Consider the following 288,358-nt stretch of genomic DNA (forward strand, 5'->3'; position numbering starts at 1 on the left):
ATAAACTTAAAAGCTACCCATTGCCCAGCATGTAAAACATAAAGTCTGACTTCCGTCAAGCAGTCATCTTATATATGGAATCATAACATCATGCATTCTGAATAATGCATTATCATTGTCTGGGTAAACACATATGGCTGCATCATGCCTTTCAACCTCTTAGAGCAAAACATCTGGACAAAGCCATAAATAATGGGTGGTCAAAGGCCCAAATATTGTTCCTATAAACTTAGAAAGTTGATAGAATAACAGGTTTTGCATTAGCATGAATTTTCTGAAGAATATAAAGTCTGAAACTCAGATGTATGTCATTATTTTCTGACTTCGGTTTTTAATAAATTGACAAAGATTTGCCAGAAAACCACAATTTTATGAAAAATGGACCAAGAATATGAGGCAAAAATCTGGACATTCTGCAAAAATATGTACGCCTACAAGAGTATGTTTATTACCAGTTCCCTCCATTTACAAAGCACTAACTCCCTGGCAGTATAATCCAAAAAGTGAACAATAAAATCCTCATGTACATTAATACACCTGTTTCGGCATTAATTCTATGAACCCTTTCCATAGTCAAAAGGGCAGTCATCTTTAATAGGTGCTTGAGTGCAGCTTCAATAAAGCACACTGGATTGTTGTATTTCTTCTAATCTGGCAGTCCAATTAAATGTAAATTACTTTATCTGCTTATGTTTTCTAAAGCATCTATTTACAACTGCATGTTTTGTAACTGTGGGTCACCAATCTACAGAATGTAACAGAGCAAGTTATTTTTGTGTGCCTAGTTTCACTTGCTGTTGTTCCATTAATGCTGAGATTTTGAAGTCATTGCCTATCAACACAGCCTGAACTAGGAAGGCTAGAGTTTGGATCCCTGAATGCAAATCCCTGTGGTTGTTCTGTTGAGGGAAAACAAGCATTGCCATATATAATGCTTCCTGCCATAAATGTAAGTGCAGGCTGTACACACAGACAAAAGGACAGCAAGTAGGCACCAGTAGAAAGCTGATTTAATATAGGAAGGATTGTAATAACTTACCATGCTTTATTAAGCTAAAAGAAAAACATGCTCATAATAAAAGTGCCTAAATTGCTATTCTTAACCCAAAGAGGGCCAGAGCTTCACTTATGCAGTTGCCATCTCTGCATGAACCCTTGAGTGCTTTTAAAACAGTTCCTAGACTTGATAGGATCTACCTGATCATAAAAATGCAAATTAATTTAAAATATATAAATAATCTGTTACGACTTGAAAATTATATGCAAGATGAAATCTCCATCAAGAAGTACAGAAAATATGCTGATCAAACATTTTTAAATCAAATCCTAAAAAATTAAGTAGAATGCCTTCTTTAGGATCCAGATTTCATTTAATCACAGATGTAGCAATCACAATGTGTAGCACCCATTGCATAGCACACAGGATGATTTCTGGTCAAACACCTATCCAAGGTATTTGAACTTGCCAATGGTTATGGTAATTTGCAGAAGTGTAGCATTTTATATCAGACATACATGAATATAAATTTAAGCAGAACTGCAAGTAGGTCATCTGCTGCTCAGTGCAGCAGCCAAAACATAAAGTTGTTAAGATGAAAAGTAAAGCAAAAACATTTCTCTAGCTCTGAAACTGTAACAAGCTGCTTCCTATAAATGTAACAAGCAGCTTGCTAAACTTTAATCACTACACAGTGAGTGCTTTATCATTTCAGATGTGAGCGCAAATGCAGTATCAACATTCACAAAACAAAAGTGAAAAACGGTCAAATACAGCAAGACACGGACTGTTTATTGTACTACAATAAATGTTAGCACTTTCGGAAGAGTTATTACATTCATTTATGTACAGTATCCCTACACCATTGACAATTGCTGATCATGCAGCCTAACAGTTTGCACCCGGGGAAGCCACCGCCTTTGCCCCACCCTAATGGGGGCTATGATGATAAGTACAAGGGTTGTTACCAGGGCCAATTATGATATGAAAGGTTAATTGAAATGTGATAACACTAGGATGCCTGTCTTGTCACTTTGCAGTCTCTGAAGAGTTCAAAAAGTGTTTGAAGCATCTGTCACCATAATAGAATATTCTGTCCAGGAATATCAATTCCAGTGTTACACTACTACTACATGTCGGTGTCATATGAGTTACTTTTGAATTTATGAATGCAGCAATATTGGATTACACAGTGATGGAAAGAGTACACCATACCCTTGAATATTGGCAGCTGAGATTATAGATTGCAGTATACAATGGTAGGACCCTTAACATTCACTTCTTGATGGTCTTGATGTTGTGTCTGATGATGCCGACTTCCAAATTTATTGCCCTGATATTGTGTTCTGCAATACTACTGCATTCAGGAGTATAAGTGTAAAATGATATTCTAATGGATAATCTGAAAAAAAAATGCTTTAAAATACATATTAACTGCAGCTGTCTGCTTCAATGCTGATACCTGGACATTTCGCCGTCTAAAACATTTTATACAATAAAATGCACCTACAGAAATAGTTTCCTTCTGTATGATTGATTGTAAGTCTTCTGAAATGAGTTTTCCCTTTATATTCAGAATATCCCATAAAATCATAAATCTTGCAACATCAGTTTCTGCTTTTTCTGTGTGTGAAATTTGCCCCCTATACCTGCTGATCATCAAGCCAACCCCCCAACTAGACATGGTCCATTCATTGCCTTACCTGGTAATTTTATACAGGGTAAGAACAAGAATTGTGCAGGAGACACTACCATTCAGGTAGCCATGAGGGTGCTTTATGCCTCACCAGCCTCCCAGCAATGAGAGCATTTGTATAGGTAGGACATTTGGTCCTCATTAACATGGAAACCCACAATGCTTTTTTCCATGTTAGTGCACATATCTGCATCACCACATGAGGTCTACCACCTGGTGGTGTCTTGTTGAGCCTAATGCCTGCCTTCCCCCAGGGCCATACATTTGTATTGCTAAGCCCTCCTTTGAATGACTGTGGCACTGCAAGGCCAGCTCCATCACACCCCTATCCCCAGGATCGACAAGTCCATCATCGCCAGCACCATCAGTTGACAGAGCCACTACAGGAACTCAGGTCACATGGACCAGCTTCAGGACTTAGCCATCTGTGCTAGCAAAGCTGATTAATCCTTAATGCTAGTGTCAAGTATGTGGTAAACATGTCTTTAATGCTGGTAAGACTATCAGCTATGAGTTCTCTTCCCACACTTAGGTGCTTGGATTCATCTTCCACTGTTGACACTATGCAATATAACCAGTCATGTGCTCACAGGTTGATGTAAAAGATCTCTTGAGACATAATAAAAATCAGTATAAGAATTCCCTTTGCATCTTGGCTAAATTATCCTTATCAGTATGAATACCACCTCAGTTAACCACTGAAACTAGAGCATACGTATAGCAAAAATAACTCGGTAAGAATATTAAAATAAATAAATCCTGAATTTACTCATTATAGACATGGGCTGGAGGTAGACTGGTGAGATCAAAACTGACTGTCACACGAAAGGTAACATTTGCATTCTCTCAGGAACCTAGGACACAATACGTTCAAATTTCATGTTCTTGAACATATCCCTAAATCCCTACTAGGCGGGGACCACAACTCGCTGCTTGAGAAGAGGGAACTCGAGTGGTAAATACGTTTGCAGGCAAGGAAAAGACCAGGCCTTAACTATGCGGAATCTTTGACCCCAGTCTTGTATCGCAGAAAGATACAACACAGTATACCACAACCTCTGCGCCTGGACCTCTAGCAGATTTACCGATGAAATGTTACCTTTCGTGCGACAGCCAGTTTTGATCTCACCAGTCTACCTCCAGCCCATGGTCTGATACTTCCCCTGGCAAATTCGGACTCATTTGTTTTTGGTCAATGGTTCATCTATATATATATGTTTTTGTCTTTCATGTTTTCTACAATGGTTCAGTATTACTTTTTTTCGTGTCTTTCTAGCTTTTCAGGTTACATATCAGTGCCTTTTTAAGATTGTTTTTTTAATTAATAGCCCTCATTCAGTTCCATATCTTAATACATTAGTTTCTATCGATATCCATTATTTAAGAAATTTTCACTATTTTGTTTCTCTTTTTAGTTTCTGTATCTTATTTTTTGGATATCTAGCCTGGTTCTTATTTTTTGGTTTTCTAGCCTGTTTCTTATTTTACATACATGTTATTTTACATACATGTTGTTGCTATTTCTCTAGTACGCTCGGCTTTGCTTATTATGCTCTTTTAGGTCGTCCACCATCCTGACGAAGATTTTGAAAAGTGTAGCCTAACAATGTATTTTACCAGCAAGACTATTTTTAGTTAACTACATTTTTTTAGCTAATTTCAGCTAATCTCCGAACTTCACTATTGTAGGTTTAGAGTGATTCTACTAACCACGTATGAGCTGGCTCAGGGTATCTAACCTATCAGATTGTAAGGTATGATGTCAAGTTGGCGTGCCCAATCACAATAAAGGTTTTTTCACCCACACTTGATTGGCTCTCACTGACACACCCCCAGGTACTCTTATAAAAGGAAATCTTCAGGATCACTCTTTCCATTAAGGAACTACACTTTGATGGTGATTGTACTTCTGGTACTTTTTACTTCAATTAAGTAGGACCTTCTAGAATCTGAACTTCGACTACGTTGATTTTTTGCCACCACGGTGAGCAGAGCTCCTTAGCCGAACCACATTTACATTGTTTTGCCTGTTTTTTCCTGTGTGTTTCATCTTTGATTTCTAGCGGTCACACTAGCGGTTCCTATCAGCAAGCGACCTGACCAGCCAGAACTATGACCTGTATACAAAGCCTTTCTAAAGGCTTCACTCAGCCTTTAACCACAAGCGCTCGGGTACGCACAGCCTTTCTCAAGGCTTTACCGGTAGCCCAGTTTCTTCACCGACATACCACCATACCTTTATTAAGGCAGTCTACCTGGTCATCCATTTATTCTTGGCTTCCCTAGGGTATTTTATTCGTGGACATTATTCCTCCTCTGCATAGGAGCTTGAATACCCAGGTCCCACAGACAATCATTTTCCTGAAGGAGTGTTGTTATGCATATATGTAGCCTGGGAGCAGATGTAAAGATTACCAACCCTCTGATGGGTGGTTTACTTCATAGCGATTGTGTGGGACTATGTTGCTATGTCAGGATACACTGTGGGCCTCTGTCATGATATAGATCATTCACACTCTCACCCAAAGGCGTGGAATTAGCTTATACAAATGCTCTGATTGATAGGAAGCTGGAGAGACCACAAAGCAGACCAATGGATGCCTGAAAATACCCCCCCCCCCCCAGACAGCTTGTGCCTCAGCTCCAGCTGAAATCTCCAGAGCTGAGAATGAATGTGTTATGTATGATGGGGGGAGGGATTATAGCCACCAGACATGGGAGCAAAAGTCACCTAGAAAAAAATGTACTGACAGTCAGGCGACCCCCCCTTGAGCAACCTACTAAACACTGCATTTCTTTGAGGAGCTATAACCCTGGAATTGTTATATTAAGCTGAGCAGTAATGTATCACTCAAGCCATTCTATCAGGGAGTACAGCTTATGAGTGTAGGTTGGAATCTGATAGTCAAAGAGTTAGCAAACTGGAGTTTAATATACAGCAGTTCCCAGTGCACCAAAGGAAGCCATAACTATTCATAGCAGAGCACAGAAGCCTACTGTAATGTTGAACACATCGCTGCATGTGGTACATCATGTGACTGTGCCATCCTCAGCACTTACTGCTGCATAAGGAAACACAGACTTCTGTGGCTCTTCCTTTAATAATAGCAATATAAAGTGTGCCTTAATTCAACTCTGCTTTTGTATGAAATGAGAAGAAGTTTCAGAAAACTTTCATTTTCAAGAAAAGTAACATGAAACTGCCGAAGGGCAATGATACCAGTAATGTATTGCCTGTCTGATTCAGTACAAGAAAAGTCTTCAAGAAAACAGACAAAAAGCTTTAAAAACATAGCATAACTCACTCTTTGTTGAATTTGACTATGCTATTGCAATAGATGGTGGCTGTTTTTCCATGGATGGGTCGACTCTAGTTTGACCCCTCATAAGGAAACTCACCCTCCTTATAGATCAGCATGAAGATTCCATAGCACCAGCACAACCAGCAGATGGTTCACCACAGTGATGCGGCATCCACTTTGGATCATTGCAACAATTCATTAACACCATCTTTCTTGGATACTTGGCTCTACAACAGCAAACAAGCATTTACCACAGAACGGGGTACTGTAAGTACTGTAGCTCAATCATTAGTCAAATATGAAAAGAATCTGTTAGCTTTTGAAAAATTACAAATTGAAAATGTGTATTTCCTTGAATCTATTAAAGCTAACCAAGTTCCCAAGGGGCTTCAATCTTGGAAGTTTCCGACCAGATTAAGGCCTCAGTCAGCTTTGCATCAAGAATTGTTGAGATTATTTGACAAACAGGGATGCAAATGAATGGAACTGTTAATTAAACGTAATCAGTTATCCATGGGACAACTCATGGCTGAAATTTCATCTTTGGACAAGGCAATTACAAATGATTTGTTAGTCATTACATATACCACTCAATACATGGGCATTTTTTAAAAAGTAGATAATGTATGTGAGGTTATCAAAAAAAGGAAAGGCAAAAAATTAGAACAGGATGGAAGTGATTATACTAACCACAAAGCATATCCTTGTCCACCATCATCACAAGTATCCAATGCAGTTTATATGGAAGAGGAGGCAGAATCAACCATAAGTAATAGTGACAAACATATGGTGGACCTGAGCATTTAGAATATCCCCCACTGAGACAATTGGAATATCTGAAAGGGAAGAACAACCATGGTGGCCCAGACCCAGCAGCACAACATCAGAAGAACACCAACAATCTCTCACATACCAAACAATGGTCATTGGTGGACAACTATAATCGACGGAGAAACAGGAAATGTTGAATGAATTGGAAGTGAACAAAACAAATGAATGCTGGGACATTTTACCTAAAGTCATTCCTAATTGTGTGAACGTTTTTTTTTTTTATAATTACAGTTCATCTGAGATTACAACAATGCATGTAGAATTGTTTAGCAGAGGTTACACCTTTGTTCCTACAAAACATTCTAGTGTTGTCAATACTATAATGGATTTAAAATTATTTGTAGAGAAATTAAATTTGAAATTATTTTTCAAAGATTCTGGCAGTTCGGAGGGAATTAGCCAGTTAAGATTTTAGCAATCACTTTCAATCTCCCCTTCCATCCAGCGTTAAGCATTTCTGAACAAGTGTGTGAACTGAATTTAAGACAGTAGAGTTAACATCACAGTAATAGCACATGAACTGAATTTAAGACAGTAGAGTTACCATCACAGTAATAGTACATGAACTGAATTTAAGACAGTAGAGTTACCATCACAGTAATAGTACATGAACTGAATTTAAGACAGTAGAGTTACCATCACAGTAATAGTACATGAACTGAATTTAAGACAGTAGAGTTACCATCACAGTAATAGTACATGAACTGAATTTAAGACAGTAGAGTTACCATCACAGTAATAGTACATGAACTGAATTTAAGACAGTAGAGTTACCATCACAGTAATAGTACATGAACTGAATTTAAGACAGTAGAGTTACCATCACAGTAATAGTATATGAACTGAATTTAAGACAGTAGAGTTACCATCACAGTAATAGTACATGAACTGAATTTAAGACAGTAGAGTTACCATCACAGTAATAGTACATGAACTGAATTTAAGACAGTAGAGTTACCATCACAGTAATAGCACATGAACTGAATTTAAGACAGTAGAGTTACCATCACAGTAATAGTACATGAACTGAATTTAAGACAGTAGAGTTACCATCACAGTAATAGTACATGAACTGAATTTAAGACAGTAGAGTTACCATCACAGTAATAGCACATGAACTGAATTTAAGACAGTAGAGTTACCATCACAGTAATAGCACATGAACTGAATTTAAGACAGTAGAGTTACCATCACAGTAATAGTACATGAACTGAATTTAAGACAGTAGAGTTACCATCACAGTAATAGTACATGAACTGAATTTAAGACAGTAGAGTTACCATCACAGTAATAGCACATGAACTGAATTTAAGACAGTAGAGTTACCATCACAGTAATAGTACATGAACTGAATTTAAGACAGTAGAGTTACCATCACAGTAATAGTACATGAACTGAATTTAAGACAGTAGAGTTACCATCACAGTAATAGCACATGAACTGAATTTAAGACAGTAGAGTTACCATCACAGTAATAGCACATGAACTGAATTTAAGACAGTAGAGTTACCATCACAGTAATAGTACATGAACTGAATTTAAGACAGTAGAGTTACCATCACAGTAATAGCACATGAACTGAATTTAAGACAGTAGTTACCATCACAGTAATAGCACATGAACTGAATTTAAGACAGTAGAGTTACCATCACAGTAATAGCACATGGACTGAATTTAAGACAGTAGAGTTACCATCACAGTAATAGTACATGAACTGAATTTAAGACAGTAGAGTTACCATCACAGTAATAGTACATGGACTGAATTTAAGACAGTAGAGTTACCATCACAGTAATAGTACATGAACTGAATTTAAGACAGTAGAGTTACCATCACAGTAATAGCACATGAACTGAATTTAAGACAGTAGAGTTACCATCACAGTAATAGTACATGAACTGAATTTAAGACAGTAGAGTTACCATCACAGTAATAGTACATGAACTGAATTTAAGACAGTAGAGTTACCATCACAGTAATAGTACATGAACTGAATTTAAGACAGTAGAGTTACCATCACAGTAAAAGCACATGAACTGAATTTAAGACAGTAGAGTTACCATCACAGTAATAGCACATGGACTGAATTTAAGACAGTAGAGTTACCATCACAGTAATAGTACATGAACTGAATTTAAGACAGTAGAGTTACCATCACAGTAATAGTACATGAACTGAATTTAAGACAGTAGAGTTACCATCACAGTAATACTACATGAACTGAATTTAAGACAGTAGAGTTACCATCACAGTAATAGCACATGAACTGAATTTAAGACAGTAGAGTTACCATCACAGTAATAGTACATGAACTGAATTTAAGACAGTAGAGTTACCATCACAGTAATAGTACATGAACTGAATTTAAGACAGTAGAGTTACCATCACAGTAATAGTACACGAACTGAATTTAAGACAGTAGAGTTACCATCACAGTAATAGTACATGAACTGAATTTAAGACAGTAGAGTTACCATCACAGTAATAGCACATGAACTGAATTTAAGACAGTAGAGTTACCATCACAGTAATAGCACATGAACTGAATTTAAGACAGTAGAGTTACCATCACAGTAATAGTACATGAACTGAATTTAAGACAGTAGAGTTACCATCACAGTAATAGCACATGAACTGAATTTAAGACAGTAGTTACCATCACAGTAATAGCACATGAACTGAATTTAAGACAGTAGAGTTACCATCACAGTAATAGTACATGAATTGAATTTAAGACAGTAGAGTTACCATCACAGTAATAGTACATGAACTGAATTTAAGACAGTAGAGTTACCATCACAGTAATAGTACATGAACTGAATTTAAGACAGTAGAGTTACCATCACAGTAATAGCACATGGACTGAATTTAAGACAGTAGAGTTACCATCACAGTAATAGTACATGAACTGAATTTAAGACAGTAGAGTTACCATCACAGTAATAGCACATGAACTGAATTTAAGACAGTAGAGTTACCATCACAGTAATAGTACATGAACTGAATTTAAGACAGTAGAGTTACCATCACAGTAATAGTACATGAACTGAATTTAAGACAGTAGAGTTACCATCACAGTAATAGTACATGAACTGACTTTAAGACAGTAGAGTTACCATCACAGTAATAGTACGTGAACTGAATTTAAGACAGTAGAGTTACCATCACAGTAATAGCACATGAACTGAATTTAAGACAGTAGAGTTACCATCACAGTAATAGTACATGAACTGAAATTAAGACAGTAGAGTTACCATCACAGTAATAGCACATGAACTGAATTTAAGACAGTAGAGTTACCATCACAGTAATAGTACATGAACTGAATTTAAGACAGTAGAGTTACCATCACAGTAATAGTACATGAACTGAATTTAAGACAGTAGAGTTACCATCACAGTAATAGTACATGAACTGACTTTAAGACAGTAGAGTTACCATCACAGTAATGGTACATGAACTGAATTTAAGACAGTAGAGTTACCATCACAGTAATAGTACATGAACTGAATTTAAGACAGTAGAGTTACCATCACAGTAATAGCACATGAACTGAATTTAAGACAGTAGAGTTACCATCACAGTAATAGTACATGAACTGAATTTAAGACAGTAGAGTTACCATCACAGTAATAGTACATGAACTGAATTTAAGACAGTAGAGTTACCATCACAGTAATAGCACATGGACTGAATTTAAGACAGTAGAGTTACCATCACAGTAATAGCACATGAACTGAATTTAAGACAGTAGAGTTACCATCACAGTAATAGTACATGAACTGAATTTAAGACAGTAGAGTTACCATCACAGTAATAGTACATGAACTGAATTTAAGACAGTAGAGTTACCATCACAGTAATAGTACATGAACTGAATTTAAGACAGTAGAGTTACCATCACAGTAATAGTACATGAACTGAATTTAAGACAGTAGAGTTACCATCACAGTAATAGCACATGAACTGAATTTAAGACAGTAGAGTTACCATCACAGTAATAGCACATGAACTGAATTTAAGACAGTAGAGTTACCATCACAGTAATAGCACATGAACTGAATTTAAGACAGTAGAGTTACCATCACAGTAATAGTACACGAACTGAATTTAAGACAGTAGAGTTACCATCACAGTAATAGTACATGAACTGAATTTAAGACAGTAGAGTTACCATCACAGTAATAGTACATGAACTGAATTTAAGACAGTAGAGTTACCATCACAGTAATAGTACATGAACTGAATTTAAGACAGTAGAGTTACCATCACAGTAATAGCACATGAACTGAATTTAAGACAGTAGAGGTACCATCACAGTAATAGCACATGAACTGAATTTAAGACAGTAGAGTTACCATCACAGTAATAGTACATGGACTGAATTTAAGACAGTAGAGTTACCATCACAGTAATAGTACATGAACTGAATTTAAGACAGTAGAGTTACCATCACAGTAATAGTACATGAACTGAATTTAAGACAGTAGAGTTACCATCACAGTAATAGTACATGAACTGAATTTAAGACAGTAGAGTTACCATCACAGTAATAGTACATGAACTGAATTTAAGACAGTAGAGTTACCATCACAGTAATAGTACATGAACTGAATTTAAGACAGTAGAGTTACCATCACAGTAATAGTACATGAACTGAATTTAAGACAGTAGAGTTACCATCACAGTAATAGCACATGAACTGAATTTAAGACAGTAGAGTTACCATCACAGTAATAGTACATGAACTGAATTTAAGACAGTAGAGTTACCATCACAGTAATAGTACATGAACTGAATTTAAGACAGTAGAGTTACCATCACAGTAATAGTACATGAACTGAATTTAAGACAGTAGAGTTACCATCACAGTAATAGCACATGAACTGAATTTAAGACAGTAGAGTTACCATCACAGTAATAGTACATGAACTGAATTTAAGACAGTAGAGTTACCATCACAGTAATAGCACATGAACTGAATTTAAGACAGTAGAGTTACCATCACAGTAATAGTACATGAACTGAATTTAAGACAGTAGAGTTACCATCACAGTAATAGCACATGAACTGAATTTAAGACAGTAGAGTTACCATCACAGTAATAGCACATGAACTGAATTTAAGACAGTAGAGTTACCATCACAGTAATAGTACATGAACTGAATTTAAGACAGTAGAGTTACCATCACAGTAATAGTACATGAACTGAATTTAAGACAGTAGAGTTACCATCACAGTAATAATACATGAACTGAATTTAAGACAGTAGAGTTACCATCACAGTAATAGTACATGAACTGAATTTAAGACAGTAGAGTTACCATCACAGTAATAGTACATGGACTGAATTTAAGACAGTAGAGTTACCATCACAGTAATAGTACATGAACTGAATTTAAGACAGTAGAGTTACCATCACAGTAATAGCACATGAACTGAATTTAAGACAGTAGAGTTACCATCACAGTAATAGTACATGAACTGAATTTAAGACAGTAGAGTTACCATCACAGTAATAGTACATGAACTGAATTTAAGACAGTAGAGTTACCATCACAGTAATAGTACATGAACTGAATTTAAGACAGTAGAGTTACCATCACAGTAATAGTACATGAACTGAATTTAAGACAGTAGAGTTACCATCACAGTAATAGCACATGAACTGAATTTAAGACAGTAGAGTTACCATCACAGTAATAGCACATGAACTGAATTTAAGACAGTAGAGTTACCATCACAGTAATAGCACATGAACTGAATTTAAGACAGTAGAGTTACCATCACAGTAATAGTACATGAACTGAATTTAAGACAGTAGAGTTACCATCACAGTAATAGTACATGAACTGAATTTAAGACAGTAGAGTTACCATCACAGTAATAGTACATGAACTGAATTTAAGACAGTAGAGTTACCATCACAGTAATAGCACATGAACTGAATTTAAGACAGTAGAGTTACCATCACAGTAATAGCACATGAACTGAATTTAAGACAGTAGAGTTACCATCACAGTAATAGTACATGAACTGAATTTAAGACAGTAGAGTTACCATCACAGTAATAGTACATGAACTGAATTTAAGACAGTAGAGTTACCATCACAGTAATAGTACATGAACTGAATTTAAGACAGTAGAGTTACCATCACAGTAATAGTACATGAACTGAATTTAAGACAGTAGAGTTACCATCACAGTAATAGTACATGAACTGAATTTAAGACAGTAGAGTTACCATCACAGTAATAGTACATGAACTGAATTTAAGACAGTAGAGTTACCATCACAGTAATAGTACATGAACTGAATTTAAGACAGTAGAGTTACCATCACAGTAATAGCACATGAACTGAATTTAAGACAGTAGAGTTACCATCACAGTAATAGCACATGAACTGAATTTAAGACAGTAGAGTTACCATCACAGTAATAGCACATGAACTGAATTTAAGACAGTAGAGTTACCATCACAGTAATAGCACATGAACTGAATTTAAGACAGTAGAGTTACCATCACAGTAATAGCACATGAACTGAATTTAAGACAGTAGAGTTACCATCACAGTAATAGCACATGAACTGAATTTAAGACAGTAGAGTTACCATCACAGTAATAGCACATGGAACATCTTTAGGGAAGAAAAACTGTAACTGGTCAGATCAGGTCATGTATACGTGTAAAAATCATGAAACCTGATAAGGGAAGAGGGATGGTGGTGATGAATAAAAGTGATTACAGTCAGAGAATAAATAATGTATCATTTGACAAAGCATATGAGGTAGCTTCATTAAATGAAGTCAGTATAGCATATAAAAGAACAAATACGGTATTATATGACATGCTCATGCAAGGGGACATTAATTTTGACCAATACAAATATTTGGATGTAACATAACCACTCATTCCTGCAGTATTTGGTGTCCCAAAAATCAATAAAATCCTCTGTGACCCCTCCTTTAGATTGTCATTGTTAGCACCTACAAAACCAACTCTATAGTGAAAATGCTTGATAACAATTTAAAACCAGGACTTTTCTGCATAAATTACTTATGCAGGGATTCCTGGGATTTTCTCGACAAATGGAACCAGTAATGCATTACCTGTCTGATTTAGTACAAGAAAAGTCTTCAAGAAATTACAAAAACAGACATAAAGCTTTAAAAACATAGCATAACTCAGTCTTTCTTGAATTTGACTATGCTATTGCATAAATTAAAATCACCTTGTAGGTAATTTTATCTATTGATAATTTATTATTTTTTATTACAATAAATGTGAAAAACCTGTAGGGCTGTAATGGCTTGCAGAATTTCTTTATGATAATATGAAACTTTCACAATCTAGAATGAATACATATGTTGCTCTGATGGAACTAGTGCTTAAGAATAATTTTATTTACTTTAATGGCCATTATTTTAGACAGACTACAGGTGTCGTCATGGGGGCAGCATGCGAACCTTTATTTACTGATAGCGTGATGATAGAATGGGAGAAAAGAATCATATTTAATAGTCCATTTGCTCCCTCGTGGATTTTATATGCCAGATTCCGAGATAACATATGTATTTTTTGGAAAGATGATTATGACAAAATAGGTCCATTTATTGAATACATTAATCACACCACTGAGTGTTTTGTCCTTTACACAAACTGTTACTGAACATAAGTTCTTTTATTTGAATGTAAAAATTAGAAATAATTATGAATTAAGGGCATTTACACAATATATTCACCATAAACCTACTTATTCTAATTCATTTTTATACTTTATGAGCTCCCATCCTATCCATTAGAAAAAAAGCTGTTGTCAAGGGGCAGATGGTTAGGGCAGCTCGTATGGTTTGTGAATTTGATGCATTTATCGAAGAATGTAACAAATTGTCAGATATGTTCCTGAAAAGATGGTACCCTAGTAAATTCATCCACAGTATAATGAAATGTGAAGTGGTTACTATGACATCCCTGCTGTCGGCCAGTAATCAAGGAGCCTGAATCCTTATCACTGACACCAGTGAGGGACATTCACTTGGAACAAAAATAGATACACACAGTATTCCCAGATGCAGTTCTCTGCATCAAACACAATTTCCCTTAAGAGCACACAGGGAACACACTCAGTCAAGGGGCTGGGTTTCCCTGTCTCTCTCCAGGAACTCAATAAGTCTCCCCACTGACACAGCTGTAGAGTTGAGTCCTCAGCCGAGTGTTCCAAAGCAAGTCCTCTACCACCATCTCTGCGAAACCAGTGCTCTGTGTCCCTGCTCCAAGTAGCTCACATACACACTCTCTGAGATTTGATTTACCCACACACACACACACACACACACACACACACACACACACACCTAGGAATGGATAACACAGATTTACTAGCTCTGCTTCCTTTGCTCAGACTAAAAGGTAGTTACACTGCCACCAGACACCTACTCTAAGGCTCTTAAAAGGGTACCCGATTATACGGAGTAAAACTAATACTAATACAAACAGTAGCGATTGACCATGCAGCAAGGCTTTCAGGAGTGGCCACAGTGTCACCAAATAAATCTAAATACTCTCAAAGGTTAGAACCTTCTCTAAAAGACCAGCCACAATGAAAAGTTTAAATATATTTAGTAATAAATAACAAAAGAACATGAAACTATTAAATATCTGTTTATAATAAACACCAAAGTTTCAATCACAGGAAATAATAACACAGATGGAAAGATTCACACAGATACAGAAAAACAATACTTAACTAATCTCACTGTATTTTCCTGACTGATCTAAAGAATTACTATTCCCTGTTTACTTACTAAAGCAAGGCAAGAGGAAGTGGGTGAGTGGTCTTCCTTCTCCGTTTCTTTGTTTTCAAAAACAGTCTGCCCTGAGACATCTATCTTATCTAATATTAAAACATAATTTCAGTGATGACATCACACACACATCTGGTCATCTGAGTTGTGGTTCCCACACTACCCCTTTAATAGAAACTGAACCAGAATCTAACACATATGTGTCACCATACAGACAGATAGAGCTTTGCTAAGATGTGTTATAGCATCTGAAAGCTACATAACCATTTCAACAACTTACACCTTTCCAGGGTAGAAATTAGTTCACCCCCAAGGACAATACAGTAGGATTCTTAGTCCTGGTTTTGACAGACATTTTGTTTCTGGCTGCAATCAGAACTGTAAGGTACAACATTTATGGCCTAAACCAGACATTTTAACTTCTGAGTATTTTTCAGAGTTAGCTGGACTGAGATTAACCTCTTCTCTTCTCTTCCAGTAGCCTTTGTTACAATATATTCATTTCAACAATTACAATACAGTCTGACATACAGCTGTCCAGCAGGACCCACTGTTACTACACTTTTAACACAAGCAGCTTTGCAAATACATTTTCAACACAAGCACCTGTACAAATCAGTTTGATATACAAATGACATATAATTCTTCATAAAACTCTATCTAGCTATCCTGGCATATGTCACACATCTACTGCCCTACTTTTCCTGGCATAGCTGGCACCAAGTCACATCATCACAGTTACCGAGAGAAAAATGTAATTTATGTCCTTTTGCTACACAAGAGGGCACCTTTGAATTCAACTATGAATTCTACATCATCTCCCATTATGACTATAAGGGGGAACGTAATTATGGTTCATAAGGAAAGTCAGAGGCGAGGAAAGGATTTTAGTTCTGCCTTCATTACCTCATATTCTAGCGATAACAAAGTTATTTAAGATATTTTAGTAAATAATTGAGCCATATTAACACTACATTCAGACATATTAGGTGGAAAACCAAAAATTATTTACAAGAAAAGATTGAATTTCAAGACTCTGTTTGAGAATTTATCTAACGGTATGACTAACATTAATAATAAAATATCAAGTTGTGGATGCTGCAATTACTGCAAGTACATGTTCCCTGGAGACATTATTTCAATACAGAATACGAATATTAGTATCAAAGACAAACTCAGCTGTTACACCTCAGCAGTAGTTTACCTGACTGTTTGCCAACAATGTTCCACTTTTTATGTTGGCAAAACGGAGAGGAAATTGAAGGAACAGATTTGTGAATATCTGTATGACATCAAAAATAAGAAGCACACTAACACTTTGCATAAACATATTGAACAGTATTCTAGTCATAGTTTTAAATGTCATGTTGAACAAATTTTATGATGTCCTAGGTGAGGGCCTTGGGTCTGTTGCTAGAAAAGAAGGAACTTTGGTGGCAATTGTATTTGAATGCAACTTCAACACCGGGCTTGAATGAAATGGCATCCATTTCTTGTCTACTAAAATTAAAATCACCTTGTAGGTACATTTAGAGTGATGGTACCATAGCCCCATTCATTTACTTACCTTGTTCATTTTGTTATGCATCATCAGCTGTTTTTATATACAAGCATATAGATGGATTTTACCAGATGCAATTACACGTCCATCAATTAAGCATGCATCAGTTGTAGGGAGAGCATTGGCATATTAGTCTATACATATTTTTAAAGTTAATACAAATTATGAAGCGCTGATTAGTTTTTTTGATGCCTTAATTAGGTATTTATAGCACATGACTTGTTTGGCTTATTTGTAGTAGTATGTTTTTAATAGAGCTCATTCTGATAAAGTCCTGTGAAACTAAGGGACGAAAGCACTCAATAGATTCATATTTGAATTACCAGTTGGATCTTTGCGACTGTTTTTTCTTCCATCATAAATCACTCTTACTTTCTTATAGACAGGCATTTAGAAAGCACGTTAGAGTATCCTGTCACACAATAGACTTCCTTCAGTAAAGGTTCTTCAAAGAATTTTGACCAAAACCTGGAAGCAGAAGATGCAAACATGACTTTACAGCACTGCTTCAGCTTTATATGAAGAGATGAAGATGTTAAAGTTGACACATTTCTTCATCTAACAGGTCTTGTTGCAATTGGGCATTCAATATTTTTAAGCTAGCTAAAGAACAACAATTTGATTTGATGCTGTAAAGCTCTAGTTTCAATAGTGTGATCCTAATAAGAACTTGTCATATACTACATATGTGTTTTCTACTTGAACTCAGAGTGCAGAACAGCCTATTGGTGGATATTGATTGACTTAAAACAAAATACAGTGAGCTTAATGATTCTCATTCTGATGATTTGCATGCCTCACTTCTGAGAGACAGAACTATGTGTACCAAGGTAAAATTAGGTACGGTATTAGAGAAGATAAAGTGTCAAGCAAACTGGTGTCTAAAACAGATTTATCACTAAAAAATTATATGGAATTCTGCACACCAGCAGCATTAACAGGAGCTCAAGTGAAACAGTTTGATAATAATTTGGATGTCTGCAAAATTAAACTGAAGCAGAAGTATGTTGATAAGAGATGAAAAGTTACTATAATATCATATTTTTTTAAATGTAATTAAGTTTACAGCAGCAAAGAAAGCTTCAGTAATGCAAGAGATTGATGATTTAGTTAAAAATGAAAGTGGGGTTGGTTTGCTCAGCAGCAGACATTTTGTTCTATGTGTAGCTCTTAACATAGCAAAGATCCAAATCCAGCATTTTACAGACAGTGTTGCAAGTGTGGTCAAGACAATCATTTTTCTAAAGCATGCAAGTTTAAAGAAGTGAGACAAAAAGCTGTTCTGCAACTAGATGAAGTTGAGATAGTGGAAACACAATCAACACTGAGACCAGAACCCAAAGTAAACATCGATTTGTTCATGAGTACTATTGATATTGTGAACTGAGACTGTGAATAAAATTTCTATACTGAGCCCAGAAATGCAAAATTTTGACTCCGTAAAAACAATTGGATTAGACAACTGTACATGAATGACAAATTCATCTCTTCTAAACTACATACTGGTGCAGAGTATACTATTTACACTGAGGGTTCATTTAGTGCATTCAATCAGCTGTATATGATTAGCTGTCCATCTTTACCTAAAATATCATTATTGACATAGTCTGGGCATAAATCCAAGATGATAGGCTAAATTAAGAGTATAATCTGATGTTTCAAATCATGTCAGTTCAACAACCCAAATTTAAAAGTGTTCAGAAACAGAACTTTCTGGAAAAGTTCACCCATAAAACCCTACAATAAAAGAAGAAAAATCTTACAGCCCTACATAATAAAATAAAAACTTTGTTATAATAGGTTCATAGGTTCATAGGTTTGTACTAGGCTATCTGCCCTAGGGCATTTATAAGCCTAGCCAGAGTGTGTGTGGCTTTCACCACCCCTTAGGATGAGAATACTATGCCCATTTAGGGTTTAGTATACTGTGCCTCTGTCTAGTAGTGACACAGAGATGACCCCCGGGGTAAACATACGATCTCCCATCTACTCGTCAAGACTTCTCTTGAATAGAGTTAGTGAGGGGCTCTGCCTAACATGGATTGTGATTCTGTTCCAGAGTGTAGGGAGCCTCTGGGTTATGAATCTGTCCCTCCAGCATGTCCTATTTATTTCTGTGTTGAGGTTTAAGTCTCTTGCTCTCATGGCTCTGATGGATTTGGATTTTTTGAGGTGGAGAATGTCCATTAATTCCGGATTGGACATGGCCTTGTACGTTAGGCACAGGTCACCCCTGAGTAGGCAGTATGCGACTGAATAGAGCTGGAGTTTTTTCAGTCGGGCAGCATATGACATATGTTTAAGACCCTTTATCCTCTTGGTGAGGAACTTTTGGGGTCTTTCCAACTGCTGCAGGTGTCGGGTAAGATACATCACAAATGGGGCATTGTACTCAATCATTGGCCTAATAAGAGATGAGTACAGGGGCACAATGACCTCTCTTGATCTAGATGTGAAACCCTTCATGATAAGGTGGGCAATATAGAAGGTCTTCCTAACCACTTTGGCAATGTGAGTGTCAAATGAGAGGTTACTGTCAACCTGGGTCCCTAGGTCCCTGATTACCTCTTCCGTACTTAATGGATTACCACCTATGTGGTAATTTGTGGGTACCTTGTTTTTCCCAAAGGGTATGACTATACATTTTTTGGTGTTAAGCTTAAGGCCATGGCTCTGGCACCAATTATCCATTTCTATGAGTCCTCTCTGAAGGATGTTTGTGTCCGCTGAAGTATCAATTATGGTGCCCAGTTTGCAGTCATCTGCAAACTTTGTCAGCCACAATCCTCCTATGTTTGCCTGTACCTCGGAAAAATAAATGCTGAATAAGAGAGGTCCCAGGACTGAGCCCTGTGGGACACCGCTTTGACTGGCTTAGAGTCTGACATAGCTCCAGCAACTCTGACCCTGTGGGTTCTGTCCTTGAGCCAGTTTGCAACCCATCTCGTGACATATGGGTTTACATTTAAGCTGGTGAGTTTGTCTATGATGCCCAAGTGTGGTATTGTGCCAAAGGCTTTTGCAAGGTCAAGGTAGGCTGTGTGAACTGCCTTACCCTCATTAATGGCCTTAGTGACGGTTTCAAAAAAGTCGACCAAGTTCAAAAGGCAGGATCTGCCCTTGACAAAGCCAAATTGGGTAAAATCCAATGTCTGTAGGTCCCCAATGTCTTTGTTTATGAGTTCCATAATGATCCTCTCCATAGCTTTGCAGACCAGGCTCGTCAAGCTTATGGGGCAGTAATTTCCAGGGTCCGTAGAAGCACCGCCTTTGTGAAGTGGGACCACTGTTGCCGTACGCCACTCTTTGGGTACGTATCCTGTAGTAAGGCTAAGATTAAACAGCAGCCTTATGTTTGGGTTTAGTTCCTCTTGGAGTTCATGTATCACACAGCCCGGGACACCGTCCGGTCCCATTGATGCTGTGTTTTTAGCTTTAGAGAGGGCAGCTCTCACCTGGGCATCTGAGATGTTAGGGAGGCTACACTCTGCTGGGATAGTTATTTCTCCTTTTGGGGGGGGGGAGGAGAAATTTGCACTGAACCTGTCTGCCAGAATGTTGGCAATGTCAGTGGGTTCAGTGTATTTATTGTCATTTTGGACTAACTCTGAGCATATCTGGGAGTTTCCACCCAGGTTTCTAACATAGCTAAAGAAGGCCTTGTGATTGTCTTTTGTGTCTTTTGCGATTTTTCTCTCAAAGTTGGCCTTGGATGATTTTATGAGTGATCGTAGTTTTTTGCTAGTACTGATCAGAGATGCCTTCACATTTAGGGATTTTGCTCTGTCATGTAGTAGCTTCCTCCTTCTGTTGTAAAGTTTGTTTATGGCTGGGGTCCACCAGACCGGGCGCCTGCCTTTGGGGGAATGGGTCTTGGTTTTATTTGGGATTGCATGATCCATGCATTCTTGAAGGTTCCCGTAGAAGGCATTTGCAAAGGATTCAGCAGTGTGGGTTGTGGTTTCCACTGGCCCAGGGACCTTGAAGGATACCACTTCAGTCTTAAGAAATGTGAAGTTGGCTTTTGAGAAGTTCTTCACTGTGGTATTTTGTGCAGGGGGTGGGGGCGGGATGTGGATTTCCAGTGAGATTAATTTATGGTCTGATCTTACCAATGAGGGATATCCTTCCGGTGTGGAGCATTTTGTCCCCATGTTTGTGATGATCAGGTCTAGTATATTGTCTCCTCTTGTGGGGATGGTGACTAGTTGTTCCATCACATTTGAGTTTATGAATTCTAGGAACCTTTGGGCTAGGGTGTTTGGGCTTGAGTAATGTTCCCAGTCTATGTTTGGGTAGTTGAAGTCTCCCAATATGATGGTATTTGGAGAGACATTCATACTCTCCAGTGTCTTCAGGAAGGCTGTGTGGGTTTCCTGAGTTTGAGAGGGTGATCTGTAGCATGCTACAAATTGTAAGGCAGTTTTGCCTATGGTTAGTTGCACCTGGATAGTCTCCGATGCTTCGTGCATTGCCACTAACCTGGAGGTGTGGGTATCTTTGATGAATATGGATACTCCCCCTCCTTTTGTGGTTTGGTGTAAGTTTTGGGGCCGGAAAGCATGATATGAGGTAAAACCTGATAGTGCTGGGGTGCTCTCAGGAGCCTTGAACCAGGTTTCAGTCACTGCACAGACATCGATGTTCTCCATACTGAGGAGGGCTTTGAGGGCGTGCATCTTGAGGTTTAGACTTCTGGCATTGAGCAGCATTACCCTTATTTTTTTTCCACTTGTGTTTTCTAGGGAGGTAGGTTTGTCATTTGAGCCTTGCCTAAAAAAGGCACTATGGGGGTGGCAAGAACCTTGGCCAATATCCGGAAGCCCAGGGGTGACAGGTGCAAGCCATCCCTTGCGAAGCAGCGTGGCTTGTCGAGCATGTCATCCCAAGCAGACAGACATTGGATCCCCTTTGAATGACACCAGTAATTAAGCCAATTGTTAAAACTGATCATTTTGTCTTTGTACTGTGGCATCATTCTTGTTGAGGGTAAGATGCTGCTCAGGGTCAGGGTCATACCGACCTGGGATACATAATTAGAGAGCTCCTCTATGTCTCTTTTCATGTAGTCCAGGGAGGTACATCTCAGGTCATTCACACCGGCATGTACAATGACTGAGTCATATTTGTACTTGCTGTGGAGTGACCTGAGTGCTTGTGTTATGTGGCAGATTCTAGCTCCCGACAGGCAGCTTACTGTGACCTTTTCCTTGTTCAGTCTGGTGAGCGGGACGTCAGTGTGTCTGACTATGGAGTCACCTATTACAAGTGTGTCTGGCATGTTGTTTGGCCTTAAGGGCTGTGACTGTTTAGCACACTGACTTTGTGAACTATGTGTTGCATGTGCTATGTCTTGAGGTGGCGGTTGCTTGGGTGTCTGCTTTGGAGGCCTCTGTTGTTTTGGTAGATTTTTAATCAGCGCCTCCGAGTATGTTTTTGTGTGTTTATGTGTTTGGTTTGCAGTTGTTATAGTTGTATGTGAGACTGGGTTTGTAGTGTGCGTGGTTACCTTCTCCTCCTGCCTGGTCTTGCCAGTACTGAATTGAGAGAGCTCAGCCTCCAGTTTGGCTATATAGTTGCATCTCTCGCATATATTTGTATTTTTGGGAGGAGGAGAGGGTTGTCTGTGTACATGAGGCAATTGTAACATTGCCTCAAGATTCCCAGATTCACCAGCTGAACAGGAGAGGATGCCAGCAACTGACCCTTCGACATGCTAGAATAGTGAAAAGATTGCTGTGTAACTGAGTCAGAAAGGATCTATAGGGAAATGGGTACTCAAGGGAATTTAGGTGAAAGAAGTACTTTCTTTTGTTTAAGAGTGCTTTACCTGTATAAAAAATGCTTTAGGAGCAAGTGCTGAGCTTTTCAGTTAGAGAATAGGCTGTTTAGATTGCAAGTAGAGCAGTTCTAAGGGAAAAATTGAAGAGTAGACTTTACGGAGCCAGAAATAGTTTAAACTTGGTTAACCGGCGCTGCCCTATGCTGCTCTATGAGCAACTTCGCTCTAATTCGCGCTAAAGCGCACAAAAACAGGCTTTATAGCAGGGGGTTGAAAAGAGCCAGGAATTGACCCAAAATGGCCAATAAACTACAAGTTGCTGGGCTGGAACCAATCCTCTAGGGACAAATAGGTTGCTCAGTGCTCCCCACTCCCACTGGTGAACAAAGAAGCTTCCTCTTATCCAAATAAGGATATGGATAGCACAGGAACTAAGACAAAGCCCAGAGATTAGCAAAATCTGAAGACTGGACTATTCTAGTTAAGAAAAGCGGGAAAACAAGGATATTTTTTTGTTTTTTTTTCTTTTTTTTACAGGGAAAGGAGAAAAAGATACAGTAGCAAACAGTAAATGCTATAAAACGGCTAGCGCACTTGAGTGTGTTAGCCTAACAATTAAATTAAACAAAAATAACTTTTTAAAGTGCTAACAGTTTAAAATCAACACAAGTACAGTAAAAACAATATGCAGAGCTGTTTTTTAGGCAAAATGCAGTCGAGATGCAATAATTAAAGCGAAAGCCAGAAAAAAATACTTATAAATCCAGGAAAGTCACTCTTTCACTCTCTGCTGCTTGTAGAACTCTGCAGGACACCACGAGGAGCTGTGCTGAGTCTTTTACAAGTGAAAAAGTGCGCAAAATGGGCTTTATAGCAGGGGGTTGAAAAGAGCCAGGAATTGACCCCAAATGGCCAATAAACTACAAGTTGCTGGGCTGGAACCAATCCTCTAGGAACAAATAGGTTGCTCAGTGCTCCCCACTCCCACTGGTGAGCAAAAAAGCTTCCTCTTATCCAAATAAGGATATGGATAGCACAGGAACTAAGACAAAGCCCAGAGATCAGCAAAATCTGAAGACCGGACTATTCTAGTTAAGAAAAGTGGGAAAACAAGGATATTTTTTTGTTTTTTTTCTTTTTTATACAGGGAAAGGAGAAAAAGATACAGTAGCAAACAGTAAATGCTATAAAATGGCTAGCGCACTTGAGTGTGTTAGCCTAACAATTAAATTAAACAAAAATAACTTTTTAAAGTGCTAACAGTTTAAAATCAACACAAGTACAGTAAAAACAATATGCAGAGCTGTTTTTTAGGCGAAATGCAGTCGGGATGCAGTAATTAAAGCGAAAGCCAGAAAAAAATACTTATAAATCCAGGAAAGTCACTCTTTCACTCTCTGCTGCTTGTAGAACTCTGCAGGACTATAAAGATGATAGAGTGGTCTGTTCATAGATTAGTCCTAAGCTAACTGCCCTTGTGAGCCATTTTAAGCCTAGCCAATAATCCCTTGTGAGACTCAAACACTGCACCTTGTGGTTGAAAGGCAAACACCTTAACCATTAGGCCACCCTCCCAACAAACAAATAACTCAGGAAAAAGACTGAATCTTTCTGAGCTAATTATGAATTAAAACTGCTATGTCAGCAAATAATAACCATGAAGCATTCTCTAATTATGTAAGAAACTCAGAAATATGCCCATCATTGCATCTCTAATGGTTCCCTTACTCAAGCTCTTAAGATACAGCTCACATCCTTGCAGATAAATTCAGCTCTATTTTATCCCTTCTATTACCTTCAAATATTTCAGTACAATGCATCTAGTCTATACTTATCCTGTTATCACCTCTGTATATAATTTATAAGTGCTTTTCATGAATATAAAGCACTAGTTCTATCACTACAGATAATATACTAAGATGTTTCTTGGTAGTCTGAAATACCCCTGATTAGACCTCCTCTTTAAACTTTTCAAACACAGCACCTCCACTGGATGCATAGCAGAAGCTTGAAGACCACCCCTAGTGCTTCCTATCCACAATGCTCCACCCCCAATGGACCCTAACATCTATAGACTTATTAGCTTCACTGGCATCATTTGAAAGGTGATGGAATATTCCATCATGGCCCTCAGAAGCAAGGACATAGGAATCCTATAATGCTTAGAACCTAATCAATTTTGTTTTGTAAAAGGTAGATAACAGCTATAATACCAAGATGACTTCTTCAGAAGAGTCATAAAGGGGTAATTTCATACACTAAGCTTACTCTCACTTAGATAAAGTATCTCACACCATATCCCACTCTGGCAATATTAACAAACTGGTTAAAATCAATATAAATTTCTATGTTACTCATTGGATTGCCAATTGTCTCAGTGATACACGCCATTCTATTACAGTCAATAACATACTATTCTCCAAGAGACTTGCTGACAGCAGTTTATACCAGTGCTCTGTTTTGAGATTACTTCTATTTGGCATATACTTCTCTGATATCAAAACTGGTATTTAAGGTCAAAGGCAGACTAGTTTCACATATGAATGCAAGCTTGAAATCATCATCAACTCATCTGAAGACTCTTGGATCCTACATGAGGACCTTTTGGGGATTCAATGACTGCAGTCATCTGCAAACTTGGTCAGCCACAACCCCTTAGTTTTGACATGAACTTCTTAGAAGTATATACCAAACACTATAAAGGGACTAGTGACAGTCCCATTTAAGGTAACAGATAGGAGTATTTGCTGAGTCAAACCCAGGACTTACTGTCCTTGTTAGGGAAATAAATATGAAAATTAACCGAGGCCATCAGAGCTCTTAGAGCCCGAATAAGAACTGAAGTGAATTTGAAATGCTTTCTCAAAGGAGAGTTTGTAACAGATTTGCCTGATTGATTTTGACTGTTGCAAAGTTTGAATATGACATTATAAAATGTAAAATTACCAGAGTGATTCTTTATCCAGCAAAATAAAAAAAGGTATAAAAGACTTATGTCTTAGAGTAAATGGTGCATGGTCCCATTGTAGCACAGATTGGAAGCAGGATATCTCTGGTAAGGACAGAGTGGGTCTTTTTTACTTGCATGATGGCACAAGCAGGGTTTTCTTTAAAAACATTGAATTTTTGTAACCAAGAAGAAATCATTTTTAGTGATCTGATTGCCTGTGAATCTTGTAAATCTGTGATAGGCTTAAACTGTAATAAATATTTTAGACATTTGCAGGTTGGAAGATAGAAGGGACATAATGGAGGATGACAAGGGGGAAGTTGTGAGCTCTTACAATATGATCCACTAAGATGAATTAACTCTTAACCCAAATAATGTAAAATTTCATTCCAAAAGGATCAAGAATCAGTTGCCTAAACCACAGAAATGCACACAACAAATTTCATATCCCCCAATGTGTAGGAGTTTGCTGCCACAATGTCTTTATTTCATTATAGTTACTCGATAGCTGCACATCAGTAAGAAAAAGAGAAGCAGCTTGCATGGATAAATGCAGCCGTCTCACAAACTATGTTCCTGCAGTCAAGTCACCTCATAAGAAACATGACCAGGAAATGTAACTTCAAGGAAATGGGAGGGAAGATAATCGCTGACCGGTCAGATGTTGACCACATCTAAGATAACTCCTGAAATATGGGTATTGTCAATGAGGAAGGGTTTGATTTTTACATGATGAATCAAAGTTCTGCTTGATACAAAGGACGTTATGAATAGTATCTGTATGAGACCTACGTAAATTGGAACATCAACAAGAGAGGCATGGAAGATCAGGTATGTGAAGCATTATTTTTAAATCAAATTTGGAGGAGAGAGTTGGGGTGTGTGTGTGTGTGGAGTTAGATGCCATAAACACCTTTGTTTTGGTGTGTGTGTGTGTGGAGTTAGATGCCATAAACACCTTTGTTTTGGTTTTGTTGGTGTTTAGGAAGAGACCGGGGGTTCAAGCTAAGCTTTGTGGCTGTTGTAGATGAGGTATACCTCTAACCGTACCGAATTCCTCAGTATTTACTGGTTTTGAGGGCAAAATAATGGGGTCCCATGAATTTTCAATTGGCCCCTTCAATTTCCAATTTAGCACCTTGCATAACACAACTGTTTTTCATTTTATCCTTACGGCAGAAGCATCTCAATGTTTCCTCCACTATAAAAGAATTGTTCAGTATTTCATCACTGTGCCACTTAACTGTGTTAAATTGTCTCAGACAGTAAGCATTCATTTTGTGCACTTTAACTGTTTGTATATGATCTTTTTCAAGTAGGGTTACTCAGCTTGGTTTTCCTTTCAGTTTGCAGCTGAATGCCATTGCTGTATCTTTTCTGCCATTTAAGAAGTTTTTTTTTTTTTACTTTAAATATCTGTGGCAGTTCAAATCTTTTTCAAGTATGGTTACCAAGCTTGGTTTTCTTTTCAGTTTGCAGCTGAATGCCGTTGGTGTATCTTTTGCACCTTATAAGAAGTTTTTTTTTACTTTAAATGTTTGTTGGAGTTCAAAGTCTGAGCTAAACTATACTAGTTACTAGTTATCAGAATCTCTTCCACATAAGTCACAGATCCAGTTATACTAGAGTAACTGAGGCTGGTCTGGCCTGCTATATTACAGTAGTTGTGAATGAGATTAGGAAACATGACACAATGAATTATCTGCTTTGTTTATGTGTGTGTGTGTGTGTGTGTGTGTGTGTGTGTGTGTGTGTGTGTGTGTGTGTGTGTGTGTGTGTGTGTGTGTGTGTGTGTGTGTGTGTGTGTGTGTGTGGTGGGAGTGCCCTTTTTTGTCACCTCTTTCCAAATATTATTTTGTTTTCAGATGTCTGGGCCATACCTCTCAATCTCTCAGAGCAAGAAATCTGGACAAAGCGAAAAATAACGGTGGTACAAAAGCCCAAAAATAGGGATGGATTTTATTGCCCCTGTGAACTCAGTTGCTACAATAACAGGTTTTGCATTATTATGTATTTTCTGAGAGATATGAAATCGGAAATTTAAATGTCTGTCACTATTTATTATTATTTAGTGACTTCAATCTTCATGTTTGTATCCCACAATTGCATTGTGCTGGGTTACATGATTATGTATGCAAATCTTATTAGTGTCTTGATTTTTGTCCAGTTGTACCTACTTTTCATCGGCCTTTGTCCAGATTTTTTATGTTTCCAGGTTGAGAGGTATACGGAGATGGATCTGCAAGACTACAGTAGTGTGGAGTCATCAGTGTGCCATATCAAGTACTCATGTCACATGAAGGAAAACAGAAATGAGAAAATCAGAAATGCCAAACATAAAAGCTGGAAATTAGCAAATTAAATGTTGTTGTCTTTCGGCTTTTCCTAGTTAGGGGTCGCCACAGCGGAACTCCGGTCCGCTAATGATTGGCAGTAGATTTTTACGAATGCCGAGGTGCCAGCTAGACAGTCAACCTTCCACGAAGGCACGCCCATTTACGCATGCCTTTCGAACGCCCACCCAACCATGGGGAAGACATGCAGACTCCACAAAGAAGGCACTCCCCGCACTCCAGCCAAGAATCGAACGGGAGAACCTCTTGCTGTGAGGCAACAACTCTACCTCTGCACCACCGAGGCTGATGAAATTAGCAAATTAAGTAAAAAAAAAAAAAATACAGCGTGTAAAAAGCCATCACCATCAGTGTCAGCAGTATTTATTTTCTCTTGGCTATATTCTACAAGGTCAAGAAGAGCAGTCTGAACCTGCAGAACCACACAGAAACCACACTGGGAATTTGTTAGGTGGTTGTTGGAAGTTAGAAGGTGTAGCATTTGCCTAAGGATACAGACAGTCATTTCCCTGGGATGCCCCTGAAAATGGGAACTTCTCTCAAATGTTTATTTATTTATTTTACATTTTGGTTATCGGGGTAGAACTTACCTAGGTAATAAACAAGCAAACAAATAAATATACCTTTCAAATATTTTAGAGGAACAGAAGATAAGTTACTGAAATTGTTCTTTTATAAATGGAGTAATACTACAAGTCTTTTGTTGGGAACATAAGATTCTGCTATGAAAGTTTATTAGATGTAGTAATGCGGCACTATATGAATGCAGCAACTCTCTCATCATGAAGAAAATACAGTAAAAGATGTTGGTTGCTTTTAGAAAAGCAACCACATTTAATGCAGGAGACCCATGCTTTCATTATTCAGTGATACAACACTGTTAACTTTTCAGTGAATAGTGAAAACAGTCAGCTGTTGGCATGAGCTCTATGCCCATTTATCATCCTTATTTGGGAGTCACATGCTGCCTATCCTTCAAAATGCAGCTCTGTTTTTCCCCTTTGTCAATGATTGTGCTATGTGGGGACACTACTAGGACTTTTGGAAGTGTTTACCTATTTCCAGAATATAGAATCCTGCCACAAATGTAGACCCCCCCCAATATCCCCCAAATTATCCCAGCAACATTTGTTTCTGGACAAGTGGACAGATTACGTTTTTCAATAATTAGAAGAAAATAACTTTTTTTTAACAGGAAAACAACTAAATATTGATAGTAGTGTGTGGAGTTTCTCCTCTGTCTCCTAAAAAATGTGCTGACTGACTAGACTGCAATAAGCTATGTGTATTGCATTTGGCCTGCGATATAGCTGAAATAATCCGAAGAAAAACAGTTTAGTTACTTAGCTAATAATTAAATAAATAATATCATAGCTGCAAATGGTTTGTTACTCCTTCAGTGCTATTGTAAAAGCATTCTTAAGTTGGAACAAATTGTCTTCTTTACCAGTACTGCAAGTATAATCAATTTGGTTACAGCAAAAGTCTTTATATTACATTTGTTTGCTAATAATGGTACGCTTGTTTACTGAGATGTTATCAAGAAGAGTAAAGGGGAAATGCATTCTTCCCCAGGGCTAACAGAAACAGCTGCAGAACTCAGGCATTACTGCTTCAGTTTGTTTTTATTAGTCTGCAGTGTTTTAAGCAGTGTATATATGTCAACAAGTTTGATACTAAACACATTGTTGTACACTACAATAATGAGGTTGAATATTTTTTTTCTGTCTGAGAACATGTGAGTTAGTTCTATGACTGATGACAGAATTTACACAATATTCGGTTATGTTAAACAGTCAGCTTGTGATATGGTGAGATTAGGCTTCAGAGTGTAAGGTTAAACACTTAAATGTTCTAAGTTGTCTTTTGCCTCCAAACACGGTACTGAGGTATTTATCTAACAGTACATATTCTGTTCAGTTAATCCTATGTATCTTTATTTCTAACTATATCTATATCTATATTTTCTATCAATCTATCTATCTATCTATCTATCTATCTATCTATCTATCTATCTATCTATCTATCTATCTATCTATGTTTGTCTGTCAGTTTGTCGAACTATGTAGCATATGAGATGGTCTTGTATATACTAAATTAATTACTTTACACTCTTGATTTAGAAAAGGAGTTTTATGATGGGTGTGCACTATTTTGCTATGTTTACTATGGGTGTGTTTAATATTTTATACCAGTTTTGCATTGCACTTCCAAGGCAGTAGATGACCAGCACAAACTAAGGTAACCAAACTGATGTCACCTTGAAGCGATGCCAGTGCAGATGTAAATCTGCAAGAATCATTTCCTAAGACATGTAGAAAATACTTTTATTAGTTAAGTGCTTTCATCCAGTAAAACATATCCAGACTTCTTCCAAACATAATTCACATTTTGCTTCCCTCTATTTCAGGATAACAGCTGGACAGGGTGGGCATACCTCTTAACCTCTTAGAGCAAGAAAGCTGGATAAAGCCATACATAATGGGGAACAAAGGTCCCAAAATAGGGACAAATTTTAACTATTGCTCTTACAAACTTAGAAATAGTTTTTATATTAACATGGATTTTCTGAAGGGTATGAAGTTTGAAACTAAAATGTCTATCATTAATTTCTGACTTCAATCTTCAATGATTTCCCAAAAAAAAAAAAAAAAATTATGAGGAATACACCAAAAAATATGAGGCAAAAATCTGGACATTCTGTGAAAATCTGGACAGTTGAGAGGTATGAGGTTGAGTTTGGAGAACAGCCTTTACTGTACCTTGTTTGTATCAGGTTGAAAAACTACCCTGTTCACCTTGAAAAAGCAAAATGAATAATGCATTCTTAAGAAGTGGCGTTTGTACTGACTTCAGGTCTTGGTGATATCAATATGGTTACTTTAATTTTGCATCGCACCTAGTCTGTGTTTAAAATCAGTATCCTAGATAAAAAAAAACATATGTATGTGGATTTCTGTGCACATAACATAAAAGAAGGGGACATATAGCAGTATTAATTTGAGGGAGTGCAACTGCCCCAGCAACTCAATTTTGTCTGGTAGCAATAACTCTCCCAACATTGATCTAGAATAGAATATGGAATTCAAAATCTCCAACCAAAGAAAATATTAAGCTAGAAATAGGGTAGTGTATACAGGTTCCATAAGGTTCTGGAAGAGTGTGTAACATATTTCAAGGAAAATACATCTGTGTAAGTAAATGATTACTGTTGCTGTAGCCTTAGCTATATGAGATATATATCCTGCCAAGGACACAAAAGCCATCCAGCTTCCAAAGCTTCAGGGTAGATTCTATGTGCCCAAACTGGCAGGCAGGTTAAGTAGAGCTGATTAAAAGACAAGTTTAGATACCAAGCTCTTCAGAGCTTTCCTGCCAACAGACAGAAGGAGGCAGAGCCTTGAAAGGACAATTCTAGGAAGAACAAAAAAAAAAACTAACAACCAGACCCAGGCATAAACAATATAAAAAAACACAAACAAGGGTGTAGCAAGCAAATTCCATTTTGTACTCAAAAGCTCTTAGTGCTACCCCCCTGAAAACACTTATTACTCAAAAATGGGCTTATCTCTCAAAATGCTGCCACCCAAGCACTTAATAAATGTAAGCAACATATTCAGCTGCTCCCCCCTAAAACTATAAAAATATTGTTTTTAGATTAGCAATATCGTACCTGTTGTTAAAGGCATTCATTTAGAAAGTTGTAGACATAATATGACCTAATAAAAGCCATGCTGATGTGATGCTCAGAAAAATATGTACTCCGAGTACAAAGTGTATGCCTGGCTACACCCCTGAGGAGAGAGTGGCTACTGCAGTAATAATCATTCAAACATCCACTGTTATGGTAAGTTTACTTACACAACTGTACTATGTTCATCATATTGATCATTGCTGCAGTAGTCCTAGCTACTTGGATAAAATACTGTTGCTTACTACATTTAGGAGATGGAAGGAGAAGAGTCCAGAAGTCCATGCAGAATGGTACTTGCAAAGCTTGATTTAGAACTAGAGAAGGAAAAAAGCTTATAGTGCTTTGTATAAATATGCACAGAGGACCAAGTTGTAGCTTCTAGAATACTTCTAGAATCCACCCCTTTCCAAAATGCTATAGGTGAAGCCAAAGCCCTGGTAGAGTGGGCCTTGACCCTGCCTGGGATAGTTTTCCTTTGGTGAGAATAACAAAAGATAATAGCCTTAGACAACAATTTATAAATAGTCTGTTTTGACAGTTAGTCCCTTCTTACCTTCAAAAGAAACAAACAATTGATGCAGATCTGATTTAGTTCTGTCAACATAGTACCTGGTATGATGACTCTTCACCTCTGAGCCAGTAATCAAGGAGCCTCAATCTTCACCACTGGCACCAGTGAGAGATGTTCACTGGGAGGATAACAGGAACACACCCAGTATATCCAGATGCAACTCTCTGCATCAAGAACAATTTCCCTTAAGAGCACATGGTGAAGACAGTCAGTCCAGGTCTGGTTTCTCCCTCTTTCTCCAGATCTTCAATAAGACTCCCCACTGGCACAGCTATAGAGTTGAGATCTCAGCTGACTCTCCAAGCCAAGACCTCCAGCACCTTCTCTGTCCAACCAGTGCTCCATGTCTCTGCCCAAGTAGCTGACACACACACTCTTGGAGAGTTGATTTACACACACAAATGCACATGGGAAAGGCTGGCACAAATTTACTAGCTATGCCCCCTTCTCCTCAGACTATAAGGTAGTTACTACTGCCACCAGACACTCCTGCCAGCTACCTTAAGGCCATTACAAGAGTGAAATTAATATTAATACAAATGCAGTTTGACCAACAGCAAGGCTATTAGGAGTGGCCCACACAGTGTCAACAAATAGACATGCAAAAACTCTCAGAACTTAAATATCTCTACAATGATCAGCCATAATAAAAAGTTTAAATATATTTAATAATAAATAATAAAAGAACAAGAAAATAATAAATATATATTCACAGTGACATCAGAGTTCAAATCATAGGACATATTTAAAATAGCATTGAAGGACAAGCTCAGACAAATAAAGAAAAACAATATCTAAACTAAGCTTCACTATATTCCTGACTGAATCTAAGAGAATTATACTATTCCTTACTTACTTACTTAACAGAGCAAGGCAGATAATGTGGTGAATAGTCCTTCTTGTTGTCAGACCCAAGACAGAATACAGAATGCTCTGTCTCACCAAGAGATTTCTTAAAACAATATCTACAATATTACTTCTGATCACCTGACTTCTAGTTCCCATGCAAACCCTCATTGCTGGAAGGTGGCAGGATTTAACACCTAACTGTAAAAATACATATACAAGGGATTTTGCTTAGATCTGTGGCAGGTGCTGGAAATCATAAAACAATTGCATACCTCCACGCTTCCAAAGTAGTAAAGTTCACCCCAAAGACAATACAGAAATCTTCCTACTACAGACCTTGCGTCCCTGCCTACATTGAAACCTGTGATATAGCATATGTATGGCCTAGCCTGTAAAGTGATTTAATTTCAGATATATTTTAAAGTTTGCTGGACCGAGGTTAACCTTCCAGTTTCCTCTGTTAAAACGTATACATTTAAACAGTTACAGTAGTGCAAGTACATTTCCTGTTCTCTCCAGTAGGGCACACTGTGGATACATTTCAAACACAAGCACTTTGTAAATACTTTTTCAGCACAAACATCTGTACAAATCAGTTGGATATAGACATGACATCCAGTTCTAATACATTTGTAACACAAGCATCTTGTATAAATCAATTTGATATTCACAAATGACATATAATTATTTACAAAATTCCAGCTAGCTGTGCTGACAATGCCTCCTATCGTCATACCTGGGTTGTCTGTGGACATACAAGGTATTGAGAATCCTTTCTCCCTCATTTTTAGGTTTAAGAAAAAAATAGGGAGATGGATAGTTAAGCTTAAAGTAGGCTCAGGTGTTACTTTAGGAATCAAAAGTATTAGTTCTCAAATAAACCTTATCCATGTGGAAAAATGAGGTAGATTTGTCTCACCATAAGAGCCTGCAACTCAGACACTCTACTTGCAGAGGTCAGAGCAATCACTAAAACTGTTTTCTAAGTTAAGAACATCAAGTCAGCTAGGTTAGCTGGTTTAAATGGAGCAAGTGTTAGCTTCTCTAACACAAAATTAAGATGCCAAGGAGGGGCACCAGGTTTTCTTGGAGGCCTCTTATGCAAAACCCCCTTCAAAATCTTTTTTGATATAAGGCTGCATTGAAAGAGAAGGACCCATGGGCAGACAAGCTGAGATGGCCAATAAATGCACCTTGATAGAGGAGTAAGAAAGGCCATTGGATGACAACTCATACAAATGTGTAAAAAACAGGTAACAATGAGCCCTGAATGGGTAATGATTATGCTGTTGGCACCAACTAGAAACATTTTCCATTTTCTAATATATAATTTTCTAGTAGTAGGTGTTCTTACCTCCATTAGTACCTGCTGCACATCCTCCTAAAAGGAATTAATACCCTATCTTCCAGGCAATTGAAGTTGATTGGTGCTTGTTGGGGTGTATCACACATCCTTGTTCTTGAGTGAGTAGAAAAATCTGTGAGGACGCTTGTGGTAGTTGCGCAGGCCATTTACAAAAGAAGGGAGAACCATGATTGCCTGGGCCAGAAAGGAGTCACTGTAGTGATCTTGGGGGATTCCTTCTGAATCTTCATAAGTACCCTGGAAATTATTGGAAAGGGTGGAAAGACATACTGGAACATTTGTATCCAAGGAAATGAAAAGGCATCTGTCTTCCAGACCTTCTTGTATGGAGTCCTGGAGTAGAATCTTGCCAGATGATTATTCAGAGAGGAGGCAAAGAGGTCTATGTGAGGAACTCCACACAGATAGATCAAATCTTTGGAAGACCGCCAGATCTAGTTTCCATTCATGACAGTCTGCTCTGGTCCTGTTCAGCTGCATGCAGTTACAGTCTGATGGAGTATGGATGCCTGAAGAGTGAGCTTGTGCTCTAATGCTATATTCCAAACTAACATGGCCAGCCTGCAACCGAGTTGCAACCTGCTTCCCCTTGCTTGTTTATGTAGCATATGACAGTAGTGCACTATGTAACAGTTTGAAGATGTTCTGAGACCAAATATGATTCAGAGAGTTGAAAGCCTTAATCAGGGCAAGCATTCCTTTTACATTTATGTGCTTGCATCTGTCCTTGATGCTACACACACTTTCCTGAAACTGCTCCCCAAGTAAAGTCCAAGGGTCTATATCACGTTCTCAAAAGTTTATTTAATCGAATCAATAAAGGTCGAACTTTATTGATCGATTAAGTAAAACATCGAATAACATAAAAAAAAAAAAAAAAAAAAAACTAAGTGATGTAGGCAGGGGGGCAAGCCCCCCTGCACCCCCACACACCCCCTATTTAAATATGCCAACTCTGAGACCACACTACATTGAGTTAAATGGAAATCTCCCCTTATGGAGCTTTCTGTTTACTTGCACGATGTTCTTCACTTTTGATATTGTCATGCTGACAATATCAGACTCGATATTGTCAGCTTACGACAACGTGAAGTAGACCCAAGTCCAAGGCATCTGTAGTGACTAACTGCTTTGAGACATGGAGGGGGAAGTGGAGACCTGGATTTCGGGATATCTATTGTCTTCACCAAAAGATTTCTGTTCTGATAAACCCCAGCACTAGGATTTTAAAAGCCAAACATGTTAGTGCTGGGATCAAAGAGACTCCAAATACCATAGTATCTTTCTCATGTGATTTTTTTGCCAAGGGTATCATGAGAATTATAGAAGTCATGAAAGCCAAAATCCTGACATATTCCCTCACAGTGACTTAAGTCCAAGTTGAAAACCCTAAAAATAGATCTAGATATACATTTATTTTTTTTTCCTGTGGAAGAAAAGCCCTTTGAACTGCTGCATGTAGTTGATATCCCCAAAATGCAATCCTGTGAGAAAGAGCCAAGAAAGACGACTTTTGAATGTTCTCTTGGAATTCTAGATTGGGTAAGAGATCTCTCACCCAAGGCAGAAATTCCCGAGACTTTGAAAAAGATTTTGTAAATTTAAGCAAGTCATCTACATATAGAAAAATATGGATACTCTGTAGCCTGCAATAAGCTATAACTGGAGCTGGATACTTTGACAACGTTTTTAGTGCATTGGATAGTTGAAAGGGTAAGGCACAGAACTGATAATGTGATACACATGCACACAAAACCTTATGAAACACCTGAAATCTCTATGAATAGGGACGTGATGATAAGCATCTTTTTAATCTAGTGTTACGAGGAAACGTGAATGAGGTAACAGCTTGTTCATTTTGAATCTGAACACTATCGCAAACAGGTGTAGGAAAGAAATATCCAGAACTGGTCTGTTTGCATTTTCTTTCTTTGGTGGTAGAAACATCCTTGAATAAAACTTCTTTCCCACCTGGGAAGGAGGAACTGGTTCTGTCACTCCCTGGAACAGCATGTAATGAAGAAAAGGTGGAAATAGAATCTGGTTTGGAGAATTCCCTCCCTTTGCTATATGTAACCTTTATGACTGATCTTGAGAGCCCATTTGTCTGAAACTATCTGTTGCCAAAGAGAAAAGTGGAGATTCAAACTTTCTGGAAGACAAAAGGGGGTGACAAGGTGGAGGGGGGACAAAGTCTCTTAAATAGTCATTCTGACTTATTGGGGCTGTCCTTGATTTTGGGAGTTTCCAGAATTCTTCTTGGAACCCTCTTGCCGTATCTTCTTAAATGTCTGTTTACCTGCATTTTGTTGAGTCTCTTTATTTTGTTTCTTACAAAATTGGATGAGAAGTCAGTACCCTTTTCATCGCACTTTTTTGATCACCTCTTAAGCAGAAGGGCCAAGAATTAAATCTCTATACAAAGGAGAATTCATCATCTCATTTTAACATAATCTTGGAGATTCTGAGAACACAACCATGCAAACCTCCTCAGAACAGTACCAGTGGCCATAGCCCTTGAAGAAGTGTGAACAGAGTCATACACACACAGTGTACAATGAGAAGTGACTTGAACAATAGAAGAAATTGCATTATTTAAAGCAGATTTTTCAACACAATGAAAAACTGCTGACAAAACATTCCTCATACTTTCACAATTAGTCAGGACAAGCCTTAACATATGAATCTGACAATTCAAAATTCTGAAAATCAAAGTTGCAGAAACATACATTTTTCCTATATTTATCAATAATCTTCTCATCCTTATCAGAAAGAGTAGAATTGGAATTAACTAAGTGTTTAGCAACAAAAGGATTAACTAAAGCTATAGCTGCTAGATCAGGTTTGGGAAGAGTGTGTAAAAACTTAAGATTGTGGATTTTTATACAACTATCTGCCTTTTTAGGAGCAGCTGGCTGAGTGACTGATAGGAAAATTTCAGGCATTAGCACACACATCCTGCAAAGCAGACAAAACTGGAGGGATCGAGGGTTGGCATAATAGATAAGACCTTCCCCTCCAGATGCGCAATATAGGGCTTGATTCTGACCTCAGGTTATCGGTTCAGCATGTAATATTCTGTGTTAAGTGGTTCATAGGTTCATAGGTTAGTACTAGGGTAACTGCCTTTGTGGACCATTTTAAGCCTAGCCATTTATCCCATCTGTGGTGGTACAAAAGTCTAATATCCTCTGTGGGAGACAGGAGGGTACAGGATTAGAATTCACTTTAGTGCCTTTATGGCATAAAACTTGTTGAGGGGTGGTATAATGGTTACGGTGCTTGCCTCTCAAGTGCAAGGTAGAGGGTTTGATTCTCACCTTTGAAAGGTAAATTGGTTAAGCTTAAAATGGCCACAAGAGCAGCTAGCCTAGTATTTACCTATAAATTAAGACATTGGTTGTTAGTGTAATGGTTAAGGTGTTTACCTGAGAAACACAAAGTACAGGGTTTGATTCTCATTTTTGAAGGAGAAATTAGCAAAGCTTAAAATAGCCCACAATTTACTTGTTAACCAAAGATTCTGGAAATTCCTTCTTTAATAGCTCATAGTAGTTTCTGAGTAACCAAGAAACCTCAGTATTCTCCTGCTGAAAACACAAACTCATTCCAGAAATAATCTTAGAGAAAGCGAAACTCCCACAGGAAGAATCAGAAACTGATCTCTCCTCTTGAGTATGAATCAGAAATCTGAGAAGAAAACTATGTATTGGCCCCTTCATCCTCGTGTCCAGATGTGGAATGTAGAATTCCTCGAGGGAAGGGAGTATTCTTCTTTCTTTTACCAGAAAATACCTGACATGGAGGATCAATAGCCTGAATTAAACCATGAGCCAGACCCAGTAAACTACTCCTATCTAAGGGAATTTGATGAGGAGTAGATATATATTTAATTTTCTGATTCTTTTTGACAGAAAAAGTGGGGGACACCGTATTATTATTGTCAGCAGCAGCTTTCCTGGGGATGGGCACAAAAGTGACAAAACAGGGAAGCTTTCCCTGTTCTGTCTCCCAGGATCAATAAGAGTGGATTTCCTTTTTCCACTGAAGAGCTACCTACAGCCACAGTGAACATGGCTAACCACCTGTCCATAGTAATAGCTAAAGTGAACATGGCTAACCACCAGTCCATAGTAACAGCCACAGTGAACATGGCTAACCACCAGTCCATAGTAGCGACAGTGAACATGGCTAACCACTTGTCCATAGTAACAGCCACAGAGAACATGGCTAACCACCAGTCCATAGTAATAGCCACAATGAGCATGGCTAACCACCAGTCCATAGTAGCCACAGTGAGCATGGCTAACCACCAGTCCATAATAACAGCCACAGTGAACATGGCTAATGACCAGTCCACAGTAACAGCCACAGTGAACATTGCTTACCACCAGTCCATAGTAACAGCCACAGTAAACATGGCTAACCACCAGTCCATAGTAACAGCCACAGTGAGCATGGCTAACCACCAGTCCATAATAATAGCCACAGTGGACATGGCTAACCACCAGTCCATAGTAACAGCCACAGAGAACATGGTTAGCTACCAGTCCATAGTAACAGCCACAGTGAACATGGCTAACCGCCAGTCCATAGTAACAGCCACAATGAACATGGTTAGCCACCAGTCCATAACAACAGCCACAGTGAACATGGCTAACAACCAGTCCATAATAGCCACAGTGAACATGGTTAACCACCAGTCCATAGTAACAGCTACAGTGAACATGGCTAACCACCAGTCCATAGTAACAGCCACAGTGAACATGGCTAACCACCAGTCCATAGTAACAGCCACAGTGAACATGGTGAACCACCAGTCCATAGTAGCCACAGTGAACATGGCTAACCACCAGTCCATATTAGCCACAGTGAACATGGCTAACCACCAGTCCATAGTAACAGCCATGGTGAATATGGTTAACCACCAGTCCATAGTACTACAGTGAACATGGCTAACCACCAGTCCATAGTAACAGCCGCAGTGAACATAGCTAACCACTAGTCCATAGTAACAGCCACAGGGAACATGGCAAACCACCACTCCATAGTAGCCACAGTGAACATGGCTAACCACCAGTCCATAGTAACAGCCACAGTGAACATGGCTAACCACCAGTCCATAGTAACAGCCACAGTGAACATGGCTAACCACCAGTCCATAGTAGCCACAGTGAACATGGCTAACCTCCAGTCCGTAGTAACAGCCACAGTGAACATGGCTAACCACCAGTCCATAGTAACAGCCACAGTGAGCATGGCTAACCACCAGTCCATAGTAACAGCCACAGTGAACATGGCTAACCACCAGTCCATAGTAACAGCCACGGTGAACATGGCTAACCACCAGTCCATAGTAGCCACAGTGAACATGGCTAACCACCAGTCCGTAGTAACAGCCACAGTGAACATGGCTAACCACCAGTCCGTAGTAACAGCCACAGTGAACATGGCTAACCACCAGTCCATAGCAACAGCCACAGTGAACATGGCTAACAACCAGTCCATAGTAGACAAAGTGAACATGGTTAACCACCAGTCCATAGTAACAGCCACAGTGAACATGGCTAACCACCAGTCCATAGTAACAGCCACAGTGAATATGGCTAACCACCAGTCCATAGTAACAGCCACAGTGAACATTGCTAACCACCAGTCCATAGTAACAGCCAAAGTAAACATGGCTAACCACCAGTCCATAGTAACAGCCACAGTGAACATGGCTAAACACCAGTCCATAATAACAGCCACAGTGAACATGGCTAACCACCAGTCCATAGTAACAGCCACAGTGAACATGGTTAGCTACCAGTCCATAGTAACAGCCACAGTGAACATGGCTAACCACCAGTCCATAGTAAGCCACAGTGAACATGGCTAACCACCAGTCCATAGTAATAGCCACAGTGGACATGGCTAACCACCAGTCCCTAGTAATAGCCACAGTGAACATGGCTAACCACCAGTCCATAGTAGCCACAGTGAACATGGCTAACCACCAGTCCATAGTAGCCACAGTGAGCATGGTTAACCACCAATCCATAGTAGCCATAGTGAACATGGCTAACCACCAGTCCATAGTAACAGCCACAGTGAACATAGCTAACCACTAGTCCATAGTAACAGCCACAGTGAACATGGCTAACCACCAGTCCATAGTAGCCACAGTGAACATGCCTAACCACCAGTCCATAGTAATAGCCACAGTGAACATGGCTTACCACCAGTCCATAGTAACAGCCACAGTGAACATGGCTAACCACCAGTCCATAGTAGCCACAGTGAACATGGATAACCACTAGTCCATAGTAACAGCCACAGAGAACATGGCTGACCACCAGTCCATAGTAACAGCCACAGTGAGCATGGCTAACCACCAGTCCATAGTAGCCACAGTGAGCATGGCTAACCACCAGTCCATAGTAACAGCCACAGTGAACATGGCTAACCACCAGTCCATAGTAACAGCTACAGTGAACATGGCTAACCACCAGTCCATAGTAACAGCCACAGTGAACATGGTTAGCTACCAGTCCATAGTAACAGCCACAGTGAACATGGCTAACCACCAGTCCATAGTAACAACCACAGTGAACATGGATAACAACCAATCCATAGTAACAGCCACAGTGAACATGGCTAACCACCTGTCCATAGTAACAGCCACAGTGAACATGGTTAGCCACCAGTCCATAACAACAGCCACAGTGAACATGGCTAACAACCAGTCCATAGTGGCCACAGTGAACATGGTTAACCACCAGTCCATAGTAACAGCCACAGTGAACATGGCTAACCACCAGTCCATAGTAACAGCCACAGTGAACATGGCTAACCACCAGTCCATAGTAGCCACAGTGAACATGGCTAACCACCAGTCCATAGTAGCCACAGTGAACATGGCTAACCAGCAGTCCATAGTAACAGCCACGGTGAACATGGTTAACCACCAGTCCATAGTAGCCACAGTGAACATGGCTAACCACCAGTCCATAGTAACAGCCACAGTGAACATAGCTAACCACCAGTCCATAGTAACAGCCACAGTGAACATGGCTAACCACCAGTCCATAGTAGCCACAATGAACATGGCTAACCACCAGTCCATAGTAACAGCCACAGTGAACATGGCTAACCACCAGTCCATAGTAACAGTCACAGTAAACATGGCTAACCACCAGTTCATAGTAACAGCCACAGTGAACATGGCTAACCACCAGTCCATAATAACAGCCACAGTGAACATGGATAACCACCAGTCCATAGTGACAGCCACAGTGAACATGGTCAGCTACCAGTCCATAGTAACAGCCACAGTGAACATGGCTAACCACCAGTCCATAGTAACAGCCACAGTGAACATGGTTAGCCACCTGTCCATAGCAACAGCCACAGTGAACATGGCTAACAACCAGTCCATAGTAGCCAAAGTGAACATGGTTAACCACCAGTCCATAGTAACAGCCACAGTGAACATGGCTAACCACCAGTCCATAGTAACAGCCACAGTGAACATGGCTAACCACCAGTCCATAGTAACAGCCACAGTGAACATGGCTGACCACCAGTCCATAGTAGCCACAGTGAACATGGCTAACCACCAGTCCATAGTAACAGCCACAGTGAATATGGCTATCCACCAGTCCATATTAACAGCCACAGTAAGCATGGCTAACCACCAGTCCATAGTAGCCACAGTGAGCATGGCTAACCACCAGTCGATAGTAACAGCCACAGTGAACATGGCTAACCACCAGTCCATAGTAACAGCCACAGTGAACATGGCTAACCACCATTCCATATAACAGCCACAGTGAACATGTCTAACCACCAGTTCATAGTAACAGCCACAGTGAACATGGCTAACCACCAGTCCATAGTAACAGCCACAGTGAACATGGCTAGCCACCAGTCCATAGTAACAGCCACAGAGAACATGGCTTACCACCAATCCATAGTAAGAGCCACAGTGAACATGGCTAATCCCCAGTCCATAGTAACAGTCACAGTGAACATGGCTAACCACCAGTCCGTAGTAACAGCCACAGTGAACATGGCTAACCACCAGTCCATAGTAACAGCCACAGTGAACATGGCTAACCACCAGTCCATAGTAACAGCCACAGTGAACATGGCTAACCACCAGTCCATAGTAGCCACAGTGAACATGGCTAACCTCAAGTCCATAATATCAGCTACAGTGAACATGGTTAACCACCAGTCCATAGCAACTGCCACAGTGAACATGGCTAACCACCAGTCTATAGTAACAACCACAGTGAACATGGCTAACCACCAGTCCATAGTAACAACCACAGTGAACATGGATAACAACCAATCCATAGTAACAGCCACAGTGAACATGGCTAACCACCAGTCCATAGTAACAGCCACAGTGAGCATGACTAACCACCAGTCCATAGTAGCCACAGTGAGCATGGCTAACTACCAGTCCATAGTGGCTGTAGATACAAGATGAAAGGGATTCTGAATAAAAGATGAGTAGGCTGAGGTGCAACAAATACATTTGTTCTATGGTCAAGCAGAAAATGATGCCTCTTTCCTAGGTAAAACAAACAGCAAATGCTGGTAACAATAAAAAAGTGTTTAAGAAGTCACATCTCCCCCAGACAAATAACGTAAAAATCACTTTAACACACTATGTCAGCCCTACAAAGTAAAATAAAGACAACTTCTTCACAGAGAAAAATAATTTTAGTTACTTTAAACAACTTTTAAACTGACAGGAAAAAAAACAGTGATTCTGTTTCAAAGTACAGTATAGTCTAGTGACAGTCTGCTTAAACACAAACTCTTAACCTTAAAATAACTTTCCCAAAGAGGAAAATATAAATAATAAGCAAAATTATTAAATGGAAGTTTTTTTTTCTCCAAAGGGAGCGTATCTACCCAGAAAAGGAACCCACAAGCAGACCATCAATCCCTGAAAGTCTCAGGGGAGCATACGCTTTTAATGGCAGAAAAGTTGTGAAAGGCTTGCCACCCAAGCTTGTATTTTAGTCATCTTTGCTTGGTTTGGGTGCATGGAAGGTGCCCTGAAGCTTTGGAAGCTGGCCAGCTGTTATATCCTTGGCAGGATATAATCCATATAGCTAAGGCTACTGTGGCAGTGATCAATACAATAAACCTCAACATCTGATGCAGAAAGATTCAAGACTGATAAGAAATATGAAAAGTAATTTTTAAATATCAAAATAGGACAAACTATATATAAAAAAGAAAAAAATATCAGCAGGTAGAAAAAGGTTAAGAACAGGAGGCTATGTAGACAGAAAAGAGTTAGATGGGGCATAGAAAAGCTTTATTTTGCCGAAAAGGTAAGGTGCCATATATTCTAATCACTACTTTAATGAAAGAAGAAAAATAGTTTTTGTTAGTATGCCAGGGGCAACATTAAGGAATTAATTATTAATTAATACATTATTATTATTATTATTATTATTATTATTATTATTATTATTATTATTATTATTATTATTATTATTATTATTATATTATTAATAAGCAAGCAAGAATGGGTTTAAGGAATATGCCTAATCTAGGTATTAGTTCCTAGTATTTTATTTATTTATTAATCATGTATGTGTACTTGGTCCTTCTCTGTCACTTCTCAGCCAGGACATGATCCATAAAGGGGAAGGGCACGTTTGTGTTAGTAAATTACAGTAGCCAAACAACCAGCATGTTTTTGGAGGACACAAGAATATTTGGAGAAAACTTACCCAGATAACAAGAGAACATGCAAATCTTCACATAGTCTGTGGCTGGAAATTAGAGATGAATCCTATAACCTAGATCTGTAAGGCAGACAGTTTACAACTAAGCCACTCTGCTGACCGTAAAGGGTTCTAGAATATAATAAAGTATGTTGCATGGATTAAAGGTCAGATTTCCCACATTGCTGAGAACTCTAGTCTATCCTTTGGCTACAATTGCTTTTACCAAATAAAATCCATCTGCCTGCTTTAACCTACCTTACAATTCTGACAGAGATATACAGACAGACATATATATGTGTGTATGTATACATGTATATCTATCTATTTATATGCCCTTATCCCATTTTTATGTGATCCATGAGTCAATAGATATAATTATCAGGGTATATGGGCTTGTACACTGCAAAAAGCAATGTTTCATAGTGTTTTTTTTTTAAATATGGTTTTGCATGCAACACAGCTATTCATTGGCCCATGCATATTAAAATGTTGACATTGGTGTTTTTGCCCTTAAGGTCGATGTTTTCACAGTCGACATTATGTATTTTTGATTATATGTTGTACACACATATCTATATACCTATGTATCTCTTTATATCTATATACATCTATATACAGATATAGATAAATATATATAGATAGATATGAGTATAGTACATTATATCTATAACACATATCTTCAAAAAAGTGTCGCAACTGATCTAAGACACATTTTATCTAATTTCATCTAAAACACAAATCACAGAAATTCATTTGATAGAAGAAAGTATAAGACTATAGAAAATGACTGCCAGTGTATTTTTGATCATAGAAACTACTATGAAAATGAGTGCTGATCAGTCTTTGTGCCTTTCCGATGCCCACTGTTACATTGTATCTCTAGCTATAGAAGTTTGTGCAGCTGCAGTGATTCATTTTGGGAGGAGTTATGCCCACTGTTACATTGTATCTTTATTTATAGAAGTTTGTGCAGCTACAGTGATTCACTTTGGGAGGAGTTATGCCCACTGTTGCATTGCATCTCTAGCTGTAGAAGTTTGTGCAGCTGCAGTGATTCACTTTGGGAGGAGTTTTCTCTTTACTCAGTTGTTGTGCAATTGTAGAGTTAGAATATTAAATTGTGTCTGCAAAAAAAAAGAAGATTTGCAGAAATATTTGCTGTATATAAAGTTTTAGATGTTACATGATTTGACTGTGTGTGTTTTAGATTAAATATATACTGGTTGAATTTTTTGGATGATTTGTGATTACGTGAAAAGTGTCATAGATAAATAATAATGAACTCACATATATAAAATCTATTAGCAGCCACCTGCCTTAAGAGTATGTTCTGTCTCTCAGCCAAATTCTGTAAAGTTTCCAATATTTTATCCAATCAATGACCTTACAAATGGAAAACACTAAAAATATCCAACATACCTCTCCCCAGTATGGCAAACAACCAAAATATTTACATTTCTGATTTGTAACTGGGAAAATAATACATCCCCAAAATAGGCAGCTTATTTAAAATTATAATGAGCCAGATTTAGAGCAAGGCTCTGAAATAATGCACTGTTGTGTACATAAGGAGAGGCTGCTGGGTTGGTTTTAAATTAATATGATACAGAAAGATACAAAATTTACCTGTCTCACTATATCCTGTCTCAGACATTTTGGCCTCTCATGTAGTGCCACGCAGCATATAAGAATGAAAGTTCTATATCTAGTTCATTATAGGAATGTTGCAAATGCCTCATTGGAAACTTACCAGCACAGTGTGGGTCTATGAAGACAGTGTACCAGTATCCCCCCTCTCTGCGTGTGGCTGCTGAGCGATCCCTGGCGTCTACATTCTGTATACCAATCTGCTCAAAGATTTTATACTCACCTTTTCCACTTCTGGTTGTGCCCTACTGGACTCCAAAGACCAGCTAAATCCACCTACCTAAACCTGCTTGGGTATTTCCTTACCTGGGTAATCTAAAAGCCACAGCAACTAATATTCTGCTCAAAGATTTTATACTCACCTTTTCCACTTCTGGTTGTGCCCTACTGGACTCCAAAGACCAGCTAAATCCACCCACCTAAACCTGCTTGGGTATTTCCTTACCTGGGTAATCTAAAAGCCACAGCAACTAATATTCTGCTCAAAGATTTTATACTCACCTTATCCACTTCTGGTTGTGCCCTACTGGACTCCAAAGACCAGCTAAATCCACCTACCTAAACCTGCTTGGGTATTTCCTTACCTGGGTAATCTAAAAGCCACAGCAACTAATATTGTATGTTACAAACTAAATTAATTTTTGTTTTTCTGTTACGCACTTTATGTATATACTAGACCACTATACCTCCTAGGTGTACTAGTTAAACTGCCATATCTGCCAGCAGCCATACCCCCCCTGTTTTTTTTTTTACTATTGTTGCTCTCCACTTTCTGTCTCTATGATACTGCAGCCCACAATCTGTATTGTAGTACCCCTCTAAACTCTCCCTTCTCCATTACTTTTCTTTTTATTTTTATCCAACTACTGCAATCTCTTTACAAGGCACTTACAGGCTTTGGCCACTAGATGGCAGTCTATACCTACCTCTAATCCCACTTTATTTCTCTTCCTTCCTCCTACATTAACTCTTTCACGCTTGTTGCACTCTTCTCCTTTACCATCTTCTTCCATAATCCTTTATACCTTGCACCTATCTCCTTCCATAGTCCTTATAAACCCTTTACCTAACCCTCCTCTCCACCTCTACTACTCCTAGGTTAACCCTTACTCTCCCAGGTTTCCCCTCTATTCTACTTCCCCCTTCCTCAGACTCTCAACTTCTGCCTTTTGACTTACTGCCTCCTGTTCTTACCTTCCACCATACTGATTGTTTCTTCTCACTGCTTTCACCTTACCTGGGTCTGCCCCTCTTCGTTCGCCCTACGGGCTCACTCCGCTCCCCTACCCTACCCCCAATTCCCACCCACCCCCAGTGGTCCTAGCCATATACCTCACTTAAACACTCCCCTTTTTTCTTAACCAATCACACAGCTCCACATCACTAAGCCACTCCCCTATCTCTTTCTTATCCAATTAGTTCACATTACCACTCAGATGAACTACTCCTATCTTACCTATCCTTACCATCCTCTATACTAACTACCTCCCATTCCACCTCCTTTTCAACCTCCATTAATTTATTTCTTGTATATTATAAACCTCCCTCATTCTCCTAAAAACAACCTTATCTTTTTTTCAACCTCACCAACTCACACAAGCTAAACTCACCTACATCTACTCACCACCATGGCCCCAACTCTCACAACTAATTTCACACAGATGTTACTTTTAACTACCACAATAGCCTCACTGACCATACCTTATTCTCTCACCTTCTTTGAAAATCTTACTCTACTTGAACAAAATCAACATTTCCAACAAACTTTATCATCTTCTTTCATCTTCACCCTTAACCACAGTAACATCACCTCTACCTCAAATTATATACTACCAAAATATCACAGAACAACTCATGTGACGTACTTCTCTATCAAAAAAATTCTTAACAATTCCCACAAAATCTTTAAATTCCCACATTATCTCCAATATCTCCTCTACTTACACGGGGATATTCATCCAAACCCTGGTCCCAACAATGACAATAACAATAGCCTTGACAATGTAACTTTACCTAAACATTCTATACCAGCTAAAGCACCTAATTCCCTTCTGATAGCCCACCTTAATATTAGAAGTATCAACAATAAAATTTCCCACCTGCATGCACTCCTGGACTTACACTCATTTGATATTCTATGTCTTACAGAAACCTGGCTAAGACCTGCTACCCTAGACCAGGAAATTACCCCTCCAGGTTATAGTATCCTTAGATGTGACCGCAAAACAAAAAAAGGTGGAGGCATAGCCATTCTCTATAAATCTAATCTCCAGGTTTCCCTCTTTAATGAACTACCATCATTAGATGCCAAATCTGAAATGTTGTCTACCAAACTCCAAATAAACAACTCCAAATCTATCTACCTAATTTGTATGTATCTTCCCCCTGGTAAAAATACTACTATTCTCGAAAACTTACTTAATTACCTCTCTACCCAACTACCACATGAGACCATTGTACTGGGTGACTTCAACATAGACTGGCTTACCCGCAATTCCCTGAACCCTACTAACCACTTAAATCTCTTTGGATTCACTCAACTTATAACCACTCCTACTAGAATCCACAAACCTAACAGGAAAGAATCTACTCTTGACTGGATCCTTATTAATAACCACCCTAGCAATTATACTCCAGGAACCCTTCCCGACAATATCAGTGACCATATGCTCACTTACATAATCAGACAAAAACCTCATATCCCAACTACTCATAATCTCAAAACTTCCCACTCAAAAAAATTCTTTAACCCAGATAGTTTCTTTAACGAATTGCAAGCATGTGACTGGTCTCCACTGACCCATCTTGAACTTGATGAGGCTGTGACCTACTTCAACACTAACTTTCTTCAAATACTAGACTACCATGCACCTTACCACTCCACTAGAATAAAAAACAAATCTGCCCCATGGCTTACTAAACAAACTAAGCAAAAAATGCTCCTTAGAAACAAAATATGGGCTAAATGGAGGGCTACCAAATGCCCATCTGATCACCTCCTCTTTAAACAATTAAGAAATGCCACCAAGAAGGACACTCTTAGAGACAAAAAAGACTTCTACCTTCACCTCCAACAATCCACTCAACAAACTCCACAAAAATTTTGGTCAGGGTTAAACAAACTTCTTCAGCCAGGTCACTCTACTACTCCTGCCCCATTAGGTTTCAACCACAATAATTCCAACCTGATCCCTGATGCCTTTAATAACTACTTTACAGAAGCCATTCAATCCCTAGCCAATTCTCTTCCTCCACCTACTGCCTTCCCACCTAATACCTCCAAGACTTCACCTCCGACCTTTCATATACACCCTGTTCCTACATCTCTTATCTACAAGCTACTTAAAAAACTGAAACCTTGCAACCCTTCTGCCGACCATCTCCCATCTGAATACCTAAAAATTGCTGCAAAAGCTATAGACTACCCCATATCTATCCTTATTAACAAAACTATCTCTGAAGGCAAAATCCCTACCATATGGAAGGTATCCCACATCATCCCTCTACATAAAGGTGGATCTTCTATAGAGCTTTCTAACTATAGACCTATTGCCTTACTCTCCCCATTAGCCAAGATAATGGAAAAATGTATTCACAAACAACTGCTCAACCACTTACTACAAAATAATCTACTAGCCAACTGCCAACATGGCTTTAAACCATTCCACAGCACAACAACTGCCCTTCTATCCTTCACTGACTCTATAAATAAAAATCGTAACATTAACTCCTTTTCCTCTGCGCTATTTATAGACCTGTCAAAAGCCTTTGATATGGTTAACCATAACTTACTTCTACATAAACTAAAGCATCATTCTCTTGATCCACTAGCATTACAATGGTTTAGTTGTTATCTTCTAAACAGACAGCAAGCAGTACTTTGGGACAACAAACTGTCTTCATTACTTCCAGTAAATATTGGAGTCCCACAAGGCTCTATCTTAGGTCCCCTTCTTTTTCCATATTTATCAACGACCTCCATATGAACATACCTCTAGCCACCTGCATCCAATATGCAGATGACTCAACCTTAATCTGTACTGCTAAGAACATAGCCTCCCTCCAGTCCCTAACCCAAACTGTTTTCCAAAATGTAGAAAACTGGTTTATGCAACATTGCCTCCTGCTTAATCCCAAAAAAACAAAACTACTGCTTTTTACTCCATCTCATAAATCACCCACTCCATTCTTCTCTATTACCTCTAACAATGCTACAAACATAACCCCTGATACTACCACCCGCCTGCTAGGTGTTACAATTGATAACCGTCTTAACTATGATGACCATATTAATTCCACCATAAAGACTGTTAACAAAAAACTTGGAACCCTCTATAGAATTAAACCCTTCCTTATCCCCACAGCCAGGAAAACTATTGCCCAAACCCACCTCATTTCTACCCTTTTCTATGCCTCAGCTATTTATACAAACCTATCTAAAAATAATATCTCTAAACTTTCTACCTGTTATAATACCATAGCTAGATTTATCACAAGCTCTCTATTTCAAACTCACCATTGCCTTAACCTTAAACAACTAGGATGGCTAGAATTGCAGAACCATATACTCTGTCAACAGTTACTTATCACTCAAAAGATCCTACACCACCCCAATAACACCCCTATCCTCACTAATCTGATTTCACCATATAAAAACCTACCTACACTACGTTCTGCAAATAAACTCCTTGTCTCCTTGATTAAATCTAACAACAAAGCTGGTGACTCACTTTTCTCAAACACTACAGGTAAAAACTGGAATCAGCTCCCTCCTGAACTTTCTACTCTAGCCTCTACTTCTCTATTCAAAAAGCATATTAAAGAACATCTTAAAACTCAGTGGCTTTGTCCTTGTGCTAACCCAGACTGAAACTTTTCCCCTCCTGCTCATACCCCTTCCCCTCTCCCCTAACCTATACCTCCAAATCTACTGATTTCTCTTTTTTCTCATAGTAATAGGATAAATGTAACGACCTGACTCTGTTTGCCCATACCCAGCTTGTGCTTAGTGTACTTGTTATTTTTTACTTAGTTTAATCTTTTAACATAATGTCTTTAGTCAATTGTCCCTCTGTACTGTTATTATACATGTCTTTGTTATATATTGTTAACTTTGTTAGTGTTCATGCTTGGAGCTTTTCTCCCCGGGCCTCTACTGAAAATGGACATTTATCCAGTTAGACTAGCCCGGTCAACAAATGTAAAATAAAAAAAAAATAAAATAAATAAATAAATCTGTCCACCAGTTCATAAACATTTTCTTCAAAGGATAACATGGAGCATGATGGAAATCGGTGATGTGCAAATGCACACTTACAGCGGCCTTACATCATGGTTCCTTCTTTAAACAAGTCTGTGTACTACCCTGGCCATGCATACTGCATTTATTTTGGAGACACATTTGCATGATCTATGCTTCTAGAATAGCTTGTTTACATAGTCTTTACAAAGAACAGCTAAATTGCTTTGCTTAAGATCCTTTGGAAATCACAACAGTCTTGCAGGACCTGTAACCTGTGATGCATGCTCTTGGGCACTTTGCAAACTTCTGGTGAAGTCTGCGAATGAATAAGTGATGGAGGGAAAACTTCACACACAGTAACACTTGACTAGATTTTACTTTTCCAGCAATGTTTTATTAATCAAGAACAAACTTTTTTTTATGCAATTACTTCTTCAGCAAGAAGAATGGAGGCCCTTGGCAATAAGTGTAAGTTGTTCAAGGTGACAAAGTTTGTAAGCCTTAGTGTCAATACTTTAGTAGAACAAAATGTGGTGGCACCTTCTGGCGCTTTAACAATTCATAAGTGCCTACAAATTAGACATAATGGAGTAAAACAAATAAAGCAGCAAAACCATAACAAAATTGTTCATTCAGAGCAGTATATAAAGGGATACATTGCAAGAGTGAGGTACAGTAGAGGTAAAACATCTGTGTCACCCCAAAATATGTCAATACAGTTAATATTCAGAGAAAGCTATAAGCAGAATACATTATGTCAAGCAAAAAGTAGTAAACAGCACCAAGTTCTCTGAAAAGGGAAAAACAATAACAGAGTGAGTGTTAAAAGGCCATAAATAGATGAGAAACAGAAGATAGATAAAAACTTAATTTAAACCATACATATGACAGATAAGAAAGATGGGGGTACTGAATGGCTAATAAGTAAATGCATGAAAATGCTGTAAAAGAGGAACTTGATGTGGGTGGAGAGCATGTCTGAAAAATGTTGCATTGCACAGAAAGGCTAACACCCATGGAAAAGGCTGAGTCAAAATGCCTGATGTAAATGAAGAGAAAAGCATCTTACACATTTGCATGTATTTCTATACATAATACGATGCCTGCGGCAAGGTGAACTCTAGTCTGTCAGTTACATATTGGATGAGGCAGTAATTTCCACTGTTAAGAAGAAACAGCTGGAGCTCACAAACAACTACAGTTACTAGAGGGCTGTGAAGCATATGACTAAGTTTCGGTGGTGATGACTTGCTCAAAGAATGAGGGGTCATGTTCTGCTGATAAGTTACAAAAGTAGTTAATAATTATAAGAGAAAATCATAAGGAAGCAGATTTTTGCAAGAGTAGCACAAGAGCTCAGAACCAGTCATTTTCTAAAGATTAAAAAGGAGAGCTTCTGAGGGTGGAAAGTACGTTGATCTCTAGATAGAGTGCTTCTCTGGTACAAGGGGTGCACTATAAGGAATGCATTACAAGGGGTGCATTACAAGGAGTACATTACAAAGGGTGCATTGGGTTCTTAGGTTTCTACTAAGTAAATGGCCAAAGGAAACCATCAAGAAGCTCAGCCACATCACTTAGTACTGGTGGGAAACTAGTACTGTCCCCATTAAGCAAATTTTCTCCAGATATTCCTGGTGAAAATTTGCAAACACCCATCCGGTCATCCAAAATGGTTTTAAAGTTTGCTAGGAAAGTACTGCACTTGACAGATAAGGGCAGCCTACTCCAGAAACTGGATATACATCAGGTTAAGTATCTATCACTCCATCTGATGTTGTTGATCTGATAGTTGGGGTTTAGGTTACTAGAATGGGTCTTTCCTTTACCACTTGCTCTATTTAGGTAGCAGACTTCAAATTGTTCATAGCATGGATAGCTACGCAGGGTTCACCTCTTTAGAAAGCCATTGTTAGATTAACTAGCATAAGACCTCAAGGATTCAAAGACAGCTAAATAAGAGACATATCACTGAATGCATCTCCATGGAGACCATGTGGATGACTTTGGTTTGGCTTAATGCCAGAATGATTGAAAGTTCAGGTGGCTGAATATCTTTCTGTTATATGTGCATAATCCATGCTAGGATTAGGGGATAGATGTCTCAAATTACAGCCAAAAACTAGCTGCATCAATATACTAGACTATTCTGCTGTTATAAACTACACAATATACTCAAGACACAATATTCAGAATTCAGGCAGATATTTATGATATAACACAAACCAAACTTACACTATGTTGCATTGTATACCTACAAGAGTTTAATATATCATAATGGTATAAATGTCTTCTACTCATGAAAATTCTTTAAGCTCTTACTATAGTGTCCTGTTTTTGTATAACATGAACAATGCTACTTTTATGTAAGGTTCTTTACGCTTATACTATACTGTGTTTCTTTTGAATAACCTGAGCTATGTAACATGTATGCAACTGGCATGTAATTTTGTGTAATTTGCACGAAGTTCATAGATAAAAAGGATCCAAGTGCCAGTTCTTCTACCGTTTATCAAAACCAAATAAAAGTTTTTTTTTTATTTTAATATTGTATATGTATTTATTTTTAAAACTAACAAAATAAAAAAAGTATTGATTAGGGTTTGATTTGCAATTAGGATGCATGAGGTTTTGTGTCCCGCTTTAAAGGTATGTTCTGTGTTTTTTTTCATTTAATGTGTCCTTTAACAAGCTTGTCCTTGATATTTATGTTTTTGTCTCAGTTTAATCTCGCCAAGTATTTTGGGTTTCCAATATCATGGTGGGAATAGACCTCATTCCTATGTCAGGGTACAATTAAAGGTCATGAAATTAGCACTGTTTTGATCTTTGATGTTAATCAAAAGTGCACTTTGCAGCACCTGTATTTCTGTTTACTGCAAAAGAAAAAATGAATACTACTTGAATGTTGTACAGAAATACTTTTGATTTTCTCTTAAACCAGTGTAGGAATTTTGATAAAATGTTATTTACAAATAATTTTATATATATATATATATATATATATATATATATATATATATACATAGATATACATATATATATATATATATATATATATATATATATATATATATATATACATACATATATGTATATATATATGGGTCCCCTTCAGAATGCTGAAATTCAAAACTTCTAAACCCATATGATCGCAGACCATATGTTCGAAATTTTGAAATACCGTCATTCTGAACGGGAAATCACATACAGCGTGGACTGGGAGATTTCCTTTGTCCTCGCTGTAGTGCAGACTCGAAGTTGATATATTTAAGTAGGGGGTGGAGGAGCATGGGGAGAATGCCCCCCTGCTATACACAGTTTAATGTGTGTTTTTTTTATTTTTATGGGTCTAGTTCACATTTTCGAACATTCAAATGTTCGATCATATGGTCTCGGCCATATGAATTTCGAACATTTGAGCATTCGGTTATGTGAAGTAGACCTATATATATATATATATATATATATATATATATATATATATATATATATATATCTCCTTCTTTCGGCTTTTCCCGGTTAGGGGTCACCACAGTGGATCACCTGTTCACTCATGATTGGCAGTAGAGTTTTACGGTGTCTAGTTGCCAGCCCGGCGCCCAACCTTCCACAGAAGGCACACACGCACTTATGCCTAGGGCCAATTTAGAGTGTCCAATTCACCTACAGCATGTCTTTGGGATTTGGGAGGAAACCCATGCGACCACAGGGAGGACATGCAGACTCTCTCTCTCTATGTATCTGTATATATATATATATATATATATATATATATATATATATATATATATATATATATATATATATATATATATATATATATATATATATATATATATATGTATATATATATATATATATATATATATATATATAGCGAGACAGAAATAAAATGCCCTTTAAATATCACAAACACCCCTTCGAATCTGAAGACAGCAGACAGAATAGAAGTCCATTCAAAAGTAAAATACTTGAAGAGTCCAATAACAATAGTAAAAACGATCTATTTATTAAATAAAAATGTGAGCACTTTCACAGCTACAACACTCAGCTTCATCAGACATTACAAATAAATATTAAATTCACTCAATATATATACAACTGGCAGAGTTCATTATTCAATTAACATTAATTAACTCTGGTGCAGCTAATTATAAAAGTTTATACACATACACATCCTATGACTAAAATCAATAATACTACCATCTAATACAATAAAATTAATAAAAAAAACATAAAGTCAGGGGCAGTGCATTATTTAAGTTTTCCCTTTTTAAGTATAGGTTTTAAAGATACACTTTCATTTAGACCTCTCCCCCTATGTGCACCCAATCTGAGAATCCACTGCCCCTGACTTTATGTTTTTTTTATTAATTTTATTGTATTAGATGGTAGTATTATTGATTTTAGTCATAGGATGTGTATGTGTATAAACTTTTATAATTAGCTGCACCGGAGTTAATTAATGTTAATTGAATAATGAACTCTGCCAGTTGTGTATATATATTGAGTGAATTTAACATTTATTTGTAATGTCTGATGAAGCGGAGTGTTTTATCCGTGAAAGCGCTCACATTTTTATTTAATAAATTTGTCGTTTTTACTATTGTTATTGGACTCTTCAAGTATTTTACTTTTGAATGGACTTCTAGTCTGTCTGCTGTCTCCAGATTCGAAGGGGTGTTTGTGATTGATATATATATATATATATATATATATATATATATATATATATATATATATTTTTTTTTTTTTTTTTAAGAAGAAATGAAGGTTTTAGTTGTTTTTAACACATGTCTTATTGAATGTATTGTATTTTATAATGGTCCTTTTAAGTGTTTTATTAAATGGCAATTAAATTATTGGGTAATTTAGTATGCTAATGAAAGATATTTAAGGGTCTTTGAGAAAAACAGTCCACATCTGGTGAAGGCTGAAATGAAAAGGTACTTTTCAAAGAGAGTGTTTATGTGTTGTTTTTATTTTGGCTGAATAAAGTTGTTGATTTGATTTATCAGTTTCTGACTAGGTTTCTTGGGTGCCTTGTCCTTAAAATTCTATTACACATTTATAAAATAAACACCTGTCCCACGTTTTAAACCCAAGACCATCACACCTGCAGACCAGTGCATTAACCTGCCATGCCACACAACTCTTACTTAAAACAGGTGTTTTAAAACAAATATAGTAATTGCCAGTTACACTCATTAATTGCATTTCAGCATAGCTAAGTGGCACACCGCACAGTGCAAACTTGAATAAAACTTAATTGAAAACATGGGAGTGTGCCTGCGACTCTGGCGCAATAGTACACCACTACAAGGCCAAAGACATAATAATGGATGTAAGTGAGGCCTCTGATAGCAAGTACATGTGTCCTTATATCAGCAACATGTAGAAAGACACCTGCTAAGGTATTAATGGTAAAATACATGTGCAACTGGGACCCTGGTGCAGAAATACATTCATATAAAGCCTTGCACGTATTGATGGATGTAGAGCATGATTGTCACAGCCTGTAGATGTGCACATATATCTTGCAACTACACTTACTGCAACAGTGACTCAATAGCTCAGTCTGTTAAATGCCTCGTTTTTTGCCACACACAGCCCTGGGTTCAAATCCAGTGGTGTATAGCATTACATTTTCAGTATTGTGAAGCCAGCAATTAATGATAGTTATGCACTCTTTATCCACACAATGCATGCCAAATACTGATGGAAGTCACAGGCCTGCAGTTAGGCACACACTTCATGTATCCCTGTAGCAAATGTATATGTGCATAAATTGTCACATCATGCAGTAATATCCATTCACAGAGACTGTCAACTCAGGTACTGCGAATGAGGGCCGCTAATATCAGAGTGCATCACACACTCCTGTCAGAGTCACAGTGCAGATTACTGCAGCTGAACAATGCAGATACACATTTGAAGCTCCTGCTTGTACAATGACTGCCCTCATGCATGCTGCAAATTAGTACCAGACTGTAATAGATGGCCTGGCAGATGACCAAATGGTGGACATATTCTCTCACACACACACACACACACACACACACACACACACACACACACACACACACACACACACACACACACACACACCATCTTGCTCAAGGACACACCAAACATGTTGCCTAGTACTCTGTTGTTGATACCATTGCCTAACAGACTTACCTTAAACATATGCCTTCATTAGAGTGTAAAGAGTACCCTCACTCTGGCTCTGCCTCTACAACAAGGCTGACACAGCTCACACAGTTACTCCTACAGCTTCTTGTCCTCCAAAGTCTTCACACTCTCTGCCTATGTCTATTACCTACAGCAGCAGCTGTAACCTGTAGCACACCCATCAGTTACCTATCAAAACATCTACTTCTCATAACATCTAAACTCAAAATATCAAGACCATAACATCTAAACTTCAAAACATCTAAAAGTCATAACATCAAATCTCAAAACATTGAAAACTACAAAGTAACTATAAATAACATCCCACACACTGTTTACTACATTTCTGCAGGGGGGCAAGCCACCCTGCACCCCCCAAATGGGGGCCTCCACCCCCCACACCCACCGAAAATTAAATATACCAACTTCAAGATTGCACTAGTGGGGGAAAAAGTTAATTTCCTAACCCCACTATAGTGCAATCTCAGAGTTGGTATAATTAATTTATGGGGGTCTGGGGGGTGCAGGGGGCTTGCCCCCTGCAGAAACATAGTAAATAGTATGTGGGATGTTATTTATAGTTGCTTTGTAGTTTTCAATGTTTTGAGATTCAATGTTATGACTTTTAGATGTTTTGAAGTTTAGATGTTATGGTCTTGATGTTTTGAGTTTAGATGTTATGACCATTCGATGTTTTGATAGGTAACCCACCTCATACCTCTCAACCTCTTAAAGCAAGAATTCTGGACAAAGCCTTAAATAATGGGGAGACAAAGGCCCAAAAATAGGGACACTTTTTAAATATTGCACTTACAAACTTAGAAAGTTGATAGAATAATAGGTATTGCATTCGCCTGAATTTTCTAAAGGGTATGAAGTCTGAAACTCAAATGTCTGTCTTTATTTTCAGACTTAAACCCCCAATAATTTGTCAATGATTTTCCAGAAAACCACAATTTTATGAAAAACAGACCAAAAATATGAGGCAGAAATCTGGACATTCTACGAAAACCTGTACAGTTGAGAGGTGTGACACCCATCTCTATGTAAAGGTGTCTACTACAGACCTACCATCTCCAACAATGTAGTCTCCTCACCCCAGTAATGTCCAGCACAACATGTCAGAAAGGGGCCCTAATCTACATGAAGGCTTATATATATTTTACAGTGATTGCATGTCATTAGCTGATGATAGTACAAATCAGGTGTTTTGGATGCAATTAGCATTTCAGAACCACAGATTGGTTTATAGATAATTACCTGCTGGTAAGCATGTTTAAAGGGCAAGAAGCTGGCTATGGGGAACTATACTATTAACACACATCAACAGAGGAGTACTACACTCCATCAGGTATGTAAATGTTTTTGTGTACAACAGGTTGCAGATGGGTGAATAGACTTATGGATAATAGTGATTACAGCATTAAGCCTGTCTTAGACCTGTGATAATGACATGTCAGTGACCTCCTTCTGTCTTACACTTACACAGGATGTACAAAACATCAAGGGTGCATTGTCTTTTTTCAATGTGGTAAACTGGTTTTGTTGGACTGTCCCTTTATTGTGGTTGTAATAGTACACTGCTATTCATGTGGCATTGTTCGTATGACATACTATCAAGGGGTTGCCCATAGGTGACACACCACAGTAGTCCTGAGTGTTGGGTACATGATAATACATCACTAGCTGTCATGGCACACATGGGAATACCTGACTATTGCTACTATCTGAGTTGTATCCCCGCACTTTGTTTACACACTATGGAGTATGACATGTGTGAGCAAGCAGTGGTTAGTGCCAGCCATGTTGGCCTTGCTGTATCTGTACATAGTGTACGTCTCCATATGTGATCCTGTAATGTGTTCCCCTTTTGTTGTCTTTTAGTAATTATGTACCATAGATGCCATGCACCCTTCTCGGATGAGGACAATGAAATTATACTGCAAGCACTAAGGCAACATCATCACATCCTACTATCCAGGGGGAGACAAAGCAGGGAATAGCAGGCTGCATTGTGAGCAGACCTTGTCCATGATGTGAATGGCATGGGCCAGCAGGGCAAGACATATGAGCAGGTTCGACACTGGGCAAGCAACATGATAAATGTTGCCTGACAAAGGGCAGCAGATGTAGCCAGGGATTGTGTTGTCACCGGTGTAAGGCCTGCAGTGGAACAACCACTCTCAACCACTGAGGAATTCCTGGCATACCTAGCCACACACAATGGCTCCCAGGCATCCATCACACCATACATCGTGGAAGTGGGTGCCACAGTTTCCACAGCTGAGGAGTGTGCAGGAAAGTTTACTGTGATCAGCATTGCAACACTGTTGCAGTCATTGTATCAGGCTATAGATACTTTTATGTGGGTGTCAGGTCTTTGTTTTTGGGGGGAGTTAACCTCAGTTATACACTCATACTCAGATTGTGACCAGTACAGCAAGTAACACAGTAGCTACTGTAAACGTGAGATATATCATTATATTATAGATATATATTATTATATTATCGATATATCATTATATTATAGATATATATTATTATATTATCGATATATATTATTATATTATCGATATATATTATTATATTATAGATATATATTATTATATTATCGATATATATTATTATATTATAGATATATATCATTATATTATCGATATATATTATTATATTATCGATATATATTATTATATTATTGATATATATTATTATATTATAGATATATATCATTATATTATAGATATATATAATTATATTATAGATATATATTATTATATTATCGATATATATTATTATATTATAGATATATATCATTATATTATAGATATATATCATTATATTATCGATATATATTATTATATTATAGATATATATTATTATATTATCGATATATATTATTATATTATCGATATATATCATTATATTATAGATATATATTATTATATTATCGATATATATTATTATATTATCGATATATATCATTATATTATAGATATATATTATTATATTATCGATATATATTATTATATTATCGATATATATCATTATATTATAGATATATATTATTATATTATCGATATATATTATTATATTATAGATATATATTATTATATTATCAATATATATTATTATTTTATCGATATATATCATTATATTATAGATATATATTATTATATTATCGATATATATTATTATATTATCGATATATATTATTATATTATCGATATATATTTTTTCAAACTGGTTTCTTCCTTGCTGCTGACTCCTTACCTGTGTTCCCTCAGCTTGCTCTCTATTAGTCAAGTTTGTCTTTTTCCTCTCCATACTGACAGCGTACTGTTAAAAGTCCTGCATGCTGCATTAAACCGTTGCAATGAAACTCGCTCATTACACAGCTCTGTTCTCTTACCTTGCAGTGTCTCTTTATTTGCAAACTATCAGCCAAGTTTGTCTTTTTCCTCTCCATACTGACAGCGTACTGTAAAAAGTCCTGCATGCTGCATTAAATGGTTGCAATGAAACTCGCTCATCACACCACTCTGTTCTCTTATCTTGTAGTGTCTCTTTAGCTGCAAAGTATGTTGGCTTAGTTTTTACATTTTACAAGATCCTTATTTAAGGCATTATCTACTGTACTCCCCCCATTTCTTAATAGACTGACTGTTAGTTTCAACAAACGTATGTCTATTACATTCTGGACTCATTAGCCTGTGTTAAGATATTTCTTACCTGATAGTACTACACATTAAAACCTCTTTTTCTTACTATGAACAATACATAGCCTTATTCTGTTAGTTTTTAGTTATTGTTTCTGGATTGTGCTTGAGTCTGGGCTTGACTCTGAGCTTGGCTCAACCCACTCGGTTAGCCCTCTCTTCGCTCGGGCTCACTTCGCTCCTCTCCCACCCCCATTCGCACCCACCCCCCATATCATTTCCTTTATAGCTAACTACTTTGCACCTCCCACAACATACACCCACCCCCTCCTGTCTTTCACGCTATAATAGACTATACCTCAACCCTCTTGCTGCTACAATAAAATATTCTAACTTCACCCCCCCCCCCCTTATTGGTACTAGCTGGTATACACTATTATCCACTATCTAATAGACCAAAAACTCTACTCCTGTGCATTTTATTAACTAAAAACACCCTACAATATGTACTTCTCCAAGAGTAAAATCTATGCATTTCTGACTACCTCCATCCTATTACAGCCTCTCCTACTCCTCCTCCTTAAACTCACATCACTTAACATCCACTTACACCCCAAACCTATCTACCCTACAAACCCAAACTGCTGTAGTCATATAAATAATCACCAAACCTTTGCCATTTTACATCTATCTTTTCATTAAATACTCCCTTACCAAAAATACACTTACCTAACACCCAACTCACCCCTACCAAACACAAAACCAAATACTACACCCCCACTGCTAATATGCTCAAACTCATCTACCGCCACAAAAACATTGTCTTAGCTGGAGACATTCATCACAACCCTGGTCCAACACACTCCACTGCTAGCCCTCCTAACCCCAAAGTCAATAATCTCCCAAACAAACATCTTTCCTTCTATTCAATAAACACTAGGAGTATTCTGAACAAAGTAAGTGAACTACATGCTTGGATCTCCCACCATACTCCCGATATCCTTGTTCTGGACTGAAACATGGTTAAAATCCCAACATCAAGACATAGAGATCTTACCCTCTGGCTATAGCATACACCATCTAGATCAACCAAAAAGGACATCCCAAGCCTTCTTCCTAGCCGAAATTATATCTGTAAACCTAAATATTAATAGCCATTCTACTATCACAATTGCAGCAATTTACATTCCACCAGGTGATAATATCCCCCTACTGGAAAATATGCTTGCTCATATCTCCCAACACATCCTAAATGAAACTATCATTCCTGGGGATGTCAACATTGACTGGCTATCTCTCTCCTCTCAAAACTCCTCACAACACCTTAATCTCTACGCTTTACTCAACTCATCTCTGATCCCACTTATTTCAATAACTCCCATACAGCCTCATCTCTCCTTGACTGGATTCTTGTTTCTCACCCTTCCAAATACCATAACCCTGAAATGCTACCAAATTCCCTAAGTGATCACTGCCCAGTAAAAATACTAAGATACACATCCCATCATGCTAAACCTCAAAGGTTTATCAAACACAGACAACTAACAAACTTTAATCCCAAAACTCTCAAATCTTTACTATCAAAAGTGAACAGGAATCCCTTAAAACTACTCCCCGTGGATGAAGCTGTCAACTTTTTTAACTCCACTTTCCTTAGTATTTTAAATTCTCATCCGCATAAAGTCTATCCCCATGGCTGACCGTAAACACACGTGCACTACTAAAAAAAAACGACAGCGCATGGAAAATTTGGACTAAAACTGAACATCAACCAGACCTCCAGAAATATAAAGAACTTAGAAATATTGCAAAAGTCACATAAATAAAGATAAGAAAAACTTCTATAATAATCCATCTTCTAACTTTAAATCCAACCCTAAAACGTTCTGGCAGTCTGTAAATCAAATACTACACCTAGGTGCACTAGTCTCCCCTAACCCTCATCCTGACAAAACACATGAGGAAACTGCCTCCATATTTAACAACTACTTTATAGACTCAATAACCAAATTACTAAACCAAGACACAAACCATCCCACCAACAATAACAGACCTAATAGCTCAAACTCTTCCATCAGTAGTAACCCTACCACTACCTTCTCCCTCAAACCTGTCTCCACTAACTATATTAAAACTCTAGTATCTAAATTAAAACCTTGCTCCACATCCATAGACAACATTTCCTCTGCATTCCTTCAGGCTGCTGCTGATGTTCTTGCTTTCCCAGTTTCTATTCTAATAAACCGCTGTATTATGGTAGCCACAGTCCCTTCCATCTGGAAGCAATTTTACACCCTTCCAATACACAAAGGAGGAAACTCCACAGATATAACAAATTTTAGATCCATAGCCATACTCTCACCACTCTCCAAAATCCCGGTAGAATGTATACACGATCAAGTCTTACACTACCTTCTGCAAGAAAATCTACTCACACCTACCCAGCATGGCTTCCATCCCATGCACAGCACTACTACAGCTCTCTTGTCTTTTCTAAACTCTGTATCACTAGCTAGAGACAGTAACAAACTTAGTTCCTGTCTCTTCACTGACCTCTCTAAAGCATTTGATACAGTCTCTCATAAACTTCTTCTCCTTAAACTAGCAAACTTACACTTCTCTCCATCCACCATATCTTGGTTTAATAGCCTAGCGTCCAAATTTTCAATGCGCTAGCCTGTGTTACATATTTATTGCATTTTCCTGCTGTTTGTTGCAAAAAAAAAAAAAGATCCTTGTTTCCCATCTTTCCTGACCTAGAGTAGTCCAAATACAGGCTTTGCTGTATTCTGGACTTTTGGAAAGTTCCTGTGTTACCCATTTCCTTTCTTGGATAAAGGGTGGCTTCTTTGTTCACCAGTGGCAGTGGGGAGCTTGGAGCAGCCTATCTATCCCTGGAAGAGTGTTCCCAGCACAAGAATCTGGTAGTCTATTGGCCATTTTGGGCCAATTTCTAGCTCTTTCAAGTCCCCCTGTATAAAACCTGCTTTAGCGTGGCTTTGCGCAATTTTGTGCATAGCGCAGCATCGGGCAGCGCCGCTTAATTGGGATTAAACCATTCTCGGCTCCACAAAGTCTACTCTTCACTTTTTCCCTTAGAACTGATCTAGTTCTCATAATAAACACACTATTCCCACTCTAAAGCCTGGCACTTGCTCAATAAAGCAATTATATAAGTCAGCACTAAAAAATTTAAAGCACTACACCCTCACTAACTCCCCTTGAGTACTTTGTTCCCCATTGGCCCTTTTTTTCAATTATAAAGGAATTCCCAATACTATTCTAGCATGTCCAAAGGTCAGTTGTCAATCTCCTCTCCGGTCCAGCTGGTGAATCTGGGAATCTTGAGGCAATGTTACAACTGCCTCATGTACACAGACAACCCTCTCCTCCTCCCAACAAATTCCAACACATGTGAGAGATGCAACCATATAGCCAAACTGAAGGCTAAGCTCTCTCAACTCAGTACTGGCGTAACCAGTCAGGAGGAGAAGGAAACCACACTCACTATAATTCCAGTCTCACATAGACCTACCAGGACAGCAAACCAAACACATAAACACACAAAAACATACTCGGAGGCTCTAAATAAAAATCTGCCTAAGCAGCAGAGACCTCCAAAGCAGACACCCAAGCAACCGCTACCCCAAAACAAAACACGTGCAACACATAGCTCACAAAGCCAGTGTGCTGAACAGTCACAGCCCTTAAGGCTAAACAACACACCTGATACACTTGTAATAGGTGACTCTATCATCAGGCACACTGACGTCCCGCTCACCAGGCTGAACAAGGAGAAGGTCACGGTGAGCTGCCTGTCGGGCGCTAGGATCCGCCACATAACACAAGCACTCAGGTCACTCCAAGGCAAGTACAAATATGACTCAGTCATTGTCCATGCTGCTGTGAATGACCTGAGACGTACCTCCCTAGACTACATGAAAAGAGACATAGAGGAGCTCTCTGAGCATGTAGCCCAGGCCGGTATGACCCTGACCTTGAGTAGCATCTTACCCTCACCAAGAATGATGCCACAATATGAAGACAAGATGATGAATTTCAACAACTGGCTTAAGTATTGGTGTCATTCAAAGGGGATCCAATGCCTGTCGGCTTGGGATGACATGCTCGACAAGCCACGATGCTTTGCTAGGGACGGCTTGCACCTGTCACCCCTGGGCTTTTGGATATCGGCAAAGGCTCTTGCCATCCCCATAGTGCCTTTTTTAGGCAAGGCTCAAAAGACAAACCCACCTCCATAGGTATCACCAGGGATAAGAAACTAAGAGTAATGCTACTCAACGCCAGAAGTCTAAACCTCAAGATGCACACACTCGAAACTCTCCTTAGCATGGAGAACATCGATATCTGTGCAGTAACAGAAACCTGGTTCAAGGCTCCCGAGAGCACCCCAGCACTACCAGGTTATACCTCATACCATGTTTTTCGGCCACAAAACTTGGACCGAACCACAAAAGGAGGGGGAGTATCAATATTCGTCAAAGATACCCACACCTCCAGGTTGGTGGCACAGCACGAAGCATCAGAGACTATCCATGTGAAACTAACAGTGGGTAAAACTGCCTTCCAGTTTATAGCCTGCTACAGACCACCCTCCCAAACCCAGGAACCCCACTCGGCCTTCCTGAGAACACTGGAAAATATGAAGGTCTCTCCAAACACCATTATATTGGGTGACTTGAAGAAAGCAACCAGGTTCTCTCACCACGAAACTGTGTGAAATAGCGATGTATCCGGTACGGACTGAAGCTCACAAAAAGTGTAGCGGCAATGCAATAAAAACAGAAGCAACAGCTTCGCTGGTTCAGTATGCAGTAAGCTTCAATATGCAATAAACCATAGAGTACAACATAAAGTCATTAGATCAGGAACCATAAATTCACTTTGTTGAATGACAGAAAATCCAGTATACGAAGACCAAAACGTTTATTGTAAGCGCTTTCGCGTGGTCACCACCACGCTTCATCAGACAATACAATTAAAATTCAAACCATCTATTTATACTAGTAAATCTAAAAAAGGCGCTAAATTAAAACAAACAACTCAAGCAATTTTCCAATTAAGAGATTAATGCAAACTTAATTGAAGAAGTTTTTTGAATGCTGCATTCCATTTATAAAAACCTGGATACTTCAGGAACACTTTACTGTGTTTACTAAAATGTTCGTACACCATACTGTAGCTACTAGTCAATACATTTTTAGACCCTGTGAATTGATGCTAGCGACGAGTGTTTTCATAAACATTAAAAGTTTTCATAAACATTAAAAGTTGGGTTACACTAGATTAGAATAAGCCACCTGATATAAAAAGGATTGGCACATTTTAAACATTTAAAACACATGCAAATTCAGAACATATTATATTGCAGTAACATAAATATAAAGCTTATTGTATTGTATTATATTACAGGTTGTTCTATTGCAATGTGGTGTATGAGTGAATAAATAAATAAGTTAAATAAATAAATAGATTAAATAAACAGTTGAATAAATAATTAATTAATTAAATGAATAGGTAAATAAATAAATAAATAGGTGTCTATTTCTTCAAATATAGATCCATTAATCATAACAAAGAAACATATTTAACAAATTCATTCAAGGTTATATTAGTATATTCAACTATTGATCAAAATCATAAATTGTAATTGATTATAATTTCTTGTACTCTAAAATCAAATGAATGAACAAATGAATGAAGGGATGAATAGATAAATAGGGAAATAAATATCTATTTGCTGGAGCGTAAATCCCCTATTTCTAGCTCCAGTAATTTATGTGTCTGTTATTTAATAAATATTTAATTTTATTACTGTTTTTATTTATAAATACAATTATTGATCAGGATCAATGGTCGGAATTTAAATTATTGATCAAGATCATTAGTTAGAATTGTTTAGGTTTGTTTAAATTTGATGATACTGAATGAGTAAATGTTGAAAAATCAATAAACTTTAAATTTTAGAGGACTAAATATTAAATGTTGAATATTAAGTGTATAAATATATATATTAGATATAAAAATATAAAAGTATGTTTTGAAATATATATACATAATTACACTGTACATTTATAGAATATATAGATATAAAAAATGTATAAAAATATATGTATATAAATATGTGAGTATATAAATAAGTGAAAACCAGCTGTCATAAATAAAATGAATAAGTGATGATTAAAAATGAATATCGTATGTGTAATACTAAAAGGTAACAAGTAGAATAGACATGCTGCAACTTATGTTGTTGGATAGATGCATACATGGATGAATACAACCAGTGAGATATTCTGCGTAGAAAAACCTTTGTAAGTGGAAAATATTTTTAATAGTTTAGTTTAACAGAGAACAATATACACAGCTGAAGTATAAACATGGAGTGATATATTTATGTAGAAGTATAAAATTGAGAACTAAAAAGTGAGAACTAAGCAATTTTTTGACAGTCAATGTAAGCCAGGGTTACACTCCATTCATAAACATTCATGTGCAGAGTTCTATCTAGATTCCAAAACTGGTTTAATGGAAACTTGGTTATTAATACCAGGAGGTATGTGTGCAGCCAATCTTAATATCCATTTTAACTCCTTATTGTTGAGAAGTAATGAACTGTCCCCACCTCTTTTATTAGGCGTAACTATCTCCAATACCTTAAATTCAAAGCTGTGGTGGGGCTGTTCCAAAATGTGCTTAGCTAAGGCGTTTAGTTCATTTTTCTTCTGAATGTCATAAAGATGACCATAAATTCTGTCTTTCAAACATCTTTTAGTGAGGCCAATGTAAAACGATGTACAGTTTTTACACGTGGCCAAATAAATAAGATTCTTAGTACAGCAGTTAGCATAGAATCTGGGATGGAAACTATAGTTCAAAGTAGGATGTTTGAAGTCTATTTCTTTTGAAATATATCTGCACCTCCTGCAGTTGAAACAGGGGAAGGTACCTTTCTTATTAGTAAATGGTAAGCTTAATTCATCACTAGTGACCTTGTCATTACATAATAGCTGTTTTAAATTCGGGCTATTCTTAAACATGAAATGTGGTTTGTTCCCTATTAATTGTTTAACAAAAGGATCTGTCATGAGTAATTTCCAATTATTATAGAAAACCTTCTTGATGTCATTGATGATACTGGTAAAATTCAAAATTATAGGTACATAGTCTTTGCATCTTGTGGAATATCTATTGTTCATGGTGGTTGTCTCTTGGTTACTTAATAATGTGGTCCTAATTACATTATTCCTGGTATTTGTAACTAGCTCTGAATCATAGCCTCTCTCTCTAAATAATGATTCTAAACGATCCGCTTCAAATTGTAGCAAGTGTGGATCTTTACAGAGTCTTTTTAATCTGATGAATTGGCTCTTAATAATGCCAGGAAAAACATACCTAGGGTGCATACTGTCAAAAGATAAGAGTGTATTCCTCCATGTTGGTTTTCTATAAATGGTCGAAGTTATGGTACCATCATCATTAATATTTAGTGTAACATCCAAAAAGTTAATGGATTTGTTAGAGCATTCCATAGTGAACCGTAGAAAGGTGGAGGTACTCTCAAGATAATTCAAAAATTTTACAAAGTCAGACTCAGTGCCTTTCCATACAATAAAAATATCATCCACAAAACGTTTGTAAATTACTACCTGAGTAAACAGGGGGTGGGTGAATAAGTAAGAGCGTTCCCAGGCCAACACAACCAAGTTGGAATAGGTGTTTGCACACGGGGTGCCCATCGCCACCCCCCATTTCTGTAGATAATACTCATTTATGAACATGAATACATTGTTATTTAATATCACATCCAATAGTTGGCATATAAGTAACTGCTTATCATTAGAAAAAGATTTATCCACCATTAATATGTCTCTTATGGCCTCAATACCCAAATCGTTGGGAATTGAAGTGAAGAGGTTCTTCACATCCAAAGTAATCAAAATGTAATCATGGTGTTGGATATCTAGTTGTATCTCTGACAGACATGCTAATAAGTGATAAGTATCTTTTAAAATAGTATCAAAGGAATCGACCACTGGTCTGAGTAAAAACTCTACAAAGCAAGAAGCATTAGCAGTGACCCAGTGATCGCCTGATACTATAGGTCGTAGTGGGATGGGGTAGGTGTTCTTGTGGATTTTCGGGAGTCCTTTGATAATAGGTATAGTAGGGTTGTCCACCAAAAGATAGCTATACATATCTTCATTAATCTGTCTGCAGATAAGCAGATCATACAACATGTCATGTACATTCTTAATGATGGTGTTCACTCTACTCAATTCTAATTTTATATATGTCGTTTCATCATTAAGCATTAAGCACATGTTGGTGTTATATTCAGCCCTGTTCAAAACCACTATTCCTCCTCCCTTGTCGGCGGGTTTGACAGAGATTTTGTCATATTGTTTTAAGTGTTTCAAAGAGTTAAATTCATCTAAATTTAAATTAAAAAAGCCAGGTTTCACTTTAGTGGAAAATAATTCATAAAAATCTTGCTCACAAATATGTAAAAAACATTCTATACAATGGGGTAATGGGGGCATAAAAGTGCTTCTCCTTTTAAAAACAGTGGGTGTAGCATTTTTGTTTGAATCAGGTTTCTCTTTAAAGAAAACTTTTAAGGCTACCCGTCTACAGAACAGTCTTAAATTAATTAAAACATCAGTTAGTGTGTCAGAGCAGGCTGGAATAAAATTCAAGCCACGATTTAAAAGAGAAATGTCTGCATCAGAAAAACTGTAGTCAGAATAGTTATACAATAAACCAGTCACTTTTTTGTTCGTCCTGTGGATTGGAAGCTTTCCGCAGATAGCTTCCTTTTCCTTGGGCCTCGACTCGTAGACCGTCCTCTGTTCTGAAATCTTTGTTTCACTGGGTTTGGTAGGAAGTTTTTTGACGAGGAACCCAAAGGAGCTACAATGTTAGAGTCTTTTGGTCTAGCTCCTGGATTAGTAGCAGCTTTTAATAACGCTAGTTGGTTCGGAGGGGGCGTGTCAGTCATATTGGAAACCGAAGAACTATTGTTAGCCCCCTCTAAACTGGCAATAGACAAGGTAACATTGGTCGGCAATATAGTATCATTAGCATTATTGGCAACAGAAGTACCTTCTACAGAAGTAGAACGTTGTATGTTCTTCAAATTGTCATTTGAGCTACCATTCTCATTGTGTATTAAGTTATTGCCTCTTGGCCAAACAAATACCTGTCTTAATTTGAAGTCTTGGAAGTCCCTTTGTAGCTTACGCATTTTTGTTGCCTTCAGTCTTTCGCTGAATGCATTTACTTGTAAACATATATTACGTAATCTGCGAGTACAATAATCCGCTTTAAAGCGGTTGCTAAGGTCTTTAAAATTAGCATCAACCTTATCTCTCAGTTCAGTTTCTAAAGGAGAAAAATAATCAAGGAGAAGCCTGATGTACCTGTGTCCGAGGTCAATGTTCAAATCCTGCCATTTTTTGAGGAGTTCTGGATGTGCCTCACCGTAGGACGGCATGCACATGACCCGCATCCCTCTCGGTACAATGGAATAATGAAGACAAGCCTCTAGGTGTTGCCTTTGCCAGGCATATCTTTGCAATTTGTACATGTCATCCTCTAATGCTTTGGATACGAGGTTAAAGTCAGAAATATTAAAGCCTTCTGTGTTCACGGGAGTGACATGCTCGGTTTGCGAGAAGTCCAGAGTCAATAAAGGGTTAGCCTGTACATGTAACAAATCTTCTAGGTGCACTACTGCTTCCCTCGTCCCTGGAGTGTAGTCAAGTTCAATATCAGCGATATCCATCGTGTGCTGGCGGTGAAAATAAAGTGTAGAGAAAGTAATGTTCAAAAAAGACTCTTCACCGGCAGCTGAAGAGAGAATGCCTGTAACTGGAGGCAAAAATGAAGAAAGCAACCAGGTTCTCTCACCACGAAACTGTGTGAAATAGCGATGTATCCGGTACGGACTGAAGCTCACAAAAAGTGTAGCGGCAATGCAATAAAAACAGAAGCAACAGCTTCGCTGGTTCAGTATGCAGTAAGCTTCAATATGCAATAAACCATAGAGTACAACATAAAGTCATTAGATCAGGAACCATAAATTCACTTTGTTGAATAACAGAAAATCCAGTATACGAAGACCAAAACGTTTATTGTAAGCGCTTTCGCGTGGTCACCACCATGCTTCATCAGACAATACAATTAAAATTCAAACCATCTATTTATACTAGTAAATCTAAAAAAGGCGCCAAATTAAAACAAACAACTCAAGCAATTTTCCAATTAAGAGATTAATGCAAACTTAATTGAAGAAGTTTTTTGAATGCTGCATTCCATTTATAAAAACCTGGATACTTCAGGAACACTTTACTGTGTTTACTAAAATGTTCGTACACCATACTGTAGCTACTAGTCAATACATTTTTAGACCCTGTGAATTGATGCTAGCGACGAGTGTTTTCATAAACATTAAAAGTTTTCATAAACATTAAAAGTTGGGTTACACTAGATTAGAATAAGCCACCTGATATAAAAAGGATTGGCACATTTTAAACATTTAAAACACATGCAAATTCAGAACATATTATATTGCAGTAACATAAATATAAAGCTTATTGTATTGTATTATATTACAGGTTGTTCTATTGCATTCTATTCCAAACACCATTATATTGGGTGACTTCAACTACCCTAACATAGACTGGGAGCATTACTCTAGCTCCAACACCCTAGCCCAAAGGTTCCTAGAATTTATAAACTCAAATGCTATGGAACAACTTGTTGCCACTCCCACAAGAGGAGAAAACATACTGGACCCGATCATCACCAACATGGGGACTCTATGCTCCTGACCAGAAGTGTATCCCTTACTGGTAAGATCAGACCATAAACTAATCTCACTAGATATTCACATCCCGACCCCAGCCCCTGCCCAGAAAACCACAGGGAAAAACTCCTCTCAAGCAAATTTCACACTCCTCAAAACAGAGGTGGAATCCTTCAAAGCCCCCCGGGCCTGTGGAAAATACGGTCCAGACCGCAGAATCCTTTATAAACGCATTCTATGAACACCTTCAGGAATGCATGGATCATGCAATCTCAAATAAACCAAGACCCAATCCTCCAAAGTTAGGCATCCTGTATGGTGGACCCCAGCCATAAACAAACTATACAATAGAAGGAGGAAGCTACTACATGATAGAGCAAAATCCCAAAAAGGGAAGGCATCTCTGATCAGTATTAGCAAAAAACTATGGGCACTCATAAAATCGTCTAAGGCCAGCTTAGAGAGAAAAATTGCACAGGACACTAAGGATAATCACAATGCTTTCTTTAGTTATGTTAGGAACCTGGGTAGGAATTCCCAGATATGCTCAGAATTAGTACAAAATGACAAAAAATACACCGAACCCACAGACATTGCCAACATCCTAGCTGACAGGTTCAGTGCAAACTTCTCCCCCCCTTCCTCACCAAAACGGCAAATATCTATCCCAGCAGAGTGCTGCCCCCCTGACATCTCAGATGCTCAGGTAAGAGCTGCCCTCTCCAAAGCAAAAAGCACAGCATCAATGGGACCAGACGGTGTCCCGGGCTGCGTCCTACATGAACTCCAAGAAGAACTAAACCCAAACATAAAACTACTGTTCAATCTCAGCCTTACTACAGGATATGTACCCAAAGAGTGGCGTACAGCAACAGTGGTCCCTCTCCACAAAGGTGGTGCCTCAACGGATTCTGGAAACTATCACCCCATAAGCTTGACTAGCTTGGTCTGCAAAGCTATGGAAAGGATCATCATGGACCTCATAAATAAAGATATTGGGGACCTACAGACACCGGATCCTACCCAGTTCGGCTTTGTTAAGGACAGATCCTGCCTCTTAAACCTGGTCGATTTCTTTGAAACAGTCACTAAGGCCATTGATGAGGGGAAGGTGGTCCACACAGCCTACCTGGACCTTGCAAAAGCCTTCGATACAATACCCCACTCAGGAATTATAGATAAGCTCACCAGCTTAAATATAACCCCCTATATCAATAGATGGGTTGCAAACTGGCTCAAGGACAGAACCCACATGGTTAGAATTGCTGGAGCCATGTCAGACTCCAAACCAGTTACAAGTGGCATCCCACAAGGCTCAGTCCTGGGACCTCTCTTGTTCGGTATATATTTCTCGGAGGTACAGGCTAACATGGAAGGACTGTGGCTGACCAAGTCCGCAGATGACTGCAAACTGGGCGCCATAATCGTCTCTCCAGCTGACACAAGCATCCTCCAAAAGGGCCTCATAGAAACAGACAACTGGTGCCAGAGCCATGGCCTCAAGCTAAATGCCAAAAAGTGTATAGTCATCCCCTTTGGCAAAAACAAAGTGCCCACAAATTACCACATAGGTGGTAATCCATTAAGTACGGAAGAAGTAATTAGGGACCTGGGGACCCAAGTTGATAGCAATCTCTCATTTGACAACCACATGGCCAAAGTGGTTAGAAAAACATTTTATATAGCCCACCTAATCATGAAGGGATTCACATCTAGATCAGGGGAGGTCATCTTGCCTCTTTACTCCTCCCTCATCAGGCCGATAATTGAGTACAATGCCCCTTTTGGGATGTACCTTACCAGACACCTGCAGCAACTAGAAAGACCCCAAAAGTACCTCACCAAGAGGATCAAAGGGCTCAAACAGATGCCATATGCTGCCCAGTTAAAGAAACTCCAGCTCTACTCAGTGGCATACCGCCTGCTCAGAGGCGATCTGTGCCTGACGTATAAAACCATGTCCAACCCGGAATTAATGGACATGCTGCACCTCAGAAAATCCAAATCCCATCGAGCTACGCGCTCGAGAGACTTGAACCTCAGCACTGAAATAAATAAGACATGCTGGAGGGACAGATTCCTAACCCAGAGGCTCCCTTCACTCTAGAATAAAATCCCAGTCCAGGTTAGGCAGAGTCCCTCATTGACTCTCTTCAAGAGGAATCTTGATGAGTGGATGGGAGATCGTAGGTTTACCCCGGGTATCACTTCTGTGTCACTGTTAGACAGAGGCACAGTATACTAACCTCGAAAAAGGGCATAGCAAAATTCATTTAAAATGGGTGGCGAAAGCCAAACACACTCTGGCTAGGCTTATAAATGCCCTAGGGCAGATAGCCTAGTATGAACCTATGAATAGCTATCTCTGTGATAGAGTTCAATCAGTACAATGGCTCTCACCTTTCTCCCCTCTTCTTCCTGTTAAACAGATGTTCCATAAGGCTTCATCCTTGGGCCACTTCTTTTTAACATCTTTACCAACCTTCTCTACTCTTCCGGTCCTGGATCCTTACCGATACAATACACAGATGATTCTACACTTATCACTGTTGACGAATCACCAACTCAACTAAAATCAGACACACAGTCCTCTTTTAACTCTGTAGAAAACTGGCTATCTGAAAACCAACTTATCCTCAATTCAAAGAAAACCATATTACTACTGTTTCTCCCTAAAAACCTTAACCACATAAAGTCTTCCTTCTCCATGCTGTCACAAAATAATACTCAAATACAGGTGGACACCAGTTCAAAACTCTTAGGTGTTACTATTGATGATAGACTAACCTTTGATTTACACGTCAGTAATTGTATCCGAAAAACACATCTCAAGCTAGGTCTCCTCTATAGAAACAAAAAATATCTTACCAAAACAGCAAAACTAACCCTTTCAAATGCCTACCTCTTACCCACTTTACTTTATAGCTCCCAAATTCTCACCAGCCTCAACACTGGACTATTAAACAAGCTAGAAACAACTTATAACAGGATTGCCAGATTTGCTGCCCAAAATTCTTACAAGTCCCATTACTGTCTCCCACTAAAAGAACTAAATTGGCTAGAATTACCTAACCTGCTTCGATATAAACAGTTTCTGATAATTCATTCCATTCTCTACAGACCCTCTTTCTGTCCAACTATCTCATCTCTAATCTCTCATTACCTACCCACTAGATTATTCTGCAGTTCTGAACAAGGCCTACTAAAAATCTACAAACCAAGGACCAGAATGGGTCACCTAGTCTATAGCTTTAACCCTTCCAAGGCCTGGAATAGCCTACCACTAGATATAAGATCCCTTGAACATCCCGATCAATTCAAAACCACTACAAAAAAATGCCTTCATGAAAAATGGACCTGCCAATGTAATTATCCCCCGTAAACACTCCCCTATAGCCTTCTACTTCTCTTCTCTCTTCCTTCCCTTCAATAAACAAACTTACTACTTTATCTTCTCCTCTTGGTACATCACTGCACAAACATAGCTAGTAAAATATTTCAGCTATGTAACCATTGCACTATTATGTATATAATATGTAATTATGAATGTATCCCTCTGATATATGCATTTCACTTGCCACAGTTTAATGTATGGCACTGTAATGCAATAATATGTGATACTGATGAATCTAATGTGTGACACTGTAATGCCGTAATCTGTGGTACTGATGAAAGTATTTCTATATGTATTCAATATGTACAATTTCTATTTTCTGTTGGAGCTTTTCTCCTCGGGCCTCCGCTGAAAATGGGCATTTGTAGCCCAGTCAGACAAACCTGGTCAACAAATATAAAATAAATAAATATATGAATGTATTACCTTGTTGTGAGGGAGGCCACGGTGGTGCAGCTGTTAGCATTGTCACCTCATAGCAAGAGGTTCTCCGGTTCGAACGTTGACTGGGGTGTCTTCTGTGCGGAGTCTGCATGTCCTCCCTGTGGTCGTGCGGGTTTCCTCCGGTTTCCTCCCACATCCCAAAGACATGCTGTAGGTGGACTGGACACTCTAAATTGGCCCTAGGTGTGAATGCGTGTATGTGTGTGCCTTCTGTGGACAGTTGGGCGCTGGGCTGGTAACTCGACACCGTAAAACTCCACTGCCAATTATGAGCAGACAGGTGATCCACTGTGGCGACCCCTAACTGGGAAAAGCCAGAGGAAGAAGATTACCTTGTTGTGCTGCAACATCCGGTGGTACTGACATTACCCCACCCTTAACTTTTCACAGGTCCATCAGGTATTGCCTAAGGCCACGGTCCTGCTCCTGGTAAGCATGACACTTGTTTTGTTAAGGAACAATTATATTCTAGTATGGTTAAGGCCAGATGAATGCCCTATGTAAACATAACAATGTTTCTAAACAGCGTAGGATGTTTTAAATTCCAGTCTGGAACAGGTACCTAAGGTTCCTAGAAGGGGTAGTCATAGGAGTGTAGTTCAACAAACAGGTACACTTTGACAGTTACATTAAGAGCAGATAAGGCACCTGGTTTAAATGAGGCAAGGAATCTAAAATGTCTTTTAAAATACAACAGGTTGAAGGTAAATACATTAAGCAGTGAAATGTGTATTTCCATATATATTTTTAGAGAGTTGTACTGGGTGTTTATGTGTTGCTTTTTCAAGTATAGTTTCATATTGATTAATTAAAAGGTAAATATTACTGTCATGTTTTACTTGATTTACTTCAAGTGATTGTTATAAAGGTCCTGAGTTGAAGTTGTATTTTGTTCTGAGGAAGTGTTTTGTGGATGAAAGCGGAGAAGAAAGTTGTTTTACTGTTAATCCAGTTGTGAGTCTTCATTGTTATGAGTCATGGAGGCTTTTCATACACAATAGTGCAGGCATTAATGTACTGCTTTTTTCTTTGTTATTGCAGGTGACCGTAGGGGTTGGTGTTTGTCCCTTACACAACCTGATGTCAGTGTCTCTTTGGACTCTGTTGATGATGGAGGCCACAGTGAGGCACAGGTGGGGGTGTTGGGGGCTAAATCTGTCCCAGATGTAGACATCCCTCTTCTGCCCCTATTATTGGCTCAAACAGTCTATATGCCCACACATACCCAGTCCCCAGAGGCCACAGATATTGGACAGTCAGAGGGTGGGGACATTGAACAGGAAAGTGTGGCAACTATGGCTCCAGTGAGTGTAGTCACTGGCCATAGCCAAAGAGCTGGTGAGGTTCCCATACAGGTGGATTGACAGGGGTGCTTGTAGGAGGCCTGCTGTCCATCCACCACCTGTTGCAGGTGTCACATCACGGGTCACTTGGCGCATGTTTTAGGCTGTCATGGAAGCACAGACACATTCAGACGTATGCTTAGGGTGATGGATGCAGCACAGTCTGACATCTGTGACTGGCTCCACCACATTGGGGACACCCTGGATCAGTTCACTGATGCAGTGGACAGACGGTGAGCTGAGACAGTGTCTGTCTTAGACCACACATTGTCTGTGCTGGAATGTGTGGATTGAGTTGAGCACTGGACCCCTGGACATAGGTCAGCAACCCCATCTGCTGAGAGTCCATGTGGCCATGCACACTCAAGCTTGCATAGTGGCAATACATCCAGCACTACAGAGGGGAATGTACTGTCCACACATTGACATGGCAGACCATGGGCTCATGGTTCTGGTTGTTCCCATGGGGGACACGGTCCCAGCAGATAGTAGTCACAATTAGGTACTAGTACTGCTTCTGACCTTGGGCATGGAGATGCCAGTGCAACTCCTGGCAGAGCCAGTTCCCATGTTCAGGGTCGGAGATGGTGAACTGTCAACTCTACCATATATAGTCCAAAGCTGTCCAACATACACACATGTAGGGCAAGCATTAAGCTTGACTGTGTACCTGCACACACTCACACATCACTGTCAAATGCAGGTCACCTACAGACACACACGACACCTCTCCATGGTCCATCTTACACGATCCCCTCCTGACTCATACACGTTGTCTACCATTTGGGCCAGCCAAGGCCTCCTGCACACCTACACAACACCCTGTGCAAGTGATGGTACCTGTGCCACATCCCTGTCATCCTCACCATCAATGCAGGGAAACGATGCTATATGTCTGATCCACAGGGTGACTATATTAGTTAACGTGTACTTGTGTAATGCAGCGTTGGTTCACCAAGCCACTTGTTGTGGTTACTGACAGATACTATATGCTGACATTTGTCATGAGTACACCACATTCATTTGTGTACTATATGTTGTATGATGTTGTATTGGCTGTATAGCATAGCAAATGGATGACTAAATGTAAGGAAATTAACCTAGTATGTGATGTTACATGCTTGTGGGAGAGATTTGTCTAGCAGACTGAAACACACCCTTGGAACAGAACCCTGACTAATGGCACACAGAGCACCTCAATGCACCTCAGCACATGTCATCAGTCTGACTGGCTGGGTGACCTTCATCTCAGCACAGGGTGTCTACCTGTGTCCCTCTTGGACTGGGGCAATTTGGGCTGATCTTGTAACTACAGGTATGATGATGTCTATGAATGTGAGGGCTATATAGCCATTATCATAGTTAAGTTCAAACATTCTATGGTTCCATAACATGATGTACAATGATTTAACAGGCTCATGCACAAACAAAGCTACATTGAAGCTAGCACCACTTCCAATCACTGCGTACAAGACACAACAAGACACACGTGTATTGCAAGTTGGCTGCATGTAGATGGGAACACTTACCTGTGTAATTTTACATTCTTACAGATCACAGTACATGTTGCAAGCAACCCACCTCATGTCTGCTAGTGCTATCAGTTTAGGACATATTATGCTTGATTACATAAGCAGGTCCTGTGGTCAGTCCTTTGGGGCCCACGTCACCCACTACAAATAAAACATGGTAAAACCCAACCTATGTCTAGGATACCAAAGATATGCTATAAGGATATATACACATGCATCAAGTGGGCTGGAGTGAGATTAGAACCCCTACCTATCTAGTCTAATACAGAATAGATCACAGTATTTATCACATGCACCATGGCTTACATCTGATACTACACTGTCAGCTGGTAGTCTTATGGTGGCTGATATCAACAGGCCTTGTAGAAGAGGACAGTTTGAAAGCCAGCAGCAAGTTGCAGACCCAAAAAGTGCATAATCCTTGAAGGTGGATAGCCCACGAGAGCATGTCCATTGCTTTGCAGGGTAATACACACACACACACACACACACACACACACACACACACACACACACACACACACACACACACACACACACACACACACGCATGCACACACACACACACACACACACACACACACAAACACACACACACACACATGCACCATGTGGGCTGGAGTGAGATTAAAACCCCTAACTATCTTGTGTTATACACTACAGATCACAGTACTTATTGCACGTGCCACAGATTAAGTCTGTTGTATTTGTGTTTGTAGGCACAGTACTTGTGCATTACACAAACTAGGCTTGTGTTGAACAGCATTGATGGCCTGCAGAGTGATATTGTGTCATACTGTTATCTGCATCTATTATCCTAGCATTGAGATAACAGTTTTTATCCTAACTATAGGTGTGCAGTTACCAGTATGGCCATATGTGGCTGCTTGCAGTTACATAGGTGAACCTGTGGGCAGGGACAATGTGCCCTGTCCATATTTGTGTTGACAGCATTATACATTGCACCACCTGGTCACCTGTGTCTCTCTACGTGATGACATCCAGCAGGCACAAAGGTCTGCAGGAAAGTGGATTATGTACTGTTGCACCCTTAGTTTGAATCCTTTGAGCAACAGTATGACTGTGTGATAGTGTAGATTTACTCACCATTATTAGGGTATGTAGGACAATACAAACATCCACACACATATTTCTGTATATAACAGGGATGTATATATAAATGTAGCTGTGTGTGTATGTATGCTATGTATATGTGTTATATAGATATATAAGGGTGTATGTATCATTGTAATATATATAGCTATATATATCGGTATATAGCTATTTGACACTACATAGTGATAGATATACTATGCATGTTAGGGAGGGATAGTGACAGACGAATATGTATACGTATATGTCTGTATGCATAGCCATTTATACATAACATGTCATTTTGACAAATGGGCAACAGAACTGCGCTTGTTTTAACTAAGTGTCTGCACACGCTCAGTGGGACTGTGAGTACTGATAAAGTGACTCCAAGCCATACATACCTGTACTCCAGTCTGGCATTTTGTATGTTACAGACATTAACATCCTCCCCTGTTTCTGCAGTACTGCACTTCAGTCAAAATGTCCACAGCAGTCCCCAGCTGTGTGCTGTACTTAATATGTGACTGAGGTTGGTAATGTTACACCACCAACAGACTGACAGTCTGCATACCTCTCAAATGTCCTGATTTTCATAGAATGTCCAGAGTTTTGCCTCATATGTTTGGTCTGTTCCTCATACATTTGTGGCCTCCTGGTGAATTATTGAATATTGACATCACTACATTGTACTAAATACAGACAGACATTTGTGTTTCAGACTTTATATCTTTCAGAAAATATGCAATAATGCAACACCTTTAATTCCAGCAATTTTCTAGGTTTATGGGAACAATATTTAAAATCTGTCCCAATGTTTGGGTCTTTGTACCCCCAATCTTTCTGGCTTTGTGCATATTGCTTGCACTAAGAGGTGGAGTGATATGACAGTCTGTGAAAACACCAACATAATGCTACTTCACATGCAAAAGATGTCAGTAATTCCAGATTAGAACCATTAACACCATCAACCATCTTAGCTTCCCTAGTCCAATGAACCACACAGGTTGCCAGACAGAGAGGAGTCATTCATCACACAATCAACAGCATACATATGTACATTGTTATCCTGCATGAGGAGAGACATACAATGTGTGAGTGATATCTGTGTTACAGCCCTGAGATTGCCTGGTCCACTGATATACCATAGCTGATTTTCTGTTAAAGAAGTTATATGGGTACACTGCTGTGTTGGGGATGGGGGAACAACAGCACATGATCAGCTTGGGTAGACAGTAGTCCAAATATCATTTGTGGCCACTGTTTAACATCTCACTTGCCTGATGTAGTGAATATTCCAACTATGAGGCCTAGTGAATATTAAGAAACACATACTGCTGGAGTGGGTGCCTGTAGTCCCATGTGGATGTTACACCTGTCCAAATAGCTCACTATATTTCCTTACGTAACAGCAGCAGATCCATACATATGATACAGTAGTATAGTAATCCTTGCAATTAGTGTGAAGGTTTGAGACTTAACTTGTGAATGCAGCAGTTGACAGACTTATAATTCAGGACTGACTGTGTGTGATGCAAGCAGTACACAGCCAATACATGGATAGGTACAGGTTGTGTGGGTTGTCTTGCATCAGCTATATTAATATATGTATGTGAGTAGGAGTAAGGTGTCAGCCCCTAGGGCCCTAGGTTGTCAGTGAATGTGCTATACGTTGTCTCTTAGCAGGGCGTACTGGTCATGCCTACATCTGCCTACAGGGACATCATCAGGGAGGCTCCTCTTCTGAGTCCTCCTGTGAGTATGGCTGTGGTGACTTAGGCACTGGTGGGGGGCTGTGTATCCCTTCACTTTGCTTATCCTGATGCAGCTGTTTCCACAGGGTCATATTGTGTAGCATGGCACATACTGTGAACATGTGTCCACATGTGGCTGAAGAGTACGGCAGGGCTCCACAAGATATATCATAGCACTGGAACCGTGACTTCAGCAGCCCAAACACACACTCTATCATGTTCCTAGTTTGTGCGTGTGCTTCATTATGGCTTTCATCATTGGATGGGTGTGCATTTCTGATGGGTGTCATTATCCACGGTTCCAGTGCATAGCCAGCATCCCCCAGTAAATGGCCATGTGGGATGTCCCCCCTAGCAAATATATGTTATATCTGTGATGCATTGGAGGTATGGGAGACATGGTAACTGCCAGGGCTGCCAGCACATACATTCATGATAATGCCATGGGCATTGCACATAACCAGGCAGTTGATGGAGTGATACCCCTTGCGGTTGACATAGATTCTACCCTTCTCCCCGGGTGGTGCCTTGATGTGTACATGAATGCATTCTTTGGCACCCAGTACCACAGGGTAGTGTACTACACAAAAGAAGTGTTGCATATTGCTGGCCCTTGCCTCAGGGGTATGGGGAAAATAAATGTGGTAGCATGGCATCCAGGAACTGGTGGAGTACCCTTGATGCTGATGCCTGTGAAGACTCCAATCATGTCCCCAGTTGGTCTTTGGATGGTACCTGTGGCTATTATCCCAAGGACTACACATACCTTTGTTTCCACTGAGATGGGTTCCCCTCTGTTTGCTCTGGGGTCTGGGTTGAGGGCAGCAGAGCTCAGGGAGTTCTTGTAGTATGTCCCTGTCCACCCTATAGCACTTTACAATCTCCAGCTCATAGGATCATAGGAGGTTACTAGGCTATTGGCCCTGAGGCCCTTATAAGCCTAGCAAAGAGTTTAGCCCATGTTTAGACAAATCAGCACCTGATGCCCCTGTCCAGCAGGGACACGGGTGGAATCCCAGGGATGTATTTTCTATTCCCCATCCAGTTATCCAGGTTGTGCTTAAAATGGGGTAAAGAGGTACTCTCTTGATGTGGAGAGGCAGTCTATTCCATAAATGGGGGAGTCTCTGGGACACAAATCTGTCCTGCCAACAAGTCTTGTTGATGTAACAGACCAGGTTGAGGCCAAGCTTGCAGGTTACTCGAATGGAACTTGACTTGCAGATATGCAGCAGCCCCATCAAGGTGGGGTCCATGATTGCCTTGTATGCCAGACAGAGGTCACCTCTGAGGAGTCTGTATAAAACTGAGTAGAAGGATAGGGCTTTTAGCCTATCTGTGTATGGTAGATATTTGAGTCCCTGGATTCTACTGGTGAGGAACCTCTGTGGTGTCTCCAGCTGCTGCATGTGCTTTGCAAGGTACATGCCTAAAGGTGCATTGTACTCAATAATGGGCCTTATAAGGGAAGAATACAGGGATGTTATGACCTCCTTATCCCTGGATGAGATATCTTTACCTATGAGGTGGGGCATGTAGAAGGCTTTCCGTACAACAGAAGCAACATGGTAGTCAAAAGTCAGGTTGCTATCAACCTGGGAGCACAAATTCCTCACGCCTGATTGCATGCTTAGGACATAGTTATTAATGTGATAATTTGTGGGGACATCAATCTCCCCAAAGAATGCATTTTTTGGCATTCAACTTGAGGCCATGTCTCTGGCACCAATCATTTGTCTGAGTGAGACCCTCTAGGGGAATTGATGACAGCACCCAGCTTGCAGTCATCTGCAAATTTGGTCAGCCATAGCCCACTGGTTTTGGCCTGCACCTCAGGAAAGTATATCCCAAATAACAGAGGCCCCAAGACTAAACCCTGGGTTATGCCGCTTGTTATTGGTCTACTGCTTGAGGTGGCTTCCCCTATTTTGACCACGTGAGTCCTATTAGTGAGACAGCTTGCTACCCATCTGGTAACATATGGATTGATGCCTAGTTGAGAGAGTTTATCTACTCTACCTGAGTGAGGAATAGTGTCAGAGGTTTTGGCCAGGTCATGGTAGGCAGTGTGCACTGCCTTCCCCATGTCCATGGCTTTAGTGACTGTCTCAAAAAAGTCGACCAAATTTAGCAGACATTACCTCCCCTTAACAAAGGCAAACTGTGTGGGATCAAGTGTTTGGAGGTTGCCAAAGTCCTTGTTAATGAGGTCCATGATAATCTGTTCCATGGCCTTGCAGATCAGGCTAGTTAGGCTGACGGGTCCATAATTTCCCAGATCGGTGAATGCTCCACATTTGTGTAAAGAGATGACAGTGGATGTCCTCCACTCAGCTGTGATGAAGCCAGTACACAGGCTTTGGTTGCATAAGGTGCCTAATGTTGCTGCAATTTCCTGCCAGAATTCACTTAGGATGCAGCCTGGGATGTTATTGGGTCCCATGGAGGCTGTATCTTTTGCCTTTGAGAGTTCAATGATGACCTGTTCCCTAGATATAAGAAGCTCCAGAAGGTTACCCTAGACCTTAATACTCTTCTCCTTCTCAAGTCTAGGGCTATTGTCAGCAGCAGCAGCATTGCCTTCAGCATCAGGCACATACAGATGTAGCAGAACTGCAGCAGCCCCTAGCATTCTTTCAGTTAAAATTCCCAAGTCTGTACTCCAGTGGTGCAGAGTATGGGGAAAAATCAGATTGTAGGGTGTATGCATACATTATAGTGCTCTACTGTAGGTGCAGCCTGCATGATTGGCTACCTGTGATGCATTGCACCTGCCTAGTATATCATTAACATCATTTAATGGCCCTAGTGTAAGTTAAACAAGGGTCAAAACTAATTAACACATCATTATCTTTTAGATACTCTCAGCAATGTGGCACGCTACTCAAGCACGTGCCCCTTAGGTAAACAAAGCTTAACAGTCAGTGGACACACCATCTAGACTTCCACGCTCAGCACAGTGGTGTGTCATGCAAACTCACGGAAACAGGAGCCCCATAGGTAAACAAAGCTTAGAAGTCAGTGCACACACCCCCCTTCCCCAGACTTCCACACTCAGCATGGAGGTGCATTGGGCAAACAAGCTCAGCTAAGCTCCAATAAGCTTAGTAGTTATTGGGCACACAGCTAACTCCTGTGTGTACATCGACATAGTTCTCTGCATACTCAGAGGGAATAATAGACATTATTACCCCATTATGCTATTCAGTAAGTATACCTCATTTGCATAGGGATCCGTGCTCACAGCCTGGAAACTACACACTTCCAAGGCCTATCACATTAGCAACAGCACCAATGCACCATTGGAGATCTCCATGCAGGGTCCTGTAATACATTTCTGTCTCATAATATTAATTTTGTTATTTCCACTTTTTTTAAAGGCCTGTTTGCACAATGTGGGTCAGTGCGCAAACAGGCCCAGATTATTTAAAAAAAAATTACTTTAACATATTCTCTATAACTTTTGTGATTCACAGAGGATAGTTTTGTTCATATATGTGTGTGGTAGGCCATTTCTGTACACCTATTTACATTTTTACAGCCCCTTTTATCTGTCTACATTCCTGAATACAGAATTTGTATGTGTATACTATGGGCACTGACACAGTCTGCAGGGCTGCCTATTTGCTTGCTAGATCACTGTACCTGCCTCATTTGCATGAGATTTACCTGCTTATAAGGTGATTTGCATGCCATGGAACTTCCTGTGTTGGTGCGTGAATGCGCGCCACCCAGCAGTGCTTACTGGATCACAAACCCGCTTACTTTCATGTAAGCAGGGCAGCATGATGCCTACATGGTAAAAAAGACTGTGTAGGCTTTATTAAATTCCCCATGTCTAATTTGACATAATTAGTTAAACTGCAGCTATTTTTTGTATTATTTTTAAAATTTGGAAAATTATTGTTCCTAAAATGTTTTGCAAAACTTTGGAGCTTTTCTCTCAAGGCCTCCACTGAAAATGTGTTCCTATCTAGTTGGACTTTCACAGCAATGAATGTCAATAAATAAATGAAATAAATACTGTGTCTCTGCCTCCCAAATTCAGTTTCTCATGTTCCCTCTCAGGTCTGACAAGCCCCCCTCCCCAGCACTGTGTTTAGGAAAAGGCAAACGATAAAACATGACCCCCTAAATCATTGCCGTACAACATCACTACCACATGGCTCCAATCGTAGTCACAACCAAAATACAGGTCAAAAAACAGAAACAACCAAAATACACTTTTTTGTTCTTGGTGTTTACTTTTAGTTGGAGGCTGTTCTTAGTACTGAATTTGCAGTTTCCCATCCATTCATCCAAATTACATTTGAATAGAGTAAGAGAAGCACTTTATGTGGAGTGGAAGACGGCACTACAGAAGAGATGTTCTCTCTGATACATACCTATCACTCCAACATGTTCTATTTATGCTAAAAAAAGATTGAGAGATCCCTTGAGTGGGTGTTGACACTACCTTTGGACTTGAGAATGTGTATTACATCTGACAGGAGAGGATTTGCTGACCTTCTACATGTGAGGCAGAGGTCACCTCTTAGAAACATGTATGATACTGAGAAGAAGAAAAAGGTTTTGAGATGGTCTGTATATTTTTTTATGATTTAGTCCCTTGATTTTTTTTTTTAGCAAAAAAACATTGTGATCATTCCAGTTGTGATGTCCCATCTATAGGCCAGTAATCAAGAAGCCTGAATCCTCATCACCGACACTGGTGTACTCTGTTGGGGGAAGTAGTGGCTTCTGCTGTTACTGGTGGACTCTTTTGGGGTGGTTTAGGCAACCCACCATAGGTTCCCTTATATCCATGTGCAGTACTGGCTATCCCCTTCCTGTGCAGTGATGCCCTGCTTGCTAAGTAGAGATCCACTTTTTCACCTGCTCATCTGCAGTTACATTCCCTGTCTGCCAAACAGATTCTTAAGTCTTCAGGCAAAGTGCTAAGGGCTTGTTCCCGCTCCCAAATGTCTGCCAGCCCTTCAAAAATGGTGACCTGACACCCACTCACCCAGCTATGAAAATAAGTGCCTAACTCAGCAACATAATCATGCACACTTTCATTTGCCTTCCGTCTATGCTCACAAAAGTTTTTTTCTGTAAGTTTTAGGTGTTAACTTAAAACATTCTAGCAAGCAATGTTTGATTTTATCATAATTTAAACAATCAATATCAGACAATTTAGAAACAGCAGTTACAGCTTTACCATGGAGTAAGGGGGTCAGGAACCATACCCAGAGCCCTTGGTCAACATTATACTGTTTACATACTCTTTCAAATATATGAATAAAACTATTAAATTTATCACCCTGTGTAAACTGTGGAAAAAATTTACTGACCTTTTTTGCTTCTGGGGTTCAGTTATTCCCTTCCCCGTTACTTCCATGACCCTGGCAAAGAGTCACCATCTCCCTCTTATGTTGACACCGCTTTTCATTTCTTCACCCTTCAAATGCTGCAGTCTCTCTCCTGATTCTAATTTCAAATGTCTGGCCTCCAGTTCAAATCTCTTTAACTCCAGACAGGTTTTTAAGTCTTCTGAGGAAAAGGTGAACTGTCCTGTTTCTGAGGGATGTACATTCCCATCACCAGACTGTTTATCCTCCTGGTTGCTGATCTAAGCTGTGACTAAGGCTGAAATCATTTCCTCTTGATTCGGGTTGGCATGCAGCAGTCCTTTGGCTTCACATACCTTGGCCAACTGGTTCTTTGTCAACTTGCCATAATCCTCTACTGGCATCTTTGCCTGCTTTCCCTGACGAAACTAAACTAAGAAAAAATAAATAAAATTATTGTGATAATGAAACTGAATGTTTACCTTGTGACTGCTGAGAATACACACCTTCAGTGACAACTGCCTACAGGCTACAAAAGTTCAATCTATATCCCACCACTGCCACCAAGATGTGACGTCCCCCCTCTAGGCCAGTAATCAAGGAGCCTGAATCCTCATCACTGACACTAGAGAGGGACTTTTACTTGGAACAAAAATAGATACACATAGCATTTCCAGATGCAGCTCTCTACATCAAGCACAGGAAGAGAAGAGCACATAGGGAACACACTCAGTCTGGGATCTGGATTTCTCCCTTTCTCCATCACTTCAAGTTCCCAGTAAGACTCCCCACTGACACTGCTATAGAGTTGAGCCCTCAGCTGAATGTCCAAGCCAAGTCCTCCTGCACCCTCTCTGTTAAACCAGTGCTTTGTGTTCCTGTCCAAAACAGTAGGCACACACACATTTTGAGATTTGATTTACACATGTGCACACACACACACACACACACACACACACACACACACACACACACACACACACACGGGAAAGGCTGGCACAGATTTACTAGCTATACCCCCTTCTATCCAGACTGTAAGGTATACTGCCACCAGACACTGCAAAGCTAGCTACTCTAAGGCTCTTACAAGGGTACCCAATTATACTCAGTAAAATTAATATTAGTACAAATGGTAGTGTTTTGACCAATGCAGTAAGGCTTTCAGGAATGGCCACAGAGTTGCCAAATAGATATGAGTACTGTCAAAGGTTAAAATATTCTCTAAAGGACCAGCCACAATAAAAAAGTTTAAATATATTTAATAAATAACAAAAGAACATGAAAATATGGAATATTATTTAAAATAAACACCTGAGTTTGACTCACAGGAAATATTAAAATAACTCAGTTGAATGGCATCACACAGATACAGAAAGACAGTACTTAATTAATCTCATTATATTTTCTTGACTGATCTAAAGAATTACTATTCCCTGGTCACTTATTAGAGCAAGACAAGATGAAGTAGGTAAGGGGTCCTTCTTTGTCAGGTTCCAAAAGCAGAGTGCTGTGAGCCTTACGTCTCACCTAGTATTAAAATATAATTTTTAGTGATGGATTACAGAATGACATCACATACATCTGGTCATCTGACTTCTGGTTCCCATGCTACCCTTTGGCTAGAAGCTGTCAGGATTTAGCCCATATGTGTCAATAATACACACACATAGAGTTTGCTAAAATTTATTGCAGATTCTGGAAGTCATAAAAACATTTCAAACCTCCACCCTTCCAGAGTTGCAATTAGTTCAGCCCAAAGACAATATAGAAATATTCCTAGTATAGACTTTTTGTCTTTGGCTGCAGTGAGAACTGTAAGATACAATCTTTATAGCCTAAGCCAGGTAATTTAATTTCAGAACATTTTTCAAAATTAACTGCAGCTGGACTGTGATTAACCTCTTCTCTTCCTGTATCCTCTGTTACAATATAGTCATTTCAACAGTTACAATGCATACATTTAAACAGTTACTGCATGGATATATTTTTTCTTTATCTGTCCAGCAGGACACACTGTTGATACATTTTTAACACAATCAACTTTACAAATACATTTTCAACACAAGCATCTGTACAAATCAGTTTTCTATACAAATGATATGTAATTCTTTACAAAATTCCAGCTAGCTGTGCTGGCATATGTTACACTTTAACTGCCCTACTTCTCCTGACATAGCTGGCAAAACCTCATATTGTCACACCAATTGTGACAAGTGTTTGGACATGTACATGTAAAATGGGGCATTATATGTAATGATCAACCTGATGAGAGGCTAGTGCAGTGGAGCGATTACATTCCTAGATGCCATACCTTTAGATATAAACTTTGCCTTTAAAAAGGACTTCCTTACAATTGTGGATACATGGTGACCAAAGGATAGTTCATTGATGACATAGGTTCCCAGATCCCTAATATTGGGATCAGCTTATGATGTGCTGTCATTGTGATAGCTACAAGGAAATTCATGGTTGCTGAAAGATACAGATATACATTTCTTGGTATGTAGATTTAGTCCATGGTTTTGGCACCAGCTGTTGCTTTGGGAAAGACCACATTGGAAGATTTTATTGTCCTCTGATGAGTTTGTGATGGCACCAAGTTTACAGTTGTGTATAAACTTGGTCAGACATTAACTTAACATTTACTTTGACCACTGAGATGTAAATGGTAAAGAAGAGTGTCCCAAGGACTAGACCTTGGGGTGCATTGATAGTAGCAGGTCTTTTGAAGGAGGTAGAACCACCCTCCCTAATTTCTCAGGTTCTATTTGTGAGCTAATATGGTACCCAATGCATTACAGAAGGATTCATATTTAACTGGAAGAGTTTTATCTATTATCCATAAGTGTGGGATGGTTCTAAATGCCTTTACAAGGTCTACGTATGTTTTGTGTACTGATTTGCCCTTTTCTTCAGTCTCCCCCAGAATCCATCTCCTCAATCCCTTTATCAATTTACTTTCCCATTTCAGCATCTCTGTCCTCTAGTAAAAAAACTGCCTCCTACATCTTGCATTTCAAAGCTACCTGCATTTTCACCTCTCCTACAGCTGACTGTACCTCCAACCCAATTACCCATACTGCCCAACTACCTCTCTCACTCCTTCCATAAACTACGTCTTATTTTTCTCTCACCCTCTCCCATAAGTGGTGTATCTGTATACAATACCAACACATATGCACATTACTTGCTTCTCTTTCTCCACACGTTAAGCAAGTAGCTTCTTACTACCATCCTTCCAGACTAATTTTCCATGATGATTTATAGTACCTATGCAGAATATACCAGGACAAACCCTACACCAGACATCCCCTTCATAAATGTTTGCAGTGACCCATAATTATTCCCAAAGCACATCTTCCTTCCAGTCCTTACTCCTTATACTCCAAAATTTCCTGAGGCTATTTGTTGTCTGTGCTGGTACTCTCAGCCCAAGGTCCTATATATCAGGGCAATACTCCTTCCTTCTGCTAAGACCCATTTCTCACTAGATGTCTCCATCTTGCCATCCCACCACCTATCTTCCCTCTACTCCTGCTAATTTCATCATCTTAGACACGCTGCATCATGATAGAATAGCCAGTTTCCTTCCTTTAATATAACTTTCTCCTGTAACAAAATCAAATAGCTCACTATGCTCTCCATTCATAAATAAGTTGTGTCACTTACTGAACTGCAGACTTTGCTGTGCATTCAACAATTCCATCATCTTCTCCATATCTGCTTTGGCCATAACATAAATAACCTCAAATCTATTAACATTTCTATCCTAATCCTCCCTCTAGTCATTTCAACTCCCTTTCTTTGGGCTTTTTTATTTTCTATAGCACCAAATCACCAAACAGACCATAACCAATATTCTGGATTTCCCAGTCAAACTACAACAAACTGTAAGCTATTATGCCCCTCAGACAGTAATAGGAAGTGGGCATAATAACAATATACTGACTAAACTTTGGCATTTGCCACTTTCCAAATGTCTCTGTACTTAACCTATTCTTATCTACCCTGCTTTTCCTACCCTACAAGCCCCCCAAACCCTTATCCCCTTTGCACATTACAATTTGCTTATGCTGTGGACTACTGCTAGTTTGCATAGCTAAAGAAACCACAACTGGCAAAACTGCCATCTTTATCATCTGTATTCTTACCATCAGTGTGTTTAATCTCCCCACCCTTCTATCCTACTTAACAACTATCATCTTAAGTATCTATCCCAATTTATTCTCATGGTATCACTCATAATACATTAGACTCACAAACCAAGCTATTTGGCTCTTCCTGTAGAGTATGGCAATCCAAACTATTCTTGTCTCCCTTTTCCTACAGTCAAACTGACATAGATTTCTTTAGTTGCAGATATGATGTAGGCTATCCTGTAAACTTCCTAAACAAGTCTAAGCTCTAGTAATTGTTCTACCACATGCTCCAAAAGCAGCACACAGGCATTCACAAAAATGAACAAAGTGAGCAGACTGCCCACTCTGTGACTCTTCTCTTACTCATTCAAATGCTACCGTAGTCCTGATCCAATTACTCTTAACACAAGGGAGAATAAATAAGGGAAGAAGTAACATGCTGAAGGAAAATTATCGGGTCTGTAGGGTAAATGAAATACACTGTATCCTTCAAAAGTTCAATCGTTTATTTCAAAAATACATGAATACTTTTGTCTTAAAATTAAAGACTTCATCAGATAAAATACATGAAATAAGTTCCTCTTTAAAAGTACTGCTTTGTCCAATAGAATTCAGGAAATTTCATGTGACAACATCACATGACTACCAAGCCTACTTGATAGTAACCTTTCATTCATAAAACCCTTAAAACAAGCATTTAAATTAGACTAACAAATATGCTAAGTTTTAAAACAAAAATTAATTTAAGAACTAAATATGTAAGTAAAAATGGTAAGGTAATATTTTATGTTTTACACTGTGTGTTGTTTATAAAATTTGGCATTAAATGTTAAGATGAAAACAAGTTCCCCTGGATTCAGTAATCTTCCGTGCAGGACTAAGTTAGTCCTGCATGGAAGCGCCCATGTAGGAGCAGGATGGCAGTGCACTATGCATAATGAAGGTGCACTGCCCGAGCTCCTAGGCTTACATGGAGCATGTACAAGTGCAGGGGGCGTGTCTGAGAGCAGAGCTCTCAGAATAAGCATGCCCCTGCAATGTAGAACAGCAGAAGCTGTTAAAAAATGAGCGGGATCGCTCATAGGTGTCCTCATATCCCCACCAACAGTCCCCCATGTATACAACAGCAACAGGACATATAAATTAAACGAAGAAACCCTTTAACTTTTAAAAAAAAAACAATGAAAGCTGACCATAGGTGAGCAGGTTTGCCCATCGCTTAGCTACGGTTAATGCAGCATAAATGGCTGAAAAGAATAACAGGGAAGATATATGCAAATGAAGCAGTATAGCAATAGTGTAGTGGGCAGAGTACTCACCTTACGAGCAGGCATTCGCAGTTTGAGTCCCACTGCAGCACATTCCATTTTCCATGTGAAATCTGTATATGAACATTTTTTCCCTTATAACCTACGAAATAACATTTAACTGTGAACTGGAGTACTGCATTAAATGCACATGTGAAGTGTCAGTGTCATAATGAATAAGGCACTAGTAAGCATGTGTAAGCACAAATAAGCAGTAGTAAGAATATATAAACACTAGTAAGCATGTTTAAGTGCGTTTACATGGGGGTAAGCATTGCCTACACAGATTAAGCAAAGTAGAAGCTAACTGAATGTAAGAAACTGTAACCGGAAGTAAGTACTGCTTAGTTCCGCGCAAACCCGCTTACAACTGTTTTAAAGTGCCTTAACCACTCTGTATCCAATGGCCTGTGTTCTTCCCAGCAACAAAATAAACAACCTCTGCAAGTCCTGAACTCAAGACCCTGTACACTAGGGTCACAGCAGTTAACCACTAAGCCATCATAACAATACATAAGATTGAGGTGTCAACAAACAAATCCTCACCACAGGAAATAAAACTGAACATGGGAAAGGAATCTATGTACAGTGTGATGTTGTATAACCTGCTACATAATATAAATATGTGAACTGGAGTACTGCAGTAAGGCCAGATGTGAGGTGTTATTGTAATAAAGTGTTGAAGTCCACAGGATCCCATACAGTATATGTACACATGCATCATGGATACCAGACACATATATAACATGTAACAAATAATAAATCAATGCCAAAGGGAAAATATAATGCAAATTAAATATTAAGCAATGCTAAGCATTGCACAGCTCAGCTTAGTTGGGGTAAGCAATGTGTAGGCCAGCTAACTCAATCTGCCCAGTGGTGTGCCCCTTTAAACAATGCCAACATTAGGTAAGCAGGTGTGCCCATAGCTTAGCCTTTTCAAAATCATCCAATCACAGGACAGTGTGGGAAATCTGGAGTATTTAAAACCCACAGTCACCAATAATTCCCATAACTGGTTGCAGCTCCCTACTGTAGGCAGAATGGCTGGCATTGGGGAAAGCACTCGCTTTAGAGCACAGTGCTGGGGCACAAGGGAGTACAGATTCATGGTATGGCTCCTGGTAAAATACCATGAAGAGAGACTACTGCAGGGCCAGTACCAGGGCTCTCAGTATAAAGTGGAGGCCTAGGACAGTCTTGCCCGTAAACTCACCAGTGCCACTGGTATCCCCCCAACTGGTGAGCAGGTCAGGCATCACCATGGTGACCTGAAGTGGTGGAGGAGTGATCTCTTGGACCAGTGAATCCAAGAAGCCAGGCAGATGGCCGATGTCCCAGCACTAAGTACTCATTCTACTATGTAAATAATGATTGCCTAGCTTGTGTATACTATAGATTGGTAATGGCTAAAAATCACTGTATTCCTCTGACAGCTGTAGATGAGTGGGCTGCGTACCAGCAAGCCCATGCTGCTAGGCTGTGAGGCGAGGCAGGTTAGTAATATTCCTGCATGTACTGTTATAACAAATAAATATAACAGTTCTGGAAAGTGCTGTACCAGTAAAGAAGTGTATTGTGTATGGGATGTACTGAATAAACCAGACAATATGGCAGGAAGACTGTCATATAAGTTGCGTGGAAATAAAGGTGTAATATATTGTGAATAAAAGTATAACCCCTGAAGTGCTTGTGTACATCTTGCTTTCATATTTGCATTCTATAAATAGTACTGTTGTATTAAGCAGTGTTCCCACACTATTGAACGAAGTTAAAATGTGCAGGAATTTCAGTATAAAAATGTTGGAATTCCCAAGAGGTCAGTCATATAGAACAACTGAGGGAGACTTAGACAGAAACCACTGGAATGCTTTACACCAATTTCTTGATAGCACAGTGTACTGTGATGTCACCTGTAATATTTTTACCACACACAGCAGGAGTTCGAATCCCAGGTGTGGTAGCAAGTTGTATGCCTAATCATACCCCACAACTGTACAGATTTTGCGAGAATATTCAGATAGACAGCTGTATGCATAATTAGACCCAACAACTGTACAGACTTTGCTAGAATGTTTAGATAGTATGCTGTAAGCATAATCATAACCATCAATTGTACAGACTGTGGCAGAATGTTCAGGTAGTAAGCTGTATGCATAGTCATACCCCTCAATTATTCTGATCTGTCCAGCATGTCCAGATAAACGGCCCAAATCTGCTGCCCAGTAACCTGTTCCCCCAAAAAATCAGTGTGCTGATCCAAGAAATGTAGGCAGCTTATACTGACATATAATGGATTGTCAGACCTGAACATAAAAAGAGAATGTATATGGAAACAACACCTTGTGCAAGTGATGGTACCTGTGCCACATCCCTGTCATCCTCACCATCAATGCAGGGAAACGATGCTATATGTCTGATACACAGGGGGACTATATTAGTTAACGTGTACTAGTGTAATGCAGTGTTGGTTCACCATGCCACTTGTTGTGGTTACTGACAGATACTATATGCTGACATTTGTCATGAGTACACCACATTCATTTGTGTACTGTATGTTGTATGATGTTGTATTGGCTGTATAGCATAGCAAATGGATGACTAAATGTAAGGAAATTAACCTAGTATGTGATGTTACATGCTTGTGGGAGAGATTTGTCTAGCAGACTGAAACACACCCTTGGAACAGAACCCTGACTAATGACACACAGAGCACCTCAATGCACCTCAGCACATGTCATCAGTCTGACTGGCTGGGTGACCTTCATCTCAGCACAGGGTGTCTACCTGTGTCCCTCTTGGACTGGGGCAATTTGTGCTGACCTTGTAACTACAGGTATGATGATGTCTATGAATGTGAGGGCTGTATAGCCATTATTCTAGTTAAGTTCAAACATTCTATGGTTCCATAACATGATGTACAATGATTTAACAGGCTCATGCACAAACATAGCTACATTGAAGCTAGCACCACTTCCAGTCACTGTGTACAAGACACAACAAGGCACACATGTATTGCAAGTTGGCTGTATGTAGATGGGAACACTTACCTGTGTAATAGTACATTCTTACAGATCACAGTACATGTTGCAAGCAACCCACCTCATGTCTGCTAGTGCAATCAGTTTAGGACATATTATGCTTGATTACATAAGCAGGTCTTGTGGTCAGTCCTTTGGGGGCCCACATCACCCACTACAAATAAAACATGGTAAAACCCAACCTATGTCTAGGATACCAAGGATATGCCATAAGGATATATACACATGCACCAAGTGGGCTGGAGTGAGATTAGAATCCCTACCTATCTAGTCTAATACAGAATAGATCACAGTATTTATCACATGCACCATGGCTTACATCTGATACTACACTGTCAGCTGGTAGTCTTATGGTGGCTGATATCAACAGGCCTTGTAGAAGAGGACAGTTTGAAAGCCAGCAGCAAGTTGCAGACCCAAAAAGTGCATAATCCTTGAAGGTGGATAGCCCATGAGAGCATGTCCGTTGCTTTGCAGGGGAATACACACACACACACACACACACACACACACACACACACACACACATATGCATGCACACACACACACACACACACACACACACACACACACACACACACACACACACACACACACACACACACACACACACACACACACACACACACACACACACACACACACACACACAAACACACACACACACATGCACCACGTGGGTTGGATTGAGATTAAAACCCCTAGCTATCTTGTGTTATACACTACAGATCACAGTACTTATTGCACATGCCACAGATTAAGTCTGTTGTATATGTGATTGTAGGCACAGTACTTGTGCATTACACAAACTAGGCTTGTGTTCAACAGCATCTATGGCCTGCAGAGTGATATTGTGTCATATTGTTATCTGCATCTATTATCCTAGCATTGAGATAACAGTTTTTATCCTAACTATAGGTGTGCAGTTACCAGTATGGCCATATGTGGCTGCTTGCAGTTACATAGGTGAACCTGTGGGCAGGGACAATGTGCCCTGTCCATATTTGTGTTGACAGCATTATACATTGCACCACCTGGTCACCTGTGTCTCTCTACGTGATGACATCCAGCAGGCACAGGGGTCTGCAGGAAAGTGGATTATGTACTGTTGTACCCTTAGTTTGAATCCTTTGAGGAACAGTATGACTGTGTGATAGCGCAGGTTTACTCACCATTATTAGGATATGTAGGACAATACAGACATCCACACACATATTTCTGTATATAACAGGGATGTATATATAAATGTAGCTGTGTGTGTATGTATGCTATGTATATGTGTTATATAGATATATGGGGGGTGTATGTATCATTGTAATATATATAGCTATATATATATATATATATATATATATATATATATATATATATATATATATATCGGTATATAGCTATTTGACACTACATAGTGATAGATATACTATGCATGTTCGGGAGGGATAGTGACAGACGAATATGTATACGTATATGTCTGGGTCTACTTCTAATGCCCGAACTTCCGATTCACCGACAGGGAAATGACCGACGCCAGAAACCCGACAACGCAGTTGACCGACACGCCCGGATCCCGACAGACGGAAGACCGACAAGGGAATGTGTAAACAAGAACTGGTAAGTATGCGATAGTGAGGGATGTAGGAGTAGGGAGCGGACAGGTAAGTGTTGAATACTCAGGGATGTAGGGTTAGGGTGTGTGATAGGTGAGTGTGCGGTAGTGTCGGAGCTTGGGGTTTGGGGTGTGTAAGTGAGTTAGGTTAGGTGCAGGTAGGGAGTGTGTGCGGTAGTGTCGGAGCTTGGGGTTTGGGGTGTGTAAGTGAGTTAGGGTTAGGGTGCAGGTAGGAGTGTGTGCGGTAGTGTCGGAGCTTGGGGTTTGGGGTGTGTAAGTGAGTTAGGGTTAGGGTGCAGGTAGGGAGTGTGTGCGGTGTCGGAGCTTGGGGTTTGGGGTGTGTAAGTGAGTTAGGGTTAGGGTGCAGGTAGGGAGTGTGTGCGGTAGTGTCGGACCTTAGGGTTAGGGTTTGGGTTAGGGCTAGTGGATATGTGTTGTAGTGTACTGTGTTGTTGACGTGTAGTGTGTCGGTGTTATGGTGTTCGGTGTTTCGCGTTGTCGGGTTTGTGTGTTGTCGGGTTTCTGGCGTCGGTCATTTCCCTGTCGGTGAATCGGAAGTTCGGGCATTAGAAGTAGACCCATATGTCTGTATGCATAGCCATTTATACATAACATGTCATTTTGACGAATGGGCAACAGAACTGCGCTTATTTTAACTAAGTGTCTGTACATGCTCAGTGGGACTGTGAGTACTGATAAAGTGACTCCAAGCCACACATACCTGTACTCCAGTCTGGCATTTTGTATGTTACAGACATTAACATCCTCCCCTGTTTCTGCAGTACTGCACTTCAGTCAAAATGTCCACAGCAGTCCCCAGCTGTGTGCTGTACTTAATATGTGACTAAGGTTGGTAATGTTACACCACCAACAGACTGACAGTCTGCATACCTCTCAAATGTCCTGGTTTTCATAGAATGTCCAGAGTTTTGCCTCATATGTCTGGTCTGTTCCTCATACATTTGTGGCCTTCTGGTGAATTATTGAATATTGACATCGCTACGTTGTACTAAATACAGACAAACATTTGTGTTTCAGACTTTATATCTTTCAGAAAATATGCAATAATGCAAAACCTTTAATTCCAGCAATTTTCTAGGTTTATGGGAACAATATTTAAAATCTGTCCCAATGTTTGGGTCTTTGTACCCCTAATCTTTCTGGCTTTGTGCATATTGCTTGCACTAAGAGGTGGAGTGATATGACAGTCTGTGAAAACACCAACATAATGCTACTTCACATGCAAAAGATGTCAATAATTCCAGATAAGAACCATTAACACCATCAACCATCTTAGCTTCCCTAGTCCAATGAACCACACAGGTTGCCAGACAGAGAGGAGTCATTCATCACACAATCAGCAGCATACATATGTACATTGTTATCCTGCATGAGGAGAGACATACAATGTGTGAGTGATATCTGTGTTACAGCCCTGAGATTGCCTGGTCCACTGATATACCATAGCTGATTTTCTGTTAAAGAAGTTATATGGGTACACTGCTGTGTTGGGGATGGGGGAACAACAGCACATGATCAGCTTGGGTAGACAGTAGTCCAAATATCGTTTGTGGCCACTGTTTAACATCTCACTTGCCTGATGTAATGAATTTTCCAACTATGAGGCCTAGTGAATATTAAGAAACACATACTGCTGGACTGGGTGCCTGTAGTCCCATGTGGATGTTACATCTGTCCAAATAGCCCACTATATTTCCTTACGTAACAGCAGCAGATCCATACATATGATACAGTAGTATAGTAATCCTTGCAATTAGTGTGAAAGTTCGAGACATAACTTGTGAATGCAGCAGTTGACAGACTTATAGTTCAGGACTGACTGTGTGTGATGCAAGCAGTACACAGCCAATACATGGATAGGTACAGGTTGTGTGGGTTGCCTTGCATCAGCTATATTAATATATGTATGTGAGTAGGAGTAAGGTGTCAGCCCCTAGGGCCCTAGGTTGTCAGTGAATGTGCTATACGTTGTCTCTTAGCAGGGCGTACCGGTCATGCCTACATCTGCCTACAGGGACATCATCAGGGAGGCTCCTCTTCTGAGTCCTCCTGTGAGTATGGCTGTGGTGACTTAGGCACTGGTGGGGGGCTGTGTATCCCTTCACTTTGCTTATCCTGATGCAGCTGTTTCCACAGGATCATATTGTGTAGCATGGCACATACTGTGAACATGTGTCCACATGTGGCTGAAGAGTACGGCAGGGCTCCACAAGATATATCGTAGCACTGAAACCGTGACTTCAGCAGCCCAAACACACACTCTATCATGTTCCTAGTTTGTGCGTGTGCTTTATTATGACTTTCATCATTGGATGGGTGTGCATTTCTGATGGGTGTCATTATCCACGGTTCCAGTGCATAGCCAGCATCCCCCAGTAAATGGCCATGTGGGATGTCCCCCCTAGCAAATATATGTTATAGCTGTGATGCATTGGAGGTATGGGAGACATGGTAACTGCCAGGGCTGCCAGCACATACATTCATGATAATGCCATGGGCATTGCACATAACCAGGCAGTTGATGGAGTGATACCCCTTGCGGTTGACATAGATTCTACCCTTCTCCCTGGGTGGTGCCTTGATGTGTACATGAATGCAGTCTATGGCACCCAATAACACAGGGTAGTGTACTACACAAAAGAAGTGTTGCATATTGCTTGCCCTTGCCTCAGGGGTATGGGGAAAATAAATGTGGTAGCATGGCATCCAGGAACTGGTGGAGTACCCTTGATGCTGATGCCTGTGAAGACTCCCATCATGTCCCCAGTTGGTCTTTGGATGGTACCTGTGGCTATTATCCCAAGGACTACACATACCTTTGTTTCCACTGAGATGGGTTCCCCTCTGTTTGCTCTGGGGTCTGGGTTGAGGGCAGCAGAGCTCAGGGAGTTCTTGTAGTATGTCCCTGTAGCACTTTACAATCTCCAGCTCATAGTATCATAGGAGGTTACTAGGCTATTGGCCCTGAGGCCCTTATAAGCCTAGCAAAGAATTTATCCCATGTTTAGACAAATCAAAACCTGATGCCCCTGTCCAGCAGGGACATGGGTAGAATCCCAGGGGTATATTTTCTGTTGCCCATCCAGTCATCCAGGTTGTGCTTAAAATGGGGTAAAGAGGTGCTCTCTTGATGTGGAGAGGCAGTCTATTCCATAAATGGGGGAGTCTCTGGGACACAAATCTGTCCTGCCAACAAGTCTTGTTGATGTAACAGACCAGGTTGAGGCCAAGCTTGCAGGTTACTCGAATGGAACTTGACTTGCAGATATGCAGCAGCCCCATCAAGGTGGGGTCCATGATTGCCTTGTATGCCAGAGATAGGTCACCTCTGAGGAGTCTGTATAAAACTGAGTAGAAGGATAGGGCTTTTAGCCTATCTGTGTGGTAGATATTTGAGTCCCTGGATTCTACTGGTGAGGAACCTCTGTGGTGTCTCCAGCTGCTGCATGTGCTTTGCAAGGTACATGCCTAAAGGTGCATTGTACTCAATAATGGGCCTTATAAGGGAAGAATACAGGGATGTTATGACCTCCTTATCCCTGGATGAGATATCTTTACCTATGAGGTGGGGCATGTAGAAGGCTTTCCATACAACAGAAGCAACATGGTAGTCAAAAGTCAGGTTGCTATCAACCTGGGAGCACAAATTCCTCACGCCTGATTGCATGCTTAGGACATAGTTATTAATGTGATAATTTGTGGGGACATCAATCTCCCCAAAGAATGCATTTTTTGGCATTCAACTTGAGGCCATGTATCTGGCACCATTCATTTGTCTGAGTGAGACCCTCTAGGGGAATTGATGACAGCACCCAGCTTGCAGTCATCTGCAAATTTGGTCAGCCATAGCCCACTGGTTTTGGCCTGCACCTCAGGAAAGTATATCCCAAATAACAGAGGCCCCAAGACTAAACCCTGGGTTATGCCGCTTGTTATTGGTCTACTGCTTGAGGTGACTTCCCCTATTTTGACCACGTGAGTCCTATTAGTGAGACAACTTGCTACCCATCTGGTAACATATGGATTGATACCTAGTTGAGAGAGTTTATCTACTCTGCCTGAGTGAGGAATAGTGTCAGAGGTTTTGGCCAGGTCATGGTAGGCAGTGTGCACTGTCTTCCCCTTGTCCATGACTTTAGTGACTGTCTCAAAAAAGTCGACCAAATTTAGCAGACATTACCTCCCCTTAACAAAGGCAAACTGTGTGGGATCAAGTATTTGGAGGTTGCCAAAGTCCTTGTTAATGAGGTCCATGATAATCTGTTCCATGGCCTTGCAGATCAGGCTAGTCAGGCTGACGGGTCCGTAATTTCCCAGATCGGTGAATGCTCCACATTTGTGTAAAGAGATGACAGTGGATGTCCTCCACTCAGCTGTGATGAAGCCAGTACTCAGGCTTTGGTTGCATAAGGTGCCTAATGTTGCTGCAATTTCCTGCCAGAATTCACTTAGGATGCAGCCTGGGATGTTATTGGGTCCCATGGAGGCTGTATCTTTTGCCTTTGAGAGTTCAATGATGACCTGTTCCCTAGATATAAGAAGCTCCAGAAGGTTACCCTAGACCTTAATACTCTTCTCCTTCTCAAGTCTAGGGCTATTGTCAGCAGCAGCAGCATTGCCTTCAGCATCAGGCACATACAGATGTAGCAGAACTGCAGCAGCCCCTAGCATTCTTTCAGTTAAAATTCCCAAGTCTGTACTCCAGTGGTGCAGAGTATGGGGAAAAATCAGATTGTAGGGTGTATGCATACATTATAGTGCTCTACTGTAGGTGCAGCCTGCATGATTGGCTACCTGTGATGCATTGCACCTGCCTAGTATATCATTAACATCATTTAATGGCCCTAGTGTAAGTTAAACAAGGGTCAAAACTAATTAACACATCATTATCTTTTAGATACTCTCAGCAATGTGGCATGCTACTCAAGCACATGCCCCTTAGGTAAACAAAGCTTAACAGTCAGTGGACACACCATCTAGACTTCCACGCTCAGCACAGTGGTGTGTCATGCAAACTCACGGAAACAGGAGCCCCATAGGTAAACAAAGCTTAGAAGTCAGTGCACACACCCCCCTTCCCCAGACTTTCACACTCAGCATGGAGGTGCATTGGGCAAACAAGCTCAGCTAAGCTCCAATAAGCTTAGTAGTTATTGGGCACACAGCTAACTCCTGTGTGTACACCGACATAGTTCTCTGCATACTCAGAGGGAATAATAGACATTATTACCCTATTATGCTATTCAGTAAGTATACCTCATTTGCATAGGGATCCGTGCTCACAGCCTGGAAACTACACACTTCCAAGACCTATCACATTAGCAACAGCACCAATGCACCATTGGAGATCTCCATGCAGGGTCCTGTAATACATTTCTGTCTCATAATATTAATTTTGTTATTTCCACTTTTTTTAAAGGCCTGTTTGCACAATGTGGGTCAGTGCGCAAACAGGCCCAGATTATTTAAAAAAAATTACTTTAACATATTCTCTACAACTTTTGTGATTCACAGAGGATAGTTTTGTTCATATATGTGTGTGGTAGGCCATTTCTGTACATCTATTTACATTTTTACAGCCCCTTTTATCTGTCTACATTCCTGAATACAGAATTTGTATGTCTATACTATGGGCACTGACACAGTCTGCAGGGCTGCCTATTTGCTTGCTGGATCACTGTACCTGCCTCATTTGCATGAGATTTACCTGCTTATGAGGTGATTTGCATGCCATGGAACTTCCTGTGTTGGTGCGTGAATGTGCGCCACCCAGCAGTGCTTACTGGATCACAAACCCGCTTACTTTCATGTAAGCAGGGCAGCATGATGCCTACATGATAAAAAAGACTGTGTAGGCTTTATTAAATTCCCCGTGTCTAATTTGACATAATTAGTTAAACTGCAGCTATTTTTTGTATTATTTTTAAAATTTGGAAAATTATTGTTCCTAAAATGTTTTGCAAAACTTTGGAGCTTTTCTCTCAAGGCCTCCACTGAAAATGTGTTCCTATCTAGTTGGACTTTCACAGCAATGAATGTCAATAAATAAATGAAATAAATACTGTATCTCTGCCTCCCAAATTCAGTTTCTCATGTTCCCTCTCAGGTCTGCCAAGCCCCCCTTCCCAGCACTGTGTTTAGGAAAAGGCAAAGGATAAAACATGACCCCCTAAATCATTGCCGTACCACATCACTACCACATGGCTCCAATCATAGTCACAACCAAAATACAGGTCCAAAAAACAGGAACAACCAAAATACACTTTTTGTTCTTGGTGTTTACTTTTAGTTGGTGGCTGTTCTTAGTACTGAATTTGCAGTTTCCCATCCATTCATCCAAATTACATTTGAATAGAGTAAGAGAAGCACTTTATGTGGAGTGGAAGACGGCACTACAGAAGAGATGTTCTCTCTGATACATACCTATCACTCCAACATGTTCTATTTATGCTAAAAAAAGATTGAGAGATCCCTTGAGTGGGTGTTGACACTACCTTTGGACTTGAGAATGTGTATTACATCTGACAAGAGAGGATTTGCTGACCTTCTACATGTGAGACAGAGGTCACCTCTTAGAAACATGTATGATACTGAGAAGAAGAAAAAGGTTTTGAGATGGTCTGTATAGTTTTTATGATTTAGTCCCTTGATTTTTTTTTTAGCAAAAAAAATTGTGATCTTTCCAGTTGTGATGTCCCATCTATAGGCCAGTAATCAAGAAGCCTGAATCCTCATCACCGACACTGTTGTACTCTGTTGGGGGAAGTAGTGGCTTCTGCTGTTACTGGTGGACTCTTTTGGGGTGGTTTAGGCTACCCACCATAGGTTCCCTTATATCCATGTGCAGTACTGGGTATCCCCTTCCTGTGCAGTGATGCCCTGCTTGCTAAGTAGAGATCCACTTTTTCACCTGCTCATCTGCAGTTACATTCCCTGTCTGCCAAACAGATTCTTAAGTCTTAAGGCAAAGTGCTAAGGGCTTGTTCCTGCTCTCTAATGTCTGCCAGCCCTTCAAAAATGGTGACCTGACACCCACTCACCCAGCTATGAAAATAAGTGCCTAACTCAGCAACATAATCATGCACACTTTCATTTGCCTTCCGTCTATGCTCACAAAAGTTTTTTTCTGTAAGTTTTAGGTGTTAACTTAAAACATTCTAGCAAGCAATGTTTGATTTTATCATAATTTAAACAATCAATATCAGAGAATTTAGAAACAGCAGTTACAGCTTTACCATGGAGTAAGGGGGTCAGGAACCATACCCAGAGCCCTTGGTCAACATTATACTGTTTACATACTCTTTCAAATATATGAATAAAACTATTAAAATTATCACCCTGTGTAAACTGTGGAAAAAATTTACTGACCTTTTTTGCTTCTGGGGTTCAGTTATTCCCTTCCCCGTTACTTCCATGACCCTGGCAAAGAGTCACCATCTCCCTCTTATGTTGACACCACTTTTCATTTTCTTCACCCTTCAAATGCTGCAGTCTCTCTCCTGATTCTAATTTCAAATGTCTGGCCTCCAGTTCAAATCTCTTTAACTCCAGACAGGTTTTTAAGTCTTCTGAGGAAAAGGTGAACTGTCCTGTTTCTGAGGGATGTACATTCCCATCACCAGACTGTTTATCCTCCTGGTTGCTGATCTAAGCTGTGACTAAGGCTGAAATAATTTCCTCTTTAGTCGGGTTGGCATGCAGCAGTCCTTTGGCTTCACATACCTTGGCCAACTGGTTCTTTGTCAGCTTTCCATAATCCCCTACTTACATCTTTGTCTGCTTTCCTTGACGAAACTAAACTAAGAAAAAATAAATAAAATTCTTGTGATAATGAAACGGAATGTTTACCTTGTGACTGCTGAGAATACACACCTTCAGTGACAACTGCCTACAGGCTACAGAAGTTCAATCTATATCCCACCACTGCCACCAAGATGTGACGTCCCCTCTCTCGGCCAGTAATCAAGGAGCCTGAATCCTCATCACCGACACTAGAGAGGGACTTTTACTTGGAACAAAAATAGATACACACAGTATTTCCAGATGCAGCTCTCTACATCAAGCACAATTTCCCTTAAGAGAACATAGGGAACACACTCAGTATGGGATCTGGATTTCTCCCTTTCTGCATCACTTCAAGTTCCCAGTAAGACTCCCCACTGACACAGCTATAGAGTTGAGTCCTTAGCTGAGTGTCCAAGCCATGTCCTCCTGCACCCTCTCTGCTAAACCAGTGCTTTGTGTTCCTGTCCAAAACAGTTGGCACACACATTTTGAGATTTGATTTACACATGTACACACACACACACACACACACACACACACACACACACACACACACACACACACACACACACACACACACACACACACACACACCTAGGAAAGGCTGGCACAGATTTACTAGCTATACCCCCTTCTTTCCAGACTGTAAGGTATACTGCCACCAGACCCTGCAAAGCCAGCTACTCTAAGGCTCTTACAAGGGTACCCAATTATACTCAGTAAAATTAATATTAGTACAAATGGTAGTGTTTTGACCAATTCAGTAAGGCTTTCAGGACTGGCCACAGAGTCACCAAATAAATATGAGTACTGTCAAAGGTTAAAATATTCACTAAAGGCCCAGCCACAATAAAAAGTTTAAATATATTTAATAAATAATAAAAGAACACGAAAATATGGAATATTATTTAAAATAAACACCTGAGTTTGACTCACAGGAAATATTAAAATAACACAGATGAATGGCATCACACAGATACAGAAAGACAGTACTTAATTAATCTCATTATATTTTCTTGACTGATCTAAAGAATTACTATTCCCTGGTCACTTATTAGAGCAAGACAAGATGAAGTAGGTAAGGGGTCCTTCTTTGTCAGGTTCCAAAAGCAGAGTGCTGTGAGCCTTATGTCTCACCTAGTATTAAAATATATTTTTTAGTGATGGATTACAGAATGACATCACATACATCTGGGCATCTGACTTCTGGTTCCCATGCTACCCTTTGGCTAGAAGCTGTCGGGATTTAGCCCATATGTGTCAATAATACGCACACATAGAGTTTGCTAAAATTTATTGCAGATTCTGGAAGTCATAAAAACATTTCAAACCTCCACCCTTCCAGAGTTGCAATTAGTTCAGCCCAAAGACAATACAGAAATATTCCTAGTATAGATTTTTTGTCTTTGGCTGCACTGAGAACTGTAAGATACAATCTTTATAGCCTAAGCCAGGTAATTTAATTTCAGAACATTTTTCAAAATGAACTGCAGCTGGACTGTGATTAACCTCTTCTCTTCCTGTATCCTCTGTTACAATATAGTCATTTCAACAGTTACAATGCATACATTTAAACAGTTACTGCATGCATATATTTTTTCTTTCTCTGTCCAGCAGGACACACTGTTGATAGATTTTTAACACAATCAACTTTACAAATACATTTTCAACACAAGCATCTGTACAAATCAGTTTTCTATACAAATGACATGTAAATCTTTACAAAATTCCAGCTTGCTGTGCTGGCATATGTTACACTTTAACTGCCCTACTTCTCCTGACATAGCTGGCAAAACCTCATATTGTCACACCAATTGTGACAAGTGTTTGGACATGTACATGTAAAATGGGGCATTATATGTAATGATCAACCTGATGCGAGGCTAGTGCAGTGGAGTGATTACATTCCTAGATGTCATACCTTTAGATACAAACTTTGCCTTTAAAAAGGACTTCCTTACAGTTGTGGATATATGGTGACCAAAGGATAGTTCATTGATGACATAGGTTCCCAGATCCCTAATATTGGGATCAGCTTATGATGTGTTGTCATTGTGATAGCTACAAGGAACGTCATGGTTGCTGAAAGATACAGATATACATTTCTTGGTATTTAGATTTAGTCCATGGTTTTGGCACCAGCTGTTGCTTTGGGAAAGACTACATTGGAAGATTTTATTGTCCTCTGGTGAGTTTGTGATGGCACCAAGTTTACAGTTGTGTATAAACTTGGTCAGACATTAACTTAACATTTGCTTTGACCACTGAGATGTAAATGGTAAAGAAGAGTGTCCCAAGGACTAGACCTTGGGGTGCATTGATAGTAGCAGGTCTTTTGAAGGAGGTAGAGCCACCCTCCCTAATTTCTCAGGTTCTATTTGTGAGCTAATATGGTACCCAATACATTACAGAAGGATTCATATTTAACTGGAAGAGTTTTATCTATTATCCATAAGTGTGGGATGGTTCTAAATGCCTTTACAAGGTCTACGTATGTTTTGTGTACTGATTTGCCCTTTTCTTCAGTCTCCCCCAGAATCCATCTCCTCAATCCCTTTATCAATTTACTTTCCCATTTCAGCATCTCTGTCCTCTAGTAAAAAAACTGCCTCCTACATCTTGCATTTCAAAGCTACCTGCATTTTCACCTATCCTACAGCTGACTGTACCTCCAACCCAATTACCCATACTGCCCAACTACCTCTCTCACTCCTTCCATAAACTACGTCTTATTTTTCTCTCACCCTCTCCCATAAGTGGTGTATCTGTATACAATACCAACACATATGCACATTATTTGCTTCTCTTTCTCCACACGTTAAGCAAGCAGCTTCTTACTACCATCCTTCCAGACTAATTTTCCATGATGATTTATAGTACCTATGCAAAATATACCAGGACAAACCCTACACCAGACATCCCCTTCATGAATGTTTGCAGTGACCCATAATTATTCCCAAAGCACATCTTCCTTCCAGTCCTTATTCCTTATATTCCAAAATTTCCTGAGGCTATTTGTTGTCTGTGCTAGTACTCTCTGCCCAAGGTCCTATATATCAGGGCAATACTCCTTCCTTCTGCTAATACCCATTTCTCACTAGATGTCTCCTTCTTGCCATCCCACCACCTATCTTCCCTCTACTCCTGCTAATTTCATCATCTTGGACACGCTGCATCATGATAGAATAGCCAGTTTCCTTCCTTTAATATAACTTTCTCCTGTAACAAAATCAAATAGCTCACTATGCTCTCCATTCATAAATAAGCTGTGTCACTTACTGAAATTGTGAATTCAACAATTCCATCATCTTCTCCATATCTGCTTTGGCCATAACATAAATAACCTCAAATCTATTAACATTTCTATCCTAATCCTCCCTCTAACCATTTCAACTCCCTCTCTTTGGGCTTTTTTATTTTCTCTAGCACCAAATCACCAAACAGACCATAACCAATATTCTGGTTTTCCCAGTCAAACTACAACAAACTGTAAGCTATTATGCCCCTCAGACAGTAATAGGAATTGGGCATAATAACAATATACTGACTAAACTTTGGCATTGTCCACTTTCCAAATGTCTCTGTACTTAACCTATTCTTATCTACCCTGCTTTTCCTACCCTACAAGCCCTCCAAACCCTTATCCCCTTTGCACATTACAATTTGCTTATGCTGTGGACTACTGCTAGTTTGCATAGCTAAAGAAACCACAACTGGCAAAACTGCCATCTTTATCATCTGTATTCTTACCATCAGTGTGTTTAATCTCCCCACCCATCTATCCTACTTAACAACTATCATCTTAAGTATCTATCCCAATTTCTTCTCATGGTATGACTCATAATAAATTAGACTCACAAACCAAGCTATTTGGCTCTTCCTGTAGAGTATGGCAATCCAAACTATTCATGTCTCCCTTTTCCTACAGTCAAACTGGCATAGATTTCTTTAGTTGCAGATATGATGTAGGCTATCCTGTAAACTTCCTAAACAAGTCTAAGCTCTAGTAATTGTTCTACCACATGCTCCAAAAGCAGCACACAGGCATTCACAAAAATGATCAAAGTGAACAGACTGCCCACTCTGTGACTCTTCTCTTACTCATTCAAATGCTACCGGAGTCCTGATCCAAGTACTCTTAACACCAGGGAGAATAAATAAGGTAAGAAGTAACATGCTGAAAGAAAATTATCTGGTCTGTAGGGTAAATGAAATACACTGTAGCCTTCAAAAGTTCAATCGTTTATTTCAAAAATACATGAATACTTTTGTCTTAAAATTAAAGACTTCATCAGATAAAATACATGAAATAACTTCCTCTTTAAAAGTACTACTTTGTCCAAGAGAATTCAGGAAATTTCATGTGACAACATCACGTGACTACCAAGCCTACTTAATAGTAACCTTTCATTCATAATACGCTTAAAACAAGCATTTAAATTAGACTAACAAATATTTATTTATTTTATTTATTTTACATTTGTTTACCGGGCTAGTCTAGCTGGATACATGTCCATTTTCAGTAGAGGCCCGGGGAGAAAAGCTCCAAGAAGAAGGTACAGATAACATAATAGATGCTAAGACAATAAAAATTACTATAGGCTTTACATATATTTGAAATAGAGATAAAAATAAAACAATTGGCTATACATGTAGTTGAAATAGAGAATAAAAATACAACAATTGGCTTTACACACTATATAAAACAGGCACAGAACTTAAGTAAATAATCTCACATGCTTCAATTGCAATTGTCGTCCTAGAGGGAAGTGGTGGAATTCTGGGGTGGTACAGGCCTGGACTTTGTTAGTCAGGTTTGGTACAGGGGCACAGCCAGTGTGACTTGAGGAATTCTTTGAGGTGTTTTGAATTGGTTGAGTGAAGTAATAATTCTTAGGCTGGTTGGGAGGGAGTTCCAAAGCCTACCAATGGAGTTGGTGTAGAGAGCATCACCTCCAGAGTTATTAGATTTGACGGTTTGTACCCAGACAGTTTTAGAAGATCTGAGGCAGGTTAGGTTGGAGTAGGGGTAAGTATTTTATTAAGTGAGGGGTGTTGTCTGGTTGGTTAATTATCTTAAATGCCTCAGTGAGTTGGTTGATTTTGAGAATATTGGGCAGTTCTAACCATTCAAGTGCCTTTAGATTTAGGCAGTGGTGGGTTCGATAAAGGCGTCCCTGTTATGAATCTGGCTATATGGTTATAAGCTGTAGAAAGTTTATTTAGCTCAGTCTTGTTGAGGAATGAAAATATTGGGGAGGCATAAAGGAGGGTTGAAAGGAGATAGGTGCGAGCTATAGTTAGTTTGGTGTGTGGGGTTAGGAAGTTATTTATTCTGTACATGGAGCCTAGTTTCTTATTGACAGAGTTAATGGTTAAGCTGATGTGTATGTCAAATTTTAGCTTATGGTCGATGGTCACACCAAGTAGTTTGGTGTGGGAGACAGGCTCTATGATGGTTCCATTGGTAGAGATCACGTGGAAAGTAGGGTTGTTGGCGTTTGGAGGTTCTTTACCTTGGCCGATGGATGCAGAGGGAAAAAATAGCAGTAACTTGGTTTTAGTAGGATTTAGTAAGAGTTTTAAATCTGAGAACTATTTTTCAACTATAGTAAAGCACTGCTGGGTTGAAACTTGGAGTTTGGTGAGGGAGATGTCTGAGCAGATCAGGGTGGAGTCATCTGCATATTGAATACAAGAGGTTCTAGGGATGACTGAGTGAAGATCATTTATAAAGACAGAGAAGAGAAGGGGACCAAGTATAGAGCCTTGGGGAACACCGATGTTATTTGGGAGTAGATCGGATAGCTTGTTTTGCCATTGGACGGCTTGTTTTCTACCAGTGAGGTAAGCATTGAACCAGCTGATAGCGAGGTTACTAAGGCGTAGTGTTTTCAAGGTGTGGAGCAGGAGTTGGTGATTGACCATATCGAAGGCTTTTGACAAGTCAAGAAAGAGAGCGGAGGATATTAATTTGTTGTTACGGTTGCTGTTGAGTGAGTCCACGAAAGAGAGAAGGGCAGTGGTTGTGCTATGATGGGGGCGAAAACCATGCTGGGTGTGGGACAATAGACTATTTAGGGTGAGGTAGTTTATGAGCTGGTTATGAACACACCGTTCCATAATTTTGGCTAGTGGAGACAGTATAGCAATGGGTCTGTAGTTAGATGTGTCTGTAGAGGTCCCACCTTTGTGAAGAGGGATGATATAGGAAATTTTCCAAATAGAGGGAATGGTAGCTTCAGCTATGGTTCTGTTAATCAAGATTGATATGGGGTATGCTATGGCATCTGATGCGATTTGTAAGTAGTCTGCTGGGAGTTGGTCCGCCAGGGTGGTTGGTTTGAGCTTTTCAGAAGGGTAATGATATAGGAGGTGGATATTGGGTGTAAGTGAAAGGAGGGGTGGTCTTGGTCATTAGTTAGGGTTGCTGGTGGGGGGGTAGAGGAAAGTTGACTGGCTAGTGATTGAATAGTCTCGGTAAAAAAGAGTTAAAGGTGTTGGCTATTACTTCTGGATGTTTCCCAATGAGTTTCTCAGGGTGGGAGTGGTGGATTTGCCAGGATGGAGGAAATTATTGAATCCAGCCCAAAATTTCTTTGGGTTATGCTGATGTTTATCCTGGAGGTGACAGAAATAGTGTTTTTATCTGTAGTAATGGCAGTTTTAGTTGAGTTCCTAAGCTGTTGAAACTTAATGCGATCTAGGGAGATTTGGTAGCTCTCCATTTGTTCCAGGCTTGGTCGAAGTTTAATTTTAGTTTTGGTGTCTCCTGTTAACCAAGGTGCAATTCGTACCTTGGTTCTGATAAGTCGCTTTGGAAGTGGGAGTCAAGTATCTTAAGGAAAGTGTCGTTAAAATAAGAGCGCTCTCTTCTAGCGATAAAGTTTTAGGATGGACCAATTACAAGATTTGAGTTCTGCAAGAAATTGGTTAGGGACAAATTTCTTGTTGTTTCTAATTAGTCTGGTTGGGGGGAGGTTAGTAGGTGGGCATTTGAGTTTTCTGATATAAGTAATAAGGTGGTCACTAAGGTCGTTGGGAAGGGTCCCGGTGGTATAGTTGTTTTTACCCTTGTTGGTAAGAATCCAGTCAATAATACTCTCTTTTTGTTGAGTGTTTCCTATTCTAGTGGGAGATAGAATATTTTGGGAGAACCCATATAGGTTGATAGGGTGGGGATTTATATGTTTGGAGTAGAGGGACCAGTCAATGTTGAAGTCTCCTAGTATTATGGTTTCTTGAGGGAAATTAGTGGCTAACCAGCTGAGGGTTTGCTCTAGGTTTTCTAAGTTCTTTCCTGGTGGTACATAGATTACTACAAGGTTAATGCTTTTTTGACTGTTTAAGCATAGTTTTAGGGCAATCAGTTCTAGGTTGGAGACCTTAGGGGGTTGGAGTGGATTCCTTATGACGTTCAGTGAATTTTTAAATATAACAGCTGAGCCCGCACCCTTTTTAGTTAACCGGTCAGCCCTAAGAATATTATACCGGGTGGGATAATTTCTTCATCCTTGGTGCTTGGTTTAAGCCATGTTTCCGATAGGCACATAATGTCAGGGAGTGGGTAGCTAGCAGCATGTAAGTTGTGAACTTTGTTATTAATGCTTCTTATATTGAGGTGAAATATAAGGAGAGAGCCAGCAGAACTTCCGGTAGTTAGAGGGTATAGAGCTTGGTGGTGCTAGGGCCTGGGTTGGGGTGGATATCGCCATCTTTAGTGATACAAACTTTCAGGTGGTCTAGTAGTCTTTGGAGCTTAAATAGTAATTTTAGATTGGTTTTAGTTGTGGTTTTCTTGGGGTGGTAGAGGGTGGGATGGACTATCTTTGAGCCTAGGGTATTGGTAGAGTAAAGTGAGGGAGAGATAAGATTGGAGGGATAGTTTGAATGAGAGGAGGTTTGTCTTTTGGGGAGGGGAATACCTGAGAGTGTGTGAGTTTCATATTTAGTTAAAAGATAAGGAATAAGAAGGAGTGGTACTATAAAGGGGATGCTAGAGTATGTATTTTTGGCCATGATATAGTGATAGGACAAGAAGAAATATGTTTAATAGTATAGAGAGTCAGAAATGTGGGAGGGGAAAGTGACAAAGTGGAAGACAGTTGTGGTTGGTGGAATGGAATATGGGATGGGCTAGATGACCTAATAAAAGTAGAGGTAGTGGGGGTGGGTGGGATAAGGGGGCAGGGTGGGGAGCAGAGCGAGCCTGAGCAAAGCGAGCTGAGGCGAGCGGGATTACACCACAAGAACTCAGCAGGGTCCTAAAGGTATCTGGTTTTAGGTGCAGTAGTCAATTTTTAAAAGTAAATGCTTGCCTTTTTCCCTGGATTTACTGTTTGGGAATAAATTTACAGAGGCTGATTTTATGTGAGGTACTGTCTGATTCCATGCCAGCAGAGCACGTCCTGACTAGGAAGTGTGGCTCAAAAATTGTTATTTACCCTAAAACTCTTTGGGTGTTTTACATCTATTATCAGTTAATTTATAGTAGTTGGTAGGTGCATTCGCACTTGGAGGAGTCCGTAAGATCAGCGTGGTAGTCTAGGTGCCCAGGTGAGCAGTTAGCTTGGGGGGCTAACTAGGATCTAAATAGGGGAGAGAGACAGTGATTTAATTTAGTAGTAAGTGACTTTACAAGGCTAATAAGACTCATGCATTTACCAAAGTTGTTGCCTTTTAAAATAATATTCAGCAAGTGAGTATGACAAAAGCCAAGCACCCTTAAACAACAGATAACAACACAGAAATACGTTTTATAAGTACCAGAGTGTCCTATAAGTAGTCAAAGGCATCAACCAGTATTGTTCAGCAAACATTAGTAGCGGTAACAACGACGCCAACAAAGTATTCAAGTCTGCCACATTTCCATAGGAGTCTAATAGTTACATTAATTAAACTCTATATGTTTTACAAAGGAGAAACAGTGAATGTAGTTCTATATTACAAACACTTTGACTCTAGTTCTTTGACACTATGCAGCGTGAACAGTAAATGCAGACCCTGAGGTATTTCTATGAATGCCTAGTAGCCAGTCGCACTGAACAAAGCTCAAAAACAAAACAATTTATGAAATGGCAGTAGCTCAGTTATTTCTTTGTAATAGATTAGTAAAAAACAGAGCAGTAAACGCTGTTATACTGTATGAAGAACAATTTAACTAAGGTTCAAAGGCTATGCAGCCAGCCATACATTTAGACCTTGAATCATTTCTGTGAAAGTTTTGTAGTCAGTCACGCTGAGCACAATTCAAAAAACTACAATAGCATAAGTTAACAATAAGACAGTTGTTTTCTCTGAAAGAGATAAACATTTACCTAGTGGCAGGGAGATGCAGCGGGCAGGAAGCCAAGACAGTACCTGATGCAGTCAGTTGTGGAGGACAAGAAATAAAATGGCGGAAACTGCTGGGGTGTAATTATAACTTTGCTGACATCATTACACCACAAGAACTCAGCAGGGTCCTAAAGGTATCTGGTTTTAGGTGCAGTAGTCAATTTTTAAAAGTAAATGCTTGCCTTTTTCCTGGATTTACTGTTTGGGAATAAATTTACAGAGGCTGATTTTATGTGAGGTACTGTCTGATTCCCGCCAATGTGAACCGCTGACTAGGAAGTGTGGCTCAAAAATTGTTATTTACCCTAAAACTCTTTGGGTGTTTTACATCTATTATCAGTTAATTTATAGTAGTTGGTAGGTGCATTCACACTTGGGAGTCCGTAAGATCAGCGTAGGTAGTCTAGGTGCCACGCGGTGAGCAGTTAGCTTGGGGGGCTAACTAGGATCCTAAAACTCTTTGGGTGTTTTACATCTATTATCAGTTAATTTATAGTAGTTGGTAGGTGCATTCGCACTTGGAGAGTCCGTAAGATCAGCAGCGGTGGTAGTCTAGGTGCCACGCGGTGAGCAGTTAGCTTGGGGGGCTAACTAGGATCCTAAAACTCTTTGGGTGTTTTACATCTATTATCAGTTAATTTATAGTAGTTGGTAGGTGCATTCGCACTTGGAGAGTCCGTAAGATCAGCGTAGGTAGTCTAGGTGCCACGTGGTGAGCAGTTAGCTTGGGGGGCTAACTAGGATCCTAAAACTCTTTGGGTGTTTTACATCTATTATCAGTTAATTTATAGTAGTTGGTAGGTGCATTCGCACTTGGAGGGAGTCCATAAGATCAGCGTAGGTAGTCTAGGTGCCACGCGGTGAGCAGTTAGCTTGGGGGGCTAACTAGGATCCTAAAACTCTTTGGGTGTTTTACATCTATTATCAGTTAATTTATAGTAGTTGGTAGGTGCATTCGCACTTGGAGGGAGTCCGTAAGATCAGCGTAGGTAGTCTAGGTGCCACGCGGTGAGCAGTTAGCTTGGGGGGCTAACTAGGATCCTAAAACTCTTTGGGTGTTTTACATCTATTATCAGTTAATTTATAGTAGTTGGTAGGTGCATTCGCACTTGGAGGGAGTCCGTAAGATCAGCGTAGGTAGTCTAGGTGCCACGCGGTGAGCAGTTAGCTTGGGGGGCTAACTAGGATCTAGTAGCAGGGAGATGCAGCCGGGCAGGAAGCCAAGACAGTACCTGATGTAGTCAGTTGTGGAGGACAAGAAATAAAATAAAGTTTTAAAACAAAAATGAATTTAAGAGTTAAATATGTAAGTAAAAATGGTAAGGTAATATTTTATGTTTTACACTGTGTGTTGTTTATAAAATTTGGCATTAAATGTTAAGATGAAAACAAGTTCCCCTGGATTCAGTAATCTTCCATGCAGGACTAACTTAGTCCTGCACGGAAACACCCATGTAGGAGCAGGATGGCAGCGCACTATGCATAATGAAGGCGCACTGCCCGAGCTCCTAGGCTTACATGGAGCATGTACAAGTGCAGGGGGTGTGTCTGAGAGCAGAGCTCTCAGAATAAGCATGCCCCTGCAATGTAGAACAGCAGAAGCTGTTAAGAAATGAGCGGGATCACTCATAGGTGTCCTCATATCCCCACCAACAGCCCCCATGTATACAACAGCAACAGGACATATAAATTAAAAGAAGAAACCCTTTAATTTTTTAAAAAAACCCAATGAAAGCTGACCGTAGGTGAGCGGGTTTGCCCATCGCTTAGCTATGGTTAATGCAGCATAAATGGCTGAAAAGGATAACAGGGAAGATATATGCAAATGAAGCAGTATAGCAATAGTGTAGTGGGCAGAGTACTCACCTTATGAGCAGGCATTTGCAGTTTGAGTCCCACTGCAGCACATTCCATTTTCCATGTGAAATCTGTATATGAACATTTTTTGCCATATAACCTATGAAATAACATTTAACTGTGAACTGGAGTACTGCATTAAATGCACATGTGAAGTGTCAGTGTCATACTGAATAAGGCACTAGTAAGCATGTGTAAGCACAAATAAGCAGTAGTAAGAATATATAAACACTAGTAATCATGTTTAAGTGCGTTTACATTGGGGTAAGCATTGCCTACACAGATTAAGCAAAGTAGAAGCTAACTGAGTATAAGAAACTGTAACCGGAAGTAAGTACTGCTTAGTTCCGCGCAAACCCGCGCAAACCCGCTTACAACTGCTTTAAAGTGCCTTAACCACTCTGTATCCAATGGCCTGTGTTCTGCCCAGCAACAAAATAAACAACCTCTGCAAGTCTTGAACTCAAGACCCTGTACACTAGGGTCACAGTAGTTAACCACTAAGCCATCATAACAATACATAAGATTGAGGTGTCAACAAACAAATCCTCACCATAGGAAATAAAACTGAACATGTGAAAGGAATCTATGTACAGTGTGATGTTGTATAACCTGCTACATAACATAAATATGTGAACTGGAGTACTGCAGTAAGGCCAGATGTGAGGTGTTATTGTAATAAAGTGTTGAAGTCCCCAGGATCCCATACAGTATATGTACACATGAATCATGGATACCAGACACATATATAACATGTAACAAATAATAAATCAATGCCAAAAGGAAAATATAATGCAAATTAAATATTAAGCAATGCTAAGCATTGCACAGCTCAGCTTAGTTGGGGTAAGCAATGTGTAGGCCAGCTAACTCAATCTGCCCAGTGGTATGGCCCTTTAAACAATGCCAGCATTAGGTAAGCAGGTGTGCCCATAGCTTAGCCTTTTCAAAATCATCCAATCACAGGACAGTGCGGGAAATCTGAAGTATTTAAACCCCACAGTCGCCAATAATTCCCATCACTGGTTCCAGCTCCCTACTGTAGGCAGAATGCCTAGCATTGGGGAAAGCACTCGCTTTCGAGCACAGCGCTGGGGCACACAGGAGTCCAGATTCATGGTATGGCTCCTGGTAAAATACCATGAGGAAAGACTACTGCAGGGCCAGTACCAGGACTCTCAATATAAAGTGGAGGCCTGGGACAGTCTTGCCCGTAACCTCACCAGTGCCACTGGTATCTCCCCAACTGTTGAGCAGGTCAGGCATTACCCTGCTGACCTGAAGTGGTGGAGGAGTGATCTCTTGGACCAGTGAATCCAAGAAGCAAGGCAGATGGCTGATGCCTCAGCACTAAGTACCCATTCTACTACGTAGATAATGTTTGCCTAGTTTGTGTATACTATGGATAGGTAATAGCTAAAAATCACTGTATTCCTCTGACAGCTGCAGATGAGTGGGCTGCGAACCAGCAAGCCCATGCTGCTAGGCTGTGAGGTGAGGCAGGTTAGTAATATTCCTGCATGTACTGCTATAACAAATAAATATAACAGTTCTGGAAAGTGTTGTACCAGTAAAGCAGTGTATTGTGTATGGGATGTACTGAATAAATCAAGCAATATGGCAGGAAGACTGTCATATAAGTTGCGTGGAAAGAAAGGTGTAATATATTGTGAATAAAAGTATAACGCCTGAAGTGCTTGTGTACATCTTGCTTTCATATTTGCATTCTATAAATAGTACTGTTGTATTAAGCAGTGTTCCCACACTGTTGAATACAGTTAAAATGTGTAGGAATTTCAGTATAACAATATTGGAATTCCCAAGAGGTCAGTCATATAGAACAACTGAGGGAGACTTAGACAGAAACCACTGGAATGCTTTACACCAATTTCTTGATAGCACAGTGTACTGTGATGTCACCTGTAATATTTTTACCACACACAGCAGGAGTTCGAATCCCAGGTGTGGTAGTAAGTTGTATGGATAATCATACCCCACAACTGTACAGATTTTGTGAGAATGTTCAGATAGACAGCTGTATGCATAATTAGACCCAACAACTGTACAGACTTTGCTAGAATGTTTAGATAGTACGCTGTAAGCATAATCATAACCATCAATTGTACAGACTGTGGCAGAATGTTCAGGTAGTAAGCTGTATGCGTAGTCAGACCCCTCAACTGTTCTGATCTGTCCAACATGTCCAGATAAATGGTCCAAATCTGCTGCCCAGTAACCTGTTCCCCCGAAAAAATCAGTGTGCTGATCCAAGAAATGTAGGCAGCTTATACTGACATATAATGGATTGTCAGACCTGAACATAAAAAAGAGAATGTATATGGAAACAAACCTGTCATTGTAGCATCTCACCCAATGTGTATGACAGCTATTCCAAAATATTTCACATTAACCCCTGCATCCTGTCAAGCCTTGACCATAGTGTGTGCAACAATGGATTGTTAGGTATGTGTATAACATCAACATGGAATCTTGGAGTATGTGTAGTATTTGTCAGGTAGTGTTAACAAAGATTTTCTCCACAGCTATAACAGGTAAGAGGTGTAGACTGTAGGTACAACACAGGTCATGTATACTTGTCCACAAGCATGGAATCTGGGAGTATGTGTAGAAATTGTCAGGTAGTGTTAATGATTTTCTCAACAGGTATAACAGGTAAGAGGTGTAGAATATACGTAAGACACAGTCCACGCATATACTAATCTACAAACATACCATTCTACAAAGTAAGGACATTGGGTAGTGTAATAATACATGTAAGGGACAGGTCACTGCAGTGACTAAGAAATTTGTGAAAACTACAGGTATATATTAGTTGTTAATTGACCTCTCTCTCTCTCAAACCCTCCATATGTGCAACAATAACCTTATTACACACCTCAGTGGGTACATGTACACTCCAAACTATTGTTGGGACATATGTCCTATTGGTTTATAAATATTCACATTTGGTTCTATGCATATGCCATGTTAAAATACTCCCATATTGGTGGTCTGTTGCCATCAATGAAACTTGCATGCTGTTGTAATGGCCACTGTTGTCCCATATATGCATGTGTTCTGCTTGATCTGCAGCTGTTGTAAACTGGTGTCTTGAGTTAATGGGAATACCTCTGCATGCTGTTATAACTAATCCTGAATGCTGTTGACTATAAATAACTGATATCTTTCTTAAAACTGCAACACCATAGCTTGTATGGGAAAGCTGGTCCCAGCGGATCCAACTGTCCCACCTCGGCTGGCCATGGCACCGGGCACCAGCATATCTGGGGCACAGCCTGGGACCTCCTCCTCCTCCTCTATTGGCCCTGTGCCACCTTCAGATGAAACTGCCACAGGGATGGGGCTCGCCCCCCGGGAGCAGGGGCAGAGAAGTACCTGTCACCCGCTGTCAGGTCCTGGCCATTGTGCATAGGGAGCTCAACAAGGAGATTCGAGACCAGCTATGTCAGCTTGAGGGCCACGTGGTGCAATTAGAAGGTGAGCCTGCCCCCAGCGCAGCCAGACAGTGAGCTGATCGAAGGAAGCACACTCAGCAAACTCGGAGCTACAATATATAACATTAAGTATCCTGTTTTTTGTTTATTTTGTTCTTTATTTCTTTGTTGTTTATAGCACTTTGTGTACTGTGTATTTTTTCTAGCTAGTTTCACTGTGTGTGAGGTATTAACTGGAAATTGTCCACTCTTATTAAGCATCTGTTGGGTTGTTTGTTTATGATAACTTGTTGCAGTTAAACTCTTTTTTCTAGTGGCTCCTTTAGCTGTTTAAAACTTTCATTTAAAGGCTCACTGCTGCTTTTCAGCTGTGAGTAACATTTCTGCACTTTGTTCTAAGTAGTGGGGATATTTGTAGCATTTCCATATTCAGGCTTGTATTTGGGCCTAGTGTTTGTGGAGGCTGTGTGTCTGAGCACATAATTCAGGGACATCCTGTTTTAGCCAAAGCCATCAGGCATTTCAGTGAGAGAGAATTGTTTGAGGTCATTGGCTGACTGAGGTCTCCTGGACTACAGCTTAGACTAAGCACCTCATTGGTTCTTTTGAGATTTCTTTCTTAAAAGCTGTCTCAGGTTTCAACTTTCTGTTACCTAAGAAGCTCAGTTGTGAGTGTTCAGCCATTTTACAGTGAGCTGATCGAAGAAAGGACACTCAGCAAACTCGAGCTACAATATATAACATTAAGTATCCTGTTCTTTGTTTATTTTGTTCTTTATTTCTTTGTTGTTTATAGCACTTTGTGTACTGTGTATTTTTTCTAGCTAGTTTCACTGTGTGTGAGGTATTAACTGGAAATTGTCCACTCTTATTAAGCATCTGTTGGGCTGTTTGTTTATGATAACTTGTTGCAGTTAAACTCTTTTTTGTAGTGGCTCCTTTAGCTGTTTAAAACTTTCATTTAAAGGCTCACTGCTGCTTTTCAGCTGTGAGTAACATTTCTGCTGTTTGTTTCCCACCCTCCCTCCCTGTTGGTATAGTGTTTTTATAGTTGGTGGCTTTGCAGTTGCCCGCCCCTAGTGTAAATTTGATCTGGGACCCTCCTCCCAGTCTAGTGTCATTACCTCATTCTACCCAATACAGGGAGAGCATTTGAGAAGGCCAATCAGCTTAGTTTCTGCTACTCCTTTCTCTCTTTCCTTTCTCTCTTTCCAAAAAAAAAAAAAATTATCTGCTTTTACTGTATTTGTGTTTTTTCCTACTTTATTTTGCTTTTGCGTCATCTTAAAAGTACTCAATTGTATTTATTACTGCTTGGTGTAACTCATTGTAAGCCTTTTAGTTTAAGCACCTGGGCTTCAGACCAGTTTTACATTAGGAAGGTTTGTGGTCTGCACTGTAGTGGCAGAACAGGTAGCTTACATCCTTCTAAGTTGGGAACTGCTGATTGAGGGCTCAGTGTCTGTTATTCTAAAAGTGTATTAATTCTGGTTTAAGCACTTGGGCTTGAGGCCAGTTATTTTACATTAAGAGGGTTCGTGTTCTGCACTCTTGTGGGAGGAGAGGCTGGACTCTGTCCTTCTGAGTTGGGAATTTCTGGTTAAAGCTTATAGTGCCTGCATATTTGAACTGCTTCTTACTGAAATTGGTGCACCTCGTTTGCTGTAGCATAGACTAGATCCAGGCCTGCTGAATCTAGCTTTGTTTGTATAACTTGAGTACTAATCCAGGCATTCTTTAAAGTATTCAGTTGTATTTATTACTGCTGGTAGTAACTTGATTAAAGTGTAGCTATCATTTCTAAGTCTTTTGGATTAAGCACTTGGGCTTCAGACCAGTTGTTTTACATTAGGAAGGTTTGTGGCCTGCACTGTGGTGGCAGGACAGGTAGCTTACATCCTTCTAAGTTGGGAACTGCTGATTGAGAGCTCAGTGTCTGTTATTCTAAAAGTGTATTAGTTCTGGTTTAAGCACTTGGGCTTCAGGCCAGTTATTTTACGTTAAGAAGGATTGCGGTCTGCACTCTTGTGGGAGGAGAGGCTGGACTCTGCCCTTCTGAGCAGGGAATTTCTGGTTAGAGGCTTATAGTGCCTGCATATTCTAACTGTTTCTTACTGAAATTGGTACACCTTGTTTGCTGTAGCATAGACTAGATCCAGGCCTGCTGAATCTAGCTTTATTTGTATGCTGTTTGTTTGTTTATTTCCCTGAAACGCTAATTCCACCTAAAACGCGGCCTTTTAGCACTTCTGTGGATCCCTAGTGATATCTGCATTGCTTACTGTACTTATTTCCTTATTTCACTTGAAAGAAAGTTACTGTTTGTCGTTTTTGCATTTAAGTTACCTGTAACACATTGCATTTAAGTTACCTGGCACTTGCTCACTAAAGCAATTATATAAGTCAGTTCTAAAAAATTAAAAGCACTACACCTTCACAAACTCCCCTTGAGTACCTTGTTCCCCATTGGCCCTTTTTTTCAATTATAAAGGAATTCCCAATACTATTCTAGCATGACCAAAGGTCAGTTGTCAATCTCCTCTCCGGTCCAGCTGGTGAATCTGGGAATCTTGAGGCAATGTTACAACTGCCTCATGTACACAGACAACCCTCTCCTCCTCCCAACAAATTCCAACACATGTGAGAGATGCAACCATATAGCCAAACTGGAAGCTAAGCTCTCTCAACTCAGTACTGGCGTAACCAGTCAGGAGGAGAAGGAAACCACACTCACTACAATTCCAGTCTCACATAGACCTACCACGACAACAAACCAAACACATAAACACACAAAAACATACTGAGGCTCTAAATAAAAATCTGCCTAAGCAGCAGAGACCTCCAAAGCAGACACCCAAGCAACCGCTACCCCAAAACAAAACACATGCAACACATAGCTCACAAAGCCAGTGTGCCGAACAGTCACAGCCCTTAAGGCTAAACAACACACCTGATACACTTGTAATAGGTGACTCTATCATCGGGCACACTGTTGTCCCGCTCACCAGGCTGAACAAGGAGAAGGTCACGGTGAGCTGCCTGTCAGGCGCTAGGATCCGCCACATAACACAAGCACTCAGGTCACTCCAAGGCAAGTACAAATATGACTCAGTCATTGTCCATGCTGGTGTGAATGACCTGAGACGTACCTCCCTGGACTACATGAAAAGAGACATAGAGGAGCTCTCTGAGCATGTAGCACAGGCGGGTATGACCCTGACCTTGAGTAGCATCTTACCCTCACCAAGAATGATGCCACAATATGAAGACAAGATGATCAATTTCAACAATTGGCTTAAGTGTTGGTGTCATTCAAAGGGGATCAATGCCTGTCAGCCTGGGATGACATGCTCGACAAGCCACGATGCTTAGCTAGGGACGGCTTGCACCTGTCACCCTGGGCTTTCGGATATTGGCAAAGGCTCTTGCTACCCCATAGTGCCTTTTTAGGCAAGGCTCAAAAGACAAACCCACCTCCATAGGTATCACAAGGGATAAGAAACTAAGAGTAATGCTACTCAACGCCAGAAGTCTAAACCTCAAGATGCACTTTTCGAAACTCTCCTTAGCATGGAGAACATTGATATCTGTGCAGTAACAGAAACCTGTTTCAAGGCTCCCGAGAGCACCCCAGCACTACCAGGTTATACCTCATACCATGCTTTTCGGCCCCAAAACTTGGACCGAACCACAAAAGGAGAGGGAGTATCAAAATTCGTCAAAGATACCCACACCTCCAGGTTGGTGGCACAGCACGAAGCATCAGAGACTATCCATGTGCAACTAACTGTGGGTAAAACTGCCTTCCAATTTATAGCCTGCTACAGACCACTCTCCCAAACACAGGAACCCCACTTGGCCTTCCTGAGAATACTGAAAAATATGAAGGTCTCTCCAAACACCATTATATTGGGTGACTTCAACTACCCAAACATAGACTGGGAGCATTACTCTAGCTCCAACACCCTAGCCCAAAGGTTCCTAGAATTTATAAACTCAAATGCTATGGAACAACTTGTTACCACTCCCACAAGAGGGGAAAACATACTGGACCTGATCATCACCAACATGGGGACACTATGCTCCAGACCAGAAGTGTATCCCTCACTGGTAAGATCAGACCATAAACTAATCTCACTGGATATTCACATCCCGACCCCACCCCCTGCCCAGAAAACCACAGTGAAAAACTTCTCTAAAGCAAGTTTCACATGCCTCAAAACCAAGGCGAAATCCTTCAAAGCCCCCAGGCCGGTGGAAAATACGGCCCAGACCGCAGAATCCTTTATAAACGCATTCTATGAACACCTTCAGGAATGCATGGATCATGCAATCCCAAATAAAACCAAGACCTAATCCTCCAAAGGCAGACGTCCTGTCTGGTGGACCCCAGCTATAAACAAACTATACAATAGAAGGAGGAAGCTACTACATGATAGAGCAAAATCCCAAAAAGGGAAGGCATCTCTGATCAGTATTAGCAAAAACTACGGGCACTCATAAAATCGTCTAAGGCCAGCTTTGACCGAAAAATTGCACAGGACACTAACGATAATCACAAGGCTTTCTTTAGTTATGTTAGGAACCTGGGTGGGAATTCCCAGATATGCTCAGAATTAGTCCAAAATGACAAAAAATACACCGAGCCCACAGACATTGCCAACATCCTAGCTGACAGGTTCAGTGCAAACTTCTCCCCTCTCCCCACCAAAGGGCAAATATCTATCCCAACAGAGTGCTGCCCCATGACATCTCAGATGCTCAGGTAAGAGCCGCCTCTCCAAAGCAAAAACACAGCATCAATGGGACCAGATGGTGTCGGGCGCTGCGTCCTACATGAACTCCAAGAAGAGCTAAACCCAAACATAAAACTACTGTTCAGTCTTAGCCTTACTACAGGATATGTACCCAAAGAGTGGCGTACAGCAACAGTGGTCCCTCTCCACAAAGGTGGTGCCTCAACGGATCCTGGAAACTATCGCCCCATAAGCCTGACTAGCTTGGTCTGCAAAGCTATGGAAAGGATCATCATGGACCTCATAAATAAAGATATTGGGGACCTACAGACACTGGATCCTACCCAGTTTGGCTTTGTTAAGGGCAGATCCTGCCTCTTAAACCTGGTTGATTTCTTTGAAACAGTCACCAAGGCCATTGACGAGGAGAAGGTGGTCCACACAGTCTACCTGGACCTCGCAAAAGCCTTCGATACAATACCCCACTCGGGCATTATAGATAAGCTCACCAGCTTAAATATAAACCCCTATGTCACTAGATGGGTTGCAAACTGGCTCAATGACAGAACCCACATGGTTAGAATTGCTGGAGCCATGTCAGACTCCAAACCAGTTACAAGTGGCGTCCCACAAGGCTCAGTCCTGGGACCTCTCTTGTTCGGTATATATTTCTCGGCGGTACAGGCCAACACGGAAGGACTGTGGCTGACCAAGTTTGCAGATGACTGCAAACTGGGCGCCATAATCGACTCTCCAGCTGACACAAGCATCCTCCAAAAGGGCCTCATAGAAACAGACAACTGGTGCCAGAGCCATGGCCTCAAGCTAAACGCCAAAAGTGTATAGTCATTCCCTTTGGCAAAAACAAAGTGCCCACAAATTACCACATAGGTGGTAATCCATTAAGTACAGAAGAAGTCATTAGGGACCTGGGGACCCAAGTTGATAGCAATCTCTCATTTGACAACCACGTGGCCAAAGTGGTTAGAAAAACATTTTATATAGCCCACCTAATCATGAAGGGATTCACATCTAGATCAGGGAGGTCATCGCCTCTTTACTCATCCCTCATCAGGCCCATAATTGAGTACAATGCCCGTTTTGGGATGTACCTTACCAGACACCTGCAGCAACTGGAAAGACCCCAAAAGTACCTCACCAAGAGGATCAAAGGGCTCAAACAGATGCCATATGCTGCCCGGTTAAAGAAACTCCAGCTCTGCTCAGTGGCATACCGCCTGCTCAGAGGCGATCTGTGCCTGACATATAAAGCCATGTCCAACCCGGAATTAATGGACATGCTGCACCTCAGAAAATCCAAATCCCATTGAGCTACGCACTCGAGAGACTTGAACCTCAGCACTGAAATAAATAGGACATGCTGGAGGGACAGATTCATAACCCAGAGGCTCCCTTCACTCTGGAATAAAATCCCAGTCCAGGTTAGGCAGAGTCCCACATTGACTCTCTTCAAGAGGAATCTTGATGAGTGGATGGGAGATCGTAGGTTTACCCCGGCTATCACTTCTGTGTCACTGTTAGACAGAGGCACAGTATACTAACCTCAAAAAAAGGCATAGCAAAATTAATTTAAAATGGGTGGCGAAAGCCAAACACACTCTGGCTAGCTTATAAATGCCCTAGGGCAGATAGCCTAGTATGAACTTATGAACCTATGCTGTTATAACTAATCCTGAATGCTGTTGACTATAAATAACTGATATCTTTCTTAAAACTGCAACACCATAGCTTGTATGGGAAAGCCGGTCCCAGCAGATCCAACTGTCCCACCTCAGCTGGCCATGGCACCGGGCACCAGCATATCTGGGGCACAGCCTGGGACCTCCTCCTCCTCTATTGGCCCTGCGCCACCTTCGGGTGAAACTGCCACCGGGATGGGGCTCGCCCCCCGGGAGCAGGGGCAGAGAAGTACCTGTCACCCGCTGTCAGGTCCTGGCCATTGTGCGTAGGGAGCACAACAAGGAGATTCGAGACCAGCTATGTCAGCTTGAGGGCCAAGTGGTGCAATTAGAAGGTGAGCCTGCCCCCAGCACAGCCACCTTTGGGGATGCAAAGGTGCAGTGGTGAGTGCCCATGGGTGGGGATCTCAGTCCCACTGTTTCCATTTGGGGGCTTATGGGCTTGCGACTTCCAAACACCCCTCCCTGTCCAAGGTGTTTACCCCCACATTTGTCATATACTGCCCTGTATGCATCTTGTTTGTCTTGTCTGTTAACCTACCCAACCTACCTCCCCAAATAAACCTACTACATCTCCCCAACATCCCACTCTCACCTGAAAAAGAAAACAAAAAGGCAATCTGTTCCCACAAAAAAATCTCGCCCAATACATAGCTGTCCATTTTGCATACATGTCCACTGGACACGTAATCCAGTCTAATTGGCATTAATTGTTGTCCTCAGCCCCCACCCAGGAGTTTGAGTGTCCAAATCTACCTCCAAATTCAGTGTATATGCACAGCTGTTGTTGTAGAAGAAATGGGCAGCTATGGACCTTCCCAAAAGCCTTACTACACATCCCTGGCTATTTTCCCTACTGTCTTACCCTCTTGGTGCCCCTTTTTTCACCACTTTCCTATCAAACCCTTTTTCATTTCTTTTAAAAAAATTAGTGCAGCGGTAAGTGGGAATAAGCACTTTTAAGCAGCAGTAAGCGGGTTTAAGCCTGTTTGTGTGCCAGTAAGCAATGTAGAAGCTAAGTGTAAGAAGCTGTAACCAGAAGTTAGCAGTGCTTACCTCCACGCAAACCCACGCAAACCGACTTACAACTGCTTAAAAGTGCCTTAATCACTCTGTATCCAATGGCCTTTGTTCTGCCCAGCAACAAAATAAGCAGCCTCTGAAAGGCTCGAACCCAGGACTCTGCACACCGTAGACAATGTGATTTACCAGTAAGCCATGCCAGATATAAACAAATCTGATGTTCTCAGAAACATATCATCCAGTCCAGGCATGCAACAGTACAGAGAATGTATACCAACATCTAGATGTATGTGTGTGTGTAAATATATTAATATCTAAACAGATACAACATATCTATATATGTGTGTGTGTGTATATATATATCTATATATGTGTGTGTGTGTATATATATATATATATATATATATATATATATATATATATATATTTCTAAAAATATATACATGTATATTAATATATATGACCATATATACATGCAAATGCCTACATCGACACATATATGTGTCTACACCTATACTACATATACACAGCAAGTTACATATGTGTACGCAGATATATATCTATGAAGGTATATACGGACATAGTTATATATATGTAAGCAGATATATATATCTATATAGGTATATATGGCCATACATCTGTAGATAGCAACGGCAGATTAACAAAAACACATATGTCCACATGCACTGTTAATGGGGATGAGAGGCCCCACACACTATACGTCTTGTACGAATAGGCATCCCACCCCCACAGCCAAACATGTCTGCCCTGCAATACACTATCAAGTGTTGCAGATCCCATAACCAGGACCTGACACAAAATGGGCAAATGGGCACAAGATGTTAACAGTACTATATCCCACCTGTATGATGTCAGACTGATATTGATAACATATCATGCAGTACAGTCTGCCTCCCATAGGAAATGTAAAATGTGGAAGCCATCAACATCCCCAGGATACAGATATACAGATACAGATATGCAGATACAGATATACATACATATACATATATATATATATATATATATATATATATATATATATATAGAGAGAGAGAGAGAGAGATACATGTGACTACACATACACACGCAGATATATGTGCAGTAAGATACATATGTAGAAGGTGCACACAATATGGAACAGCCACTATGTCTACAGTTAACACCTGAACAACTGAACACTGTATGGGCCATGCATACAAGTGCCAATCGTTGCCTGCAACATAGACTCACAGAAAGGTTATAGGAAAAAACACCAGACACAGGTTTGCAGGAATGGAAACCTTTAATTGTGTACTATTACAGTTCTATACGCCATGTCATACAGCTGTTCAGACACTGACATCCATATAAACAGAGTAATGCAACTGTGAAACAGTTATACTAATACAGTAGTCTGGAAAGGTTCACAACTGTTGCTGTCCAGGCCAAGCCCTTCAAATTGTACAATAGTGAGGACAGACTGGGACACAGGATACCAAACTTTCAACAGTATGTAATACAGGTGTATAATTCAGCAGCCTCTATCTACACTTTGTACAAAATCACTAGGCGGTAAAGACGTCATGTGACCAAATGGGTTGTAACTGTTACATAACAAGGCATAACTGACACCATCATAAGCACACTGACAAACAGAACAGTCTGTGTGGCAGGAGGCAGGAGGCTTGCATTAACCCAATTTATGTAAGTAAAATAACTTATGTTTCTATGGAACCTATTTCTCTGTATGATATTCTTGTATAATTTCTTTATGATATGCTATTGGAGCTTTTCTCCCCGGGCCTCCGCTGAAAATGGATATGTGTCCAGTCAGACTTTCCCGGTTAACAAATGTAAAATAAAATAAATAAAATAAAATAATAAAATATAGGTGAAGTATACAATACTGTACATCCAGATACCTTAAGGCAGCTCACCCCTAATACCTCCACATTTTGTAACAGCCTAGGTCATTTATGGTGCTTCCCTCCCCCTAGACTCAATAATACAGGGCCATATACCATTGTTACATAGCTTCATAGGTTCATAGGTAGGTACTAGGCTATCGGCCCAAGGGCCTACATAAGCCTAGCCAGCAAGGTTCCCTGGCTTACGCCACCCAAGAAAGTTATTTTCCTGTGCCACTGTCGAGCAGAGACACAGAAATGATCCCTGGGGTGTATTTCCTATTTCCCATCCACTCATCAAGATTTTTCTTGAAGAGTGCTAATGAAGAACTTTGCTTTACATAGATGGGTAGCCTGTTCCAGAGTATGGGAAGTCTCTGGGACAGGAATCTATCCCTCCAGCATGTCCAGGTTATTGTGGTGACAAGGTTTAGGTCCCTAGAGTGTGTAGCTCAGAGGGATTGGGATTCCTTTAGGTGTAGCATGTCCAACAGCTCTGGGTTTCACATAGCTTTATATGTTAGGCAGAGATCACCTCGGAGTAGGCGATATGCTACGGAGTAAAGCTGGACTTTTTTTGAGGCGGTCAGTGTAGGATATTTGTTTGAGGCCAGTAATCCTCTTTGTGAGGTACTTCTGTGGCCTTTCCAGCTGCTGCAGATGTCTTGGCCTCTGGGGTGCATAAGAGCACACATGTATTGTGTAGGTGATGGAGAATTTATTGATTGGGAGAAGTTCTATTCCTAGGTTTAGTTCAAGGGATCAGGATTGTTTACCCAATGACAAATCACCACAGGTTAATAGTACTGTGAGAACATATCAAACTAGTTTCTTATGTACTTTTTCCCTTGACTCCCATTTAATTAGAAATATTTTTAACAAAAATTGGGATATCATTAATAGTGATGAAACTTTGTTTAAGTCTTTAGGTATGAAACCTAAAATAACATATAGGAGAGGCACTAACCTTAAAGCCATTTTGGAGAAACAGAGTACGCCTCAATTACACAGACCTATAGGTATGTTTAAATGTGGAGCCTGTGCACAATGCAAATACATTATGGCTAGTAACCAACTTTGTATCAATGGTAGAATTTACAAAATTAATTTTAGATACAATTGTGACACCGAGTGTCACTTATGCTGCTTTATGCAACCAATGCAACTGTTATTACATCGGAAAAACTGAGAGGAAGTTTAAACAACGCATTTATGAGCATTGTTATGCCATAAACAAAAAAGATGCTAATAATGCACTAGCTAAACACTGCATAGAACACCCTGGTCATAATTTCAAATTTGCAATTTTACAATATAGGCCTAGTGATATTAGAGGAGGTCCTTGGCAAATACATCTGGAAATTGATGAATTGATGTGGCAAATTAGAACAAGAGCTTATGTGTTCCCAGGGTTGAATGAAAATTTGTCTATCAAATGTTTTTTAAGGTTACTAGCACTAAGAAGATGATCACCTCTATATTATGTGTTACACATAAGTATACCATTTTTATACATACTTCTATAATAAGACTTGATAACATAATTCCCAGTTTCACACATTTGTATATATTCTTTGAAAAGGTAGATATTTTCTTTAAGTTTCTATTTTATCTTATTTTATGCTAGGTTCATTAAGTGTAAACACCCTCGTTTTTGACAGGTCTACATGTAGCATTACATTTAGTATGCTATAATTTTAAGAATGGTAGGTCCAAGTTGCAAAAAGTGTTGAGATTTCCAATATTTATTTTAGTTTTTTGCTATGAAGTTTTATTGTGTTTTCTCATAGTGTATTTATAACACGTATTATAATATATTTATATGTCGCATTAGTAAACTGTACATTTTCTGATTCTTGAGTATTTTTTAATGTTTATCATTTTAGGAAGCAGTACCTGGTATATTTAAGAGACAATAATGTTCTAATTTGATTTTAATTGATTAATTGGTTAAATTATTGGCTTTAAATATGTGGATTTTGTAATGCTTCTGGTTTTGTCTGAAGAAGGTGAGGCAAGGTCCTTGCCGAAAGCGCTTACATTATTAAACAGATCACAGTTCTTTTAGTCGGCTCTTATTGTGTTCTTTCGCCTTTGTTTTGAGTTTATTGTGTAGGTAATGCCCACACATATATGGCCCCAGCCCCACAGTTTGTGTGGGGGATACAACATTAGTGGACTGATGGCAGCAATGGTAGTGTGATATACTCACAGCCCACTACAGAACAACCCCTGACAGCATGACATATATGCAAAGCTTTGTATGTAGGTGGAGGACAGAGGCTGGACACAGGTACAAATGTGAAATACTGTTGCCATACACTAAGCAAGTTGCTGGTGTTACAGGATAGTCTGCAACATACCCTTAGTCAGGGAATTGAGGTTAGAAACAGAAATGGATATAGTCATGTACTGATAGCACTCAACACACACACTGCCAGTGAAATATCTGACACAGGACCTGTATGGTGGACAGACAACACATGATAGGCACACCTCTAGGCACCAAGAGGATAGGCCCACAGTTGAGAGTTATGCAGACAGACTGCATTGCAAGGTAAACTAGTATATACACACACACCCTGTAACACCAGTACTATACAAAGCATAACACAACTACTCACACTCTGTATGTAGTTCCTGAACCTCCTACAAATATGTAGCTGCCCTGAGTGTGCTGGTTCTCCTGTAAGAGGTATTGCTACCTGCTGTCTGTAACACTGATGCCCACACACAGGAAGGGTGTCCATCACACAGAAAATGTAAAGGGACCACACCCACATGATGCAGGGGTTTAGAGTAGGTGGTTTCCATGAGAGTGGTAATTGGAAGTACTACACATGTGTAATCATATATATATATATATATATACATATATATATATATATATATATATATATATATATATATATATATATATATGGCTATCTGGATAATAATATGTACATATATTTCCACGATATGTCCTGGACATAGAGTGTAGCCCTACCCCAGCCTCTATAGTCCCACAGTCATAGTGCAAGGGGATGTCAGGTATGTATAGCAGGTATATTAGTAGACTATTGCTACTGTCATCGGGATTGTCTTCACAGACATGGTGTGTGTTGGAGGTCACATCTGCTTATAACATGTGTGCCATTGGCTACTGACAGACATCCTAAGGACATCATAATAAAGTACTGCTGCTAGCATGTAATGCCCCTGTGGACTGCAGCAGAGACATTGGTCAATATATGTGGACATTATGACACACTCTGTACAGTCCAGAGGTATACACATAACCCCTTAGTGCTAAACATGTGTACCATGCCTGACAATATGGCTGTAGACAGCTATGTAGATGGGTAGAACACATAATGACTGGAATACATTTACCACCATAGGTTATCCATTCACACACCCCTGTCTGGCCTGACACATAATAACCACTGGTACAGGGGTGCCATGGCAAAATACTACCCACTAGATATTGACATACATCTGTACAGCATACCATTGCTCTGTCTGACATACATGACTGTTAAGGGAGGCCCGGCAGCAGTACATCTGGCAAGTATCTGCACATGACATCTCACTGGGTAAGTATACTAAGCTGCTAGGGATGTCACAATGCACTGTGCAGGCTACAGGCAGACTGGCTTAACTCTGGCCTACATCTCCTATGGGGGAACGCACATGTACCTGCATATATAGCAGGCTCTACAGGCATGTCACAGCACAGGGTAAGATTCACCTGTGTGAAAGTACATAACCACAACCAATGTGAACACAGCCACAGCCACATATGTTAAGCTAGCATAATATTACAGTATATGGACTATCTGTTCGACACCATCCTCATATGTGCCACTCACAGACTGACCCTACATATACTGGGCTGCTACACAGTTTGGTCTGATGGCTGTCTGTGGTATGGGACATGTGTATGTATGGCCCTACAAATATGTACGCCAATATGGTACCATACAGTGGAGCAGCATGTAACATCAGATAGGATGGGACCTAGAACAATGACGTCTACCACAGTCTGTAAACAGGCTAAATTACATATTAACAATACACACACTGTTGACATTCACCATAAGTACACAGACCTCAGTACTGTACAAACATCCACAGAATGTCCAGGTTATGTCATCAAATATAACCCCTACTGTACATAACATGTGTAGCAGTCTGATATCTCACTGGCTTCTTATCAGATATGATGACACTTATTATGGTGTACAGCACATATGCACCACTTCATGCACGACATATGTACACAGGTTAACAGAGTTGTGGCTGGAAGCACATACACAGGCCAATAATGACATGTTGCTGCGATAACCTCATACATTTACTGTTGTAACAGGGTTTGCTGCAACATATGTCCTATGAGGGATATGAAGCCAGTAACTGTCACGGCTTTCACCATCTACAGACTGCAATCCTCGCTCTACCTTCTGCAGTCCACAGATAGATACTCCATGGGTGACACACGAAACCAAAGGCACAACACACTGCCCCGTCTGTAGATGACCCTGCCAATGGGGATTCCTCATAAACATGGAACTGACATGGCATGTATTGAGACATTAAAGTTGAACAATACCAGCAGAACTAGACTGGTTAATTTGATAAGTAATTGTAATACATCTAGGGTAGTTTACATTGCTTTATGCACTGTTTGCAACGCATACTACATTGGGAAGACTGAGAGAAAACTATAAACTAGGATTTATGAGCATTTATATAAGATTAAAAAACAGGATTGTAACAACGCCCTCAGTAAACATGTTTTAGATAGAGGGCAGGAACATACTTTCCTCTTCAGTATCATTGACCACATTGACTCTAAAGGTTGCGAGGGCAACTGGAAAGTTTTTTTGGGACTATTAGATAGTAAGTGGCAAATGTATTGTGATGCCACTACTAGTCCTGGATTAAATGACCACATTAGCATTAAACCATTTTTATTAATGGAATGAATTTAGGTAGATATTTATCTTCTTTTATTTTCCTTATGGATTTTTTCTAAAGCATTTCTTTATAACATCATTGTATTATTAAACAGTATTTATATATATATATACATTTTTAGCTATTTATGTAGTTTTTAATCAATTATTTTTGTCAGGGACAGTTTTTTGAGTTTTTTAATTGAATTTTGGCGCCAAAATTAATTATAAAAGGTCAATCAGCGCTATGTTCATGGTTCTGATGAAATCTGCATTCCCAGCAGATGAAAGCGCTTAACCAGGGAAGATCTTCATGTTTTTACCTAGGCTTTGTTGTTTTATTCTTCATGTGGATTAAAGCTTTTTAATCAAACTCTTCTGTTCGAGCTGTGGTTTTTCTGGGACCCCAACAAGGATTGTTATTTGGTCTGGTGTTTGTTACCTTTCGTGTGGTTATGTATTGAGACATGTAGGACAGTCATATCCACACACACACACACTGTTAAACCAACATTACTCCAAATGCAGTATAGCAGCACTGTAGTCAGGTCAGGCACATCCCCCTCCTGTGTGTTGCCCTGTTTCCACAGTGTATGTTGTTAGAAGTAAATCCCCAATCCATCTGAGGTGCTGTTTGCCAAACAACAGATCTAGTTCCTGCTCACAGCGAATGAAAAGGGCCAACACCAATATGATGTTCCTAGATATTGGAGTGTGTTTCCATGCAATTGGCTATGGGAATGTTACCACAGCTGTTCCACATGCAATCAGCTAGGGGAGGGCTGTGATTCGTGCAGAGGACATCAGCTAATCATGAGCATCACTTAAAATACACATGCTGCTGCCAAGCAAAGCAGGTGTAGGCCTCCACATCCACCAGAGAGGGAGTGGGAGAGGCAGACAGAGGCAAAGACAAGTCAGGGAGGGGTGGGAGAGTGAAACCTAAGCATGTTTGTGCCACACACCTACCAGCAAAGAGTATCAAACCTCTGACGACTATGTAGTGCTATTACAGTTTGATGCAGTTATGGGATGTGCCACATGGGTTACCTGTTGTGGAGTCCTCAGAACATATATGTGATGGTGACTGACATCTGCAACAGGGATACGGTAGCTATACGGTAGGTGACGTACATGTGCCTGTCCACATGAACAGGTGCCAGCATCAACACAGCCACACTCTCACAGGGAAGCACACACATTGACACACTTGGCAGGGCCAGGATTACAACTCATCAGTAGTGGGATTGCCCCAACACATCACTGTGCAGGTATCACATGCAGCACCCGGGTCATATGGGGGTTGTATGGGCAAAGGGTATGGGGAGGTGTCTGACATCAGACAGCATGCTTCAGTATGCCCATGGGGAGTTGTATGAAGTTTGGATGTGAACATAAGGCCTTCTTTAGCTATGTTAGAAACCTAGGAGGAAACTCCCAGATATGCTCAGAACTAGTTCAAAATGATGTAAAGATTACTGATCCTGCAGACATTGCCAACATACTGGCTGACAGGTTCAGTGCAAACTTCTCCCCCCCCTCCCCCCCAAAAGGAGAGATATCTATATCAAACGATTGCAGCCCCCCAAACATCTCCAGCGCCCAAGTGAGAACTGCTCTCTCCAAAGCAAAAAACACAGCATCCATGGGACCTGATGGTGTCCCCGGCTGTGTGCTCCACGAACTCAATGAGGAATTAAACCCACAGCTAGGACAGCTGTTTAATCAAAGTCTTACCTCTGGATACATACCCAGGGAGTGGCGCACTGCAACAGTGGTCCCACTTCACAAAGGCGGTGCCTCCACCGACCCTGGAAATTACCGGCCCATTAGCTTGACAAGCCTTATCTGCAAAGCCATGGAGAGGATCATAATGGACCTCATAAATAAAGACATAGGGAATTTGCAGACTTTGGATCCAACCCAGTTTGGCTTTGTCAAAGGCAGATCATGCCTTTTAAACTTGGTTGACTTTTTCGAAACAGTCACCAAAGCCATTGATGAGGGAAAGGCAGTCCATACAGCCTACCTCGATCTGGCTAAGGCCTTCGATACAATACCCCACTCGGGTATCATTGAAAAACTCATCAGCTTAAATGTTAACCCATACATCACAAGATGGGTTGCAAACTGGCTGAGTGACAGAACCCACAGGGTCAGAGTTGCTGGCGCCATGTCAGACTCAAAGCCTGTCACAAGTGGTGTCCCACAGGGCTCAGTCCTGGGCCCACTCTTGTTTGGCATCTACTTTTCCGAGGTACGGGCAAGCACAGGAGGGTTATGGCTGACAAAGTTTGCAGATGACTGCAAACTGGGCGCCATAGTAGAAAACACATCTGACACAGATATCCTTCAGAAGGGTCTCACAGAAACGGATAACTGGTGCCAGAGCCACGGCCTAAAGTTAAATGCCAAAAAATGCATAGTCATACCCTTCGGGAAAAACAAGGTTACCCCTAGCTACCAAATAGGTGGCAATCCACTGAGCACAGAAGAAGTTATCAGGGACCTGGGGACCCAGGTTGATAGTGGTCTGTCATTCGACACCCATGTAGCTAAAGTAGTTAGGAAGACCTTCTACACTGCCCACCTTATCATGAAGGGATTCTCATCTAGATCAAGGGAGGTCATAGTCTCCCTTTACTCATCACTCATCAGACCAATGATTGAGTACAATGCCCCATTCGAATGTATCTGACCCGACACTTGCAGCAGCTGGAGAGGCCACAAAAGTTCCTCACCAAAAGGATAAAGGGTCTCAAAATCTGTCCTATGCTGCCTGACTGAAAGAACTCCAGCTCTATTCAGTCGCCACGCTTGCTCAGAGGTGACCTTTGCCTAACATACAAGGCCATGTCAAACCCAGATTTGATGAATATGCTTCACCTCAAAAATCTAGATCCATCAGAGCCACAAGGGCGGGAGACTTAAACCTCGACACGGCTATTAATAGGACGTGCTGGAGGGATAGATTCATCACCCAAAGACTCCCTATGCTGTGGAACAAAATCCCTGTACATGTGAGGCAGAGCACCTCGCTGGCCTTGTTCAAGAGAAATCTTGACCAATGGATGGGAGATCGCAGATATACCCCAGGAATTACCTCAGTGTCACTGCTCGACAGAGGCACAGCAAAATAATGGGTATAGTTCCCCATACTAAAGGGGTGGCGTAAGCCACAAAACGATGGGCTAGGCTTGTAAATGCCCTCGGGCAGGTAGCCTAGTATGAACCTATGAACCTATGAACCTATGAACATACACACCATACAATGCACACACAAACACACAGGGTGCCAGTACTGACATGCATGGGTGCATGTCTCCACAGGTGTGTGGTAGTCGACTGTGCCAGATTGCTGTATAAGGCTAGGCAATGGGTATACCTTGGCATCAGGCCACATGAAAATGGTCTGCATTGTGGCTCAGGGCTGTAGTGTCTGCATTTGCCCACACAGGTGGGTATTGTATCCCCTATCCAGTCACCTGGGTGACTGTTGTGTGTGGCCAATGCTGTGCATCTCTTGCCATGTATGTGTTCCTTAGTCCATGACATTGATGGTGTCTGGGATGTGCACACCTCACACATGCATGTACAGTGACGTGGAACTGTACCTGGGGTGTCTGTCCCATGTTGTGAACACAGATTATCATCAGATGTACCAGTCTTGCCCACCTGTGGCGGGAACTGGTAATGGGCAGCAGGCTTACCATGCACCTACATTGATAGCATGCTAACGGCATTCCCTGATGTCAGTGACATCTGTCAATACAGGGCATGTTGTCAGGCATGGTACGGCCTTTGTGGGTCACATGTGATGGCACCACAGGTGTTGCAAGTGTCCATTGGGGAACATGGGGAAGGTGCACTGTCTGCATGTCCGTGTATATTGGACAGATGGACAGGGTGCCATGCCCTCTGTAACCCACAGCTATCACCCCATAGTTACTATCAGTGGCCAATATGCAGTGTACTACCCATATATTGGTTGTTGCCTAGGCATGTGTGTGTGTGTGAGAGACATGGGTTGAGTGTGTGCTCTGGGTAATAATGGGGTTGCTAACTGTGATTGCCTGGTCTTGATGTCACATGTATGGGTATGGCTTTGCACCCCAGCCTCTCAGCTATTTCACATCTGTTATCCCTGTATGGTGGACATTGTGATATATATAGTAGGGCCACCATATAAGAAATATGCAAAAGTCACTCTACATTGGCCACTGATGTCACACACTCACAACCACCTCCAAACAGGATATGAGTTACAAACACACCTGTCATGTCTGGGAGTAAAACCCCTACCTAACTTGTTTATTACACTACAGCACTATGCAGTTACAGTATGCGCTATGGAGATCACTGGAGTACTCCTTCCCCAAAGGTGTATATCAGATTGGATGACATCAGCAGGATTGCCAAAGTAGACCATTCAAATTGTAGTGAGTGTGACTAGCCTAAAATGCATTGCTCCCTACACAGACAGTACCACACACACAAAACATCCACAACCGACATGTGTGGGTATAGAACCCCTAACAGGGGGTCTATATCACACTACAGCATGGAACTGTTATGGGACACACCACGGGGATTACTGGAGAACTCCTTCTCCAAGGGTGTATACACAATGAATGACATCAGCAGGATTGCCAAAGTAGGCCATTTGAAATGTTCTGAGTGTGACTAGCCTAAAATGCATTGCTCCCTACACAGACAGTGACACACACACAAAACATCCACAACCGACATGGGTGGGTATGTAACCCCTAACAGAGGTCTATATCACACTACAGCATGGAGCTGTTATGGGACACACCACAGGGATTACTGGAGAACTTCTCCAAAGGTGTATGCACAATGAATGACACCAGCAGGATTGCCAAAGTAGGCCATTTGAAATGTACTGAGTGTGACTAGCCTAAAATGCATTGCTCCCTACACAGACAGTGACACACACACAAAACATCCACAACTGACATGGGTGGGTATGTAACCCCTAACAGAGGTCTATATCACACTACAGCATGGAGCTGTTATGGGACACACCACAGGGATTACTGGAGAACTCCTTCTCCAAAGGTGTATGCACAATGAATGACACCAGCAGGATTGCCAAAGTAGGCCATTTGAAATGTACTGAGTGTGACCAGCCTAAAATGCATTGCTCCATACACAGACATTGAAAAACACACAACGTATACAGAACTGCCATGGGTGGGGATGGAACCCTACCTCAGTTTAAATCACACTACAACAGTATATGGTTATGGCATGTGCTACGGAGACTACTGGGCTGCAATCTTCCCAGAGGTGTATTTCTAGGTAGGTGACATCAGCAGCCTTCCTAAAGTTGAGTATATGAATTGTAAGGAGTGTGAGTGCCCTAGAGAGAGTGGAGGGAGGTTATCCTGATTTTAAATAACAAGATGAATGTGCCTGACAATGATAACGATATTCATGACACCCAACGCATTATTCACCCCCACTATCAAGCACCTTTGAACAGTGCTTTTATCACCATTTTTGCAATGGACGTTGGGGAGGTGGCCTAATGGTTAAGGTGTTTGCCTTGTAAACACAAGGTGCAGGGTTTGAGTCCCACAAGGGATAATTGGCTAGGCTTAAAATGGCTCGTAAGGCCAGTTAGCTTAGTACGAACCTATGAATTACTATGTAATTAAAGACATTCTGGTGAATAATTGGCTAATTTTGAGTACTGACCAGATGATGAAAGAGAATGTGGTGGTATATCCACAAATTGCCTATAAGAAGGGAAAAATCTCAAGGTGTTGCTGAAAACAGAAATAAATATACCTAAGGCAAAAGTGAGCAACAAACATGTTCATATGAATAAGTCGGGTCATCAGGAATAAATTTATTTTTATTTTATTTTATTTTTATTTTACATTTGTTGACCGGGCTAGTCTAGCTGGATATATGTCCATTTTCAGTAGAGGCCCGGGGAGAAAAGCTCCACTAGTTGAAACAGGTATCATCATAAAAAAGGCATTTAATGTTACATTATAAACATAAAAAAAAAATGATAACAAGTTAAACAGATAATATTAAGAGATCAAGAAAATAATGAATTTTTTTTTTTTTTTTGTGCAGTGAAAGTTAACAAGGGAAAGGGTGAAGGAAAGAAAAAATAAGGTTAATCTGGATTAGTGCAGGAGCAAAGCCAATGTTTATTGAGATACATTTTCAGTTGTCTTTTAAAAAGTGGGAAAGAGGTCAAAGATGTGATATCAGAGGGTAGTTTATTCCATGTTTTTCCAACAGAGTTGGAGAATAGACAGTCACCTGCATAATTGTTAGATTTGGTAATATTAATCTGAAGTTTATTTGAAGAACGTAGTTGTTTCAGGTTATTGTATGGTGAAATAATGCTAGAAAGTATAGGTGTGTTAGCTGGCTGATATAGAATCTTATAAGCTATAAAGAGCTGTTGAAGTACAAGTTGGTTAGGAAGTTCGATCCAGCCTAGCTCTTTTAAGTTCAAGCAGTGATGAGTTTGAAAAGGAGATCCTACTGCTAATCTAGCTATATTATAATAGGATGTTGCTAGTTTTTAATGTTGTGTTTAGAAAGATTAGTGTAAATGGGGGAAGCATAGAGAAGAGTGGAGATTAGGTGAGATCTGGCTATGGTGGACCTTGCTGTAGGCGTTAGGAAAGGTTTGATTCTATAGAGGGTTCCTATTTTTTTATTAACTAATTTTATTGTGTTGTTGATGTGAGAATCAAAGTTGAGGTTATTATCAATAGTTATACCTAATAGTTTTGTTGTCAAGTCAGGAGAGATTAGAGTACCATCAGAGGAGGTAAGAGTAAAATTTAGTGGAGTAGATTTACGAGTAGGTGAAAAAAGTAACAGTTTGGTTTTTTTGGGGTTAAGGAGTAGACAGCGATGAGAAAACCAATGTTCTACAGTATTAAAAGCTTTTTGAGTAAGAGACTGGAGTTCTGTTTGAGAGGTAGCAGTACAGATTATAGTAGAGTCGCTCATGCATTGTATGCAGGTAGTGTATGGGATAGCCGATTGTAGGTCGTTAATAAAGATTGAAAATAGAAGAGGGCCTAGGATAGAGCCTTGAGGTACACCTAAAGAGATAGGGAGGAGATTTGAGAGTGAATTTTTCCAGAGTACTGCCTGCTGACGATTTTCAAGGTAAGATGCAAACCATGATAAGGCATGATGGTCGAGAGCAAGAGATTTTAGTATGTGTAGTAGAAGTTTATGATTCACCAAATCAAAAGCTTTGGATAGGTCGATGAAGACTGATGATGATAGATAGTTGTTGTTACGGTTAGTGTTGATGGAGTTAGTGAAGGAGAGTAAAGCAGTAGTGGTACTGTGTGAGGGTCTAAAACCATGCTGACAGTTGGAGAGTAGGTTGTTATTGAGAAGGTGATTAAGTATTTGTTTGTGAATACATTTTTCCATGATTTTAGCTATTGGTGAAAGGAGTGCTATAGGACGAAAATTAGAAAGATCATTGGACATTCCCCCTTTATGTAATGGTATAATATGAGATATCTTCCAGATAGAGGGAAAATTCCTTCCTTTATAGATCTATTAATAAGGATGGAAATAGGGTAGGCTAGGACTTTAGCTCCTACCTGCAGGAATTCTGCAGGCAGTTTGTCTGCAGAGGGAGTGGTAGGTTTTAACTTTTGGAGCAGAGATGAAATAAAGGAAGTAGAAACAGGTTGTAAGTGGAGGGTGGGAGGTGGGTTTGATGTAGGTGGAAGTAGGTTAGAGGTATCAGGAGAAAGATGACTAGCAAGAGTTTGGATAGTGTTTGTGAAGAATGAGTTGAAGTCATTTGCTATTTGTATAGGGTTCTCAGGGTTAGAGTCCTGGGGGTCAGGTGTAATAGAATGACCAGGAGATAGTAGATTATTAATACTGGCCCAGAATTTTAGGTTCTTTATTAGTGGTTTGTTGCAACTGAAGGTAATAGTTCTTTTTGTCGGTCAGGATGGCTCTTTTTGTGCTGTTTCTTAGCTCTCTAAAGTTTTGGCGATCAGTTAGGTTTTTAGTGTTACGCCATTTTGCCCAAGATTTGTTTCTAAGAATGATTCTATGCCTAGTGTTATTAGTTAACCAGGGTGCTACTTTTGTTTTGGTTCTGATGGTTCGACTTGGGGCATGCTGATCCAGAATAGATAAGAACGTAGAGTTAAAGTAATCTACTGCTTCATCAAGGGGGAGATATTTTAGTGGGGTCCAATTACATTGTTTAAGTTCGGCTTGAAAGTGTTCAGAGTTAAAATGCTTTTTTGTTCGTAGTGTTCTATAAGTGGCAGGTAAAGTTAAGTTCGTTTTGTGTCTAATGACATAAGTTAATGAATGATCACTTAGATCATCAGGGAGGGTACCAGACTGGTAGGTTTGTTGGGGGGTATTAATCAGAATCCAGTCTAAGATGGATTCGTGGTTGTTGGATTTATTAGTTCTGGTAGGACAATTAATGAGTTGTGTGAAGCCATATAGGTTTATGTGGGAGGTGGGGTTTATACTATTGCCTAAGGCAAAAGCGAGCAACAAACATGTTTGTATGAATAAGTGGGATCACCAGGAATAAATATACCTAAGGCAAAAGCGAGCAACAGACATGTTTGTATGAATAAGTGGGGTCACCAGGGATAAATATACCTAAGGCGAAATCCAGCAACAAACATGTCGTATGAATAAGTGGGGTCACCAGGAATAAATGTACCTAAGGCAAAAGTGAGCAACCAACATGTTCATATGAATAAGTCGGGTCATCAGGAATAAATATACCTAAGGCAAAAGCGAGCAACAAACATGTTTGTATGAATAAGTGGGGTCACCAGGAATAAATATACCTAAGCCGAAATCCAGCAACAAACATGTCGTATGAATAAGTGGGGTCACCAGGAATAAATGTACCTAAGGCAAAAGTGAGCAACCAACATGTTCATATGAATAAGTCGGGTCATCAGGAATAAATATACCTAAGGCAAAAGCGAGCAACAAACATGTTTGTATGAATAAGTGGGGTCACCAGGAATAAATATACCTAAGCCGAAATCGAGCAACAAACATGTCGTATGAATAAGTGGGGTCACCAGAAATAAATATACCTAAGGCAAAAGTGAGCAACCAACATGTTCATATGAATAAGTGGGGTCACCAGGAATAAATATACCTAAGGCAAAAGTGAGCAACAAAATTGCTTGTATGAATAAGTGGGGTCACTGCTCCCAATGCCATCATATGTTAATGGACAAGAAGTGCACCATTGCTAATAACGTCATTGCAATTAAGGAACACTATGATTGCAATGCACAACATTTGGTGCACTGCGCACTTTACTTGGTATGTCCTGGTTTTTACATTGGCAAGACTGAGAGAAGATTTAGAGAAAGGGTCTATGAGCATTTATACATATTAAAAAACAGAAGAACATGAATGCACTCTTTAAACATATGCCCCAGAATCCTGGATACCAGTTTAAATTTGTGATTTTGGAACAAGTATTATTAAATGATAGGGGGGCCCATGGACACTCGCCTTTGAAAAGTGTGAGCTATATTGGCAACAGTTCCTGAAGGCAGCTTTATGGCCAGGTTTAAATGAGCAGTTATCTAGCGCATGCTTGCTTAAGTTAAAAGAAATACAAAGATAACATATTTTCATCTTTACATTTAATGTTGAATTTTATAAACAACAGACGGTAAAAAACATAAAATATTAACTTATAGTTTTTGCTTATGCATTTATTTCTTAAATTCATTTCAGTTTTTAAACTTAACATATCTTTTAGTCTAATTTAAATGTCTGTTTTAAGTCTTTTATGAATGAAGTGTGTAAGGAGGCTTGGTAGTCACGTAATGTAGTCACATGATGGGATTTCTTGAATTCTGTTGGTCAAAGCAGTACTTTTAATGAGGAATTTGTTTCATGTATTTTATCTGATGACATTTTCAATTTTAAGATGAAAATGCTGATGTATTCAAATATTTTTTGAATTAAAGGATTGAACTTCCTAAGGATACAGTCTATTTCATTTACCCTGCAATCTGGATACTTTTGCTTCAGGGTGCCACTTCTTTCCTAGTTTGTTTCTTTGCTTTTTAGAATAAATAAGGTTACAGAGAGCCACATCAATCAGTTCCTCTGCTTAATTTAATTATCCCACACATTTCTACTGCAGCTACATGATGTGTCTCATCACACAGACAGTTCAGGTACTTCTGAGGGGAGCATGCTGAATCAGATCAGGCCTACCCAAGCCTTCCTGAACCCTGACAGTTCCCATATTTTGCACATCTGAATCTGTCCTCTGTGTCATTGCAGTGCTGTTATATTGTCTTCATAATGTTCCTTAATTTAATGATGCAATCTCCATCTATTTTACATCATAACACAGTTCATAGTGCATCTTCCTGCTTAGGTATGCTAATTATAATTGACTTATTTTGTTTATTCATTGTATGGTAAACATGATAATAGATACCCCATTGCAGATCTGTTTCAGCTCATGAACATATGAGATCAGAAAGATGAATGATAATTATCAAAATGAGTAAATAGAGATGAAGCCTGGATGGGGACTGGTATATACTGGGAGCGGGAGATCAGTTTGAGTATAAAGTGTAGGATAATACTCACTTGACTGAATCTGCTGATTACTGAAAATGGTCAATGTATGGGGAATATTTATTTTCATCCAAGGGTAAGTGCATGGGATACAACCACCTTCATTGGGGATGTGGAAGATGAAGCCTCCACAAAAATCACATTAACAGACTAGGCTATAAATGCCACACAGAGTGTATTTTCTTATTCAGTGCAGAATTTATACAAGTGGTTCTATAACTGCTAAACTAAATCTGTACAAATTCACAGTGGAGCAACTTCCATTATTAATGCAGATAGCCTTAACAGTGCAGACACTTTACTTAGTTTGTAGCCATTTGATGGGTAAGTCTAGTTGTGAATTTAAGCCGTGATCACTGGTTTGGTAAACCAGAACATAGCTAAAGTTTGAAGTAACTGATGGGTACTAGCTCACGGCACATACTACATATCTGACTTGCCACCTGCCTATGCATTTGCGAAGTGGCACATGCATTTTACATGCATATGGTGGTGCAGTGGTTAGCATTGTCACCTCACAGCAAGAGGTTCTCTGATTCAGTTCTTGGCTGGGGTGCATTCTGTGTGGAGTCTGCATGGGTTTCCTCTGGGTGTTCTGGTTTCCTCCCACATTCTAAAGACATGCATATGAAGTGTTTCTCCCCAGGCCTCCACTGAAAATTGGCTCTTTCCCAGTAAACAAATGTTAAATAAATAAACCAATGTTTTCATGGTAGCAGTCACTGCCTCCAGCTAACAGCTGCCTCTGTTGGAAGTTTATCCATTGTTTGTATCACAACTGCTGTGTATATGTAGTTCATAGTCCTGTGGCTTTGCATTTTTTGTAGTATATCTATTTGTACTTATTAACTGGGGTAGAGCACTGATTTACCTGTTTTAAACTTGTGTCAAGAGGGCTGTCTGGTTAAGTAACTTCTCAAAGTGGTGCAGAAGGCAGTTGAAAGCAGAATGAATCAAATCTGTACTACATAAAACAGCTCATTAACAGCCTCTAGTTTTACTCCACTGTGTTAACTGCCAGACTAATTACTTTGGTCATCCGATCATAGAAGAATATTAGGTTAACCACCCTAAAAGGCCTGTTTAAGCCTAGCCATGCTTCCAAATATATTTGATATATTTTCATACCATTTTATTGGATGTATAGCTTGGATATGGGTAATCAAGAATTTACAAGCTTCCTCTTTCTAACAGGGGCATAGGTGGCAGATCAGAGGTAAATTTACAATTCCCCAACCACTGATAAAGCTTTTGGTTGAATAAGTGCAGGGATGAACTTTGCTTCACATGGGTTGGAAGCCTGTTCCAGCCAAGGGGGGAAGCCCCTAAGACCCATACTTGTCACTCTAGCCATGTCCTAGTTATGTTGCAGTTGAGGTTTAGGTCACTGGACTGGGTTTCTGATGCTATTCATTTTGTGGATGTGCTATAGGTCCATTAACTCTGGATCAGAAGATACTGTGCCTATCAGCTGTAGATCGTCTCTCAGCAGTCTGTCGGAGACTGAGTATAAAGATAAGGCTTTGAGGTGGTATTAAAAAACTTTTTCCTAAATAATGTATTCTTTTTCTGAGGAATCTCTGAGCACATTCCAGTTTGCCCGATCAGGCACATACTAAAGGAACATTGTGCTCAATGATTGGTCTTAGTAGAGTTCAACAGAATGATGACTTCTTTGGGTCTGGGTGCCATGCCCTTGTTTATAAGTTGTGCAACATAGACCAATTTCCTTACTACTTTAGATACATGATGGTCAAAGGCCAAGTTGTTGTCTATTTGCATTCCCAAGTCCCTAACCACTGGGTGCACTCTTAGGGGTGTATTATCAATTTAGTAATTTTACAGGATGGCTGACTTATTCAAAGATACAGTTATGCATGTTTTGGCACTGAGTTTAAGGCCATGACTCCAGCACTAGTTATTAGTCTGTGTCAGGCCTTTTTGGAGGGTATTTGTGTCTTGGTGGGATTCAGTGATGGCACCTGATTTTCAATCATCTGTGAACTTGGTCAGCCAAAGGCCTTTGATGTTAGTCTTGACCTCAGAAAAGAAGATGCCATACAAGAGTGGCCTCAGTACTGAGCTCTGGGGTACCCGACAGGTAACCAGCCCTTTTGTGGAGGTAGACTCTACTATCCTAACTTCTTGGGTCCTGTCTATGAGCCAGTTGGCTATTTAGTGGATGACATAGGGGTTAATACCTTATTCATGTGCATACAATGTGCCTGTTCCCTCTCATGACTTGTATATTTTATTCCTCAACTCCTGTGTATATGCCCTTTGTTTGCCACTTACCCTTGCAGGATTCCATGTTTCCCATAGCTGGCATGACATGGCATTGCTTGTCTGGTTGCACATCATGGGCATGTCTGCACACATTCAATCAGGTGCCATCTTAAAATGGAGACTGTGGTGTTACTTCTTCCTGTTAAACAGTGTAATCTGACACAGCTGTATAAACAAAGGTCAAATCTGCTAGTTTGTTGAGAGGTTCACGTCTACAGCTCCTATGTCTCTTCCTTGCAGCAGATCTAGGTTTGATTCTCATAGCTTCCATTAACCTCCTATGAAACCCTTAAAGTAAGTCAGTATATCAGAGGGTGTTTCTGGAGTGAGGCTGAAATGGGTCCATGTGGACCAGTACTGTATTGCAGTTAAAAAATAAATTGGTGTAATTACTAGCATTTCTTTGTATTATTATTAAAACTATGTAGTTATGCAAAAAGACATACTCTGTACCAGATGCAACATTTATGGTTTCTTTGAGGTGTGTATGTGTATGAATTTCTTATCTTGCCTGTCTGTGGCAGAGCATTGTACTTTCTGTCATATTTTAGAGATCTATCCTGTTTTAATCAAACACTCAGAAAATGCTTTGTGGTGCCATGGTTGTGAATACAGATTTCTTCCTGCACTACAACTGTAATTATCATTTTTCATTACTTACCTGTAGTAGGATTTTCTTCTGCAATCCAAATCTACATCTTTCTAATCTTTTTAAACAGATAGCACATGAGATTACATTTTTCTCTCATATGTGATATGGTGTAGTGAGAGTAGGGAACAGGTGGAGGAGACTCTGGAGAGATGGAGAGATGCTTTAGAGAGAAGATGAATGAAGGTCAGCAGGACTAAGACAGAATATATGTGTGTGAATGAGAGGGAGGATAAAGGAATGGTGAGGATGCAAGGAGTAGAGGTGGCGAAGGTGGATGAGTTTAAATACTTGGGGTCAATAGTTCAGAGTAACGGTGAGTGTGGAAGAGAGGTAGTGAGACCAGCTATGTTATATGGGTTGGAGACAGTGGCATTGACAAAAAGGCAGGAGTTTGAGCTGGATGTGGGAAAATTAAAGATGTTAAGATTTGCACTAGGTGTGACGAGGGTGGACAGGATTAGGGAAAGGTATATTAGAGGGTCAGCCCAGGTTGGAATGTTTGGAGACAAAGCCAGAGAAGCACGATTACGTTGGTTTGGACATGTGCTGAGGAGGGATGCTGAGTAAATTGGGAAAAAGATGCTAAGGATGAAGCTACCAGGTAACAGGGAAAGAGGAAGGCCTAAGATAAGGTTTATAGATGTGGTGAGAGAGGACATGCAGGTGGTTGGTGTGACAGAGCAAGATGCAGAGGCGAGAAAGAAATGGAAACAGGTGATCTGCTGTGGCGACCCCTAACAGGAACAGCTGAAAGAATATGATGATGATGTGATATGGTGTAAACCTTTATTTTCTTTGAGTTTGTTTTCTTAGCATGGCAATGCCACACAATGGGACACTGTGATGTAACCAAATGTGCATTATCTATAGTCACTGTGACATGTGGGACTCCATGTCTGAAATGTGAACACATATATTACTGCACACAATGTTATGAACATTAAAATGCAATTCCAGCAAATAATCTGAACTGTTAACTCACTCCTATGTGAGTTGGGGAGAGGCTTTGACTAGCTGCATCATCTGAAGCCCTCCCACCCCACTGCCCTACGCTGCTACTCTAAAGTCATTGCACAGTGGAATAAGGTGTTTGTCTATTGTGTGACAATGAGTAAGTCACTTAATCAATGTTTTTAGGGAAATTGGCCTAGACTCCTCAATGGTCTCCTAGACTGCACTCCAATAACCACTTATGAAACCTGTAGGGGAAATGTTCTAAAACACCCACAAGCTCAGTATGTATTCACCCCCGTTCATTGTTACAAGCCCACAGTTTGAAGGTTCACAATTATGGCCCTCGATTAAAACAGGTAGAGATCATGTGGTTAGATTCTCCTGTACATTGTCATGTATTATTACATTGTGTCTTACTCTGCTTTGTCAGGCTAGTCACACTGGCATCTGTCAGCCTGGTTAGCATTTGTCATGACTTTCCATTATTTTGAAGTTGGTCCATATTCATACAAGACCCTAGGTCTTAATACAGTGAGATATTAAAAAGCACCGCTGTGGAGTTCACTCAGCCTGATCATTATGAATGCGGTGCAATGTTTTCCAAATGCTTTATTTGTGGCACAAAGGCAAACACACACACACACACACACACACACACACACACAAAAACTTAAGAGGGTCAACTATGCTTTGCCTCTGAAAAGCAAGGAACCAAAACATTGAAAAAACAACACCCAAAACTCAAAAGTGTGAAAACTTAAACTGTACTGATTTTAAAAGGGAGCAATCCTCCCTGTACTGCCAAGGTGGAGTGCAAGCCCCTCACACACCATGGAAGTATACAAACCATCTGCATGGATGCACCAACTTGAAGAAGAAAAATCTCTCTCAAAACGAAGGAATCTGAGCTGGCACACTTAGAAACCATACCAGCAATGACTTCTTGTAGAAACAATGACTGCCATTGTGTTGCTCTGCGTCTTGCTCATCAGGCAATTGACACTCTGAATTTCACCTCAGCTTCTTGCAGATATGCCATGTCACTGCCGCTAGACCATCAAATAGCCACCAAGGAGCTGGAATAAGTGAGAATCTCTGGTAAAATGCTAACTCGTACTGCATGTAAGTCTTTCAGAATCTCAGGGATGGCCTACATTTATTTTTCCTTATACTTCTATAATTTTACAGCTGGTTTCCTTGATGATATCTGTTGGCTAGAAAGGCAATACTTTTGCCACTGATTTAGTTTAATTTACTGTCTGTTTATACTTTGGCTTAACACTGAGCTATTATTTTATACGGCAATAATTTATATGACACTTCAGATGATGGAAGTCAAAACAGTTGCTTATTTTCCTGTTACACATTTTTCTGCTGATGTCTTTATTTATATTCTTTGCATAATTTTAATGACTGTTGAAGCAAGATGAGCAGTTTTTAAAATTCTGCTTGCTGTTTCTTTTTCTTGTCAAAATTCTGCCGTTACCTTTATTTTGTGTATGGCTTTATACTGTCACATAGATGGTTATATGTCAGTTGATTTCTGTTTCCTTCTGTTTTGCATGCCATTTTGTTATTAAAATATATATTTATAGATAAATTAGTAATTTATTTACTTGTAAACATGCATTTAATGTTGCAGGTATATTCATGTATTTTACATCCCCTAGTAAAACAAAAGGTCAGGCAGCTGGCTCTGAGGCTTAAGGGGCTGTTAATGAGCTGTTTTCTGTGGTCCAGGAGTGCAGAGTTTTACTCCTCAGCTTCCATTGCCTATTGCCTTACTGTGTGACTATGAGCAAGTAACTTAACCTGGCTGAAAAATATCCAGAGAGCTCACTGCTCTAGCCCACTAAACAAAAATAAACTAAATTAAAAGAAATATACATTTATATACTGCACTTAGTACTTGTCTGATTTCAAGTTTTCCATTGCTGATTCATAAATATCCCAGACATTGTTATACTGGGGATGCTCACATGGAATTACAGGGAACAAGAGGGCAGCCATGGTGGTGGTGCAGTGGTTAGCATTGTCGCCTCACAGCAACAGGTTCTCCGGTTCGATCCTCGGCTGGGGTGCCTTCTGTGCGGAGTCTGCATGTCCTCCCTGTGGTCACGTGGGTTTCCTCCGGGTGCTCTGGTTTCCTCCCACATCCCAAAGACATGCTGTAGGTGGATTGGGCACTCTAAATTGGCTCTAGGTGTGAGTGTGTGTGTGTGTGTGTGTGTGTGTGTGTGTGTGTGTGTGTGTGTGTGCCTTCAATGAAAGGTTGGACGCCGGGCTGGCAACTCGACAGGTGATCCGCTGTGGTGACCCCTAACTGGGAAAAGCCGAAAGAAGAAGTAACATAACAGCAATTCAACAGCAGCAACACACAGGGAAGTGTTGTAAAAGAGAACTACTCCCAGTTTCTGATGGTCTGGCAGCATGTCATACAGTAAAAAGCATTTATAGAGGCCTTCCTCTGCCAATAAGCTGTTTAGTGCAACAAAAACAATTGCAGTAATAAAGAAATGTCCACGTGAAGGCATGCAATTGCCTTAGGAATAGGTAATGCCTGTGAGCATCAAATGTTGTATTAAACATTTACATCATGTCATGTTCAATCACATGCCAGGCAAGATATCAGATAGATTCATAACAATCATGTATGCCACAGAAATAAGCATATCAGTCATGTCATGAAAAAAAAAAAAACTTGAAGGGCTTGCAGCACTTTCCTATCATACGGGGTATGGATGTCCTAACTTGTATGACAAGTCCTGAAAAAGGTGGCCCTCTGAGTGTGCCACAACTATTGTCTGTGTGTAGCCACTACTGTCTAATATATTTGACTGACAGAAGGATATTACAAGATTCAAACCTCTGCCTGTTGTACTAGGCTCTTTCCAGACGTTTGTGTTGACTGCATGTGCCACATCAGATAGCAATGAAATCTGTCACAAATAACTGGAATGAATGTGGGCATTAAGACCAGAATGAGGAATATAATACAAACAAACAAATTATATAATATGAACAAACAAATTATATAATACGAACAAACAAATTTATTCAGAATGCTGGAAAGGAGCTACACATATCACTGTCCACACAACAGTACCATATCAATGCTTCTTTGAAAAGGAAGCTGTTTCTGTTGTGTATTATACACACTGTCCCAGAACTGAACCACACTCTCTCAATTGTGTAGGTATGGTATACAAGCCAGCACTCAAATGCATGTGTGACAGGAACAGTCACAGCATGACATGCCCCAAAAAATCCATTTCACTGCCATTCAATAACAACCTGTGATGATATACTATTGCAGAACATAAAAATGGATAAGGATTGCCAGACACAATGGTGGTTATGTAACGCCAGTACTTCCACATAATGTTGTCCTTTCAGGAATGGAACTGCAAGCAATGTGACTCTACTGATTTAATAACATGTGGATGAACCACAAGCACCACAAATGAGACACTCCACCTATGCTAACTTATTACATCAGATGTATGTGTTGTAAACAATCTCTTTGAGATAAGAAGGATGGTGGAGGCCTCTCCCACTGTGAATGGACACTTTGTAACTGTGATGGATGCCACTCATGCATTACAGTATAACATAAAAGGGATGGCAGAGGCCTCTCCCACTGTAAATGAACACATTGTAACTGTGATGGATGCCACTCATGCATTGCAGTATAACATAAAAGGGATGGCAGAGGCCTTTCCCACTGTAAATGGACACATTGTAACTGTGATGGATGCCACTCATGCATTGCAGTATAACATAAAAGGGATGGCAGAGGCCTTTCCCACTGTAAATGGACACATTGTAACTGTGATGGATGCCACTCATGCATTACAGTATAACACAGAAGGGATGGCAGAGGCCTCTCCCACTGTAAATGGACACATTGTAACTGTAATGGATGCCACTCATGCATTACAGTATAACATAAAAGGGATGACAGAGGCCTCTCCCACTGTAAATGGACACATTGTAACTGTGATGGATGTCACTCATGCATTACAGTATAACATAAAAGGGATGGCAGAGGCCTCTCCCACTGTAAATGGACACATTGTAACTGTAATGGATGCCACTCATGCATTACAGTATAACATAAAAGGGATGGCAGAGGCCGCTCCCACTGTAAATGGACACATTGTAACTGTGATGGATGCCACTCATGCATTACAGTATAACATAAAAGGGATGGCAGAGGCCTCTCCCACTGTAAATGGACACATTGTAACTGTGATGGATGCCATACATGCATTACAGTATAACATAAAAGGGATGGCAGAAGCCTCTCCCACTGTAAATGGACACATTGTAAGTGTGATGGATGCCACTCATGCATTACAGTATAACATAAAAGGGATGGCAGAGGCCTCTCCCACTGTAAATTGACACATTGTAACTGTGATGGATGCCACTCATGCATTACAGTATAACATAAAAGGGATGGCAGAGGCCTCTCCCACTGTAAATGGACACATTGTAACTGTGATGGATGCCACCCATGCATTACAGTATAAGGCCCAACAATGCTGACAGGCACGAGTGTTGATGTTGAACACATGAGCATATGACAACAGAAGGTACATGATATTGTACAGGATTAATGCACCACAGTAGAAGTGTTAATATAGTTGTGAGAAATGTCAGTATGTGAAGGCATTACATCATGGTATTGCTGCAAAGGATATGTGTGTCTGTAATTGCTGCCTTAACTCAGCAGCATACACAATGTTATCTCATTCCCTTGTGCCAGAGAACAACACTTCCTACATCTATTAAGAAAAATGTAATCATATGTCATTACTCTGAAAAAAAGCATTGCTGTGTGAGAAATTATCATAGCTTTTTGTAAGAGGAATCAACATCTATATGTGTACACAGCAGATGTGTTGGACAACAGTTTTAGCACCATTGCAGTCACAATAAGACTGGCACAATGTAGTCTGGACAGTAATGGCTGGATCTGAACTACCCACCAAGGATCACAAGCTACCAAATAGTGCCTGAATTGCAAGCATCACATGAGATGTTGAGGTACAACCGAGACCATGCACAGTTAAATGGATGACATCACCACTGTTTATCAGCAAAAATTTTATGCTAAAAACTTGTTGAAGTGCAGAATAACACTGTAGAGATTCACATCATATAGGTAGTTGAAGAGTAGTATACACCGCATGAAGACACACTCACAGCTGGCCTCAAACATCCTACACATGTAGTCACACAATGTACAAAGCACAATATCATAGTCATGCAAAGCAGCAGAACTCTCACTCCATCTGTGAGATACTAAAGTTATTGCAGCATTATGTAATCATTGTGTGGCCAAAAAGTTATTTTCCCTGTGGGTGCTAGGATTTGCTAGTATAATAGTGTTACTGTAAATCAATCTCATAAGTGGAACTGTACATAAAAGTGGCTGTGAAGTGTCCAACAGTAAATATCAGTAATCAAAGTCACACTATTTAACCAAGGAGAGACTCAAACCACCTACCTATCCAGTTACACCATCTATACAACACACTATGAGCAACTAGTACCACAGAAGAATACTGACTGCAAGTGAGACATACAGCATTTATGAAGGGATGACATCAGGCATGCAGCATCTATGATCTATGGAGGGATGACATCAACAGTGTATTGCCAGGAAGACATGTCTGTTTAAAATTACGTTTACAGCCATCAGGGATTGTAAAAGCTGCTACTGCAAATCTGTGTAAACCTACCCCGAATTAATCTGAAGTCACACACACTTATAGAGGATAAGCAGTGCTGTATTCAAATCTTATACATTCTATATAATAGTGTAAGAAACACAAGCATCACAGAAGTCTGTCATTTAAAGTGGGACAGTTCACTTTAGAAAGATTTACCTCATCGGTGTGTTGCACCAGGGGTGTAGGGAGAAAACATAATTTCATAATCGTGTGCACTTAATGCTGTCCCCATCCCACCTGTCATTTGAAAAATGGAAACATCCCCCCACTTAACAATTATTTGCATTGCTTTTCCTCTAAAACTATTGAAAATATTCTACAATATATGAAACTCTTATTGGAAGCATTAATTTAGACTGGATTGCTCTGGGCATAGTGTGGCCTAAAAGCTCACAGTTTCTATAAGTGATGAGCAAACATTTGTACTCAGTGGAGTACAAAGAGCATGCCTAGCTACACCCTTGTGTTGCAAAGAAGATGTGGTTGTGAAAGGTGGGATTAGGGGATGATGGAATTATCTAGCAGTTTTTTATTTTCCAGAGTAGAAGTAGATTGTGCACATGCACACCTAAATGAACAAAGCCATGCTGAGTATCAAATTTCCCACTTAACTAGTTACACAATATAGAAAGCACTGTATTATTCACAAGTACCACATGAGAAGTCTAACTTTTAAGGGGTGGGAGTACACTTTTGTCAGGATGACCTCATCACTGTGTCTCAAAGATGATTTTTCCAGAAAAAAGATGGATAAGACAGCTGTGTGCACATTTAAATGCATTCTCTTCAGTTGAAGAAGATATGGTACCAAGTGTTACACAGACATAAACTTCCCATGTTGGCATCAAACCTCTTACTTATCTACCTCTTACTGATTTAGTTACACAATCTAAAGAACATTGCACTAGTCACAATCTCCACAGAAGAAGTCTGCCTCTTAAGAGAAGAGAGTGCACTTTTGTCAGGATGACCCCATCAGTGTGTTTAAGAAATTATGTTTCTGTAAAAAGCTGGGTAAGGTAGCTGTGTGAAGAGTTAAAATGCATTCTTCTAAGATGAAGTGGATATAGCATCAAGTGTTACACACACACACACACACACACACACACACACACACACACACACACACACACAAAAAATTGCCATGTTGGACATCAAGCATCCTACCTATCCAGTCACACAATCTAGGGGGCACGGTTTTTGCTGCAAGTGCCACAGGCAAGGTTTGACTCAAGGAGATTCTGCTCTTTTGTCAGGATGACCTCATCATTGTGTTTCAGTAAAAAAAGTGGGATAAGGAAGCTGTGTGAAGAGTTAAATGTATTTATTTCAGTGAAAGTGGGTGCAACACCAAGCATTACACATACACACACACACACTCACACGGCCACAGGTTCCCTATGCTGTGCATCCAACATCTATTAACCCAATCTGGAAAGCAGTGTATTAGTTGCACTCACCACAGAAAAGGACTGAAATTAACAATGTGAAATAGAACATTTGAGCTGTTTGAAAATCCATCGTTTGGAACAGATGGCACTGTCTATCACAAGTCGTGCAACAAATGCATATTTGTGCTCTGGACAATGTAACATCACTCTGACTGTCACATGTCATTACATACTTTTCTATTAAAATTTAGATACTATCTTGTATGTATAGTGGGTTAATGTGAGGGACACTGACATGTTTCACATTATGGGATGCCATAGAAATTCCCTGTTGTTTAGCAGTGGATTATCAATAAAAATTTACTGTAACTTCATGTCACACTAGTATTGCTTCATACTTGCAGTACGTGCATTGCTTAAACAAACATACTAGTCATATATGAAACAGTGCACACCAGAATAAAAGTGATGGATTATGTCAGAATAGGTTAACCAAATATGTAACACACTTTCAAGCAAGTGTAAACACTGTAGGGCAGACACACATTAAGTGATTGAATTAAGTCAACATCATTCTGAAATCAACATCACCTGTTGACAAAAGTAATACAGACATACAAATGTTACGTAACCTAAAACAATAATTATTTAATTTTCTTTTTTTATGTAACTCTTTGAGCTCAGCGCAGCCCAGCTGAATTGAGCTGCTGATGATAAAGTATTAGTGTATGCGTAAACATATCTTGAAGTGTGGATCTTAGAATGGGGATCAGCAATACTATACATTGCTCTGTGCTGACTTTTTCTCATTGTTAAGTACAAGACAAGCTCCACAATAGGGAGTAGCACATTATTATAGCAGAAGGATAATGATGTATTAAAAAAAACATATAGCCAACATTTACAGTCACAGTAGACAGGAAAACATAAAACATTCTGAAACTGTTTTCATCTATCAGGATTCAAACCTTTAGAGCATTCCAAAAAAATGTATAACTCAGTATTATCTAAACACACCATGTAGGAAGTCATACTTCTGATAGTTCACATTTGACAGCAGATTACATCAAATGTTAATACCTATTGACTAGTGTACTCTGTTCATCCAACTCTTCAGCTTGATGAAAACTACATTAAACTGAATAAGCATAGCTAAGCACAGGGGTACAGGATGTTTTGACCCCGGATGGTTTGACCCCATTGAAATGGCAAAGCAAGAAAAAAATAAGCCACAGATATTTTGAAATAAAAAAGAAAAAAATGTATATATTGCTCATGCATCCTCATAGTTACTGAGAAAATGTCAAATATAGCCTCCAAAAAAAAAAAAGAAAAAAAGAAGTCATAAGGATATATAACTGTTTAAAACATTTGCATTTAAAACACATGTAATAATATTATTAATGTTAATTTAAAATAATATTAATGTTTACAATGTTAAATAATATTAATTTTAAAATTAAGTTAAACTGTTATTAATTAATTAAATTATATTTGCAAATTAAATAAAATGTTAAATATATTAAATTGCAGTAAAAAAAATCGTGATCGATATCTTAAGAAATTAAACGCATTTATAGAACTTTAAAAACTTTTTTTATATAATAGGGGTCAAATAGTCTGGAGTCAAGTCATCTGGGGTCAAACTGTCCACTAGCTACTCCCATAGACAATAAATGTAAATTTAAACATGAACGTGTATACAATTGCACTGAGTCGAATAGTCCGGGGTCGAACTGTTTGGGGTCAAATCGTCCTGGGTCGAATAGTCCTGCTTCAAAGCAACAGTGATGTGAAGCACAATAGAGTATTACAGATGAAGGCAATAAAATCCCAAGATATTGCCATAAGCTTTATTCTTCTATTTAGCCTTAGATGGGTTTGGTGCCTGGTGCCAGACATTGCATAAGTGCAGATTTGGAAGAATAATGATACAGAAGAGGGAAGATACATTGACAAAGTAAGATAGATCTGAATAAATTACATGCAGCTAATGTAATGAAACAAAGTCTAACATGAATTAAGCAGAGAATAAGAATAAAAGAAACTGTGCTGTAATAAAGAGCATCACACTAGTTTGTATCACCAATATTTTTTCACTAAAAAGGTAAATAGTTACACTTTTGAGTTTTAAGGTAAATTGATTTGTAAAGGTAAGGACATTTGTGTGGACAGCCAAAGGTTCATATTCAAATGAAGGCTATTAGAATCCCACCAACAAGATCCCTCCAAATGATAGCCTGTTTTTGCCAGCCATATGTGAGCTCTGTCCTCTCCAAGCTAACACAATACCACTACCTAAATACTCTTAAAGGTGGACTCATTTTAACTTGTATTAAAACCTTGTAACTTTTGAAGATCTGTATATGCACTCATCCCTTAACTAATAAAAGACTTTTAGAGTAAACGATCTTTGCTCACCTTTTTCCTCTGGAGAAGATGATTCACTAATAAGGAGTAACTAAGGATTGTTGATTTCAACTAAGAACCTCTAGCTGTCCCTTAGTCCTTAACCATTACTGGTTTGGGTAATATAGATGTCTGGGCAGGTAAACTAACAGGTTCTTCAAGACTCTTTTCAATAGTTACCATGGAATCTTTTACAGCCACCTGAGCTATCACCAACTGAAGCAGATGGAACTTCAGATTAATATCTCATCCAAAGGATGACACTCCTAGGAGTGCAACATCTCTCTAATTCTGAATCACAGTGCCAGCAATGTAATCACTTGGAGTGGGAATGGAACCCAGAGCTTTATCTCCAGTTATTTTATAATCACAGTTTACATCATTTTCCCATTGCTGACAATGCTATAGTTGGTCATTTTGAAGGTGATACTGTTGCTCCTGTACTATGCATTGCTTTCCTTTCTTCACTGTTCATTTAGGTAATTATATTTTCTAGTTCGCACATGTAATTTCTAGTTCATTAACTACAATTCTATATCCCTATCTACATCTGCAAAAATATGTAATCTACAGAAATGCTCCCAGGTTCAAGTCTTGTGGAACTCCATTGCATCTTTTGCAGGGTAAGATGGAGCCTGACTTTTATGTAAAAGACCTTCATGCTGAAAGAGTTGTCTATAGAGGATAATAAATTCTATGTCTCAGCCTGATTGCCCTCTCCTAGTTGGGAAGGAGTGTTGGAAGAATATATATGAGTTATTGTCAGTATTAATGATGCAACAGGTAGCATGTTTGCTTTTCGTGCAAAAGGCTGTTGGTTCTATACCAGCACCAGCTAGATAGATAGCTGACATTACAATGCAGCATAAGGGGGTGCTGCACTCCTGTGTTTTGTGTCCTTCACATGAGATGTTAAACTGAAGTTCTACCTGATTGATTTGGGGGTAGCTCAGATAATGTAAAAGATCCCACTACACCTATTTAAAAGAGTAGTTTTTTATGTGTGTGTGTGTGTGTGTGTGTGTGTGTGTGTGTGTGTGTGTGTGTGTGTGTGTGTATATATATATATATATATATGTATGGATCTAGGACACTTGCTCGAAAAAGCAAGTGTCCGAATCCATGTCTACCGATCACAGTTTAATGAAAGTGCTTTAATCGAAAAAGCGCTTTCATTAAACTGTGAAAAAAAAAAAACAAAACCACTAATTAAATGTTTTTGCAGGGGGGCTTCGCCCCTCTGCACCCCCCAAAGTGGTGGTCTGTGCCCCCCACACCCCCCTACTTAAATATTCTCACTCCAAGGTCGCACTACAATGGAGTAAAGGAATATTCCCTTACTCGCACCGCAGTGCGACCGGCACACCACTCACACATACCCAAAATAGTTGCTTTAATGAACAGCAATTTGGGGTATGTGTGGGCGCAAATTTGACTTTGGGTGAAAGTTAAATTCACGCAAGTGTCCGGGTCCCATATATATATATATATATATATATATATATATATATATATATATATATATGTGTGTGTGTGTATCTATATACATATATATATATATATATATATATATGTGTGTGTGTGTATCTATAGATATATATATATATATATATATATATATATATATATATATATATATATATATATATATGGGTCTACATGATAACACTGACACATCAAAACACCAACAACGAAATAACCAACACGACAAAACCGAAAGTTCAAAAACACGAAACTTCACATGTCCGACAAACCAGATCAAAAAAACAAATAACTTTCCCAAAAAACACTAACACACACACAACACAAGCACACCAAAAACCTTACAAACCTACACTAAACCTTACATACACAACTATATATGCACTAATGTCCATTAAATTCCATTGAGAACACTCCACGGCAAATAAAAGTAAACCATTTAATATAATCTCAGATAAACATTAGTGTATAAAATAACAAACGGTCGATCCCCATTAAAACAGTTATCGCTTTCACATTTATGACAAATGCTTCTTCAGACTGTTAACTAAAAAATCAAACACTAGTATTTAAATCTGAGCTCATTAAAAGTCTGGCCAATCAGTGTATATTGTCAATAAAGAGTTAGTAATGAATTATCCTTTCTCATAAAGTGCTTGTGCTATACTACAACTAAAAATAGTCTGTATAATATGAAAGCACAAGTTGTTTCATATGCTATAACATCATAATATAAAATGCTAAGCAGACAACATCAAAAACTGTCTATGAAGACTCAGAACTAATGAGACAAATTGGTCACTTATACATAAAAATAAATGAATTAACTTTTCTATGCCACAAATGTGTTAAAATATATGCAAGAGATATGCAAAAATATATGTTATATACGAGAAATATAAAAAGTATATAAATACAAATGTATACACACATTGAGATGCATAAAAATAGCTAAAAAATGCCTAACTACATTCATTAATAGATATATGTTTACTTGGCATAGCTTCTCTAGCTTACCCTAAACAAGCTTAAACTGTTTTTTAGCTGTTTGCCGCATTATTTTAAAATCTGTACTTAAAGTTACTTTTTAGTCGAATTTGATCGAAAGTTTGTTTGTTTGTTTAATTTAACTGTTGAGGCTGCCCACTAAAGTGTGCTAGCCTGTGTAACTGATTTATCACTGTTTCTGCATTTTCTGTGTGTTTCTATCTAAAAACAAAAAAAAAAATAATCCTTGTTTTCCCGCCTCTCCTCGACTAGTTTAGACCAGTTTACAGGCATTGCTGTATTCTGGGCTGTGGTGTAGTTCCTGTGTTGTCCATTACCTTACTTGGATAGAAGGAAGTTTCTTTGCTCACCAGTGGGAGTGGGGAGCCTTGAGCAGCCTACCTGTCCCTGTAGGAAGTGACCTCAGCACAAGAGCTGTAGTAATTGGTTGTTTTGGACCATTTCTAGCTCTTTTGTAGTTCCCTGTTTAAAATCCGCCTGTGGGCGTTTTTTTCTGGCTATACTACTCAGATAAGCTCCTTGTGGTCCTGCAGAGTGGTCCTAGCTACAGAGAACTCAGAAAAGCGACTACTTTCTGGATTTAAGTATCTTTGCTGTTTTTTTACTTGGAATAGCTTCTCTAGCTTACCCTAAACAAGCTTAAACTGTTTTTTTAGCTGTTTGCTGCATTATTTTAAAATCTGCTCTTAAAGTTACTTTTTAGTCGAATTTGATCAAAAGTTTGTTTGTTTGTTTAATTTAACTGTTGAGGCTGCCCACTAAAGTGTGCTAGCCTGTGTAACTGATTTATCACTGTTTCTGCATTTTCTGTGTGTTTCTATCTAAAAACAAAAAAACAAAAAAATAATCCTTGATTTCCCACCTCTCCTCGACTAGTTTAGACCAGTTTACAGGCATTGCTGTATTCTGGGATGTGGTGTAGTTCCTGTGTTGTCCATTACCTTACTTGGATAGAAGGAAGTTTCTTTGCTCACCAGTGGGAGTTGGGAGTCTTGAGCAGCCTACCTGTCCCTGTAGGAAGTGACCTCAGCACAAGAGCTGTAGTAATTGGTTGTTTTGGACCATTTCTAGCTCTTTTGTAGTTCCCTGTTTAAAATCCGCGTTTGCACGGCTTTGCGCGGTTGTGCGCATACAGCAGCACCGGTTAAACAAGGATAAACTTCTTCTGGCTCTGCCAAGTCTGCTCTTCAAATTTTCCCTTAAGGAAGCTCTACTCTTAGTATAATCAGACTACTCGCTATATTATAAGCCTTGCACTTGTTCTCAAAACTTCTCTACTAAGTAAGCACTCTCGTACAAAGTAAGCACTACATCCACCTACCACCCCTGTGAATATCCACTTCCCTTAAAGGCACAGCACTCCCTTATACTGTTCTAGCATGTCGAGTGGTAGATTACTGGCGTCCTCTCCAGTTCAGCTGGTTAATCTGGGTATCTTGAGACAATGCTACAATTGTCTCATGTACACAGACAACCCTCTCCTCCTCCCAACAAACACAAATATATGTGAGAGATGCAACTATATAGCCAAACTGGAGGCTGAACTCTCTCAACTCAGGGCTGGCATGACCAGACAGGAGGAGATGGAAACCACACACACAACAAACCCAGTCCCACATAGACCTACCACAACTGCAAACCAAACACATAAAAACACAAAGACATACTCAGAGGCTCTAATAAAATTTACCAAAACAACAGAGGCTCCCAAAGCAGACATCCAAAAATCCACCACCTCAAAACAAAACACATGCAACACATACTTCAATAAATCAGTGTGTCAACCAGTCACAGCCCTTAAGGCCAAACACCATGCCTGATACACTAGTAATAGGTGACTCTATAGTCAGACACACTGATGTCCCGCTTACCAGGCTGAACAAGGAGAGGGTGACTGTGAGCTGCCTATTGGGAGCTAGGATCCGCCACATAACACACGCACTCAGGTCACTCCAAAGCAAGTACAAATATGACTCCATCATTGTCCATGCTGGCGTGAATGACCTGAGATGTACCTCCCTGGACTACATGAAAAGAGACATAGAGGAGCTCTCTGATTATGTAGCCCAGGCTGGTATGACCCTGACCCTGAGCAGCATCTTGCCCTCACCAAGAATGATGCCACAATACAAAGACAAAATGATCAGCTTTAATAACTGGCTCAAGTACTGGTGTCATTCTAAGGGGATCCAATGTCTGTCTGCCTGGGATGACATGTTGGACAAGCCACGCTGCTTCGCAAGGATGGCTTGCACCTGTCACCACTGGGCTTCTGGATATTGGCTAAAGCTCTTGCCACCCCCATAGTGCCTTTTTTAGGCAAGGCTCAAAAGACAAACCCACCTCCTTAGAAAACAAAAATGGAAAAAAACTAAGGGTAATACTGCTCAATGCCAGAAGTCTAAATCTCAAGATGCAGGCACTCGATGCACTCCTCAGTATGGAGAACATCGACGTCTGTGCAGTAACTGAAACCTGGTTCAAGGCTCCTGAGAGCACCCCAGCGCTACCAGGCTATACCTCATATCATGCTTTTCGGCCCCAAAACCCAGGCTGCACCACAAAGGGAGGAGGAGTGCCCATATTCATCAAGGACACCCACACCTCCAGGTTAGTAGCAACACATGAAGCATCAGAGACCATACAGGTGCAACTAACCATAGGCAAAACTGCTATACAACTGGTAGCATGTTACAGAACACCCTCCCAATCTCAGGAACCCCACTCAGCCTTCCTGAAGACATTGGAGGATATGAATGTATCACAAAATACCATCATACTGGGAGACTTCAACTACCCAAACATAGATTGGGTACATTTTTCTAGCCCTAACACCCTAGCCCAAAGGTTCCTGAAATTCATAAATTCAAATGCACTGGAACAACTAGTCACCTCTCCCACTAGGGGAGATAATAAACTAGACCTGATCATCACAAACATGGGGACAAAATGCTCCACACCGGAGGTATACCCCTCACTAGTGAGATCTGACCACAAACTAATCACCCTGGATATACATATCCCACCTCCACCCCCAGCACAAAAGACCACAGTGAAAAACTTCTCAAAAGCAGACTTCACTCTTCTTAAGACTGAGATGGTATCCTTTAAGCCCACTGGGCCAGCGGATACCACATCCCACAGTGCCGAATCCTGGTGGACCTCAGCCATTAACAAATTGTATAACAAAAGAAGGAAGCTACTGCACGACAGAGCAAAATCCCATAAAGGGAAGACATCTCTGATCAACATTAGCAGTAAACTACGTTCGCTCATAAAAACATCCAAGGCCAACTTTGAGAGAAAAATCGCTAAGGACACTAAAGATAACCACAAAGCCTTCTTCAACTATGTTAGAAACCTGGGCGGAAACCCTCAGATATGCACAGAGTTAGTTCACAACAACAAAAAATACACTGAACCCACAGATATTGCCAACATTCTGGCTGACAGGTTCAGTGCAAATTTCTCCCCTCCCTCACCCCCAAAAGAAGAAATACTTATCCCAGCTGAATGTAATCTCCCTGTCATCTCAGATGTCCAAGTGAGAACCGCCCTCAACAAAGCTAAAAACACAGCATCAATGGGACCTGATGGTATCCCAGGTTGTGTGCTATGTGAACTCCAAGAGGAGCTAAACCCACACATAAAAATGCTATTTAACCTTAGCCTTACTACAGGATATGTACCTGAACACTGGCGCACTCCACAAAGGGGGTACCTCTACAGACCCTGGGAACTACCGCCCCATAAGCTTAACCAGCCTGGTCTGCAAAGCTATGGAAAGAATCATTATGGAACTCATAAACGGAGACATAGGGGACCTGCAGACACTTGACCCCACCCAGTTCGGCTTTGTAAAGGGCAGATCCTGCCTTTTGAACCTGGTTGACTTTTTCAAAACAGTCACTAGAGCCATTGATGTGGGCAAAGCAGTCCATACAGCCTACCTGGACTTGGCTAAGGCCTTTGACACAATACCCCACTCAGTCATCATAGATAAGCTCAACAGCTTAAAAGTAAACCCTTATGTCACTAGATGGGTTGCAAACTGGCTAAAGGACAGAACCCATAAAGTTAAAATCACTGGAGCAATGTCAGACTCAAAGCCAGTCACAAGTGGTGTCCCACAGGGATCTGTCCTGGGACCCCTCTTGTTCGGCATTTATTTCTCAGATGTTAAAGTAAACATGGGAGGGTTGTGGCTGACAAAGTTCGCAGATAACTGCAAACTAGGTGCCATAGTCGATACACCAGCGGACACATACATCCTACAAAAAGGCCTCACAGAAACAGACAACTGGTGCCGGAGTCACGGCCTTAAACTAAATGCCAAAAAATGTATAGTCAACCCCTTTGGGAAAAACAAAGTACCCACAAATTATCACATAGACAGCAACCCACTGAGTACGGAAAAAGTAATCAGAGACCTAGGGACCCAAGTCAATAGCAACCTCTCATTTGACACCCACGTCGCCAAAGTGGTTAGAAAAACATTCTACCTTGCACACCTTATCATGAAGGGATTCACATCCAGATCCAAGGATGTTATTGTACCCCTATACTCCTCCCTCATCAGACCCATGATTGAGTATAATGCCCCATTTGGTATGTACCTCACCCGACATTTGCAGCAGCTGGAGAGACCACAAAAGTACCTCACCAAGAGGACCAAGGGTCTCCAACATATGTCTTATTCTGCCAGACTAAAGAAACTCCAGCTCTATTAAGTAGCATACCGCCTGCTCAGAGGTGATCTCTGCCTGATGTACAAGGCCATGTTCAATCAGGAACTGATGGACATGCTCCACCTCAAAAAATCCAAATCCATCAGGACCACGAGAGCTAAAGACTTAAACCTTGGCACAAGTATGAATAGGACATGCTGGAGGGATAGATTCATAACCCAGAGGCTTCCCATGCTTTGGAACAAGATCCCAGTTCATGTTAGGCAGAGCCCCTCACTGACTCTCTTCAAGAGAAATCTTGATGAGTGGATGGGAGATCGTAAGTTTACCCCAGGGGTCACATCTGCGTCACTACTAGACAGGGGCACAGTAAACTAATCCTATTATATAAGGGGACCTTCATTGTGTCACTACTAGACAAAAGCACAGTATTCTAAATCTATTCTGTGCATTTTTTGTACCATTTCATGGGGTGGCGAAAGCCACATCACTATGGCTAGGCTTACAAATGCCCCAGGGTAGATAACCTAGTACTACACTATGAAACTATGAAACTATATGATTTCCATAAAAAAAACAACTAAACTAAACTAAAAATGAAACTGGGAATAAAACTATTTGTTAGTTTATCAACATTATATCTAATGTTGATAATCTCTAGCTTCTAAGAACAGCTTGAGAGAAACCCTGTCATTCAAGCAAGAGAGAGAAGTTCAACAGAATAGTTATACCATACACTAATAACAATGAGAGAATTAGGGATATTTTTCTAAGAAATTGGAATATTCTCACAGTTGATACTAAGATAGAACAAACAGTAGGATCGAGGCTGAGCTACACCTGCAGGAATACAAAAAATTTGAAAAGATTGTTATGTTATGAAAACACTAAACCAACAATAGACATCTCTGACAGGAAAGGTACTTTTTCATGCAGGTCATGCAATCAATGTATTTATATGTCAGGTAGAGATCATTTTATACACCCCACCACAGGGTGGAGATATAATTTAAATTTTTATGCTGACTGCAAGAGTAGGGATGTGAGATATATATAGCTACCTGCACATGCAGTAGCTTTTACATAGGTAAGACCAACAGAACACTACGTGAAAGAGTACAAGAACACATTTATGCAGGTAGCAAAGAAGATGAGAGTAATGCCATAGCGAAACACGTCCTTACCTTTGGTACCACACACAACTTTAAATTTACTGTAGCAGGGATAGTCAAGAGAAATAGTAGGCTAGGAAACTATAGAAATTACATGGAACAAAGAGAAGCTATGTGGATTATGAGGTTACAGATGGATAAATCATTGGGCCTGAATGATAAGGTTTCTCTCAAGCCGTTCCTAGAAGCTAGAGATTATCAACATTAGATATAATGTTGATAAACTAACAAATAGTTTTATTCCCAGTTTCATTTTAAGTTTAGTGTAGCAGAGATAGTCAAGAGAAATAGTAGGCTAGGAAACTATAGAAATTACATGGAACAAAGAGAAGCTAGGTGGATTATGAGGTTACATATGGATAAATCATTGGGCCTGAATGACAGGGTTTCTCTCAAGCCATTCCTAGAAGCTAGACATTATCAACATTAGATATAATGTTGATAAACTAACAAATAGTTTTATTCCCAGTTTCAGTTTAAGTTTAGTTTAGTTGTTTTTGTAATAGAAATCAGATATATATTAATGAATGTAGTTTTTTAGCTATTTTTATGCATCTCAATGTGTGTATACATTTGTATTTATATACTTTTTATATTTCTCATATATAACATAGTTTTGCATATCTCTTGCATATATTTTAACACATTTGTGGCATAGAAAAGTTAATTCATTTATTTTTATGTATAAGTGACCAATTTGTCTCATTAGTTCTAAGTCTTCATAGACAGTTTCTGATGTTGTCTGATTAGCATTTTATATTATGATGTTATAGCATATGAAACAACTAGTGCTTTCATATTATACATACTATTTTTAGTTGTAGTATAGCACTAGCACTTTATGAGAAAGGATAATTCATTACTAACTCTTTACTGACAATAGACACTGATTGGCCAGACTGTTAATGAGTTCAGATTTAAATACTAGTGTTTGATTTTTTAGTTAACAGTCTGAAGAAGCATTTGTCATAAATGTGAAAGCGCTAACTGTTTTAATGGGGATCGACCGTTTGTTATTTTATACACTGATGATTCTATTAAATGATTTACTTTTATTTGCCGTGGAGTGTTCTCATTGGAATTTATTGGGCATATTGCCTTGCTGCTTTGCTGTTTTGAGACACTTTATCCTTGCGAGTGTTTTTTTTCACTTTTTGCTTATATATGCACTAACCTTAACGCAAACCCTAACCCTAAGGTCCGTCATTATCGCATACTTATCTTACCCGCACCCTAACCCTAACTCACTTAATTCGCCCCTAACCCTTAAGTCTGTCACTATTGCACACTTACCTTATCTGCACCCTAACCCTAACTCACTTAATCCACCCCTAACCCTTAAGTCCATCACTATTGCACACTTACCTTACCCACACCCTAACCCTAACTCACTTAACCTACCCCTAAACCTAAAGTCCGTCACTATCGCACACTTACCTTACCCGCACCCTACCATAACGTCCGTCACTATCACACACTTACCTTACCCAACCCTGACCCTAACGTCCATCCCTATCACACACTTACCTCAACATGTCGGTGTTCTCAGAGTCGGGATTCCCAACTGTCGGTCTTCTCTATTGTCGATCTTCCGGTGTCGGTTATCTCACTGTCAATGATTTGCAGTTTCAGTTAATTCAGGTAGACCCATATATATATATATATATATATATATATATATATATATATATATATATATATATATATATATATATATATATATATATATATATTTGCATGTATGTCTATACAATACATATTTTTAATTATATTTACAATATTTACATATTTTTAACATCATTCAATATACTGATATTTCCATTTTAAGTATTCCCCACTCTTTTACCCACAACCAAAACCACATTTTCCAGCATTTTTGTCAATGTCCATTTTCCATTGTATTTGATTTCATTATGTCTTTCATTCCATATAGTCCATGTTACATAGAATATGATTCTGTCCATTTTCTTAGCTTCATTCTGGGATCTTGTCCTATAAATCCCATATTCTATCATGTCCGTGTTTAAAATTTCAAAATTTAAATAACTTTTAATCAAATCATCTTTTCATAATTCTTTCCAGTTTTTGAATTCTCTCACATTAAAAAAATGTTCTTTAGTTTCCAATTCTTTACATTTATTGCATATTCTATCCTGTTTTCTCTTGTATAGCATATTTGCCCCCATTGGTAATTTTCCTATGGACAACTTCCACAAAATAATCCTTGCATTCTTTATTCTTTTATAATTTCTGTATATCTTCGTTATTGCCATCTTCTTATCTATTTCTAACTCTTTCCATGGATCCTCCAAATAAAAGGATATCGTAATGTTAACACACCATTCTTCTCTGTTCTTTTCTATCAAATTATTTTTTTAATTCCCGCATTACAATTTTACTGTAAAATGTTTCCATATCTTCATTAATAACACTTTCACTTCTTTTTTTCATTTCCATTTCTTCCCAAATTTCTCTGTTTTCACAATACATTCTTGTTTCTGCAATCTTTATTATTTTTCATTATTCCTTTTAGTACTTTATAGATACTTAAAGAAGCTGCATGCACAATCAGATTTATCAGCCCCAATCCCCCCTTCTTCATCTTTCATATACAAAATTCCCCTCATAACCGCGTTCAATCTTGACTCCCAAATAAATGAAAAAGTCTGCATAATTTCTTTTTCACACTTCATTGGCATTATATAGATATTTGCAGTATAAGCTATTTACCTTATATTATGGTGTCTATTAAATGTGCTTTGTTTTTGTTTGAAAAGCTATATGTTTTCAGAATGTAATCATGTCTTTAATTCCTTGATAACTTTATCACATTGTTCATATCTGTATTCTGTCCATCCAAATACCATTCTTAAATATCTATAGTCTCTTCATTATATTCCACACCTCCTATAATACCTTCTTACCCACATTCTTTGCTTTTCTCTTTATTTATGCTTAAACAAATTTTCTTCAACTGTGCATTCAATTTTTCATTATTTTTTCCATCCAGACATTATTTTTTGCTATTACTACAATATCATCAGCGTAAGTATGCATTATTGGTAACTTTATCTCCTCTATCATTCTATATCTTCCCTAACTTGGCATTTTATTAATTTCCATTACTACTGTGCTCATGACTATAGCAATGATCATACTGCTTGCAGGACATCCTTGTTTTATATCACACTCAATTTTCAAATCTTCCCTAAGCCAACCATTTAAGTTCAATTTCACAATTTTTTTTTCATATATTGATTTAATTACTTACATTTTTTCATTTATATTGTATGTTTGTAAAAATCTCCATAATGCTTTATACTGAATATTATCATATGCCTTACTGACATCATATCATGATTTTTGTTTCCACCTTTTTATTAATGACATCATCAATTACTTCCCTTATTGTCCACAATAGGTCTCCCATTTCCTTTTCTCCCTAACAAATTCTGATCAAATAATCTTTCTATTTTATACTGTACTCTTTTAGTTACTGTTTTCATGAACATTTTATAGTCTGTGTTATTCAGTGTAATTGGTCTCAATGTTCTTTATTTCATCTTTACTTCCCTTCTTTAATATAAATTTTATCAGACGTGTACATTTCTTTATACTTAATTCCTCTTTCTAGCCACTCATTCATTACTTCTATAAATACCATTTTTTTGCCAGCCATACCTTTATATATACTATATTCAATTAAATTTCGTCCAAACCTGTAGCTGAATGAATCTTTCATGATCTCATTCAACTCATATATATTTATTTTTGTCTCTAAATATTTATTATCTTCCTCATTTAAGTTTTTACCACTATAACTTCTTTTTTACTATATAGATCTAATACAAACTCTTTATTTATTTTATATATTTTTCCTTGTTTTTAACTTGTTTCCATTCTTTATTTTTAATTCCCTTATATTTCCTTATTTTACTGTCTTACATAAGTATGGTGATACTTATTTTTCCTTGTAAGCAATAGTTTTGCTTATATAACAATTTATTAACCTTATCCTGATTTGTTCTATATAATCCTTTTTATTTTTCATAAAACATTTTTTTCTTTTCTATCAAGTCTTTCAATATTTTTACTTAATATGTTGTATTCCATTTTTTCCCTTTCTTTTCTATACATTCTAAAAATGCTTTTTGTATTTCTTTTTCAATTGAATCGACCATATTGTCCGATTTTCATAAAAATCTCTCATTCTATGTTGTTGCCATAATTCTGTAATTTTTTTTCTTTTTTCCTGAATCTAACTCTATTTTATCTACTCTTTTATGTCTTTTCCTATTTTAATATACTCCTCATTTTCATGCACTCTCATCAAAATTGCCACATGATCAGAAGACCCATTATATTGAATTCATTTTTTGGGTAATTTTTAGGCCTACTGATGTCAATAAAGAATCGATTTCTGTTTCAATTTATTTATTTTGCAACTCCAGTATTTATTTTCCCATATTTTTAATTTTCCTCTTTTCATAATTTCAGTGACCATTTTAACATCACTATTTCTCAAATTACAGTTAAAGTCACCTGTCATTATTATAGCCATGTTCACACAGACATAAATTGGATATACTTTAAACATTGTTCTCTTTCTTTTTTGTCATATATGCATATAAAGCTATTAGTCTATATTCATATTTTTTCCATCTTATATCCGTTACTGTTATTTGGCTCAGTTCTACTATTGTAATATCTAATATTTTATATTTTCTTGTCATAGTATACACATACCTAAACATGTTTCTTTGACTATATTCCAAATAACACCACCATTCCAAAGTTTTTCTGTTTGCAGCCATTCTTCTTCTGTTAGCATTATAATGTCTTCTAATACTATTACCTTTAACATCTAGGCCAACTCACTTAGTTACTTTTCTTCTGTTCCTCCTTTCTCCCTTTAAAAAAAATAAAATAAAAAAAATTGCCTAAATCTCCTTGTGTTCTGACTGTGCTTCTCAAACATTTTGGAAATATAGAACATAATTTAGTGCATTTAGTAAAACTGTATATGCCTTAATATTGCTACAACTCAAGTGCTCTAGGTTGCACTGCATCTGAATTGTTTAAGTGTGCTTTAGTTGCTTTTCTGTATATATAGACTTCTCTGTATATGTAGACTAGCTACTTATTCTACTGTATTACTGCCTCTTAAATTGTTTTTCAGTTGTGCACTTGCCTTGCTTCATTTAAAAAGTTTTAAATTGCTAATTTTGTAGAGTTTAAATTGCATTCACTGTTTTGGGCTACACACTCAAGTGTGTTAGCCTTTTCTGTGTTTATTTACTGCATTATTGCATTGTTTAGCCTGTTTTAACAAAAAAAAAAAAAAAATACTATCTTGTTTGCTAGTTTCCCACCTTTCCTAGCTAGTCCAGATCCCAGGCTTTGCTTGTCTCAGGGCTTTATTTTCTGTGTTCAGAGCTATCCAGACCTTGCTGTGGTAGAGGGAAGGCCTACTGCTTACCTGTGAGAGTGGTGAACATTGTACTGCCTATCTAACACTAAAGGAGTAGTTCCCAGCTCTGAAATTGTAATTTTATTAGCATTTTTGGGCTGATTTCTATCCCTTTCAACTTTCTGGCTTAAAAACGTGTGTGTTTGTGCATTTTTCACATCATGCAGCACTGCGGGCCTATGGTTAAACTATTTCAGGTGCCAGAAAGTCTGTTCTTCAAATTTTCCCTTAGAACTAGCTGGTTTCTCAGTAGTAGAACTAAATTCTGAACCCTTGTGGCTAGCACTTGCTCTAGAACCTGTTGGAAAGTACTAGGAAGCCTTAAACTGATACAAGCACTCAACTCTGCATGTCAATAAGGAGAAATTAATCATAGGCACTAAACAGTCTATAATTGCAAAGTACCTTGCAAAGGTAAGGGAAAACAGTGCTTGTACTTTACAAAAAGCACCTAAACATGCATGTCCAAGGGTCAGCTTCCAGTGATTTCTCCTGTCCACCTGGTGAATTTGGGCATACTGGGGCAATGCAGCAACTGCCTCATGTACACAGACAACCCTCTCCTCCTACCACCCAACACTACAACGTGCGAGAGATGCACTTACATAGCCAAACTGGAAGCAAAGCTCTCTCCAGCCAAGATTGTACTAGACAGTCAAAAGGAGAAGGTTAACACCTGCACTACACCTCAAGCAACACATAGCCCTTCAAGACACACACCATCAACACCACACATAACAACACTAAACCCACATATGCAGAGGCCCCTAACATTAACCTGCCCAAGTGACAAGGACCTCCGAAGCTGAAACGCAAACACCAGTCACAACCAAAGTGACACATAGCTCACAACACCAGTGTGCCACCCAACAACAGCCCCTAAGACAAGACAATTTACCCAGCACTTTAGTCATAGGTGACTCTATAGTCAGGCACACTGATGTCCCACTCACCAGGCTGAACAAGGAGAAAATTACAGGCAGCTGCCTGTCAGGTGCCAGGATCCACCACATAACGCATGCACTCAAGTCACTCCACAACAAGCAAAAACACGACTCTGTCATTGTCCATGTTGGAGTGAATTACTTGAGACATACCTCCCTGGACTACATGAAAAGAGACATGAAAGACCTCTCGGATCATGTGGCCCAGGCAGGTAAGACCCTACCCCTGAGTAGCATCCTGCCTTCACCCAGAATGATACCACAGTATAAGGACAAAATTATTAACTTCAACAATTGGCTAAGCTTCAGGTGTCATTCAAAGGGGATCCAGTATCTGTCTGCCTGGGAAGACATGATCAACAAACCACAATGCTTTGCCAGAGATGATCTGCACCTGTCATCCCTGGGATTCAGGTTACTGGCTAAAGCTCTTGCCACCCCTATAGTGCCATTTTTAGCTAAGGTTCAAAGGACAAAACCACCACCGTAAAAGATACAAGCATGCAAAATCTGAAGGTAATGCTTCTCAATGCTAGAAGTCTAAACCTCAATATGCACTCTCTCTCGAGGCACTCCTAAAAATGGAGAACATCAATATCTGTGCAGTAACTGAGACCTGGTTCAAGGCTCCAGACCTGCAATACCAGGCTACAACTCTTACCACACTTTTTGCCCACCAAACCAAGACCAAAACACTAAAGGTGGAGGAGTGTCCATATTTACCAAGGATATTCACACCTCTAGGCTAGTTGCCGAACACAATGCATCTGAAATTCTTCAGGTGCAACTAACACTAGGTAAGACTGCAGTCCACATTGTAGCTTGCTACAGATCCCCCACCATGCCCCAAGATTCTCACTACACCTTTATAAACATACTGGAAAATATTAAGATACAACCAAACACCCTAATACTGGGTGATTTCAACTACCCTGCCATTAACCGGGAAAACTACTCGGGTACCAACACCTTTTCCCAATGGATCTTGGAATTCAGAAATTCCAATGCCCTGGATCAGCTAATCCATTGTTCCACCACAGGTTCCAATATTCTAGACCTAGTCATTATCAATATGGGAGATAAATGCTCCACACCAGTGGTCACCGCCTCCTTGGTCAGATCTGACCATAAGCAGATCACTCTTGACATCCACATCCCACCCCCACCCCCCATTAAGGAAACCTCCATAAAAAAACTTCTCCAAAGCCAACTTCATGCTACTCAAGTCAGAAGTGACAAACTTCATGACACCCATGCAGATGGGATCTGAAATCTCGACTGCTGAATCCTACACTAAGGCACTGTATGAGCACAGCCACTCGTGTATAAATCGTGCCATCCTAAATAGAACCAAGATGCTCTCCTCCAAAAAAGGAAGAAAATCTGGTGGTCCCCTGCCATAAACAAACTATACAATAGAAGGAAGAAACTGTTGCAGAAAAGAGGAAAATCCCAGGATGCAAAAAACTCCCTTACCAGCCTCAGTAAAAAGCTGAGATCCCTCATAAAATCCTCCAAAGCTAGTTACAAAAATAAAATTGACAAAGATTCCAAAGACAACCACAAGGCATTCTATAGTTATGTCAAGAATCTAAATGGCAATGTTCAGATCTGCTCTAGGCTACAACATAATAGCATTAAATATACTGATCCCAAGGATATTGCCAATATCCTGGCAGATCGATTTAGTGCCAACTACACCCCCTCTTACCCCCTAAAGGGCTCATCTCAATACCAAAAGATGGCCAAAGTCCAGTAATCATGGCCACACAGGTAGAAACTGCACTCTCCAAACTAAAAATACAGCATCCATGGGACCAGATGACATCCCGGGCTTGTACTACATGAACTACAAAATGAACTGGCACCTCACCTAAGTGTCATGTTTAATCATTGCCTCACTTCAGTGGGGCACAGTCACAGTTATCCCACTCCACAAGGGGGGATCCACCTTGGATCCCGGGAACTACTGTCCCATCAGTCTGATGAGCCTGATCTGCAAGGGCATGGAACGCATTATCATGGAACTTATAAACAAAGACAATGGCAACCTTCAAACACTGAACCCCATGCAGTTTGGGTTTGTGAAGGGCCAATCTTGTCTCCTGAACCTGATTGACTTCTTCGAATCAGTCTCCAGAGCTGTGGACAAGGGTAAGGTGGTCCACACAGCCTATCTGGATCTCGCCAAGGCCTTTAACACCATCCCCCACTCTTAAATCATAGATAAACTTACTAAGCTGGGCATTAATCCCTACGTCACTCGATGGGTTGCCAACTGGCTCACTGACAGAACACTGACTTTAAAAGTAGCCGACTCCAAATCCAGCTCCAGACATGTGACAAGTGAAGTACCTCAGGGTTTAGTCCTGGGATGCTCTTGTTTGGTATCTACTTCTCTGAAGTACAGGCCAACACTAAGGAACTCTGGCTAACAAAGTTCATAGATAACTGCAAACTGGGAGCCATTATTAAATCCCCAAATGATGTGGATATTCTACAAAAGGGCCATACAGAAACAGATGCTTGGTGCCAGAGCCATGGGCTCAAGCTTAATGCCAAGAAATGTATAGTTATCCCCTTTGGAAAAAAATATGTACCCATGAATTACCACATAGATGGCAGTACACTAAACACTGAAAGTGTGATGAGAGACTTAGGAACACAGGTGGACAGTGGTCTCACCTTTGATAACCACATTGCCACAATAGTCAGGAAATCCTTCTATGTGGCACATCTCATCACTAAGGGCTTTTCATCCAGAAAAAAGGAGGTCATTGTCCCACTGTACTCATTCCTCATTAGACCCATTATAGAGTACAATGCCCCGTTTCGTATGTACCTCACAAGACATCTGCAACAGCTGGAAAGGCCACAGAAATACCTCACTAAAAGAATCACAGGTCTAAAGCAGATGCCCTATGCTGACCATCTAAAAAAACTCCAGCTATACTCTGTGGCATATTGTCTACTCAGAGGCGGTCTCTGCTTAACATACAAGGGCATGTCAAACCCTGAGCTGTTGGATATGCTACACTTACAGAAATCCCAATCCCTCAGAGCCACACGTGCCAGGGATCTAAACCTTGTCATCACAATGAACAAAACATGCTGGCAGGATAGGTTACTGACCCGGAGACTCCCCATACTCTGGAATAGACTGCACATACATGTCAAGCAGAGCCCTCCTTGTTCCTCTTCAAAAGGAACCTTGACGATTGGATGGGAGATAGGAAATTCACCCCGGGGATCATGTCAGTCGCCCTGCTAGACAGGGGTCCAGGGAAGTAAATATTGTGGGAAGAAATATCTGGGGAATTGTTTGGCTAGGCTTGTATAGGCCCTAGGTCCGATAGCCTAGTACAAACCTATGAACCTATGAATCTACTGCAGCACACCACTGTAAAATGCTAATTCTTCTCTTAATATTCTTCATACTGTTCATGTTCAAAGCTAATATTTTCCGCTTTATACAACAGTTATTAGAATAATCTTATTCCTTACCTTTCTTACTCTCTCTTACCGTTATATTTTTAAATGTTCTTTTTCTTTCCCTAACTCTCTCCTATTGAATTTTTCTTGCATTTTGCTATATGCCACTCTGACACTTTTTCACTTGCTTCATCTGTCTCATTTTCTTTTACTTTATCTCAATCTTCTTCTTGTGTTTTGTGTTCCTGTGTAGCATTATTGTCTAACATTTGTCTTGTATAATTTCATTTTCATTTTCTTGTATTTCTACCTCAAATTCTAACCATGAATGTCCTGTATTACCACATTTCATACATTTCACTTCACATTTATTTGCACTATGACCTGTCTGACCACATAAATAACATATTTTTTGTCATATTCTTTAATTAAATGATCACTTTTTCCACAAAAATACATTTTCATTTATCCTCTGTACCTCACAAAACATCTACTGCCATGCGCATTAATAATACTAGGTATGTGTATCACACTGTCATTTTCCATATTTGAAATTATTCCATATTCCCAAAGCGCATTCCATAATCCTCTTTCATCATAGATTTTAGTAATGTCCCCTTCTTTACATATTGTCAACAAATATTTCCTCAGTTCTTTTGGTACTATTTCAGTTCTAAACTGTAGCAAGATTCTTGTGTTGTTGTTTGCCTGAAAAAGGCTTGCACAACATAGTCTGACCATGGAATTTTATTTTATTTTATTTATCATTTGTTGACCGGGAAAGTCCGACTAGGTTCCACAGAGCCTGTTTTCAGCGGAGGCCCGGGGAGAAATGCTCCAGATGCATGTCTTTGAAATGTGGGAGGAAACCGGAGTACCCGGAGGAAACCCACACGAACACAGGGAGAACATGAAAACTCCACACAGAAGGCACCCCAGCCGAGAATCGAACCGGTGAACCTCTTGCTGTGAGGTGACAATGTTAACCGCTGCACCACTGCGCCACCCAAGAAGTCTGCTTTCTTTTTTCATAGGGCCTCAAAAAGTTTTCCATAGCCTGGCCAGTTTCAAAAACAAGTCACAAAAAGTTTCTTTGTTAATTAACATGAAAGTTCTTACCTCTTCAGCTTTTACTTCCAGAGGTACCATAACAGTGTCCCATACCTCATATCTGTCCAGGCCTTTTTCTTTTTAACTGCTCACTCAAACAACATATTTTTTCTTTACTTCCTTTATCTCCGACTTTTCCTTAGTTCCTTCTTTTGCCATTTGAGCATATGACTTTTTTTCTGGAACCTTCTCTGGCAGTTTTTCCTTCTCTTTTTCTCTCTCTTCTATTTTTTTCCATAATGACACTCCAGGATACAGGATTTCCACTTTCTGGCTCACTCTGGTTAACTAGCTCATCTAGATAGTCACCCTGGAATCCTCCCCAGTGGAGGGTTGAAATAACATGTTTTTCTGCTGTTTCTGACATGCCAAACTCTTTTTTTTTCTGGAATTTTTCTTCTGAATCCATTTCCACCATTGCATTTAATCCATCTTCTTCCCAATCTCCTCACCATCAGTAGACAATGTTTACTCTGCTCCCACATCACCGGAAAATATTTCTGGTAGTGATTTTACCATTTTTTTTCATTTTTAACACATTTAACTTCTAAATTGCCGTGGCTATCAGCAGCTATGTTTCCCCCTGTTCCTCCTGGCTGCCTCCACATATAGTCCAGTCTTCAGGTTATTGCTGAATCCAGGGCTGTGTTACAAGTTTCTGTGTTGCCCATACCTTACTTGGATTTCTGTGTTGCCCATATCTTACATGGATAAAAGGAAGTTTCTCTGTTCACCTGTGAGAGAGGGGAGCTTTGAGCAGCCTATCTGTCCCTGGAGGAGTGGTTTCAGCCCAGAAGATAGTAGTTTATTGGCCATTTTGGGCTAATTTCTATCTCTTTCACTTCCCTGCTATAAACACCTTATTTGCGCAGTTTTTATGCTTGTATTCTGCTCAGCAAGTGCCTTCCAGGTGTTCTGTGGAGTCTACAGCAGCAGAGAGACAAAAGAGTGACTTTGGAGTGATTAAGTATAATTTTTCTGCTTTTCTTGGTGTCTTAACTAATTCCGCCTAAAACACCAGTTTTTTTAGCAAATCTGTGATTTAAAAAGTTTGTTATTGCTACATATTGTACTTATTTGCTGCCTGCACTTGAATTAAGTCATTTTTTGTGTTTAAATAATCTGCTTAACTGTTGTAGGCTACACACTAAAGTGCAATAGCCTTTTCTGTGCATTTAAAGTGTTGTTTTGATTGCATCTACTCTATTTTCTGAAAAAAAAATATACTTGTTACCCACCTTTCTGAACTAGTATAGTCCAGTTTTCAGGTTATTGCTGAATCCAGGCCTGAGTTACAAGTTTCTGTGTTGCCCATATCTTACTTGGATAGAAGGAAGTTTCTCTGTTCACCTGTGAGAGAGGGGAGCTTTGAGCAGCCTATCTGTCCCTGGAGGAGTGGTTTCAGCCCAGAAGTTAGTAGTTTATCAGCCATTTTGGGCTAATTTCTATCTCTTTCACTTCCCTGCTATAAAAACCGCATTTGTGCGGTTTTGTGCACCAGGAAGCACCATTTAGCTAGAGTTAAACTATTCTCGGCTCCACGAAGTCTACTCTTCAATTTTCCCTTGGAACTAAATGAACCTTCAACTTTAGCATTCAAACCATTCATTTCACAATCAAGCACTTGCTTAAAACTCATAGCAAGCACTAATTAACCCTAGCACTAGACCCCCCTATACTGTCCAGAAGGACAAGGCTCTCTATTCGTCCCCACCAGCTAATCAGAAAAACAGCTTACTCTACCTATTCAGGCATGTCCAAAAGGCAGTTTCCGGTGTACTCTCCAGTCCAACTGGTGAATCTGGGCATTTTGAGGCAATGTTACAACTGCCTCATGTACACAGACAACCCTCTCCTCCTACCACCAAACACTAATATATGCAAGAGATGCAATTATACAGCCAAACTGGAAGCAAAGCTCTCTCAACCCAAGACTGGAACTGACAGTCAAGAGGAGAAGGGTAATACTTGCAACACACCACCAGTCTCACATAGACCTAATAAACCAACACCGGCAAATAACACACATGACTACATAAAAACATACTCGGAGGCTCTAAATAAAAATCTGCAAAAGTAACAGAGACCTCCAAAGCAGACATCCAAGCAACCTCCATACCCCATCACCAACCATGAAACACACACTTCTCATAATCAGTGTGTCGCGCAATCACAGCCCTTAACGCAAAATAACATTTTAGCTACACACTAGTAATAGGCGACTCTATAGTCAGGCATACTGATGTCCCACTAACTAGGCTGGACAAGGAGAAGGTTACAGTTAACTGCCTGTCAGGTGCCAGGATCCGCCACATAACACAAGCACTCAGGTCACTCCACAATATGTACAAATACAACTCTGTCATTGTCCATGTCGGTGTAAATGACCTAAGACGTACCTCCCTGGACTACATGAAAAGAGACATGGAAGAGCTCTCTTATCATGTAGCCCAGACAGGTATGACCCTGACCCTGAATAGCATCCTGCCCTCACCAAGAATGATGCCACAGTATAAAGAAAAAAATGATCAATTTCAACAATTGGCTAAGTTTCTGGTGTCATTCAAAGGGGATCCAGTATCTGTCCGCCTGGGATGACATGCTCAACAAGCCACGTTGCTTCACAAGAGATGGCTTGCACCTGTCATCCTTGGGCTTTTGAATACTGGCCAAGGCTCTTGCCGCCCCCATAGTGCCTTTTTTAGGCAAGGCTCAAAAGACAAACCCACCACCATAAATAACAAAAGTAACCAAAAACTGAGGGTAATGCTACTCAACGCCAGAAGTCTAAACCTCAAAATGCACGCACTCGAGGCACTCCTCAGTATGGAGAACATCGACATCTGTGCAGTAACAGAAACCTGGTTTAAGGCTCCTGAGAGCACCCCAGCACTACTAGACTATAACTCATACCATACCTTTCGGCCACAGAACCAGGACCGAAACACAAAAGGCGGGGGTGTATCCATATTCATCAAGGATACCCACACCTCCAGGTTAGTGGCACAGCACAATGCATCAGAGATCATCCATGTGCAACTAACAATGGGCAAAACTGCAATCCAAATTTTAGCTTGCTACAAATCACCCACCATGGCCCAGGACCCTCATTCCGCATTTCTGGAGACACTGGGAAATATGAAGGTCCTACCAAACACCTTAATACTGAGTGATTTCAATTGCCCAACCATAAACTGGGAGAACTACTCAAGTACTAACTCCCTTGCCCAACGCTTCCTAGAATTTGTAAACTCAAATGCCCTGGATCATCTGGTCAACACCCCCACCAGAGGGAACAACATATTGGACCTGGTCATCACCAACATGGGCGACTGGTGTTCCACACCGGAGGTTAACCCCTCGCTGGTTAGAACAGACCATAGACTAATCACTCTGGATATCCACATTCCGCCCCCACCCCCAGTCAAGGAAACCACCATGAAAAACTTTTCAAAAGTAAACTTCACGTTACTTAAGACCGAGGTGGAAAGGTTCACAGCCCCCATGCTAAAGGACAATGCTGTCCAAGCTGTTGAAACCTTTACAAAGGCACTCTATGAGCATTTGCAGGAATGCACGGATTGTGCTATCCCAAGTAAAACCAAGACTCACTACTCCCAGAAAAGGAAACCAGTCTGGTGGACCCCTGCCATAAGCAAGCTATACAACAGAAGGAGGAAACTAGTACAGAAAAGAGTAAATTCCCAAGAAGGAAAGACATCCCTGATCAGTATCAGCAAGAAACTATGATCCCTCATTAAACCATCCAAGGCTAGTTTCGAAAGAAAAATTGCCAATGACTCCAAAGATAACCACAAAGCATTCTTTAGCTATGTCAAGAACCTAAGTGGAAACTCTCAGATCTGCTTTGAGTTAGTGCAGAATGGCACAAAATACACTGAACCGACTGATATTGCAAACATTCTGGCAGACAGGTTTAGTGCAAACTTCACCCCCCTCTCACCCCCTAAAGGGCCCATAAGCATACCAGAAGAATGTAGGGCCCCATCAATCACTGATGCACAGCCCTATCCAAAGCCAGAAATACAGCTTCAATGGGACCGGACGGGGTCCCAGGCTGTGTCTTAAAGAGCTTCAAAATGAACTAACCCCTCACCTAAACACACTGTTCAAACTCAGCCTCTCTACAGGCTATGTACCCATAGAGTGGCGCACAGCAACAGTTATCCCGCTTCACAAAGGTGGAGCCACAACAGACCCCGGGAACTATCGCCCTATAAGCCTGACTAGCCTGGTCTGCAAGGTTATGGAACACATCATCATGGAAGTCATTAACAGAGACATTGGGAACCTCCAAACCTTGGACCTACCAAGTTTGGTTTTGTTAAGGGCAGATCATGCCTTCTAAACCTGGTGGACTTCTTTGAGATGGTTACCAAGGCATTAGATGAGGGAAAGGAGGTCCACACAGCCTACCTAGACCTCGCAAAGGCTTTCAATACCATTCCCCATTCTACTATTATAGACAAGCTCACCAGCTTGAACATAAACCCCTACGTCATGAGATGGGTTTCCAACTGGCTCATGGATAGAACCCACATGATGAGAGTTTCAGGCTCTACGTCCGACTCTATACCGGTTACAAGTGGCATCACCCAGGGCTCAGTCCTAGGACCCCTCCTGTTCGGTATATACTTCTCAGAGGTACAGGCAAACATAGGAGGATGATGGCTGACCAAGTTTGCAGACGACTGCAAACTAGGGGGCATAACTGATTCTCCGGCTGATACAGACACCCGTCAGGCGGGTCTCACTGAGATGGATACCTGGTGTCAAAATCATGGCCTCAAGCTAAATGCCAAAAAGTGCATAGTCATCCCCTTTGGAAAAAACAAAATACCTGTGAACTACCACATAGGTGGTAGTCCCTTAAATACAGAAAATGTAATAAGGTATCTGGAGACCCAAGTAGATAGTAATCTTTCCTTTGATAATCATATTGCCAAGATGGTTAGAAAATCCTTCTATGTGGCCCAGCTAATCACAAAAGGGTTTGCATCTAGAACAAAAGAGGTTATTGTGCCTCTCTACTCATCACTCATTAGACCCATCATTAAATACAACGCCCCATTTGGGATGTACCTTACAAGACACCTGCAACAGCTGGAAAGGCCACAAAAGTACCTCACCAAGAGGATTACTGGCCTCAAACAGATGCACTATGCAGCCCGACTCAAGAAACCCCAGCTGTACTCAGTTGCATACCGCTTACTCAGAGGTGATCTCTGCCTGACATACAAGGCCATGTCCAACCCAGAATTGATGGACATGCTCCACCTAAAAAAAAATCCCAGAGAGCCACACGCTCTAGAGATATAAACCTCACCACAGTGATAAATAGGACATGCTGGAGGGATAGATTCCTATCCCAGAGACTCCCCATGCTTGGGAACAGGATTCCAATATACATCAGGCAGAGCCCCTCACTAACACTCTTCAAGAGAAACTTTGATGGGTGGATGGGAAACAGAAAATTTACCCCGGGGATCACTGCACTGGCTGTGCTGGACAGTGGTGCAGGGAACTAATGGCTCTGCTGGACAGTGGCGCAGGGAACTGATGGCTCTGCTGGACAGAGGCACAGGGAACTAATCTAAGGGGGTGGCGAAAGCCAACACATTCTGGCTAGGCTTATAAATGCCCTTGGGCAGATAGCCTAGTACTTACCTATGAACCTATGAACACCTGGACAGGAAACAGAAAAACAGGATGTATAATACCAAATCTCTTCCCCTACTGCAAAGAGGAGGATTTTTTTATTAATATATACATTACATATTTACATATCTACATCATTAAATCTATTTACAAATCTCCATATATTATAAACTTCAATTTAAGCATTCCCCCCACTCTTTCATCCACAACCAAAACATTATTTTTTCCAGAATCTTTGTCAAAGTCCATTTTCTATTGCATTTACTTTCATTTAGTATCTTGTTCCATATAGTCCAAGAAACATAAAATATTACTCTAGCAATTTTCTTCACTTCTTCCTGTTTTCATACACTATAATAACTAAATTCTATTATGTCCATATTTGCTCAAATTTCCACAAGCATTTCATCTTATGTTACTTATTTCTTTTGACAAATTAATTATGTGTTTTTTTTCCTCTGAAATGCTAAATTATACTCCGCTGAAAATGGGCATATACCCAGTCGAACTTTCCCGGTCAACAAATGTAAAATAAATAAAATAAATTATTTCACATTTCAAAAACACGTGCTCAGTAGTCTCAAACTCTCCATATTTATTATCTATTCTATCTTTCTTTTTCTTGTATGGTATATTTGCCTTAACCGGCAGTTTTCTAATAGAGAATCTCCACAAAAAAATCATTACATTCTTTAATCTTTTTATAGTTATTATATCTCATCATTATGTTTTTTTCCTTATCTATTTCCAAATCTTTCCATGGATCAATGCATTAAAATGCTTTCATAATATTTAAGTACCATTCCCTTCTACTTTACTCACATATATTCTATTTTATTTTCTATAACACAATTTTGTTTTGGTACTCTTTCATTTCTTCTTCTTCTGCGGTGGTGCAGCAGTAGCGTTGTTGTCTCACAGCAAGAGGTTCTCCCATTTGATTATTGGCTGGAGTGTGGGGAGTGCCTTCTGTGTGGAGTCTGCATGTCCTCCCCGCGGTTGGGTGGGCGTTCAAAAGACATGCGTAAATGAGCGTGCCTTCATTGAAGGCTGAATGTTGAGTTGGCACCTCAGCGTTTGTGAAAATCTACTGCCAATCATTAGCGGACCGGAGTTCAGCTGTGGCGACCCCTAACCAGGAAAAGCCGAAAGACAACAACTCTTTCATTTCTTCATTCATAATGCTTTTACTTCTTTTTAATTTCCATTCCTTCCCACAATTTTTAGTATTTATAATATAGTATAATTTCTATCAAGTTTTTGTTTTCCTTCATAATTCATTTTAGTATGTTATTATAAAATTAAAGATGCTGCATTTACTATTGGGTTTATTAAACCCAAGCCTCCTTGTTCTTCTTTCATATATAAAATCCCTCCCTTGACTGGATTCATTGTAGAGCCCCATGTAAAAGAAAATATAGTCATCATTAGTTCCTTTTCATACTTAATACGAACCATATGGATGTTAGCAACATAAGCAAATTTTCCTATTATCATTCTGTTCAACAGGTGTGCTTTTTTCTATATGAAAATCAATATGATTTCCAAAAATTAGTCATATCCTTTACTTCTTTGAGTACATTACCCCATCATTCACATAATTATACATTATTGGCAATTGTACTTCCTTCATCATTTATACTTATTTTTTTATTTACTTCTTCCATCCATACTTCATTTTTAACAATGAATGCAATATCTGCATAATTATACATTATTGGCAATTGTTCTTCCTTCATCCTTTTGTATACACCGCTACTTGACATTTTATTAATTTCCTTCCCTGTTACATTCATAACTAATGAGAAAATTACACTAATAGCTGGGAAGTCCTGCTTTATTCCCCATTCTATTTTTATTTCTTCCCCAATTCACCCATTTATATTTAGTTTCACATAGTTCCTTTCATAAACAGATTTTATTACTTGCAATATGTTTTTGCTCACATTATATGCCTGCAAATTTCCCCATAATTATTTATACTGAATATTAAAATACGGCTTACTTATATCCTCTATCATAAACTTTGCTTTTACATTTTTATTTATAATATCATCAATTATTTATCTTATTATCCATAATAACTCTTGACTTTCTTTTTCTTTTTCTTTTCTTCTGAATACATTTTGGTCATATATTCTATCCATTTTTTGTAACCTTTTTTGTTATTATTCTTATAACAAAATTCTAACTCATATTATTCAATGTTACAGGTCTTCAATTTTTATCTGCTCTTTATTTCCTTTTTTAAAAATAAATTTTATAACTCCTGTACACATCCTTTTCTCTTGAATTCTAGTTTCTAACCATTCATTCATAACTTCTATAAAAATTATTTTTTGCCACTCCTTCATTTCTTTATACATACCATATTCAATTCCACCCTGCCCTGTTGCAGAATTCATGTTACTATCTGTTAGAATTTAATTTAATTCTTTCAAAGTTAATTTTTGTTCTAAATACTCATTATATTCATTATTTAACTTTTCACCTTTATAAATCTGTTCTCTGTTTTCTTCTCTTCTAACAAATAATTCCAATACATATTCTTTATTTTGTATATTCCTTGTTGCTGTCTTATTTGCTTACATTCCTTATTTTTAATTATTTTATTATTTTTCCTTCTTTTGTTATTTTATTGAAATATGGTGCTATCTTCTTTCTTTCCTTGTAAATAATATGTTTGTTTATATACATTTTTTTAATTTTAATTTGATTCATTTTATGTATTTCTCTTTCTTTTTCATAAAATTATTTTTTCTTCTCTAATAAGTCTCTGCATGCTTCTTTACTTAATATCTTATATCTCTCTCTTTTCTTTTCTTCCTTATACATTCTAAAACCATTTTTTTGTATTTTTCTTTAAAATTAAGCTGCCAGTCAAAATCTCATAAAACTCTCTCATATTCATATGATTTTTCCATAATTCCATAAGTTCTTTTTTTCTAAATCTAATCCGTTTTCATTAATTCTCTTTAATCCTTTTCCTATTCTTATATATTCTTAATTTTCCTGTACTTTAACCCATATAGCCACATGATCTGAAAATCCAGCATACTTAATTCCTTTTTTTAACTTTTAAACTATCAGATATTAAAAAAATAATCAATTTCTGCCCTAATTTCATTCCTTTTGTAGGTCCAGTGGTTATTCTTCCATATACCTAACTTTCCACTTCTCATAATTTCTTTAACCACTTTGACATCACAATTGCTCTTATTTTTTCTTAAATTGCAATTAAAAGAACCCACTAGTATAATGTCCATATTTACACAAACATATTCAAAAATATTTTAGACATAATTTCTCTCTTTTTGTTACATATGCATATATAGCTATAATTCTATACACGTATTTTTCCATCTCAGTTCTATTATTATAACTCGTCCTATTTCCACTATTGCTGCATCTAATATTTTAATGCTTTCTTGACATAATATACATGTGCCCAAGCATGTTTCTTTCCCCATGTTCCAAACTACCACACCATTCCAAAGTTTTTCAGTTTGTGTACTTTCTTCCTCTGTTAATAATCTGATATCTCTAAAGCAATAATATGTGCATCTACTTCAGCACACCATTGTAATTTACCTATTCTCCTCTAATGATTTTTCATACTGTTCACATTTAAAGCTAATATTTTCAGCATTTAAGAACAGTTAGTACAATAAAATGTTTATCCCTTTCCTTTCTTACTTTCTCTAAGCATTATATTTTTGAATTTTCTTTTCATTTCTTTAACTCTTTTCCCTATCAGATTCTTTTTGTTTCTTACTATGCACCAGTCAGCTTCTTCCTCACTTGTCTCTTCTGTTTCTTTTTCTTTGTTACTTTATTTAACTTCATATATAACCTCTTTATAAGTCACATATTTTTGTACATTTCTTGCATAACACACTGTACCATCTCTTTCTCTTGTATAACTTCATTTTCATTTTCATTTTCTTGCACATTCATTTCACATTCTAGTAATGAATGACCAGTATTGCCACATTATTTGCACTTTAAATCAAATTTTTTGCATTATTACCTGTTTTACCACATAAATAACATCTGTTTTTTATCACATTCATTGATTAAATGATAATTTTTCCACAGAAATAACAAGTCTTTGGTTGACCCATGTATTTCACAACCCCCTATTAAAATGAACATTAATAATTCTATGCACATGCATAATATTATCATTTTCCATTTTCAGCATTACTCCACATTCCCATCCCCCAGTCCATAGTCCTCTTTCATCATATATTTTTGTAGTGTCCATTACTTCTTTACATATAGTTAAAAAATGTTCTTTCAGTTCTTTCGCTTCAACTTCAGTTATAACTGGATCATTATTCTTTTTTGTTCGTCTGTAAAAAGCTTGCACTGTGTATTCTGACCATCGATAAATACCTTTCTTTTGTTCATATGCACCCAAAAAAATTTCCATGGCCTGACCACTCTGAAATATCAAGTCACAAAAAGTCTCTTTATTAATTAAATAAATGTTCTTACCTCTTTTGCTTTGACACCCAAAGGTGCTATGACAGAGGCCCAAACATCATGCTTGTCAAAATCTTCTTTTTTACTGCTCACATGTACTGTTGTTGTTGTTGTGTCTTTCGGCTTTTCCCAGTTAGGGGTCACCACAGTGAAACTCCGGTCCGCTAATGGTTGGTAGTTGATTTTTACATGCCAAGTTACCAGCCCTGATGCACAACTTTCAATGAAGGTACGCCCATTCACGCATGTCTCCACACAGAAGACACTCTAGCTGAGAATCGAACTGGACAGCATCTTACTGTGAGGCGACAATGCTACCACAGCACCACTGCTCACATGTACTGTACACTTCTTTTTTGTTTATTTTATTTCTTCTTTCTTCTTTGTCCCTTCTCAACAGTTTCTGCATAACTTTTTGTCTCTGGAACATTTTCTGACACAGTCTCTTCTTCTCCTTTTTTTTCTTCTACTTTTCCATGATGTCACTATATGAAATTGCTTCTTCACTTTCTGGCTCACTCTGCTTTACCATTTCTCCCTAATAATAATCCCACCCCCCGAATGGAAGGTTGTAATTATGCATTTTTCAGAGGTAACTGTCTCCCCTTCAAACAATCTCCTCTGAATGTTTTCCTCTGAATCCATTTCTGTTTTAGCATTTCAGCTACAATTTCCTTTTCCTTCACAATCTCCTTTTTCTCCAATGTCAGTGTTTTTCTGCACTCACATCATCAGAAAAAGACTTCTGGTAGTGATTCTGCCATTTTGACTGCATTATCAGCAACTTTCATTCCGGTCTCAGCACAAGCTGAATCAGCCATTTTTTCTCTGTGTTTCTCCAGGCCACCTTCATGCCTGGAACATGAAGTCTGTTGTGTTGCACACAAATGCTTCCCCCTACTGCCAAGATTAGTGGAAGTTCCCTGTTGCCAAACCAAACCTCCCCTGCTAGTATAAATACCACCTCAAGTCTCCCCTGAAAATATATCAGTAGCATAGTGAGACAAACCTGATCAACAAAGGATAAATAATAAGGGGTGCACACTATCCCTTTACATATTTGGACAGACGAGAGATAAGATAAAGGCATCTGCTTCCAAGGGGGCTGAATGATTGGGGGATAATGGCAATACACAACTGTTAACATATAACTGAATAAGGCCATCTTTGTAGAGGACAGGGCTATATGCTTTTTCAAAGCCTGATCAGGGTCCATGGATAACTACCAGGTTAACTGCCCTTTTTGGTCATTTTAAGTCTAGCCAATTTCCTTCAAATGTGAGAATCAAGCTCTGTCTTATGAGCTTGTGAGGTAAACATCTTAACCATTATGTCAATGTGGCATTCATGATCAGTCTCATATCCAGAGCCAATATTACAGCTTTAAAGATGCCAACAGATTAAGAGAAGTTTTTCCCTTACCAAAACCAGGCAGTGCCATTTGCAGGAGATGAAACTAAGTCTGTATTTGTTAGGTCTAATGCAGTACCTGCCTTATGGATGGACTACTGTGGCTTGATGCATATAATTTTTGGACATGTCAGATTATAATGAATTTAACACTAAAAATACAGAAGGATGCAGCCAACTCCAGTGATGCTGAGGGATAATGCTCTCCCTTAGGTCAAGGCTACTTGAAATTAAATTAGTGGCTTGGCAGCTTAACAGAGTTGGAAGAAGAGGAAGGATGTGTCCATCCTGGAAGAGAAAGGGAGGCAGAAAAGCCATAATCTCTTGGATTAGAGGTAGAACTGAAAGATGTTGTCCTAGGGGACAAGTGTTCAGGCTCCAAACCACTTCACCAGTAGTTCTCATAGCAAATCCTTGGAGGTATATGCATCTGGGAAGACAAGGTAGCCCTTGTGGTGATTCAGGTCATCTGGTTCCTTCCTGCTGGAGGGGTTAGGCCTCAGTTAATATACCATCATTACCATCATTCTGCTGAAGGTACAGATCACTGCAGATGTTCCCTGTATGATGGCCTACTACCACCACCACCATGGCCATCTCTAGACAGGACAAAAGACTGATAAAGGAGGTTTGTTGGTCATCAGCCACAGCTGGAAACAAAACACATATCAAAAAGGAATGCATAATGGTATCAGTAGATTATTCATTTCGCTATATAGAAAACAGCCAGTCCAGGAAGAACACCACATCCCCTAGAAGCTAGTGATCTTAAGGGTATTTTTTCAAAATGTTTTTACTTGTTTTGCTATCAATATTATTTCCTCAGTAATGTTGGGGTGTCATTAATTATATTTTTATTTATTTTATTTATTTTACATTTGTTGACTGGGTTTGTCTGGCTGAGCAGTGGCTTATTTTCAGCAGAGGTCCATGGAGAAAAGCTCCACAGTGAGATAAAATTATGCAACAGATACAAAAACTTAAAAATACATTTCAGATTACATACACATAAAAAAGAATTATGCATTCAGGAGTACACAAAAAAGTTTCAAAAACATCTATACAATGTTTGCAATGGCAGAGAAGTGATGTAGAGAAACCAAAAAGAACTTTTGTGGGGCAAAACATTTTGAAAAGGAAATGCACATCTAGGATGGAGTCAGTAAACCAGCATATAATAAACTTAAGATATATGATCAGAGGTATATAGAACGGGGTTGTGATAATAAACATGGTATGAACTGCTGAGAGATAAAAGAGGAGAGACAGTAGCAGGTGACAAGGATAGTCTAAAAAATCAGTAGAATAGCATGTGTTTATAATAAATAACCATTAAGTACTATGGAGAGAAATAGGAGAGTTGGGAGGGTGGCCTAATGGTTAAGGTGTTTACCTTACAAAGAGAAAACATAGTGATGAGGAAAGATGAGGAAAGGGAGGTTGGGATCATGGAAAAGGATAGATAAAAAGAAGCTGTTAGAGGACCATGCAGGTGGAAGATTAGACAAGAAAGAAGGGGTGTGAAAGGAAGTAGTGGGAGGGTGCAGGTAAGATGGTCAGAGGAGAGAGAGAGGGGTGTTGGATACTAAGGAGAAAGACGATCATGGGGGATGAGTGCAGGGGCAAGACCAGTTTTTCTTTAGGTATTCACGAGTGGCAGTTTTGAGTTGTTTAGGGTGGTTAAGTGACCTAATTTCTAGGGGTAGTTTGTTCCAGGATATGGCAGGATTGTAATTATAGAGTATACAACCTCATTTGGTCTTAGGTTTATAAATCTGTAGCAGGTCTTGGTCGGAGCTGCAAAGTGGTCCAGCAGGAGAGTATCTGGATATAACTGAAGTAAGGCTGGGACAGAAGGAGGGCAGGTATAGGATGGAGTGGATAAGTTGTAGTTGATGAAGTTTGAGGAGGTGGGGAAAGTCTAGCCAGTCTAGTTGCTTAAGAGCTATGCAGTGGTGAGATGTATAGGTTTGATTTTCAGAGAATCTGGCCACCTTATTATAGGTAGTTTCTAGTTTGGTGAGGAGTGTGGAGTTCAGATTTGTGAATAGCTGACCGCTGTATAATAGAGTAGGAAGAATAACTGCATGAGAGATAGTTATTTTGGACGTGTTGGTTAAGAAGTTCTTGTTGTGGTAAAGGTGTCCGAGTTTCTGATGTGTCTTTTTAATACTGTTTGTGACATGTGCATCGAATTTAAGCTGATCATCTATTATGACTCCTAACAGTTTTGTACTAGGTTCTGCAGTGATGATTGTGTTATTGCTAGATTGGATAGTGAAAGTGGATTTGAGATTAGAGAGGTTTTTAGGGAGAAAGAGTAAGAGCTGAGTTTTCTTTGGGCTGAGAATTAATTTGTTGTCACTGAGCCATGTCTCTATGGTATTAAATGATGCTTGTGTAGTAGTGTGGAGGTCTGATGGATTGTCTGCGATGGTGATGACAGTAGAGTCATCAGCATATTGTACAAGTGATGACTGTGAGCAAGAGGTGTGTAATACATTGGTGAAAATATTAAAGAGTAGAGGCCCAAGGATAGATCCTTGGGGGACTCCCATTTCCACAGTGAGGGGGGTATGAGCAGAGAGGCAATTGACTGATTGTTGGCAGTTTGAGAGGTAGCCTGAGAACCAGGAAATAGTAGGAGAAGAGAAATTAAGGTTAGTTAGTTTGGCCAGGAGAAGAAGATGGGAGACAATGTCAAAGGCTTTGGAGAGGTCCAGGAACAAGCAAGAGACAAGTTTATTGTTTTCACGAGCAAGGGATATAGTATTTATGAAGGATATTAGTGCGGTTGTGGTACTGTGTTTGGGACGAAAGCTGTGTTGTGTGTGTGTAAGTAGGTTTTCCTGAAGTAAGTAGTGCATAACCTGATTGCGAATACATTTTTCTAAAATTTTAGAGATGGGGGGGGGGGGGCAGTATGGCAATTGGTCTAAAGTTTGATATGTCTGAGGAGTTTCCTATTTGTGTATGGGTAATGTATAGAAATCTTTCCATCTGGAGGGGGCATAGGATTCAGTAATAGAGTGTTTGACTAAGATAGATACTGGGTGGGCTAGGGTTTCTACTGCAATCTGTAGGAAATAGGAGGGAAGATTATCAACTGAGGGGGAGCAGGGTTTAAGTTTAGAAAGTAAAGATTTTCTATAGTTTTTTGGTACAGCTTTGCGGGAGAAAGAATCTAGGGGGTTGGAAAGAGAGGAGGAGCTAGAGGTTTGTTGGCACTGTTACTAGTGGGGAGAGAGTTAATTAAGGAGGTTATAGATTCAATAAAATGATGGTTGAATATGGTAGCTTTTTCATCTGGTGTGTTGTTTGGACAAGGGTTAGGAGGGGAAGGGTTTCCAGGGTTTAGTATGTGATTGACAGTGTTCCGGAATTTCTTGGAGTCTGATTTAAGGGTATTGGGGGGGGGGTTAGTGTAGAAGTTTTTTGTCATTGTGGATGATTTTTTTCTGACTTGGTTTCTGAGTTCTTTATAGGTTTGTAGAAAAGAGGGGGTCCCGGTTTTATTCCATAATTTCCATATCGTATCTTTGTTTTTCATAGGGGCATGAGTAGCTTCAGTAAGCCAAGGAGCTGTTTAGATTTAATTCTGACTGTGTGGAGAGGGGCGAGGGGGTTAAGGATTAATAGATCATGGTCCAATATCTGTAGTCTTAGATGTTTTCGAACAGTTTTAGAATTTGCCCAGAAGTATATTGGCAATTAATTGAGGATCATATATATCATATATTAATTGAGGATCATATATTATTTATCAAAAGTTTTTATCGATTGTATTTATTTTTATTTGAGTTTCTGATAAAATTAAAGGGAACCTTGTTGTTGCCCTCTGTTTTAGATCCCAGTTTATCTTGATGATACACATAATATATCACACACCAATATCTCACTAGTCAGGCCCCTAAGGCATAACACAAAAACAAACATCTTAATCATAGGCGACTCAATTGTGAGACACACAGATGTTCCTCTCACCACCAGGTTGGATAAGGAAAAGGTCACGGTCAGCTTTCTGTCCAGTGCCAGGATCCGCCACATCACACATGCACTCAAGTCTCTCAACAACAGGCATTGTTATGACTCCATCACAGTCCATGTTGGTGTGAATGACTTGAGACATACATCACTGGACTAAATGAAGAAAGACATGACTGAGGTCTGATTATGTGGCTCAGGCAGGTATATCCCTGGCCTTAAGCTGCATTTCACCTTCACCTAGGATGATACGTCAAAACAAATTAAAAATGATTGACTTCTGCAATTAGCCTAGTTTCTGGTGTCATTCAAAGGGGATACAGTATCTGTCAGCCTGGAATGACATGGTCGAAAACCCTCGATGCTTTGCCAGAGATGGTCTTCATCTGTCACTCCTGGGATTTTGGTTAGTGGCTAAGGCTCTTACCATCCCCATAGTCCCTTTTTTAGGCAATGTCACAAGAACAAATTTCACAACATAAAAATACCCTCTAGAAACAACCTCAAGGTTATGCTGCCAAATGCTAGAAGTCTAAACCAGAAACTGCACTCACTGGAAGCAGTCTTTACCATGGAAGATGCTGACATTTGTGCAGTTTCTAAGACCTGATCTAAGGCTGTGGAGAGCATCTCAGCTATACCAGGTTACATTTACTTCCACACGTTCAGACCACAAACTGAAGGCATGAGAACTAAAGGAGGTGGTGTATCAATACTCATTAAAGATAAATACACCTCTGGACGGGTTAAACAGCAAAATTCCCTTGAATTACTTCAGGTGCAATTAACTGTAGCTAACACCTTCTTCAGGTCTTTCCCAGCTATAGGAACCCCTCCATGAATTAGGACATCCACTCAGCCTAGTTGGATCTACTTCAGTCAATCAGGATACAGCCAAACACCCTGGTTTTGGGTGACTTTAATTACCCATCCATTGACTTGGTAAATTATACATGTTCTAGCTCACTTGCCCAACGGTTCCTGAACTTCATTAAGTCCAATGCCCTGGACCAGCTGGTTGACACACCCACAAGGGACTCAAACATCCTGGACCTGGTGCTCACCAACATGGGGGATTGCTGCACCACCCCCAGAGTGTGTGGCCATCCCTGGTGAGATCTGACCACAAATTAGTCTCGCTAGAAGTAACTATAACATAAGACCCCCCCCCCCCCTAGAAAAAAATAAACTAAAAAACTTCTAAGCCAATTACAACCAGTAATGTGACGGCAAAACTAGCTTCATAGCTCCTCGCCTCACTGATGGAACAGATACCTATGTTGAATTATGCACGAATGCTTTATACAAGCACCTGTACAATTGTATTGACTCTGCCATACCTGATAGAACCAAAGGAAAAACAAACCTGCCTGGTGGACAACTGCCATTAATAAGCTATACAATAGGAGAAAGAAATTGCTGTCTAAGAGTAGGAAGGAATGGTCTCAAAATTGGAAACACCATCTCCTCAACTTAACCAAGCAAATAAAACTCCTAGTGAAATCCTCTGAAGCTAACTATGAATCCAAATTAGCTTTCCTAGCTAAGGATAACAACAAGGCTTTCTTTAGTTAAATCTGTAACCTCAAAGGTAAAGCCCAGATTTGTGCTGAACTCAAAGATAATGGTACTTCATAGATAGAACCTGTGGATATAGCAAACCTGCCAGCTGACATATTCAGTGAAAGCTTCACTTCCCTGTCCCAGCCACATATACCCCAAAGCATCCCTAACACCTGTCCTTAACTTAGTATCTCCAAGGAGCAGGTCTTAAATGCCCTCTCCAAGGCCAAAAACACAGCCTGTATGAGACCAGACAGCATCTCATGCTCTACATTGGTTAAACCAGAAATTAGCATCACCACTGAGCACTCTTTTCAATCACAGCCTAAGCACTGGCTTCATCACAGAGGAATGGAAGACACCTACCATCATCCCTCTGCACAAAGGAGTGTGTACCCACAGAACCCAGGAACTACAGACCCATTAGCCTGACCAGACATATCTGCAAGGCCATGGAACAAATCATCATGGACCTTATTAACAAAGATATAGGAAATCTCCAAACAATCGACAGCACCCAGTTTGGCTTTGTCAAGGGAAGATCATGCCTGTTAAACTTGGTGGACTTCTTCGAGACAGTCACCAAAGCCCTAGATGAGGGAAAATCTGTGCATACAGCCTATCTAGACTTAGCCAAGGCCTTTGACATAATTCTCCAGTCAGGCATCATTGATAAACTCACCCAGCTGGGTACCAACCCATATATTGTCAGATGGCTTGCAAACTGGCTCAGTGATAGAACTCATATGATCAAAATAGGGGAGTCCATCTCCTCCAGCAGACCTGAAACCAATGGTGTTCCACAGGGATCGGTTCTGGGACCCCTACTGTTTGTAATGTACTTCTCTGAAGTACAGGCTAAAACTAACGGACTGTGACTGAAAAAGTTTGCTGATTACTGCAAGCTGGGAGCAATCATTGAAACCCCTAGCAGTGTCAACATCCTGCAAGAAGGTCTTATACAGACTAATGACTGGTGACAATATCTTGGTCTTAAACTTAATGCAAAAAATGCATTATTATCCCCTTCGGCAAGAGTGATATTCTTGCAACCTACCACATCAACAGAAATACCCTAAGCACATTGTTAGTGATGAGAGATCTGGTCACACAGGTTGACAGCAACCTTAACTTCGATCACCATTTCTCCACAGTGGTAAGAAGGACACTTTATATTGCTCATCTTATAACTAAGGGCATAGCCTCCAGAAAAAAAGAGGTTATAACCCACCCCAGGACTCTTCTCTCATCAGGCCAATAATAGAGTACAATGCTCCCTTTGGTGTGATCCTTTCCAAACTCCCGCAGCAATAGAAGAGACCACAAAGATTCCTTATAAAGAAAATTCAAGGTCTTCAAGATCTGTCTTATGTGGACAGACTGAAATCATTGTCACTTTACTCTGTGTCATACAGACTGGTCAGAGGCAACCTGTGCCTTGCATACTGAGCAATCTCTGATGCAACTTTAATGGAGATGCTGTACTTTCACAAGTCAAATGGCACACGGTTAACTCACTCAAAGGACCTTAACCTGGTATGTGACATCAACAGAACTTAATGGAGAGAGATTTGTCTCACAGAGGTTGCTCCACCTTTGGAACAAGCTTCCTATTCATGTTAAACAAAGCCCTTTATTGGCCCTATTTAAGCGTAATTCTGATGGCTGGATGGATAACTGGAAATTTGCCCCAGGGGTTCCATCTATGTCCCTCTTGGACATGGGCAATAGGTACTGATTTTAGTGTCTGCTTAAACCAAACACCCTTGGGAACATGGGTCGAACTTAACTAGGCTTGTAAGGGCCCTGGGGCCAATAGCCTAGTAACTTCCTATGATCCTATGATCCTACGATCCTATGATCTTATCTGTCTGGTATCATTAGATTAGTATGATATTCTCGCATTTTTAAGAAGTCTTGTTTATTGAATTAGGATTGTGCAAGCAGCATAGCCTCTTTTCCTGTTGATTTTTACAGCTGCACTACCCATTCAGTGTCAGGTAGCACACTTTCATGCAAAAGGTGTTGGGTTCTCTCCCCACACCAGCAAGATGTTTTGCTGGCAATACAGTCCAGTGTAAAGGAAGGGCGTGCTGCACTTTTATGTGTGTCATTCCTAGGATGAGATGTTAAACTAAGGCCCGATCAACTTGAGTTAGTGGTAGTTCAGGTGGTGGTAACATTTCAGTAGGTCCCATAGCACCTTTCAAAAAGAGTAGGGGAAGATCCACAATGCCCTTGCTGAATTTCTACTAGCATTATAAATGCCACCTCAGGTGTTTTCAGAAAACAGGCTACTGCCCTTCTGGGACTAACGCAGTCAACAAAGAATAAATAACTTATTTAGGTTATGAGTATATTAATGTGTCAGAGGTATGTACTAAGTATAGAATGATTAATATCGATTAATATCCTAAAAATATTCATAAGCATCCCATGGTGTGGTATGTAAATCATTATATATTATATTTTACTCCAAGTCTGTTGTAGAAAGAAGTTCATAGGTAAGTGAATGTGTGTGTTATTGCCGTGTAGTTATGTTATGGTATTCTTTGTGAGACAACAAGAGGCTGTTTTTGAATAATATCAATTTTGTTATTATTTGTTTACCTCCTTTTTATGATATCAGGTTTGCTATTACCCTGTTCCTGTCTGGGTTATGGACAGTTGTAAGTCATAAGCTATTTTGACTCATGAAATCCCATTATATTTGAGAGGTTAATTTTAGTATGATATATTTTTTTGGTCTATAGAAACAATACAATATTTAAATCAAGTTTCTATTTCAATTATGGCATAGTTATCTACTATATCAAAGCAAAGACATGCTTTGGGACTAACCATTTTTTTATTTATGCATGTTGTATTTAACAAGGGTATCTTTAACATCGTTTTCCTGGTTCATTTTTTTTGTCACATTTTTCAGCTGTTATTCGAGCATCTTTGGGAAAAAAAAAGAGTACAATGATAGAAGGTTTTGTACCAGGTAACTGTACTCACATAGCACTATGTATAAAGTTCATCTGCTGTAAATCAGGCAGGATAGATTCACATCTCATGCCCTTGCAGAAAAGCATTGAATCCCTTGCTTATAGGTTCATAGGTGTGTACAAGGCTAATGACCCTGGAGCTTTTACAAGTCTACCCCATAGGATTACCCTAGCATCTTGCCACCTGACCTTAGTTCCCAGTGCCTCTGTCGAGTAGGGCCACTGGAGTGATCCCCGGGGTAAATTTTCTATTTCCCATCCACTCATCAAGATTTCTCTTGAAGAGGGCCAGTGAGGTGCTCTTCTTGACATGTAGAGGAAGTCTATTCCATAGCATGGGCAGTCTCTAGGTTATGCACCTGTCCCTCCAGCATGTTCTGTTGATTGTGGTAATGAGGTTGAAGTCTCTGGAGCGTGTGGTGCATTGGGATTGGGATTTCCTTAGATGTAGCATTTCTAACAGAGCTGGGTCAGACATGGCTTTGTAAGTCAAGTAGAGATCACCTCTAAATAGGTGATATGAGACAGAGAATAGTTGGAGTTTTTTGAGTCTGTCCATATAGAACAAGTGTTTAAGGTCTAGGGTCCTCATTGTGAGGTACTTTTGTGGCCTCTCCAGTTGTTGCAGGTGTCTAGTGAGGTACACGCCAAATGGGGCATTGTACTCGATGAATGGCCTAATGAGAGAAGAGTAGAGAGAGACAATGACCTTTTTCTTCCTGGATGCAAAACCCTTAGTAATGCGATGTGCCACATAGAAGACTTTCTGTCCACAGTGGCAATGTGGTGGTCAAAAGAGAGGTTGCTGTCAACCTGTATTTCTAGATGTCTTATAATGCCTTCTGTGTTCAGTGGACTACCATCTATGTGGTAATTCAAGGCAATTGGGTTTTTCCCAAGGGGGATGACAACATATTTTTTTTCATTGAGCTTAAGTCTATGGTTCTGACACTAGTTGTTGGTCTCACTGAAGCCTTTCTGCAGGATGTCAACATCACTTAGGGAGTTAATAATAGCTCCCAACTTGCAATTGTCTGCGAACTTTGTCAGCCTTCATGTTAGCCTGGACTTCAGAGAAGTAGATACCAAGCAGGAGGGGACCCAGGACCGAACCCTGTGGGACTCCACTCATGACTGGTCAACAGCCTGACTTGGAGTCAGCTATTTTCACACTGTAGATTCTATCTGTGAGCCAGTTTGCAACCCACCTAGTGATACAGGGGTTAATGCTTAGCTTAATGTGTTTTTCTATGATTCCTGAGTGGGGAATGGTATCAAATGCCTTGGCCAGATCAAGGTAGGCTGTATGAACCACCTTGCCTACATCCACAGCTCTGGTGACTGACTCAAAGAAGCCAGCCAAGTTGAGCAGGCATGATCTACCCTTCACAAAACCAAACTGGTATTGTACAAACTATTGTACAATATTCTCAGCCATGAGCTTAAGGTTATGAATTTTAGTTCTAAATGTAATTGTTGTTTGTGAAGATAGCAGAATGTCAGTAAATATGTGGAGCTTCAATTCCAGAGTGAGCACAGTGACTGTTCATAGCATCATCAGATATATGTATGTCATTCATTGTTGACTTCCTTAAATTGTTGACTCCCAGGTAAACAATAATCATGTATGATTTGTTTTGGATCTTGCAACATTGCACACACACATACACGTGTGTGTGTGTGTGTGTGTGTGTGTGTGTGTGTGTGTGTGTGTGTGTGTGTGTGTGTGTGTGTGTGTGTATAAATATATATATATATATATATATATATATATATATATATATATATATATATACACACACACACATATATATATATATATATATATATATATATATATATATACACATATATTTGCAGTTTGTTAATCAGGGTAGTCCACTGGGCCATAATGAGCCTGTTTTCCGTGGAGGCCTGGGGAGACAAACTCCACAGTAAATAGAAAGATTGCACAATTACAGAAATGTTGTAGCATTCAGAAGAGTTATACAATTCACATAAAGAGTTTTACTCACATTGTAATATGTATAGAGAATATATACAATTGCTATATTTTTATACACATTATGATTGAAAGATAAGCTATTAGCTGATGGTAAGTCTTAGACATTGATATAGATATAAATATAGATATAGATTTATAGATAGATCATACCACTCAACTGTCCAGATTTTTACACCATGTCCAGGTTTTCATCTCATGTTTTTGTTCCATTCCCTCATAAAATGTATTATTCTCTGGCAAATCTTTGAGGATTAAAGTCACTACATAATGACAACCATTTGAGTTTCAGACTTCACATCCTTTAGAAAATCCATGCTAGTGGAAATCTGTTATTCAAGCAACTTTCTAAGTGTATAAAAGCAATATTTAAAATATATCCCTGCTTTTAGGCCTTTGTCCCTCTATTATTTTTACTTTTGGTGCCGAAAGAACAGAAGGCTGTGAGCACTATTCCCTTCCAAGGTAAATGGATTCATTTTCAAGAGTGTGCCATCCATCAGATGAGACATTAAACTAAGGTCATATCTGCCTGTGTTGGTGGTAACATTTATCAGAAACTGTAGGGAAATTTCCTTAGTGCCCTGGCCATATTTTCTGTAGTCGGCATAAATACCACCTTGAGTCTATGCTAAAAAGATACCACCAGCTTATTGGCACTGACCCAGTCAAGAATGCATACATAAATATAATCTATCTGTCTGTAATGAGCTGCTTGCTCACTGTAGCCAACAGTTGATGGATATTTCTTCTTCCTCCATTTAAATGACAAACACAACAAAAACCACAGACCTTCAGTTATGGTCTATTCCAAGCAAATAAGTTCCTTGTGTCATTCTCTGGCTAACAACTTTTGCAACATGTTTCGTACCCAGAGCCATTGCTCTGGGCCAGCTTTCCCTTCTCCAAGAGTGATAACTTCCTTTTAATGCTTCCAGATTCAAATGCTTTTTCTCTGACCTCTCGTTTGGGCTAAATAGCCCCTTCTTTTATACATCTTTGTTGGCACCTTTCACTAATAATCAGCCAGAGTTTAGTTCCCCATTAAGAAGATGTCTTTTATTTACAGTGTCTACACAAGCAATAGTACAATTCCTGTTAAGAACAGCAATTCACACACATTACTGGTAAAGTAAACCCACTACATTACCTTTGAACATCCTCATGGGTTAACTTTGCTGGTTAGAAGCAGGCTTGTGCTGTACTTCAAATTCAAAGGGCACCAATGACAAGGTTCAACAACACAGCTTTGTATTATGTTATTTTTGCTGGTGGATATACTGTAAGATAGCAAACTTAGTTATGAAGGTAAAGTACCTAACAAATCTGTAGTACCTCAAGGACCTGACTACCCATTTAATAGCCAATCATTCAGAGTCAAAGACAAAATATTTAGTGTCTGTCCTGGTCAGTTTTCTATTTATATAACAAAAGGTATGTTCCTCTCTATCAGACGTTAGGGAAAATACTGTACCCATGCACATGTCAGATGCAGCCATGTATACTATGAAATGTTTGGCAAAATCAAGAGAGGCCAGTACAAGTTCAGAGAAAACAGCCTTTGGAAAATGCCTGCTCCCCAGAAGTGCTGCTCTGAGCCTCCAGTCCTTTCTCCAAGGGTGATAATGGTCTCTTAATACTTCCAGACTCCTCTGTTTTTCCTCCGACTTCTGACTTGGGTTATACAGCTTCCTTCAATTATTCATGTTTGGTGAAACCTGGACCTAATTGTCAGTCATATTTTATTTCCCCTTTAAAGGGGGGAACCCTCCTGGACATAGTGCCCACAACCCCTGGACATGAGCAGTCATTACTAAATGCATTCCTGGGTATTGACTAGCAGACCTATGGTATTACATTGGGATGAATCGGCTAGGCTTGAAATGACCTCCAGGTCGATATCCTAGTAAACTCCTATGATCTTTTATTTTTACAGTATATACAGAAGCAATACAAGACAGGGATAATATTAATGATCTTATTTGTTAACCAGGTAAGTCCGCTGGACACACAGTCTCTTTTAAGGGGTGATGTGGATTCAAAGTCTGATTAAGTGACTTGCTTAAGGTTACCCAGTAGACAAACCAGTGCTGAGGGAATCAAACCCTGCACCATACAAACTACAGCTCATACCCTTAACCTTTACACTAACTGCCAGAACACTGGTATACTCTTTATTTATATGGTACATACGGAAGCAACACCAGGATGGGAATTCATACAGTTTGCTGGTGAAAACCACTATGTTATATCATCAAACAGAGACAGAGTGAGGTAGCTATGTTTGTCCTGTACTGGTAGCTTGGGATACCCTGTGAGGAGAGACGCAGGACTTCAGACCATATCAGTTTAGATTGCTTATTTGACTACATATTTGATGGGGGTTAAGCCTGTCAGAATGCGATGGCAGAACTCTCGTCAGTGGTGGGGTCTAAAGAACCAAATGTAAAGCAAATTGCAAAAGCCATGTTTACATAAAGGTTAAATGGCATCTGTGACAATCCTATCAAGAACTAGATAATTTTATTAATGTGTTACGTTATGCCAGTCAAGACTGACAAATGTATTGTGCAGAATTTAGTTATTAAACGTAAATCTATGTCAAAGTGATGCAATATTTATTTGTTCTGCTTTGGGTTAAATGACTGCATCAGTTACAGAATTTCCCATGCATTGTTCTTTCCTATGCAATCTGTAGTACATGCAGAAAATTCTCAATCTGGTAGACGACAAGATTAACAAACATGGTGAAGTGTGTATATACAATGGCATACAAAAGAAATATAGTCTTGCATTCTGCTCAATAATATCATTCAGGAAAGACTAATTATCAAGTAAAAGCATAAAACTGAAACTCATTCAGTCCAAAGCATTAAAAATGTAATGCCAGAGGGCTTCTTTTTGTACATGGATGTTATCTGGTTTGTCTGCTCCACACCCTTTTTACATGTAAGACATTCCTCTTCCATAAAGGGGGATCAGACTAGAGATGCATGCCATCTGGATATAGGATATCAAGGTATTCTCAAGCTCAGTTTTCATTTAACCTCTGGTGTTTGTTTTCTGAAAGAACACTCACATTTTTCCTACATCAGACCATAACAGCGTACATACTGCCAGTGAAAGTTAAACCCCTGTGCAGTGTTAAATCATATCCTTTACCCTGAAGACATTTCCTGTAGATAGAATGAAAAACATATCTCTTATTTAACAGAATAACTTTGCAAACAGAGGAAATGCCATGTGGATGTCAATCTTTTGTACATAACAGGTATTCTTTTCTCTGCTCCTGTATGGGTTTTGCATATTCAAGTCAGCTGTGTTGACTGTTCTCTTATGTAGGGCATTGTTAAGGCATGAAATCCTTGTAATGTTCTTATAGAGGCCATCCCCACTTTCTTAACTTTTAACGTAGCATCATAATGCCCGATGAGGAATTATTTTGTTTTTACTTAAACATTTGCAAATATTGGGACAGCAAGGTTACAGACTGCAAGCAAGAGAATACCTAAATCCGTCATCATATTACACACATTGGTATCCAAATGAAAAACAAAACTTTATTTAATCACAAAGAGCTAGCTCACTGACACATCCCTTTCGATGGTTCACAAAATTCTATATTTCAAACAAGTTTTAAAAAGGAGGAACATGCTAAGCCAGTGGAAAAGCACTACAAATAAATTAACACATCCAATGAAGTACTTAAAGCTTTCTAAGCTATAAGCACTGGTTAACTCTAACAAAAATGTAATGTCTTTCCTATAATTCCTGTCTGTGTTACCTCAGCATCATTCCATAAGTATTACTGGTCCCACAGATCCTTATTTGAGGATTCTATAAAAGAACAGAATTAAAATCAAGCAGGGATAAAAGAAGAGTTTAAGACACTATCAATACAGAATAATTGATTTGCAGAAAAAAATAAAAAAAGCATTTGTAGGTGGCTGACATTTACAGACCAAAACTGTGAGGGGTAACCCCTTCATTTTTCAATTGTCAGTGTGTATGGAGGGTGCACATGTGCTTGCATCTGTGTGTGCATGCGTGCGTGCGTATGTGTGTGTGTGTGTGTGTGTGTGTGTGTGTGTGCGCGTGTGTGTGTGTGTGTGTGCGTGCGTGCGTGCGTGTGTGTGTGTGTGTGTGTGCACGTGTGCACGTGTGTGTGTGTGTGTGTGTGTGTGTGTGTGTGTGTGTGTGTGTGTGTGTGTGTGTGCGTGTGCGTGTGTGCGTGTGTGTTCCCCTAATCCTAGAATAAAGGATCAGAGCATGGGAAGAAGTAATATTTTTAAATGGAGAATCTAGGGGATTCATGAACGATTGTGCAGGCTTTGCATGAAGCCTACAAGATGTTTACGTGTTAGTGCGATGAGCAGCAGTGCCAATCACATGTGCATGCTGCTAATCACTCTCACATGAATATAAACATATTTCTATGGCCAGCAGCAGTGTTAGCCGCCAGGAAAACATTTTGGGCAGCACAAGCACACACAGAAAACTAGGCTTGCCTATGGGCAAACCTGTTTAGTGTGCTCACACAAACAGCATGAGGATTTACATATGGCAAATAGTCCACTCTATACACAGGCAGGGAAAATGTACTGAGTGTATTGTGCACATAAATCAAACATATGAATACAAGGCAAGGGGAACTGCAATACATGGGTTACCAGACAGGAGAAGTGTACTGAGAACAATGTGCACAGAAATCAAAGAGATGTATACAGAAATATGTAATTCTAGTATAAGATGCTTATGTCAAACAGACAAATTTGTAATAATAAAATTGTGCAATACATATGTCAGAATAATTAATTGTGGTTGCATTTCCTGAGCAAATGTAGGTAAATAGAAACAGAGATATTATAAGATGTGACAGTTACACAAATTCACATTGCAAGAGAGGGGAATTACATGACCTATGCATGTCTTTGACATGCAGAAGTGAGATGTCAGTTGACAAGGAGAGTACACATATTATGGGATATTTGCACAGCATACAATTTGTCAATATAACATTTTGGAAAATAGGAATGGTTCAGAGGCCAGAATCTCCTTTTGCAAAAAAAAATCAAACCCATCCCATCAGTGCCAATACTGACCTGTGTATTAACTGCATACACCGCAGAATGAGGCCTAAGAAATGTAGAAGGAGTATCAACCTTGAAGGGAATTATATGCCTCAATATTCTAATGAATATGTTACCCATGTGTAGGTGTGTGCAGTGTGTGACATATGTAATACCCTTGTATAAAGCACTTCTGCCTGACTATTGTACTGACAAAGAAGAAAAGATGCAAACACCACAGCATGATGCAGTGTATTCCCCAAAGCCATTTGTTGTTTGCATCTGCCACAAGAGTTATCAATGGCTATTCTGAGAAATAAATGAAATTAATATGTGAATTAAGAAAGGGTCCCTGATAAAGAATGTCATAACAGCATGTCAGACTGATGGCAATTAAATGAGTATGCTCATGTCCACACAATTGTGATCGCTCTTTTTTAATTAATCCTCTTAGTGAGGTACCTCTGTGGTCTCTCCAGCTGCTGGAGATGCCTGGCCAGGTACATTCCAATTGGTGCATTGTACTCAATAATGGGTCTGATGAGGGAAGAGTAGAGGGGCACCACTACATCCTTGGATCTTGATGCAAACCCTTTCGTGATCAGATGGGTCACAGAAAAGGATTTTCTAACCACCTTGGCAACATAGTTATCAAAGGAAAGCTGACTATCTTCTTGGGTCCCTAGATCCCTTATTACTTCTTCAGATTTCATGGGGTTGCCTCCTATGTGGTAGTTCGTGGGTACTCTGTTTTTTCCAAAGGAGATTACTACGCATTTTTTAGCATTTAGCTTGAGACCATGGCTTTGACACCATGCATCAGTCTCATTAAGGCCCTTCTGGAGGATATCCATGTCAGCCGGAGACTGTTATAGCACCCAGTTTCCAGTCGTCCACAAACTTGGTCAGCCACAGCCCTTCAGTGCTTGCCTGTACTTCTGAGAAGTATATGCCAAACAGGAGGGGCCCCAGGACAGAGCCCTGAGGCACACCGCTCGTTACTGGTCTGGATTCGGACATAGACCCCCCTACTCTTACTTTGTGGGATTTGTCTGAGAGCCAGTTTGTGATCCATCTTGTGACGTAAGGGTTTATGCCCAGGTTGGTGAGTTTATCAATAATACCCGAATGGGGAATGGTGTCAAATGCTTTAGCAAGGTCAAGGTAAGCCGTGTGTATCTCATTTCCCTTATCTATAGCCTGAGTAACTGTCTCAAAGAAGTCCATCAGGGTCAGGAGGCATGATCTGCCCTTGACGAAGCCGAACTGTATGGGGTCAAGTGTTTGGAGGTTTCCAATCTCTCCATTTATGAGTTCCATAATGATTCGCTCCATTGCCTTATAGATCAGACTGGTCAGGCTTATTGGTCGGTAGTTCCCAGGGTCAGTTGTGGGCCCACCCTTGTGCAGCGGAACCACTTTTGCTGTGCGCCATTCTATGAGCACATATCCTGTTGAGAGGCTGAGACTGAACAGGGTATTCAGATGCGGGGTTAATTCATTTTGGAGCTCGCGTATGACACAGCCCGGGACACCAACTGGTCCCATGGAGGCAGTGTTTTTAGCTTTAGATAGAGCCTTATTAACCAACGTATCTGTAATAATTGGAGTTACACAATCACCTGGAATAGTAATAGGCCCTGCAGGTGGTGGGGGGGGGGCGGGGAATTTGCACTGAACCTGTCAGCCAAGTTGTTGGCAATGTCAGTGGGGTCAGTGTATTTTATTCCATTTTGTACTAGCTCAGAACAGACCTGAGTGTTGCCATTTAGGTTTTTGACGTAACCATAGAAGGCCTTATGGTTATCCTTGGCATCCTTGGCAACTTTCTTTTTGAAATTGGCTTTAGTGGACTTGATGAGGGCCCTCAATTTCTTGCTAATGCTGATCAAGGATGATTTTTCTACTTGAGATTTGGCCTGTTTTTGTATAAGTCTCCTCCTTTTATTGTATAGTTTGCTTATGGCCGAGGTCCACCAGACTGGTTTCTTCTTGCTTGAGGAGGGAGTATTGGTTTTATTTGGGATAGCATGGTCCATGCAATCCTGAAGATGTATATAAAGTGCCTTGGTGTAGGATTCTGCATCCTGGATATCATTATCCTTCTGCAAGGGAATAGTGAAGCTTTCCACTTCTGACGCAAGTAGTTTGAAGTTTGCTTTGGAAAGGTTTTTGACTATGGTTTCTTTGACTGGGGGAGGTGGAGGGGTGAGGATGTCCGGGGTTATCAGTTTGTGGTCTGATCTGACCAGAGAGGGAGTGATAACGGGTGTGGTACAATGGGCGCCCATATTTGTGATGACTAAATCCAATATGTTGTTCTCTCTAGTGGGAAAACATACCAGTTGTTCAAGGGCATTTGAATTTATAAATTCTATGAACCACTGGGCATAGGAGTTAGAACTTTGGAAGTTCACCCAGTCTATACCAGGGTAGTTGAAATCACCCAAAATTATGGTATTGGGTAGGACATTTATATTTTCCAATGCCTCAAGGAATGCTGAGTGAGCATCTTGGGACATGGTGGGTGATCGACAACAAGCTATGACTTGAAATGTGGTTTTGCCTGCTGATAGTTACGCATGGATGATCTCGGGGGCATCATGCTGCGCCACTAACCTGGAGATGTGGGTATCCTTGATGAATATGGATACACCTCCGCCCTTTGTACTGCAATCTGGTAACTGAGGCCGGAAGGTATGATATGAATTGTAACCTGGTAGTGCTGGCGGTGCTCTCTGGACTCTTGAACCAGGTTTCTGTCACTGCACAAACATCGTTTTTCTCCATACTGAGGAGTGCCTCGAGTGCGTGCATTTTGTGGTTGAGACTTCTGGAGTTGAGTAGCATTACCAGTAGTTTTTGGTTACCTGTGCTGGTTACGGTGGTTGGTTTGTCCTTTGAGCCTTGCCTAAAAAAGGCACTATGGGGACGGCAAGAGCCTTGGCCAGTATTCGAAAACCTAGGGATGACAGGTGCAAACCATCTCTGGCGAAACAGCAAGGCTTGTCTATCATGTCATCCCAGGCAGACAAACACTGGATCCCCTTAGAATGACACCAGAAGCTTAGCCAGTTGTTGAAATTGATCATTTGTCTTTGTATTATGGTATCATTCTAGGTGAAGGTAGTATGCTACTCAAGGTCAGGGTCATACCAAGGTCAGGGTCATACCAACTTGGGCTACATGATCAGAGAGCTCCTCAATGTCTCTTTTCATGTAGTCCAGGGAGGTACATCTTAGATCATTCACACCAACATGTACAATGACAGTGTCATACCTGTACTTGTTCTGGAGTGACCTAAGTGCCTGTGTTATGTGGCGGATCCTAACACCCTACAGGCAGCTGACAGTAACCTTCTCCTTGTTCAGTCTGGTGAGTGGAACATCTGTGTGCCTTACTATAGAGTCTCCTATTACTAGCGTGTTGGGTATGGTGTTTTGCCTTAGGGGCTGTTGTGAGGCACACTGCTGAGGTGAATTATGTGTTTTCTGGCTTGCGTTTGGAGGTGCAAGTTGCTTGCGTGTCTGCTTTGGAGGGCCCTGTTTCTTTTTCAGATTGGTACCTAGTGCCTCCAAATATGTTTTTGTGTATTTATGTGTATGTTTTGCCGGTGCTTGTTTTGTAGATCCATGTGTGACTGGTGGTGTGATGCTAGTGTGTCTCTTCTCCTCTTGACTGTCTGTTACAGTCATGGGTTGAGAGCACTTAGCCTCCAGTCTGGCTGTGTATTTGCATCTCTCACAAGTGTTTGTGTCTAGAGGTAAGAGGAGAGGGTTGTCTGTATACATGAGGCAGTTGTGACATTTCCTCAGGATGCCCAATTCCACCAGATGAACTGGAGAGTACACCTGAAGCTGACCTCTAGACATGCTTGGAAAAGTAAATTTCACTTGTCTTGCGGACAATCGAGGGTCTTATGCTGGTTTTCTCACATCTGTATTTTGAACTGCTGGTAATGGGTGATCCCATGTGATGTAGACTTCATCATTTTCTATAATGCTTTGTAGTTCATGTTGAAAGTGTTTTTCAGCTACTTCAGTATTATAATGTTTGCACAATTCCCAGTTGCCACATTATTATGCCTTTCAGTATGCAGTCCATCTGCCATTAGATATCACAACCAGCAACAAGGTGTGCAACTGTTTCCAGTTCATTTTTACAAAACCTACATTTGTCTGTTTCTCCACATGCTCAGTGGACTTTGTAAACCAATGTGCACATAAACCTCTGTCTTGGGCCGCCAGTATTAACCTTTCATCTTTTGGTTTGAATTTGCTTCTCCTTAATCATTCCTCCATTCAGTCCTAATCAACATGAGATTTTTCCAGGAGTTTTATATACTTGCAACTATATTTATGCATTTTCCACATTTCTTGCCTTCTCATCTGATCCTTCACCTTATATTCCTTCTTTTATTTTTTGGCACATTCAATTGCTGCCTGATTTTTATCTACTTCTGGTTTGATTTCCATTCCCGCTTGATGCCGATATGTTTGTGCTAGACTTAGAAGGGAAGTCTTCTTTTATTCTCCTCGTGTTTCAAAACTTTCACTATGTTTGGGTCTTGTGAGGTCAGCAGATATGTATGCAGTCTCCCAATTGCAGATATATAATTGTAATCAATTTCAAAGATGTCCATCCCTCCTTCGGAATGAGGAATATGTAGATCTTTTGATGAGCACGAAGCGTCCTTCTTGTTTTCCTGTCTAATCTATCCAACACCTTTTGGGGCCAGTCAGTCACTCCCAAACTATAAGTTAGGACAGGAGGAGCAAATTGGTTTATAGCTTGGATTTTGTTCTTAGATGTCAACACTGTTTTCACTTTTAATTTAAGTCTTCTAAAATATTCCTTACTAAGTTTTATTCACATTTGTTCATGTTTTATTGTTGATCCTTCATCACTTCCCAAATATTTATACACTCCCTCTTGCTCAAGCTCTTTTATATCACATTCTTGTCCCAAACTGATGTTTCCCTGGTGTTGCAGTTTTCCTGCTTTAAACGTTGCTTTTGAACATTTATCAATACCAAATAACATTCTTAATTCATCTGAAAAAGTTTTGACTACTTGCAGTTGTGCTTTCAGTTCCTCATCTTATGAGCTATACAGTTTTAAATCATCAACAAAGAGAAGGTCAGAAGTCTTTACACATTTTTGCTTTCTGGGAGCCAAATTATAGCCATAACCTAATCTGTTAAGCAAACAGATTAATGGGTTAAGGGCAAGGCAAAAGAGCAACGGTGACATAGTCACCCTGAAATATCCCCCTTTGGATTTTTATCCCTGGAATAATAATTTGACCTTTATCATGGTTTAAATACAAAGTTGTTTATCACTGTTTCATGGTCACTGGGATATAACTTATCAGTGTAGGATGTATCTTATACATTTTTAATCACTCTTTTATCCATGAATGTGGGATACTCTCAAATGCTTTTTTGTAGTCAATCCATGCCATACGTAGATTCTTACGCTTTTTATAGTTTTCCACTGTGACATTATTTAACAACAAATGATCCTTTGTTCCATATTACCTTCTTTTGTTATTGCCCTTTTGTTCCATTGCAATAATTATGTTTTCTTCTAAATGACTATAAACTCTATCAGCATTAGTTCCAGTGTATAGTTTATACATCGTCAGAAGACAAGTTATTGGTCTATAATATTTAAGGTAGCTTGCAGGTTCGCTCTTAAGTAGAAGTATTGTTTTTCCTGTTGTTAACCAGGTTGGTGTCTGTCTGGGGTGTGCATATAAATAGTTCTTACTCATGGCTAAATCTTCATGCAAAGATATTAATACTTTTAACCAGAAGTTAGGTACTGCATCTGGGCCTGGGTTTTCCAATTAGAGGCTTTTCTTATCTTTGTTTCAATCTCTCTGGCTGTTACTTCATCCAGTTTCATATCCTGTACCTTTGAACTTCTTACTCTTTCTTTTACTTCTTCTATCCATTTAGTATCATTGCTTTGTTTTAAAGGATCTTCATAAATATGTCTCCAAAATGCATCTATTTGTTATTTTTTTGTGGTCTTTCAATTACCTAATTCTCTATAAAACATTTTTGGGTCATCAATAAATTGTTTAATTTGCACTTTTCCTTTGTATTTATCTGTGCATTTTCTAAGTTTTTCTGCCTGTGCTGATAATTTTAGTTTATTATTTATGATAGTACATAAAAAATCTTGACCCATTATAATACTGCACATTACTTTTATCACACCCACATTGTTCTCATTTCTGCACTTTGTATCTCTCTGCATGCAGGACATTGTAGTCACTGGATGTAGTGATTTTGATGATCAATGTTACTTTTATCTTCATTTCATGGACCACTATATCTGTTTTTCTTGCATCGATCTTTTGAGCCGTTGGGAATGGGTGATCTCCTCCTATATTAATGTTCTGTTGTCAAGGAAGGTTTCTCTGTATGTCTGTTCACATACCACCCAAGAACTGGAATACACTCATGTACGCCACAGGACTCAATGCATGTGCCACAGTAACACTCTCACTATGACATTGGCAGAACAAATGCCTACTGCCATGAAATCCAACGCTATGTTCACATGTGTTCATGCAACATATCAAGGGATAAAACTGACATGATGCAATGGCTGTTGTGTGACATCAGTATGTTTACAAAAAATGAATCCCTATACTAAATGTGAGCATTAATTTATACAACTTCTCCAAATAACATAATGGCTATTAATGACATTTGCCACAGTGGAACTGTTATCACAGCTGTTGAACTCCATCGATGTGAACTCATTCAATCAAGTCTACTTTATTTGCCCAGAATTTTTATCTGCAAAACTTGATAGGGGAGGGTTCTGTGATGGGCCCCTAACTGTTCGGAATTTATTTCTCAGAAGTCCAGGCAAACAAGGGCAGCTTGAGACTGACCAAGCTCACTGATTATTGGAAATTGGGAAGAATCACTGAGTCCCACAGCGATGCTAATATATCGCTGAAAGGGTTAATGCAGACAAATGACTGGTGCCGAGGCCACAGGTTGAAGCTAAATGCAAAAAAAATCAATATTATTCCTGCTAATTATAATATAGATAGCAATTCCTAAGACTAGACCCAGTATCTAGGTACTCAGGTTGATAGCAATCTGAACTACGTGGCACATCTCATAAGTAAAGGCATTGCATCTAGATCTAAGGATGTTCGACCCTCATCAGACCAGTAATTGTGTACAGTGTTCCCTTTTGTATGTATCTTACCAGACACCTGCAACAGCTTGAAAGACCACAGAGGTTTCTCACCAAGAAAATACAAACAAGTCTTATGTAGAAAGACTGAAAGCTCTGTCACTGTATTCTGTCTCCTACAGGCTGCTGAGGGGTGGCCTGTGCCTGGATTACAGGGCAGTCTCTGACCAGGCCCTGATGAAAATGCTGCACATTCATAATTCAAACTGCACAAGGGTCTCTTGCTCCAGGGATCTTAACCTAGCCTCTGACATGAACAAATAATGTTTGAGAGATAGCTGTATCTCCCAGAAACTAACATTTCTCTGGAACAAACTTCCCATTCATGCGAAGGAGAATCCCTTCCTCTTCAAATGCAACCTAGATCAATGGATGGGTAACTGTAAATTCACTCCTGGGGTGGTACCCATATCCCTTATGGACAGAGGCAGTCTGTGTTAATTACCATAGACTCATACCTCTGTGAACTTACTCACCTAACTATGGACAATTGGGGCAACTCGGGATAAATATGGCTAGGCTTGTAATGGCTCTTGAGCCACTAGCCTAGTAATTTACTATGACCTAGGAGCTTGTAATTCATATTAGGCTGATTTGTCCTAGTGGTTTGGAGGGGCATTGAATTTTGACAGACCACCACTTAATAATAGGTAAATTGCCTTGACATAGTTCCTAACTGTTACTGGTTTTAATGGGATTATGGAGTTGATTTTGATTTTGAAGGAGACAGCTTTATGGTTGGGCCTTGCCAGGGAGGACAAGATACTGGGGCGGTGCAGCATTCTCCCATATCTATGAGCATAAGATCCAATATGTTGGAGCCTCTAGTGGCCATATTCACTATTTGGTCAAGGTTGTTTGTATTTATGTAGTCCAGGAATCGTTCTGCCTCTAGATTCAAAGTTGTGTAGGGCTCCTAATCCATAGGAGAGGTAATAAAAGTCTCCAATGTGAAGGGTGTTAGGTTGGATGATAAGTGTCTCCAGTAGGTCCAAGTATGCATTATAAGCTTCTTTGGTCATGGAGAGTGACCTATAGCTGGCTAGGATATGGTATGGGATTTTGTCTATGGTGATCTGCACATTGAGGAGCTCCAGCACATCATGCTGTTTGACCACCCATGCTGGAGAGATAGGTTCCTGACCCAGAGAATCCACAGACTCTGGAATAGACTGCCCATACATGTCAAGCAGACCATCTCTTTGGCCCTCTTCAAAAGGAACCTTGATGACTGGATGGGAGATAAGAAATTCATTCCGCGGATCATGTCAGTCACCTGACTAGACAGGGGTCCAGGGAAGTAAATACTGTGGGAAGAAATAGCCAGGGAATTGTTATGGCTAGGCTTGTATAGGCCCTAGGGACAATAGCCTAGTGCCAACATACAAACCTATGAACCACCCTAGAGGTATGCTTGTTACTGATGTATATTGAGACAGTTTCTGCTTTAGACCTTGTCTATGCAGCAAATGGTCTAAAAGTGTAGAAGGCACTAAAACATAGAACTCCCAGGGTACTCTCTGCTGCTTTAATCTATGCATCAGTAACTGCACAGATATCTATATTCTTGAGTGTGAGGAGCCCTTGGTGGAAGTGTAGCTTTTTATTTAGGTTCCTGGCCTTGAGCAATAACACTTTTGCTATGTCAGTAGGTTTGACAATTTGACATTGCCTAAAAAAAGGGGTTGGGAGGGTGGCCTAATGGTTAAAGTGTTTGCCTTACAAACACAAGGTGCAGGGTTTGAGCCTCACAAGGGATAACTGGCTAGGCTTAAAATGGCTCACAAGGGCATTTAGCTTAGTACTAACCTATGAGCCTATGTGGGGTGAACAAAGCATTAGACAGTATTTGAAAGTCATAAGGGGAAAGGTGAAAGACAATACTTGGCAAGGCAACATGGTCTGTTACCCATGTCTTCCTAAGCTGACAAATATTGGATCTCCTTAGAATGACACCAGAAAGACAGCCAGTTGTGGAAATCAGTCATTTTTTGCTCATATTGTGGTATCATCCTCCGTATTGGTAATATGCTGCTTGGTGCCAGACTCACACCAGCCTGAGACACATAGTCTAAAAGTTCCATAATACCTCTCTTCATAGGGTGCAGGGAGGTCCATTTTAGGTCATTTACACCTACATGGTCTATGATAGAATCATATTGGTACCTGTGGTGTAATGACATTAATGCATGGGTGATTTGAAGGATCCTGGCTCCAGATAAGTATCTGTTATTTTCTCCTTCTTCAGCCTGGTTAGAGGGGCATCAGTATATCGTACAGTGGAGTCCCCTGTGATGAAAATCTTGGAAAGTGTATTTGCTTGCCTTAGGGGCTTAGTGTTTGGGATTCCACTGACACTGGCAGTACGTATAGTGTTAGGTGTTGTTTTTCTGCGTGCCTTTGGGCTTGCTGAGGCATAGCTTTGACAACTGGTGACCTAGGTGGTCTTTGTTGTTTAAGAAGATTGCTTTTAAGTGCCTCAGCATCTGTTAGCCTATGTGTGTTGTGTAATATGTGAGGTGGGTGTTGTGTGCATTATTTTGACAACTTGATGTGGACTTGTATGTGAGAGTTTAGCCTCCAGTGTCATTGTGTACTCTGACTGTTAAAGAATTCAATTTTCAGTACTGATCTTGCAAAAAAAAAAATGTTCCATTTACAAAAGTTAAGTTTTAAGTGGGAGACCACATAATACAAGTAGTAACATCTCTAACCTTGTTGCCTATTGTGTTTTACTGATCTTTACCAAAACACTTAATGATGAACCATAGACTGAAGGCAGATTGTGACATGTATAGAAGAAAAGCTGTCTAGACAGTATGCACAACTAGTGGTTAGAATTTCAAAGAAGCAGCTGGCATGGCTGTCCAAAATTCATAGATACATTATGCAACTCAGCATTTTATGTATCACTTTCAGACTGATGACCATTTAATAAAAGTATTTAAAGGAGACAATTAACACAAAAGAAGTTTCATCGCTGATACTGACGAATGATGGAAAGTATTAAACGAGCAAAGTTTCCCTTACTGAATAAGTAAGAAATAACCTCGCCAAATAGCACCCAGTTGGAGTTCTATGCCTTCCTCTGATGAAAGATTTCAGTGTGAAGACCATAGATTATGTCATTCTAGTCAAAAAATTAGATAATTTAGACATGTTAAGATTTAGGGTGACAGCTCAAAAAGTACCTATGTGGATGAATCCATGCAGTAGAATGCAATCACTCATTTTCATCCAACCAAATTACAGCCACTGGAACACCTCAAGGACTTGGTTTTATGACTATTGCTTTTCACTATATTTATTTGTTTCTTGTTTCTAACTACTTTTACCAGTAAGCTTTTTGGTATGCTGGTAATACAGCAATTGTATGCTCACCTGCAGATTGTAATTTAGTAATATCAAGAATGGATTGGCCAACTCATGGCCTTAAACCCAGGTCCACCAAAGGAAAGGTAAAGGTCTTTTCAACTGCTATAACAGCAGCTGTTTCATACTTGGGGCCTGATGGAGAGATGAAAAGTCAGGAAGCAAAGGAGCGTAGTAGTGCTGAAATTGAATTCATCCTCAAGTCTTGGTGAGTACCTTCACAAGGTGGACTCTGTTTTTCACAAAATCTCACCAAGGCGACACTGATATATAGACTGTATTTATATAGCATACATCATGGACAGAAGTAAATAAAAAATAAAAAAGTTAGCTGGGTGCACAAGACCCAGGATAAAAAAGTGCCCAATCCTGGTAGGCGCACTGATGCCAGGACTGGAAAAAATGACAGTGTAGAATCCTCAAAATATGGAAACATTCCTACAATGGAGCCAGGCCAGGCTCAGGGGGAGGATGGCCCCCCTGTTGTAGAAGGAAGTAGCAGTCCACAAAAATGACAAAAATTGATTGGCCAAAGAAGAGCCATAAAGATGACAGAGTGGACTATTGCGGATAAGAAAGAAATTATGTGTTGTTATTATTATGTAAAAAAGCTCAGAATTTCCAGACACAAGATATACAAAACGATTAAGAGAGAAATTAGAGGAAAGAAAAATACTTCCGCAGAAAAAACTGAAGCTTCAAATAAAAATTTGCTTTCATTAATACCACAGATTTTTGAAATAGATCATACAGATCAAGAAACTTTGATCTGTTTTGGAAAAGAAGCATCTGCGGAAGTGCAAAAATATAAACAACAAAACCTAGAGATATTTGAAAAATATAAAAAAGAAATATGGACATGGGAAAGAAAAAGAGATTTGATATGGTGCAATATTTATGCAAAGGAGAAAGCCAAGTTAACTAATACACAGAAGGCAGCTTCAAAGATATTCGAAGAAAACTATAGGCAAAGGCATCCAGATATGGAAAACTTCACAATAAAAAGACTAAAAGCACAAAGATTTAATGTGGAAAAGATGATTAGTAAAGTAGAAGATAAAGAAATAGAAGTTGAAGTTATGGAGTGCCTGCAAAGTGAAGGATTTAATGTAGAAGGTCTAAAAAAGACTGCATCACAGGATGATGGAGTGAGTCCCCAGAATAAGGAAAAGCAAGAAGATCAGGAAACGTGAAAAAGAAATATGGACATGGGAAAGGAAAAGAGATTTAATACGGTGTAACATTTATGCAAAGGAGAAAGCAAAACTAACTAATACAAAAAGAGCAGCACCAAAGATATTTGAAGAAAAATATAGGCAAAGGAATCCAGATGTGGAAAACTTTACAATACAAAAAATAAGAAGACTAAGAAGAAAAGTAGAAAAAGAGATTAGTAATGGAGAAGTCAAAGACATAGAAATTGAGGTAATGGAACAGCTGCAAAGAGAAGGATTCAATTTAGAAAATCAAATGCAGAAAGCACCACAACAGGATAGAGCAATGGATTAGGTTCATAGGTTCATAGGTAGGTACTAGGCTATTGGCCCAAGGGCCTACGTAAGCCTAGCCAACAAGGTTCCCTGGCTTACGCCACCCAAGAAAGTTATTTCCTGTGCCACTGACGAGCAGAGACACAGAAGTGATCCCTGGGGTGTATTTCCTATTTCCCATCCACTCATCAAGATTTTTCTTGAAGAGTGCTAATGAAGAACTTTGCTTGACATAGATGGGTAGCCTGTTCCAGAGTATGAAAAGTCTCTGGGACATGAATCTATCCCTCCAGCATGTCCTGTTTATTGTGGTGACAAGGTTTAGGTCCCTAGAGTGTGTAGCTCAGAGGGATTGGGATTTCTTTAGGAGTAGCATGTCCAACAGCTCTGGGTTTGACATAGCTTTATATGTTAGGCAGAGATCACCTCAGAGTAGGCGATATGCTACGAAGTAAAGATGAAGTTTTTTGAGGTGGTCAGTGTAGGGAATTTGTTTGAGGCCAGTGATCCTCTTTGTGAGGTACTTCTGTGGCCTTTCCAGCTGCTGCAGATGTCTTGTGAGGTACATTCCAAAAGGGGCATTGTACTCTATAATGGGTCTAATGAGTGTCGAGTAGAGGGGAACAATGACCTCTTTTTTCCTGGATGAGAACCCTTTTATGATGAGGTGTGCCACATAGAAGGACTTCCTGATGACTGTGGCGATGTGACTATCAAAGGAGAGACTACTGTCCACCTGGGTCCCAAGGTCTCTTATCACACATTCAGTGTTAAGTAGATTGCTGCCTATGTGGTAGTTCATGGGTACAGAGTTTTTACCAAAGGGGATGACACTGCACATTTTGGTATTGAGCTTGAGGCCATGGCTCTGACACCAGGCATCTGTCTCAGCGAGGCCCTTCTGTAGGATGCCCACATCATTTGGGGACTTGACTATGGCTCCTAGTTTGCAGTCATCTGCAAACTTTGTTAGCCAGAGGCCTTCTGTGTTAGCCTGTACTTCAGAGAAGTAGATACCAAACAGGAGAGGTCCCAGGATGGAACCCTGTGGTACTCCACTTGTCACTGCTTTGAGGTCAGATTTGGAGTATGCAACTTTTATCGTGTGGGTTCTGTCAGTGAGCCAGTTGGCAACCCATCTTGTGATGTAGGGATTTATACCGAGTTTAGTGAGTTTAGCTATAATTCCAGAATGGGGGATGATGTCAAAAGCCTTGGTGAGGTCAAGATAGGCTGTGTGAACCACCTTACCCTCATCTACGGCTTTGGTGACTGCCTCAAAGAAGTCGATCAGGTTCAGGAGGCATGATCTGCCTTTCACAGACCTGAACTGGTTGGGATCCAGAGTTTGGAGGTTACCGTTTATGAGTTCCATGATGATAAGTTCCATGGCCTTGCAGACCAGGCTCATCAGGCTAATAGGTTGATAGTTCCCGGGATCAGTGGTGGCTCCCCCTTTGTGGAGTGGGATAACTGTTGCTGTGTGCCATTCAGTGCAGAGAAAGCCTGATGTGAGGCTATTATTGAACATGGTGCTTAAGTGGGGAGCCAGTTCGTTCTGAAGTTCATGTAAAACGCAGCCTGGGATGTTGTCCGGTCCCATGGATGCTGTGTTTTTGGCTTTAGAGAGTGCAGCTTTTACCTGTGTAGTTGTGATTACAGGGACTCTGCATTCTTCCTGTACAGATATGGGCGTTTTAGGGGGTGAGGGGGGTAAAGTTAGCACTGAACCTATCTGCCAGGATGTTGGCAATATCAGTTGTTTCTGTAATTTTCGTACCTTTCTGCTGTAACTCAGAGCAGATCTGGGTGTTGCCATTGAGATTCTTGACATAGCTATAGAATGCTTTGTGGTTGTCCTTAGAATTAGTGGCGATTTTGTTTTCGTAGCTAGCTTTGGAGGATCTTATAAGGGATCTCAGCTTCTCACTGAGGCTGACCAGGGAGCTCCTACACTCATGGGATTTTACTCTCTTTTGCAACAGTTTCTTCCTTCTGTTGTACAGTTTTTTATGGCAGGGGACCACCAGATTGGCTTCAATTTTTTGGAGGATAGCATCTTGGTTCTGTTTGGGATAGCACGATCCATGCACTCGTGGAAGTGCTTATACAGTGCATTTGTGCAGGATTCAGCAGTTGTAACTGTATTGTCCATCTGCATGGGTGTCATGAAGTTCAACACTTCTGTCTTAAGAAGCATGAAGTTGCCTTTGGAGAAATTTTTTACCATGGTTTCCTTAATGGGGGTGGGGGCGGGATGTGGATATCAAGGGTGTTTAGCTTATGGTCAGATCGGACCACCATGGAGTTGACTTCAGGTGTGGAACACCAATCACTCATGTTGATAATGACTAGGTCTAGGATATTGTTGCCCCTGGTGGGTGTGTGGATAAGTTGATCCAGGGCATTGGAGTTTATGAATTCCAGAAAGCATTGAGCTGAGGAGTTGGTACATGAGTAGTTTTCCCAGTTAATGTTGGGGTAGTTGAAGTTGCCCATTATTAGGGTGTTTGGTTGAACCCTAATATTATCCAGTACATCAAAAAAAGAGGAGTAGGAATCCTAGGGCATGGTGGGGGATCTGTAACAAGCTACAATTTGGATTGCGGTTTTGCCCTGAGTTAGTTGCACTTGGATGCATTATGCTGAGCAACTTGCCTGGAGGTGTGGATATCCTTAATGAATATGGACACACGTCCGCCTTTGGTGTTTTGGTCCAGGTTACATGGCCAAAACGTGTGGTATGAGTTATAGCCTGGTAGTGCAGGGGTGCTTTCTGGAGCCTTGAACCAGGTCTCAGTCACTGCACAGATATCGATGTTCTCCATTTTAAGGAGTGCCTCGAGTGGGTGCATTTTGAGATTTAGACTTCTAGCATTGAGTAGCATTACCCTCAGTTTTTGCTTGTCTGTTCCTGTTATGGTGGTGAATTTGTTATTTGAACCTTGCCTAAAAAAGGCACTATAGGGGGAGCAAGAGCCTTAGCCAGTATCCGGAATCCCAGGGGCGACAGGTGCAGGCCATCTGTGGCAAAGCATCGTGGTCTGTTGACCATGTCATCCCAAGCAGACAGATACTGGATCCCCTTAGAATGACACCAGAACCTTAGCCAATTGTTGAAGTCAATCATTTTGTCCTTGTACTGCGGTATCATTCTGGGAGATGGCAGATAAGGATATCCACACCTCCAGGCTAGTTGCTCAGCATAATGCAGCCGAGTTTATCCAAGTGCAACTAACTCTTTTCTTGATGTACTGGAAAATATTAGGGTTCAACCAAACACCCTAATAATGGGCGATTTTAACTACCCCACCATTAATTGGCAAAACTACTCATGTACCAACTCCTTCACTAAACGCTTTCTGGAATTCATAAACTCCAATGCCCTAGATCAACTTATCAACACCCCCACCAGGGCAACAATATCCTAGATCTAGTCATTACCAACATGAGTGACCGGTGTTCCACACCTGAAGTCAACGCCTCATTGGTCCGATCCAACCATAAGCTAATTAGACTAGATATCCACATCCTGCCCCCACCCCCATTAAGGAAACCATGGTAAAAAATTTCTCCAAAGCCAACTTCATGCTTCTTAAGCCAGAAGTGGTGAACTTCATGACACCCATGCAGATGGACAGTACAGTTACGACTACTGAATCCTACACAACTGCACTTTATAAGCACTTACATGAGTGCATGGATCGTGCTATGCCAAACAGAACCAAGATGTTATCCTCCAAAAAAAGGAAGCCAATCTGGTGGTCCCCTGCCATAAACAAACTGTACAACAGAAGGAAGAAACTTTTGCAAAAGAGAGTAAAATCCCACGAGTGGAGGAGCTCCCTGGTCAGCCTCAGTAAGAAGCTGTGATCCCTGATAAAATCCTCCAAAGCTAGTTACGAAAACAAAATCACCACTGATTCTAAAGACAACCACAAAGCATTCTATAGCTATGTCAAGAATCTCAATGGCAACACTCAGATCTGCTCTGAGTTACAGCACAATGGCACTAAATATGCAGACCCAACTGATATTGCCAACATCCTGGCAGATAGGTTCAGTGCTAACTTTACCCCCTCTCACCCCTAAAGAGCCCATCTCTATACTGGAAGAATGCGAAGTTCCTGTAATCACGGCTGCATAGGTAAAAACCACACTCTCCAAAGCCAAGAACACAGCATCCATGGGACCAGACAACATCCCAGGCTGCGTTCTACATGAACTACAGAACGAACTGGCACCCCACCTAAGTATCATGTTCAATCATAGCCTCACCTCAAGATTTGTGCCTGCTGAATGGCACAAAGCAATGGTTATCCCACTCCACAAGGGGGGAGTCACCACAGACCCTGGGAGCTACCACCCAATTAGCCTGATGAGCCTGGTCTGCAAGGCCATGGAATGTATCATCATGGAACTTATAAACAAAGACATTGGTAATCTCCAAACTCTGGATCCCACCCAGTTCGGGTTTGTAAAAGGCAGATCATGTCTCCTAAACCTGATTGACTTCTTTGAAGCAGTCACCAAAGCCGTAGACAAGGGTAAGGTGGTTCACACAGCCTATCTAGATTTTGCCAAGGCTTTCGACACCATCCCCCACTCTGGAATTATAGATAAACTCACTAAACTAGATATAAATCCCTATGTCACAAGATGGGTTGCCAACTGGCTCACTGATAGAACCAACACTGTGAAAGTAGCAGACTCCAAATTCGACTTCAAACCAGTGACAAGTGGAGTACCACAGGCTTCAGTCCTGGGTCCTCTCCTGTTTGGTATCTTCTTCTCTGAAGTACAGGCTAACACAGAAGATCATTGGCTAACGAAGTTCGCAGATGACTGCAAACTAGGAGCCATAATTGAAAGTCCTAACGATGTGGACATCCTACAAAAGGGCTTCACTGAGACAGATGCCTGGTGTCAAAGCCATGGCCTCAAGCTCAATGCCAAAAAGTGCAGTGTCATCCCCTTTGGTAAAAACTCTGTACCCATGAACTACAACATAGGCGGTAGTATACTTAATACCGAAAGTGATAAGAGACCTTGGGACATAGGTGGACAGTAGTCTCTCCTTTGATAATCACATCGCCACAGTAGTCAAGAAATCCTTCTACGTGGCACACCTCATGACAAAAGGTTTATCATCCAGAAAAAAAGAGGTCATTGTTCCCCTCTACTCATCACTCATTAGACCCATTAAAGAATACAACGCCCCTTTTGGTTTGTACCTCACAAGACATCTACAACAACTGGAAAGGCCACAGAAATACCTCACAAAGAGGATTACCAGCCTCAAACAGATACCCTATGCAGACCGTCTCAAAAAACTCCAGCTTTACTCCGTCACATATCTCCTACTCAGAGGTGATCTCTGCATAACATACAAAGCTATGCCAAACCCAGAGCTGTTGGACATGATCCACTTAAAGAAATCCCAATCCCTCCGAGCTACACGCTCTAGGGACCTAAACCTTGTCACCACAATAAACAGAACATGCCAGAGGGATAGATTCCTGTCCCAGAGACTTCCCATACTCTGGAATAAACTACCTATCTATATCAAACAAAGCTCCTCATTAGCACTCTTCAAGAAAAATCTTGATGACTGGATGGGAAACAGGAAATTCACCCTGGGGATCACCTCTGTGGCTCTGCTCGACAGTGGCACAGGAAAATAATTTTCTTGGGTGGCAAAAGCCAGGGTACCTTTTTGGCTGGGCTTGTATAGGCCCCAGGGCCAATAGCTTAGTAACTACCTATGAACCTATGAACCTATAAGATATGTCTTTTGTTCTAATTTACTACTACATGGGGCACTCTGGTGTGTTTGTCACCCCTCTTGTAACTCAAGAACTGATATCACAAAGCTGAACCCACAAAGGTAGTTTTCAGGGTGGAACAGAATTTCTGTGACACTCCACAACCACTTCTGAAATAATCCGTCCAAGACAAGGACCGACATTGGTGAATAAGTCAAGTGAAAGCAGGCCTGGTATGGAACACTCAGGAACAGGACAACACACAATGAACATCTGAGATGGCCATCTGCACCTGACTATGTATTCATCAAGCATTTATATGACATTGGTTAACACCAATGAATAACCAACCATCAGTTAAAGCACATGATCAGTAATCTAATCAGCCTTGATGAGCTCCAAAAATGTAAAACTGGAATCCAGTTTATTTGAAAAGTTTCTTTGATTTAACTTGAGAACTTTGCCAAGACTGTCTGTTCAAAATCTCTGCCAGGCACATGTTCAGCACAGAACATATCATGTGTCAATCTATGCAGCAACAACAGCTGAACCTACTTTTCAAAGAAATGCTGGATGGAGGTTTAAGGGAAATGAGCCTATTCATATTTGTACTTATGTGGCTACTGCTTCTTAAAAAACAGGAAGCACGTTTTTCAGTTTCCACAACAATGGAAAGCTGTATTAGATAAATTCAAGCCATGTCTGCTATGTACATCAGTTCCTAGTTTCAGTATTGTAATCCCTGCCATCTCAGAACTGACCACATACTGCAATTTCATGTTGCATGCATTCACAGTAAGGTTTTGTTTCTTAGTTTGTTACTGAAATACCTATTTTAAGCCATTATGTAAGTGGTCAGAACCACATTATTATTTACATTATAAAATGAGGGCAGCTGAATGTCTCAGTGGTTAAAATCTCTGCCTCGTAGGACTAAAGTTCAATCCTGACTTCCAGTCTCTGTTCGTTCAGTTCTTACCATGCCTATGTGGGTTTTCTCCAGGCACCCCAGTTTCTTACTACACCCCAAAAAATGTATCGGTTGTCTAAATGCTCTAATCTGTCTGTATATAACACATTTACTAATGCCATTTGGCCTGAGTCATTGCTGAAAAAAGGTCTGAGGACCAGTTTGTTTACCCAGTTAAGAAATTAGTAATGTTTGTCTACAGAGAGAAAAAAGTTCAAAAATTATTTTGTGTCACACCTTGCTTTACACACAGAAAATATCTTAAACTTTACTGGTAATACATGCATCATCATGTCTTGTCATTCTATGTGATTTACATCTGCTATCCATCCAGGATTAAAATCACATTTCTGTTGGGGGAGAGCTCCTTGCTCATTAATATATTGTAGAATCCATAACTTTGGTGAAAAAAGAAAACTCTTAGCCTTACTGCAAAGAAATGGGTTGTGAGGTGATGAATTTCTTCCTTAATTTTCACTCCAGTCTTTATCAGTCATAACACTGTCTCCCAAACATAAATAACTTGCTTAATAAACTGCAGGTAGAGCTTTTTTAAAGTTTCCAAACCAGTATGTAGAAGCATTAATAATTAAAGATAAGAAAACTTCATATGTTTTTGACCTATGCAGGGAATGGTTGCAAACCCACTGTGTTTTGGCAAAACAATCATATTTTAATGGGAAGGAAATGTTTTCATCTCAGTAGCCATCTCTGCTGTTAGACTAGATAACAATTATGTACAGAAAAATGTAAAGAATGTTCTAGGATGTTAAGTGTTACAAAAGTCTGTCTGAGAGCTGTTCTTGCATGATGTAAACAGCGCCATTTGATTCCTCTGCAATAACAGCTGATAACGATACAGTGAGTTCACTTCTTTGTTTCAGAACTGTAATGTACACATACCTCTCAACTTCTCTGAGTGTGAAATCTGGACAAAGCCAGAAATAATGGGGTGGCAAAGGCCCAAAAATAGGGATACATTTTAAATATTGCTCATATAAACTTAAAAAGTTGCTAGAATGACAGATTGTGCACTATTATACATTTTTGGAAGGATATGAAGTCTGAAACTCAAATGCCTGTCATTATTTAGTGACTTCAATTCTCAAAGATTTTCCAGAAAACTACAACTTTTTTAAGGAGCAGATCAAAAATAGGAGGCAAAAATATGGATAGTCTGTGAAAATCTAGACAGTTGAGAGGTATGAATGTTTAAAATATTTTTCATTGCATGCCTAGTATCCATTTACTGATCTAAAAGTAAAGAAAAATCTTAACTATAAAGGAAAGTAATCTGTAAGCATCATTACATGGTGAGTTTAATTCCTTAGAATCAGAATGAGGTAGCGGTAGCGATGATAACATTTTCACTTCATATGTTGATTAAGGTTTACCTTTACATGTTTGAAAGTCAAATGGTCTTACATGCACATCAACAAACCAGGTATGCAAATTCCATAACGCTGAATTCCTGAAATGTTGTAAAATAATCGAATTTCTACATTTCCAAATGCACGACCTCTGAAACAAGTGCTACCATGACTTAAAAAGGGGACATTTCATAATTTGGTGCTTCGGTTTTCGCGATTTTGGAATTTTGTGGTTTACAGTTCGCGCCAACGGGTTCGAAGATTTGACCATCTAACACGTAAAGGTAAACTGCTGGTTAATTCTAATGATTTAGAGATAAGGATACAATGATGTGACAACTCTGATAATGTGATGATATTTATGACTACTTCTGCCCCACCTTAGTTGCTGCTCAAATGGAAGGAAAATAACATTATGGGTAATAAAGCCAGAGCAATTTGTCTCCATTTTGCATACAGGAAGTAGGGAAATAGCTAAGTGCTCTATTTTCTGACCGGAGAAAACTGAGTTGTACTACTTTGATTGAAGCCAGGATCTCCAGGCTAAGTGACCTTTCATATAATCGCTTAATATTGAGTGTATTGAAACTGATGACCCTGTTTTTACTGCTAAATTAGTATGTTTTTGCTATAAATAGTTTACTGGTTTATTCTGGTGACAAATGGAGATTTCAAGGCTATACAACATATATTAGCCTAGGAAGAGATGGTAGACAGTCCCAGCTGCTTTGCCTGGGATAGCTGCACCTCTCCCCGCAAGACGTTTGTATATTTGCTGAATCCTTGTAATCCTTGTCCACCCCATAATGTCTTTTTCAAACAATGTCAATCTTTTAAAGATTCCAACATAACTAAACAGAATCCAGATATCTTCAAGGTATTGGTGTCTATTGTTAGGAGACTTAAAAGGCTCCCATCTCTACAAGCACTCCTTACCTTGGAAAACATCAGTATATACATCATCATCACAGGCACCTGGTTCAGGACCATTGACAGCACTCTATCAGTTCAAGGTTTTAATGCCTATCACATATTCAGGCCCAGCACATCAGACAAAAGCTCTTAAGGTGGCAAGGTATTCATATTTTTTTAAAAAAACTTAACCTCCAGACTCATTAGACAAGATAATGATCTGAAACCCCTCCATGGTCAACTTTCTATTAACCAAACCCCTTATCATATCATAGCCAACTATAGGGCCCCTCCATGTTCATATCAGGCCAAGTTTCCTGCCTAACTAGCATGGAATCCCTGTGTACTAAGCCAAACACCACACTCCTAGGAGTTTTCAACTATACCTCCATAAAATGGAAGACTTATTCATCCTCAAACATGTATGTTAAGAGATTTTTGGACTTCCTCAATATAAAATCTGTGGCATACTTGGATCCCACCCTGAAGCACCTTCTGTATGTCTGCTAAAGAAATAGCATCAGAACTACCTCAAGCAAGGCTTAAGCCTTGCTTGAGACATAATGAGGACATGTTGGAGGGACAGGTATGTATCTTAGAGAATAGCCCTTTCTCTGGAACAATCTTCCCATCCATGTGAAGCAGAGTTCATGCCAAACCTTATTCAAGCATAACATTAGCCAGTAGACGGGAAATCAGAAATTCACCCTTGGTCTTGCGCCTGTGTCTATAATGGACAGAGGCAGCCTGTAAATGCTTGACCACCTATGCCCTAGCTGAAAATATACCTGTTAAAAATAACATCTAGGGCACCAAAAAGTTGTTAAATACATTTGGAAAGCATGGCTAGGCTTAAAAAGGCCATTGTGGTCATTAGCCTAGCACACTACCTATGAACCTAATCGACCGTAACCAGATATGAAGGTGAAGGAGAACCACAAAGCCTTCTTTAATTATGCTAAAAATGTCAGAAACAATGCCCAGCACTCTACAGAGCTAATAAAGTGTATCACATTCTCAGACCCAGAGGAAAATGCCAATCCACCTGCTGACAAAATTTAGCTCAAATTTCAACCCCCCCCCCCCACTCTCTATGTATTCTGGGATCGCATACCCACACATTCACCCCCACCCCCCACACACAAATCACCAAAGAAGAAATTCTCGAGGCACTGCCTAAGGCCAAGAACACTATGTCTGTGGTGCCAGATAACATAGTTCCCTTGCCGCTATTCCCCAAAATTGTAGAATCCCATTGTCATGACTAGCTATGACCTCTTTCAATGAGGGCTTGAGGGGCCAGACCTCATGTGCATTTATGACTGCACATCTATTCATCCCGGTTGTGCTTAAACAGGGTCAAGGAGCTACTTTTCTTTAATTCATACCTCTCAACCTCTTAAAACTAGAAATCTGGACAAAGCCACAAATAATGGGGGGCAAAGGCCTAAAAATAGGGACAATCTTTTAAATATTGCTCTTCTAAACTTAGAAAGTTGATAGAATGACATGTTTGCATTAGCATGAATTTTCTGAAGGATATGAAGTCTGAAACTCAAATGTCTGCCATTATTTTCTCACTTCAGCCCTCAATGATTTGCCAGAAAACCAAAAATGTAAGGAGAAACAGACCAAAAATAGACCTTAGACCTACTCTAAGCTTCTCTCTAGGCAGGGACTTTATTTTAGGCACACTGTTACAGGTTTCAGTTCTAAGGGAAGTATGGCCTATATGCCCCATATCCAGGACCTCAGTAACTATTTCAAAGAACTCAGCCAGGCTAAACAGACATGAACTACCTTTCACAAAATAAAACTGACATTTATCCCGGGATATAAGGACACCTAGAGTATTGGTCATTAGGTTACCTATAATACATTTCATAGTCTTGCAAATAATTCTGGTGAGACTATTACCCCTGTAATTCCTAGGGTCAGTACAGGAATCAGTTTTATGAAAGAACAACATAGGTTTGTATGTAGTTACTAAGCATGCAGTTAAGGAGGCCTTTGAGGAGATGAGCCCTGTGTCTCAACTGTCCTAGAGAATTGTCTGGTGAAGTGATTTGCTGAGAGTCACACAGCAGGCAAAAGAAAGATAAAGGAATCAAACCCTGGACTTTAAATGCACTATTTAACAGTTCTTAGTCTTAACTGTCTACGCTACTTGTCAGACTAGTACTGACCTTCACCACACCTCAGGGACATAACCAGTGGAGAGAGTAAGGTTGAAGAATTCTGGAGATGTGTTTTTAATTTTGGAAAGTGTCAAAAGGACTTGATCCAAACTGATCGGGGGGGGGGGGGGTTAAACATGACTGGAAACAGCAGACATGAGGGTGGATGGAGTGAAGTCAGAAGACAATCTGCAAGAAAGATAGGATATATCTTTATTTATTTCTTTGTGTATTTGTTTTGTATTTGTAAAACACAAAAAATCACCAGCAGACAAACCACACTTGTAGCCAGAAATCAAAGCTAAGTGCCAAAAAAAGCACCAGTGTGGAAACACAGCAGTCACAATTTAAAATATCCAAAGGTAAAGTAGGCAGGGCAGCAGGTAAAATAAATCCAAATTTAATGCATATACAAACTGGTAAGCGCTTTCGCTATGGAATCATAGATTCTTCAGATCCTAATGAAACAACATCTTTACTAAAGATTTATATAATACTATTATAATACACAGGCCAATCAAAAGTTAAAACTAATAAAACAATTAAATAATTAAAGCTGAACTCACTAAAAATGTGAACCCAGCAAAAGGAAATAAACATTACTTTTTCCTTTTCCTTCTGGCTTTTAAGACAGGTTTCAAAGGTACAAATTCTTTTAAACCTAGCCCTATATGAGAACGTAATTTGGCTACCCATCTTCCTTCACATCTTTCTGTTTCATTTTCAGTGTTACCCAACCTAGCATTCTCATATATAACATCTAACACATTAAAAGAAAACCTATGTGCATTTCCTTGCATCTGAACATGCTTAGCTAAGGCATTGACAGTGTTACCTTTATTTATACAGTAGGTGGGTTACAAACAGACTGACAGATAGAACCCACAGTGTGAAATTAGGTGACTCAAGTCAGACTGCCGACTAGTCATGAGTGGAGTCCCACAGGGATTGGTCCTGGGTCCTCTCCTGTTTGGCATCTACTTCTCAGAAGTCCAGGCCAACACGAAGGAACTCTGGCTGACAAAATTCGCAGACGATTGCAAGTTGGGAGTTATTATTAACTCCCCAAGTGATGTTGACATCTTACAGAAAGGCCTCGCTGAGACCACGACTGGTGTCAGAACCATGGCCTTAAGCTCAATACCAACAAATGTGTCATCATCCCCTTTGGGGAAAACCCAGTTCCCATGAATTACCACATTGATGGTAGTCCACTGAACACAGAAGGCATTATAAGAGATCTGGGAACACAGGTTGACAGCAACCTGTCTTTTGACCACCACATTGCCACTGTGGACAGAAAGTCCTTCTATGTGACACATCTCATTACTAAGAGTTTTGCACCCAGGAAGAAAGAGGTCATTGTCTCCCTCTACTCTTCCCTCATTAGGCCAATCATCGAGTACAATGCCCCATTTGGCATGTACCTCACTAGAAATCTGCAACAAATGGAGAGGCTGCAAAAGTACCTCACAACAAGGATCCTAGGCCTTAAACACTTGTCCTATATGGACAGACTCAAAAAACTCCAACTATTCTCTGTCTCATATTGCTTACTTAGAGGCAATCTCTGCTTGACTTACAAAGCCATGTCTGACCCAGCTCTGTTAGAAATGCTGCATCTAAAGAAATCCCAATCCCTCCACACCACATGCTCCACAGACCTCAACCTCATTACCACAATCAACAGAATATGCTGGAGGGGCAAGTTCCTCACCCAGAGACTGCCCATGCTATGGAATAGACTTCCCATACATGTCAAACAGAGCACCTCACTGGCCCTCTTCAAGAAAAATCTTGATGAGTGGATGGGAAATAGAAAATTCACTCTGGGGATCACTCCAGTGGGTCTACTCTACAGAGGCACTGGGGACTAAGGTCAGGTGGCACAATGCCAGGGTAATCCTATGGGCTAGGCTTGTAAAGGTTCCAAGGCCATTAGCCTAGTACACACCTATGAACCTATGAACCTATATATGGTCCCTAATACGTTCACGAAACTGACGGTTGGTTTTGCCAACATAAAATGAGCTGCATTGTTCACATTTGTCTAAATAAACAATGTTCATGGTGTGGCACTTGTAGTTTTTGTCAGTATGTTAGGGAGGGAAATGAGTTTGTTCATCCACTGACAAGGAAGAAATATTTTTTAAGTGTTATAGCTAACTGTGACACCATGAACTGTCAGTTTTGTGAATGTATTAGGGACCATATATACTGTATAAATAAAGGTAACATTGTCAATGCCTTAGCTAGGTTTAAATAAATTTGTACCTTTGAAACCGGTTTTAAAAGCCAGAAGGATATAATGTCTATTTCCTTTTGCTGGGTTCACTTTTTAGTGAGCTCAGCTTTAACTATTTAATTATTGTATTAGTTTTAGCTTTTGATTGGTCTGCGTATTATGACAGTGTTATATAAATGTTTAGTAAAGATGGTGTTTCACTAGGGTCTGGAGAAGCTATGATTCCATATTGAAAGCGTTTACCAGTTTGTATATTTTATTTATTTATTTTTATTTTACATTTGTTGACCGGGATAGTCCGACTGGATACATGTCCATTTTCAGCGGAGGCCCGGGAAGAAAAGTTCCAGACTTACAAACAGATAAAGACAAGCAAGTTACAGTATATGCACAAACATATTGTATTAACATACAAGTTACAGTCTCACATTTCAAGTTTATGAAGAATACAGTTTATATACAGAAATATATACAAAATATGTTACACTTTCTCTTATCAAACCTATATCCATTAAACTTGGATTTATTTTACCTGCTGCCTGTTGTTTGCTGCCTATTTGTTGTGGATATTTTGAACTGTGACTGCTGTGTTTCCACACTGGTGCTTTTTTCTGCACTTAGATTTGTTTTGCATTTTTTACCAGGAAAGTTCAGCTAGTCACATGTTCTCTTTTCAGATGATGCCCAGGAAGAAAGGCTGCAAGAACAGAAATTATTAAAACAATACAAGGAGTAACACAAAGTAAAACATAAAACTAAATAATTAGAAAGTAATCACATAATTAATAACTAGTATCCTGTTTGTTGTGTGCATTGCATGCATTACAATGCAGTGATTATTGCTAAATGAGTTAATAAAAATACTAATTTGAAACAGGAGTAAGTTATTGTTTAGAAAGAAAACCACATGCTATTACAGTGATGGCAAACCTATGACACGTGTGTCAAAGGTGACAGACCACTATGTTTTGGGTGACACACCAGCGTTCACCAATATCCAAGTTACCAAAGAAACTGAATGAACAAAAATACAAGAAATATGTGACCCTACACTTATTTATTAAAATTCAGCAACAAAAAGTCATTAATAAAGTAATAACCCATGCCTGGGTGTGGGTAATGCTGGATTTACCCATGGTTGGTGTGGTTTGCTCACAAGGGTGAAGCCTGAGTGGCCAAACAAAGACAATCGTGGGTAAATCCAGCATTACCCACACCCAGAAGTGGGTTATTGCTATTATACAATGACATTATTTAAGAAAAACATACTTACTTTTCTTAAATAATGGCATTGTGTAATGCCTCCTTGCTGCCCTTCTGCAGCTGTCTGGTATTCTGCGGCAGTTCTGATGTACTGCGCATGCGTATGCTTATGCAGTACATCAAAGCTGTGGGTGGAAGCAACGGAGAAAGCAAGATCTCCATTGCTTTTTACAAAGTGTCTCAGTATGTTAAAGGAGTTTAACATAGCGAGACAGCTTTAAAAAAAGCAACGGAGAATCTCCGTTGCTTTTTTTTAAAGCTGTCTATGTTACACCCATTTAACATAGCGAGACAGCTTTACAAAAAGGAACGGAGAAAGGAAGATCTCCATTACTTTTTTTAAAGTTGTCTCGCTATATTAAACTCCTTTAACATAGCGAGACAATGTCTAAAAAGCAACATAGATCTTCCGTTCTCTGTTGCTGTAAAAAAAGACTTAAACTAATGGAAAAAGTCTGGGCAATCGGACCTTTTTCCATTAGCATAAGTCTGATTTACAATGTGCACGCTGACCAATCAGCATGCATGTTTTGGAATATTAATGGGGGGGGGTCATTGTATAATTGATGTTAATCAAATCAAATGCAATGTATTCCATATTTTTTTTTCAGTTCAATTCAAAATTACTATTAAAAGTAGGTTGGGTGGCATGATGCCAGGGTAATCCTATGGGCTAGGCTTGTAAAGGCTCCATGGCCATTAGCCTAGTACACACCTATGAACACCTATGAACCTAAGTAGGGTAATTTTTGGTGCACTATATTCAGCCCAAATTATCAGTGCACATATTGTTTTCTCTATTGTAAATCACCAATTTTTCTTTCCCTTTTTAATACATAGCAGCACACATGATTGGGCTGTATTTTTATAAATAAATGAATATGTAAAGAATTGTTTTTCTTTTGTTGGGTGGGGGGGGGGTGAAGCAGAGTCAAGACAGGCATTCTCTGAAATTTTGACACGCCGAGCCCAAAAGGTTCACCATCACTGTGCTATTAACACATTGCATCCATTACTGAGGAAACAGTGTGAAAGGAAGAGAACAGATATGGTTAATATATAGATTATTAGATACTGTATGGACTGCTGGAAAACAAGGGTATTTATGCATGAACTGTAGGATTTTATGTTTATGCATAAATATTATATATAAATTATTTACAATAAAACCATAGAGTGGTTTGTGTTACTGTCAGGAAATATTTAGTTTTGAACAGAAGAGCAAGTCTGTGTTTAACATGTAGGTCAAATTTCATGTTGTTGTCAAAAAGGGTACCTAGCGACTTGGTATGTGTGACAATTTTAATTGCTATGTTAGTAGTGGATGTGATTTTGAAGTTGCATTTGCAGCCCACTTGTGACTTAGATGTGAAGTTTTCTTGGGCTTTAGTATTAGGTTAGATTTAGATAATCAACTTTCAGTTTTTGATTAGCTTCTTATATGCATAGTGTAAGTCATTAATGAAAATGTTAAACACGAGATCCCTAATATGGAATCTTGGGGATTTCATACAGAGAATGGTTGGAAGGAAGCGCTCCCCATTTGCCATTTAACAGAATGTAATATATTTTATAAGTAAGTTTTGTATCATGACAAAGTGAAATTGAAAGCTGACAGAGATGTTAGCTGACAAAATAACTTATCATATGAGACAGTGTTTAAACAAGACTTGTAGTGTTCCATTTCTGACTGACAGTACTGGAGAAGTCTAATAGAGCAGTGGTAGTCCTGTGGTTAGGTGGGAAGCCATGTTAGGTGAGCAAAAAAAGGTTGTTGACAAGAATGTGGTTAAGGAATTGGATGATATCACTAAATAAAGAAGGATGCAGTTAGAAAGCAGGGTCAAAAGACATTCTGCTGAGGTGAGACTTCATGTGCAGTAGTATTGTGTACACTGCTTTTGTATGTTCTCACTGTCTCTACTGCAACTGAATGCACTTAAAAGATGGGATGTGAGCTGACAATTTATCGCCTGACAATGTAACATATTTATTTTACAATGTAAAGAATACAGTGTATGTGCTGTGATGATGTGAGGTATTGCCAGCTATGCCAGGAGAAGTAGGGCAGTGAATGTGCAACATGTGCCACCACAGCTAGCTGGAATTTCATAAAGATTTATATGTAATTTATATATCAAACTGATTTGTACACATGCTTGTGTTGAAAAATGCATTTGTAAAGCTGCTTGTGTTAAAAATGTATCAACAGTGTGTCCTGATGGATAGAAAAAATATATACATTTATATCAGACTGCACTGTATAAATGTGGAAATGCATATATTTTAACAGAGGATACTGGAAGAGAAGAGCTTTAATCTCAGTCCAGCTAACATTGAAAATAAGTAAGAAATTAAATTACTAAATTTAGGTCATAAAGATTGTATATTACAGTTCTGACTGCAGTCAGAGATGACATGTCTGGGAAACAAACAGTACTAGGAAGCCTGATGTACTGTCTCTAACTGGGAACTAACTGATACTCTGGAAGAGTACACGTGTTTTATGGTTTTATGACTTCCAGAAGCTGCAACACATCTTAGCAAGCTGTATGTGTGTGTATTATTGACACATATGTGCTAAGTCCTGGAAGCTTCTAGCCAGGGGCTAGCATGGGAACTAAAAGTCAGATGACCAAATGTATGTGATTTTATTCTGGAATCTGTCACTAAAGTGATATTTTAATACTAGATGAGACTGAAGTCTCAGAGCAGTGTACCCAATTATACAGAGTAAAATTAATATAAATACAAATGAAAGTGTTTGACCAGTGCTGTAAGGCTTTCAGGACACGGTGCCTCACTCTAGTAAGTGAAGCAGGGAATAGTAATTCTTTAAATCAGTCAGGAAAATATAGTGAGATTAGTTAAGTACTGTTTTTTCTGTATCAGTGTAAATCCATTCATCGGTGCTATTTTAATATTTCATGAGATTGAAACTTTGATGTTTATTGTAAATAGATATTTAGTATTTTCACATTCTTTTAATATTTATTATTAAATATAGTTAAACCTTTCATTTTGGTTGGTCCTTTAGATAAGATTTTAAAGTTTCAGAGGACTTATGTCTATTTGGTGACATTGTGGCCAATCCTGAAAGCCTTAAATCCATCTGGAGTTAATTTCCAAAGACATGCATCTGGAGCATTTCTCCCCGGGCCTCCGCTGAAAACAGGCTCTGTGGAACCTAGTCGGACTTTCCCAATCAACAAATGATAAATAAATAAAATAAATTAATGCATTGGTCAAACACTATAATTTCTATTAATATTAATTTCACTCAGTATAAATGGGTACCCTTGTAAGAGCCGTACATTAGCTGGCATTTTCAGTTTCTGGTGGCAGTGTAACTACTTTATAATCTAGGCAGAAGGGGGCATAGTTGGTAAATCTCTGCCAGCCTTTCCCAGGTGTGGGTGTTAAAATCAAATCTCCAAGAATGTGTGGAGCAGGGACATGAAGCACTGGTTTCACATAGGGAGTGGTGGAGGACTTGGCTTGGTCACTCAGCTGAGGACTCAACTCTATAGCTGTACCAGTGGGGAGTCTTACTGGGGATCTGGAGAGAAAAGGAAAAGCAGCCCCCAGACTGTGTGTTCCCTGTGTGTACTCTTAACAGAAATTGTGCTGGATGCAGAGATGTGAAGAGCTGCATTTGGAAATACTGGGTGTATGCATTTTTCTTCCAAGTGAACATCACTCTCCAGTGTCAGTGATGAGGATTCAGGCTCCTTGATAACTGGCTCAGACTGGGGACATCATATATTGGTGAGCAGTGGTATGGATATTAATTGAACTTCTGTAGCCTGTAAGCAGTTGTCACTAACAATGTTTTTTTCTTAGCAGCCACAAGGTAAACATTCAGAATTTCATATCACAGCAGTTTTATTTATTTTTTTTTGTCACCACAGGATTATGGCAAGCTGACAAAGAAACAGTTGGTCAAGGTGTGTGAAGCCAAAGGACTGGTGCATGCCAACCTGACTAAAGAGGAAATGATTTCAGCCTTAGTTACAGCTCAGACCAGCAACCAGGAGGATAACCAGTCTGGTGATGGGAATTTTCAGCCCTCAGAAACAGGACAGTTCACCATTTCCTCAGAGGACTTAAAAATCCATCTGGAGTTAAAGAGACTTAAACTGGAGGCCAAACATTTGGAATTAGAATCAGGAGAGAGACTTAGGCATTTGGATGCTGAAGAAAAGGAGAAACAGATGGAATTATAATCAGCAGAGAGACTCCAGCATTCAAAGGCTGAAGAAAATGACCGACTGTAACATTTGGAGGCTGCAGAAAATAAGAAGCAGGGTCAGCATGACAGGGAAATGCTGACTCTTCGCCAGCATCATAGAGGTAATGGGGAAGGGAATAACTGAACCCCAGAAGGAGGTAATGGTGAAGGGAATAACTGAACCCCAGAAGGAGGTAATGGGGAAGGGAATAACTGAACCCCAGAAGGAGGTAATGGGGAAGGGAATAACTGAACCCCAGGAGCAATAAAGGTCAGTACATTTTTTCCACAATTTACAGACAGTGTTAATTTTGATAGTTTTATTCATATATTTTTCAAGAGTATGTACACAGTATAATGTTGACCAAGGGTTCTGAGTATGTTTCCTGATCCCCTTACTCCATGATAAAGCTGTAACTGCTGTTTCTAAATTGTCTGATATTGATTGTTTAAACTATGATAAAGTAAAGAAATGTTTACTTGAATGTTTTAAGTTAACATCTGAAGCTTACAGAAAAAAAGTTTTGTGAGCATAAACACAAGGCAGATGAAAGTGTGTGTGATTATATTGCCTATTTAAGCACTTATTTTCATAGGTGGGTGAGCGGGTGTCATGTCAATCACTTTTGAAGGGCTGGCATGCCTTTTGGTGAGGGAAAAAGCCCTTAGCACTTTGCTTGAGGACATGAGAATCTGGTTAGCAGACCGAGAATGTAACTCTGCAGATGATCTATGGAAAAAAAGGGATCTCTACTTAGCAAGTAAGGCATCACTGCTCAAGAAAGGGATACCCAGTGCTGCAGTTGGATATAAGGAAACCTATGCTGTGCAACCTAAACCACCCCAACAAAGTTGACCAGTAACAGGGGAAGCCACTAGTTCAGGTACATGACCAGGATCAAGGGTTAAATCTTTTAAATGTAACCAGTGGGGCCATGTATCAAATAGATGTCCACAGAGGGAAGGTGGGGAACAAGAGGTGGGGGAGCCAGCAAGTGTAAGTAACAGTATTCCAGTGCAGTGGTAAGCTGGCTGGAGACAATAGGGATACCAAACTAGCACCAGAGTTTATGCCCGAGCTTACTGGATGCAAAACAGACCACTGCTAAGAGAGACACAGTCTCTGACATAATCATTTTGAAGCCTGCAGTGGTTAAATAGGAACAGTACTTGCTTGGGCAGTTCACTCCAATCAGAGCTTTAGGAGGGACCCCATTCCAAATGCCTTTGGCCAGGGTTCACTTTGACTGGGAGGGTGAAAATGGAAGCAAGCAAGTAGGTGTCTTTGAGGATATCCCTGCAGATGTCTTGATAGGGAATGGGTTTGATAATGCAGTACTTTCTGTGCATGCAGTTAAACAGAGTTGGGGTTGGAAACAGGCATGTGGTTCTGGTAGCCTGGGGAAGACCCAGACAGAACCCACACCTGAAGTCAGGGGTGGTAAGGTGGCTATTTCAGGGAGGCAGCTAACCTGTAGTAGTGAGCCTGAATGTGAGCCACAGCTGCTGGTAGGTACTGATGTTCTCTTGGACAGAGTGACTGCAAGGACAGAGGTAAGTGGTAGTAACCAGTCCTACTGTAAGGCACCATTGTCAGAGGGTACCAGGCATTCTGTGGAAAGGGAGGTGAGAAGGGTCACAAAGATAGAGTTTAGACAGGCCCAGCTCTCAGAGTCTACACTAAGAGGCTTGAGAGATGTAGCTAGGGAGGCACCTGATCCTCAAGGAAAAAGGGATTCTGTATACTGGAACAAGGGGTTACTGGGTAGAGAGTGGACCCCTGAGGGAGGGCTAGATAATGAGGTAATACAGCAGTTGGTAGTGCCTAGAGCCTACCATTTTGCCCTTCTATCCATAGCCCATGACATTCCTTTTGCAGGTCATATGGGCATAAATTGTACCAAGAGATGTATTATGCAGAACTTTTACTGGCCTGGGATTGCAAGGGATGTAACAGGGTACTTACTGCAGGACCTGTGAGCAGTACCAAAAGTAGGCAAGGCAGGAGACAAAGACAAAGCTCCTTTGATGCCTTTGTCTGTGATTGAACAGCCATTTTAGAGTGTTGCATGGATCTTGTGGGGGCTCTGAGTACCCCAATTTCACAATGAAGAAGTATATCATGATGGTAGTAGATTATGCTACTAGATACCCTAAGGTGGTGGCTCTGTCCTCCATCAAGGCAGAGAAGGTGGCAAATGCTGTGTTAGAGATTTTCAGCAGGGTAGGTCTTCTGAGCGCAATATTGACTGACAAAGGTGTCTATTTCATGTCAGACATGCTGGCTTGTCTGTGGAAGTGCTGTGAGGTGAAGCACCTAAAGACCACTCCTACCATCCCCAGACGAATGGCCTTGTGGAGAGGTTAAACATTACAGTAAAGACCATGCTACTGGCATTTGCACACCAGATTAAGAGAGAGTGGGACAAATATTTGCTCCATCTGCTGTTTGCATACAGAGAGGTACCCCAGGAATCCACAGGTTTTTCACCCTTTGAGTTGCTGTATGGGCATAGGGTGAGGGGGCCTTTTGATTTGATTTGTGATGAGTGGGAGGGCGAGTGTCAATCCCACAAGGAGTCTGTTGTGGCATATGTCCTGAACCTCAGGATAAGGCTTAGAGAGCTCATGGACTTGGCCCAGGAGAACCTGGTAGGAGTCCAACAGCAGGAAAAGGTCTGGTATGACAAGAATGCTTGAGCTCAAGAGTATGCTGTGGGACAGCAGGTTATGGTTCTCAATCCTGTCAGATAGAATAAGCTGCAGGCAACTTGGAAGGGACCCTTCAAAGTCGTAAGGAAGGTCAGTGATGTTAATTACATGGTAGAACTGCTAGGCAGGAGGCAGGGACACAAAGTATACCATGTTAACATGATGAAACCTTACCATGATAGGGTGGCCCTTATGCTAAGTATTTACAGTAGTTGACAGGAGGAGTCTGAGGAGGATCTATGGCTTAATGGAGCCAGCCAACAAAATGCCAAGTTGCTAAGGTGGAGCCTAAGATTGTAGCCATGACAGTGTAGCACTGTAGTGGGGTCAACAATGCAATGTCAGAGTATATGAGATCTCAAGATAGACTATGGGTTAATATATTCTCTAACATGCCCATTCTTCTTAAGCAATGTTTTTCAATGATCACTTGAAAAACTAGCTTGAGTTTTCAAAAGGGGAGAAATGTGATGATGTGAGGTATTGCCAGCTATGCCAGGAGAAGTAGGGCAGTGGATATGTAACATATGCCAGCACAGCTAGCTGGAATTTTGTAAAGAATTATCTCATTTGTATATCAAACTGATTAGTACAGATGTTTGTGTTGAAAAATTTATTTGTAAAGCTGCTTGTGTTAAAAATGTATCAACGGTGTGCCCTGCTGGATAGAAAAGAAATATACATTTACATCAGACTACACTGTTGTAACTGTGGAAATGTATATATTTTAACAGAGGATACTAGAAGAGAAAAGATTAATCTCAGTCCAGCTAACTTTTAAAAATAGGAATAAATTAAATTACAATTTCTTAATTTAGGATTTAGGCCATGGATTTTGTATCATACATTTCTGATTGCAGTCAGTGATGAAATGTCTGGGAAAACAAGGAGTAGGAAGCCTTCTGCAGGGAACTAATTGCTACTCTGGAAGAGTGAAAGTGTTTTATGGTTTTATGACTTCCAGGAGCTGCAACAGATCTTACCAAGCTCTATTTGTGTATATTATTGACACATATGAGTTAAATGTGTGTTATTGACACATATGAGCTAAATCCTGGCAGCTGATAGCCAAGGGGGAAGCATGGGAACCACAAGACAGATGACCAGATATATGTGATGTCATTCTGGAATCCATCAATAAAGTGATGTTTTAATACTAGATGAGACTGAAGGCTCAGAGCAGTGTGTTTCTTAGAACCTGACATAGAAGGACCCCTCACCTACTTCATGTTGCCTTGCTCTAGTAAGTGAATCAGGATTAAATATATTTAAGATTTTCATTGTGGCTTGTCCTTTAGAGAATATTTTAAACTTTTAGAGGACTTACATCTATTTGGTGACTGTGCTCACTCTGCTCACTCATGAAAGCCTTACAGCATTGGTCAAACACTATAATTTGTATTTATATTGGGTACCCTTGTAAGAGCCTTACAGTAGCTGGCTTTGGAGTTTCTGGGAGCAGTGAAACTACCTTATAGTCTGGGCAGAAGGGGGCATAGCTAGTAAATGTGCGCCAGCCTTTCCCTAGTGTGTGGTGTGTGTGTGTGTGTGTGTGTGTGTGTGTGTGTGTGTGTGTGTGTGTGTGTGTGTGTGTGTGTGTGTGTGTGTGTGTGTGTGTGTGTGCCTGTGTGAAAATCAAATCTCCAAGACTATGTGTGTCAGCTGCTTGGATCAGGGACACAAAGCACTGGTTTCACAGAGAGAGGATATGGCTTGGGAACTAGGCTGAGGACTCAACTCTATAGCTGTGCCAGTGGAGAGTCTTACTGGGGAGCTGGAGAGAGAAGGGAACCCAGGCTCCCAGACTGAGTGTGTTCCCTGTATGTTCATAAGGGAAATTGTGCTTGATGCAGAGAGCTGCAGTTGGTAATGCTAGGAGTATTCATTTTTGTTCCAAGTGAATGTTCCTCTCCAGTGTCAGTTTTGAGAATTCAGGTATCTTGATTACTGGCCCAGAGTGGGAACATCACATGTGCATTGAATGTGAATTTTGGTTTATATATTTGATTTATTAATAAAATATAAAATAATTAAAACTCTGCAAACACGTTGTAGTAGCATGCCTAAGACCATCATGTAGTCTAAGGATTCTGGAAAAAATTAAAAATGTGCCCTTTCCCCCTTAAATAGCATTATAATCATGTGTGATGTAATGTTAAAGCAGGTGGAGTCTTTCATGACAAAAAAGTTCATGGGGTTAAGTAAGTTAGTAGCTAAATATCCAAAACAATTTTTTTAAGTAGGTGATACAGACAAAAAATTGAGTAAAAACTGTAAGAAAAAGCCAGCCAAGCTAGAGTTTTCATTGCGTAATCCCTTAAACCTCCTGTAATAGAGGGCCATAAAAGTAAAGGTCCCAAATGGTGAAAGCAACCTGGCCCAAGCTAAACAAATCTGTGGCAGCTGACAGGCTGTAATCAGGACAGACAGAACAAATCCTAAAGAGTGTAGCTTGAGAAAAGGTTGGGCTTCAGGAGGGAGATTAAACCTTAAAACCTTAACTATTATACTATTATACAGAAGTCGCAATGTTCTCTTAGTAATTCCATTCAGAGCTGCAGAATAAATTGCCTTCAGTCCCTATTCATTTAAAGAAGCTTTATTTGGATTAGATAGTTTGTTTTGTAGACTTCTTCTGATCAGGAAAAACTAAGGTTCACTCACCTTCCTGAACCACAACCTGCTCTCGACTGCCTCCCATTAGCATTTGTTCTATAATGGAGGCCCATGGGATACATGCAAATGACCCCTTAACAACATACTGTGTTTCAGCTATATGGCTTCTAAATGGCCATGACTTTTTTCTTTCTGTATGTGCACTCAGGCCAATAAAGCCAAACCCCACTAGTTGTAGACATGTATGTTTCAACCTTTTTATTGACTTCATTAGCACAGCATAACAGGATTGTTTGGCTATATTTCAGAAGCACAAAGCTAAAAATCAAGCCTGATGTCCATAAACATTAAGGTGCCTGCAAAATATCCCAAAATAACATCCAATCCAAAAGGTAAATATACTACACACAACCATAAGGCATAATGCAAGTCTCTTCTCAATGAAGTCATTACAAATATCCCTCATTGGTATACTGGGCTGGTAGTTCATGTAAATAATCTAAATTATATCTGCTATGTACTATTTACAAGTTGCATGTCTAAATATGTAAAAGCTCCCACAAATATATACATATACATGTGTGTGAGTGTGTGTGTGTGTGTGTGTGTGTGTGTGTGTGTGTGTGTGTGTGTGTGTGTGTGTGTGTGTGTGTGTGTGTGTGTGTCACACACATACACACACTCATGCACAATACACTACACTGACCTCCATTAAAAAGCTAACACATGCTATACAGTCATAAAACAAATGTGTTTTTCCTCGCACCTTAAATGGTATCATCTCATTCTTATTAACGGACACTGCAAGCGTTCTGAACACCTACCTGGCCATACCTCAAACCATGGTTTTCATATATAACAGTCAGCAAAACTATAGCAAAGCAATGATCAAACTCAGCAAAAACCTGCTGATTTGTGCTGAACTTATTTTTTTCTTTTCAGTGTTAACCAATTATTCCACTGGCCTAACCCTCTACAGATATATCTTGAAAATCATAAGCTTTTTGTATTTTTTTTTTCTTTGAAGCTTTTCATTCTGAGCCATTACAAACTAGCCAAATATGGCATTTTTTTAATTCTGTGAACCATTCATCCTAAGTTGCTTTTATACTCTTAATGCATACTTCTGTGTTATTCAATGAAATATAGGATGAAAACATTCAAAGATAACAGCTTTCTGCTTAGGAATTGCAATAAAACTTAACTTCCTCAATGTATACAGAAAGAACTCCAGTGTTGTAAGGAATCAGGGTAATGATTCAGAATGAGAAATGAGCATGTCAACATCACACAATGACAAACAGAAAGTGGAGAAACAAAGGGAGAGATTCAGAGGCATTTTATGTACTGTAAGACTATTATACAGAAAAAATGCAAGGAAAATATTGAATTCCAGTTCGGAGACAACCAAGGCCAGAAGTGATGGTACGGCATACTAGACAGGAAGCTGGGGAGCAGGACATATGTAAATAAGTTAAACAACATGAAAAGGAATGCAAATGGATTTCAGAGACAGTCAAAAACACTTGCTCCACAGTTTTAGAGATGTGCCGTCATCACAGAATTCATTGTACTGCTATGCAGAAGTGTCTAATATTCCATCAGCTACCCTTCCACCAAATGCAGACTTAAAATATTTGCACTGTCCAGTTTATTCTCACATGTATAAAACAGCTACTGTCAACACAGCACAGCAACCCCTCCGTCATTACCTTGGGTATTATATAAACACACACACATACACACACTCAAACACACACACACACACACACACACACACACACACACACACACACACACACACAAAAACACACCTTGTCAAGTTTTGACTGACAGGTCTTCCATGTATTGCTGCTACTGCTGTAGTGACACAGAAGCTTCCAGACTACACACCCGAACATCATAATGGTTTACTTATAGCAGTAAAGAGTGGTATAAAGTTGTAACTTGAAGAAAATGAATGTGATGAGTTTTAATGTCATAAGGCATTTTCCATGCTATTCTTTTAATAACTAATAAGTGTCATGTAGGAGACTAGATGGCACAATATCAACTAAAGCAAGTATTTAAGTAGCATCTAGCAAGGAGTTGGGATTCAAAAGCATTAAAATGTGTAGAAGGCACAGAAAATGGGTTTATTTATTTGTCTTTGTTGACAAGGAAAGCCCAACTGGGCAGATTTTATTTTCAGTGGAGGCCAGGGGAGAAAAGTACCATCACAGTACATCTATATTAACAAGTAAATGTCAAACAGTTCTCAGAAAACCAAGTTACATTTCTCAGATAAAAACAATTATAAAACAGGTATATACAGTAAAGTATTTACATCAACAATTGTACGTTTATACAGTTCAAACCAACACTGGCAAATACACATAAATACACAAAAAACATACTCGGAGGCTCTAAATAAAAATCTGCAAAAGCAACAGAGACCTCCAAAGCAGACACCCAAGCAACCTCCACACCCCATCACAAACCATGAAGCACATACTTCACAAAACCAGTGTGCCAAGCAATCACAGCCCTTAAGGCAAAATAACATACCCAACACACTAGTAATAGGTGACTCTATAGTCAGGCACACTGATGTCCCCCTAACTAGGCTGGACAAGGAGAAGGTTACAGTTAGCTGCCTGTCAGGTGCCAGGATCCGCCACATAACACAAGCACTCAGGTCACTACAGAACAAATACAAATACAACTCTGTCATCGTCCATGTTGATGTGAATGACCTGAGAAGTACCTCCCTGGACTACATGAAAAGAGACATGGAAGAGCTCTCTGATCACGTAGCCCAGGCCACTATGACCCTGACCCTAAATAGCATCCTGCCCTCACCAAGAATGATGCCACAGTATAAAGAAAAAAATGATCAATTTCAACAATTGACTAATTTTCTGGTGTCATTCAAAGGGGATCCAGTATCTGTCCACCTGGGATGACATGCTTGATAAGCCACGTTGCTTCACAAGAGATGGCTTGCACCTGCCACCCTTAGGCTTTTGAATACTGGCCAAGGCTTTTGCCGCCCCCATAGTGCCTTTTTTTAGGCAAGGCTCAAAAGACAAACCCATCACCATAAATAGCACAAGTAACCAAAAACTGAGGGTTATGCTACTCAATGCCAGAAGTCTAAACCTCAAAATGCATGCACTTGAGACACTCCTCAGTATAGAGAACATCGATATCTCTGCAGTAACAGAAACCTGGTTTAAGGCTCCTAAAAGCACTCCACACTACCAGGCTATAACTCATACCATACTTTTCGGCTGCAGAACCCGGACCGAAACAGAAAAGGTGGGGGTGTATCCATATTCATCAAGGATACCCACACCTCCAGGTTAGTGGCACAACACAATGCCTCAGAGATCATCCATGTGCAACTAACAATGGGCAAAACTGCAATTCAAATTGTAGCTTGCTACAGATCACCCACCATGACCCAGGACCCCCATTCCACATTTCTGGAGACACTGGAAAATATGAAGGTCCTACCAAATGCCCTAATATTGGGTGATTTCAATTACCCAAACATTAACTGGGAGAACTACTCAAGTACTAACCCCCTTGCCCAACGCTTCCTAGAATTTCTAAACTCGAATGCCCTGGATCATCTGGTCAGCACCCCTACCAGAGGTGACAACATATTGGACCTGGTCATTACCAACATGGGCAACCAGTGTTCTACACCGGAGGTCAAACCCTCGCTGGTTAGATCAGACCATAGACTAATCACTCTGGATATCCACATTTTGCCCCCACCCCCAGTCAAAGAAAACCACCATGAAAAACTTTTCAAAAGCAAACTTCACGTTACTTAAGACCGAGGTGGAAAGGTTCACAGCCCCTATGCTAAAGGACAATGCTGTCCAAGCTGCTGAATCCCTTACAAAGGCACTCTATGAGCACCTGCAAGAATGCATGGATCATGCTATCCCAAGCAAAACCAAGACTCACTCCTCCAAGAAAAGGAAACCAGTCTGGTGGACCCCTGCCATAAACAAGCTATACAATAGAAGGAGGAAACTAGCGCAGAAAACAGTAAAATCCCAAGAAGGAAATAGATCCCTGATTAGTATCAGCAAAGAAATACGACCCCTCATAAAATCATCCAAGGCTAGCTTCAAAAGAAAAATTGCCAAGGACTCCAAAGATAACCACAAAGTATTCTTTAGCTATGTCAAGAACCTAAGTGTAAACTATCAGATCTGCTCTGAGTTACTGCAGAATGGCACAAAATACACTGAACCAACTGATATTGCCAACATTCTGGCAGACAGGTTTAGTGAAAACTTCATCCCCCTCTCACCCCCTAAAGGGCCCATAACCATACCAGAAGAATGTAGTGCCCTGGCAATCACTGACAGCCCTATCCAAAGCCAAAAATACAGCTTCAATGAGACCAGACAGTGTCCCAGGCTGTGTCTTACATGAGCTACAAAATGAACTAACCCCTCACCTAAACAAACTGTTCAAACTCAGCCTCTCTACAGGCTACATACCCATAGAGTGGCACACAGCAGCCATTAACCCGCTCCACAAAGGTGGAGCCACAACGGACCCTGGGAACTATCACCCTATAAGCCTGACTAGCCTGGTCTGCAAGGCTATGGAGTGCATCATCATGGATATCATTAACAGAGACATTGAGAACCTTCAAACACTGGACTATACCCAGTCTGGCTTGGTTAAAAGCAGACCATGCCTCCTAAATTGGGTGGACTTCTTTGAGACAGTTTCCAAGGCTTTACATGAGGGAAAGGAGGTCCACAAAGACTACCTAGATCTTGCAAAGGCTTTCAACACCATTCCCCATTCTGGTATTATAGACAAGCTCACCAGCCTGAACATAAACCCCTACGTCATGAGATGGGTTGCCAATTGGGTCACAGATAGAACCCACACGGTGAGATTTGCAGGCTCTAGGTCCTTCTCTAAACCAGTTACAAGTGGCATCCCCCAGGGCTCAGTCCTGGGACCCCTCCTGTTCAGTATATACTTCTCAGAGGTACAGGCAAGCACAGGAGGACTATGGCTGACCATGTTCGCAGACGACTGCAAACTGGGGGCCATAATTGACTCTCCAGCTGATACAGACATCCTCCAGAAGGGTCTGACTGAGACGGATACCTGGTGTCAAAATCATGGCCTCAAGCTAAATGCCAAAAAGTGCATAGTCATCCCCTTTGGAAAAATCAAAGTCCCCGTGAACTACCATATATGTGGTAGTCCCGTAAATACAGAAAATGTAATAAGGGATCTGGACACCCAAGTAGATAGTAATCTCTCCTTTGATAATCATATTGCCAAGGTGGTTAGAAAATCCTTCTATGTGGCCCACCTAATCACAAAAGGGTTTGCATCTAGAACAAAAGAGGTTATTGTGCCCCTCTACTCATCACTCATTAGACCCATCATAGAGTACAATGCCCCATTTGGGATGTGCCTTACAAAACACCTGCAACAGCTGGAAAGACCACAGAAGTACCTCACCAAGAGGATTACTGGCCTCAAACACATGCCCTATGCAGCCCGACTGAAGAAACTCCAGCTGTACTCGGTTGCATACTCTCTGCCTGACATACAAGGCCATGTGCAACCCAGAATTGATGGACATGCCCCACCTAAAAAAAAAAACAAATCCCCAAGAGCCACATGCTCTTGGGATCTAAACCTCACCACAATGATAAATAGGACATGCTGGAGGGATAGATTCCTGTACCAGAGACTCCCCATGCTTTGGAACAGGATTCCAGTCTACATTAGGCAGAGTCCCTCACTAACACTCTTCAAGAGAAACCTTGACGAGTGGATGGGAAACAGAAAATTTACCCCGGGGATCACTGCAGTTGGTCTGCTGGACAGAGGCACAGGGAACTAATGGCTCTGCTGGACTGAGACACAGGGAACTAATCTAAGAGGGCATTGAATACCAACACATTCTGGCTATGCTTATAGATGCCCTCGGGCAGATAGCCTAGTACTTACCTATGAACCTATGAACCTATGGTAGCTCTGAAATCTTCAAGGAAGTAAATGGATTTATACTGTAGAAGGGAAATCATTGTTGTAAACAAGTTCAATGGGCTTATATTTCAGTATGCAAAGGTTTTTTCAGTTATACAATTATGTAAGGAAAGAGATATGCGTATTATACAGGGGGGTGGTGGTAATTGCATTTGAGTGAGACAGCACTGTATAGGATTAGTTCTATCTATGCTGCCTTTTCCATACTGGTATATCTGGAAGATTTATAACTTAGGTATACAAGGAATGCAGGAGAAGGGCAGAGCAGTGGATGGGGGCAATTAGAAAAAAAGCAAGATGAGAAGTGTTGTTCAAGAGGGGGATAAAGTGAGGTATATTGAATCAAGTAAGGTTGAGTTCAGGGAAGAGTTAAGACAGGCAGTAGGTGGCAGTGAAGAGTTACCAGATAGCTGGGCAGCCACAGTAGAGGTGGTAAGGAAGGCAGTTAAAAAGGTGCTTGGTGTGACACCTGGACATAGGAAGGAGGACAAGGAGACATGGTGGTGGAATGAGTACAGGAGAGTATACAGAGGAAGAGGCTGGTGAAGAAGAAGTGGGATTGTCAGAGACATGAAGAAAGTAGACAGCAGTATAAGGAGATGAGGTGCATGGCAAAGAGAGAGGTGGCGAAGGCTAAGGATAAGGCATATGAACAGTTGTATGAAAGTTTGGACACTATGGAGGAAAAGAGAACCTGTACCAATTGGCTAGAGAGAGGGACTGAGCTGGGAAAGATGTGTAGCAAGTTAGGGTGATAAAGGATAAGGAGGACGCATACTTACAAGCAAGGAAAGTGTGTTGAGCAGATGGAAAGAGTACGTTGAGGGGCTGATGAATGATGATGTGCGGATAGTGAATCAGGCAATGCAATGGATTAGCAAGGAGAAAGTAAAGACAGTATGAAGCGGATGAAGAATGGAAAGGCTGTTGGTCCAGATGACATACCTGTGAAAGCATGGAGGTGTTTAGAAGAGATGGCAGTGGAGTATTTAACCAGATTGTTTAACAAAATCTTAGAAGGTGAGAGGATGCCTGAGGAGTGGAGAAGATCTGTATTGGTACAGACTTTTAATAATAAAGGTGATGTGCAGAGCTGTAATAACTACAGAGGGATAAAATTGATCAGCCACAGCATGAAGTTATGGAAAAGAGTAGTGGAAGCTAGGTTAAGAAGGGATGCGATGATTAGTGATCAGCAGTATGGTTTCATGCCAGGAAGGCGTACCACAGATGCGATGTTTGCTCTGAGGGTGTTGATGAAGAAGTATAGAGAAGGTCAAAAGGAGTTGCATTGTGTCTTTGTAAACTTAGAGAAAGCATATGACAGGGTACCTAGAGAGAAGTTGTAGTATTGTATGAGGAAGTCTGGAGTGGTACAGAAGTATGTAAGAGTGGTACAGGATATGTACAAGGGCAGTGTGACATAGGTGAATTCTGCTGTGGGAGTGACAGTTTAAGGTGGAGGTGGGATTACATCAAGGATCAGATCTGAGCCCTTTCTTATTTGCAATGATGATGGGCAGGTAGACAGACGAGATCAAACAAGAGTCCCTGTGGACTATGGTGTTTGTGGATGGCATTTTGATTTATAATGAGAGTAGGGAATAGGTTGAGGAGACCCTGGAGAGGTGGAGATATACTCTAGAGAGGGGAGGAATGAAGGTCAGCAGGACTAAGAATATATGTGTGTGAATGAGAGGGAGGATAGAGGAATGTTGAGGATTTAGGAAGTAGAGTTGGTGAAGGTGGATGAGTTTAAATACGTGGGATCAGCACTTCAGAGTAATGGTGGGTGTGGAAGAGAGGTGAAAAAGAGAGTACAGGCTAGGTGGAATGGGTGAAGAAGAGTGTCGGGACTGATTTGTGATAGATGGGTACCAGTAAGTGTGAAAGGGGGAAGGTCTACAAGAGGGTAGTGAGGCCAGCTATGTTATATGGGTTGGAGACGGTGGCATTGACAAAAAGACAGGAGTCAGAGCTGGAGGGGCCAGAGTTAAAGATGTTAAGATTTGCATTCGGTATGATGAGGATGGACAAGATTAGAAATGAGTATATTAGAGGGTCAGCTCAGGTTGGACAGTTTGGAGACAAAGCCAGATAGGTGAGATTGCATTGGTTTGAACATGTGCTGAGGAGGGATGCTGGGTATATTGGGAAAAGGATGCTAAGGACTGAGCTGCCAGGTAAGAAGAAAAGAGGAAGGTCTAAGATAACGTTTATGGATGTGGTGAGAGAGGACATAAAGTTGGTTGGTGTGACAGAGCAAGATTTAGAGGACAGAAAAAATGGAAATTGATGATCCACTGTGGCAAACGGCAATGGGAGCAGCTGAAAGAAAAAAGAAGAAGATTGAATCAAGTACAGGAGGGCAAAATGTTAGGAATAAGTAATAAGAAATGCATATTTTCAGTAGAGGTCCAAACCTGCTGATGAACATAGGTATGTCCAAGACTGGGTAATGTATTTCTTGAGCTGGGTTTTATAGCTTGGGAATTTGTTATTCGTTTTTATTTGTGTAGGGATGGTGTTCCAGAGAATTTGGATCTGTAACAGGAGTATATGGAGTTTCCTGGTGAATTATTTGCTTTACTAATGCTTAGAAGAAATGTATCTCAAGAAATTAGATTCCCCTGGGAGTGTAGGCCAATAGAATGTTTTTAATGCATGACATTTTTCAGAATAATATATTAGTTTATATGCCATAACTAGCTGAGAGTATATTATGCACTTGTTAAGCTCTAGCCAGTTTAGCTGCTTCAAGGCTTGGCAGTTGTGAGATCAGTGTCCAGTGCTGGTAGCAAATTCAGCTACTTTGTTGCAACAAGAAGATAGTTTGGATTTTACTGTAGAACTTAGGTTTGTAAGGATAGATGATGCACATAAGAGGGTTGGAAACAAACAAGGTTTTTCTTCATGGGTCTATAAGCCAAGTTTCTGGTGGGCCATTTTAATTGTTTGAAGAATATGTTGATCAAATTTAAGATGATCTTTTATTGCAATGTCCAATAATTTAGTATGTGATACTACCTCAGTTTTAGTATTATTTGTAAATATAACCAAAAAAGATTGTTTTTGATTAAGATAATGTTTTGGGATGAAGAACATCAGTTTTGTTTTATTAGTATTAAGGAGTAGGTTGGAATTTTTCAGCCAGGTTTCAATTGTGGAGAAAGAAATTTGAGTAACTTCCTAGAGTCTGGATATTGTAGGGCTGTATATATGACATTTGAATCATATGCATATTATACTATATTTGCATTGTCTATGGCAGTGTAAAGCTTGTTCATAAAAATTTTAAAGAGAAGGGGTCCTAGTATAGAGTCCTGAGGGACACCTATGGTAACTAGGGTTGCCACCTCTTGTGATGCAGAAAACTGGAATGAAGCCATGCCCCCTGCACTACCCATAACTACTCCCAAGCCCAACCCATCCACACCCACATCTACACCCATTTTATGATGTAAATACGTACGTCATTAAGGCAGAACATCCCTTTTAGTGCATTTTTATGCATCTAACCTATGTGCGGTACTCTTTTTTTTTTTTGTTCCTGTTGTAGAGTATCTCTGAGTCCACCACATCACTTTAGTGATGCTTCTTGTTAAAAAAAATACAGAGTTTGATTTTTAACAAACTCCGGCATTCTGTCCATGCTTCTAAACAGAATACTAGAGTTTGTGTAGTGTTTTCGGGACTACTGGTGAATCATTCTGATTTCCGGATAGTCTGGAAAAATACTGGATAGGTTCATAGGTTTATAGGTATTTACTAGGCTAATGACCACAAGGGCTATTTTAAGCCTAGCCATCCCAAATCTTTGACAAGTTCTGATACCCTTGATAAGTGTAAGTATGGGCCTGGGAGATTAACCATTTACAGGTTACCTGTGTCCATTAGAGACATAGAGGTCAAACCAGGGATGAATTTCCAGTTTCCCATCCAATTGACCAAGTTGCACTTGAATTGGGTTAGGGAGGAACTCTGCTTCACATGGATGGGGAGCTTGTTCCATAGATGGGGTAGTCTGCAGGATATATACCTATCTCTCCAGCAGGTCCTATTTATATCACAGGCAAGGCTTAAGTCTTCAGAATGAGTAATTCTGGTGCTGTTTGTTTTGTGGATATGCAGAAGGTCCATCAGAGTGGGGTCTGACAATGCCCTGTATGCCAAGCAAAAGTCTGAATGCCTAATGGTACCAGGTTACCAAAAATACTGGATAGGTGGCAAGCCTAATGCAAACCTGTGCACCACTGCACCGGACAGCACAGTGGTACATTGGTTTGCATTGCCACCTCACAGCAAGAGGTTCTCCTGTTCAATTCTTCACTGGGGTGCCTTCTTTGGGGAGTATGCGTGTCCTACGTGCATTCGTGTGGATTTCCTCTGGGTGATCCAGTTTCTTCCTGTATTACACAGACATGCATCTGGAGCATTTCTCCCCAGCCTCCACTGAAAATTGTCTCATTCCAAGTCGGACTTTACCAGTAAACAAATGTTAAATAAATTAAATAAATAAAATAAATTGTGAGAGAGGAGAAGAGATGTTGTTGCTATTTCACTGCTTGTTGCCTGTCGACAGATAAGTAAGGAACCATGTAAGGGAGGATTGAGATAGACCTATAGAAAGAGTTGTGTGAGTAACTGTTGGTGTGCTACAGAGTCAAACGCGTTGGCTAAGTGTACGAATGTACCTGGCACTAGGCTATCATTGCTCCTATACTGGTTTATAGTGTTGGTGAAGTGAAGGAGAATGGTGGGTTTGCTGTGTTGGGGTATGGAACCATGCTGTGCTTCTGAGATCAGATTATTTGCATTTAGGTGATGTAGAAGCTGAGCCTGAATACATTTTTCAAGTATTTTTGATAGAGCGTTTTAAGACGGAAATACTATCAGAAATTATGGGATTTCATGTTTCAGATTTTATCCAATGATTAGTAATCTATATCAATTTGTAATTATTCCTCCTGATCTCTTCATTATGGAACATTTATATCCTTCAGGGTGTTTAGTAGTTTATTAAGTGCACTTTTCCTATTTTGCTCTAATCATTGACTTTTTTTTTTTTTTTTACTTTTATGTACACTTGAGAAGAACTGGCACCTTTGTATATAGGTTGTTGTTTGACTTGTTTTATTCTGATATGAAATCAATAAAGTTAAGTTTTAAAAAAAAAAAAAGTATTTTTGATAGAGAAAGAGAACTGCAATGTGCCTGTAGTTTTTAAACTTTGTATATTTGACACCTTTGGGTAATGGTATAAATAAAGGATGGAAGGAACATATTTTTTAGATACAGTTCTATTTATCAGTATCAAGTCTGGTAAAGCAACTGCATCTGCAGTAATTTTAAGTAGTCTGAGGGGAGCTTGTCAGCAGCTAGGGTGGTTGGTTTTAACTCATGTAGGAAGTTGTAATGGTGGAGGTAGATGCTGGCCTGAAGTCAAATAACCAAGGATACTTAGCAGAGAATGCAGGTACTGAGAAGATGGTAGTGGAAGTATTCATCTTTGTGAGGGACAATATAATCTGTATAAAATAGTTGTTAACCTGTGTGGGAATTGAATCAGTACTATTGTTGAACATAGTGGTAGGGGTCATAGTTTGGCCTGGATATAAAAGTTTGTTTATGGATGTCCAGAAGAGTTTTGGGTTATTTTTATGATTACTTTGAAGGATGTTATTATATGTTTTTTGTTTATAGTTTCATAGGTTCATAGAAGGTTACTAGGCTAACAGCCCTAGAGCTCTTAGAAGCTTACAAGCCTAGCCATATTTGTCAAGAGTTGTCACAGTTTTCGGTGGTTAGGTGAGTAAATATTGCAGAGGTAAGGATCTATGGTAGTTAATACCAGCTTCCTCTGTTCAGGAGGGATATGGGCATCAACCCAAGGAGTGAATTTGCAGTCACCCATCCATTGATCTAGGTTGCGTTTGAAGAGGGTCAGGGAGGTACTCTGTTTCATGTGAACTGGAAGCTTGCTCCAGAGAAGTGGCAGTCTCTGAGAGATGTATCTATCTCTCCAGCATGACCTGTTCATGTTAGAGGCTAGGTTAAGATCCCTGAAGCAAGTGACTGTCATGCAGTTTGATTTACGAATGTGTAGCATTTCCATCAGTGCCGGGTCAGATACTGCAATATACATATATATATATATATATATATATATATATATATATATATATACATATATATATATATATATATATATATATAAATACATGTATATACATATATATATGTATATATATATATATACATATATATATACATATATATATATATATATATATATATATATATATATATATATATATATATATATATAGACACATATATACACACACACACACACACACACACACACACACACACACACACACACACACACACATATATATATATATATATTTTTTTTTAATAATGGTATATACAGAGCTAATACAGGACAGGAACAATATTATTCATTTTATTTGTTAACCAGGTGGGCCCACTGGACACACAATCCCTTTTCAGGTGTGATTTGGTACAAAGTCTGGTTAAGTCATTTGCTTAAGGTTATACAATAGGTAAAGAAGGGTTGCGAGAACCAGAGCCTGCACCATATAAACTACAGTACACAACCTTAATCTCTGCACTAACTGCTAGAATGTTTGTCATGTTTTATTTGGTCTTTTAGGTTCATAGGTTCATAGGTTCATAGGTTTTGTTTTATTCCTTAGTTGTCTGAAAAGTTGAAATGTATTTTGTGTTTTATTTTTGAGCCACTCTTTCCAGGCTTTGTCATTCTGTAGCATCCATTTCTTAGTTTCTTTAGTTAGCCATGGTGCAGATTGGATTTGATCTTTTTAATACCTACTTGGGCCAGGTTATTGAGAATTTTTAGGAATATCTCATTGACATATGTGACAACCAAGTCTAAGGGCATAGATTTTTAGTATTTTCTGGTTATATTCTGTTAAAGATTTGATAAAAGTATGTTTATCAGGGTTTATTGAGTTACAAACTTGGATGTAAATTAAAATGTTTACTTTGGATATTGTAACATTAGTAGGTTGATGGTCGCTTAAGCTGTCTGGAATGCTACCACCTGCCCTAATTTTGTAGGGTCTATTAGTAAGTATCCAGTCTAAGGTTGATTGTCTACCAATACTTTTGTGGACTCTAGCAACTGATTTAATTAACTGTATAAAGCCGTACAGGTTTATGAATTCAGATGTGGTGTTGCTATTGAGAAGCTGCCAGTCTACATTTAGGGCTCATAGTATTATTGTTTCATGTTGTATACGGTGGGATATCCAGTATATGATATTTTCCATAGTGGTACTGTTTTCACCTGCTGGGATATATATGGCCGCTAAACAAAGCATTTTTCTATTACTGATTCTGAGGTGTGATTTAACTAGTTCTGCATTATTAAACCTTGGTATCACATGTGCATATGTGATTATGTTTACAAATTCTTGTGATGATGTTTAGGGAATTTTTCTAATGATGATTATTTGATTAAATTTAAGAACATAGTTTAGATTAAGGCATCTTACGGGTTAGTTGTTTATAAGTTTCAAGGATATTTCTGGCTTTACAGCATATATTTGATTTATTTAGGATGCTGTGTATTACTCTGGATTGAAAATACTATATATTGTTATGGAGTTCTAACCAGTTTAGCCTTTTTTTTTGCTATTGGTGCTGTTTTAACTCCAGTCAGTAATTAGTTTTGTTTGAGCGGTTAGCTACAGATTTAGTTATTTTGTTGTTGCCTTGTTCTGGTACCTGTAAATCGTGTTTCTGTATGTTTGTAAATTTGGTAAAGCATATGAGGCTTAGAAGCAGAAATATTACGCCTGTTGCTAACATTGCTTGTTTAGTTAAATATGTTTTGGATTCATATAGCTTTATGAGTTTTCTATATGTTGTGAATATGATACAATGAATATTTTGGTTGAATGTCAGATTGTTTAGTGTGTGATACCTATTCTGTTATAATATTTTGATTAGATGTGATTTTAAAATCTGTATTATTTTATGTTCAGAATTTGGGCAAATAGGAAAGACGGTAATAGAGAGAAGTAAGAGAGAGCTTGTAAAGAAAGGTTCATTGAGAAATTTGTGACAGTGATCCTTTGCATGCCTCTCAACTGTCCATAGTCATAAAAAAAGCTTGTCATTTTAAATTTTGTTTTCAACACTATTCAGCATTTGATATACCACAATGTTTTACACTGAACTTTATGCTAGAATGATAAAGACAATTACTAACCATAGTGTGATCTTCCTAGTCAAAGATGTTAGTACGTGTTTTACATATTCCACAATATGAGACACAGTTCCACATTTTGGTGGTGGATGATTAAGAGCTGTGCTTCTTTGGGATTGGGCAACCATTTTTGCCTCATTTCAAACCACAAGGAGTGCCACTGTACTGCAACTTTTTTCAGTCTAACCTATCTGTATGGGGGATGTGCCTCTGTGGGTTGTATGCCTGTGAAAATGGGTGTGAAATAGTCTGGGTTGAGTGGCTATATATATCTGAGTCTGCATCTCTTTTGAGTCTATGTTTCCTTCTGTGTTTTGCATGTATCTCCTAATGTGGCTGTGTAGGTCTGCATATGAGTGGATGTGGGTATGTGGGTATGTAGGTGGTCACATGTTGCTGTGTCAGTTTGTAGGTGGTCACATGTGGCTGTGCGAGGGTTCATAAGTGGGTACATATAGCTGTGTGTGAGACTGTATACTACTGTGTGAATGTGAGTGACTGTATGGCTGTGGCTGGCTAAGAGTGAGTGTGTGTTCATCTGTGGCACTGGCTACCTTGATTTGATACAGAATATTTTAATTTAAAAACATTGCTACTAAACACCAATGAGTGTCTTTGTCTATGTGTGTGTGAGAGTCCCTGTATGGGACCAGCTACGTACAGAGTCTTGTTCTATCAGTACTGTTTCTGCATGCCCACTTGATGCTATGGGCTACGTTGATGTGGTGTACAGCCTTCTGATAGTGTAGCAGCATTGCAGCTAATAAAGCTAAGTACCAGTGTAAGACAGTAATCCTAGCTTTTACCTGGCATACATAGTACAACCTAGACCCGGATAGCCTTAGGCATAACTGACCTAGGCAACTTCCTGGGCAGCACTTGGTCAAGGGTATTTTTCCAACTTCGCTTTCAGCCCTTTTTTATCAGGCTACATCAGCTCTCTGGCTGTCTGACATAGCAGCACCCTATGCCTACAATTAAAATGCCAAACATTTAATTTCGGAACTTTCTGCTTGGTCCTGCTCCTGATCTATACAATGAATTACAGAGCCTCTGCTCTGTTATTTGTTGGCTAATCATGGTGGGCGGGACCAAGCAGGAAACCAGGAAACTGTGAATAATGGAGAGTAATAATCATGGCCTCAAGCTAAATGCCAAAAAGTGCATAGTCATCCCCTTTGGAAAAAACAAAGTACCCGCGAACTACCACATATGTGGTAGTCCCCTAAATACAGAAAATGAAATAAGGTATCTGGGGACCCAAGTAGATAGTAATCTCTCCTTTGATAATCATATTGCCAACGTGGTTAGAAAATCCTTCTATGTGGCCCACCTAATCACAAAAGGGTTCGCATCTAGAACAAAAGAGGTTATTGTGCCCCTCTACTCATTATTCATCAGACATATCATAGAGTACAATGCCCCATTTGGGATGTACCTTACAAGACACCTGCAACAGCTGGAAAGACAACAGAACTACCTCACCAAGAGGATTACTGGCCTCAAACAGATGCCCTATGCAGCCTGACTGAATAAACGCCAGCTGTACTCAGTTGCATACTGCCTACTCAGAGGTAATCTCTGCCTGGCATACAAGGCCATGTCCAACCCAGAACTGATGGACATGCTCCACCTAAAAAAAAACAAATTCCCGAGAGCCACACACTCTAGGGATCTAAACCTCACCATAACGATAAATAGGACTTGCTGGAGGGATAGATTCCTGTCCCAGAGACTCCCCATGCTTTGGAACAGGATTCCAATCTACATTAGGCAGAGCCCCTCACTAACACTCTTCAAGAGAAACCTTGACGAGTGGATGGGAAACAGAAAATTTACCCCGGGGATCACTGCAGTGGCTCTGCTGGACAGAGGCACAGTGAACTAATGGCTCTGCTGGACAGAGGCACATGGAACTAATCTAAGGGGGTGGGAAAAGCCAACACATTCTGGCTAGGCTTACATATGCCCTCGGGCTGATAGCCTAGTACTTACCTATGAACCTATGGACCTAATGGCTGCAATACTAGCATCAGGAGTTTGTAGCTGCCAGTGGTTCTGTGAAGGGCTGCTGAGGGTCTTAGAAATAATGATGTGGATGGAATTAATCTATGCAGCATTATATGGCTTGTTACATGCAAGATCTTTTTAATCCTAGGTATGCAGGCAACCAAATATTCATACATCTCAACTGTCCCTGATTTCACAACACATCCCTGATTTTGCCTTATAGCATAAATTGGTTCAGAGAAAAGCTTATCATTTCTGTTAAATCATTGAAAGTCGTAGTCACTAATGACAGATATTTGAGTTTCAGACTTGCATCCTTCAGAAAATGTATATAGCAGTGGTACATAAAAGTGGTTATCTTTAAAAAAATAATGCATAAAATACATCACAGAAGAACCAGACCCTTAGAGGTTATAGGACCAGACTGTATAAGTGAATTTTGACATAGAATTACTGATAGCCTCTAACCTGGACTGCGCCTATTCTAAGATCAGCTTTACTAAGTAGCATGCACAAAAGATTGCTATTGCTTATATTGGTGCTGGGAACAGTGTGGACATTATTTCATTAATTTTCCTCAGATCTCAGAGATTTTCAGAGAAGATTATTAAGCTTGTTTTATGGATGAGAACAATATGATCTTTACTTCTTTAACTTTTCTCATAAACCTCAGAAGAATGCATAGACATTCACTATAGTATGCAAAGAAGAAACATACTGTTTGGGAGCAACAAATTGGAATACATTATTGTGATTGTTATTTTTTCACCTCCTTACAATCAAACATCAGAGCATATAGAGGCTTTTCAGAGGTAGGGATAAGGAGACATGCTGTTTATATATGCCTAACAGTAACAGGTTGAAATGTGTTACTGTGTTATATTTGGCAGGTGCAGTGGTGCAGTGGTTAACATTGTTGCCTCACAGCAATGGGTTCTCTGGTTCAGTTCTTGGCTGGAGTGCCTTCTGTGTGGAGTCTTCATGTCCTCCCTGAGTTGGTGTGGGTTTCTTCTGGGTACTCTGGTTTTCTCCCGCATTCCAAAGATGTGCATCTGGAGCATTTCTCCCTGGGTTTCCGCTGAAAATAGGCTCTGTCCTAGTTGGACTTTTCCAGTTACTAAATGTTAAATAAATAAATAATAATCAATATTTGTTTTTTCAGTTTCATCTTAGCCTAACATCAGAAGGGTATACAGAAACTGACTACCTTTTGGAGGAAGGAGAGAGAGAGAGAGAGAGAGACGACATGCTGGATATTTGTGCCTTCACCTTTGCCCCAGTCTAACACCAGAGGGATACACAGAAGGAAAAATATATATATATATATATATATATATATATATATATTTTTTTTTTTTTTGTGTGGAATATAGGAGGTATAGGGAGGCAGGCACAATTCATAAATCTCACAATAACAATGCCAAAGGTACCAAATAATCCTCTAAGTAGTCCAAGGCACCCAGGAAACGTAGTCAGCCATTGATAAAAAACAACTTTATTCAGCCAAACTAAAAACAATACATAAATGCTTTCTGTAAACAGTACATTTTTGTTTCAACCTTCATCAGATCTTGGCTGAATAAAGTTGTTAATTTGATTTATCAGTGGCTGACTCCATTTCCTGGGTGCCTTGCACAATTTATAAATATCTATCAATTTGCCTTCTGAATTTACGGTGACCTACTATTCTGTCAGTTTTAAACATCAAGCCTTGGACTCAACATATTTCTTCCCAGATAGAAAAAAAGACTGAATTTCGTTCCTTACTTGTGACTTTTTCGGATGATAGTTGAATTGAAAGGTTATAACAATGCTCAAAAATGCAGCTCAGGGCATCTACAACCCTGTGGCTTCTGCTCTTGACCAGTTAGGGTATGTTGAAAAGATGCAGGGAAAAGTAAAATCAAAGAATATAACATAATGTTTTCCCTTAGTTATGATTTTTGTTCAGGGCATCATTGGATGAAAATATTTGTTTAATGAAAGAGCTCTAAAATACATCCCCTGGTTTAATTCAGTTATTTCCAACTTACCCAACAGGTAGGGTGTGTTGCAACTATGCAGGAAAAGCAGTATCGTAAGATATAATGAGACAAAAGACATCTGGATGATGTGGCCTGGCCATGATGGGGTGTGGACCATGGGCTAACACTGAAAGGTGCATTGGAGAGCAGCAGGCAATAAGGAGACACCATCAACTCCTCTGCTTACAACATAATTTCACCTAAGACCAGCTTTCTACACAGGGTTGTTGTGATAACATCATTTCATCTAAATGACAGTCACTGTGAATGTCTTTCTGTGGATTGGGACAACATGGTGTGTTTTAGAGGCCTGTTGTAAGAGCTTTACTACTATAGTTCTGTCTGTGTGTACTACTTCTAAAGCTTTCTAATCTGAGCTAAATGGTTGCTTAGGAGGGTTAGCAGCAACAGTTTAATACTTATGACTGGAAGTATCCAAGGGCCTTCAATCTTGATAATTGCTAATGGCCCCCAAAATACTAACACCAGCCCTGCCCCCCTTGCTAGGGATTCTGAAGTGCCCACTGCATTTATGAAGGACCCTAGTTCAATCATCAGATCCCTTTTTTTGGGGGTTAATGTAAGTCATGCCATAAGTCTCCTTCCTGAAAAGTGAGTGTGTCCTTTCTTCAAAGGGGTACAGTCAATGTTTTTTATAAGGAGTCATTAGGAGATCTGAGTGTAAATAGAAGCTGGGGAGTTCACTTGTAAACTGTGTAGAGTTAATGGTGGGAGAAGTTCAAAAAGACATGCTTAATGAAGACTGGGGAATCCTGGAGATTTTTGAGGAAGTTTTGGGAGTAAAAAGAAAGCAATATTTGAGGGACATATTTAGTGATCAGAGAGGACAAAAAAAATAGAAAGAGACATAGAGCAGGTGTGAATGGTAGTAGTACTTTATGCAGAGAACAGGATAAACAAAATAAACATACATCAGGCGTAAGCTGACCAAGGCGGGTGAAATGGATAGCTGCATGGCTGAATGGTAGGACACTAAGCATTGTAGCAAGAGGAGCAGTGTCAGGAGCAAATACATTAACATGTGGAATACCACAGTCCTACCACACCTCTTTGTCTCAGGCATTTCTGAGAGAACAGCAAAAAGGATAAATATATTCACCAATGACACAAAACTGCAGCAATGGAAGATGGAGGAAGAGTCTAAAAAAATAATTTGAGAAGGCCATGTGGACACAATGTGGCACTAGAGGTTCAGTAAAACTAAGTGCAAAGTACTACAACTGGACCACAACAACTCTGGTGTGATTTATATGCTGGGGAGTAAAACTGATGGCATCACAGCAGGACAGGGATCTGAGGGTGTTGATCCTATATGGACTGGACCAGTGTCAGCAGCAAATAGAATGCTGTGATTTAGTTTAATATTATAGACATTTGTTAGCTGGCTAAGCCCATTGGACACAATTGTTCCTTTTCAGTGCAGCCTAAGATCACTGTCTAGTCGAATGACATGCTCAAAGTCAAAGGAATGAATCAAACCCTGTACCATTGACTTCAGGAAGCAGTATATTAACACCCAAACCCTTAATCCTCTGCACTAACTGCAAAAAAATCTGCTACCTCCAATTGATAGATTCCAGAAGCAAACAGATAATGCTTCCCTTCCAAAAGGCCTTGTTCATTCTACATTGTGAGGACTTACTAGCAGTTCTGGGGCATTTAAGTATCTCAAGCTTCTGGAAGAAATCAAAAGCAAAGGCACCAGAAGGACTGAGGTGCAGGGGAAGAGATACGACCAGGGGCTATAGGAGTCAGTGATCTTCTCACTAAAGACCAGAAGAGACTGAAGGAAGATAATACTGCTGCAAATAATCACTTAAGGTAAACGTGAAATGAACATGCGGCACAGGCATCAGATTATACTGAGTGACTACTTTCTAGATCTCAGAAAGTTCTTCTGCACAAAGAGTGTTGCATATCCACAAATGGGTAGTGGGTAGGAATAGAATGACAAATGTATTTGAAAGGGAACACCCCTTCTTCCATTAAGAGATGACTGCAAGCTGGGAGCCATTATTAACTCCCCAAGGGATGTATACATCCTACAGAAAGGCCTCACTGAGACCAGTGACTGGTGTCAAAACCATGGCCTTAAGCTTAATGCCAAAAAAATGCTTCGTCATCCCCTTTGAGAAAATCTCAGTTCCCACTAATTACCACATTGATGGGAGCCCAATAAACACTAAAGGCATTATAAGAGATCTGGGGATACTGGTTGACAGCAACCTCTCCTTCGACCACCACATTCCCACTGTGGTCAGAAAGTCCTTCTATGTGGCACATTTCATTACCAAGGGTTTTGCATCCAGGAAGAAAGAGGTCATCATCTCTCTCTACTCTTCCCTCATTAGGGCAATCATCGAGTATAATGCCCCATTTGGCATGTACCTCACTAGACACGTACAACAGCTGGAAAGGCCACAAAAGTACCTCACGAAGAGGATCCTAGGCCTTAAACATGTCCCACACAGACAGACTCAAAAATCTCCAGCTATTCTCTGTCTCATATCGTCTGTTAAGAGGCAATCTCTGCTTAACTTACAAAGCCATGTCTGACCCAGCTCTGTTAGAAATGCTACATCAAAAGAAATCCCAATCCCTCCGCACCACATGCTCCAGAGACCTCAACCTCATTACCACAATCAAAAGAACATGCTGGGTTCATAACCCAGAGACTGCCCATGCCCTGGAATAGACTTCTCATACATGTCAAGCAGAGCACCTCACTGGCCCTCTTTAACAGCAATCTTGATGAGTGGATGGGAAATAGAAGGTTCATCCCGGGGATCACTCAAGTGGCTCTACTTAATAGAGACACTGGGAACTAACATCGGGCAGCATGCGCTTGTTTCCCATCTTTCCTGTAACTAACCTACTGGGTAGAACTAGCAAGCCTTAAACTGATACAAGCCTTCTAGCTTAGAAGAGAGACTTTGAAGTGATTAAGTATCAGTTTTCTGTACTTTCTTTCTGTACTTAACTGTTTTCCGCCTAAACACAGATTTTCCAGCATTTATTGTGATTTAAAAGCTTGGGTTTTTTTTCACATATTGTACTTATTTGACTGCCTGCACGTTTAAAAGGTAGTTTTTTTGTTTAAATAATTTTTTTAACTGTTGTAGGCTACACACTAAAGTGCGATAGCACTTTTCTGATCGTTTGTAGTCGTTTAAACCTGTTTTAAGTGTATTTTTTACTGTTTTTGCCTTATCTTTTCAAAAAAAAAAACAAAAAAAACCCCAAAAAACTCCTTGTTTCCTGCCTTTCTAAGCTAGTACAGTCCAGTTTTCAGGCTAGTGCTGAATTCAGGGCTGTGATACTAGTTTCTGAGTTGCCCATACCTTACTTGGATAGAAGAAAGTTTCTCTGTTCACCTGTGAGAGAGGGGAGCGTTAAGCAACCTATCTGTCCCTGGAGGAGTGGTTCCAGGCCAGACGTTAATAGTTTATTGGCCATTTTGGGCTAATTTTTATCTCTTTCATTTCCCTACTATAAAACCCACATTTTCACGGTTTTACACACCGGGCAGTGCCAGTTAGCTACGGTTAAATTATTCCCGGCTCCACTAAGTCTCCTCTTCAGTTTTTCCCTTGAAGCTAGTCTAACTCAACCTAAGCACTCAAAAAGCATCTTACAGCCCAGCACTTGCTCAGACCTAATAGCAAGCACTAATATACCCTTACACTGATTGTCCAGCAGGGCAAGGCTCTTTATTCACCCCTCACCAACCAAGTGAATAAGCAGCTCACCCTACTATTCAGGCATGACCAAAGGGCAACTTCAGGTGCACTCTCCAGTCCAGCTGATGAATCTGGGTATCCTGCGGCAATGATACAACTGCTCATGTACACAGACAACCCTCTCCTCCTACCACAAAACACTAACATATGCGAGAGATGCAATTATACAGCCAAACTGGAAGCTAAGTTGTCTCCACCCAAGACTGGAACAGACAGTCAAAAGGAGAAGGCTAACACTTGCACCATACCTCCAGCTACACACAGACCTACTAAAACAGCACTGGCAAAAGATACACATAAATACACAAAATCATACTCAGAGGCTTTAAATAAAAACCTGCAAAAGCATCAGAGACCTCCAAAGCAGACACCCAAACAACCTGCACTTCCCGTCACAAACCAGACAACACATAACACACAAAATCATTAAAGGATAATGCTGTCCAAGATGCAGAAACCTTTACAAATGCACTCTATGAGCACCCACAAGGATGCATGGATCATGCCATCCCTAGCAAAACCAAGACTCACTCCTCTAACTGAAGGAAACCAGTTTGGTGGACCCCTGCAATAAACAGGCTATACAATAGAAGGAGGAAACTAGTTCAGAAAAAAAGCAAATCCCAAGAAGGAACGACATCCCTGATCAGTATCAGTAAGAAACTAAGGTCCCTAATGAAATCATCTAAGGCTAACTTCAAAAGAAAAATAGCCAAGGATTCAAAAGATAACCACAAAGCCATCTTTAGCTATGTTAAGAATCTAAGTGGCAAATCACAGATATGCACTGAACTAATGCAAAATAGCACAAAATATACTGAACCTACTGATATTGCCAACATCCTGGCAGATAGATTCAGTGCAAACTTCACCCCCCTCTCACCTCCAAAAGGGCCCACAACAATACCGGAAAAGTGTAGTGTCCCAAAAATCACAGACGCACAGGTGAAAACAGCCATTTCAAAAGCCAAAAATACAGTGTCAATGGGACCAGATGGTGTCCCAGGTTGCTTCTTGCACGAACTGCAGAACAAACTAACCCCCTACCTAAACACGCTGTTCAGCCTCAGCCTCTCCACAGACTACATGCCCATAGAATGATGCACAGCAACAGTTATTCCTCTCCACAAAGGAGGGGCCACAACTGACCCTGGTAACTATTGCCCCATAAGCCTGACTAGCCTGGTCTGCAAGGCTATGGAGCGTATCATCATGGAACTCATTAACAAAGACATTGGGAACCTCCAAACACTTGACCCAACCCAGTTCAGCTTTGTTAAGGGCAGATCATGCCTACTAAACCTGGTTGACTTCTTTGAGACAGTCACCAAGGCCATAGACGTGGGAAAGGTGGTTCACACAGCCTACCTTGACCTCACCAAGGCTTTCAACACCATTCCCCACTCGGGTATTACAGAAAAACTCACCAGCCTGAGCATAAACCCCTATGTCATGAGATGGGTTGCCAACTGGCTTACAGACAGAACTCACATGGTAAGAATAGTGAGCTCCAGATCTGACTCTAAACCAGTCACAAGTGGTGTCCCGCAAGGCTCGGTCCTGGGAACCCTACTATTTGGTATATACTTCTTAGAAGTACAGGCAAACACAGGAGGACTATGGCTAACCAAGTTCACCGATGACTGCAAACTGGGAGCCATAATTGACTCTCCAGCTGACACAGACATCCTCCAAAAGGACCTTACTGAGATGGACACCTGGTGTCAAAGTCATGGCCTCAAGCTAAATGCCAAAAAATGCATAGTCATCCCATTTGGGAAAAACAAAACACGCACGAATTACCACATAGGTGGCAGCCCCCTTAATACAGAAGAGGTAATAAGAGATCTGGGAACCCAGGTAGTTAGTAATCACTCCTTTGACAATCATATTGCCAAAGTAGTTAGGAAATCCTCTATGTGGCCCATCTAATTACTAAAGGGTTCGCATCTAGAAATAAAGAGGTTATAGTGCCCCGCTACTCGTCACTCATTAGACCCATCATAGAGTACAATGCCCCATTTGGGATGTACCTCAGAAGACACTTCCAACAGCTGGAAAGACCACAAAAGTACCTCACCAAGAGGATTACTGGCCTCAAACATATGTCCTATGCAGCCGGATTGAAAAAACTCCGGCTGTACTCAATGGCATATCGCTTACTCAGAGGTGATCTCTGCCTGACTTACAAAGCCATGTCCAACTCAGAATTGATGGACATGCTCCACCTAAAGAAACCCAAGTCACTGCGAGCCATGAGCTCTAGTGAGCTAAACCTTGCCACAACAATAAATAGAACATGCTGGAGGGATAGATTCCTGTCACAAAGACTCCCCATGCTTTGGAACAAAATTCCAAATTACATCAGGCAGAGCCTCTCACTAACACTCTTCAAGAGAAACTTTGACAAGTGGATGGGTAACAGAAAATACATGCCTGGGATCACTTCATTGACTCTGCTTGACAGAGGATCCGTTAATTAATCAATGGGGCGACGAAAGCCGACACACTCTGGCTAGGCTTATAAATGCCCTCGGGCAGATAGCCTAGTACCTACCTATGAACCTATGATGCCAGGGCATTTCTATGGGTTAGGCTTGCAAAGGCTCCAGGACCTTTAGCCTAGTACACACCTAAGAACCTATAAGCCTATGTAATTTTATGTACAGACAGAAACAAGACTGATGAAGAGACATAGATCAATTGTTGAATACAGTAATATTGCAGTCAACAGGACCTCTCAACTTTTACCACTAGAGTTACAAAAAAAATAAATATCAGAAATTAAGGAAAAGGCCCCAGATAAGGGTCACTTTTTAAATGCTGGTACTATTAGTTTTAAGAGGTATGGAAAAAATATTTAAGTACAAATTAGGGGTGTCCTTTCTAAATCTCAATGGTTGAGAAGTAGTTTATTTACATGAATCTGGTGTTATATTTAATCACAGACTTGCATCACACATTAATACAGAACATCTAGCAAAATATCTCAAATTATTTTGTGAAAAATAGATGATTTTTCTGCAAATTCAATAAAGGGATTGATACCTAACAATTTTTTTAAAAAAAGCAATCGGGTATAAGATGAAGGTTCCATGAGCAGGTATGGTTCTGTGTATCATTCTGGACATAGAGTGATGTTTGTAACCTAATGAAACTTAATGTGTAGTGCTGTTTCCATCAATTCTTGCTGTCTGTGCATACTGGTATGCTAAACATGGAAGTCAACAGTAGCTGTATTGCAGGAAGCCTTGCAGTTTTAATTACTGAGTAAAAATAAGAAGATAAAGGAGTTGCAAAGAGGCTATTGCATAATAATTCTTTGCTCAATGAATGAACATTATTACTAAAAGCCACTGCAGAATAAATTGTTCTTTATTCTCCTTTTCCTGATAAGAATTTCTACATCACATACTGGAATAATCTTCTCAAGGTTTCCTTCATTATGCATCTTTTCTGAAGAAAATTCCCTCATGTTTCACCATGGGCTAGATCACAGATGGAAAAACTGCCTCACAAAACTATAAATGTGAGGAATGTGCTCGCTGGAGCCAAGCTGCATGCCAAAAGAGAGTAGTCGCCCTGTTTTCTAATGCCAAGCTAGGGTCAAATCAAAGTCCCAAGTTATTAGTAAAGACAAGAGGTTACCACACAGGCAGGCAACAATGCAGACTTCACTGAGATAGCATCCTTCTTATTAAAAGGGCACAAAACTAACTATGCAAAATGCATTCCTTATAATCACAGCAGTAAACTTGACCATTATTTGAAAAAATATATTGTGTCATTTCTTTATGCTAGTCCTGTCATTGATAGTTGGCCAGGTTTGAAAGAACAATAATCCATTATTAGTAATCTGGAAAGATAGTTACTACAAAGACCCCCATGCTATTTGTTACGGTCTATCTGGAGGTCATGGGGTAAACACTAATTCTTTTTGTGTGTGTGTGTGTGTGTGTGTGTGTGTGTGTGTATACGTGTGTGCGATGTATTCATTAAAGCTTCTTTAACAGTGTTTTAGGACAAGACAAATCCATAACAATAACATAATTTTGTGGGTGTTATCTAATTCTTGCTCTTATCACATTTCCTTTCACATATCCAAGCTTTATCCTTTGTACATAACTGTAAATATCCTCTGTAAAGTCTAAATTTTTCCTCATCATCTAATTATAGATATTTCATTCCATTCCACTATCTGCCTCCTTATGTCTTAACCCTACAATTCATATTTGAATTATAAAAGTTGTTTATCACATATGTTGTATTTATTTTACAGATTATATATGTTTATCTCTCAGTATTTATGTTAATGCTACTTATTGGTAGATAGTTTTCATTTGTGTGCTTTCTGAACATTGCAGTTGTTGTTGGGTCTTTTGGCTTTTCCCGGTTAGGGGTCGCCACAGCGGAACTCCGGTCCGCTAATGATTGGCAGTAGATTTTTACGTACTGAGTTGCCAGCCCTGACGCACAACCTTCAATGAAGGTACGTCCATTCACGCACGTCTCCACACAGAAGACGCTTTAGCTGAGAATCGAACGGGACAACGTCTTACTGTGAGGCGACACCACCACCGCAGTTATTAATATTGTACGTTAACGTTATTTATTGTTTTTCTTTTCCAGATTGAACCAAAACTAGATCCATTTTGATTACAGTTCTACCCCATCAAAAATTGAAATAAAATAAAACTAACAACAGCTTATTCTGCTTACGTCTATTTTCAGAAGTGTCACTGTACACTGGATCTGATTAAGTGATTTACTCAGAATCTTAAATTATGCAAAAATGAGCTTTAGGAATCAAAACATAGGTCTATGTAATCTATTTAATTTACAGAAGAATGCCTTAACCACTGTACTATAACATTTGTAAAATTATATAACATCCTGAAAACATCAATACAATAATCAATATGGTTCTGTCATCCACGTATTACAGTCATGTTGCTTGTTAAGTTTTCAGACTACATAGCTGATCATATGTATAACACGAATGATTACAGCTTACATTTACTAGAAGCTGATGTCTGAACAACCAGGATATTTTCATAAACTAATTCTGTGCTGCTTTTGAAAACAGGTAGCCGTGACAAGCAGGTCTTTGCATATCATATTTATTTATTTTTTTAGCAGTTACATAAGTCACGTGGTACAGCGGTAGCGTTGTTGCCTCACAGCAAGAAGTTCTCCTGTTTGATTCTTCGCTGGAGTGCCTTCTGTGTGGAGCCTGCATGTCCTCCCTGTGGTCGAGTGGCCTCTGAAAGACATGCGTGAATGGGCGTGCCTTTGCTGAAGATTGGGCATAGGGCTGGCAACTCGGCACCGTAAAGATCTACTGCCAATCATTAGCAGACTGGAGTTCCACTGTGGTGACCCCTAACTGGGAAAAGCCAAAAAAGACAAACAAGCAGTTATATAGGCTGGGCCACTTACTTATAATGAAACATTGAAGCAGTACATTTTCAGATATCATTGTGTATAAATATAGTAGAATTAAAAATAAATACAGTTTGCAGCTGACAATCTACAGATATCCATGGCTGTAATGCTACATTATGGCTGAGAGGCTATAAGTAATGAAGGCTTTGAAACTATATTGATTAAAATAACAGGCATGTTCTTTCTGTAACAGATGATCCATGAAAGGGTCCTTACATATGAGCCCTTAGTTGGGTTTATACTCTCCACTAATCATTTTATTTTTGGCAGAATTCAGGAAGACCCTTTTCCTGGGTGGAAAAAGCTAGGGTACCTTTTTGGCTAGGCTTATATAGGCCCTAGGGCCAATAGCCTAGTACCTACCTGTGAATCTGTGCTCAGCACAGCTATACCTGTGCTGATGCATATTACAATGTCACATGCTGGATATACAGGTGAATCATTCCCTTGGTCTAACATTTCTTCCCTGGCCACTAGCTAATGCGCATATATCAATAAACAATGAACATTTATATCCACACTTCCAACAAGTAGCGTAAAAGTAAATACTTTTATAATGTACAGGGAACTCCATCATCGGAGACTACAGGGAGAAGATGGTCACATGGAATGGGATGAAGAGAAATTATTCCTGGAATATCATGGAAGATCACCTTTGTAGGTTAACTGAAACTTTAAGAATGGATCTGCTATATCTGACACAGAAGACCCTTGTAAATGAGTTTTTGGACTGGAAGTAAACTAAGCAGTACCCCACCCAGTGGACTAAGAGTGGAACTGAGAAAGTTAAGTCCTGGAAAACTGATTTGCCAAAGCAATCCTTGACTCCCAGAGTAATGCTCAAGATAACAATGCTTGATTATGTTTTATTTATTTATTTATGTTTTGTTGATTGAATTAGTCTCACTAGGGCAAAATCTTTTTAGGGAAAATGCAAGGTAGTACTTAAGACTGATGCTGGGAAATTTGGATAGGGCACTGAGGAACTCCCCTTATTCCTACTGATTTGATGGCTGAACTGTGGTTTTTGGAAAGGCAGTTATAGAGAAGGAGTATATTATGTGCTGTATACTGCAACAACTAACTGTATGTGTGACCAAAAATATTTTGAATGTATATGGCATTAGTAAAAATATGTTATCAGACTTACCAGAAAATAAGTTGCATGCTGAAGTGCCAAAGAGTTCTCCATTTCTTACCACATTTAAACAAGGTTTTGTGATTCCTATTTTTGTAGACTGAGGAATGAATTGGAAGATGACATTGCAACCTCCTGTTTGCAAGCTGTTGAACAGCCACAGGAAAAGGAGGATCAACTCAGAACTTTGCTGTCAGCAGAGGTTGCACCCTTGAAAGAAGGGGAACAAACTCAAGGGAACTTTGCTTGTGACATAAATAGAACATTCTGGCAAGACAGATATGTGTCTTAAAGGATCCCCATGCTCTGACATAGGCTCCCTATTCATGTGAGGCAGATTCCATCCCTAACTCTATGTGACGTTCCCACTCTGGGCCAGTAATCAAGGAGCCTGAATCTTCACCACTGACACTCGAGGCATATTCACTTGGAATACAAATGTATACACTCAGTATTTCCAGATGCAGACCTCTCTGCATCAAGTGCAATGTCCCTTAACAGCACAGAGAGAACACACTCAGCCTGGGGCCTGGGTGTCTCTATCTGTCTCTTTCCTGGTCCCCAGTAAGACTCCCCACTGACACAGCTGTAGGGTTAGGTCCTCTGCTGAGTGCCCAAGCTAAATCCTCCAGCACTCTCCTGTGAAACCAGTACTTCATTTCACTGCTCCAAGTAGCTGGCACACACACTCTTTGAGATTTAATTTGCACACACACACTCACACACTCCTGGGAAAGGCTGGCACAGATTTACTAGCTATGCAACCTTCTGTCCGGACTATAAGGTAGTTTAACAGCCACCAGTCAGTTACTATAATGCCCTTAAAATGGTATCCAATTATACTGAGTAAATCTAATATTAATACAAATGGTAATGTTGACCAAACAGACAGGCTTTCAGCAGTGGCCAGAGCTATCACCAAATAAATATGTGCAAATACCCTCAAAACTTAAATATTTTTTCTAAAAGAACCAGCCGCAATGAGAAGTTTAAATATATTTAATAATAAATAATAAACGAACATGAAGGTACTAAATCGCTATTTACATTAAACACCAGAGTTTCAGACACAGGGAATATTAAAAATAACACTGATGAAAAGTTTCACACAGTTATAGAAAAACAGTATTTAGCTATTCTCACTATCTATTCCTGACTGACTAAAGAATTACTGTTCCAACTTACTGAATAGAGCAAGGCAAGATGGGTGAGTAGTCCTTGTCATGAGATCCAAAACAGAATACAGAATGCTCCTGAGACATCAGTCTCCTCTAATATTAAAACATTGTTTCTGTAGAGAATGACATCATATACATCTAGTCATCAGACTTCTGGTTCCCATGCAACCCCCAATGCCAGAAGCTGTCATGGTTTAGCACCTATGTGTTACCATACACACAGATAGAGCATTGCTCAGATGTGGTGCAGTTGCTGGAAGTCATAAAACCATTCTGCTCTTCCTACAGGAGCTACAACCTATTCCCTAGTACAGACATTGTGTCAATGGCTCCCTTCAAAACTCTTGGATAACATCTTTATGGATTAACCCATAAAGTAATTTAATTTCAAGAATATTTTTCAAAGTTAGTTGGATTAACCTCTTCCCTTCCAGTATATGTTGCTAAACCATATACATTTAATTCATTTACAATAATGCATGTGCATTTATATCACCCCCAGAAGACTCAAGCTAGTTTTTCAAGTGCCCCTTGAGAAACATTGGTGGAGAGAAATGACCCTATCTGGGAATACTTTATCCCATACCCTGTCTTGAGATTCCATCTGCCTTGGCATTGCTGAACCCACTACAGTGCTGCACTATCATAACATATGCCTGCAACCTAGGCTCCACCATAGTAACTTGGGATTTTGCTGGCTGGCTCCCTGTAGCCATAGATCCCCCTCAGACTCCTCCTACCTCCTACTGCAAATAGCAACAGTGCTTCCCAATCATGGTAAGGTTTCATCATGTTAACATGGTATAATTTGGGACCCTGTTGCCCCACAGCATTTTCTCTGGCTTGAGCATTTCTGTCATTCCAGACCTTTTTCTGCTATTGGTCCGCTGCTAAGTTCTCCTGGACCAAGCCCCATGAGCTCCCTGAGCCTTTTCCTGAGGTTTAGGACATATGCCACAACAGACTCCTTGTGGGATTCACACTCACCATCTCACTCATTATGAGTCAAATCTATAGGTCCCCTCACCCTATGCTCATACAGCAATTCAAAAGAAGAAAAATCGGTGGATTCCTATGGTACCTCTGTGCAAACAAACAGCAAATGGGCAAATAATTGTCCCACTCTCTCTTAAATGGTCTGCAAATGCCCATAGCATGGTCTTTAGTGTAGAGTTTAATCTCTCCACAAGACCATTTGTCTGGGGATGGCAGGGGGTGGTCTTTATGTGCTTCATCCCACAGTGCTTCCACAGACAAGCCAGTAGGTCTGACATGAAACTGGCACCTCTGCCAGTCAGTATTTCTCTTGAGAAACCTACCCTGCTAAAAATCTCTAACAAAGCATTTGCTGCCTTCTCTGCCTCGATGGAGGATAGAGCCATTGACTGCCTCAGGGTATCTAGTAGCATAATCTACTGCCACCAGGATATACTTCTTCCCTGTGGAGCTTGCGGTACTCAGCGGCCCTACAATATCCATAGCTACCCACTGAAATAGCTCCTCAATCACAGGCAAAGGCATCAAAGGACCTTTGACCTTGACTCTTGCTTTGCCTACTTTTTGGCACTGCTCATAGTTCCTGCAGTACCCTGTTGCATCCCTTGCAATCCCAGGCCAATAAAAGTTCTGCATAATAGATTTCTTGGTACACTTTATGCCCATATGACCTGCAAAAGGAACTTCACAAATACATTTTCAGCACAAGCATCTGTGCTAATCAGTTTGATATACAAATGACATATAATTATTTACAAATTTCCAACTAACTATGCTGGCATATGTTACACATCCACTGCCCTACTTCTTCTGGCATGGCTGGCAGTGCTGTCTATGGTCACACCCTATTCAAACATAACCTTAACTATTACTAGAAAAATCATAAATTCATTACCAGGTTGGCCCCCATGTGTCTTATAGTCACAGGTTGACAATAAAATTCCCTAAATAACATACCCCCCACATAACGTTTTACCAATCTCTTGACTAATATACCCCTCTTAGGTAACGTACCCCTCCTAACAAAATCCCCCCTCCATTTAAGAAGCACATGTTAGAAGGTGATGGAACTGAGTTGGTGTGAGCTGCACAGATAGGCTTATAAAGGCCTGATTGTAATTATTTTGAACCTATTAACAAGGAAAAGGAAGCCAAGGAGGAAAGTATTAAACATTTGTATGCACAGTGGTAGGGGTCATGGACAGGAGGACTGAGTAAAATGCTAAAAACAGAAAAACAATACTATATGGATTACATTAAAAATAGATGATTCCATAGACAGGTATGCTATATGGAACAGATTAACCATTGGGTTTCAATAATTTTCAGACATATTCTCTATGACTTTTTGAAGAAGTATTTCAGAGATGTGATTTTTGAGAGTTTTGAGATCATGAACAAATTGCATTCATATGATGCATTTAAAAACACAATAATGGAATCTGTATCACTGATTTTAAAGGAAAAAAATATTTTATCCTGATGATCTAAACAAATAGGCAGAATTTTGAGCCGGTATATCAGTTAATAAATTCAAAGGACAAAATATATAATGAAAGAAAGATTTGAACTGTGTGGGGGGGGTTGAGTTGTATTAAAAAAAGAAGATATTCTTTAACATATTTTGCGTATAATAATGATTAATGGCAGTTAGGGTGATGCACGCCATGAAGAACAGCATAAAATGTTTATTTTTGAGCAGCAGTAGCTGACTGAATGAAATGAATGTATGCAGAGAAGGTTCTGTTGGTGCTGTCTGGTGGGTCAGACTGCTGAGTATTAGAAACCACGTTGTAGATATTGTAATTCTGAGGATCACTGATGATATTTATTCCTTTCTATTTGATGAATGAAAAGCCCCAGACACAACTTACAATGAAAGAAGAGGAGCCCACCCTAGAAGAAGTAAGAACAGCACTAAGGAAAATGAAGTCAGGGAAAGCAGCAGGCTCAGATAAAGTCACTGCAGATGTGATCAAGATGCTGAGTGAGCTGGGGGAAATGGTTCCTGAGGATACTCATAGCAGTATGGAGTGAAAGGCATATCTCAGGTCACTGGAGAATATGCATACTGGTGCCAGTGTACAAGAACAAAGTTTAAATTCATAACTTTGGCAGTATAGGGGCATCAAACTCCTGTCATAATGCATGAAAGTTCTGGAAATGGTGACTGCTCAATGAATACACTGAATAGCAGAAAGTAAGATTGGAGATGAACAGTTCAGATTTAGATCAGGATGCAGCACAACTGACCCAGTGTTTGCAGTGAGTCAGAAAGTTAAGAAGAATCTAGACATAAGGAAAGACTCTAAATAGGCATTCCTAGACTTGGAGAAAGCATGTCACAAGGTCACAAAAAATGTGATTTGGGCAGTCCTTTGATGGTTTGAAGTCCCAGAATCATTGGTAGAATTACTGCAGGCTACGTACAAGGACCCAATGATACAAGTACGAACAGTGTTCAGACTCCTAGAGGGGTAACCGGTAGGAGTACATGTGCCTCAAGGCTCAGCTCTGAGCCCTTGCTGTTCATACCAATGATGGACTATGTTAGCTAACAGCTGAAGGGAATAGATCAACAAAGTTGCTGAATGCAGATAATGTGACATTACAGGCAGACTCTGAATAAGAACGTCAGCTAATGATGGTGGCATGGAATGCAAAACTGAAAGCTCATGGGATGAAACTGAGTACAGATATAGTTGCAATGGCAGCAAACGGGGGAAATCAGAAGAAACTGACAATCAAGATAGAAGGAAAATACTAAAAAAGTTAACAGCTTCAAGTACATGGGAGGGGTGTTTGAGGAGAAGAGAAGTCTGAATGAAGTAGTCAAACCTGAAATCATAAGGAAAAAGGCAAGAGAAAATGAGGATGTCTGGCAAAGAGATGAATGGATTGTGCAAGAGAAGACCTGTGACAGACAGGTATGACTGATAAAGAAGTTAGGAAAAAAGGCATTGAATCAAAAGAGATGGTGACAGTTGACATTACACACCAACCCTAATTTTAAGATGGGAAAAAAGGGTCTTTGATGATGATGGTGATGATGAAAGGAAAACTAAGGTTGTATAGAATGAGTAAATTAAAGGATGTTACATTAGGTAATGCAATTAGAGAAAGAAAAAAGAACATTTGTTTGAAAGACAAAATGATACAGAAAAAAGTAAAGGATATTTCTTCTTGTATTTCCCTTAATGTACAAGGTAAAAGAATATCTGTTATACAGTGTTATAAACCATTAAGTTATAATATATATTTTAAGATCCATGTTTGAATAATGTGAAGCAAAAGGAACAAGGATATGTATTGTGGGGATTGTATGTTCCATGGGAAAGGAATTCTGTTCTGCTTCTGTATCAATGTTATGTCAAGGTCCTTGATTTCATGATTTTGTGTCAAGTTAGATATCGGCATTAAGGAACACGCTGTAAACCTTGTTGTAACATATACATATTTGGCGAGTAGAATACAGTTTTTTCAAAAGTAAAATAATTATTTAAATCTGAATATGAATATAAATGTTATGGATAATTTTAATAGCTATTTAAGAGTGAGAAAACAGAAGCAAGGTTAAGAGATTAAAATTTGTATGGATTAATTTTTTAAAGAAAGGCAAAAGAAATATATTTATTATGTTAGAGGTACCTAAAAGTTGGAAAGTGGTTAGATTATTTCTTCATAAGGACTAGCTGACGTAGAACCAGGAATCATTCTGTGTGGCTTTTCTGATCGAGTAGAAGTTTTGTTTATCATTGGCCAAGCACAACATTCTATTCAGGAGGGAAAATGATATAAAAGGTTTTCAAGTAGGCATTTAAAATTGCAAGTATTAAAGGCAAAAAAGCAGTTACTATATGAAGAACATGTACAAGTTTTTATAAAAATCTGATAGAGTGGTGACTGATAATAAAAAAGTATAGAAATGTATATAAAGAAGTAAAATAATTTGGCATGAGTATAAGAAGGACATTTATTTTGAAAAATATTGAAGTTAGAAACTGAGATAAATAATCATATAGGCAAGTTTTTGTAATAAGAAAAAAATATATGTCCCTCTCTCTCTGGGAGATGTTTTCCCTTGCTGAAGGGGGGTTTTGTGCCTGGAACTGGATTTCTGGATGAAATCCTACAGAGTAAATAGTGAGAAGAGAAAGATGCCAGAAGGGACCCAGACATCTTTTCTGCCTAAGGAAAATGAGCAGAAAGAGACAGATACTAACACAGGCTGTGGCCCTGCTGTAGTTAATTAAGGATGTGACAAATGCATACACATTCGTTCTGAAGAAGTCCTGTTAATCTCCATAGGAGGAAAGTGCTTAACTAGTGTAGAGAAATGTTTGTTCAGTTTTATTCAATAATTTTATATTCCACTAGTGCAGATTTATTTGGTTATTAATTATGTATGATAATAATTATGTATTTTATAGAGAAATGAGTAAAGAAGAAATATTGTGCCTTTATAAGATAATTAATGAATTGTTAAAACAAGGTATAACATTAAAAGTGATGCTTAAAAGTTTTTTAAGCTGGTTTGGAAAATGGTTGACAAAAGTGTAGCAAGCAATTAGAGGCAATTCATAATGTAGATTATAAGGATTTAATGACTATACATATTGGACAAAATTTGAAGATGTTATAAAAATGTGCCAAGTTAAGGAATATATGAGGAATAAACGTTAAAGATAGTAACATATTGGGTATAATAAAGGAGGTGGTTGATCAAATTGCACAAAAACATACTGACAGAAGATTGATATCATGTGATAAACAGAAAATGGCAATTTATGTCATAGTCAGATATGGAACATTTAAAATATATTATTCAAATAAAGTCAATCATGGCATTCTTGAGATTTTTTTTATATATGAAAATTCAACTACATTGGTTTTAGTAAATGAGTAGTTAAGTATAGATATTGAAGTAAACAGAGATGACTGCAATATTGATTAATTTGGCAGCAAATGCTGTTAAAATAAGATTACAAAGATGTAATTATGAGGCAAATCTAATTTACAAAATATATGATTATGAGGCAAATCTAATTTACAAATGGTTAGTTTAGATTCTTATAATGATATGCAATGATGATAACATTATAACAGTTAGAAATGGGTATGAATAGATGTCATGATGAAAGAATTGTGGTATCTTTTGAAACACGGTAGGCTTTTATTCATTTATTTATTTATTTAGTGATGTATTTACCAGGAAAGCCTGACTGGTATTTTCAGCGGAGGTCTGGGGAGAAAAGCTTCATTTGCTTACATTGCATTATACTAAATTCCAGTTAAACACAAAGTAGTTGCATTTCTATTTACATTTATACACATACAGTAGATACATTTATACATTTTAAGATTTTACAGAGATAGACATTACTAAAGAGAAAGCCAAAATGCAACTTAGTAGATTGTACAGACAGCAGTTATGCATAAAAATTGTTTTGGTATTTCAATGAGAGGTTGAGAGTATTCGGTTTAAGGAGAGTATTTTGAGAGTATTGTATGGTAAACACTAAGTCTTAACCTGCTGATGAACATGTGAGGGACCAGGACTTGTTGAGATGTTGTTTAAGAAGTGGTTTAAAACTATTGAGTTTGTTGGAGAGTTTTATTACTGTGGGGATACTGTTCTAGAGTTTAGCAATGTCTTATTCGTGAGTAGTAAGAATTTGTTACTAGAATGGACAGTAGGGTAGTAATAAGTTATGTAGTGCAGGGCTTTTTTCTGGATGATAAATGGGTTTGTGTACTGTAGTTAGTTATGAATATGAAAGTAGACAGGAGTAAAAGGAGATGAGGTGCATGGCAAAGAGAGAGGTGGCAAAGGCTAAGGATAAGGCGCATGAAGAGTTGTATGAAAGGTTGGACACTAAGCAGGGAGAAAAGGACCTGTACCAATTGGCTAGACAGATGGACCAAGCTAGGAAAGATGTGCAGCAGGTAAAGGTGATGAAGGATAATGAGGGAAATATACTCACAAGCGAGGAGAATGTGTTGAGCAGATGGAAAGAGTACTTTGAGGGGCTGATGAATGAAGAGAATGAGAGAGAGAGAGAAGGTTGGATGATGTGGTGATAGTGAATCAGGATGTGCAACAGATTAGCAAGCAGAAAGTAAGGACAGCTATGAAGAGGATGAAGAATGGAAAGACTGTTGATCCAGATGACATACCTGTGGAGGTGTTTAGGTGAAATGGCAGTGGAGTTTTTAACTAGATTGTTTAATGAAATCTTGGAAAGTGAGAGGATGCCTGAGGAATGGAGAAAAGGTGTTTTGGTACCGATTTTTAAGAATAAGGGTGATGTGCATTGCTGTAGTAATTACAGAGGGATTAAATTGATTAGTCACAGTATCAAGTTATGGGAAAGAGTAGTGGAAGCTAGGTTAAGAAGGGAGGTGATGATTAGTGATCAGCAGTATGGTTTCATGCCAGGAAAGAGCACTATAGATGTGATGTTTGCTCTGAGAATGTTGATGGAGAAGTACAGAGAAGGTCAGAAGGAGTTGTATTGTGTCTTTATGGACTTAGAGAAAGCATATGACAGGATGCCTAGAGAGGAGTTGTGGTATTGTATGAGGAAGTTGGGAGTGTCAGAGAAGTATGTAAGAGTGGTACAGGATATGTACGAGGGTAGTGTGACAGCAGTGAGGTCTGTGGTGGGAGTAACAGATGCGTTTAAGGTGGAGGTGGGATTACATCAAGGATCAGCTCTGAGCCCTTTCTTATTTGCAATGGTGATGGACAGGTTGACAGACGAGATCAGACAGGAGTCTCCGTGGACTATGATGTTTGCAGATGACATTGTGATTTGTAGTGAGAGTAGGAAACAGGTGGATGAGACCCTGAAGAGGTGGAGATATGCTCTAGAGAGAAGAGGAATGAAGGTCAGCAGGACTAAGACAGAATATATGTGTGTGAATGAGAGGGAGTATAGAGGAATGGTGAGGATGCAGGGAGTAGAGGTGGTGAAGGTGGATGAGTTTAAATACTTGGGATCAACAGTTCAGAGTAATGGTGAGTGTGGAAGAGAGGTGAAGAAGGATGGAGTGGGTGGAGAAGAGTGTCAGGAGTGATTTGTGACAGACGAGTACCAGTAAGAGTGAAAGGGAAGGTCTACAAGAGGGTAGAAAGACCAGATATGTTATATGGGTTGGAGACAGTGGCATTGACAAAAAGGCAGGAGTCAGAGCTAGACGTGGCAGAGTTAAAGATGTTAAGATTTGCACTGGGTGTGACGAGGATGGACAGGATTAGGAATAGGTATATTAGAAGGTCAGCCAAGGTTGGAAGGTTTGGAGACAAAGCCAGAGAGGTAAGATTACGTTGGTTTGGACATGTGCTGAGGAGGGATGCTGGGTATATTGGGAAAAGGATGCTAAGGATGAAGCTGCCAGGTAACAAGAAAAGAGGAAGACCTAAGATAAGGTTTATGGATGTGGTGAGAGAGGACATGCAGGTGGTTGGTATGACAGAGTAAGATGCAGAGGACAGGAAGAAATGGAAACTGATGATCCGCTGTGGCGACCCCTAATGGGAGCAGCCAAAAGAAGAAGAGTTAGTTATGAATATGTTAGGTAGTTGTGTAGTTCAAGCCAGTTTAATTGCTTTAAGCATTTTATTTTATTTCAATAAAGAGAAGAGAAAAGGATTTGCAGAAATAAAAACTAGGTTGACTATATATCAAAGGGTGATGATAAGATACTAGATTTTGAGGTGGACAAGTAATAACTGAATAATGGGAGGAAATAATACAGACAATAAGATACGGTGGCTATTTTGAAAGCATAGGAGTTAACTTATTTGGCCCATTCAGTAGTATTAGATATGATAGGTTATTTAGGTAGAGTGTGTTACCAATTGAATTTGAAAAAAAATTGTTAGCAGTAGTTTTCTGGGTGGGTTCTAGATCAAATCCAATAAAAACAGAGGTGTTCTGCAATATGAGAGTGAATGGGATTTAGGGCTGATAAATCCAGTTATTTTCTGATGTTTGTTGCATTTATATTCCTTTTTTTTCAAAATATTTATAACAAAACTGCAGCTATTGCAGCAAATATTTTAGATTTGAAATAAGGAAGAATTTTTGAAACATTATTTTCCAAGAAATGGAAAAGGAAAGGAAAGGTAGTAGGTAAAAGGCACTGAATATATGAAAAAATAAAGGAATAAGGAAAACGTGTAAAGAAAGTGATGTAAGACAGAAACAATTTAATGAATAAATATCACAGAGTTAATCCAGTGCAGGGTTTAAATGAGGAAATTAAGAACATCGTTATGGGTAGTAGAAAAAGATTTTCACATATCTTAGATTGTGAGGAATTTTGTGGAAGTTACTGACTACTAAACTTCCTATTAAGGCAGATATGAAATAAAAGCCTGACTAGCCTGGTCTGAAGGCCATGGAACATAGCATCATGGAACTTATCAACAAAGACATTGGTAATCTCCAAACTTTGGAGCCCACCCAGTTTGGGTTTGTAAAAAGCAGATCATGTCTCCTAAACTTAATAGACTTCTTTGAAGCAGTCACCAAAGCTGTAGACAAGGGTAAGGTGGTTCACACAGCCTATCTAGATCTTGCCAAGGCTTTTGACACCATCCCCCACTCTGGAATTATAGATAAACTCACTAAACTAGGTATAAATCCCTATGTCACAAGATGGGTTGCCAACTGGTTCATTGACAGAACCCACACTGTGAAAGTAGCAGACTCCAAATCCGACTTCAGACCAGTGACAAGTGGAGTACCACAGGGTTCAGTCCTGAGTCTTCTCCTGTTTTTCTACTTTTCTGAAGTACAGGCTAACACAGAAGGTCTTTGGCTAACAAAGTTCATGGATGACTGCAAACTAGGAGCCATAATTGAAACGCCTAAAGATGTGGACATCCTACGAAAGGGCCTCACTGAGACAGATGCCTGGTGTCAAAGCCATGGCCTCAAGCTCAATGCCAAAAAGTGCATTGTCATCCCCTTTGGTAAAAACTCTATACCCATGAGCTACCACATAGGTGGTAGTCTACTTAACACCGAAAGTGTGATAGAGACCTTGGGACACAGGTGGACAGTAGTCTCTCCTTTGAGTGGTCAGGAAATCCTTCTACATGGCACACCTCATCACAAAATGTTTCTCATCCAGGAAAAAAGAGGTCACTGTTACCCTATACTCATCACTCATTAGACTCATTATAGAGTGCAACACCCCTTTTGGTATGCACCTCACAAGACATCTACTACAACTGGAAAGGCCGCAGAAATACCTCACAAAGAAGATTACCAGCCTCAAACAGATGCCCTACGCACACCGTCTCAAAAAACTCCAGCTTTACTCCATCGCATATCGCCTACTCAGAGGTGATCTCTGCCTAACATACAAAGCTATGTCAAACCCAGAGCTTTGGGACATGTTCCACTTAAAGAAATCCCAATCCCTCCGAGCTACACGTTCTAGGGACTTAAACCTTGTCACCACAATAAACAGAACATGCTGGAGGCATAGATTCCTGTCTCAGAGACTTCCCATACTCTGGAACAAACTACCTATCTATATAAAACAAAGCTCCTCATTAGCACTCTTCAAGAAAAATCTTGATGATTGGATGGGAGATAGGAAATTCACCCCAGGGATCACTTCTGTGGCTCTGCTCGACAGGGGCACAAGAAAATAATTTTCTTGGGTGACGAAAGCCAGGGTACCTTTTGGCTGGGCTTGTATAGGCCCTAGGGCCAATAGCCTATTACCTACCTATAAACCTATGAAAAGCAGGTAAAAGAAAGTCTATTTTATAAATGTAAAAAGCAAAAAACAGTAGAACATGTTTTTGCAGTATAACAGAATTAAATTATGATTTGATATCATTGTAGTGATATATTAAAGTATAATCATGTTAAAAACATTGATAAGAAAATGATTTTTAGGTGGGATAAGGTGGATACAATTCTTTTTTCTTACATATGGGATAGTTGGTTGGCTGGGATAATAAAGTTTTCCATGATAAAAATGGGATGAGTGTGACCTAAAATGAAAGGTTGAAAATGTCTGTGGATAAAAGGATGGGGTGGGTAGAAAGTAAAGAAATGCTACGTTATAATTGTTTTGTAAGATGTGTTGTAATTTTAAATAAATAATAAGTTGGGGATTTACATTGTAAGTGATATTTAATGGATTTTATGTTGCTACATGATCTTTTGTTCAAATAAACTACCACTAATCTTTTTAATAAGTGCCACTAGATCTTTTACATTCAGTTGAGTTACCACCATCTCAGGCAGATGGGACCTCAACTTAACATCTTCATCCAAAGACAGGCCACTGAGGAGGGCAACCCTTTAACTCCTTATGTTGCACTGCACTGTCAGTAATGGAACATTAATCCAAATGGCAGGGATTGGAATAGAACCCACAGCCTTCTGATGTTCTAACATCAAAGATAATTGCATGACCTATTGAGCTACTGACTACTGATAAAGGGTTGCACTGAAGAGCAAGTGGCTGCAGAAGAAATATCTACAATGTGGAAAGCTTAGAAGCAGCATACAGTAGAGGCAACAAATTCTTGCAGTGAATTGGACATTGACTATAATATTCACCAGTGGGTGGTTAACCACCTGAAGGCAAGTGAGAATGCAGTTATCAATCCACTTGCCCAGTGCTTATTTAGCAAAGACAACCCCCCCCCCCTTCAGCAAAGGAGCTAACCTACCTTCCAGCTTTCATTAGAAATGAACAGAACTACACAAAATTTAGGTTTCAACAGACAGAGAATTTTAATGACTTCTACAGCTGTCAGTATTACAGAGATATTGGTTGGCTATGATTTGATATGTTTTGCAGCTGTTTCATTTGAATTTTATACTATCAATATTATCATCTTCATGTAGATGGTTAATCTTTGTGTCTACCCCTAAATATTCAAAATGAAATTGTTGTATGATAATAATCTATGTTTGTAAATTCTTTATGCAAATAACTATGAACAGAGTTTTATTCTCTCAGCTTCTATATGCCTATTTTTAATTTCTCCAAATGTTTTGGGTTTCTAAAACCATAACAGGAATGGACCCTAAGTCAGAGTATGATGAGAGCTTATGAAAGTAGCATTGATTCAGTCTTTGATGTTAGCCAAGAGTGCTCTCTTCAGCCATGTTTTTATATATTATTTGATAAGCATGAAACATTTTTGTTGTTTTCTTGTAAAATATCTTTTGAGGCCAAGCACATTGATTTACAGATTTGACTTTATTTCTAGATGTCATGGTAATTTACAATATTAGCTTTAGTTTTCTGACATATTCCTTATTAAGTTTTGTTCTCATTTATTCATGTTTTTGCTGACCTTTCATCCGTTCCCAGATATTTCCTCCTGTTCAAGTTCTTTGATATAACATTCCATTTCCAGGTTGTTATTTTCTTGGTGTTGCAGCATTCCTTTTATAAAGGTTGCTTTTGCACATTTATCAATACTAAATAGTATTAGCATATAATCTCTGATGAACTATATGGTTTTAAATCATCCTTGAAAAAGTAAATGGGATACATACTGTGTGATTCTGAGCATGTCACTTAACAAGACCATGCTCCTGTGCTGAGTCTGAAGAAGGTCCATGTGGATCAGTGCTGTATCCTGGTCAATAAATAAAATAAAATAAATGAATAACAAACATTCTGGAATGATGCCACTTTATTCCTTATATTGATGGCACTGAGCCTTCCTGGCTCAGGTAGTGTTTGAAAAGGCTGTTAGAACTAGATCACTTTCCCAATTAATAAATAATAAACATAAAATGAAGTAAAATAAAATAAATGAACAGCAGGTCAACCTTCCTGAATTTCTTGACCTATTGTAGGTAATTCAAAAGCCAAGAACTCGACTCAGGCCAGGCCAAAACGTAAAAAACATGAAAAACAACCAGCATTGAAACACTTAACCACGCCCCTTTTTAAATTTTTTATTATGTTAATAGTGAATTTTTTATTATGTTAATAGAGAATTGCAAAGGCACCTTAGTTAGCTGTGACCTGTACCTTTAAGGAGCTAAAGGGAGAGCAAGGGGCGTGATTAAGTGTTTCAATGCTGGTATTTAAACTCACTTGTAATGGTGTGAATGTTTTGCTTGTCTGAAGAAGTTAGTGCAAGGTACTAACGAAAAGCTTTTACAGTGGCTTAATAAAATTTGTTGTTTTTCATGTTTTTTACTTTTTGGACTGGCCTGAGTCGAGTTCTTGGCTTTTGAATTAGCGGTGGTTTTCGCTAGTTTGTTTTTCCGGTCTTGAAAGTTTATTTCTTTGCTATTTCAGGTAATACCTGAGCTTTCAAGGCAAATGTGATACGTGAGATGGCATCTTTCCCTTGGTTTATGCTCCAGCAAATAAAACAGGGAGATAAATAGACTGATTCAGGGACAGTTCAGAAAAGCACCTTGAGAAGGAACTCCTCATCCTTTTGAAATAGCAGATATGGTTCCTTATATACAGTGGCCTGAAGCTTCCGGATTTTACATGCAGATATGAGACGCATGAGGAATAGACTCTACAATGGGCTCATGAGCTCAAGGATCAAAGGGTGAACAGTCCCTACAAAGGAGAGGCATTCTTCAAGGATGATAAAGATACAGCACACTCCTTCCTCCTTGATCTTCCCGACCAACCCATGCTAGGGCATAGTCACATGCTCCACAAGGATGTGTTGTTCAGAAATAGGTGAAGAATCCATCGTCACTAGAGAATATTTGAGGCCCAAGTCATACACGTGCCTAAAACTGGTCAGGATCACTTGCAAACTAGAGATTCTGTGATACCTTCACCACTGAAGGGGGACCAAAACCCCTCTGGAGGGACAGTCACATTTTATGTCACTTCTTGTCAATGTTTGATGGTCTTGCTCCCTCTGTCATCTACTGTTATTGCATATGCCTCATGGTGAGTTTACAGTCAAAGACCAATCAAAAGGGCTGCTTTTGGAAGTTCTGGTTCCTCATTACAGTGAGAGTTTCCATGACCGCCCAAAAACTCTCTAAATGTTCTATTATCAAGTACAGCAACCAATCAAAGCTATAGATGGCATGCATATCCCAGTAATCAAGAAATTAGGCTTTGTTTACATATCTCAGATCTACATTCATATGGTTTCTTGTTTCACTGTGGTTTAGTTCTCCAAAATACAAAAGAGCAAATCCTCTCGTGAAAGAAAAGGGAGCACAGTGAGATCCAGGAGTCCTCAGATCCAATCAGTTTAGGATATACTTCCACTACAGAAACAGAACCACCCTAAAGGCTGAGGACAGGGTCTCCTCATCTCCAGACTTGAACCATCTATTTGAAAAAGTTCCTACACGTAGACATCGATTATTTTGATGACCTTCTAAACTTCAAAGCAGATTACCACAAAAATACAAAAGCAAGTGCTGGATTCGGGTGAACAATCTTACTCCCCCAAACCAAAACACATGCTGTTATATAGGTTGCACATTATCTTTTTGGTACATTATTCCAGACATGAGCTCATTCTTATAGGTTCATAAGTTCATAGGTTAGTACTAGGCTATTGGCCCCAGGGCCTATACAAGCCTAGCCATAACAATTCCCTGGCTATTTCTTCCCACACTATTTACTTCCCTGGACCCCTGTCTAGCAGGACAACTGACGTGATCCCTGAGGTGAATTTCCTTTCTCCCATCCAATCATCAAGGTTCCTTTTGAAGAGGGTCAAAGAGGCGCTCTGCTTGATATGTATGGGCAGTCTGTTCAGGAGTCTGGGGAGTCTCTGGGTCAGGAACCTATCCCTCCAACATGTTTTGTTTATTGTGATGACAAGGTTTAGATCCCTGGAGCATGTGGCTCTGAGGGATTGGGATTTCTTTAAGTGTAGCATGTCCAACAGCTCTGGGTTTGACATGGCCTTGTATGTTAAGCAGAGATCGCCACAGAGTAGATGATATGTGACAGAGTATAGCTGGAGTTTTTTAAGGCGGTCAGCATAGGGCATCTGCTTTAGGCCTGTGATTATTTTAGTGAGGTATTTCTGTGGCCTTTCCAGTTGTTGCAAATGTCTTGGGAGGTGCATACCAAACAGGGCATTGTATTCTATAATGGGTCTAATGAGGGATGAGTATAGTGGGACAATGACCTCTTTTTTTTTGGATGAAAAGCCCTTTGTGATGAGGTGTGCCACATAGAAGGATTTCCTGACTGTTGTAGTGATGTGGTTATCAAAGGTGAGACCACCGTCCACCTGTATCCCCAAGTCTCTTATCACACTTTCAGTGTTTAGTGTACTACCACATATCTAGTAATTCACGGGTACATGTTTTTTCTCAAAGGGGATAACTATACATTTTTTGGCATTGAGCTTGAGCCCATGGCTATGGTACCAAGCATATGTTTCTGTAAGGCCCTTTTGTAGAGTATCCACATCATTTGGAGATTCAATAATGGCTCCCAGTTTGCAGTCATCTGTGAACTTTGTTAGCCAGAGCCCCTTAGTGTTGGCCTGTACTTCAGAGAAGTAGATGCCAAACAAGAACGGTCCCAGGACTGAACCCTGAGGTACTCCACTTGCCACTTGTCTGGAGCTGGATTTGGACTTGGCTACTTTTACAGTGTGGGTTCTGTTAGTAAGCCAGTTGGCAACCCATTGAGTGATGTAGGGATTAATGCCCAGTTTAGCAAGTCTATCTATGATTCCAGAGTGAAGGATGGTGTCAAAGGCCTTGGTGAGGTCCAGATAGGCTGTGTGGACCACCTTACCCTTGTCCACAGCTCTGGAGACTGATTCGAAAAAGTCAATCAGGTTCAGGAGACAAGATCGGCCCTTCACAAACCCAAACTGGGTGGGGTCCAGGGTTTGAAGGTTGCCATTGTCTTTGTTTATAAGTTCCATGATAATATGTTCCATGGCCTTGCAGATCAGGCTTGTCAGACTGATGGGGCAGTAGTTCCCAGGATCCAAGGTGGATCCCCCCTTGTGGAGTGGGATAACTGTAGCTGTGTGCCACTCAGTGGGCATGAAGCCTGAGGTGAGGCTATGATTAAACATGACACTTAGGTGAGGTGCCAGTTCATTTTGTAGTTCATGTAGTACACAGCCTGGGATGTCATCTGGTCCCATGGATGCTGTATTCTTAGCTTTGGAGAGTGAGTTTTTTACATGTGTGGCCATTATTACTGGACTTTGACAATCTTCCGGTATTGAGATGGGCCATTTAGAGGGTGAGAGGGGGGTGAAGTTGGCACTGAACTGATCTGCCAGGATACTGGCAATATCCTTGGGATCAGTACATTTAATGCCATTCTGTTGTAGCTCAGAACAGATCTGAGCATTGCCATTTAGATTCTTGACATAGTTATAGAATGCCTTATGGTTGTCTTTGGAATCTTTGGCAATTTTACTAATTGTAAGAGGTTAATAGGTAATATAAGGTAATAGGTCTGAAGACTATTATAAGAATAGTCAATAACTAGGGGTGAAAATCAAATCCTGTATCTTTTTCTTGTGAGGTAAACAATTTAACTATTATAATAACCACAACTCCAACATTACTATCACTTAGTGCTATACATACATCAAGGACAACTTTGCCTACAACCAATTTAGGCAATCACACAATTTTATCTGAATGCAAACCTTGTGTCATATGTACACTCTATCAATGGCATTTTTACAACTGCATAACATTTGTACTTTTTCTACAAATTAAGTATACTAGTAATATGCTCCTATATATGCCACCTGTTAAAATATGCTACCAACAGAACCTTATGTTTTGGAGTCATCGGTTTAACAATTAATAAATGCAATTATTTGTTTACAGCTTTACAACAGTGATCTTGGTCATCTCATTTTTAGGACCAGCCCAGAAGTGTATACTCAGGTATAAAACTAACATTCTGACAGGTAGATTATTCACAGGCAGAAACTTTCATAGCAGAACAGAATGATACACGTTAGGTAACATGACGGATGTATATGCAACAGAAAATAGAGCAAGGATATAGTACTTTATACAGTAGAGAATAAAGTGCATCTAAGTAAACACGTGTGAGCTAATATTTACAGCAAGTAGGTAGTATTTTAACAAGGGTGTAGTTTAGATTTAGGAGAAAGAAAACGATGAAGGAAGGGGGACGAACAGGAACATGTTACTCATACAACAAATATAATAATCGTGGTGCTGTCATAAAGCTGAACCTTAACTTATGTTTTGGGTAATAGTATTATTATGAATGTTGCATTTTGTAAAGCACATGCTATTAAGATGATTATACTAAATCACTGTCCCAGGAATTCATAAAGAATTCCACCACTTGCGTTAAGGCCTGTGGAAAAAGGCCTTGTTTCAATGAAGTGGTATTTTGCAATTCAGAGACATTTTATTTGCAATGAAGAAAGACCTCATTCTGGGCTAATTTGCATGTCTTTGAATCACTGTTAACTACTGTGAGTGCAGATCAGCACTTCTTGCAGTAAGGAACAGTGATAGCAGCCACATTATGTTAGCACCGTCACTCCCCCTCATTCACTCTCCACCACAAAATACACACATTCAAATGCACACTCACCTCAAGCATACCCCATGTTGTCAGAATAATCCCAATATTTCCTTTTTCCTGACCTCCTAACTCATGGATGATTTTACTTAGTCAGTAATGGCAGGCTTACAGTTTCTAACTTTGTAGGAGGCCTATTTTCAGTCTGTCCCTGTTTTTGTCCTGTCTTGTGTTGCAACATTGGGAGGTATGCCTGCTGTTTCCTATCCCTCTCCCCATATGTTACAAACTGCTTCAGGGATTGTATAATGCCCAGGTCCTTATATATATATATATATATATATAT

The sequence above is a fragment of the Protopterus annectens genome, chromosome 2.part1 (genome assembly GCF_019279795.1).
Source record: "Protopterus annectens isolate FY-2018-M chromosome 2.part1, PAN1.0, whole genome shotgun sequence".
NCBI lineage: Eukaryota > Metazoa > Chordata > Ceratodontiformes > Protopteridae > Protopterus > Protopterus annectens.